General features: G+C 39.1%; 15 protein-coding genes across 26 annotated transcripts in view; 9 read left to right on the forward strand and 6 right to left on the reverse strand.

Moving 5' to 3' along the window:
* Window positions 1-18,119: 18,119 nt before the first annotated feature.
* Window positions 18,120-30,128, reverse strand: mettl4 (methyltransferase like 4). 3 transcript variants are annotated; one of them, XM_004081132.2, is made up of 8 exons: window positions 29,729-30,128; window positions 28,549-28,614; window positions 27,666-28,026; window positions 27,475-27,544; window positions 26,946-27,120; window positions 26,759-26,859; window positions 25,431-25,522; window positions 18,120-19,246 (listed from the first exon to the last, which is right to left on the reverse strand). In XM_004081132.2, exons 1-8 carry the CDS (start codon window positions 29,957-29,959, stop codon window positions 19,017-19,019), a joined length of 1,326 nt encoding a protein of 441 aa, XP_004081180.1. In that variant the 5' UTR covers window positions 29,960-30,128; the 3' UTR covers window positions 18,120-19,016. The 3 variants fall into 3 exon arrangements, with proteins under 3 accessions (XP_004081180.1, XP_020568080.1, XP_011487320.1); XM_011489018.3 differs by lacking the exon at window positions 18,120-19,246 and adding an exon at window positions 20,403-20,468; XM_020712421.1 differs by lacking the exons at window positions 28,549-28,614; window positions 29,729-30,128 and having other exon boundaries at window positions 27,666-28,032.
* smchd1 (structural maintenance of chromosomes flexible hinge domain containing 1) lies at window positions 30,115-63,517 on the forward strand. The gene is made up of 47 exons (XM_023950115.1): window positions 30,115-30,410; window positions 37,444-37,519; window positions 37,615-37,770; window positions 37,847-37,929; window positions 38,031-38,164; window positions 38,280-38,394; window positions 41,124-41,243; window positions 41,318-41,481; window positions 41,571-41,655; window positions 44,411-44,627; window positions 44,698-44,806; window positions 46,097-46,280; window positions 46,558-46,761; window positions 47,425-47,538; window positions 48,340-48,446; window positions 48,925-49,016; window positions 49,094-49,204; window positions 49,295-49,375; window positions 49,470-49,589; window positions 49,681-49,825; window positions 49,902-50,004; window positions 50,237-50,309; window positions 50,733-50,866; window positions 50,985-51,113; window positions 51,200-51,418; window positions 52,369-52,511; window positions 53,038-53,123; window positions 53,202-53,320; window positions 54,024-54,185; window positions 54,255-54,383; window positions 54,456-54,535; window positions 54,621-54,778; window positions 54,850-54,959; window positions 55,053-55,114; window positions 55,983-56,070; window positions 56,519-56,650; window positions 57,554-57,709; window positions 57,786-57,903; window positions 58,390-58,509; window positions 58,602-58,687; window positions 58,780-58,899; window positions 59,000-59,181; window positions 60,385-60,494; window positions 60,696-60,766; window positions 60,839-61,007; window positions 61,648-61,806; window positions 63,291-63,517. Exons 1-47 carry the CDS (start codon window positions 30,243-30,245, stop codon window positions 63,380-63,382), a joined length of 5,895 nt encoding a protein of 1,964 aa, XP_023805883.1. The 5' UTR covers window positions 30,115-30,242; the 3' UTR covers window positions 63,383-63,517.
* A 219-nt stretch (window positions 63,518-63,736) lies between these two features.
* Window positions 63,737-76,964, forward strand: emilin2 (elastin microfibril interfacer 2). Of its 2 annotated transcripts, none has more exons than XM_011489019.3 (9): window positions 63,737-63,990; window positions 64,073-64,198; window positions 65,136-65,317; window positions 65,409-67,133; window positions 74,037-74,246; window positions 74,324-74,368; window positions 74,439-74,492; window positions 75,508-75,624; window positions 76,361-76,964. In XM_011489019.3, exons 1-9 carry the CDS (start codon window positions 63,866-63,868, stop codon window positions 76,693-76,695), a joined length of 2,919 nt encoding a protein of 972 aa, XP_011487321.1. In that variant the 5' UTR covers window positions 63,737-63,865; the 3' UTR covers window positions 76,696-76,964. The 2 variants fall into 2 exon arrangements, with proteins under 2 accessions (XP_011487321.1, XP_004081357.1); XM_004081309.4 differs by having other exon boundaries at window positions 74,442-74,492.
* Window positions 76,965-78,531: 1,567 nt separating this feature from the next.
* On the reverse strand, window positions 78,532-92,842 carry lpin2 (lipin 2). Its single transcript, XM_023950362.1, has 20 exons — window positions 92,332-92,842; window positions 87,574-87,774; window positions 86,204-86,299; window positions 85,829-86,112; window positions 85,650-85,757; window positions 85,414-85,537; window positions 84,865-85,324; window positions 84,365-84,464; window positions 84,073-84,260; window positions 83,759-83,852; window positions 83,621-83,690; window positions 83,457-83,540; window positions 83,190-83,266; window positions 82,736-82,892; window positions 81,026-81,174; window positions 80,851-80,937; window positions 80,627-80,779; window positions 79,426-79,540; window positions 79,232-79,335; window positions 78,532-79,149 (listed from the first exon to the last, which is right to left on the reverse strand). Exons 2-20 carry the CDS (start codon window positions 87,763-87,765, stop codon window positions 79,005-79,007), a joined length of 2,787 nt encoding a protein of 928 aa, XP_023806130.1. The 5' UTR covers window positions 87,766-87,774; window positions 92,332-92,842; the 3' UTR covers window positions 78,532-79,004.
* A 231-nt stretch (window positions 92,843-93,073) lies between these two features.
* Window positions 93,074-123,949, reverse strand: myom1 (myomesin 1). 7 transcript variants are annotated; one of them, XM_023950355.1, is made up of 41 exons: window positions 123,811-123,949; window positions 123,340-123,528; window positions 121,810-121,944; window positions 121,522-121,696; window positions 120,288-120,445; window positions 120,087-120,179; window positions 117,831-117,919; window positions 116,946-116,987; window positions 116,144-116,158; window positions 115,355-115,516; window positions 115,105-115,266; window positions 113,225-113,366; window positions 112,923-113,122; window positions 112,632-112,685; window positions 112,406-112,530; window positions 112,103-112,286; window positions 111,438-111,612; window positions 111,239-111,360; window positions 108,445-108,462; window positions 105,915-106,111; window positions 105,705-105,831; window positions 104,627-104,811; window positions 104,428-104,542; window positions 103,208-103,364; window positions 103,030-103,136; window positions 102,894-102,938; window positions 102,677-102,813; window positions 102,433-102,577; window positions 101,039-101,098; window positions 100,883-100,950; window positions 100,681-100,794; window positions 100,513-100,600; window positions 100,396-100,434; window positions 100,224-100,329; window positions 99,990-100,153; window positions 99,320-99,356; window positions 98,651-98,673; window positions 98,402-98,457; window positions 98,110-98,325; window positions 93,405-93,546; window positions 93,074-93,322 (listed from the first exon to the last, which is right to left on the reverse strand). In XM_023950355.1, exons 2-41 carry the CDS (start codon window positions 123,486-123,488, stop codon window positions 93,138-93,140), a joined length of 4,713 nt encoding a protein of 1,570 aa, XP_023806123.1. In that variant the 5' UTR covers window positions 123,489-123,528; window positions 123,811-123,949; the 3' UTR covers window positions 93,074-93,137. The 7 variants fall into 7 exon arrangements, with proteins under 7 accessions (XP_023806123.1, XP_023806126.1, XP_023806124.1 ...); XM_023950358.1 differs by having other exon boundaries at window positions 123,340-123,461; window positions 123,811-123,942; XM_023950356.1 differs by lacking the exon at window positions 116,144-116,158.
* A 3,859-nt stretch (window positions 123,950-127,808) lies between these two features.
* Window positions 127,809-130,430, forward strand: LOC101159052 (myosin regulatory light chain 2, smooth muscle minor isoform). Its single transcript, XM_004081134.3, has 4 exons — window positions 127,809-127,920; window positions 129,066-129,275; window positions 129,564-129,725; window positions 129,924-130,430. The coding sequence occupies exons 2-4, from the start codon at window positions 129,092-129,094 to the stop codon at window positions 130,094-130,096; spliced, it is 519 nt and encodes a 172-aa protein (XP_004081182.1). The 5' UTR covers window positions 127,809-127,920; window positions 129,066-129,091; the 3' UTR covers window positions 130,097-130,430.
* A 1,289-nt stretch (window positions 130,431-131,719) lies between these two features.
* On the forward strand, window positions 131,720-135,520 carry fastkd3 (FAST kinase domains 3). 2 transcript variants are annotated; one of them, XM_004081135.4, is made up of 7 exons: window positions 131,720-131,823; window positions 132,226-133,683; window positions 133,757-133,842; window positions 134,711-134,885; window positions 134,960-135,029; window positions 135,102-135,216; window positions 135,304-135,520. In XM_004081135.4, exons 2-7 carry the CDS (start codon window positions 132,240-132,242, stop codon window positions 135,400-135,402), a joined length of 1,989 nt encoding a protein of 662 aa, XP_004081183.1. In that variant the 5' UTR covers window positions 131,720-131,823; window positions 132,226-132,239; the 3' UTR covers window positions 135,403-135,520. The 2 variants fall into 2 exon arrangements, with proteins under 2 accessions (XP_004081183.1, XP_020568073.1); XM_020712414.2 differs by lacking the exon at window positions 131,720-131,823 and adding an exon at window positions 131,865-131,987.
* Window positions 135,521-135,630: 110 nt separating this feature from the next.
* LOC101159542 (charged multivesicular body protein 5) lies at window positions 135,631-137,813 on the reverse strand. Its single transcript, XM_004081136.3, has 8 exons — window positions 137,646-137,813; window positions 136,951-137,055; window positions 136,812-136,858; window positions 136,616-136,709; window positions 136,471-136,542; window positions 136,270-136,378; window positions 135,916-136,031; window positions 135,631-135,839 (listed from the first exon to the last, which is right to left on the reverse strand). Exons 1-8 carry the CDS (start codon window positions 137,712-137,714, stop codon window positions 135,789-135,791), a joined length of 663 nt encoding a protein of 220 aa, XP_004081184.1. The 5' UTR covers window positions 137,715-137,813; the 3' UTR covers window positions 135,631-135,788.
* A 336-nt stretch (window positions 137,814-138,149) lies between these two features.
* Window positions 138,150-150,160, reverse strand: LOC101159953 (delta-type opioid receptor). The gene is made up of 4 exons (XM_011489021.3): window positions 149,868-150,160; window positions 149,333-149,592; window positions 141,819-142,171; window positions 138,150-141,495 (listed from the first exon to the last, which is right to left on the reverse strand). The coding sequence occupies exons 2-4, from the start codon at window positions 149,578-149,580 to the stop codon at window positions 140,966-140,968; spliced, it is 1,131 nt and encodes a 376-aa protein (XP_011487323.1). The 5' UTR covers window positions 149,581-149,592; window positions 149,868-150,160; the 3' UTR covers window positions 138,150-140,965.
* Window positions 150,161-217,011: 66,851 nt separating this feature from the next.
* LOC101160855 (regulator of G-protein signaling 20) lies at window positions 217,012-223,731 on the forward strand. Of its 2 annotated transcripts, none has more exons than XM_020712429.2 (5): window positions 217,012-217,458; window positions 218,243-218,403; window positions 220,862-220,948; window positions 221,043-221,277; window positions 222,793-223,731. In XM_020712429.2, exons 1-5 carry the CDS (start codon window positions 217,372-217,374, stop codon window positions 222,979-222,981), a joined length of 759 nt encoding a protein of 252 aa, XP_020568088.1. In that variant the 5' UTR covers window positions 217,012-217,371; the 3' UTR covers window positions 222,982-223,731. The 2 variants fall into 2 exon arrangements, with proteins under 2 accessions (XP_020568088.1, XP_004081190.1); XM_004081142.4 differs by having other exon boundaries at window positions 217,014-217,458; window positions 218,240-218,403.
* Window positions 223,642-228,272, reverse strand: lypla1 (lysophospholipase I). The gene is made up of 9 exons (XM_004081139.4): window positions 227,857-228,272; window positions 227,731-227,762; window positions 227,585-227,650; window positions 227,459-227,506; window positions 226,155-226,225; window positions 225,995-226,068; window positions 225,559-225,660; window positions 225,228-225,404; window positions 223,642-224,455 (listed from the first exon to the last, which is right to left on the reverse strand). The coding sequence occupies exons 1-9, from the start codon at window positions 227,923-227,925 to the stop codon at window positions 224,396-224,398; spliced, it is 699 nt and encodes a 232-aa protein (XP_004081187.1). The 5' UTR covers window positions 227,926-228,272; the 3' UTR covers window positions 223,642-224,395.
* A 569-nt stretch (window positions 228,273-228,841) lies between these two features.
* mrpl15 (mitochondrial ribosomal protein L15) lies at window positions 228,842-231,044 on the forward strand. The gene is made up of 5 exons (XM_004081141.4): window positions 228,842-229,012; window positions 229,160-229,317; window positions 229,817-229,982; window positions 230,425-230,548; window positions 230,629-231,044. Exons 1-5 carry the CDS (start codon window positions 228,908-228,910, stop codon window positions 230,964-230,966), a joined length of 891 nt encoding a protein of 296 aa, XP_004081189.1. The 5' UTR covers window positions 228,842-228,907; the 3' UTR covers window positions 230,967-231,044.
* Window positions 231,045-236,036: 4,992 nt separating this feature from the next.
* LOC100304457 (transcription factor Sox-17-alpha-A) lies at window positions 236,037-237,619 on the forward strand. The gene is made up of 2 exons (XM_004081311.3): window positions 236,037-236,582; window positions 236,752-237,619. The coding sequence occupies exons 1-2, from the start codon at window positions 236,285-236,287 to the stop codon at window positions 237,369-237,371; spliced, it is 918 nt and encodes a 305-aa protein (XP_004081359.1). The 5' UTR covers window positions 236,037-236,284; the 3' UTR covers window positions 237,372-237,619.
* Window positions 237,620-268,774: 31,155 nt separating this feature from the next.
* sox17 (SRY-box 17) lies at window positions 268,775-270,278 on the forward strand. The gene is made up of 2 exons (NM_001164873.1): window positions 268,775-269,072; window positions 269,380-270,278. Exons 1-2 carry the CDS (start codon window positions 268,775-268,777, stop codon window positions 270,276-270,278), a joined length of 1,197 nt encoding a protein of 398 aa, NP_001158345.1.
* Window positions 270,279-284,448: 14,170 nt separating this feature from the next.
* LOC101163696 (RP1, axonemal microtubule associated) overlaps window positions 284,449-286,760 on the forward strand; it is an 11,133-nt gene continuing 8,821 nt past the window's right edge. Inside the window, exon 1 of the mRNA XM_011489023.3 lies at window positions 284,449-284,554. The gene's annotated coding sequence lies outside the window, so the exon portion shown is untranslated. The remainder of the gene's footprint in view (window positions 284,555-286,760) is intronic.

The raw sequence follows: 286,760 nt of genomic DNA on the forward strand, positions 1-286,760 counted from the left end.
CCCTCCTCTGCGTCTGGCCTGCTGTTTCTCTGGCTGTTCTCTTGGCTTGACAGCGGAGGGGATTTCTCTAACGTGCCTCGGTCGGCCTCACAGAGCGGAGGTCTCCGCATGCCTCCCTCCCCCCTCTATCTCTCTCGCGCGTGTTCTCTGAGCTCGTTCTACAGCTTTCTGTGTCTGTGTCCCTGTGTCTGGGGAGGGGATTTTTCTAAAGCACACGCCAACCTAAGCAAGTGCGAGGGGTAAGGAAATGAAGAGAGAGAAAAAAAAAAGAATGTCTGGTTGGTCACTCACAGTAAAACAGTGGATGGATAAAAAAAAAAAAAAAACACAGGGGTCAAATGCACCCTAAAGTACAGCGCGAGGGAATTGCCAAATGCAGGCCACCAAGTAATGTCTCGTGGGGTCATTTATACTCTGTGTAAATGAAAGTTTGTGAAAGTGAAAGTTTTTTTTTTTAAAAAGTACGGGGTCAAATGCACCCTAAAGTACAGCGCGAGAGGTATGAAAATAAATAAATAAATTGATGCCCCCCTTCTCCCCCCCTCCACCCCCTGGTGGTCGTGGGGTGTAAGGACAATGAAGAAAACAAATACGGGGTCAAATGCACCCAAAAGACAGCGCGAGGGGTATGAAAATAAATAAATAGATTGATGCCCCCCCTCATCCCCTCCACCCCCTGGTGGTCGTGGGGTGTAAGTACAATGAAGAGAGGATGGGGTCCTTTACGTTCCGTAAAACAGCGGAGTGAATGTTTTTTTTTTTTTTTTTAAAAATATGGGGTCAAATGCAACCAAAAGACAGCGCGAGGGGTATAAAAATAAATAAATAGATTGATGCCCCCCCTCATCCCCTCCTCTCCCTCCACCCCCTGGTGGTCGTGGGGTGTAAGGACAATGAAGAAATGAAAAAAATATGGGGTCAAATGCACGCCAAAGCACAGCGCGAGAGGTATGAAAATAAATAAATAAATTGATGCCCCCCTTCTCCCCCCCTCCACCCCCTGGTGGTCGTGGGGTGTAAGGACAATGAAGAAAACAAATACGGGGTCAAATGCACCCAAAAGACAGCGCGAGGGGTATGAAAATAAATAAATAGATTGATGCCCCCCCTCATCCCCTCCACCCCCTGGTGGTCGTGGGGTGTAAGTACAATGAAGAGAGGATGGGGTCCTTTACGTTCCGTAAAACAGCGGAGTGAATGTTTTTTTTTTTAAAAAAATATGGGGTCAAATGCAACCAAAAGACAGCGCGAGGGGTATAAAAATAAATAAATAGATTGATGCCCCCCCTCATCCCCTCCTCTCCCTCCACCCCCTGGTGGTCGTGGGGTGTAAGGACAATGAAGAGATGAAAAAAATATGGGGTCAAATGCACGCCAAAGCACAGCGCGAGAGGTATGAAAATAAATAAATAAATTGATGCCCCCCTTCTCCCCCCCTCCACCCCCTGGTGGTCGTGGGGTGTAAGGACAATGAAGAAAAAAAAATACGGGGTCAAATGCACCCAAAAGACAGCGCGAGGGGTATGAAAATAAATAAATAGATTGATGCCCCCCCTCATCCCCTCCACCCCCTGGTGGTCGTGGGGTGTAAGTACAATGAAGAGAGGATGGGGTCCTTTACGTTCCGTAAACCAGCGGAGTGAATGTTTTTTTTAAAAAATACGGGGTCAAATGCACCCAAAAGACAGCGCGAGGGGTATGAAAATAAATAAATAGTTTGATGCCCCCCCTCATCGCCTCCTCCCCCTCCACCCCCTGGTGGTCGTGGGGTGTAAGGACAATGAAGAGAGGATGATAAAAAATATGGGGTCAAATGCACGCCAAAGCACAGCGCGAGAGGTATGAAAATAAATAAATAAATTGATGCCCCCCTCCTCCCCCTCCACCCCCTGGTGGTCGTGGGGTGTAAGGACAATGAAGAAAAAAAAATACGGGGTCAAATGCACCCAAAAGACAGCGCGAGGGGTATGAAAATAAATAAATAGATTGATGCCCCCCCTCATCCCCTCCACCCCCTGGTGGTCGTGGGGTGTAAGTACAATGAAGAGAGGATGGGGTCCTTTACGTTCCGTAAACCAGCGGAGTGAATGTTTTTTTTTTAAAAATACGGGGTCAAATGCACCCAAAAGACAGCGCGAGGGGTATGAAAATAAATAAATAGTTTGATGCCCCCCCTCATCGCCTCCTCCCCCTCCACCCCCTGGTGGTCGTGGGGTGTAAGGACAATGAAGAGAGGATGATAAAAAATATGGGGTCAAATGCACGCCAAAGCACAGCGCGAGAGGTATGAAAATAAATAAATAAATTGATGCCCCCCTCCTCCCCCTCCACCCCCTGGTGGTCGTGGGGTGTAAGGACAATGAAGAGAGGATGATAAAAAAAGTATTGTCTCGTGGGGTCGTTTACGATCCGTAAAACAGCGGACTGAATGTTTTTTATGCCGGCCACAGAGAAATTTCTCGTGGGGTCGTTTACGATCAGTAAAACAGCGGACTGAATGTTTTTTATGCCGGCCACTGAGAAATTTCTCGTGGGGTCACACGAGCTGCGTAAAACAGCGGATTTTTTGGGGGGTCATGCAGACCCCAAAGCACATGCCCACCTGAGCGAGTGGGAGGGTTATATAAATACGGAGGTCAAATGCACCCCAAACTACAGCGCGAGGGAATTGCCAAATGCCATCCACCAAAAAAAAAAAAAAAAACGCCTCGTGGGGTCACACGTGCTCCGATAAACAGCGGTTGGAATTTTTATTTTTTTTTGAAAAAAAATACGGGGGTCAAATGCACCCCAAACTACAGCGCGAGGGAATTGCCAAATGCCATAAACAAAAAAAAAAATTATACCCCCCCCCTTCCCCCTGGTGGTCGTGCGGTGTAAGGAAAATGAAGATAGGAAAAAAAAAGCATAGTCTCGTGGGGTCATTTGCACTCTGTAAAACAGCGGAGTGAACGCTTTTGTTTTTGGAGAAAAAAATAATAAAGTATTGTCTCTTGGGGTCATTTGAGCTCCGTAAAACAGCGGAGTGAACGCTTTTGTTTTTGGAGAAAAAAAAAAATAAAGTATTGTCTCTTGGGGTCATTTTAGCTCCGTAAAACAGCGGAGTGAACGCTTTTGTTTTTGGAGGAAAATAAAAATAAAGTATTGTCTCTTGGGGTCATTTTAGCCCCGTAAAACAACGGAGTGAACGCTTTTGTTTGGAGAAAAAAAAATAAAGTATTGTCTCTTGGGGTCATTTGAGCTCCATAAAACAGCGGAGTGAACGCTTTTTTTTTAAATAATACAGGGGTCGAATGCACGCGAAAGCACAGCGCGAGGGGTATGTAAATAAATAAATGAATTGATGCCCCCCCTTCCCCTCCCCCTGGTGGTCGTGCGCTGTAAGGAAATGAATAGTGGGTGAAAAAAAAAAGCATTGTCTCGTGGGGTCATTTGCACTCCGTAAAACAGCGGAGTGAACGCTTTTTTTGGAGAAAAAAAAGTATTGTCTCTTGGGGTCATTTGAGCTCCGTAAAACAGCGGAGTGAATGTTTTTTTAATAATACGGGGTCGAATGCAAGCGAAAGCACAGCGCGAGGGGTATGAAAATAAATTTAAAAAAAAAATTGATTACCCCCCTCCTTCCCTCTCCACCTTCTGGTGGTCTTGGGGTGTAAGGAAAATGAAGAGAGGATGGAGAGAAAAAATTAAAAATAAAGTATTGTCTCGTGGGGTCACTTCTGCCCTGTAAAACAGCGGAGGGAATGGGTTTCGTGCTGGCCACCGAGAAATGCCTCGTGGGGTCACTTATGCCCTGTAAAACAGCGGAGGGAGTTATATTTTTTTGGAGGGGGGTCATGCAGACCCCAAAGCACATGCCAACCTAAGGGAGCGGAAGGGTTAAACGATGCATTTCAATGAAAACGCTCAAAATTTGCAGCTGTTTTGGATTCTTTAATGTTTCTTGGATAAAATAAAGATGACAAATAAAAACATTTTAGCTTCAACCATGTAAAGCAATAAATCTATTTGTCATAAACACAAAGTAATTTTCCGTTTCCGTTTTAGAGTAATTTTAAAGACTGGTAAAAGGTGAATATTTAATAAACCTATGGAACAAATGACAATTTTTTATAATAATTTAGAGCTTTTACCACTTTAAGTTCAACGCCAAAACAATCAAACTGCAAAAACTCTCCAGTCTAAACTTTGTGTCGGCAGCTTGTTTGCAGTTATTAGGCAACAATTAACACTCATTTAAATGATTCACATGTGAAATTAAAGTCATTCATTTACACAATTTTACATCCGAAAAGGAAAACTGCGACTCCCTTTTTTTTTCGGTTTTTGCTTGATTTTGTCAAATTGGGTCCGGAAGAAATCGAGGTTTTTGTTGGTGGAATGAAAAGCTGGCAGCTCAGGCAGGTGTAGATGCACCACTGTGACTGTGATGGATGGAAACACCTCTGAATGTCCGAGCAGCTGCCTCCAGCTGCCAGCAGTCTGGCCGCGCTGCAGCCTCATCAACACAAACACATCCTCCCTTTCACAGTGTGTCTCACCATATCATCTGATAATTGATGGCACTTACAGCTGACACAAATCTTTCTCATTTGGCCTTTATCTCACCCTCAAAAATGAAGAGAAAAAAAATCTCTTTGATCTCATCTGGATTTTACACTGCTGCAATCACGCCAAGAGCGCGAGCCGAACAAGGAGGACTGCTTCCTTATTCTGAGCTCACAGCGTGATGGCCTGTGCAGAAATGGGACTGCTCTTTGGTTAGTGCGCTTTTCTTCTCTACTTCTTATTTTAGACTTTTCTAAAAATAAATTCTAAAGGGAAAAAAGTGACTGATTTAAAAAGCCAGAAAATGCACTAAATTGTTTCTTCATAACTTGTTTAATGCTGTTCTTTTTTTTAGAAAATGCTAGTTCTGTAACTAAATATCATTAGTCTCCTTATGCTTGACTTTATGTCCAATTGTATTAAACAAAAATATTCTGTGTTTTTTCCATTCAAGGTGATGCTGAATTAAGTTGAGTCCTGGAATCAACTGGTAAAATGTACATTTTCTACTCACGGCGCAAAAGGGGTTACCAGCATTGATTTATTTTTTTCCCTCTCAAATTCAAAGATATGCAGCTATTTGTTTACTTCTAAACAAATTGCACTGGCTATGGTACAACAGGACCCATCACTAACCCATGAACATAAAATCCTCTAATTCATGGAGCACAGCTTCACCATAAACAAACGAATTTAGAGAAATTTCACTTTGTTCTTAAATTTCGAGATTTAACATAAACATTAAAACACAACAATCAGAATGTCTGTCAGGGAAAGCGATCCCAGATTTCTCTTTCTGACAACCTGAGGAGGTTTGTAAATACGGCACACAAAGATTTCCTGCCTGCTGTTGTCCACCTGTCAGCCCTTTTGACACCCAAACCCCTCAATTTATAACCTCTGGTTAAATTTTGGACGGCTTTTCGTGTTCAGATGTGGAGATGTTTTCTTATTCGACACCTTGGCTCACTGACACATGCTTTGTGCTCGCAGACAGATTACATGAGAGACGTGAACTGTCCAGAGAATAAATATGGATGGAAGCGTCCATCTGCCGTTCGGCACCGCTGGCTCTTAATGCTAACTCACTGGGGTCACTGAGGAGAATCTGAATATGGACTTGATGGTAAATTCTTTTCAAGAAACAAAAATGTGTGGATTGGTGATATAGAAGTCTTTGAATCAAACTTATTAGCTAACGTTAGGTTTACACCAGATTTGTCATCTAAAGAGGTTTCAGTTTCTCAATCAAAACCTCTGTTTTGCCATCCCTTTGTTTTTTTTTTGTTTTTTCCTGTTTCAAGGCGTTTGCAGCGTTTAGGGTTTTTCTTTCAATACCGTTTTACATGTTTCATAATTGATCAGCATCAGAGTCCTTCCACAAAAACTGCAGCCTTTCTAAATAGTTTCAGTTCCTCATTGCATCAAGATTTTAAAAGTTAATAATTTAGCCTGGTTTAGTTTGTAATTACCCACTGATCTGGTTAAAAAGGAAGAAATTGGGATCCAGGTATTATATTGAGAAACTTCGATTTTTTTTTTTATGTGAATCAGGTCACAGATTATCTTACTAAACTCACTGTTTAATAAGATAATAATAACTCACTAATCAATTGAAATAATTAGTATTTGGAGACCTGGTTGATTTCCTAATGATTCCAATCAATTACCAAAAAGATACCAAAGCCTTGTCCATTCTAAGGCACATGTGTCAAACTCACGGCCCAAATGTGGCCCGCCACGTCATTTTATGTAAGTGATGTATGATTTCTTAAAATAAAAAAATAAAAATTGGTGTGCATTTAATTTTATCCAGGGGAAATTGGACTTGAAATATCGGATTGAGCAACTATACATTAGGACTTAAACACTGTCCATATAAACCCAGGGGGGGCGCGCAGTAGTGGCGGTTTTAGGCACAGGTAATACGGGCAATTGTCCGGGGCGCAAATTTAACGGGGGGCAGGGGTGACAGCGGCTCAGTGCTTGGAATAAAATCTGCGCCACTATTGATTTACTATTATCTGTTATATAACAGAGTTTTGAACAGCCTAAAACTGTGAACTGCTGTCGCTGCAGCTGCTCCTGTCTCCGGAGAGGGGAGGGGTAGAGGGCTCAGGCTGCCAGGGGGACTGTCGTGGAGCACTGCAAGCCCTGCCTGGATTGAGCAATACCAGGATCTTCGGTGCCTTTAGATTATTCAGATCATGCTAATAATGTCATTCTTTATGAACTATTGTAGACATTTTGATGACGTGTCTTTATTTTCCGTCAATGTATTCATTGTCTGCCTGTCGTTTAGTTGGTGTCAGTATTTGACATAAAGACAGCAGGTAACACAGGAAAACAGCTGCACTTTATGAGATTATAAATAATCGATCATTTAGAAAAAAAAATCAGCACAATGTTTTTTTTACCTATTTCTTCAAACTAAAAACGTTGAATATATTGGTGCTGCTGTGTTAATCAGAATCAGCTTTATTGGCCAAGTACAGTGCATGTACAAGGAATTTGGCTTCAGTGTCTTATCCTCTCATGCAAACTAGAAAGATATTTAAAAAAAGTGTAAAAGAGTAAGACAAGAGAGGATAAATAATAAAAAGACAGTACTAACATTAAGGAGTAGTTGTGTTTATTTTCATTACATTTAGTTAGATGTATAAGTTATATCTGCCCTTTGAGGACAGCCACTATGCTGATGTGTCGCTCAGGGAAAATGAGTTTGACACCCCTGATCTAAGGAATAATAAATGCAATCTGTGAGGATCAAGTATGTTGACGAAACCAGCTGTGCTAAACGTCACTATATCTCCTCAAGAGGGCTTCAGATATGGAACTGCAGGGAAAATTCCATAAAATTCTAAATCCATAAAAAGATTTAACCCAAAAAGGGTGATATAGTAACAAGATAAATTAAGAATTATTCCGATTTTGTCTCTCTTTTTTTTTACCACAATTGATTGTTTTTAGCGTTTATTTCTTGCAATTCTGTAAAAATACTGTTTATATACATTCAAGTTTGGATTCAATTGAAAAATGGATCTTAAACTTCATAAATAGTTCATCACTTTACATATATAGTCATTCATTGTTATACTTCTGGTTATGGTGACTATTTTTTATTTTCTCAGTTCTAAATAAGTAAATGGATAAATGCATTTATTAAAGTAGCAGATTTGAACTAAACGTGAACTTTATGGATGAAGGGTTGGTCAGCTGTTAGTGGAATAGTGTGAATCCACACAGGTTATATAGAGCAGAAGGGAAACAAAGACTGTAAATGAAACAAACTTTTGAAAATGAAGAAACGTTTACATATTTGTCAAAGTAAATGTGGTCTAGTTAGGAGTAGAGAACATGTATGACCATCAAAGAACAAGCCGGGCTACTCGGTTCATGTTTTTTTTGGTCTTTTTGGAAATGCTCTACTTCCATTCACTCTCAAACGTGCGGCGTGAAAAAAATTAAAACAGTAGACTTTTAAAAAACAAACCCTATCAAGTCTGTCAGACCATCCAAGGGGATAAATATTGTCATTTGAATTGTGGGCAACATTTTTTATTTGAATTGTGGGCAACATTTTTGACATAAAAAAAACATTTGAATGACAAATCACTTCACAGTTTTAAGTCGACTTAAAAAGCAAAAACTGAAATCATAAAACTGGAAGCTGAGGTTGAGCACTAAATGTTTTACATATTTGAGCAGAACGTCTTTTTAAAATTTCCAAAATATTAGGAATTAGGAAATAAAATGATTTTCTATCCCACAAAAACCCAAACAAAGACACAATTAAGCAATCTTCCTACCTCATAAATTGTAGAATTACACTTTTGGAGCCCCAAAAACTCTTGATTTTAAATACTGCTCCTACCTCAGATAACTTTACAATAAAAAGAAATGTTTATAATGTACATTTTTGCTTTTTTACATTACAAATTGCACCAGAAAATCAGGCATTCAATGGTTCAAGTCAGGAAGAAAACAGTGGGAGCTCTTAACAAGACAAATCTTTTATTTATTTTTTAGACATATTTATTTAGGTGAAAAGTGTCTGAAAATATTCACTGTATTTCATAAATTAAGTAACCAACTGTTCATTTTTGTCGCTGTCACAATTTTCAACTTAATTCATGATATGAAAAATAAACATTTATTCATGTCAGAACTGTAACAGAGTGAAAAGAGGAGCCTGTTGTTTTTACAATTAGGTACACATGAACGTTTCCACTTTCTCTTTGAAGGAAAATCATGTTGTGAAGCACAATATTCTGATCGTAGTTCAAATTTCACTTTTAATTTACTGCTTCACAAAGAAACCAACTCATGCTGTGACCACTGAGACAGATCCAGATAATACTGCTGCTCAGCATCAATGCATACTCTGGATAATAGAGCGAGACCTATGAGAGCCACACGATGTTCTTGTAAAATTATAAACTCCTCAGCTTGTAAAAACTGACTTTTTTCCTGCATCTTTCCTTCATGCGTATATTTAATGGCTGCCAGATGTATCCAGTCCATTGGGGATACTTTGAAACATTTGATGTACTGTATTAAATCACATCTTCATTAATACTTTTAAAAATGATTACTTTGATTCTTCAAATCTCAAATTTAAGGGTAAAGGGGCTCAAATGATTATCTGACTTGGCATCAGACAGAAGAGCTTCATGAATAAAAAATACTTTTGCTCAGCTTGATATAAGGATTTGGTGATGATGAGTTGCAGGGAAAAAAAAGTTACTAATTAAAAATAAACAAGGAGGTGCTGCTTCTTTGGCTACCAAGATAAACCTCCGCCCTGTCCAGGTTTTTGCTCACAAAACTCTAATTTACAAATCCATCACACTGGAGCTGCTGCCTTCAAACATCAAGAGTTATTGGTTATAAATTTACACCTTGGGAACACTTCGGATTTCACATTCTCTCTGAAGAGGCAGACTGACGAAACTACCAAATGCTGATGCGTGTTTATTGCCAACTTCGAAGTCGGAGTTGTGTGAGCGTGTCTAGCAGAGAACAGCACCGAGATCAGGGTTTTGGGACTGGGACAGATGAATACAAGCGACACCTCTTAGGAAATAATTATCTCTCGCTCATCCTCCCCCCCATGCCATCCTGTGGGAGATCCGGTCATGACGGCTGCCAGTTTGCTCCACGGTTTTCCATAACCTGAGGCTTTGTTTTCTCCCACTGGGAGACAAAGTGTTGACGGAGCTCCTAAATATTCACAACAATGTTTTTTTTTTTTAAATCTGCAAATTCTAATTATAAGGGACGTAGTTTGATAATGTAAAAATGTAAAAAAGAAAAAAAGTAATTAACTTAAGCTCAACCCTTGTGCTAGCCTATGGGTCATAGGATAGCAAAGGTGTTATCCCTACAAAGGTGGATAAAGGTGGAAAGATTTCATGTAATCCATGGACACCAGTGAAGATCACAAATCATTGAAGAATAAAGTTCAGAGCACTGTCTAGTGGGTCTAGATGACCCAACTCCCAATGTCAAAGTGCCTGATAGCACAAGTATCTGATCAAGGACAGAAGGTTATGAAACGTTTTCTGCTCCTCAGAAAACGTTTAGCTTTAGGATTGCATTATGGCCCTGGGATGTTCCGCAGTGAAGGAACCGGGAGAACAGGCAGGCTTTAAAGACCCACTCCGGTCATTTTTGAGTTATTTCAGAAGTGTTCCCGGTTACCTTTTAATTATGATAATGCTCTTCTGAGCCAAAATTTGAGAACCTCTGTTGTTTTCTTGGACAAAATTTCTGTAGAGCGGCAGGAGTTTATCTGAAATTCACCTGCCTACACACCAGGCATGTGATGCACAATAAATAACTTGGGTTCTTGAACTATGATATAGTGTTCACATTGGACTGCTGTTACCCAATACTGGCACATGTCACTACTCAAAGCACTTATAGTTAGGGATGGGTACCGTGCCCCGGTACTGAACCAGCCCCGGGGCCACATTGTTCAAGACCGCAGTATCGTTAAGATCTGACCTGAACGGTTCTGCTATCGGTAATGGAGAAGTTACTTTTTCTTTTCTTTTATGTGTCCCACAAGTGTTATCTGCAATATTTAACTCACCAAGTCAGTCAATTTTCCGTTAATTAATGATGATATTAATTTCAGTATTCTCGTTGAAGCGGGGGGCGGGGCTGTTGTTCAGACAGCACGCGCCGCGCGCGCACACACACAAGACAAGGCAGCGCAACACAGTCAGTGGCGATCTCGTAGGGGACACGTGAGCGCCCTAGACTAAGAACACCCTTTTCTGCGTAAAATTAATGAAGTTTGCATCAAGGAGCCCCTACCATGCTGTCACCTTGCTGCTACGATGACCGCATGTTGCGCTGTTTGTGTAGAACACGCTGGGGCGGCGTGTTCTACACAAAACAAACAGGTAGAGAGGCGGGGCTTAAATTCACCGCCTATGATTCCAGACCCGTGACAAACTATCAGCTGCTTCCTAATACTTTTTTTTCAACTTTATTGAACAAAGTATTAACATACAAAATACTTCCTAATACTTAATAATAATTAATGACTAATGATATTTGTCATCCGTAAAATTAATATAAATTATTGGGTTTACTGGATTTAAACAAAAATAAATAAATAGAAAGGAGTCTGTATCAAAGTGAATTTGTTTCCATCATCTCACTCAATCCTAACTCTGGTGTTTGACAGACAGAAAAGTCTATTCAAGGTTTTGGAAAATGGACAAAAGATCAAAGGAAACATCACGCTCAGAAAGAATAAAAATAATTAGATTAAATAAATATCCTGTCTGGAACATTCTCATGTATAAAGTAAAATTTTTTGTAAAAAAAAAAAAGTGTTGTTGCATAATGAGGAAATAAAACACTTTATGTTCTTAATTTGTTATTTATTTATTTTTCGTCCTCAAAAAGTATCGATAAGAGTACCGTTAAAATACCGGATCGATAAGCAGTATCGATAAGAGTAGCAGTACCGTTAAAACCTTAACGATACCCATCCATACTTATAGTTGATGCAAATGTTGAAGCGGTGCAAATCTCCACTCTTTTTCTTTTACAGCTCTATGTCAAACCGAGTTAACTTTCAATTTGCCCAAAATGTGCCTATATGTGCGTTTACTTAGACTTTTCATTGGAAGTGGTCACTAGCACAAACGTTTTCCAGGCCTAGGGGAGAACGTAGCATTGGTTTTGGGTTAGCTTGGAGAAACACCACACCTATTCCCTTCACTGTTGCTGAGAACTCTCTGTAAACATGCTCTCCCACTAGCTTAGAGCCACTCATACCCCCAATCTAACTTTACCAGTCCAAGCAAAGGAGCGAGCAGTATTGGAGCTATCCAGCCGCATTCCAGCTCAGACGAAGGAAACATAGTCGTACATGGATCTATTTGTCTGCAAGGATGCATCTGGATACGTATTTTCTATTTCACAAATAACAACTTTTTTAACAGCATTTTTTTCATCTAATCTTAATTCACAGCTATTTGAATGAGGAAATACTCAAAAATGCAATTTAGAAATACTCAAAAATAGAATTTTGAGCTTAATCTTCTTTATAAATGTCCTCCATCATCAGAAAAAGTCCACAAGAACAAATTGAAAACACCAATAGCACAATTGTCAATAGTGTCAGTGTTCATAACCAAGTTTTTTAGCTGTTTTTCACAACACAATTTTTGTTTGATCCACAAATTAATCAAATGAAATATTTTTACCAGCTGATGTCAGTTTTACCTGCAGCAACATTTTTATATATTTAAGAAAACAGCACATTTCTGCACATTCTTATGGCAGACTATGACAAGGATACACTTGACAAAAGAGTTTGTGAATTTTAAATCATCATATGTATTTATTCAAATAAACACCTTCTCTTGGCCACTTGTCTCCTGTGCATTGGTATATAGTAATATTGCAGTTTATACTCTGTATATTATTTAGCTCTCAACTGAAACCCGGGGCTGGAGGCATAAATGAAGCAAACAAAGTCATGCATCTTTTCTTGCATGCAAACTGGTGCATTAAGAACAAATCTGCATTTAAAAGTGTGTGGTCATATTTTGTTTTTTTCTTTCTCTTTCATTTGTTCTTCAGTTTGCTTTTTCTGTTTGTTTGTGTTGATTAGTTCAGATGTGATACGAGAAAATGAAAGGACAGGAGATCCCATTAAAACTACGGTTATATATAATTAAGTGGAAATTACCTTTACATTTTTGAACACAAGCTAATGATGATGCATAATGTTGAAAAAACACCTGTCAGCTTAAAACATTTTTGAAAGTTTAGAACATTTTTGAAATTTAAAAAGTTTAAAAATTGAAATACAGCTATTAAAATTATTTTTGTTACAAAATTTGAAAAATGTTTGTCTTTTTTTTTTTTTACTCTACCTTTTTGTTTTAACCTCTGTTTTTAGTGTTGAATTTGTTATGATTTGTTTGATTCATTCTGTATTTTTTCTTGGGGTTCTGTGAAGGCTGACTGTGATTCTGCCCATTCAGCTGTGGATCCTGTCGAGCATTAACATTAATATATGTCTGCACTTTGCTGATTAGCCAATTGTATTTAAGGAAATCTCTATTTCTTCAGTGAGGCCTTGTCTTGTGCAAGATCCCTTGATTTATCTGAAGGGTCATTATTGGTGCGTGTCTTTTCCGTACTATTGTTAGTGAATATTTTGTTAAAAAAAAAAAAAAAAAAAAACTTGGAACTTTATTCGATCTTTGCTGGTGGTTCTTCCCTGTATCTGGCCTTACCTGACTGTGATGGAATTGTTTGGTAGTGTTCCTTCATTTGGTATATTGCTGTTTTTGTATTCTTTCCTCACAACTAGCTTTTAAGAACTCTGTGAGGAGAGAAAAAACGCCCCAAAGCAGGAATCATCATCATCAAAATCTTCTGGAAATTTTTATTTGCCGATTCCTAAAACTCTCCAGCCCTTCTTTGATCGACCTCTTTATTGATGTCACCGTGTTGGTCATCATTTGTTTTTGCAAGTAGAACAGTAAAAAATTGCAGTTTAACTTTTGCACATTAATGCAAAATGCACCAAAATCTGCCAAGTGGCGTTCTGCATCCACAATATAAACTATGCATTTACCAAAAATAATTCATCTGCATGCCAGCACAACTTTTTATGTGTCATGCATGCTAACCTATGTGTTTTCTCTGAAAGCCTGTTTATACACAGCCCACAAAGTTGCAGTTTGATACCAATGGACACGATTCACCTGATATAACTTTTTCAGATACATGTGCGTTAAAAGGCTTCTTTATCTTACAAATCAATTCAGAAACGGCCATTAAAAACATTTCACAACCTCTAATGGAGAGGATAACGTCATGCTAATTCCAATTAAATGTTTTGTGAGAATAGTAGACGTTCAGATGAATAAGACTTTCATTTGTATGGATTTCTTTAAAAAAAAGGCAATGAAATGTTTTCTTCTGTCATCAAAGTGAGATACGCTCTGTCAAACCAATGACTAAAAGAAAAACAACTCTTTATGTTTCTGCTCTAACCTTGAATGTAAAAGCACCATTCAGTTTTGTAATTCAATTTCTGCAAAGGATGAGCTCTTGGCATGAAAAACATTCCTATGCCTGTGTCCATTCATCTTTTTTAACAATGCTGCTTATTTTCTGTTCCATAACATGAAAATAAGACTTTGATCATTTGGTGTTACTTTTCAAAATTATGAAATTATTCTTTAATGCCTATGAATAATATGAGAAGTGAGCATGTATTTTTAGTAGAATCAGTCATAAATAAATAGGGCAACCACTACATCAACAAATCAGTCAGACTAAGACAGGCTGATGTTCCGCTTTGCTCCTTTCTTCAGCAGACAACAGGAAGAAAGTGTAATTCCAAGATAAGTGTTTTTACTGTTTTTCTTCGTGTGCTTTATCTTCTCTTTGACAGGACTCGCTGGCTATGCTGGCGCCTGTAAAAACGGATGACTTCATCCTCTGGTGCATCGAGGTTCTTGGAACTCATCGCTTAGTGTGAGACACAGCAGAAGAAAACATGAAAGAAGAGCTGACAGAGAGAAATGACACTGTGCCCACTAATACAAAAAAAAAGTAAACATATGTTTGTCCTTAGCTAATTTGAGTATTTTTTCCCCCAAATTTATAACGCAGAGCAAGAAAAATTATCCATAATTCCTAAACACACACAGTTTTGTACGGAATTTAGCACTCAAATTTCGGACATTCTTTATTGCAGTTTATATTTGTACACTTGTATATACTGATTTATTTATTTAATATTATATTTCGTTGTTCTTTGCTATTCTTGCACTGAAATCTAACAACGCCACAAAATTGTAAGCATGTCCATTTGTGACTTCAGTTTTTAGAATAAGCTGTTCCTGTGCTTCTTAAAATCAGATATTATGTTGCTGTGGTTACTTTAACCCTTGTGCTATCCTAGGCACTTTAACATTGGGAGTTGGGTCATCTAGACCCACTAGACAGTGCTCTGAACCTTTTTTCTTCAATGATTTGTGATCTTCACAGGTGTCCATGGATTACATGAAATCTTTCCACCTTAATGCACCTTTGTCATGGTAGGAATAACACGTCAAAATTAGGGTGGGGTCATCTAAGATAGCACAAGGGTTAAAAAACAAAAAAAGAGCAAATCCACAGGTCCTTGAAACACCAAAGGCTGTAGTTCCTCAAAAGACCTCTTGAAGCTGGTGGCAGAAGAGAGCAATTTCTTTCTGGCACTCCAATACAGCAGAAATTAGAGCTCTTACAAAGTCAAAATAAATTAATTAAATAAATTAATAAATTCAACATTTGTCTTTAAAGACACACTCCAATGAAATGTGTGATTTTTCAATTTTTAACATGTTTTTGTGCCATTTTTGTCGTGATGGAGGACATGTATAAAGAACATTAAGATTAAAATAGCATTTCCTAGTATTTATTTGAATTTAAAAAAGATTTAAAAACGCTATTTTAAAAAATAGTTTATTTGTGATGTAGAAAATATGCCGGGGGGAGGGGGCACAAGCTCCATTCTGATGCATCCACTCATAGACACATAGATCCATGTACTTCTTTGCTGTCTTCTTCTGACGTCACATCAGAACTGTACGACTGGATGGCTCCAATATTGCTCGCCATTTTTGTTGAACCTGTAATCTCACACCGGGGAGGGGAAGGGGGGGCGAGGTTGCCCCGCACCAACAGTCCCACCCACAAGTTGCAGAAACGAGGTCTTAGGAAACAACAGAGGTTTGTTGACTTTGACTAAAATGATGATAACATTTGATCATCTGATCATAATCAAGAAACCACTGGGAAAAAAAGATCGAGAGATGATCAGAGAACTTTTAAAAAGAGAAAAACGAATCAATATTAGCTAAAAGAGAAAAATAAAAGTCTTTTCAATGAAAAATAATTTCAATAAAGATGCAAAGTTATCACAAATTAAAAGTGGCAAAAAAATAACATTAAAAAAGAACAACATTGAAGGACATGCAAATATAAATATTCCAAAACTGGTTAAAAATGATGATCGGACTGTAAAGATCTGGATTGCACAGTGTCATTCAGACGATTTGGTTTGCCTGAAAGCATTTTTTTTAATGCAGATTTTCATAAAAGAATGGAGAAATTCAAGGATTACTTCCTTGATTGTCTCTTGTTTCTATGGGAACACAGACAATATCGGAAAAATCCTTGGAGACCTGATTGACAACGCTGAGGACCTCTCCACTGCAACCTCACAATATCGCATCCAAAAGTACTTTTTGTGTTCTCTGCCTTTTGATGTCTGTATGACATAAGGAAACTCTTGTCACCAAGAAAGTTTTTGTGTCATTGTCAATACAAGATTTTACCACGACATGCATTTTTATTCATGTTTTTGTCAAAGATTGGGTGGATTTCATGCTCCAGTGAGCTTAACAGAACTGCATGAATTAAAGTGGTATGGCCGGAGTCTTCTGGTTCATGCAGTTGCTTTGGGTCAACAAAACCAAAACCACGTGCTGAATTTGTAGAAAAAACTTGCATTTACTGTATATTTGGGATATGTGACTATAGTCTTAGTGAATATAAGCTTTGCAAAGCAATTTCTCCTTTTCCTGAACACTGTTTCTGTGTGCACAAACTCATAACACCATGGAGTGGTAACCTCCATAAAAAAAAATCTCATCAACCAGCATGTTTCCTCCATGACCTCCATCTCCATGTACAGAAACACATTTGCATCTTTCTGTCCTCTTGTCTGGAGAACTTCAAGGTGAAAAGATGCATTACAGTAATTTGTTTTTTTAGACGGTTAAGGATGTGAGCTATTTTTGTTGACATGTATGGTCAAAACACCTGTAAATGAGCATTTGGGCTCGCTAAGGTCACCAGTCCTGTGCTTCAGATCAGACAAAGTTCTGGTCCAATAAGGCCGTAGATGACTTTAAAATCAATACAGGATTTTTTTCCATCTCTTTATTTTTAATTGTGTCGGACATTCCCATCAGTGAAGTATTATTAGTTAAGCTATAATAAACTGCGATAAAAGAAGACCTTGGCGCATCCCAGAATCCTCCAATGGACACGACACGAGCATATGCACAGGAGCCAATCAATGTGCACAACCCCACCAACCGGTATCTGCAAGTCGTTTGCTTATTTTGGATCATTTTGTAAATCAGACATCTTGCCTGTGACAATATTAGAAAATGACCCCTTCAGGAGGCGTTGAGCTTTTTAACTAAACCCCTTGTATTCAAAGAACTCCACTATTTACCTTTTTTATTTTTATTTTATTTTTTTTTACTTCTGGCTCAAAGCTTAGAATCGGCTTGATGGGTCAAGTATGAGTGCACATACTTATGCCTTCATGTACAAGGACAAAGCATAAAGAAGTGTGTGTGTGTGTGGGGGGGAAATTCTCAAATGTGGTTTCGTATTCAATGGGGTCAAGGTTACAACTTGATCGGAAGAAGCTGTCTTGTGGCGGGTGCTTTTGGCGTACAGAACTCTGAAAGGCCAGCCAAAGGGGAGGAGCCTAAAATTAGGGGAGTGCAAGATTTTAGTATTTTAGCTACCTAACCCTTGGACTGGTACAGGGCTGGGATGGAGGGAAGGTTGAGATCTATAATAGTGGCTAAGTGGAGGAGAGTTTGACCTGAGATTGGACGTTCATGGTCAACTCAAACCAAAGACTCCAAAAATGGACTTCCTGCTGGACACTAAGCATTAAGGGGTTGGATTGGGTGGTTAAACCACAAAATGGTTTCCTAGCGCGAGCTCACTGCTCCCCCAGGGGATGGGTGAAATGCGGAGAACAGATTTCACACACCAAGATGTGTGACAACTAATGGGAACCTAACTTTAACATAAATCCTCTTTGCAGACCTGATGGTTCTCTGCAGTCTGTCCCTGTCGTAGTGATGGTTGTGGTCTGGACTGGCTGGATTCATAAGAAAATTATTTTTTTTACTTGTAAAACCCAGAATAATAAAGAATCCATTGAAGAAAAACCCACAGTTGGCTTGTTTGAGCACTAAAATGGACCAAAAATAACAAAAACAGAATAATAGTCAAATTTTCTGTATTTTATTAAAAGAGCTGCAAGTTTACAAAACAAAGTCTTTAAAAAAAAACTATAACTATGACCTACTTATAACTATTACTAAAGACTACATAGACTTAAATGATTTAGTCTATTGATTAACAGTGTGTGTGTTAAGGACAGCCAGGTTGACAAGATAATGTGATCGCAATGCTGCTGGAGTGGCATTCTGACCTCGTTAGCTCTGATGTGTGCTACAGAGGCCACAACTCTTCCTCGTCTTCCTCACGGGCAGCCCTTCTCATTCACACAGCACAATCTGACTCATTAGAGAGGCCCCACCCGACATGAAAAGGCAGGCCGGCCGCTTAGAAGTGACACGGGCGAGCTCATCTTTCAGAGAAAAACGGGGAGAATGAGGGGCCAAATGATCTGAATGCCCTTGACAGAACAAGAGGATAAAGGAGGAGACGTCGTAGAGTTACTGGTGTGAAAAACCTTGGAGCTGGAGTCCGTTTCAAAACATTTTTTCACATTTAGAGCGATAAAAAAAACAAAAAACAGAAAATATCCAATATTTTTAACCCCAACAGCATGGAGTAAGTATAAATAGAAATACTTTGATCGTCCCTAAGACAGAAATTGTGCCAATAACAGCTCAAAAGAAGTGTTTGGTTTGTGTGTAGAAAGCAGCTGGGCTCAAAACTGCTGCACAAAACATTCTTTCATCTCTCTTAACAGCATATTCAGACTTGCATTTCACCACCTTAATATTTACTCATTTGAAGAAAAAAAAAGAAGAAATCAAAGGTGCATGCATGAACGTTCTAGATCAAAAGGAGTTGCAAGAGCAATATTTTTGGTGCTGAATCTTCATTAAAAACAAATGGAAAAACTGAGGGGCGCTTCACGTTAGTCATCAGTTCACGTAGTGATGGGGGGGAGAACTGCGCGCTGGTGCAGCTGAGGGCCCATCAGGAGCCTCCTCTTTAGAGGTGTCGGCTGAATCATCTGCAGGTGTCAAAGTGAAGTAGCTGCTGTGCTGAAATTTCAGCACCTCGTTGCCCCAGCTTGTCCATCCAGGCTGCAGACTGCGGGCGAACAGCTCCAAGCACTCTGCTCCAGGCCTAATATATGGCTTTAATACCTCTGTAAAGAGAAGGTGTGGGACAAAAGTCAGAACACGGTCGGCACGCTGGAGGGCCTCTGGTGTTCGTATACTGCTGCAAAACAGTTTCACTGAGCGAACACATCCAGAGTTTGCTTTTATTCTTAAAAAAACAGCCTCAATCTTTAATTTTTTAATCTCCAATGAAAATTGTGTTTTTAATGTGTTCTTGTGGCATTTTTCTGATGATAAAGGAAATATGAAGAGAGAATAAGGCTTCAAATTGCATTTATGACATTTTCGTTATTCAAATCGTCATAAATCGGGAGCAGACAAAAAATGCCCTTTGTAAAAACTACAGTTGGCGCCATTCAGATGTAGCCACTTTTTTTTCCTCATCTGAGCTGGAATCTGGATCAGAACTCTACAGGTGGATAGCTGCAATGTTGCTTGCATTTTTTGTTGCATTGCACCAGCAATGTTCGGTTGGGGTTGTCATGGTCTGGAAGCTAGTGGGAAACTAAAGGAATAATGGGAAGACCGTGCCAACAGCCTCGCCCACAACTCAGAGGCAAAACTCCTGCCGCTCTGCAGAAACTATGTCCCAAAATCGACAGATATTCCTTAATTTAGGCTAAAAACGACAATCATTATAAAAGACCACTGCAAATGCTTTAAAAAGATGGGAGTGGGACATTTAAAGCATGTTTCTGTGCTAAACCGGATCACAGGAGTCATAATTTTCAGAAAATAAAGTAACAAAAATGCAGTTTAGTTTATTCTTTTCTGACCACATCTGCCTCAAAGATATGTTTTCTTCTTCTTTTAAAATGTCATATAAAGCGCTAAAATTAAATATACTTTATTTTTAAAACATAGCTAAGCAAAGTGATGGACAAGCATGTAGATGACCTAAACTTAAAACATCAAAGATTATCTTATAAACATCAGTGGAACTTCACCAAGTGTCCCTGTGTTTTGCAAAAATGTTGGGAAATAATATTAGAAGGAAAAAATGCCCCACAATCGTATGCTGCAGCTTTGAAGTCCCATCTTTTGATCAATTTTAAAAATTTTCCCAGGGGTCTTTTCATTCTAATATTGCCATTTTAGCCAAAATCCCCCCATATCTGTGTCATTTTCTAGGACATAGTTTTTGCAGAGCGGCAGTAGTTCCATTGAAATTTACCTCTGAGTGGGTGGGACCGTTGGTGGGGACCCCCCCCTTCCCATCACCTATAGCTGTTTAATCAAAGTATCACTCTGAAACATTCAGAAACATAAAAAAGTCAAAGTTATTAATAAAAAATGTTATTAAATAAACAATGTCATTCCACAAATTTCATCCAATTTTTGAATTTTTCCAGCTTTTTTCGACTTTCTTTGGTTCTTCACTGGCATTAGAAGAAAACCGCCTCATTAATGTTATCAAGCTCTTTGCCTGTTTCTCTGTAATGAGAGGTCGGCGTTGGCTCCTGCCCAGCTCCTTCACACCACAGATCTTTATCTGCAGAGACTTGCAGTGACCTTGTCTCTATAAGTTCTAATATTGCAGAAGAGGCACACCTGACAGATGCGTTTCACTTCCTCTGCCCCTCTGACACTCCGCTCAGGCAGCACTCTTGGAGGTAATGAGCTCTAACGTCTGATCTGAAAACTGATCTAACTCCACGCCAGGCTTCACAAACTTCTGCTTTTTTTTTTTCTGTACGCCATAGAGACAGAACCTTGGGGTGGAAAGGCCAAATACGCAGTCCTGTAGCTAACCCATCTTCAAACGATGACTTAGATCTCAAGATGAAAAGCCAGTTAAAGCCTAATTGCTCTCTTTGCCTTGGTATGAGCCAAACCTCTGCCATTAAAACCCAGTGAAAGGCGTCACTTCGGGATTATCTTTGCACCGAAAACTTGCTGGTGATATTTAACAATTAAGAGAATCAAACAAGCTTTATCTCTCCTTCCTCATATTTTTCTCATGTAAATAGGTTTTCTTTGTTATTGCAGAAAAGCTTATTTTTCACTGATTAACGCAGTCAAAGGATGCAGTTTCCATCCACAAAATCTCTCAAAGTCCCACTCCGATCATCTTTTGATCTGTTTTCAGAAGCGTTCCCAGTGGTCGTTCAATTATAATTGTGTTGTTTTTAGCCAAAATCAAAAAACCATCGGTCGTTTTCTAGGACATAGTTTCTGCAGAGCGGCAAAAGCTCATTCGAAATTTGCCTCTGAGTTGTGGGTGGGACTGTTGGCAAGGAGCAACCCCCATCCCACTTCCCCTCCCCGTCGCTGAGAGCTCTCCATTTACATTCTTTCCAGTTTCTATAAATCCTTCCTACCCGTGAAAATTTCCTACCAGCACTCACTGCGCATGTCAGTTTTAGCAGGCTGCCTATAAATCTGTGCCAACTCTTCGATCTTGTGTTTACTATGCCGTTTTTTGCCGTTTTTGTGGCTTTAGGTTACACTTAATTAAATGCTTAATGCTACACTTGTCAACTTAGCACTGAATTTTTAGGCTAGATCACTAAGTTGTTTTCACACTGCGTCTTAACTCTAGGACACATCCGTGTCCGTGAATCTGTCCGCCTGTAAGTGCAGCAAGGAATATAAAGTCACGTGTAAGTAAATTCATATTCTGCGCCGCACTTCTTTTGGAAAGACCTTGCAGATTTTGAAACCTTCATCGCATGGACAGGGAGGCACTCTAGGCACGGATCTGTCACAGATCTGGATTATTTTGTTTCATTTCCTAGACTGATGCCACTTCTCCAAATAGCTCACCCCTGCACATCACATACTACGACCAGCTGGCCAGATGACAGCTCAGACGAGGAAAACGAAGACCAACATGGATCTAGTCGTCTACAGGTGGATCCATTGGAATGGAGCTTCTGCCCCGCCACGCGTAATTTCTATGTCACAAATCCTTTTTAAGCTGCATATTTACATCTGGGCCTGAAGCTTAATTTTCTTCATTTATGTTCTCCATCTTCCGAAAAATGCCACAATGACATGTTAAAAACACCAAAAACAACATTTTCATCGGTGTGGGTGTCTCAGTAAGAGAGGGTTAACATTTGCATGTTTGACCTTACAGAAAGCCATGAGCCCAGATGACTGAGTACTACAACTAGATCCATCAGACCAAACCGCCTCAGCAGGGCATCGTTTGGTTCAATCATCACTTTAGGACTTTAAAGTGGGAGGTGCGTGACCTTGTTGAGCAGCCACAGCGCCAAAGTCTGTCCAATTCACAGCTGGACAGTTGTGTCACCTGTCGGTTCTCAAATATGTGCCACTACTTTCCACTCTGCCAAAGGGATGCGTGTTAAAAAAAGAAAATCTGAAAGAGGTTTTCCAGAAGAATTTAGTTTATTGCATTGATCTCAAATTCAAAGTTTGGAAAATGTCCTATTTCCTTGAAGAGGAAAGTAAATCTGATTTTTCTTGAATGTGTGCGTCATAAAGACGATTCTCCCTCCATTAAAAGCTGTTTACGGAACTGCTTCCATTTACTGCGGCTTTGTGGGCATCTTTCTCCTCGAAGCTCCTGTGTGTTTCCAAAGAAAGCTTTATAATGTTCATCTTCCCTAAAGGAACATCACACAGTCAGAGACGGATGCAGTCTATTTCTGTCACTCACGGGAAGATATTGGCTTGTGGCTCTTAAGTTCTCTCAGCAGAAAAGACCAACAGAGAGCTGGATTTGTGGGTGAGATGCTTGTGCCACGAGACACCTCCTCAGCCTGTATTTACAGCAGTGTGTGCAGGCTTCAGCTGAAAAAGTTTCAGAACAATCTTAGGGTATGCTTTAATAAATGTATATGCCTAAAAAAGCTATTTTTATTGGATTGAGACTGTTATAAAATGCAAAGAAGGGTAACTATTGTGTGTCTTTGAATTTACAGGAAAAGTAGGAGGAGCAGATGGAAATTTAATGTATTCAATCAAGTTAAGGGAAGAATTCTCATTTAACTCTTATAACCTGGACCTTTTGTGCACACTTAAAAAAAACATGTAAGAAATCCTTTATGTTAAAAAAATATTTAAAATTAACAAAAATAATCAGCCAGTGGAGTAACAGCATTTTTATTTTAACAAAAAAAAAAAAAAGATAATTTTTTCTATTGAGAAACTTCCTTGATTAGATTATTTTCTTGCAAGACCAAAAATAAGACGTTTTTTCTTGTCGTTTTACTTTCTTAACATTTAGTTTTTGCAGTGCATGTTTTTGGACTGTGGGACGAACCTGGAGAAAACCCACGCAGGGATGGGGAGAACATGCAAACTCCACACGGAGAGGACTCAGCCGGATTTCAAATCCCAACCTACTCTTTATTTATAGCCCATAAATAAATATATGTGACGCACAATTTCTGTTGTGGGTGTCTAGTGTCTTCCTTTAGCGTGTCTGATTAGCAGACTGATAATCTTGATACACAAATGTTGCAAAAGGGAAACAAATGCACAGCAAAAATGTGATATGTGTAAGAACTGCATGTGTGAAAATATGTATTGTTATGATTAGAAGTGATTATAAGGTCAAGAAGATAGTATCCTGTTCTTTTATTCATTTTCTAATCAATTTATGAATTTTATTTTTTCTCAATATATTTATGTATTTTCCTTCTTATTATCTTTTTTTCCATCTATTTAAATAAATGCTTAAAATAAAGTAATCAATCAAAAAGATATTTTCTTATCTGTTCATCTAAACACTTGTTGATCACATAAAATGTTCTAGCTCCGCCCCTGATGAGTTTTTATGTAAACTACTCCATTGTAGCTAAACAGTGATATCAGACTGAAAAACAAAGACTTAATAAAACTGAATTTAAAAGGTTGTAAACTAAACACCAGAAAAGAAAAATCTTTATAGGAGATGATGAACCTAGAAAAAACTTTAATGGAGTGATGCGGATGCAAATGTGACAGAAAATAACATGAAAAATTATTTGATTTGTCCTCTACAGTTTTATGAATACAATAATGCACTTTAATCGCTGTTGACAGTCCAAATCTCCAACAAGCAGGTTTAGGAGGCAAATCTAATTTAACGAGACCTTGATTACAACAAACATCGCACTCATAATTAACAACTGACTCGTGTTCCCTCTTCAAAAAGCTTAAAACACTTTTTCCTCTGCTGCTTGACCATCTGGCAAGATTGTATCTGCTATGGAGCAACGCTGCATCGTTCCTCGCCATGGCAACCAAGGATGCCAGTGACAGGAGCTCCATCTGAGAGAGAAACAAGTGTTTCTGCACTGTGGCCTCCACGTCTTCGTGCCACCAAAGTTGCGATGAGAAAAAATAAACTCTTCTCAAAACAGGGATGATATAAGGCTCGGGATTTCTGTTGATTAAATTCTGACTGGTAGGTGTGAAATCATGGGAAATAATTCACTAAATCAAGCTGTATAAGCTTTGGTGATCAGAGTCCAGCTCTCTGAATGTGTCGCTGTGTCACAGTTAGGACACATTTAATCAGTGCAGCTTTTTCCTTTTCCCGCAAACCATTTTGAACTCTGATAATCTAAAATAATTTAAATCTGAAAAAAAAAAAACATTTCAGCCCTAAAATTTGCAAAAGAAAACTTCCTAGAGTTGTTCGTAAACGTGCTGAGAGGCTTTGCTCTGCACAAACAATCACACATGGAGACTAAACACAATCTGTTTGCTAATCTTCTTAATCTCTATGGTATCACAGCTCCATAGGGGCATCATTATAATTTAAATCAATGTATTAAAACGATATCCAGTTATTTCTTTTTTTCTGGGCTGCTGAAAGCAGCACCAGCAAACAACGGCCATGTTTCTTTCTTCAGACTACACAATAAATCGTGCTCCCCTGAGAGGGGCCGGATGACGTCAAGCTTTCCTTATTCACAATCGCTGCATATTCATTGCTGATGGTCCTAAGTTGATCCGGTAAAGCAAGCTGACGAGCCCAGAATGGTCATAAAAGTTTAACTTATGTTGAAGAAAATAAAAAAGAAACCTATTCCTGCATAATTTGCGTTTGAAAACTTAACTTTTTTTTTTCAATTGTGAAACCTATAAGACTGAACACCCTGCTAACGTGTTAAGTAATGTTAACATTTTCATTTTGCAAAGCTAAACACCTCAACAATGGAGCCATAACTCCTCAATGTAATGTACCAAATAACAATCAGTTATGCTGCAGCACTGCCATCTAGTGGCCGAGTAAGGGACTGCACTTACCTGAGAGTGAGGGCTTGTGGGAGTGTAGAGCTGAGGGGACGCTGACGATCAAGCGGCTGTCTTCTAGGAGAACTTCTTTCATCTCTGAGGTGCTGAAACAAGAACAAAAGTGATCTGAATATATCTCACTTCACACACAAAGTTGTTGAAAAATGTCCTTCCCAAAACAAGTTGAAAAATATAGAATATCCAAACAGAAAGTTCACTTGTTATTAGTAAAAAAAAAAACTCTGACAGTGGAAGTAGTACAATTTCTCTTGGTAAGAGTTCTAAAAATAAGCTTTGATCTTCTGCCTTTTAAAACCAAATTAAATCTCAAAATTAGCTATAAACACTCGTATTTTGGTGAATTGTTATTGGCAAGACTGTCTCTTGCCTAAAAAATAGTTTTATTACCTCAAAGTAGGTATATTTAAACATTTTTAGACTACAACTATTTTAGAATTACACATTTAAAGATGAATTTGTCTTAAGAATTAAATTAAATGCAAATGTATGTCCGTCTTTCCTGTTGTTGTTAAATACATTCATACTTGTGTTAGGAGTCACATATAACATTTTGGTTTCTTTTAATCAAACAAAATCAGTCATCATGACAAATAAAATTTCTGCTTTTAATTCTTATGTAAAATAAAACAACTTGGTTTAGTCAAAATTTTACTTAATAATCTTTTGATCTATTGTAAAAGCGTTCCCATTTTAAAAATGCTGTTTTTAGGCTAAAACAAAAAACTTGTCGTTTTCTAGGACATCATTTCTGCAGAGCGGCAGCAGTGCATTAGAAATGTATCTGTTAGTTGTGGGCAGGACTGTTGGCACGAGGAACCCCACCTCCTTCCCATCATCCATCTGTTTACACGCTCTCCCAATAGCTTACAGCCCCTCTCAATCCAACAGCAGAGCTGCACCAAAAACGGTGAGCAGTATTGGAGCTATACAGATGTACAGTTTTGATCCAGATTCCAGCTCAGACGAGGAAAACAAAGACGTGCACGGATCTATTTGTCTGCAAGTGGATGCATCAGAATGGAGCGGAGCAGGGAGCTTGTGGCCCCGCCCAGCGTATTTTCTACATCACAAATTCCATCATTTTTTAGACGTCATTTTTTTTGTCTGCACCTGATTCACAATGATTTGAATGAAGAATTACCCAGAAATGCCTATTTAAGCTTAATTTTCTTAATAAATACACCGGTAAATAAATATTTCAAGATTTATTGTCCTAAAACAAGTCATTACAACTGTTACTGGTAACTTAGTTTTGTCTCATATCTTATTTGATCTAGAAAATGGAGGAAAATACTTGGTGGGATTTTGTGGTCTTCTACCTCGGGGGAGCAGAGGGGTGATATCGGCCCAGCACCAGCGTCTCATACGGCTTCTTGTGCTGTGAGTCGAGCGGAAACACAAACTGACCCAAAGTGGTGACCTGAGAAACAGGAAACAAACAGAATGAGTTGAAGTGACCCGAGGCATGACGATCCTGAATTCCACACTAGGTGAAATCTCCTGTACCTTGACCCAGAACCATTTCGCCACGACCTGCACATTCCAGTATGGATACAGCTCATCGCACACAAAGCGAAGGTGGCTGGGCCTGTTTGTCACCCAGGTGACTACCAAGCAGTTTGGAGATGTAAATTGGGGAATGGGGAGCCGCTTCAGCTGGGATGAAGGCAAAGAACCGTATCTGGGTTGAAAAAATATTAATCCAATCAGCCTTTTTTTTGCCGTTCACTTATATACTTTATGAAACCAGGTAAACCTCCTGAGGCAGACAAAAATGTTACTTCTTCTAATGATTGACTTTTTGATTTTGGGTGAAAATGGCCTTTTAAAAGACCATCGGGAACGCTTTGAAAATACATCAAAAGATGATTGCAGTAGAACTTTAAGAGATTTCTTAATTATCTCTTCAATGGATCTTCATCTCTGTCTGCTTTTCTCACTTACAAGTTCCTTTAGCCACTTTAATTTTTATCTTTTCCTTTTTTTTTCTTTTTACCTGAAAGTAAATTCTTCTTAAAAAAAATCTTCAGCTCACCTTCGGCTCCTCTTCACTGACTTGTTTTCCCAAGGTGGATCCATGACAATCAGGTCAAATTTCTTTTCATCTGAAAAATAAAAAACACAAACATGTTTAGTGGAATCATTACAAACTGGTTCCTAAACCATTAACAGTCAAATTCTAAGGGAATTCATCTTTTTTGTATCTTATGCTTCATAATCACTCACAGTCGATGAGCGGCTTCATTCTCGTGAAATCGGAGAGCAGGAAGGCTGTGTGAGGCGGGATCACGTACTCCTGCCCCATCAGTGGGACCACTGCACCACAGTCCGAGTTGTGCTCTGTCACTTGGGTGAACAGGTCAATGTTTGGGGTACAGCTGCCGTCTGTGATGAGGAGCTGAGGGTGCTCCTTGAGCTCTTCATCGTCCACCGGTGGAAGCTCTTTAGCCATCTCACACAGAGCGGCAAGGCCGCACTCTGGGGCCGGAAGAGCCTCCTTTTCCGCATCTGCGTCTCCATTCAAGTAACCGCGGGATTGGGCAGAAGCCACTAAAGACTTGGTTCCTTCCAGGATTACAGACCTGACCTGCATCACACACACAGATTTGCGTCATGATATGTATTAAAAGTCCTAATTACACCATAGATATTCTATGTAAGTGCAAGGTTAGACTAAAACATTGAAAAATGTGAAGAAAGTAGTGTAATAGTGTGTTGGCTGAGATTTGAATGACACACATGTTATGTGTTTTGCCAAAAAACATTAATATCATACATTTTCTGAACTTAAATACAACTTAAATTTAAAGGAAGCAGCTTCTTCTTCACATGTTAACATCTCCTGTTTGTCTGGTAGATAGATATGTGTTGACTTTTACTAAGAAGGTCCTTCATGGGGTCAATTCAGGATTAGCTTAAGGTGAATGAAAAACCAGATTGTAAAAAACTTTTAAAAAATTACTATAGACATTTTGAAAACAGCTGACTCCAAGAACCATTCTTCACATCAATATTTTTTGACTGTAGACTATTCTACTTTTGGGTTTGAGTGGAGAAAAAGCAATCTTTGATTTGACAGAATGAAATTCCTTTAGAGACTTGAACTTACTCTCTGGTGGAAGGCCTGGGAATCGACTTCTCCCTGGTTGAGTTCACTGCGTTTGCGCTTCCTTTTCTAAAAGACATCATGAATAAAAATCAAACAAAATAGGACATATTAAAACTAAATTTGTGCATAAAAACCTTTGAAAAATATATAAAATAAATGTATCAGCATATCTGCAGGTTCAATCTGTCTAAATTGAATGATTTTGGTGTCTGCATGTCATCCTGTGAGTTTCTCAAAAATAAATGTTGCGCCATAGAAATTCTCTTTTATGATGACTAAAATACTTATAAGTTCATTCTAAAAGAATCTGGTCAACAAACCATCTTTTTACAAGAATCAAGATGACTTCAAAATCTCTTCAAGTTTATTTGAAAATGCAAATTGAGCCTGTTGTTGCTTGCAATAAAACAATGTTGCTCCAGCTTTAAATACTGTCTGCTATTTGTTAAAATAGATTTGCAAATAAATGTCCCTCCTATCGCCAACTCAACTCATCTGCTAAATCCCCCAGAAATTGTTCACAGCAGGAGCTTTAATTTTGAAAAACCAAAACAGGCTTGCAGATATTTGAGTAGTTGCAGCAATGCAAATCATCAGCTTTGAAGAAAAACAGCAATTCTGATTAGCACAAAAATAAATATCAGTGGCTGTTTCTTCAACTTGAAGTGTACTTTTCAAGCTTCAACTAAGAACAGAATAACACATGTAACAGAAATGTCACCCCCACTGTGAGCTTTTTCATAAAATCCTGTTTAATTTAAGCAAAGCAATCATCCTCAATCATAGGTCAATAATAAATGACTGATTCACACTGACCTGATCTAATAGAAATGTTTGCGAAAAAAGCTGCAAAAAATATTTTTTCCCAAAAGAAAGACGACATTGTTTTACGTAATTCAATTTGTTATAATTAATTTGTGCTTTTCACATAGTGTGGATGTATAAACAGTGTTTAAATATTGTGTTAAATGTTTTTTTTACAGAATTTGTATAGATTATATATGTAAATCTGTTGATTTTAGGGGAAACTGTGTTGTTTCATTGCACAATTGGCTGATTTAGTTACAGTGAGTAACATGTCCTTATATGGACCCTTCCGGTGTGACTGTGCTCTCAAACTGTTTACAACATTCAAATTAATGAAACGAGAAGCTAAATGCAGTTTCTGCAGCAGAATTACCTTCGATTTTTTATCTGTTGCTTGCAAAACATCCGCTTTTCCTCCAGCTAAGGCAGCAGTGGGGCTTTGGCAGTAATAGCTCTTTGATGTTTGGAAATATTGTCTTTTAAAACTACACTTCAGCAGGCTCGAGCCACCTTTTCCTATCCGGACGCACCGCTGATAGCTTCCGTTGATTAGCGGGAGCGCGTCCAGAACCCATCCGGAGCTGTTCTGAAACACCACCGACATGAAGATTACCTTTGGACCACCCACAATTACGATGCCGTTCAAATCGGAACAGAAACATTTGCGAAATAAATCGTTGGATTTGCGAGAAACAAAACTGAAAGCTAACCGCCGGGCGCGAGAGTAACAAAACACGATTGTCCTTCCCTGCTACCCGTAGATCCGCTATGGTGTTGAAGAGATGCGCGGCGCACCAGCGCGCAGATGGGAACACTAACTGATCTGTTTATAACAAACGGTGTCGAAAACAGTTTTGGTAGCAGTAATTTAAGTCTTTTTTGGGAGAATGCACCGCATCCCGGCGGGGGCTGCAGCCGCTGCTGCCCTCCTGAAAGGAGGAAGACCCAACAAGCGGATCCTTGTTTACGACTGCCGCGATGAAGAAGATGTGGCGAGTAAAGTTCTGGAAACCAGGGGTTTGGACTTCCATGGGTTCCTCCAAATCCTCCACAAGGTAGTGTGGGCATGCATTTTTATTGTACTTTTATTTTTAAATATCTTTTAGCATTCTGTGTTTCTTAAAAAAAAAAAATAGAATTCAAAAACTTTTTCGAGACTAAATCTATCGGGTCTAATGTATCGGGTCAGCCAAGCAGGCCAATACATTAAAAAAAAAACAAACAAGACAAATACAATTAATCAATTGAACATACAGAAAAAGTGCTAAATATGATGTAGGATGAAATGTTGGTCCAAGATTTTAGATGACTAAGGGGAGGGACGGACAGGAACATTCCATTATCGCACTATCACCTAAAAACCTGTTCAAAAACCGCTGGACCTGGACTGCTCAAACCTGTATTAAATTATGCATTAGATACTAAAGAACACATTAAACACAGTTTATGATTTGTGAAACCTTCCTCTGACTTGTGAAAATGTGAAATATGAGGATTTTTTATCGCATTTTACGCACTGAGTCCACCTAAGTTCGGTAAAGTTAGAAAGATATTCACAGATTCGGACTTCCGGCCTCAATAACTCTTCCAATAAACGTTCAAATGTGCCAGCAAGTATCTAATTCCTTTTGTATTAACCCAGAGAGTGAACTACAAATGCACTTCAAAAGAAAAAAGATCGTTTTTTCACCTTTTGATCAAAATTGTTCTCTTCGAGGTGTGAATGCAGACACGCAGCGAGCCAGCAGCCAAGGGACCGTCAAGAAAGTGCAACCTCTGTGAAACACCTTTCTATAAAAATCAATACTCTTTTGAAAAGTGAATACATCTCTACATTTATATGAACTGCTAATGAATATCTGTCAGAATATTCATGCTAAAATAAATATTTTGTGTGTCTTTCTTTATTATATTTTATTGCACATATTTTTCACATTTATTAGAGACACAAATCAAAATTAAAGTGATCAATAGCTTTTAAAAATACTGAAGCTACAGTCACCAAACTCTCTGTACTGACTAATCATGACCTTATTGTCCGACTACAACAAAGACTTGGTCAGAAATCCGCTTTGTTTATGTTTTGATGTTTTCATATTGAAATATGGATCATATTCGGTCAAAAATGTTTAATAGCTCTGCAAATACTAAAGCTACAGTCCCCAAACTTCCTGTACACAACAATCATGTCCCTATTGTCCGACTAAAACAGATATTTGGTCAGAAATTTTCTTTGTTCTTTTTTAAGAACCAATAAATTACATGTTTTTAAAAAGTTTTCTCAGCAAAAAGGTAACAATAAGACAGATTGGATAAAATTATATTTAGAGAACAAAAGAGTAGGACGATGAGGTCATGATTAATCAGTTCCGAAAATTTGGTGACTGAAGCTTCAGTATCTTCAGAGCTATTGAGGATTTTTGACCGAATATGATCCATATTTCTTTATGACTAATAGAAAAACATAAACAAAGCGGATTTCTGACCAAGTCTTTGTTGTAGTCGGATAATAAGGTCATGATTAATCAGTACAAAAGGTTTGGTGACTGTAGCTTCAGTATCTTCAGAGCTATTGAGGATTTTTGACAGAATATGATCCATATTTCTATATGAAAACATTAAAACATAAACAAAGCGGATTTCTGACCAAGTCTTTGTTGTAGTCGGACAATAAGGTCATGATTAGTCAGTACAGAGAGTTTGGTGACTGTAGCTTCAGTATTTTTAAAAGCTATTGATCACTTTAATTTTGATTTGTGTCCCTAATAAATGTGAAAAATATGTGCAATAAAATATAATAAAGAAAGACACACAAAATATTTATTTTAGCATGAATATTCTGACAGATATTCATTAGCAGTTCATATAAATGTAGAGATGTATTCACTTTTCAAAAGAGTATTGATTTTTATAGAAAGGTGTTTCACAGAGGTTGCACTTTCTTGACGGTCCCTTGGCTGCTGGCTCGCTGCGTGTGTGCATTCACACCTCGAAGAGAACAATTTTGATCAAAAGGTGAAAAAACGATCTTTTTTCTTTTGAAGTGCATTTGTAGTTCACTCTCTGGGTTAATACAAAAGGAATTAGATACTTGCTGGCACATTTGAACGTTTATTGGAAGAGTTATTGAGGCCGGAAGTCCGAATCTGTGAATATCTTTCTAACTTTACCGAACTGTCCACCTACCAGGTCCTGTGCAAAAACCACTGCGAAAAAAATCAACCTATTTCACATTTTCACAAATCAGAGAAACTGTTTAATGTGTTCTTTACTCTCTAAATTATAATTTAATCCAGGTTTTGAGCATCTTATGTCCGGTGGTTTTTGCACAGGACCTGGACTAACTAAGGTGGACTCAGTGCGTAGAATCATGCGATAAAAAATCCTTCTATTTTACATTTTCACAAGTCAGAAACTGTATTTAATGTGTTCTTTAGTATCTAATGCATAATTTAATCCAGGTTTGAGCAGTCCACGTCCAGCGGTTTTTGAACAGGACCCGGTTTTAGGTGATCATAGTGCGAAAAATGCATCGGAATGTTACTTTAGTGCCCTAGCGAATTGGAAGCCAACTTCAGTGTCGTGGGAGGGACATGGACTACAGCAGGGGCGGCTCCAGGATTTTAGGGGGTTCTGAGCGACTGCATTAGTTTTATATATATTTAAAAAAAATGCAATATTTTTGTAAAATAACAATTCCAAAAAGTAAAGTAACCGGAAAGCATATTCATATGAGGCTAATAAGTACCAGATTTTTATGCATTGTCTTGTCGATAGATTGCACTTTTGAAATGTTTTTTTTTTTTTGCCAAAGTCTCAAGAAAGAAGATGTTGAAGTGTGGTAGAAAAACAAACAATGATTTATTTAAGAGGAGCTGTTGAGAGTCTATGTGGGGACCGGCGTCGACCGCCTTTCGCTGCGCGGCACGTTTGCTGCTTGAGTATAAAAGTCGTTTTTGACGTCCAAAACGCTGGTCTATACTCTACTTTTCCTGGTGACTTATCCTACTTTTTGATTGCCATTGCTCAACGCATGTTCAAAAACCTTAATTACACCATGCTAAACTTACAAGTCTTCAGACCAAATCTACTGAAAACCAAGAGAAGAGAGTGCTTGAAATTAGTTTTGAAAATAGTAATTCCGTCTCTAAAATGCCATTTTCCCTCATCTCCCTCCCAAAAAAAAAATCGAGTTTTAAATAAAAGTTCAAATTAAATTATTGTTTTATTGAAGACTCTTGCTGTGGGAACATTAGTTTTAATATATATATTTTTTTTAAAATTCAAATAATTATCTATTTAACTTGTGTCCCAAACATGCACCTAACCCTGTTACCCTAACCTTTGCTTTTAGCGGGACGTTGATCCTATTTTTGATGAAAATGTAGAAGAAAATCACAAAAGTGGTGGTTTACTTTTCAGGAATTTTGGAGCCCCAATACGTACTTGTTGTTGTGGTTTGTGGCTTCTTATTGTGTTTTTCTTTGTGGTCTAGATGCATTTATCTGACTGTTACTTGCTGATTAGCGAATCAGAAAAAGGATTTTTCTGAATTTCTAGTTTTTTGTAGTTGTTTTGAAATTCACCAATCATAGTTCGAACTTAAACAAAACCGGGACCCAAAAATCGAGGTTTAAACTGAATTGTGGGAAAAGTGAGTCTTTGCATTCCTAATATACTTTTTATTGATTTTTTTTTTTTTGCTTGAGTGTAATATTCATATTATAATGCTAAATCATACTTTATAGAAAGGTTAAACATTTTGTTTCTATAAAACTTCTCTGCAAGCAGAAATCGCACCCAGTTGCAAGATGCAGCTATCATGAGCTGTGGGAGGTTCAAGCATTGACACCCATACAGGAGGAAGTGAGAAAAAACGAACTCAGATGACAGAGAAAATTAATGAGAGACCTGTTTAACAAGTTTAACTTGCATGCGATTTATTTTCTATGGAAATGCAGGGACAAATATCTGTTAATACTTGTCAGGTCACAGCTGCGCCTCTGTGTGCAGACACGAATGTAGTCTTTCTCTTTCATTTCTTCCATTTTCATTTTTTTTCATTTTCTTCTTCTTACAATTAGGGCTGCACAATATGAGGAAACTTGCGATATTGGTGATTAAAAATGCGATAACAATATAATTTGCGGTGCATAAACAAATAGTAAAATAACCAAAATAATCATTCCCATTTCATTGCAACAGTTTAAAATGTATTCTCCAAATGATCCTTGTCGGCGTAGGAGGCAAATATCAAACATAAAAGGGTCCTTTCGATTGGTTAAATGCATAAATGGGTTTATATGATTTGTTAAATATTTCATGCCGCCAAAAGATTGTTTTAGCATATTTATGGTAACAATTAATTGCGATTTTCCCCGTCTTTTGCTTTATGCATATTGCACAGCTTGATGTCGCGATAACGATAAATTTGCAGTATATTGGGCAGGCCTACTTACAATCTAACAACAACACAAAAAACGTCAATCAATCCAAAAAGCGTATTTATTTAAGGCTGAAGGCTCCTCCTCTTCAGCCTTTGATTGGCTGGGGGATGTGATTGACGGGGAGGAGGGAATCTGACGGCATCCCTATACCCTCTGACATCTCTGACACTTTCAGCACATGTAAACGTATGTGGTAAGGATGCAACATTTCACTTTCCCCACAATCTGGTTTAGTGGTGTAACAAAGTTCCGTTTTGAACCAAGAACTGTGGCATCCCTAATGCAGGGCTCGACATAGCCATTTGTCCGCTGGCCCGGTCCTGTTTTTCGAGCAGTGCGGACCACAAGACTTTACTTTTCACTTGTCCGCTCGGGCCACTAAAATATCTAACGGTTTATATATTCTTCACCTTTTTCAATAAAGTAAATTTTGCGAAAACGTGTAAATTTACCTCGTCTTCATAATTTAGTTTTTCTGCTAGTCCTGTGTTCAGACTTCAAGGGTTTCTATGGGAAACCTTTGATCACTTCTCCTTCTCTCCCGCCTGCGCGCCGCGCGGCTTTCACTGCCGAGCACCACGCGGCACGCGCTCACTACTTTTTTTTTTCAAACTTTATTGAATGTAAAAATTCAATACAAAACAATGTTAAACAGCAACAACGAAGGCACAAGCCAGTGGGTTATTATTACATTTGATTATAAATCCGACACCGTCACTGAAGAGAGACTGAAGCATGTCAGAGATGTGGAAGACATGGCAGGAATAGATAGGAATATGTTGGATGGAGTAGTGGGTATAATTAGTAGTTTGGACAGCAAGATATTTAATGAATGCATTGAAGATGAAACTGTATCCACTAAGCTTTAAGCTGAATGTCAAAGAATCAAAGGCAACTCCAAATACCTGAATCTCAGACTCAAATGCAGTAGAATGTTAAACTACTTAATTTTGTTTTTCTTTACAACACTGTAAGCAGTAAGTATTTCTAGTTAGCTGAATGATCTCAGTTAGACCTGCACAATATGAGGAAAACTCGAGATATGCGATATCAGAGATTAAAATTGCGATAACGATATAATTTGCGGTATATAAACAAACAGCAAAATAACCAAATAACCATTCCCAGTTTAAAAATTATACTCCAAATGACCCACGTTGACATAGGTTACAAACATCTAACATAACAGGGCTCCATCTGATTGGTCAACAATGTGAAGGCGTCCATCCGATTGGTCAAATGCATTAAGGGATTTATTTGATTCGTTAAATGGTTCAAGCTGCCATTAGATTGTTTTAACACATTTAAGGTTTATGATTTATTGCGATATTTGCCGTTAAAAGCACCATGAAAACTTCTGAACTAGTGTTACCTACTACACTGCAGTGCTCTCTTCAAAACATCTGAAACAGACTAGAGCAGATTTTAATTTGATATGGTCTATTTTCAGTCATTGAAAAGTGTAGAAATAAGTGATGTCACCAGAATGCACCAAATTGCACCATATTAAAAGTTTTATGGGGGGGCATGCCCCCGGACCCCCCTAAAGTTGCAAGCACCTGCGGAGCGGCGGGTCCCGCTATGCGCGGTGTCGGGCCAGTAACTTTCAGGCAGGGCCAGTAAGTTTCAAAAACTACTGGCCCTGTGGGCCAGTGCAAATTTCTGGGCTATGTCAACCCCTGCTAATGTATATACATTTTCTCATTATAGATAGATAGAAGTTATTCCAGACTCGTAGTCCAATCAATCATACAGAAAAACGCAAACACAACACAATAATAAATGCTGTGCCAAGAGTACACAAGAAAAACAGACCTAAAAAAGAAATTAGAAAGAAAGGGCAGTGATAAAAGTACACCAGAAAATGTGGTTTTACCTAGTAATACAAAATATTGATTACTGGTATATAGTATGCCTTAAGTACAGCATGTCCTATAGGTGACTTCTAGACGAAAAAGAGGCAAACCAGTAGGGTATGCGGGCCGCATGAACTATCAAGGTTTCAAACCGCTTGGTGAGCCCGTAGAGCGAAAATGTTCGTGCACATTTTTCTACTGGGATGTTGCAAGCAACATGTTGTAGCGAATACTTAAATAACATGCAAGGATAAGTAATCCTGCAGACGGCGCAAGGGCCTCGTTGGTTCCATTCATGTGATGAGTGCACGCTCCTGACGCTGTCCTTGCTTGCAGCCCAATTGTTTGAATTTAGGAACTTGGGCAATCTGAATCTAGTTAGTGGGCATATCCTAAGGGTGTTCTACGAGCATTTACATATCATGTGCAGCATTTACGTGCAGTGAATAAGAGGCCAGTACTAGTACCTTTCTAATGACTAGAGTGTGGCGTAAGTGCTCCACCGTACAACAGCATCACACAAATGTCATGAGTGTGAGCAATTCACAATACACTTAAAAATACTTCACAATGTACTTACCACATGCACGACAATGGTTTATTCCATTTTAATGATGTCCCTTAAGGCCTCTCAAGGAGCGACTGCTCCTCTTTATGACCCTCCATGGTCCCAGACAACCCAAAAACCTGCAGGACCCGTAAAGGTTGCTTTGGTGATCAAAATTATTATTTATTTAATCTGAAGAAGTCCAGCTGAAAGGTTTATTTGTGTTTTCCTTTTTTAGAGTTTTGGTATTGACGTACGAGAGACTTTTGCCCTGGTCACAACTGACAGGGTAGTTGTGGATCAAGACAGATTTGGTGAGTAAATGTGGTGCAAAAGTTAACCGGAGTGTGAGAATAGATGCACGCACCTGTTTTTGAAGAGTCTACTCAGCTGTTCCTGTTTTTTGCAGATGAGCTTCAGGATGACTGCACCCTGCACTTGTTGCAGCATGAAGGTCAGACTCTGCCGACTGCGACAGAGAAGAACATCATGTTCACGCCTCATTATGACACCCTGATCAAGAGTGGGACTCATGAGTACTACTCCGAAAACCAGAAATCTCTGCGTGAGTGTTTACGGTATCAAACAGTCCTGTGAAAATGGACATGGGTGTGCATCTTTCTGCTTTTTCCTTTTCCCAGCTTATGCTCTTGCTGAGCTGGTAGACAACTCCCTTTCAGCCACAGCTAGAAACAAAGGATTGAGGAGGATAGAAATCCGACTGGTTTGTTACACACTTCCATTTTATTCACTGATATGATTAAAAGTCTTTATCTTCTGCTATTTTATCTTTAACTTCTGGCTAAATGTCTTATGTGTTGCCAGATCTTTGACAAAACTCTCGGAAAACATGGAGTTCTTGTTTTGGACAATGGGTGTGGCATGACATCAGAGCAGCTGAACAACTGGGCCGTCTACAGGCTCTCCAAATTTACTAAGCAAAGAAACAAATTTACAAGGTTTGTTTGAATTCTTTCACTTCCGAAGTCTGACTCAAATGCTTCACTGTATGCATTTGAATAGTTTTTGTCGCTTTGAGCTAAATAACTTTTTACACCCCCACACCCACTCTAGTGAGAAAGAGGGATATGTGCGCCCTGATCACATCCACCGCAGTCTAAACAGTGATATATCTTACTTTGGAGTTGGAGGAAAGCATGCTGCATTCTTCATTGGGGATTCTGTCAGGGTGAGTCTCAGCGTCAAAACCCAAATCTCTGCTCTGCAACTTGAAACAAACCTGCAAATATTTATGTTGCTGTTCTTCAAGTGTCTGGTTTCAGAAATGAGCTACTATGTTAAAAAGTCCAACCAAGAATATATTTATATACAAAACAAATATAAGATCTGTCCATCCATCTTTCATTCAAACCCGTTTAATCCTTTTTGGGGTCATGCGTTTGCTGGATCCTATCCTAGCCATTGTTGGACAGTTTAGAGTTGCTAATATACTTATGAAACATGTTTCCTGGACTGTGGGAGGAAACCAGAGTTCCTGGAGAAAACCCAAGTCTGCAAGAGGAGAACATGCAAAGTCCACAACAGGAAGGTCCTAGGATTTGAACTAAGGGCTTCTGGCTTTAAAACAAGGCTGCTTACCACTTTGCAACGTACACACGTCATTGTAAAGTAATGGGATAACCATAAAATAAACATTGACACCTCGCCATTTCTATGTTAAATTATGGTCAGAAGTTAAGACTTTGTTACGTGGGAGTCAATTCTTCTCATTGAAACCAACCTCTTGTGGTCATTTGATGAACTGCATCATTAAGTCCAGTCCAGGAAGGCCTGAACAAAACTGAACAAAAAAGAAGTTCTTGAACAAATAATGTTTGTCCACATCAGGTATAATACTGTCTTGCCTGATTGATTTAGAAAGCCAAAAATGACACTTCTAGAATTATTGAAGTCCTCGCAAAAGACTACCTGATTTATCGGGAAAAAAGCGAGCGATGCGCTTTCAGAGCTCTGCGGAAAGACACTTTGGGGAGTACAGACTAACCGGATCAAAATATCCCATAGGGCGAACCATTAAATTTGCATCAAATACTCTATTGGACCAGTCAAGGACAAAGCCAAGAAGACGAAACAACTGCTGTAACGAGGAAGAATGTTATGAAATCTGACTCCCCCAACTCCTCTGAGCTGAGGGTGTTGCACTTGGCTCTTTTCAAACATACCTGCTTCTACAGTGAAAGGTTGCTGTTGTGTGGAGAAAGACACTTTCGGCTCTTGACCTTGAGATTCCAGTAACCCACCCCCTCCCCCCCGTGTACATGTTGTGGTGCATATGTGCCCAATAGCTTTGCCTCGGGATTAATTCACCAATCCACATTGTACCACATGGACTGTGTTTCCGTGTGTAATTATGTTTTTGCGTGTTTACACCATTATTGACTGTAAATCAGAACAGGACTGAGTGAGTGTGATGTCACCCATACTTCCAGCTTCAACCAAATGAAGTCAATTTAGTTGCCTTTTTTCTTTTGCAATATGGACACCACCATGTTGGAGCCAGACATTGTCAGCAAGCAGTGATCGGTCAAAGTCGGCTTGAGTAATCGTTTCTATGGCAACCACTCTCACTAATCAGGAGTGAGCTTGTTGGAAGTTCACATCCTCACTACTTGAAAGCTGACAACGGGAAATCTGTCAATCAAATGTTTCAAACGTTTGATGTGGGGGCCAGCGGGCATCACATGTTTTTAGTGAGACATCTGATTGGTCGGTTTATAACACGAGTAACTTGCACTACAGTAGATATCATAAAACGAAAAATTAGAAATTGCAAGAACATGTTGAAAAATAAAGGTAAATCAGTTATTCTTAAGGCCTGTTCACACCGGGACGAATTTCGCCGGCGATTTTCGCCGACGTTTAACGCCTCGTGACTAAACAAAGGGCACCAATGAGAGTGTGCACACCGACGCGTAAAAACGCCACGCGTCAAAAAAAAAACGCCTCGGGTTCGTTTTTTTTTTTCGACGCGTCGCGTCGAAATCTACTCGACCAATGAGAATGGCGCTTTTGCTCACGTGTCTGGAGCTTCTGAAGTTACAGTAAAACACAACTTGGGGGCGCTCAAACACAAAACTGCCTTGCTGAGCACACATACCAGCGAAGAAGATAGACGCCAAGTAGCGTCTACACAGCCGCGAAGCAATAATGACGGACATTCTAAAACATCCCCGAACCAAGTACCAGTTGGAGCTACTGGTGCTTGAAATATTCATGTTTTCTTTGTTTGATTCTGACAAGCGTGTAAATACTTGCTCTCTTCTTCTGAGTGAAAAGCGACTTTAAGAAGCGTAAAGTTGCGCAGCGCCACCTTGTGTACAGGAGTATTTCTGTTTTACATTAAGCGCCATCTAATGTCAGGGAATGAAATTGCATGTTCACTCCACTCATCGTCAGCGAAAATCGCCTGGGTGTGAACACAAAAAACGTGGCGAAAAACGCTGGCGAATAACGCCTGGCGAATATTCGTCCCGGTGTGTACGGGCCTTTACTGCTAGAATGACTTCTTGGAGCCAGTGAATACCTTACTTCCTGTTTGGAAAACCAGGGGAGAGGGATCACTCAGTCCAGTTCTCAGAAACAGTCAATGGTCTACACATCGTACACATTGTGGAGATGCAACCTTTTTTTTGTCACCAATGACTTTATCGTCCCCCTGTAACCCATCTACACCCATGCTGTCTAAGGCGTGCCATCTCAGGTGCGCCTCAATCAACCTTGAACTGTTTGTGGGTATTTCTGTTGTCTGATCTGGTTTGGGTTGTATTTTTGGAATGATTTCTATATGACAAATCAAAGAATCTTGAACAAATGACACACTTCTAGGATTTTTTTTCTTTTTGTATAAAGTGCAACAAAATGACGCTATTTTGTTTGTTGTTGTTTATTTACTGTTAGATGATCAGCAAACCTCGGGACTCTCCATATGTTCATGAATTGCTCTTATCCAAAGAGGAGTTTAAGCGAAAAGAGCAAAGCAACCAGGATGTTTTCTCTGGGACCATCTTAAACAGAATGGTGGGTGCTTTTCCAAAGCCTTTGTGTAAAATAACAGGGCGATGTAAAGGTGTCATCGCACTGTCTCTCTGCAGCCCGGCGTCTCCTCCCACATAACAAAGGACGAGCGCTTCCTCCATGATGTTATTCAAGAGGAGTCTGAAAAACAAAGCTTCACTGTTGTCGTCATCACAGGAATCATTCCAGATCACATTGATCACCTGAAGGAAGACTTTGAAGAGTGGACCAGAGAGCTAGCGTGAGCCCCCCTATAGCATAAACAACGACATCCATCCTAAGCCTTCTGCCTTTTTTATTTATTTTTTTTAAGGGGTTTCTGTTTTGCAGGCACATTTATCACTACTACATACATGGCGCCAATGGAAATGTCTTGAGTCAACCAAGAGATCCCTCCCAGAGAATCGACATTGTGGTAAGGCTGTTTTACTATTAATTTACTAATTTACTATTACTTGGATGTTGACGCAGCCTCTCTCTGCTGCTCATATTTGTGGGAATCTGAGAAGGTGGAAATGTTTGTACCCAAATATATGGATAACACAACATACTTGTGCACCAATGTGTCGAGAACAAATTAATGCACCAATTAGTGCACCAATGTGATCCGAAATCTAGTGCGATTAATTTCAGACTCGATTGAAATTGAATGTTGCATCCCAATCAGGGATTGGATATTTATTTTTCTCTCATTATTATGATCTATGAGTATGGATATCAGGTTTATTTTTTCAAATTAATACTCTACTAGTAGCCTGCATATCACAACATTTAATTGTGCTAAAAAATTACTATGAAACATAAAATAAACTGTCAAAAATAATAAAATAAATACATAAATTATTATTGACTGCACGGTGGCGCAGTGGTTAGCGCTCTTGCCTCACAGCAAGAAAGCTCCTGGTTCAAGTCAGAAAACCAATGGGGGGCCTTTCTGTGTGGAGTTTGCATGTTCTCCCCGTGCATGAGTGGGTTCTCTCTGGGGACTCCGCTTTCCTCCCACCGTCCAAAAACACGCTTCATAGGTCAATTGGCAACTTTTAATTGTCCCTAGGTGTGAGTGGGTGTGTGATTGTGACCCTGCGACAGACTGGCGACCCGAGCCGGGATAGGGTCCAGCACCCCCGTGACCCCGAAAGGAATAAACGGCAGAAGATGAATAAATTATGATTGTTAAGTAATTCGATTTTTAACCATATTACTTGTGAAGGAAATTGTTTTATTATTATCATTGTTTAAATGTTTTTGGTTAAATGTATTTGTTTAAATGTTAACTCAGATCGACCTTTTTATAAAACAGTTGTGTGTTTGTTCATCTGCTTCTCATCCCCCAGCAAGGCTGAGGGGGTTTTACGACACACTGTCCTGAGCTGATAAGGGAACTTAGAATCCACCAAATGGGTCATTATACGACACCCCCTAATGAACTTTTTCTCTTTGTCTTGAAATTTTTACCTCCTTCTTGTGTTCTTAATAAAAGCAGCATGAGGAGAGACAGAACCTTTGAGAAGAAAAGCGTGGCGGTTGTCTTCAGTCACACTGGTTTTTTCTCCCTCGTGCATGAGAAACTTGATTCTTGTTGTGGTCTATTGTTTCTAATTGTGTGTTTCTTTACTGTCTAGATGCATTTATCTGACATTACTTCACTGTGTTTCCTGATATGGGATTTAAAATAATAATTCCTGATGATAGGCAAATATGTTATGGGTAAAAATAATTTCTTGAATTATCCTGTTTTTATATTCCGGTAGATATTTTTTCTATTAACAAATAATCTGCACATATTTTTGTCACTTGATCTGCACAAGGTAGGATGAGTTTTGAAATAGTTATGTGTATTTACATAATCAATATGTACTTCATCCTTGTCATGTGAAGTTTTGAATCTTAGGGATTTTTAATAACCCTAATCTATATTGGCAAAGTATAAATGACAGCTAAGAATATTAATTTGAGAGGAAAATAAAAATATCAAAAGTTAAGTAAAGCAAAGCATGGGTGGGATTATATAAATTTCCTTTTTCCCACTCCCTTTCAAGCAATCTTCTGTACTTTTGACAATCTTTTTTTTTTAATCAACATGTTCTTTTCAACACCTGAGCAAAATGCCACTTTGGTTTTGTTTTTTGTGAGTAATGAAGATTATAATACACTTAAAAGCTCCAAAAGTTGATTTTGCATGGTAAAGCAATTTTCAGGAAGAGATGACTGCCTAGGGACCGTCTACACAGTGCTAGCTCTAGGATCAGGCATTTGTTATCACTGAGTGGGCTGTAATCAATTTAAGTTCCTTCAAGCTCAATTAATTTAAGAGGCTCATAAATCTGCCTGGTTTTATTCTCTTTCTGCATGAAAATCCCGGTAATCTGCTGTAATCTGGAATCACAAATGCAATGTTCTGAGATCCTCTTTGTTTTGACAACTCTTTAAGTCTGACCGAATGTCGTATTGAAACTTTCTTCAGGATTTTCTGCCTATATGAGGGGTTTCTGCTTTTGCCGTTTCCTGTGAGGAAATTAATTCTCAGTTTCATAAAGCGGCCCCTGGTTTTTCCTTCTTTTCGGGGACATAGAATCTTCAACATGCTGTCATCTATACTAGCCACTCTTATTTTCAAAACTTTAAGCTTTTTCAGGAGTTGGACTTTTGGTTTTACGTTTGGTTTGTTATCACATTTTTAATTTTCTTTAAATTGTTAAGGGTTCAAAATTAAAAAATATGAAAAGAATAAAGAATAACAACCTTTTTTGTGACATTAAAGTTTGTCTTACAGCTTCAGCACCTATCTATCTGCTCTGCTGCTGAACAACAACAAGTTAGGCGGTAAAAATGATCAAAATAAATTCAAATTCAACTTTATTTATAGAACACTTTAATAATCCACCACACATGCATATGAAACTAACAGAAACAAAAGCAGTCAATGAAAAATCTAAAACAAAGTTACCAAAAAAGTGTAAAACTTTATCTACAAAGCGAAACTACAAAGATATTTTATTTTATGTTTTTTTTTATATTTATCTTTTTCTTAAAAACCTCCACAGTAGATGAGGCCCTCACGTTTCAGGTGGGCCTTTCAGGCGTCTCATAATGAACCAGTATGTCGGTGTGCACGCCTGCAGGTTTGCTGGAAAGGCTGTTTTCAAGTCAAACTTGTTGTTTTTACGCAGGTCACGTTGCGGGAAAAGCCTCCAAAAGCTCTCTGTTCGTTGAATCTCAGGGAGGTGAACAATGACATGCAGACTCTGTACATCAACTCTGCTGCTGACACCTTCGAGTTCCAGGCCACCCCTCCAGGGGATGACGGTTTCGTGGAGGGCGTGCTTCGGTATCATCCGTTCCTCTACGACAAGGAGACGTACCCCAAAGATCCAAGTGCTTCTCACGGTACTCAAACATGGGATATTCTCTCAATAGACGACGAACCTTTAGTTCTAATGTGCAATTTGTTTTGTAGAGTCCGATGATGATGACTGTGATGACAATGAAAGTGAAGCAAGAGGGAAGCGAGACATCTTTGAGTGTTTCTGGAATGGACGGCTCGTCCCGTACACCACCGTGTCTGAGTATGTACATGGGAAGCTGCTTTCACGCTAAACGCCATTCACGCGGCCGGCAGGGGCGTCCAGTTTTTACGTTAAGTCAATCTACACACATGATGAGCCATTTTGAGCGTCAGACACAGCGCAATATTTCCAGAGTTAAAATACATGGGGCATTAGTCTTCAGTGATGACGTCTTGATGATTTGAGCAGGGGTTGTAGTCCAAAACCAACATGGAGAAAAAGCTGACGTTGCTGTTTGTTCTCCTGAGCTTTAGGATATTTTTCTTAGTCGTATGGAGGCAATTACAAAGGTCCTCTCCTAATGTTATTGTTTCCTTCCTCTGACTAATGTCTTTAAGTCTTTAAAGTCTTTCAAGTCTTTAAACGGAGTCACAGAAAGATGGAAGTACCGTGAAAGGTGTACTTTAGACGCAGCTCCTGCACTAGATGGTGAAGCTCACCGTACTGGAAGAGTCTCCAAAGGATCTGATCAATCCAGACATGATTACCAACGCCTTTGCAGTTAAACCGGATCTCTCAACAACTTCAATAATGTAGCTATGGGGGTAAAAGCTTAGGTTGGTGGCTCCTCCCACACGCAGCAGGAGTGTGGGAGGAGCCACGAATTTGACGAGGTGGCGGGCGCAAATTTGATGGCGTGAATGCAGCATTAGTCTGTGCTGGGGAGGGACTGGTTCTCGTTTGGAGCTTTCCCTTCTGTCATTGGACTCTACGTCTTTTATGCGATGAGCAAAAGCACCTTTATGTAACAGTTCAAAGAGCTTTGGAAGGACACAAAGATGATAAAAAATAGCTTGTCAAGAACATTAAATAATTAAGTGCATTGAATAAAAACAATGCCACAGTTTTAATCCGAACCACCAGGAGATAAATTCACTTTTTTAGTCTAGATGTCTTTGTTTTGTTTTTTTTGTTTAAAGCATGATGTGAAACCATTTCAGCTCATCTGGAATCTGGCTTCATTGGTGCAGGGCAAGGATGATAAGTATGAAGAGTTTTTCTGCAAATTTCAGTTTTAAGGTTTCCATGAGGGGAAAGTGCATAGCATCAGAGAAGAAGGAGGTGATCTGATCAGAATAAAACCTTGAGATTGCCATTCCTCAAGATGTGTTCAGTGCAGGAAAGGCTGTTTCTTCTCTCCACCTTAGGGACCCTCCCTGTTTTAAGGCACATGTTAGATTTCTGTAAAACATTAACAGCAGAAAACACCTATTTTGTTTTAAAAAGAAAATCTAGAGTTTTGCCCTTGAACTGCTTTCGTTGATGTTCTCTATCTGCTCCATCCTTCAGGTTTGACTGGTGCTCTCGACCAAAGAAAAGTTGCGCTTTGCCCGCGGAGTGTTTCAGCCGCCTTTCGGGGGTTCTCTTCACCAATGACAAATTTGCCGTCAGCACCAACAAACTCAAGTTTATGGAGTTGGAGCTGAAGCTGAGGAACAAGGAAACCATCTTCACCCCCATTTTTAAAGACCAGGTGACCAGCAACACTTCACCAAGTCCTGAAGAAAACTGCAAAAACTCAATGAAATTTGAAAATTAAAACCTGAAAAATGAAAAATTATTAGGAAAATATTCCTTTTTTATTATGTATTTTACTGTTAGTGAGTAAAATTTAAAATCTATGCCTCCTGCCATACAGCTTTAAAAATGGATCCTTTTTGGTGCAAAAACCAAGCTTTTGTGTCTTTTTTTTCTTTCTTTTTTTCCCTTTCTTATAAATCTTCTTTACAATGTTTTTCTTTGCATTTCAGCAAAAGTTTTCAAAAAGAGGGAACATTGAGAAGGAGTTCATGCAGTGGCTTCAAAACTGCCATGAAAGGTACGACAAGCAGGTGAAGTTTTTCGGCTTTACAAAGACCATAACGCGAACTGATGGGCCCGGCAAGCAAAACACTCCCTGGGGAGAGTTCTCTGCCATCGAATGGGATGGAAAAATCTACAGAGCTGGCCAACTTGTAAGAAAGTTTTTTATTTTTTTAACTTAAAATGTATTTCATGATTGCTCTTTAAAGTTCTTTTCTAATGAAAGTCATGTTTTTGCAGCATTGTTCTCATGATAGAGGACACATATATAACAAATTAAGATTTAAACTGCATTTCTGACTATTTTCTTATAGAATTTGGGATGAATCAGGTGCAAATAAAAAAAGGCTGTTTGAAACAGCTCTCTTGTGTGACATAGAAACTAAAATCAGTGGGCCAAAGTCTACGTGCTCTGCTTCATTCTGATGCATCCACTTTCAGACTAATAAATATATTAGCGTGTTTGTTTTCCTCGTCTTAGCTGGCATCTGGCTCAAAACTGAACGGCTGGATTGCTCTGATGATATTGCTCGCCCTTTTTGTTGCAACACTAAAGTTACCTTGGGGTATAAGAGGCTGCAGGGCTGCAAACACATTGGTGACAGAAGGTGGGGATGGGGTTGCTCAGCGCCAACAGTCCTGCAAGTTTCTAATGAACTCCTGCCGCTTTGCACAAACTATGTCTTAGAAAACGGAACAGTTTTGATTTGGGCTGAAAACGGCATCATCATAACTAAAAGACTGCTGGGAACGCTTTGAAAGTAGATCGAAGGATGATCAGAGTTGGACTTTAAGTATTTGTGTGTCCTCTGCAGGTAAAGTCTCAGAGAAAAACGCCTACCTTGTACGGCACCGTGGTTCGATTCCTGCTCTGTGGGGAGTATGATGGAGACATCTTTGCCACCGGGGGAGAGGTGGAGTTCACTCGTGTAAGGATCTCTTCCTCCATTCTCAGTTCTGTCCTTGTCCCAGAGCTTTTGCAGGTTTTTTTTTTTTTTTTTCAAATTTCACGTTAGGGGTGTAACAATTAATCGATGATTCGATTTATATTCTGACAATCCAACCAGATCAATCTGTCTGAGGCAAGTTATTAATCGGATTAACCTATATCATTATAAAATCATTTAAAAATGAAATAATCGTTAATATCGATATTGGAAAATACCATTTGCATTGAGGTACGGTAGGTTTATGTTACTATGGCATAAATAAAGACCAAATATCATCACAGCAGAAAAGACGCATGTGAAGGCAGCAAAAAAGGATCAGTCCAATCCAATGTGTGGAAACACTTTGAGTTTGTAAAGATATGTGAACATACAGTGCGGTATTAATGTTCCCTTTATATAACTTTGATGTGGACAAACAACTTTAGGAAACTAAAGAACTTATCTTGCTAGAAATCCAAGGAATCCTGAAAACTTCTCCTGTTTAGTACCCAGCTATTTATGTCTGAGTCACACTGGTTGAGGATGTTCTGGGTGGATTTTAGGTCAGTGAATCGGATCGCTCAATATGAACCAAAATCAACTGAATCGGATCGTCAATCACAATCTAGGATATAAATATAATTGTTGTAAAAACAAATCGTTACATTTTCTAGGTTTTCGTTTACTGTGAAGTGACCAGGAAATACACAACAATCATTGATTAGCTTTAAGGGTGTCAATATTTTCTTAACCTTCTTTTGAATTTGAACAATCTAACATCGATACGTTCTCCTCTTACAGGAGCCGTCTGTTCTTTATAATGAGAAGAAAACCATGCCTATTTCCAAAATTGACAGAACCGCCAGCGATGAAGTCATCAAAAAGGGCATTTCGAAAGACAATGACAAGTAAGGCAATGCTTTATTTATACATGCCTGTGTGATGGTGTGTGTTTGATATTTACATTTATTAGGCCTGCACAATATATGGCAAATTTATCCTCATCGCAGTATCAAGCTGTGCAATACGCATATCATAAGTCGGCGAAGGTTGCGACAAATGGTTACCTTAAAGTACTTTGAAGTATTTAACAAATGGAATAAATCGATTTATTCATTTAACCAATCAGATGGACTCCTTTACATCATTGACCAATCAGAAGGAGCCCTTTTATGCCTCCATCTGAGGCATAAAAGGGGTATTTGAAGTATAATTTAAGTTATGTTTACCTTTTATTTAAATTAAACTGTTGCAGTGAAACGGAAATTATGCATTTTGTTGTTTTGCTATTTGTTCATGAATCGCAAGTTATATATCATTCACTAATATCGCAGGTTTTCCTCATATCTTGCAGCCCTAATATTTATGTTTGTTTTTTCATTTTAGGCTTCCAGACAAACTTAGCCTGGTGTGGCAGGAGCAAATCCCTTGGAAAGAGGACGTCATCGTCCCTGAGATTCCTGCCGGGACTTCAATCGGTACTATTTCCTCAAATTACTTCAAACTTTTGCCTTTTCGGGAAAAGCCTAACGCTCACATATATGGAATATTTCAGGGCCTCTAAAAGTGGAGATTCTGAACAGAAAGGGGGATGTGATTTCTCAAATCAACACGGGTGGTCAGGGACGAGGGACGATGAGTGTCAAGCTCCAAGTCATCCGACACGGTACGGTCAAACTGTAATGTCTACATTCTTGCTTTGATGTATGTATTTTGATTTAATTTGACTCCATATTTTTATGCTTTCTGGTTTTAGAACCCAAACAAGAAAAGACGATAGCCACTTTTAGCGCACCATTTGTGAAGGCTATAAATGGACACTGGTTCAAAAAAATCGGTACTTTTTTTCTCTCCAACTTTCTGATGTTGCTCGAACAGTTGTCATTTTCATGATCCACAGCTGAAAGCGTATGATTGTTTTTTTTTTCGAGGACCATTAACCGATCTGGGCAAATACACATTAGTCCTGAGCACCGTTGTAGGTGAACTGAGCTCCACTTCTCTTGGAAACAGGCTTCTTCTGAGCAGCACTCACCACTTCTCCATCAAAGGTAAACCAAAGCCAAATTTTAAATATTTCAATCCTCTGTGTATTTCTTCCTGGATCTATCTATCACATTTGCCACATTTTATCCACGTTAGCGGCCAAAGAAGACAACTTCACTGTCTGCCAGCTGAGCCCAACCTGTCGTGTGGGAATTCCCTTCAACATGGTTCTGCAGATAAAGGACTGCTACGGCCACCCTACACCTCTGTCTTCCGACACCAAGCCCGTCCTGAAATGCAGGTGAGTCTCCAAACAAACTGCAAAACAAGTGTCGTCATGTTACAGCTTCAGTAATGTCTTCAAACGATTCCTTCAGTGGCCTTGACATAAGTTATGAAACGGTGAGCAAAAGTGACACCAAGGTCACCATCAAAGGGGTCGTAGTGCGAGGAAAGATCCAGATGCACCAGCAGGCAAAGGTGAGCAGACAAGTTCTAGTCTAAATAACCCAGACAGGAACCAGTTCTTTAAAGTTTTACCCATAAAACTGTTGTCTGTACCGCCATCAATTCAAAATAAGAGCATGTTAGATTGAAGATGCTTCCTCATTTTGATTTGTTTTTCCCAAACTTGAACTCTAAATACATAAAAAAACTGCAACTACACTGTGATTTTTCCCTTCATTTTTAACATAAATGTGTTCTTTGGCAGAATTATGACCTTCAGGTGACCCTGCCAGGTCTGACCACACCCAAACAGACCGAACAAATTGGCCTTCTCCCAGGTAATTTGGCTTTACATTGAAAAGTTTTGATCTTTTTAGATGCTTCCTCTACTATAGAGAAATAGTCTTTATTTCTCACATATTATATACATGTTTTAGCTTTTAAGCATTATTTTTGCAATAGTCAAAACAGGAAGATGTAAGCATTTCGGTTTTATCCGCTCACACCTCCTACCTTCCAAACAAACTGATAAAAAAAACTCATCTTGACAATGTTTGGAAGGGAAAAGTAGGCCAATTAAGAATAATTTTTACTATTTTCAGGAGGGTTAAACTACTTTGTGCGACCATCTTATCTTAATGGGCTTCCTTTTAGAGCTCCGTCCACTACCTTTCTTCGTTGTTGTTTGTTTTCCTTCAGTGTCTCACCCGCAAAGGAAGTCTTTTAGGTGTTTTAACATATATGACGTAAACATGTTTCAGGCGCTCCGCATTCTCTGCACGTGAAGGAAGAGACAGTGGCAGTGGAGAATGGGAGCCCCGCCATTCTTAATGTTGAAATTCATGACGAGGCTGGAAACCTCACCGCCAACCCAAAACAGTTGGTCCGCTATCAGGTATGAACTGCTGATCCGCCAGGACATGGAGATTCTTTAAAAATCACCAATCTTTAGTCCTTTAGCACTCAAATGACCTTTTTGGAGTGTTTTCAAATCTTTTTTTTTTTTTATTTAGGTTGAGGGGCTTAAACCGTTTGTGATTGACTGCAGCAAAACAGGAGCGGGCCAGGTTGTAACGAAGCCCATTCAGCTGAACATAACGGGCGGAGAGCCGCAGATGCTTCAAGTGACCTTTCAGCTTCTTGTAAGTTAGAAACCAAAAGTTCAGCTGTGTTTTTTTTTAAATCTCTTCTAAGACTGCAACGTCTTCCCCCCGCGTTCTATTCGCAGCCGGAAAAAGTCCCGCCTGTCGTGATCAGGTTGAAAGTCGTACCCAGTAGCCGAGTCGCGCAGATGGAGGTCTACTCTCAGAACGAGTGTTTGGTTCTGAAGAACGAGGAGAAAATCAGCTGGCCAGCAGGAGGATTGCTGGAGAACCTGTGCTACAGGTTGTTTGATGAGCGCGGCGTTGAGGTGCCGCTCACCGCTAAGATCACCTCCAAGATAAAGGTGTGTGGGACATTACAGCTTACTTATTATTATTGTTTACAGGATACGTCTCTTTAAATTACTTTTAACCCTTTAACACCGGAGATGTTGCCGGCTACGCTTAAATGACATAATACAGCAACTCTTCGACCTTTTACGCGATCAACGTGGATCAGCTGATTCTGACGCAGTTCCTACAAAACATGTATGGTAGACTTTTAATAACATTGCTTACCCTTTGGAAATTTAAAGCCCAAGTAAAAGAGCAACCCTCAGTTTTAGTCCGTTTAGTCCATGCAAGGCAGAAGGTGCTTTGCTTCATCTTTTTATTTCAATCATTAAAAATAACGGAATAAATAAATAAAAATTAATAAATAAAACAATAAAAAAAATTAACATGTTAAACCTATTTCAGATATAGAGTCACAGGTTAATTAGAAAATAAAGACAAAAGAAGATGATACCATCTTCCTGACGTTGAAGTTACTAATAATCATAAATAGACAAATTTTCAGTTATTTATAAAGTACACACATATGAGACATTGTTTTCATTCATTATAAATTATTATGCTTAAAAGCGAATCCCACCTGGATTTCATTTTTTCTTTTTGCTTTGAAATAAGTCAAAGTAAAAAAGACCAAACAGGCATTTCTGGGTTAAAAAAAGGACCATAGACACACCTCTAAGGAATAAAACTATAAGGACTTTCATTTAAAATTTATAAAGTCACCAAAAAAGATTGGGATCCTAAAAGGAGCGTTAAATGTAGGTAATTCTATTAAAATACACACATAACTGGACATGTAATGAGTAAAATGTTACCCAGAATTCACTGGTAATGCCTTGTTAAAATAAAAAGTAATATATTACTTTGCTTAGGCATTGGGTTACTACCAACATTGTTTAGTAAGCACTTGTTCTGCACTAAATGAGTTTAGGTTTCTGCCCTCTAACTGTGTTTTTTGTAGGTTAACTGGACACGAGACACAAATATTAAGGATTTGGTTCTCGGGAAGCTGCCGGAAATCCCGGTGCCCACTCAGCTGCAGGAGGAGCGCTTCTGTCAGGTTTCCTACCAGGAGCAGAACGTGTCTTTTTCTTTCATCATCGTGTGAGTTCTTCCTCTAAGGTTAATAGCGAAGACTTAAAGACGGTCTTTTCGGTGTTTTTAGTGTGTTCTTGTAGGATTTTTTGATAATAGAGAACAAATATAAAGAAAATTTAGCTTAAAATTGCATTTTTGACTATATCCATGTAAATCAGGAGCAAATGAAAAAATGGTAGAAGGCAGCTCCAAAAAAAAGACTAAATTTTAAGTTAATTTTTTTTATTTAAAAAAAGTTTGAATCATAGAAGTCTTGTTTTCTGTTTTGGATGTGTACTAGTCTTTCATCTGTGAAAGTTGTTTTAATTAATTAATTTTTTTATTAATTGATTTTGAGCCACTATTTTCTATTTAAATCATTGGCTCTTGGTTTTGTCTTCAATAATGTGAACTCCCACTAAAGACATTTACAAATCTCTGCAGGTTGAAGAAGCCATAGCTGTGAAACTATTAGAATAGATATTGATGGTATATCACATTTCAGTGTGATTATCTGCAAAAATACTCAACTTCCGTGCTTTCTCTTGAATAGGCCTTGTCCGAATGAACCATCGCGGCTAAAAGCCACTCTTCCTCAAAACACACTGAAGCTCGGTCAGGTCATGACAGAACCCATCTGTGAGTTTCATTTCCCTTGTAACTTCTCTTTTTTTCTCCTTTGCACATTAAATGACCTTTGGTGGTTTTGTCCTGCAGACTTGAACCTCGTGGACCAATATGATAATGAAACCAGGAGGCTCACGCCGAGCTGTGTGAAGGACATGACTGTAGAAGCTGAGGGGCTGGATAAATCCAAAATCTCCTTCGCATGGCAGGTTGGAACAAACATAAATACATCAACTGCGAGTTCAAAGTCAGGACCACAATAGGCCTCTGCTGCTGCTCTTCGCCTTTGCAAAAAGCAAAGGTTTTCAATGTCAACAAAGAAAAATGAGGAATCCTGAATTAGTGCTAAATCATTCTAGACTGATTTTTTTTTTTTTGGGACACAAGTCATAAAAGAGTTTGCAAATAACTGGCAACTATTAGTGAATCAACGCCTACTTTATGTAAAGCTAGATATAAATTGGGATTTTACATCTTTACTCTGTAAAGATGATTCCCAAATTTGGACTCCATGCTCACTACTTTTTTTTTTTTTTTTTGTAAACGGCAGATATGACGTTTCACAAAGTTAAAATCGAATTAATTGATCATTTTGCGATGATTATTTATGAGTTTACTGTCTTCTGAAGATAAAAACGTTGATGATTTATTAAAAAAATACATTTTTTCTGGCAAAAATACCTCCGACGCAATGCATTGTGGTCTGCAGTCGCAGAACTAGTGAGCATTGAAGCACACTTGTTTTTCGCAGAGAATTCTGGGAAATTTCTAGGGCACTCGATTTGAGAATTGTTGATTCAGACAACACTACATTGGCGAATGCACTATATAGTGCACTAAACAGGGGTTAGGGGGGAAATTTGGACACAGCCTTAGTTCCATTTGAACCATTTGCCCTCTGGTTTTTTGCAGCAAAGCAGAAGTTCTGTTGCGGTCACTGGTGTTCGTTTCCACTCGGGCCCGCTGGGCCCCAGGGAGCTCTGCTTCCACTACAGCAGCTTTGAGGAGCGGGTCATCATCAAAATGACAGCTGGGGACCCTGCAGAGCTTAAACTCATCAGCGGACCAGAGCAGGTAAAGCGCGAAACCCAAAGCTCAAGTCCCACTAAAACCGCCCAAACGCCAAAATTCTGTGTTTGCCAGCCGTTGCAGGTGTTAAAAGGCCAGGGCATCCCCACCCCATTCCTCCTGCAGTTGTGTGATGAGTGGGGAAACCCTTCACCAGATCAGAGAGTGGTGGTAGAAATAGCATCTTCACGACAATCACTGAAGGTTGGCTGAGCAGCACTTTTCAATGTACACAGAAAGTCACAGAAAGCTGATGAGATCTGTTTTCTTGGATAGCTGACAATTCCAGTCTTGTCCCAGCCCGTGGATGCAGAAGGGAAAGCCATATTCTATGTTAATGCCATCAACGGTGCAAAGTAAGACTCGCTCCAGACCTTAAAGCATTCTTTTGTCTTCTTAAGATCATTTTCAAGGCTTTAAATGTGTGTTTTTTGTCTCTAGGGGGTACCATCAGTTGAATTTTAAAGGTTCCTTCAACAACAAACCCATCAAAGCTCCCTCAGTTTCCCTCACTGTTATTCCTGATCCGAACAAACCTGTGAAACTGTCAGTGGAGTACAACAAAAAGGCCAAGCTTTTCGCAGGAGGCACCTTCCCCGGTTTGTGTCGGCCTTTTTTTTTTTTAAGTCTGTTTTTGTCCAGCACACTAAACTCAACTGCTTGTCTTCAGTTTTCTCAGTGACTGTAGTGTCCGACGAGGGAAGTCCAATAACCGACATCAACCCAGTGGACTTTTCCATGCTGCTGTGGAAGGGAGAGTCACCCACTCCTCCAAAAACGGTCTTTAGATACAGAAAGATGGAGAGGTTTTACACTGCGTTTAAAAAAAGAGTCTTAAAGCTCTCTGTTGTGTTGTTTTCTCATCTCCCTCAGGTCACCACGTTGAAGTGCAGCAAACCAGTGGTAAATGGAAAGAACGATTGTTATTATTTCAGGTAACATCCTCTTTCATCCGTTTGGAGTGACGCTGGGAGTCTGAACATCCGGAGAATTTACTGTTTCTAATGATTAGTGAAACTGTTGACATTTGTCGTGTCAGTGTTGCAGAGCGGGGGTCCCCAACCCCCTTTACTGACCCGCGGGTCTGTTGATATCGGTCTGCAGAGAAAAAAACCCCCACTGTTTTCTGCTTTATTTATAATCTGATTCTAAAGGAAATTTGATTTCAAGTGGCTCGGTTACGTGTCAAAATTCCATCTGCTACTTTCTTAAAGCGGCTGTGCAAAAGAATTTATACCTTCAAGTTAGCTTTTTTGCAGGAAAGAGCCAGTGAATTTTGTTATAATTGGACTTTACAAAAGGCTGAAGGCACTGTTAAGAAATAATAAGAAACATGCTTCAATTTGGATTGATTTGATTTGAAATGGTTTATCCAATTAGACAAAATGCACCAAACACTCAGCAGTTAGATAATCATATATATATATATATATATATAGTATTTATTTTCTCATTTTATTGCCAATTGCATCAATAGATCTATGTCCATCTGAAAAAATGCAAACTTTGAGAAATGCTGCATTCATGTGGTGTTGGAATGATCGGAAAAATGAATTTCCAACTCTGAAAACGCACATGACCACAAAACAACAACCAATCTTCCAACACCACATGGATGCAGAGTATCTTTGTGCACACAGACAAAGATTAATCTATTTGTAGTGCACTATGTATGGGTTGACACCTAAATTATCGATATGATTTATTCCAGTTTGGCAGGCCATGCTAAATAGCTTGACCCTAAATGGCCCCCGGGCTGTAGTTTGCCCACCCCTGCTGACATGATTGTGCTTCTGGCTGCAGAGAAAAGTCCATCCCAGAGCAGATCGGACCACACACCATTCAGTTCACCCTGCAAAACGACAAAAAAGAAGTTCTGCTTGTCAATCAGGTTGGTTTAAATGTTTAATCACATTCCGGTCTTTACACCTATTTCTAATAAAAAAGAGCAAATGAAGCAGAGCATGTTAGCTTCGCTTTTGTTCTCATTGTAGCTGCAGGCAGCTAAAGTCAAACTGGATCTATTGAAGTTTTTTTTGTGTGTGTGTGGAAAAAATAGTTTTCAGTGTAGTTTTGTTGTTTTTCCTCAACATTTGAGGATTTTTTATGTATCACTTTGAAATGTGAGGAAACTTTATGTAGTTTATGTCTATTAAATGAACTGCATCAGCTCTAAAACCTGAATAAATGTCACCAAGCTCAACAGAGAAACTGGTTTAGCCTAATTAAACGTATTGATTACCCTCTAATCAAACATTAATTTTGATCAATTGTGTTTTAAAGACCATCCTGCTTTGTTTATCAAAACTTGTCTGATTTCCGTGTTTTCCGTCTGCCAGATCCGGATAATCGTTGTCCCCAATCATCCTGTCAAACTGGCCCCCACCTCCCCCCTCAACACTCCATCTGTTTCCTACAGCGTCGACGTGGCCAGCAGAACTTTGGTGGAGAACGTCACTCTGGTTATTATGGTGAGCTTCGGTCCACGGAGAGATTTACTTTATTGATAACCTATTGAAGCATTAAAGCCTCAGTCGCAGCTGGACTTATAGATGGATCTGTGGGTGAAAAACGGGCAAACCTGTACGGGTCGGGCAGGTGGCCGCTAGAAATGTTAAGATCGTAGAGCGCTCAGTGAACCCGCAAACGGAAAATTCATTTATTCATATATTTCTCTACAGGCATGCTGCTTAACATTACTCCCCCTCGCGTAAGGGTGAAGCAGATGAGATGCAGGCGTGTCTCATGGCTATTTAGTTTTTTCAACGCTCCCTGCATGGCTGCAACCTGTCTGTTAGAAATGAGGAAATTAGACAATCAGAGAGTAGTTTGTTCGGATGTCCCAACGTGCGCTTATGCATCCCCCGCACTCCCCGTGTGTGCAGCATCAGTGCGCTGTCAGTAAGGGGCCAGTATTGTCAGCCAGAACTTATATCTTACAAATGCTTCATGATATTCCTACCACACGTATGACGATGGAACATTTCATTTTCATGACGTCGTTTAGGGTGACCATACGAGCCTCGAGGGAACTGTTAAGACGCCCTCGCCGCTCCTCTCTGCGACGATCTACGGCAGGGGTGCCAAAATCCAGGCCTTAAGGGCCGACCTCCTGCTGGTTTTTACGGAAGTCTTTCCTTATGTGCTACTGATTACCTGGATCAGGTGTGCTTAGCCAATAAGGAGCTTCAATGACAGGTTGGCTGGAAAAAATGTCGGACACCGGCCCTCAAGGCCTGGATTTGGGCACAGCTGCTCTACCAGTTCTGACAACCCAGAAACCCACAGCAGCCATACGCTTTCATGTGACTAAGACTTAGACAAACCCATGAATGAAGCTGACAAAGTGACTGAGTTGTCCTGATTGATTACAGGATAAGTTTGGAAACCCTGCAGGACAGAACCTTAAGGGGAAGGTGACCGTCTCCATAAGCTGTCCCGATCTGGAGGGTAGCAGGAATCTTCCTCTGTTTGAGGGGAAAGCCAAGAGCGTTGACTTTACTTTAGAAGAAGGAAAAGCCCACATCTCCGTAAGCCGTCTTCCTCAGAAAACATCAGGTGTTTTGTCGTCATCCATGTCAAACATTGTGCCATCCCTGCTCTCAGAGGTTGGCCCTCATGGAGAAGAGTCCCGGTGAGAACGGCAGCACCTACGTCCTGATCTTCCATCCACACGTTTCCACACCTCTGGATCCTTTTCAGCTCAACTTCCATTTCTACAACGGTACTAAACCTGCTGGAGCCACGAAGGAAAACTTCATGAAACGTTTCTATTTTGAAAAACAAACACCGATCTGTTTCAAAGTCTTTTAATTAGGATTAAGTTTCTGCAGAGCAGCAGTCATTCATTAGAAATTCACCCATTTGGGAGAAAAAAAAAAGAAAAAAGAAATTCACCCTTTGAATTGTTGGTCAACCCCACCCCCTCTTCCCCTTCTCCTTTCCATTGCTGAGAGTTCAGGGCAAGGAGCTTGTGGCCTCGCAGCAATAAGCTTTTGTTCAAGCGGCATTATTTTCATCTGGTCGTAAAGAAATACTATTTCTGCATTTTGACACCATTTTTATTGGAGTGGGTTTTTAATTCATTCAGAGCACGTTTTTCCAGACCAATGCCGTGTCAGAATAAGCTTGTAAACGCATAATAACTTTAAAAAAAGGTTTTTTGTATCTTGAAGTTTCCTGTCATTATGTTTTACTTTTTTTTTATCAGATGTTGAAAACCAGCGAAATATGTCAGAACTGACCAAGAAGAAAGAAAATCTCACAGCAGCCATTATTCAGTTTGATCAAACAAATGAAACATTTCGCAAACTCCAGAATTTATATGGACGTGAGTAAAAAAACAACTTTAATGTTTGATATTTTCATCTATTAAAAATACACTTAACTAAAAAAACAAAACATTTCTTTTTCTCTTGTTAGAACAATCCAAAAATGCAAACAATAAAGTGACAGCCCTTAGAAATGACATGAGCAGACGGGGCCTGAAAATCCTCCCATCTGTATCTGTAAGTCATCGATAAAATATTATATGAGTCATGGTATTAATCTCACGTGTGAATGTGGAGTTAGCTCTTTCTGCTGTGTTATTCCTTTGCAGATCGCAAGTATTGAGCAGATGATTAGTGAGAAAACCGCTGAAGCTGCACAGTTTGAGAGAGCACCAAGGAGAGTTTGCTCCATCCCAAACAACTTCAGCGGGCCAGATGTTCTGGGAGTGGTACTGGCAATTTTATGAAAAAAACAAACATCTGCTTTTGCTTCTTTTTTCTCTCTTTTTGCAAACTAGAGCCTTTTAAATCTGTCATTTTTAAATGCAGGTTGGACATTTGGCACTAATCGAGGACGATGAGGCTGCAAGAGTCATTTCCTGGCATCTCCGAGGGGACATGGACTGCGTCATCACCAGAACAACAGAAGCAGCCAGAAGCATCTACGCCGACACTCATGGCAATCAGCAAGTCATGCCCCTGGACAGCATTTCAAATTATACAGCAGAACGGTACAGAATGGATCCTTTTTATGCTTTTGTTAAACTCTGAGCAGCTCATTAAAAGGAAAAATCTGAAGGGAAGCACTTTTGGTTTAATGTACACTAAATTAAAAAAAAAAAGAATGAGAAAGAAGGAAGTCAGATGATCTTTTTTTTACGACTTTTTCTACCAAGTTCCAAAAGTGTTTATGCAATTTCCTCATACAGCCAACAGGGGGAGTCCCTGGTTTAATCAAAACATTACTGAAAGTCTTGATAAAATTATTTTATAGTTTAGAAATCAAAACAAAATTCCAAGAAAATGAGCCAAAAACTAAATAAAACGTTGCAGTAAAAAAAGAATTCAGTTTAAAAAGTTAAAAATGACACATAATAAGAAACAGGAAAAGGTAGTTATTTTGGGACATCGCTGATTGGATGATGGCGTTTGTCCGTCATTTTCTCCAAAAGTTATTTGGCATGAAGCGATACTGAATATGCTCCGTACTGATCAAACTATTGGAACATTGAAGACACATTTAAAAAAACTCAGACATAAGACTTCAAACACCATCATCCAATCAGGGACGTTCCTTAATATACCTTTTCCAATTTCTTTTGGTTTCATTTTTTGAACTTTTTTACTTCTAGAAATTATTTTGTATATGTATTATACTTAATATGTTTTTGCATTAAGTAATTTGTTGGTATGATTCACATTTCAGAGCCACAGTAAAATCCTCTTGACTACCAGAGAGAAATATCTGTAGTCCAGTAAAAGAAGATAAAAAACTACAATTCCCAGAGCCCTCTCCTTTTTTACCTTTGGTATCATTGAAAAATCCAAATGTCCCCTGTAGATACTAAAAGGAGTTTATTCAGTAGTATGCAGTGGTCGGGGATATTTGCATTGCTGGTAGTCAGGAGGCTTTTCTGCTTTTCTGCACTTCTGCCCTCGATTTATCGAAATAATCCAAAAATGTAGTTTTTTGGATTATTTCTAAATTATTTTTTAAAATAATTTTTCTTCTTGCTTCACTTTCAAACAGGAATAAAGTGTTTTCTTATTAAAACTAGGCTGATAAAAAAAGGCAGCTTTTACTAGCCGTGTAGGGTAAAGCAAAAATATTCTGGGAAAATGTGAAATCAACATTTAAAAGATTAGCTTTGTTTAGATTGTTTTGTCTTTTGCTGACGCCGAGTTTCTAAAATACAAGTTTGATCTGCTCGCAGACCGCTGCCACACACAAAAAACGGCCGCGCGCTCTTTGCTCCGGCCGGGAATCCGGTTTATGCCCGCCACTTGCTGATTTGCCCCAAGGAAAAGCAGATCTGTGACACTGGTGAGCAAATCTCTGTAAGATTCAAACCTGAAAGGCTCTCAGATTTTGCATTTGGGCGAATCTTTCCACCTGGGAGGGACTCCCAGGGGGAGGGACTTCCTGTGACGTGACTTGTAAATTAATGTATTCATTATGATTTCTTTGGGGGTTTTTTGTGGGACTAGTTCAGATTTTGTGTTCATTTTTCTGTTTCCCTCCCAGTGTTTAAAAACCTCCTTGGGGAAACCATTGTGATGGACGACCTGAACTCTGCCACCAACTACAGGAGGGAGGTGGGTGCCGGAGCGGCTCCTCCTGAAATGGGGGGCTTTTTGTTTACTTTTTGAATGAGTTGTTCTTTCCAGGTGTTGAGGAACCAGGCGTTTTGCCCCACCATACTAACCAGAGATGGGAACCGGGTCAGCGCCAAAGGCAAGTTTGGAGGCTCCCAGAACAAAGCGCCTAGGATTGAGGGGCTGCAGGTCTTCTCAGCGCCTTTCCCTAAACGTTACTACGCTCTGAAGGAGGAAACAGGTGAGAGCCGCCCCGGTTCGACTTGATGCTCTGTTCACATCACCCTCGGCAACGCACGTTCAAGCCAGCACTTTCAATGAAAAGTTGGAATTCAGTTCGAGTTCATTTCTACAACCGTTTTTGGGTTCTACATTCAAAACACTCAGTGAAACCAGGTTGAACTTTGACCTATCAAGGACTCGGATTAGGAAGTGAGTTATGGGTGGCGTCCCTTTCAATTCACGTGAAGAGATGTTTTCCTCCTCGCCTCCACGGTGCGATGCGGATCACGCTATCGCTGGAGGGACCAGACTTAGGTCTAACTATTTTGGACACCACTACAGCTTCAAATGCCCCAACAGTTTGAGCGGTAGGGAAGCATTTCGGGTTCAGCCCAAGTCTGTCGTGTACCGGAAGAGAGGCGTGAAAGAAAAAACCTGCAGAAAGATTTGCACCAAGCTTCCTCCGTCTGCATGCACACATGCGTTAGTATTGGGTAGCGACAGTCCAGTGTGAACACGACATGCAACACACGCGTTCAAGAACCCACTAGAAGCGTGTTCTTTAATGCATGTGACATGTCCAGTGTGAACGTAGCTGCTCTGTTTGTGTGTATCTGCTCACTTTGATTGTGTCTTTTTGTTGTTTTTTTGTGAATCAGACATGCTGCTCGAGTACTTTGCTGCCTTAACGAAAAAGGAAAAAGCCGAAGAGGAACAGAGGAATCACTTAAAGACTTTGGAATCGCCAGAAATGATGCAGAAGCAGGAACAAGTCACCCAGATGAAGATGCAACTTCAGGAGATTGAAAAGCAACTTGGTGAGATTTTTTTCTGTCCCGCTGCTGTCATGGACGGCAAGAACCAGATTGTTTTCTGCTTATTTTTCTTTCTTACTGCGCCTTCTTGCCCAAATCCCCCCCCCCCCCCCCCCCCCCCCACCGCATTTTCAGAAACTCACCAAAATTTGCTCACACTGCGTAAAAAAACACTAAAAAAAAATAGAATGGTAAAAAAAAAAATTGAATGGTATTAAAATCTCTTATTGGGCTCCAGAAATATTTCAGAATCCATTAATGACACCAAAACACATGGGTCATTTTAAAATTATTATGGGATGGCCACAATATCTATAGCTTGGTGTGCATGTTGTTGGTTGTATTTACATTTTCCCACAATATCAGAAAAAAAAAAAACTTTTTTTTGAGCGATCTTCACAAAATTTCCCACACATGCCGCCAGGTTAAGAAGTTTAATTGACCTTTGACCTTGGTGGCTGCAGTCTCAAATTTTCCAAACAAAACAATAAACACCTTAAGTACCAGCTAGAAATTTTAGTTTCTAGGGATTTTGATCTATCACCTCCTAGCTCCTCTGGTGTCATTGGGAAGCTACTTGGAAAAAATGTTGGATTTAGAAGTTGTATATTTTGAACAACGTAAACGTGCTGAGCTGGCAAAAGTGGCGTTTCCCTGTTTCTTGCATATTTTTAATCATAATATTGTATAAAAATATAAGACCCACTCCCAATATTTTAAATATAAAATATAACTCAAATATAACTTGAATGAAACTGTAAAACACTCATTCGTCTTCTTCTAAGCCGTTTTGTCCCTTTCGGGGTCACGGGGCTGCTCGAGCCTATCCCGGCCGCTTGTGGGCGAAGGCTGGGGAAATCCTGGGTTACCCAAAAAACCCAGGCTTATCTGCTGCTGATTACCTGGATCAGGTGTGTTTAGCCAATAAGGAGCTTTAATGGCAGGTTGCTTAGAAAACATGCAGGACGCCAGCCCTCGAGGCCTGGATTTAGAGAAACCAATTAACCTAAAAAAGAACACCAATGTGGGACCTTTCTGTTTGGAGTTTGCATGTTTGCCCCATGCATGCGTGGGTTTTCTCCGGAGACTCCGGCTTCCTCCCACCCTCCAAAAACATGCACCAAAAGCTATAATACATACAATCTGAAAATATTAGGAAAGTGGGGTGTGGTTAACCAAAAACATTGGTTGCCACGGAAATCCAAAATTTTACTATTGCACATTCTTCCAAAAGTTACATATGAGATGTTCATCACCCCCAGGCAACCAAAAAAATAAAATGGTTGCTATGGAGATAAAATCAACAGAAAAGCCGCCGTTTTGAAAAAAAAAATGATCAGGGTGGCAAAGGGGCAGAGTGAGGGCAGGTATAAAGGACGTAATGGGGGGTCTGGAAGGGCGATGATGGTTAGCACTTGCTGCTTGCGCCCTTATTAATGTCGTACTTTCTAACTACCTTGTTTTTGTTTTGGATGTTTTCCCTGCAGCATCAGTAAGACCACAGAAGAGGCCATCCAGATGTTCTGCTGAGCCCTCCAATGTTTCAAAAAGACAAAGAGGAAATTTCTTCTCCTCATAACTGACTCCTGACAAGTTTTGTTTTAATCTTTTCATCTTTATTGTGTAACTCTTGAAATTGTCGGTTGTTTTGTTTTTGCAAAAGACTTTATCATTCTGAATGTAACAAAAAGAAAATAAATTGTTTTATTAAAAGTTTTCTGTCACTTTTCTGGAGCATATTAATTAGTTTTAAGTGCGGAGAAACTTTACACACCGAACAATTACGGTTGTTAGGACGCAAAGATGATCATTATACAAACATAAGTGGGTGTAAATCTGATGGGGCAATTACCTATAAACACAGCTGGGTCTGCTTTTTATTTTGTGTGGGGGAGAGGTCTGTGGAAAGGGGGGGGGGGGGGGTATGTCAAACGTCACATCCAAGGACGCTGGAAAAGGAGCCTGTGGAAGCTCTGCGCGCTGCAGCGGCTGATCCAACCTCACAAGCGGCGCTTGTCTCCATGATTTCACTGCGCACAGAACATCCGCAGCTGCAATAACCATGAAGCCCGGACTGCAGCTCCTCCGCTTTGCCATAACGTTTCCTCTCGTCAGTGGAACACCTTTCCATTACAGCATGTTTCAGGGAAAAGCCCATTCTGCCTCCGGAACGCGTCAAAGAAACAAGTAAGTTCCCTGACTTTTCTAATCCAACTTCATGCATTTGCGGTTTATGATCAACAGCAACGAGGACCCAATATGTTTGCAGAAACTGGTGCGCATACGTTGTGCATAAAAATGTGAGCTGCGCAGTCGTTGGCGGAACGGAGAGTTTTGCGCAACCGGAGCTTCTGCCTTGTCCGCCGGAGCTGCCCAATTGTGCGCAACAAGTCATGTAAGTCAGTAGAAAAATGAAACCCTAGCTTTTTCACTTTTTTTTAACCTAAATACGTTTTGCAGACTCAAATCTCACTTTTCTCTCTGGTTTTTGCTTGTTTCGGCGCTTAAGTGTCCAACTAAACCAAAAAGTAGTGCATCATGAGAGCTGCGCGTTTGCGCATTTCCCACAGTGGTTTGCCCCACATCTGTCTTCACACTTCAGTTACGCGTCAAAATTTGACCTAAATAACGAAATTTTAAAAATGCCGATAGATCATTATTCACAGGGATGACCATGAAAATTTCTATTTCATTAAAGATAAATGAGAAAAAACAAATCAAAGTCCCACTCTGATCAACTTTTGATTAATTGTAAAAGCATTCCATATGACTATGCTGTTTTAGGCAAAAAAAAAAAAGAAGTTATTTCTATAGCATAGTTTGTGCAGAGTGGCAGGATTGTATTAGAACTGTTTTTAGAACTGTTCCTTTCAGCCATTACTGAGAGTGCTCTGTTTACACTCTCTCCTGCTAGCTACAGTCCCTCAAACCAAATATTACTGTTATATCAGACCTATCCAGCAGTACAGTTTTGATCCAGATTCCAGTTCAGATGAGGAAAATAAAGACGTCTAAATCTATTGGTTTGCTAGGGGATGCATCAGAATGAAGCAGAGCAGGGAGCTTGTGGCTCACCCAGCGTATTTTCCTCGTCACAGCTACGATATTTTTCAAACCGCTTTTTTTTTGTCTTCTCCTAATTCACAACAATTTGAATAAAGAAATACTCCAAAATGAAATTTTAAGCTCAAATTTCTCAATTGATTATATCCGTCAACAGAGGAATGCCAGAAAAACATGTTAATAGCACAATTTTCACTGGAGTGGGTCACTAAAGTTTAATGCATTACTCACTAACTTTTTTTTTTTTTTTTTACATTTCTTTTTCTCAGATATCAAACACATTTCAGACCCATGTATAAAATTGCTTTCAAGACTGTGACAGAGCTGGAGTGGAGATGCTGTCCGGGTTATAGAGGTCATGACTGCATGGAGGTGAAGGACTTAAGGGTGCTTCAAGCAGAGCGTCCGCCCTTCTCCCAGCCCGTCTCTGGGCGTCGTCCAGCCCCACAAGGTGGGCATCACCGATCAAAACACATGTGTGACGGCTTTTCCCCAAAAAACTGAAAGAAAAGCTGAATATTTGTTTGTTAATGTTTTTTTAGTCCCAAACCAAAGATCTGAAGGCCAGAGCAACCCGTCACTGAGTGGAGAAGAACTAATCAGTGGTGAGGAAAGATCCCAACATCCAGCACACGTGGAGGAGGAGGTGCAGCGCCTGTCTCAGATGGTTCTGGACATGCAGGCCAGAATGACAGACATGGCCTCAAATCTGAGGCTGGATTTCCAGGAGGATGCCAGTAAAATGCTGGTTTCATTACTCAGCAACGTCAAGCACCCTGCCAGTGCGCGCGGCGATGAGATTCAAAGCTTTCAGGTGCAGGACTTCACTTATGATCAGAAGACAACACAGGTGGATGAGCTGATGAACAAGATCAACCAGGTCACCTATGATCTGGAGTCCAAAAGGAGCAATTTAGATGACCTGCTGGGTCGAGTCAACCACCACGATGACCAAATCCGTCTGTTGATGGAGACCCTGTTGTCCACACCCTCTCCTGCTACTCCGTCCACGAACACAGACATGCGAGTCCACCTCGACAACAAGATTCAGGAACTGAGGGAGGAAATGATGGAAGGCATCGAAATCAAACTAGCAGACCTAAAGAGCTCCTGTGAATATAAAGTCCTCTCTGTTCGGGAGCAGTGTGAAGGACAGGAGATGAACTACCTTAGCCTAGCTGAGCTCATGGACTCGAAGGAAAGTGATCTTCGTAACGAGATAAAAGAACTCAAGGCCAAACTTTCTGAACAAGGGAATGTAGGTGTTCTGGCTCGTGTGGAGAAGCTGGAAATTCACGTCAACGCATCGGACAGAACCCTGACAGCGCAATGTCGCTCTGCGGAGGAGAAACTGCAGAGCAAGCAGGAGCATGCTGTCAAAAAGCTGAAAGAGACTGTGGAGGACAAACTGCTGTCCATGGAGGACAGGCTCCAAACTCTGCTGGTGGACACCAAAACCAGTTTGTCTGGAAATCAGATTAAGAACCAAGATCATTTGCAAAAAGATATTGATTTTTTGAAAGTTTCAGTCCAAACGTTGGATGATAAACTCAACAACTTCTGTGCACAAGGGTGGAGGGCAAATATGACTGCTGGAGATACCCTGCAGCAAAACGTGGAGAGTTTCAGAGCTACTGTAGATGTTTTGGAAACGAATCTAAAAGATCAGAGAAGAGATATTGGAGCCATGGACCAGCAGATCCTTAACCACAGCATCAGCATTGATGATATAAACACCAAATTAAGTTACCTTCAAGGCCTTGCTGGCAGAACAGAGGAGTCTTTATTGGAATCAATACAACAGCACTCTGAAGCACCAAACAGTCTAAACTCCTCCTGGATCCAGGTCAGCGCAGAGGTTGAACAGGAGCCCAATCATATTTTAAAGATCTTCAAGGACGAGCAGGAGGAGATGAGGAGGAAGCTGGATGAGCTGGGCAGGGAGGTCAAAGCAGATGCCGACCGCTGCAGAGAAGCAACGCAACACGCAGGAGAGGAGGCCTCCAACATCGCCGCCCGCATCGATAAGATGGAAACGGTATGCAGCAAGCTGGACCCCATGACTGGAAGCCTCCAGAGGATCAAAGAGGGGCTGAACAAGCACGTCACCGGACTGTGGACTTGTGTGAACCAGCTGAATGTCACAGTTAGAGGTCACGCTCGTGACATTGTAGAGCTGAGGGGATCTTTACAGATCTTCCAGAACAATCACACAGACGCTTCCAGGAACCTCCACGTTTTGGAGAACAGTTCTCCCGGAAAAGAAGGTAAGTCGGCCCCAAATACAAACGACAACTGACATAGTTTATTAGTATGAAAGTTTTCCACAGTCTGACCTCTCACTTTAAATTACAAAATTCTGACCAAATGTTATCTTATGGTACTTCCTTTTGTTGCTAGGCAGATTTCCAGTGCTTTCCTGTGCTTTCATTTGACAGGCTCACTCCAATAGTTAGTGTGTGCCGCAGTCAGAGCAGCAGGAAGTTAGACTATTCCTAAACTGTGTGTTCTCTGTTGAAGAAGGCAGACTTAATTGAAGACACATGCAAGGCTTTTTGAGTTGAGCAATACCTTGGCACAAAACATATTCCTCACCAGGCTTTTTTTGTGCATCTAGGAGCAGATTTGTGTGTGTTTGTCCATATTTCTTCTAGAAGGCGATGTTTTGTGCTTTGTGTGACATCCATGACAGATACATTTTTCTGTATTTTAGTCCTGCTTCATCCCTTTCTGGGTTACGGGGTTGCTGGAGCCTTGCTGACCAGATTATAACTTGAATATGTATACTACAGAAAAACTAGGATTATCAAGAACAGCCTATTTGGGAATTTTTTTGGCTTCCTGGAGCCAGCAGGTGCTTCCTGTTTGTAACACCATGGGTGGGGTCACTCAATTCGTTCTCATACAGTCAAAGGTGCAATCTTAGCCTCACAGTATTTTGGTTGAAATGTAAAGTACAATCGGCTTGTAGGGCAACCTTTCCCCACGTCTTACTTGGGCACTCAATGATTGGCTCTAACAAGAGGCGCACCTGGCAAATCTTTTAAGTAGGTACGCGGCAGATCATACAAATAAACAATCATTGCTGATGTGATAGCTGGCTGCTAGTAGAGGTTTCACATTGGTGAATGCGTTGCGCTGTTCCAATGTGCTCAATACTACGAGAAGAAGATCGACTTTTACTGTTGTATGTTCTCATGCTGTTCATGAGCCACGGTTTGTCCTTTGGGAGCAGCTTCAGTCATTTACAGCCAGTCTGAAAAATACATATAAGGTGGGTCTGATTTTTTTTCTCTATTTGGGCCAACAGATTATTTCATAAAAAGGCATTTTCTGTCTGAGTCACACATGCAGGGTTTTTTTTTTCCGTTCCAAAGGAGAAGTCTGTCAGGATTTGAAAAATGCTGTTTCTCCACCCGTCTCTGTTTGTCATTATGCCGATCAATGAATCAGTCTGTCCTTGGTGGATTGTTTTTTTTTTTTTTTTTAACTCACACTTCTCACATACTCATGTTTGTCCCTCGGATCAACTCAAGAGACTGGAAAATTCTGCTCTGTCACAATCTGCTAAGAACTAATCAGTGATCACTTCTTCATCTTAAACCGCTGACGTGTTGAGATTAGAAGTTAAGTTCTTCCTCGGTCTGGAGTTTTCTCGTATTTTTGAGCGCCTGCCATCCATTTGCAGAGCTCCCAAAGGCCAAATGGAAGCATGTTTTGGTGATGTCAGAGGAGTTGTTTATGGAAATAAGGAGCTGTCATTTCACTGTGTACTCCAACACTCTTGGAGTTATTTACTACTCCTTGTAATGGCATAAAATAGTATAAATTTGGGTGATACATTGAATATAACATAGCTGTGGACAGCTTAAGCATGTTAACATGACACATTACATCACATGAAGATCCTTCCTGAACCTTTAATGTCCTAAATTTAAGTATTTGTTTGGAAATATTTGTTTCTCTGAATTTCATCTCGTGGGAAAACAAGTCTCCATGCTTGGAATAGTTCAACCATAATGGATGCAAGTTACTACAACAAAATACTAGGGCTACCATAAAACAAGAAAAATAAACATACATTAGAATAAAAGCTTAAAATATGAGGAATAAGTAAACGTGTCATGATAAGAAAGATATTAAATTATGAGAAAAAAGTTTTAAAATTATAAAGAAAAGTCACAATTTAACAAGAAGAAACTTGAAAAATTATGAGAAGGCTGAAAAACCTATGAGTTTAAAGTTTTAAAATATGAGAAAAAAGTAAAGATATTATGCAAATAAACATGTAAAATTACTTTTTAAAAATCCAAGTTTTATGAGAATAAGTTGTTCTGTTATGAGGAAAAAAATAAGGAATTTATTTAGAATGAAGTTGTAAATTTATGAAAAAAAAGTGTACATTTTATTTTAAAAAGTCATAAAATTATTAGAAAAAGTCGTACCATTTTGAAAAAATGTCATAGCCTTTAAAAACATTTAATAATTTATGACAATAAACTTTTTTGGAAAAGAAATTTCAAATTTTATGAAAAAAAGTCAGATTTTTGCAAAAAAATAGTTGTCATTATAATAAAACGTCGTAGCCTAAGATTTTGAAAAACATTTAAACAATTTAGGATAATAAGGTCTAAGAAAAAAGTCATAATTTTATGAGAATAAAGTAATTCAATCATGAGAAAAAGTCAGGTTTTTACTAAAAGAGTTTTCCCTTATTAAAAGAAGAGTTGTGTCCAATTACAAGAAAATATTAAACAATTTACAAAAATTAAAAAATATAGTCGTAAATGTATGCTTCCAAAAGTTGCAAGGCAAAATGTTGTATTTTGGCAATATAATATTACCTTTGGCTTTAAAATGTTTCAACAAAAACAATAGTTTGATTTATGTTGCAGACAATTCAGAGAATCCAGATGACATCACTCTGCTGAAGAATAGAGCTAAACCTGCTTTAAGTTGTTCTACAGATATACAACTTATTTTCTTGAAATTACAACTTTCATTTTGAAAAAACTCGACTTGGTCCTTGTAAAGTTACGACTTTTTGAATAATACATTTACAATTTTTATTCTTGTAAAAAGTTGATTTTTTTGTCATAATTTTATGACTTAAAATATTTAGTGTTGTTTTGTTTTTTCATCAAACAGTTTACGGAGTTTTATGTTTTTTTTATTAGAAACTAGTGTTACTGAGTGATAGCAATATCAACTTTACTGAAATTTCAATTAAAAAATGCTTAAAAGGGCACTAATTTCAATGTAAACTTAAAAAAACAGTAGGTTCAGATTATAAAAAAGGAATTTAAAGATCAGAAACACTAAAGATTAGTAACATCAGACACATAGTATTAGTAATAAGAAAGCTACTAATTTAATGAATTATTTTCAAAAATGAAAACAACAATATGAATAAAATGGAAAAAATATGAAAGGTGTAGCTATTTAAAAGTGCTTTCACATCCAAGCTGACATAAAATAAAACCACTATAATTTCTACCTAATACATATTGATTATTGGTATGAATATAATTAGTCAAAAATGCATATAAAAGTATGCATAGTTTAAGGAACTATAGATGTTCTAAAATATCCAGACAAAATTGAGCTAAAAGCAACATTAGGAGGATTTGGTGGTTAAACGCAGGTGAAGACCATAAAAATATAGTGATGCTTCATCTTCATCGTATGTTGTGGTTTGGTAAAGACTGTAGAGGTTCTGGACAGTCTGTAAGGTAGAAGAATGTATTAAAGCCTCATCTCCTGTGATACTTGTGTTGGTCTTTAGTAGAGCAACTTCAGGCATTGGGGTTTCTGTTTTGGAAACTTTGGCGATAAGAAAGCACGCCTCCCTGCTTCTGACGTCGCTCTGCGTTTGAGGCTTGTTGACCTCTGACCTGTGGGAGATAAAGCGCACACCCGTCAGTCAGTGGTCAAACACGATCCCCTCACAAACAAGATGAAGCCTGACGGAACAATCAAGCTTTTGTTGCTCAAGCCGTTGTTGACAGGCGTTCCTGATAAATGAAAGCTGCTCGCTTTCTCTACTGAAATCCCTAATTGCTCAAGTCGTAGTTGTGGATTCCAGGGCCGATGGAGAAAGTGTCACCTTTGTGTAACGAGGGACTCTTAAAACCATAACTCCTGCTTGAGCAACTATAAACACTCGAGCATTCATGCACTCTGTAAGGTCTGCAGCTGATCTGTCTGCGAGTGTTTACAGCTCACCTCCTCATTCCGGATAAACACTGATACACATCCTGCCCTTCCTCCTTTAGGGCACCACATCCATTTTGTTTTTTAGTTGCTCACATCAAAGTCAGCACTACGGAGAGCATGCCTCGCTTTTTAAGAGGAGCAGCATGACTGAGGAAAGCAGACCAAAGTGCAGACGTGCCCCCCACCCCCAGTGCTGTTATATGGCTGCAGGCCGGTCTCCCAGCAGATGTTGAGTTTAACAAGCAGATCTCTGCTTCTGCAGTAAACCAGCCCCCCCCCCCTGGGGTGAGGAGACGAGCTGCCAGGTGACTGAACATGCGGCCCAGCCTCGGTATGCTGCTGGTATTCCTTTCATGTTATGGTTTCCCTTTCAAAGCAGCAAATTGTCAGGGGGGGGGGGGGGGGGATCTGTGAGGACAAAACCGCGACAACGTGATTTACAAATTACCCCCTCTGGGTGGAGGCGGAAACGCAGTGGCTGAAGAATGAAGACATTTGGATATTTGGATCATAGAAATCCACCATTTTCACTTTTTACCTGGTTTTTTGCCCAGGTTTGTGCGTTTGTCATTTTTTGACCTTTAGTAATGAGGTTAACCAGTAGTCCTGCCATACAAACAGGTAAAATAAATAGAAAAAGTAGAATTAAAAAAGATGTTTTATTTTATTACCAAAATGTAAATTCTATAAAACAATTTCCATCAAAACAACTTCTTGCACTTCATATAAACCACAATTATTTTTTTAAAAAAAAGGTATGTTTGACTGAGATGGAATGACTTGTTTTAATAAAAAATGTTTTATACTTTTTTACTGTTGGCAGATCAATTTGCTAATCAGAAGTGCAAAATAACTTATTTTGGGATGTATTTTCTAACTATAAATCATTCTAGTTTGTACTGTTGACTTTTTCTTGAAGCATTTGAGTTTTTTTAGGTAGAAAAATCATTGGTCAGGTGAGAAAAAGCAGAAAAAAATAAAATATAAACCACAATTTTTCAAAATATTACTGATTTGTTTTTCAGATCAATTTGCTAAAATGAATTCATTTACAATGTATTTCATAACAACAAATCATTGTAGTTTCTACTGTTTTCCTTTTTTTGAGTCATTTTAGTTCTTTACAGTTTTTATCAAAATAACTTGTTGCACAACAAATACAACACTGTGATTTAAAATGTATATTTAGCTGAGATAGAATGATTTATTTTAACAAATAATTCTTCATTTTTATCCATTCACATATCAATTTGCCTTTTAGTAGTAAAACATTGCTCATTTTTTAAAGTAAAACCATTGTAAAATAAATAGTTGTTAATTATTTTAAAATAAATCATTCTTCTTTCTGCTGTTTTCCTTTTTTTTTTTTTTGGTTATTTTAGTTTTATAGGTAGAAAAGTGTTTGGTCAGGGGAGAATTAAAGCAAAATAAGTGAGAAATAGCAGAATTAAGAGAGAAGTTGTGTTAACTCATTAATTTTATCGAGCATATTTTCACAATTTCCATTTAAATAACTTATCACACAACAAATACAACACAATTATTGAAAAGTTATGTTTACCAGGGACAGAAAACATTGTTTTTAAAGAGCATTCTTTTCTTTCCAATGTTGGCAGATCAATTTGCTTATTAGAAGTGAAAATTTGCTTAGTTTGGGATATCTGTTCTAAAAACATATCTACTTTTGTAGCGAGGAAATGCAACAGCAACTGTTGAAAAGTCTTGAAGAACTTTTTAATAATAAACATGTAATAAATATTTAATAATAGATCAATTCTTCAAATCATGTAAAAGAGGGACATATTTAAAAGTTATTGCAAAGTTTTTACAGAACCCAATGCACAAGGGAAAAATGTTTGATTTGTAGAATAGACATGCTGGTTTTATCTCAAAGTTTGCAACACGCTGCAACACATCTGGGGCCACAGGGACATTTTCAGCAGGTAAAACCCCAATTCGTCCTTGAAGTATTTCTTTCCTGTAGTTCATTTGTTGACTTTCAGATAGCTGCTATCGGAGTTTACAGAAGGTTTGAAACTTTTCAAAGAATTGGACTGGAAGCTAAGACATGAGGATCTTTATGCCGCCGGCCAAACTGGCTATAGACACCGGCTCGTGCATCAAGACACCGATGTAAAAATCTACCTGATAGGGCCTTAAAAAGGCCTTTAAACCTTAATTCTGTTGAAATGCAAAGGTTGAAAGTTGTGCAAAAATAAAACAGATGCAAACCTAATTGATGTAATGCTCCATTACATTGAGGAGTGGGTCCACGTTAGCCTTTGCCCTTTTCATCTTGGCACATTTATTGCAGCCTTTCCAGGGAGTGTCACCATGATTTGCATCATTATGCAGTTTCCGCTGGGTCAAGAAGGTCCTGAAGTTTTTAGTTATAACCTATAACCTTTCAGCTAACCTTGCAATACAGCAAAGTCTTAGGGTGTTACTTGAACTCATCACCAGTCAGCAGGCCTTTCAGCATATATATATATCTATATATATATAGATATATATATAAAAACACTAAACTGGTGATGATTACTACCATCAGAGGGGAGGCAACATCCAAACGGCAGGTCACAAATATGAACTTGGGTGGAGACAGTTTTACAACAGAGTTTTTCTATAAAAAATAAAACAAGTAAATTGTTACTAAAAGGCTTTTACTAAGACAGTGTTCATGCCAGATCATCAGCAGAGATGACGTTTTGGTGCAGATTGACACAACTTGGGCTGCTTCTAAACGCTGCAGCTGTCCAAACTGCTTCCTAAAAATCAGCACTGAATTGTAGGATTTACAGCCGGATAATGGCAGCAAACCTTTTCTGGCAGATTTGAGGTTTGTCAGCTTGAAAACTGACTCCCTAGATATATTAAGATGACATGTAACCAGCGGATTTGTTAGCTCCTTTGAAGTCCTCAAACATTGAGATCACCTCATCTCTCCATCTCAGGTTCTCAGGTTGGACTGGGAAAAGCAGGTTTTCCTCAAAGCTCCACTCCGACTGTCAGGCTGTCGGTTTTCCCCCCGGATTCCTCCCTCCCACGGCCACCTGTGATCGAAACCGGAGAGGCAGGCCCCCCAGGCAAAATGACCCTGTCCAAACTGCCTGAGGGGACTGCCGGCAGTATGCTGGGTGTTCAGGGCTTTGCCGGAGCTCCAGGTGAAATCTCCTTCATCCACACACTCAGCTCTGCACATGTCCTAGCAGCATCTCATCTCTCATCTTTCAATTCGCAGCTTCTGCTCCAAAATCCACAAAGGCCGACCCCCTCCAGATCTCAGGTGAAGGCTCCTTTTCTGTGCCACGCCACAATTGTTTGCAGTTTTCATAAAACCTTTATCATTTGATCAGCAGGTGTGAGCAAACCACAAAGACTTGCACCTGAGAAAACTGCCACACTAGCAGGTAAGAGTAAATTCTCAATTTGTGTTTTTCTTCTGATTATAAGGCCCAGAAATGACCTTAGAAGTCATTGGTTGACGTAAAGCCCCTAAAAAACACATGTTTGCAATAAACAGCAGCTTTATTGCCTTAAACCCACGCAGGACCTCTTTTGATTCATGTTGCTCAAACCCCCTCTCTGCAGTGCTCATCACTGAGCTGTAAAACATCTGATTCATTGCTCCAAAATATCTACATAGGCCTTGTTAAGGTGACAGCCAAGGAGCTACAGTGCCTTTTTTTGGTATTATTAGTGCTGTACATAAAGAAAGCATATGGTTTTCTGGGAATGATGCATGAAATATAATCAAAAGTATCAAAGGAGAAGTGGCACAGCTTGGGTTAAGGGACTTGGTGAGCTCTCATTTGCTGTATCTCCACTGACTATGAAATTGTCCAAATTGGTTTTGCATAATAATAAATTTGACCTAATAAATACACAAACACAAAAACTCGCTTTCATCAAATGACCAACAACCTTGAGCGCCGCACAGCGAGCGCCACAAGAGACCACAGCATCCCACAGCTCATCAAAAGTTGAGCATGTCAGCAGGAATTGTTGGATCCACAGCTCCTCTGTAAAATCACCACCCAACATTTACCAAAATGGCTTCATCCATAGCCGCTCCCACGTGTAAGGCGCTCGCTGCTCCACGACCTGAATGAAACGCCAACGTGTCCTTTGATAGATGATGATGAGCGCTAGTCCCGTGGCAGAAATGTACATTTTTCTCTTGTAAAAACAGTATTGTTGACATCAGTCGCCATGTTCTTGAATGACTTATCGCACAAGTTGGTTTGTTTTTATTCACATAATTCTGATTTCATGGAAACCGTGTCATTGTGAAATTGTGTTTTTTTTTTTTTTGACATTTCAAGAATTTCGATAAAGAGCATATAATGGTATGCGCCATGTAATGGTAATTCAGCTGTTGTGGCTCTGGTCACATTTACGTTATGCCTCTCTTCCTGCTTTCAGAGGACAAAGTGTCGTTCTCAGCTGGTCTGACTCTTCCACCCTTCAGAGGAGACGTTGGAGTCATTCGTTTCAATGAAGTTTTGGTCAACGATGGAGGACATTATGATTCTGATACAGGTATGTTTGATCTCTTTTGAGGATGAAGCAGTTCTTTAACCATTCATCCATCCATCCATCCATCCATCCATTTTTCCCCCCGCTATATCCCTTTAACCCTCACTTACCCTTGGTTACGGTGGCTGTTAGGCCTGGCTGTTCCTGGTCCCAGACCAGGGTCCGCTTTGGTGTATTCAGATGGAAAATGTGAACCAAATGTGTCCAGTCTGAATACACCCTTAAGTTAGCCTACAGTGAAACAGAAACATGGCACACAGCCCAACATTTAGTCTGAAAACTGACAACAAATGTGCCGTTCATGTTCAAGATCACAAAGGTCTTCATTTGTGTGTTGGTACACGTACAACGTAATTTGGCGTGACAAATTTCTTGTTTAGAAAATATACGGTAGGCTACCATATATCCGTTTAGTGGTCAAGAACAAAAACAAAGCGTGTTCCACAAAAAATGTACTTCATTTTTCTGTGATGAAAAGCATTTTGTTCCAACACCTTCCCAAAAGTTTTATTGTGATCTTTTTAACTGTTTTTCTGCCTTTATTTATGCTAGGTTTAAGAAAGTTTTGAGTAAAATGAAAAGTAATTTCTTGTCCTTAATTCCCAAACTCAATGGGAAATGCTTCTAGCAAATGTGAAGTTACTTTTTCGTGCATCACTGTGGTAATTTTGGTTTTAAAATAGCATGAAATGGATCAAATGTCCATCTAAGTGCTTAATAGCACCCCATCTTGCTTCAGGCATCTTCACAGCTCCCACAGATGGCCGCTACCTGCTGACCGCTGTGCTCACGGCGCAACCAGGCCAGAAGATCGAGGCAGTTCTCTCAGTGTCCAATCGCAGCATCCAGAAGCTGGACTCTGCTGGGTTTTGGTCTGAAGCTGCAGCAGCATCCACATCACATCCACAATGCAACTGCAGCAGCTCCGCCTCTCTCAGCCTGGTTCTGTCTCTGAGGCAGGGAGACCGCGCCGGTCTTGTTCTGACCGCCGGAAAGCTCGCCATCTCAGCGTCACCACAGATCCTCTCATCTTTCAGTGCTGTGCTCCTGTACGCCGCCCCTACCAAACGGTAGTTCCTTTATTCCTTCACTCGAGGTGCGGTGACACACCAAGAGCTGTTTGATGCATTTTTAAGGAGCAGAAAGACATTATATTTAAGATTTGAGGGAAAAAAGAAAGTCGTAAAAACACGAAAATGTATTTTCTACGTATTATTATATTGATTTGTTTATGTAGAAATGTTTTTATTTGTTAGTGTTTTACATTTGCATATAACGTCCATAATTTTTCACAAAAAACAGACAACCAGAAACAAATAAAGAGTTCTCCGCAGAAAACATCACTGATGCTCATAAATCTCTTTATTAAAGCTTTTTGCAGTTTTTACTACAAACACTAAGTATACAGCAAAAGCCTCAGTTCTTCTTCCTTTGGACATTTAACTATCAGATAGGAACAATAAAATGCAGCAGCATCAAAAACAATCTTCACCAAAATCAGAATAAAGTTGATAAAAGGAGGAGGAGGAGCTGTGTGTTGTCTCCACACAAAGTGTCACTTTCATAGAAAGGATTAAGTCAGTCGTAGGCAGTTTTTACGGAGATAAGAGGCCGGTAAAAAAAACTACAACATCTGGGGGGGAAAAATAGCTGCAAACCTTTACATTTTATTTGAAATACCTATATGGGTCCAACAAACCAAATAAAGGTTTGTGAAAAAAATTAGGCTTTAACTTAATTTCAGCAGTAATAACATACTTTAAATAACAAATAAGGCATTAAATGGACAAAACTAAAGCAGCTCCTAGTACAACATGTTAGATTTTAACACAATATGTCAGTTTATAGTCGTCATTAGGGAGTTTCCACATACTTATTGACTCACTTTCACTTTACTTAGTTTTCTTTTGTAGCAAAAACAAAAGAAAGAAAAAACGACCGATCTCCTTCTTTTACATGCTTTTTTTGCAAATTAATTTAAACACTTTTAAAGAAGATTGGTATGGGGTCAAATCAAGATCAGCATAAACCATAAAGGGAATGAAAAACTACATTGTGAATTTAAAAGAAATTATTAAATAAATAAGTAATAATAAGATCTGAAAACGGCTTTTAATTCGATAGAACACATTCTTAACTTGAACGATGTATCAACAATGAAAAAAAAAAAAGATTTGAAAAAATATATTTTTTTTAACTTGAAAGACATTTTGAAAAAAATAAATGAATTGGAAACTTTATTATAAAAACTTTAAAGCTTAAAACTGTTACAAAATGAAATTTTTTTATTTGTAACAGCTAACGCATTTCCAACGTTTTCATTTCTTTCAAAAGTAAAACTTACAGTTTTACTTTGAATTTTATGTGGGAGTTGGGCTTTCATCCCATTGGCCACCGGGACATGATTTACATTGGGTGACAGATTTGCATTTGGAAATATCTTTCAAGCAACCAAAGCAGAAATAATACAAAAACATGGCAAACAGAAAAGTATATCTATACAAGGATATATTAATTATTATGATAAGTCACGATAGTTTATTTAAAAATATGTACCGGTATACATTCACATAGGTAAATAATTAATTTATTATTAGTTTATTTATTCACTATTATAAATTTACTAAACATTTTAGCTATTTTGATTATAGTTCAGGATACAATTAAATATTAAACACTAAGATTGTCAAAAAGAGTCATGGTCATGTAGTCTCTGCTCCAAAACAGTGTTTAGAGGAGGGACGCAATGTTTTAAAAAATTTTTTGGATTTCTTTTTAAGTTGAAATACATTCTTTCATTAAAATGTGCAACTTTTACTCAAAATGAAATATATCTCAAAACATGTTTAATTTTCAATATTTCCTTTAAGTTTACAATTTGTGTGATTGAGTTAAAGTTTTTTTTTCTTCTTAGATTTACAATCTGGTTTTTCATTCCCTTTAAGCTGATCTGAGGGGTTTTTGTGCCATTATTCCAAGCGTGAAACTACCAATTTTGTTTGCTGAAAAATTATTTTGTTTTTAAAACAGAAATATGCACTTGAAACAAAGAAAAAATAAAAAATTACGGTTTACGTGTCAGTTCTCTCAAATGTAAATTGTTTGGATTGCACGTGTTTTTCAGTTTTTAAGAGCAAAATTATTATATTTCATGAATTTTTCACTTTCACAACCAAAATAATTATTTTTGAGCAGACGAAACCGTTTGTTTTATGCTTAAAACAGTGTGTTCTGTGCTTGGAATAATGGCACAAAAGTCACTACATAGATTTATAGTTTCTATAGTTTAGAATCTTTGAAATTGTCAAAGAAATTCACAGTCATTTAGCAGCGTGTAAAAAAAAAAAGGGGGAACCCATTGCAACTTAAAGGAAAACTGGAGGTCAGAGCAGCTCCTCCAGACACGCCGGAGCAATGGGCTGCCTCCAGTAACTGAAGGAGCTGAACTCTGGGCAGCTGAAAGTGACGTTGTGTTGAGTGCCTCGCAAAGGGAAAACATGCTCCACCAGCTCGCTCAGCCTGCCATAACTGACAAACACAGTTTTTTAATTCATGGTTTGAGCAAAAATAAAACACAAACAGGAGCTCCACTGAGGCTCTGATTACTTACGAGGTTTTATTGCCTTTCGTTTGCTCGAGGATCAACTCCCCTTTTGGATTCACCGTGAAGATCCGGCACACAGGGACACCCACATGCTTGTAAGCGAAAACATCCTTTAAATGCACAAAAATAAACCAGTAGGCTTTAAATTGAATAAAAATGTCTAAAGTGATGAAAAGGTAAGAAATAAAAGTTAAACTTACACTCTTCCTGTTTCCAAAAGCAGCATAAAAGGGCTGAGTGTTTGGTGGGAACAAGTTCTCAATGTCTGTGAGACATTCTATCTTAAACTTCTCTGGCTTCTTCTCGATGATTTCTCTAAAAAACATGAAAACTCCCACTATTATCAGAGTCACCATCTATGAAACAATTCTTTTAACCTTGTAAAGTCCAATCCTTTTAACCCAATATAGTCCAAAAAATTGACAAAAAGTTACATTTTTTTGGAATTACATGTCATTTATATAAAAAGTATAGAGATATACAAATAGTATCAATTATGATGCATTGGGTGATTTAGAAAGTTTTTGCTCAGATGAGAAAAAAGAAGAAAAAAATTGGTCAGACATCACACCTCTCAAAAATCTTGCAAATAGCAGATCAATTTTTAAAAAAGCAATTTTTTTCTTGTAAAATTACAACTTTTGAAATCACAAATTAAAGACTTTACTCTTGTAAAATGTTACCTTTCCTCTCATAATTTTATTTATATGTACTAATGTAATATATGACATGTCTATATTAATATATTAATATAATATATCATTATATACATGTTTCTTTTATGGTGTTCTTAATATTGTGATATAGGTTACCGGTAATCGTTTTTTTTTTTTTATATATATTTTATCAAACAGACTTTCTAAATCAAATTTTTGATTATGTAAATGTGTCTATTTTTTCATAGACGTACGCCTTTATTCCAGTGAAATTCTGAATTTTTTCTCATAATTTTAATTTTATGGTGGCACTAACACTCCGTTGTGCCATAAAGTTTTGAAAATTAGCGAAACTACAGGGCAGAAAACATGGACCAAGTTCTGTAAAATGAGTTTTTTAGGTAGTTTAAGCTTTGATTATGCTGATAAGATGAGGGTCTCAGGAATCCTTGTATCAAATATGATACGAATGGTAAAGTAGGGTTTAAATCAGGTCATCGGTGAGAAGCTGGTTTACATATAATTACTGTGTTAACTGGCTGCGGTTCACATGACCTGCTATATTGGCAGAAACAAGCAAAAAAAAAAAGGCTAAACACTGTAAACGTCCTTCAGTTTTTGTGTTTACTGAAACTTCCTGGAGGCGCAGATTCAAATCTGGAAAAACATTCATTAGTGAAATCCTAAAGATAATCCAGGTTGTTTCCAGTTTATGTTGTTGATGAGAAAACCGCGGATTTCCCACCTGTGGAAAGCAGAAAAGAGGCTGCTGGGAGACAGCATTAGGGGTCCCTGAGGCAGGAGCGTCCCTCTGTCGTTCACCCAGTGCAAGTACCCCCGAGTCATGTCGGCCATGCCGATGGCTCGGGCTGAGCAGTACAGGAACTTGTAGCCGTTCCTGCAGCGACAGGTATTCAGTGGTCAGCTCTGTGATCTGTCGGGAGGGTGGGAGGTGTGGCTGGGTCTTACTCGTGAACCGAGTGGTAAAGCTTTGCGATGCCCTGGTGGGTCCAGTCTTTACCCAGCTGAGGCAGAATCTGTCCAAACACGTCCGATCTGAGAAACATTACAGCAAGGCAACAATCAATCATTTACAGTAAAAAAAAAAAAAAAAGAGAGAGAAATAAAATGTTCTGTCTTTTACTTGGTGATGGTTCCATCAATGTCAGAGATAATGACCCTATCGTCCCAGTTCCACAGGTAGATGGTGCCCTCGCAGCGGCACGTTCCTTGGTACTGAGTAGTTATGCTGAAGGTAACATCATTCGGTCCGTCTCGCAGCTTCAAACTGGCCTGGAAGAAACTTTGACTTTACTTATATAACATTTTATTTAAATACGATTCATGGGCTGCACGGTGGTGCAGTGGTTAGCGCTCTTGCCTCACAGCAAGAAGGCCCCCGGTTCAAGTCCCGGCTGGGGGACATGAAAAACACAACATCAATGGGGGACCTTTCTGTGTGGAGTTTGCATATTCTCCCCGTGCATGCGTGGGTTTTCTCCGGGATCTCCGGCTTCCTCCCACCGTCCAAAAACATGCTACATAGGTTGATTGGCAACTCTAAATTGTCCATAGGTGTGAGTGTGAGAGTGAATGGATGTGTGATTGAGGATATTCTACCCTGCGACAGACTGGCGACCAGTCCAGGGCATCCCTTGCCTACGCCCAAGTGGGATAGGCTCCGGCAACCCCGTGACCCCGAAAGGGAATAAAACGGTTAAGAAGATGAATGAATGAATGAACGATTCATGAATCTGACTGGTAGAAAAAGATTTATGCTTCGAATAGTGTAGGAATACGTGTTCACGCTAAACTTACTGTTCTTGTTTGAGTTTAAAAAATTGAGAAAAAAACATGTAAATTAGTTTTCCATTCAATATAAGGTACTTGTATTGGATTTAGCTTGAGCCAACGACTGATGTATTAAGCAACAAGGGAACGTCACTTTAGTGAGTCCACCAAGTTTAAAACTAACATTTTTGCCTAAATCAATTCGAAATCCCTAGGCGTAGTTTAAATTTTATGGATGGAACTCAACATGACGTATTTATTCATTTATTTTTATTTAGGATGGTAACCTCTTCCCGGGGTCAAAGGACCGTGAAACTTTTATTGCGGTTATAAACTTAAACTGGCGGTGTGTGAAATTTCGTTAGGATTCCTCAAAGAAAACATTTTCACATTTCACACTTTTCCACAGCATGGCAGCCAAGCTATAGGTCCTGTGGCCATCCCATAATAAATTTAAAGTTCCTTTGTATATCCCCAGCACGTTTGTTTTGGTTTTATTAGTGGATTTTGAGCAATTTTGAGACCGATAAGAGGTTTTGGACCCCATTCATTTTTTTGACGGTTTCTCCTGCTGGATGTCATAATTTTTTTTTTTTTTTGGTAAAGGTCGTCCTAAATTTCATTTTCAACGGGTACTAGGTACATTTTGTTAATTTTTATAGTATGTGGCGCGGGTATATTTTTCACGCAAACACATAAGAAGAATCCGGTCCCTGCAGTCCAAGACTGCTGATGCGGTCTTGATTATAATGAAAAACATTGATATTTGACATTTTTCACTGAAAACAAAGACCTGAACTACTTAACTGTCACTTAGATTAAAAGGGTTAAAAAGCATCAAATCTTGACATTGAGTTAAGGCAGAAATAATTGCTGCCTTTATTTTGGAGTGTTCACTCTAGTTTGCACATCCCTATATGTGTATTTTTCAGCATGTTATTCTAATTTTTATGCAGAAATTTATTGCTCTCTAATTTAAAAGATAAATGTTGTATTTTTTGCCTGTTGCAGTAACTCTTTCTCTGTGGTTTGTCTGTGTTTTGAGTGGGAACAGTGGGCTCACGATCTGATCAGAGGACAGGCGCAGGGATTTCTTGTAAAAGTGGCACTGCGCCGGAGCTGAGCCGTCCGTCTGCACATGCTCAGTGGCCGTACGAGCTGGTGCTGCTGTGTTCAGTTCTTTAGTCTCGTCATCACTGGACCACTCCGCACCTTTCTTCCTGCACAATAAAGAAAATATTACTCAAAATGTGCAACATTGTAAAAGCTACTAGTGAAATAGAATTACCCAACTTGAACATCTCTGCATACTGACTATGCAATATTATCTTCTTTTATAGAACCAGAGCTGAAAGCATTTTATCATTTCAAATTCAGCTTTTTCTTTTGGAGTTTTGAGATGTCAACACTGTTCTTTGGCTAACGAGCTAATCCAGTCAGCGTGACACATGTTTACCCAACACTGCTTTGTGTTGGTGAATGTTGGAGGAGACGCCAGGCCTGATGTACTGACTCACCGCGTGTCTGCGGCCTGGTGGAGGGCAGGGCTCTCTGTGCTCAGCGACTCCTGTCTCTCCAGCTTCGTTTCTGATAACTAAAGAAAGCAGGAAGTGCGAGTACCTCGATGATTCATTTGTGTCACAAAGAACTATCAACCAGGATGAAGGAAGAGTCTTTAACAAATAATGCACAGATGCCACGACTACAGATGCCTTTTGCACAAAATGTTCATCATTTGCAATGCAAACTTATTCAAATGAAACCCAAAGGTGGGATGCTCATGCCTGCTTTGTGCTGCTTTTTCTCCAAAACCACCAGCGTCCAGACTTTTTGGGCATCTTCTCCTTCACCCAGGCCTCTTCTGTGGCCTAACATTTTCAAAACAGAGCAGTACTGATCACTAGCCGTGCGATCAGGTGATTCTAAACTCCTCCCAATAGATGGATACCTTTGGCAAGTTCTTCTGGAAAGCCTGCATACAAAGGATCAGTGGTGCCGCCAATGTCCAATTGTAATATCTGGAGAGGGGAGTTAAATTAATATTTAGCTATGTGATAATTAAAAACAATCCACGTGTTCAACTCACCTGTTTGCTATTCTGACCACCAAGTTAGGATTGTCAATGATTGCTGGATTTTCAGCAAATTCGTTGTAGGTGATGATGTGCTCCATAAATTTTTCTGAAGAGAAGCAAAAGAAAAATCCTGCAGTTGACTTAAAAGCTAAGATACTATTATATAAAAATGTAAACTAAACAGTCATTTGTTTACCTTCTGCACCTCAGATGTTAAAGATTTAAAATTTCAACTCAAAAATGAAAAAGAAATTAGAGACTAGTCATTTCAGTCAATGACTACCATGGGATGGTAACAAGTCTGACTCGGCCTGGACTCTTATCACCTTTGGGGATCTCCGAGTTCTCCCCCACGCCTCCACACAGAGAGAGGGTGACATCAGGAAGGTCACCAGCAGAGTCCGACAGACACTCCGTCCCGCTGTCCGCCGCTGCGCTGCCAACAGACTGGGGCGACTGGGAACCGGAGTGCTGACTCGTCTCCACCCAGTGTTTAGAGGCTTGGTCAGACTCACTGAAATGTGGACAGCCCAGCTTTAGAAACACTCAAACAACAACCCAAAACTAACAGTATAGTGAATCAACAATAACCGAAAACTACTGATGAAATATCTGGACCTTTTAGGAAAGTAGCGAGCAGCAACATCAGGTTCAAGAGCATTCAGGTCTTCCAAGTATATATCTTCTGGCCCCTGATGTTGGCTCCGTTTTCTCACAACTTCAATTTATAAGCAAACAAAAGAAAACACAGAGTGACTTCTCGGAAACTGCTGAGTTATTTTTTCTTTCTTTTTGCTTTTCTTTCTCTTTTAACTTCTGCATTTGAAAACAGATCAGTCCTAGACAAACAGAAACCACATCCTTCCTGTTCACACTGACATGCATTCAAACTGGGTGAGGTGACTGTAAACCTGAAGGAAGCCCCAACAGTTTAAAACTTTAGATTCATTTTTTAAATTATAAAAGTGTATTTTGGATAAACTAAATTCTGAAATCCTACTATTTGTAAAGGGTTTAGAATCCCAGGGAATCCAAATTCCATTTTTTTTTTTACATATAAATAATAGTGCTTAAACTATTAGAGGTGTCAGAATAAGTTACAGTAAAAGCAGAGTTACCCTTCCTCTTGACTGGGGAGTCTGTGACTTTGCCGGCTCCTGCATCGGGACAAACTGCTGTCGAGTCTCCGGTGCTTTTGTTTCTGGCACTGGCAGCAGAGCAGCTGTCTCTGCGACTTGGTGGAGAAGAAGTCCACCTGGCTTTGGGAGTAGTTTTTGCTCTAACGTCTGAACTGTAAACGCTCGGCTCAGAGGAGAAGCTGCTAGGGAGGTCTGACTTGGCCGCTGGGATGTTCGGACCACGTGTCGAAGCATCGGGGTGATCTGAGATGCAGCTGCACTGGTCGGGTTTGATGGTCCGAGGTTCTGGTTTAACAAGATGGCAAACTGGTTGTGTGGTTTCCTGCCCTGCAGCGGGTCCTTCCACCATGGCCTCCGAGCTCAAGATGACTCTGAAGTGTGTGTTCTCTGAAGGGGTGATGGTTAAAGTCTTTGGCTCTGATTTATCCTTTTTGTTGACCTAAAGAAGAACAAAAACTTGAACCTATTTTTTTGATTGCTACTAAATCTAGGCAGATTGAAAATGAAGAAGTTCATGAGCCTTCTTACCCTGGTTGATTCTGGAAACTCCCCCCAGCTCCACTGCATGTGAGCATCGGCCCTCAGCAGGCTCTCCTCCGGCTTTACCATCAGCTCCGAATCACTTTTAGGTGAAATGGAGTCGGACCCATCCCTGAAGTCAGCATAAAAATCACATTTCACTCGCTTAATTGTCTTTTTGTCTCTTTTTTTTTTTGTTTTGTAAATTCAGTAAAGACTGAATGGACTCTTTGAGATGGCCTTACACGCTGCAGGGGGACCAATCTCCATCAGAGAACGGGTAGCTGTCCCACTCCAGAGCACTGAGAGGGGAATGTCTGCAGTCCTCTTTTGTCAAAAACAGTGATGACTCACTGATGAGAGAAAACATTGAAATTACAAACAGTTACGACCAACATCCAACCAGAGCGGAGTTTCTTCTCACCGTCCAACCACATGCGGATCCTCATCTGAACTGTTCTCATCTGGCTCTACAACGGCACACGTCTGCTCTTCCTTGCGTGGGTCGGTTTTGTGCTTCCTCCTTCGTCTCTTCTTCTTCTTGCCGGTGGTGCCGGAGCAGACATGAAGGTCTCCAGAGGCTGGATCTGCTGTGTCGTTGGGCTGACCGATCCCTGCTGACGACCTCTCACATCTGGAGTCTCTGCTCCTGATCAGAGATTCTTCTGTGGGGATTGGCGAGGTTGCCAGGTGGGCGGGAACAATCTCCTGTTTCAGGAAATACACATCAATAAACAAACTTATAGATCTATAGATGAATAAAACAGGCAATAGATTAAATATTAAAGCCAAAACTCACAGTGTTCTGCTCTGTTTCCTGGACAAAGAAGGCCTCCCCATTATCTCCAAGCTTCATTTGCAGCTCCACAGCTTCTCCATTGATCTCTATGTCAATCTACAAAACAAAACAGAGTAACTAATTTCTTTTGTTTTTCCTGCTTATACTTTCACATCAGACCACCTTAGGAATCACAGCATCATCCACTGCTTCCTGCATGGTCTAACTCCCCTGTAACTTTAGATAGGCGCCACAGTAGGAAGCTTCTATTAATGAGATAAACCTCTCCACGTTGAGTGTTTATGTGGTTAATGAAGTTTTCAGTCCGTGCCCTCCATACAGGGCCTCAGCAGACGGTCTCTATAAATAGCGAGAAGGGCCTGCCTGCTCTCAGGAGAAGCAGAGTGAAATGGATCTCCATGCATTTGAGATGGAAAGAGAGAAGAGCAGTTCGGCCGACAAAAACCTGAGAGCATCTCCTCCTTAGACTTTTAGTCATACAAGAATTTGTCAGTGTCCGGAGAGCAGCTTTTTGGTCATTTTTTGCTGCTTTGTTCATTTTTCAATGAAGTATCTTTTACAACTCGATTAAATAGACATATATTTTTCCTCAAAGCACAAAAGAAAAGCGGAGCGACAAATCCTATTAAAGCCATAAGTGGCGTTGTATGGCCTTCAGGTGTTACCCACCTCCGCCGCCCCCTTTTGACCCGCCCTCACTGGCTGAGCGGCGGCTACATGCCCTTCACCCTCCCATTCTGCCCCTACCACCATGGTCCGAGCTGCACAACAAATTCATAAAAAAATGTATTTATTCATTTTATTTCATGGTCACCTGGAGGGGACGAACAAGTCTATGTTGTTTTCAGAAGAATCGGCAAAAGTAAATTTTTGAATTTCCTTGGCAGCTGAAGTTTTTTGCCCACATTTCTAATACGTTCATTTTGTGTTTCATATATTTTCTTTTTTTTTTTTTTTAAGATGGCTGCCTCTTCCCGAGGTTAAAGGTCAATGAAAATATGGTTGTGGTTGTAGACTTCATCTGACAGCATGCATGTGAAATTTATAAAATATTTTTTTTACCATATTTTGCAAAAAAGTGAGTCCCCAAAATTCACACTTTGCCACAACAAGCCGTACATCCTGTGGCCATCCCATAATAACTTTAAACTTCCTTTGTACACCCCCAACACTTTTGGCCTCCATTTTGGCCTCATTCATTTTTTTGACAGTTTCTTAATGTCATCATATTTTAGGGCGACGTTGTTCACTATGTCAAGCATGTGACGGGACGACATTTGCTTCTTAAATGCACTGTAAAAAAAAGAAAACGTTACGGTTGTTGCAGTCCAGGACTGCTGCGGGACACCTTACCATCGGCACAGACTCACCACTTTTTCTCTGGACCGCAGAACCCCCAGTTTTCCAAAGCGGACGTGGAACGGGGAGCACTGGAACGTCCCGTCGGGCTGTCTGACAACGACGACGTCGATGCAACCTGACAGAGTCGCCTGATTGATCCCCTTGTACAACTCCTTCACCGTCACCAGGACCTGGCCTGCCAGCTGGCCCACATAGTTCATGGTGTCCACCTGTATGCATAAACACACCTCCTTCATTTCTGATTTGATCTTTTTTTGTTGGCATGAACTAAATAGTAAATATTCTCTTTTTTGGAACATGGAGTCCCTGAACGCAGCATCATTTCTGTCCCCTCCTGTCCCCTTTTCCTTCCTGATCAGAATTTTTGTCCAGGTCTCAACGCCTTTTTATTGCATTAACGTTTTTGATGTTTACACTGGTCGGTGGGTGAAGATTGACCTGCAAAAACTCAAATTAGGTCATAAAATTGTTTACCACATGTAGTTTTCAGTGTGCAAGAGTGTTCCTAAAGTCATATGACAACGAATTAGGCCAACTATTTTCCAAGAATGCTGTTATAAACCCGTATTAGCCTATTTTACACACAGCATGGTCTGGAATTAAACACAGCAAAAAGTACACGTTTTTTAAAGTCAAAATAAAGTAAACTTTCACCCATGATGCTGTTTCGAACACTTACAGAATAGAATAGAATAGACTTTACAGTAATTGCCAGCAGCAGTTAAATTGTGGGTGGTCCAACAGCAGCAGTGCACAGAGCAATAGTGAGTATAAGGACAATAAAAGAGTGTGTAACAATAAGAGTAGTGTGCATTTTACATTTTTTGGGTCACTTCAGTGGAAATTTACTTTCTTTATCAGAAAGTTATTGCAAAAAAAAAATCACATGAATCATGAAGACAAACCCCGTTTAAGAAGAGACAATCAAAAAGGTCATTATCTAATCTGAGATTGTTGCAGATGTCGCTTTACACTGAGCATTGTGAAAACACAGACAGGATGCTTGTGGCTCAACTTCGGCAATGATTTATGCGCCGGATGTTTTGTAGAACGTGCACCTCATTCATCTTAACCAAAGCCGTGTGGCTTTCATTGCATCATTTACCATTTTGGATGAAATTACGGAACATAATCACAACTATTAAATGTCAAGTGAGTGTTGATAAAGTTATCAGTACTACTGAGTAGGAACTAAGTTAAAATAAATCTGGTATAACAAGATCTCACCTTTCACTTCCACATTATGGCATATTTTTCACAAAGCTTTTGGCTTTTTTTTTACTTCGCAGCAACAGAACAACGGCATGCTTTCTTTGTGTACACTTCCATAAACAAAAAAACAAACACGTTTCAGTCTGTTCAGCACATACATGAGCTTCATTCAGGCTTGGCATGGCACACAACCACTTCCTTTGTGCTCTTTTTCATGTGTGCGTTCCTATAAATTACTACTTCTGTTCATTCAAACGTCCTAAATCAGAAGGGGAGACCAGTTGAGTGGACCTTCAACCCTTTTAGTCTTTGAGATTTGAGGCAGCACCAGTACTTACTCAACTCTAAAGCACTTAGCAGAGCAAAAATATGCTTAGAAGATTATAAACTACCGACAGAAACATTGAAAAATTCCAAAGTGTGAAAAATTAAAGAAAAATCAAGCCTTAAAACTGCATTAACAGTAGGTAATAAAGAGATTATTATGATTTAAGCTACTAAAATAGATACACGGATATTTTATTGAGTTTTTGCAAAGTTAAAAGTAGGTCAGAAATCTTCACCAAAAAAAACCAACCATTTATAATCAAAGTTGCTTTAAGGCGCTAAAAATAATCATGGCAGAAAAGAAGGAAATTCTAAAATTACAAAAATAATAATCAAACTAAAAACAGAAATTTGCTTCTGTGGTTTTAGTGCAAAATATGTGCAAAATCTCAGTAAATGTACATTTCCCCTTTTAGGATCCATGGTACTTTAACAAAGTTATTTTGTTTATTTAATTGATATGTAAATATTTCAAAAGATGTTTGTCATTTAAAAAAAATAAAACTGTAAGTATCTTTAAAGTTGTTCATTCGTTTTTGTTGTTTGAACATTTTTTTCACCTCAGTTGCTACTTTTTTAATTTTTATTATTTAATTTTTTTGGGCCACACCAAAGGCATCATCTGATTATTCAATATGACTCCTGCAAGTCTTTAAAACCTTGTACAATGCACAATTAGTTATTAATCTTAAAGTTAGTTGTTAAAACTGTTGAATTGAGATATTTGCCTGATATTTCTCTATTAGGACCTAAACCAAATCAGTGTGGAAGCTCACCAATGTCCAGGGGGACTTCAAGCTCTGGTCCTGCTGCGCTACAAGAAGCCTCCCTTCCAGCTCCATGCCACCCGAACTACACAAAGGTGAGCTTCAGCCTTCCATGTCCTGAAAGCCTACAGCTGCTGTGACCCAGCTTCGTGCATTCTGGGTAAATGACCACCAACGTCTTGCATAACAAATCCTAAAACCAAACTCCGGCTGGCGCTGTCGTGCTCTGAAAAACCTTCATGATTGCAAAACGGCTATAATCGAATTTGATTGAGTAATTGTTTAATCTCTCACGTCAACCCAGATGCTTAAAATTTAGTGATGTGGGGGGAAAAAAAAGGTAGTCGACTGTTGGGTGAATATATCCCCGTTACTGTTGCTTATTCACGGATTTATGCCATAGGCACATGTGGCCTGAGGGTGCTGCGGGTTTTTGGGTTGCCCAGGTCTGTGGAGGGTCATAGAGAGGCCACATCTCACAGTGCAGCCACCTTAAGGGACGTCATGAAAATGGAACGTACCATTGTCATGCTTGTTGTAAACAAATTGTGGAATAATTATACAGATAACGGAAGTTGCACACACTTATGATGTACGGCTGATGGGTGACACTGTAGTCATTAGCAAGGGGTACAAACTGGTGTCCTACTGACAAATATGGGATGTGCAGGTGACATAAAGTGCCCGGAGGACTCCCAAACACGAACTAAGCTCCAATTGTGCATTTTTACTAATTTATGACAGCCAGGCTGCACACAAAGAGCACACACTTATCACTTGAGCTGCTTTGGGGGGATTGAAAAAATGATGTACGGCTTGTGTAGGTAATTAATACACAGCTAAAACATGTGTGTGATATGTTGTTCAAGTGTTCTCTACGACCTGTTGTGCAGCATTCACGTACAAAATAAATGTGCAATGACATTTTAGCTCTACGGGCTAACCGAGCAATCTGCGATCTTGATATTTTATGCAGGACACCTGAGTGCCAAAAGCAGGTTTGTCCATTTTTCCAGGAGGACCTGGCTGCAGACATTAACTTCCAGAACCCTGAAGTCCTCCACCAGAACTGGAAGTGCCTCGTATCATATGAAAAACTTTATTTTGACTGCCAACCCTAATAGTTGCGCTTTTTTTCTTCCCATTTTGATCTTGAATAAAATATTTTTCTGCAACTTTGAGCCCTTAGGGTTAGGGTTAAGGTAAGTTGTATAATTTTCGATGATTTCGGCAAGCATCTTGTCGTTCTCCATTTTTCATCCACAGAAACCGCCCGTAAGGACAGTTGTCACCAAGGCGTAAGCTGCAAACATTGATGAAACCCAACATAAATGAGCATTACAGTGAGTGTATTGTGAACCTGCAATGAGCTCTTGTTCAGGCTACAACACAGAAGTGTCTAGATAAGCATTACCAGGACTGCTATGGGCGGCAGATGACAATGAGGTCTCCCTGGTGTGTGAACGGCTCATAGTTTGTCCTGCAGCCTAAATATAATCTATTCAGAAACTGGGAAATCCACCAGAAGAGCTGACTATTAAACTATTAATTTAATGGAAAAACCCACCAAAGCAGAGACAAGGGGAAGGTGCACTTCCATGTTTATTTGCACAGACTTCTTCTTCATTTGCAGTTTCTGCAGAGTCAGTGCTTTAAAGGGGCCTTTACCACATCGTTGAACAAATCGGCTTCCATCCACGCCACTCTCACTGTGTGGGGTGACTGGACCTTAAGAGGCATTAAGCCTGTTTACAAGATTAGAACAGATCCAGCTTCCCAGCACTTGGCACGTTTCTCCCGCTCGCAGTCCAAGTCCTTCTGAGCACTGTTCAATCATTTATAACAAATCTATTTAAACCTTTTTTTTTATTATTGGGCTGTCAAATAATTAACCAATTGCATTAAACAATTACTAATCATAAAATGGAATAATTCAGTTCTTACTAAGAAGTGATTGAGTTTGTTTATCTCTATGCTGTGTTTATGCATAAACACAATGCAACAAAACACAATAAGATTGATGGTGAGGGTGTCCCAAACAAGCAACACAACATGCTGCGTTCAAATCTCTTCCTATACATTTACCTGGGTATATATTTATTAATAACTTCATTTTAAATTACTATTAATCCTAATATCCACCTTTGATGTGCGCATGCGGATTTTTTTTTTTTAATGCACATTATGATTTCATGCAGAATACTTCAGTAATAAACTGATGAGGCGTTCAAGGACAGACGGACACAACGAAGATTTTAGGTGAACCAGATTAAATGAAGAAGCGTGAAGTGCTTAAAATAAACATGACCGTGAAGTTTGAAAGACATTAAAGTCTCCAACAGGAGTCGCGACATCCAAAGTATCCGTTAACTCAGACGCGAATCTAGGAGCGGAAATGCGTCGACCTCACGCAGCCACGGGACAGCTGTGTGCGTAAAGGCGGCGGAGAAGCCATCCTACCTGATGGAAGACGGTCACCCGCAGGCGGACGCGCCGTCCGTCGCTCCGCGCCTCAGCCGGGGAAGCAGCAACTTCCTCCGCTGCGCTGCCTAGAGCGCCGCGCGTGACGTCACCGTGACGGAGGAGAGCAGGTGACCGTCACTTTCACTTTGATGCGGGGTTCCTCCCGCAACTTTCAGCAACGACACACTGTCCCTTCTATAATGTAACTTACTTTTCTTTCTGTTTTTAATCAATACAATTAATACAAAGTTTATTATATAATTAATAATAAATTGTAGCAATTAATCCTGGATAAACTTTTAATCCAAAACCTATTTTGCATGCAAATGTTGTTGATGTTTTTTTTTAATCAAATCTTGTAATTATAAGGTTGTTTTTCTTTTAATTTCTTTATCTTTACGTGTACTATTTGGTTACCATATTTTCTGGCGTATAAGTTGCAGGGTTTTTTCATAGTTTAGCCTGGAAAATACTGTAATTGTACTAAACCCAGTTAACCCTGGCTGCAGTGTGCAGACCAATAGGGTACTGTTAAGTACCAAGTTGTTAAAGTATACTTTATCTTTGAGCACATTGAGTTTCTTTTATAACTGTGCATTGTGATTATTCTGGCACAGTTACCTCACATTTTTCATATTCAAATGCACTTTATTGTTATTTCCTAATTACTGCACAACAGTACAATTTTTATTAATACACGTGTACAAAATAGTCTTATTGTCAAGGAGACATGCAAATATACAAGTGTATCTGTTTATAATGAGTCAAATTCATACCACAAAACAAAACGATCATTGCTGTGCTCATTCAGTGATTTCCGTTTGTGTCTCAGGTTCTCGTTCAGGCTCCACAGGATCCGCCGGCACATTTGAGCTGTCAGCGATCACTGATTGGTCACTCAGAACTTTGCCATCTTCTGGTTGTTCTGAACACTGCTCTGCCTTTGAAACATCTTGGTTTTCCACAGAAGCTTTCTGAGAGATCGAATCTGCAGGAGATGAATGTTTGAGGCACTTTACTGCCTGTGACCCAAACTGTGGCCCCAAAGATTCACGGGATTGTATTGTTACCCTTCCGCTTCTGACTTTTCTTTCCAACGACCGAAGTCTTCAACTTGTCCTTTGGAGTGTTTGGACCAAACACCACATTTCCTTCGGCGTCGGTCCAGTAGGAGGTCACGCCCAAGTCGGGTGTTCCCTCTGTAACATCAAGCTGGCAAAAGGGGAAATGAAGTAATATGCTGTCATGAGATAAAAACAACAAATTCAGCATGAAACACATCAAGATTGTTTTAAAAAGGGATGCTAACTACTTACCAAGGTTACTGACTGAGGTCAGACCTATCACTCAGTTACAAGTTCTTGCAGAAAACCGGAACCTTTGTGATGTAAACACTGACGGCTGTTAAAAAAGCTTCTTGCCTTTTCTGCAGTCAAGTCTGTATACATTCCTAAATTGGATTTATGTGCAGCCATAACTTTTACTTTGGACAATCCGATTTGTTTTTTAAAGCCTTGGTCACATGCACCTTGCGGGAGGTTGAACCTTACGGGTGCTGCAGGTTTTAGGGTTGTCCGGGCTCGAGTAGGGTCATAGAGAGCTGCAACCGCATCTTCAGGGAAGCACAGGTGTGTCTTGCAATTCTCTTTGAGGGACATCATGAAACTGGAATGTACCATTCCATGTATCAGGAAATATTTGTAATTTACACGCACTAATGACGTTTAGTGTCCTTACGTCACTCTCTACGTTAGTAAGGTGCAAATACCGGCCCCTTACTGACCGCACACATGTGGTGTTCATGCTGGACAAACAGGGATGCAATTCTTCTTCTTCTTCTTTGTCTACAGTTCACTTGAACATCCGCACCACAGTTGGAAGAGGTGTGGTGCGAACTGCCAAAGTAGAGCAAATCTTGCTCCAGGCTTTTTCTCTTTACAGCTCTATTCCAATAAAAGAAATATTTATTTTTTGCTTTATTTTAAACAGTTGGATCTTCTGTGAATGAAGAGGGCGTCCATCCATGCGTCAGTGGTGTATTTGCACGCGTTTACATAGACTTTTCATTGGAACTGGTCATTTAAACATGCGTTGATGACGGCGGTGTGAATGTAGCTTGATACCTTAGTGCCTGTGGGATGTCCACACTGACGCTCTAAATGCCCAATTTCCTCATTTTGTTTTCCTTGCCCCACAGGGACCGCACACCTTTCTATTGAACAGCACTAACAGTCTCCCTGCGCAATGCCCATGGCTCAGAAGGAGTTAAAAAAATGAGAAATCCATACGACATGCCTGCATCATTAAGTGTTCACTCCAACCTGTCGCCCACAGCATGAAAATGTGCGGTGACATTTTCCCCTTATAGGCTCAATAGTTTGTCTACAATTTTAAAATTTCCTGCCAAACTCTGTAGAGGTTTGCCCATTTTACCTACTGTAGACGGCCCTTGTCCATCTATTAGGACAGTTGTGACCAAGGCATAAGTTAGATTTTGTTTATTTTTATCTGTGACTCATGATTTTTTTTCCCGCAAAACCTAAAATACCAAAAAAAAAAAAAAAAAAGTTGAGCCTCATCTTTGGCAGCGTGATCTCCAAATGTTGATGGGAAGAAACCAACTCTGTGTCAAACATGTGAGTGTTTAAACAGCATTCATTCATGCCTATAGTGACAGAAGCTTTCACAGACACTCATTGGTTACAGTTGCGAATCAATGAACTCAATTTTACTGGAAGAAAAAAAGCCCAACATTCTTAACAAAGATGTTAAAAGTTTTTGAGTTGGTCTCAGAGTCACTGCCTTGTTGATTAGAATGAATGACTTTTATCACTAAGACACCTCAGGCTAAATACATTTGTGTGTGATTTGTGTGTGTGGTTATTTTTGTTCTTCCTATTCTACTTGATTTTTTGGAATAAAACTGTCCATTTTAAAAGCCAAAGATATAACTTGTATGGAGAAAAGTTGGGATGTGCAGTTTGCAACCTCAAAAAGAAAAGCTGCTCATTTAAATAGTTAATAAAGTTTCATTAATTTGTTTTATTTAGTTAGGTTTTCAAATTTGACGATTAAACATCATTTTATTGTTTGAACTGAGATTATCTTCAACTGAGGAGATAATTCTTGTGTTTTTTCTTAACCTCTTCACGCCATGTATGTCACTAATTCACACTGTACCATTTATTCCAGGATTTCCCTTCATTAAAAAACACTGCAGAATATTTTTTGTGCATAAAATGGAAATAAATTCCGGTATGAAGAGGGTGACCACTGCTTAAATTAACCTCTAACCCCAAACAGCTGCTTTAACACTCATCTAAAATGAGCATATTTCAGATCATTGAACAAAGTTGTTGTTAAAAAGTTTGATACATCTTTAAAATAGTTTATCATTATTTTCTAGTTGGGGTAAAGCCAATTTCACATTAAAAAATATAAATTTTAAACATTATTTTTAAAAACTAGAGTTTCCAAGACTTTATTTGGTATTCAGGAGAGAAAAAGGGGGATTGTGTATATTTACGTCATTTTAAAAGAGTGCTATTTTTGATCTTGCAGGTCAAGTAAATATGCTGCTGAATTTCAATCTCATTTGACATGTGTTCTTTCTTTTGAAAGAAACCTGTATGTGCCGAAGTCAAAAGAAAGGAAGACGATGTATTTTCAAAAATATAAAGACATATTGATTTTGTAATATAATTATTTTAAATATTCAAAAACTATAGTTTTATAAATAAATTTTATAATGGTCAGAAAAACATAAATATTGACAGTGAAATGCAGCTTTGCGACCGCATTTTAGTCTGTGAAAACAGGCCAAAATGGCAATTTTAGAGTTAAAGGTTGCAGACTGATGGTCTAGATCAATTCTAAAGCTGGACTGGGAAAAAAAAAGAACTTTGTTTGATATTTATTTTACTTCCAGATCAACCATTAGGGCTTATTCAGTATTATATTGTAGTAAAGTGGATAGTTTTACCCAAAGTTCATACTACCTAAAAAATAAAAATAGATGATTGATCTTCATCCTTATATCTTTTTTTGTTAGTGCTTATCGGGGTCAAACAGTAGGGCTTGCTTGGTCTCCATGCTGGCTGCAGATCTTAAACTCCGTCCAACTCTGGACAGCAGAAACTGGGACAGAGAGGGAAAAAGTGAACTAGGAAAAAAAAGAAGAGTGTGAGAGGCTAAAAGTGAAGGATTGAAAGTGAGACAACTCAAAAAAGGAGAAGAAGGAGGAGGAGGTAGGGAAATATGTGCTACTTTTATTAGTCTCATCAGGAGGGACAGGAAGTGAATCATTTCTATTATATATTAACAGAGAACTCACAGGCTTCCTTGTTGTGGCGACCCAATCACTGCGTACACCGTAATAAATACTTATGTGGACCGTGATACGGTTGCCATGACAACAGTGAAGTACATTAACAGCAGTGATGTTCTAACATACACTGATTACTACAGACAGTGAGACAAAGTGATGATCGCATTCAAAGTGACAGAAAACAGTGGAGCAAACAAAGGTGAACTGATGAAATATTTGCTTCCATCTTACTTCTCATTATTAGACAAACTGGGAAGGTTAGCTTCAACAAAAAAGTTCAGGAAAAAAAGGCGTTGTTTTGTATCTATTTTGTCTGTTTTGTCCTCAACTTTTTAAAACAACGTTGACGTGTTAAAAAAAAAAGAACTTAAAGACCCACTCAGATAAAAAAACAAAATTCTTGTGGCTTTTTCCCATGATGAAGGGAATATAGAAAGAAAATTAAGCTCCACTCCCTTCACATGTAGATGATTAGATCCATGTATGTCTTGGTTTTCCTCGTCTGAGTTTGAATCTGGCTCAAAACTGTGTTGGATAGCTCCATTATTGATGTTAGGTTGGAGATGTGAGGGGCTGTAAGCTAGTGGGAGAGCCTGCATACAGAGGGTTCTTAGTTAAAGGTGATGGGAATGGGGGCAGGGTTGCTCTGCTCCAACATTCCCACCCACAACATTTTCCACTGAACTCCCGTCGCTCTGCAGAAACTAAGTCCTAGAAAATGACACTTCTTTTTAAAAATGTGCCTAAAATCGACATATTTATAATTAGTAGACCACTGGGAACGCTTTTAAAATAGATGAAAAAATGCTCGGAGGGAATCTTTAAGCAGGAAGGAAAAACCTTTTTCTAGGAAGAAATCTACAGGCAACACAAGTTTGGAGACGTTCAGTCAGTTAAAATCTGTGATATTTTTCTTATCTATAAATATCTTCGTCATATCAGATTGGTGCAAAACCGATGGAAGCTTTAAACTCTTATTGTTTGACAAAGTAAAAGTATCAGGAAAAACGGAAGATTTCTCATGTGAATTCCAAATTTTTTCCTCTGAAGCCCACGTAATTATTAACAAATGGAAAACAAATAATGTAAATATTTTTTATAGACATTCTAAAATGTATTTAATTAACTAATCAATCTATAAAGTCGAGCCTGATTTTCTTTTTTAAGACCAAAATGTCCTTCTGTATGCCACAATTTTACACAAAAAACTGTTTGTTTTTTTGTTTTATCAGTGACAGATTGATATTTTCATGTTGGAGGAATACAAATAATATTTTCTTGTTTGGACTCCGAACTCTTTGTCCTTTCAGAGCACCCACATTTTTATAGTTCTACAGCCTTTTTAAATCATTTTTCCCATGTTTGTCATTTACAGATATTTACGATAAGACTTGGACCGCACTTTACTTGTTCTTGCCGGCTGCCTCTTCAGGGATGAAGACACTTACGGTGAGGTCGCCGCTCTCTGTGCCGTACTTGTTCTTCACCAGGATGCTGTATTTGCCAGAGTCTGAGGTGTTCACACCAGTGATGGTGAAGCTGGCGAACTTGCCCGACTCAAACTTGAGGATGCAGTGCTCGTCAGACGTGATCTCCCTGTCGTTCTTTAGCCAGGTCACCTCTGGCACAGGGTTACCCGAAATGTTGCAGGTCAGATTGAGAGCCTGTGGGGGGGAGAAGGGTTGCGACAAATGCCAGGAAATGGAGGGTAAAAACATGCCAAATAAAAAATTAGTTTACCTTGCCCTCCTGTATGGTGACCACATCCGGAAGACCTCCTGCTACTCGGGCACGATCTGGAAAAAAATATGTATTCCTATTAATAGATGCTTTAGAAATTGTAACTTTAATGGCAGGAAAAAATAATTTAATAAATGTTATCATAGATTTTGTTTCAAAATGCAAAATGTATTAATCAAGATAAATGCAAATGAGCACTTTTAAAATAAAATCTGCTTTTTCATAAAAAAAGGGCAAACTATTACTTACTTTTCTCTGCTGTGGCAGCAGCTCTGAAGGTTTTAAACAAAGAAACAGGAGAATAGATCAGATTTTTAGATTCAAGTTTATTGCATTTCTGACATATTTAGCATGAGTTCTCTTCATAAAACTATATAACTCGAGACAAAAGTAGGTCAGTTAAACAACACTCTGTGTCATATATCTGATTGCCTAATCTGCAATTACCAATCATATTTTGATACAAAATTATTCCCCTTTACTTCCTATTGTTCCTTTCTATACAAATGTAATATTTACTAGGTTATGCTCATCAAACCAGCGTAAGAATAAGTGAGGTTATGATCCTAAATGAAATCCAATAAATTAGACGAAATACGTTGGTCAAAAACCTGAAGTGCAGGTACAATATAAAGTGAAAAGATGGGCACGTGGATCAATAGATTATCCTTTTGTCAGCACTAGCATGGCTCAACCTAATCCTAACTGACTGACTCTAAAACCAGTGAAAAACAAAAAAACAAAAATGAATGTCTGCCGCAGATTTAGCCTACTGCTCCTTCTGCAGGGAAGCAACATTTAAATGCCACAACTCTGATGTTCAAATCTATTCACTGACCCTTTCCTTTCAGGTGCTTTTTAGTGAAACATTCTATCATGTAAATTATAATGGTCACTGAAGAGTTTTTAAAAACTTACTTGAGTCTTTGGAATTCTGCAAAAGCATCATCAAATGCTGCAAAAAAAAAAAAAAAAAGAAGGCTTTAAACATCTCCCCAAAAAATGTTTAAAGGAAAAAGGTTTAATTTACTCCCAACTTCAAATCTAAGACCCACTTTGTTAAAAATTGTATTTTTAACATGTTCATGTGGTGTTTTACTTTTGATGGAGATCAAATTATATATATATATATATATATATATATATATATATATATATATATATATATATATAAAGAAAATTAAGCTAAAAATAGCGTTTTTTAAAAATGTTTCTTTATTTTTAAAAAATTTGTTGTCAATCAGGAGCTGTTTGAAAAAAAGCTTATTTGTGACAGAAAATACAATGGATGGTCCTCAAGCTCCCTCTTATGAGATCTAAGCAACGGGGAGGGGAAGGGGGGATGGGGTTGCTGAACTACTGCCGCTCTGCTGAACATGTCCTAGAAAGCAAACAGTTGTTTTTTTTAGCGGCTTAATCATATTTTAATAAAACAATTGGAACGCTTTAAAGATGATCTGAGTGGGACTTCAAACATTGTTTTAAACAATGATTATGGTGAAACCTATGAAGAAATTAAAAAGAATAAAGATCAACCGCTCAACTACTCCTAAAGTTAGTTGTTTTTGTCCACAAGCTGTGATCTCACCTTGACCAGAGAGCTCCACAGTCCTCTGGAGGCCGCCCTTCCCATCATTAAACTCGATGGCATACTTTCCCGTGTCTTTCTCTGTGGGATCGTTGATCTGAAGCCACAGCTGCTCTCCCACCACGCCGCTCTTAATGCGGTCGGAGAAGGCAATGGCAGAATCCCTGACAGAGAGAGAAACTCTCTAAAAACATCCTAAAGAGGTTGGGATTTCTTTTTTCTTCGTAGACCTACTTGTGCTGCCATGTGACTTGAAGTAAATCGTTATAGCAGCTGACAAAGGTGTAGAGTCGGATGCCCACGTCTGTACTCGTGATCTTCAGGGGGGTCGAGGATTTGGCTGTAAAGACAAACATGTTAATACTTTGATACAGTTAGATCCTTTTAGGTAGATTTTTTGCCTTACCTATGTAGCTGAACACTTCATTCATCAAGTCTTTAAAACCTAAAAAAACAAAACAAAAGTTGGGTTGGCAGTGAGGTAAAGTTAATGGTAAAGTTTTAATTCTTAGAGTGGCATTACCTTGATCTACCAGACTCAAAGTAGAAGTGTCCTGTCCTCTGTCATCCTTCAGAACAACCTCATACACACCAGAATCCTTCTTGGAAATCTGTCAGCAAGAAAAGTCACTCAAACAGTTGGATCGCTTGAAGTTGTTTTGTTTTTCTTTTAAGAAAAGGTGAAAGTTACCTGAGCGATCTCCAGCTTCAGAACTCCCTCTGTGAAACCCAGCTGCTCGTCTGCTTTGATCTGATGCTTGTCTTTGGACCACAGAGCCGAGGTGTCCTTCTTTATGTTCCCAACCTGACATGGAGAGCAGCGGGGAGATGATTTCACAGATTTATGCTCCGAGAGAAGAAATGGCTCGTCTCTTCCTGTAGCTGTAGCTCACCTTGCACTTCAGCAGGACGCAGCACTCTGGTGTCACTTCATACCCCAGATACTCAATAAAGTGAGGACCTGGAGCACAAGCGATGCTTTTAAAGACGACAACCACAGCACAAAGATGAACGTTTATAGCCTATGTGACAGCTGTCCGGTGGCGTACCTTGCTTTCTGAAATATTCTTTCCTTTGGAACTCAGATTCTTTCTGCAGTTGCTTGAACACTGTGAACAGAATTCGTACAAATAGATTTTCATTAAAAATAATTCTTGGGTTTAAATTTGGTTTTCAAATGTTTAAAAACAGGAGCTCCTTGTGTTTGTTGCTTCCTTTAAAGCTGAATAAAGCTTAATTGCATCTGAACATACAACCAGTGAGTGTATTTGCATGAAAATTCAACAAAGTTTCAAAATTAGCTTCTTTATTTGTAGGAAACTTATTTAAAAAAAAGCATATTTATGACATCTGACTCTTGACTTTATAAAAGATTCCCAGAAAAATGCTTATTTTCTTGTTTATTTTACCCTGATTTGTTTATTCCTAATAAAAAAAAAACTATTGATGTGACATTTAAAAGTATGGATTACCTATTATGGATGTGAATTTATGTTCAACCACCTCATGAAACTTTGGAACAGCTCATGGGTCTGCAGAGACACATACGCCTCCATTGTGGCTCTTTTGCTCTGCCAAAACATGCTAATAATTTAAATAAATGATGGTTTTTTTTTTTATTGTGGTCAATTTGTTTTGTTTTATTAGGGGTCGTCATTTATGCTAAGACATCTAACATGTCAAATAACTGAGCAAAATGATGGTGACAGGTTTAATCTACTGCTGTTATAAAAAGCTTTTTAAAGCACATACATTATCTTCTGCTGCACAACAGTGTCTAGTTGCTGTTCAGAAGCAAAGTTCTTCTTAAAGTATATAAATCCATTTATATGTATAGATTTATATTAAAAATCGGATTCTACATAAATATTGTTTATATTTGAAAGTAAAAGGAGAAAAGGGAGGAAGGTGCACAGTCACAGTGATAAAAAATTTCATTTTAATCAAAACAATTTTCTGCAGCTGGAGGATCTTATTTAACAAAGTCAGTTTTATTTTGAAAGGATTTGTGTGTGTTGCGGTCATAAGTAAAAGAAGTTTAAAAACACTCATATAACATTCAATTCTGATGAGTATTTGTATTGCAAAGTTTTATAAATGGATGGTTTAATGGCAACAAAAGCATAAATGAGTGTTTTTTCTAAACAGTGAAGTGGAAGTTTGTGGTTTTCGCTGTGAAGTTTTGGAAGAAATGGCCTTTTTTTAGTTTAAGGTTGCAAACCCCTGGCCTAGCTGCTTTCTTACTGTTTTACTGCATGCTGGTGTTGACTAGATACCACTTTTGGATTCTGTATTTTTGTCTTAATATATTAAATACCACAAAAGTTCCCAATGAAAACATCATAGTCACTAGCAATTTAATCTTTAACATGAATTTGTTCTTTTCCATAGTTCACTTTATCTGACTTGTCCAATAATTATTCGATTTTGTTGTTAAACTTACCGTCACCAATCAGCACCAAGCTGGACTGATTTGTAGCTTTTCCATCCTTCAGTTGGAAGGTGAAGGTGCCCTCGTCCCCAGGGGTCAGGGACTCCATGACCATCTCAATTATGCCACTGTTTTTGTCAAAGTTCATTTTGTATTTCTGCACAGTTAAATAAAACAAAAAAAAAAAGTGAAATTGTCTTTAAAAAAAAAGCACAACATCATGATCAAAAGTTTATGGGAGCACAGAAAAATGGACCTCGCTCTGAGAGATGACGTTGTCGTTAAAAACGTAGTCGATTTTGCCGTTCGCCGACATCTGCTCTGCCTGCAGCCAGAAGCGCACTCTTCCCTTTTCCAGCAGCTCCACAGCCAACTCTGACTTCAGAGGAATTACTATGGAAAGGATGGAGAGTGATACATGGAACTGATTTCACATCTAAAGACCAGTAAATTTAACACAAACTGGTTTTTACTGGGATATTTGTGGTCATGACTGATCTCCAGCAGCCTCTTCAACTCTAGAAAAAAAAAAAAAAACAAGAGAATGATCGTAAGGATAATAGAGACATTTATAATTTCAACAAAAATATCTCCTTCTTTCAAACCAACCTTCTGTAGAGAAAGTGTAGCTGGATGAAGCACCATCAGTATGGGTGACAAGACACGAGTAAATGCCGATGTCCTCTTCCCCGGGAGTATTAAAAACAGTTTTGGACCTGTCAGGTAAACACAGATTAAACCCAATAAAATATTCAATTAAGCAAACCTAAAACGATCCTCCTCTCACTTGTTTGCCTTGGTCTCGATTGTCAAGCGGGAGGACTCTGTGATTTCCTCATAGTTCTTGGACCACACAAATTTGGAGTCAGGAGTTGTATCGCAGCATTCAAAGTTAAGGGAGATGACACCTTCATCGTCGACTTCCACTACTATCTCTTTGGTACCTAAAAAAACATGAAACAGAGGCACATTGGAAATATTGCCCTTCTCAAAGTAAAAAAATATGGGATGTAAGATTGTTTTTTCTTGTTATAGGTGAATAATTTTGCCAATAGAACTAGTAGAAGTTCAATATTTATTAAAATAAATTGTGATGACCTTCCCTTTAAGGCAGAATTAAAGTTTAAATTAGCTATAAACACCTATATTGAGGTATATTGATCTGGTAATTAGAAATATGTCCTAAACTAAGCGTGTATTATTCAAAAATGGGTTTCATACCTTTAAAGTAGGTCTATTTAACCCTTGTGCTATCTTAGATGACCCCACCCTTACATTTACGTGTTCTCCCTACCATGACAAAGGTGGATAAAGGTGGAAAGATTTCATTTAATCCAGGGACACCAGTGAAGATCACAAATCATTGAAGAAAAAAGGTTCAGAGCACTGTCTAGTGGGTCTAGATGACCCAACTCCCAATGTTAAAGTGCCTAGGATAGCACAAGGGTTTTAAACACTTTTCCCCCAGATTATCCTATTATGAGCATTACAATCATCCAAAAGTACCATATTTTTTCATAGTATAAGTTGCAGGTTTTTGCAAAGTTTGGTCTTAGTCTCAGGTGGTACTTTTACAGGAATTGTATCTTCTTCGTTACACATTTTTTGGCTGCTGTAGCTTTTACTTTGGAGCAACTTATAGTCCTATAATTACAGTAATACTAGAATGACACTTACATTTTGAGGTATATTGTCATTAAACGACTTGTCAGTGTAATGAGTCAAATGAAACTTTCTAGTTTTCCTAAATCAAGCAGGTCTGTTTTCTGAAACAAGATTGCACTCACCATCACAAACAAAACTTCTGCATGAATATAGCATGCAAAGTAAAGAAAAACATGTTTTATTAGAGATTCTACTCAATATAAGATGGTTTTTAAATCAAATTATTCAGGATATTTAAGATTTATCATCACATCTTAAAGAAAGTCATTAGTGAGTTTTGAGGAATGAGACAAATATGCTTTGTGTTTTTGTAGTGCACTTTCTGGTGGAGTCCTTTCTAACCTGGTTTGGTCACAGCTGGGATCGGTTCTGTGACATCTGAGGCTTTTCCAACACCAGCTTTATTCTGTGCACGCACCCGGAAAACGTACGTCTCCCCCTCCTTGAGGTTCTTAATCTGCAGGATGAAGCGAGGAACCCAAGAGTTAAGATGGCACGTGCGAGGAAGACTTTGTCTGAGACGCGTGCTCCTGCTGGACACCTTGATGAACTGTTTTTCTACAGCCTTGGTGTTCACTCCTCTCCAGGCTTCCTCCGGTGCATCTGCCTCCTTGATGTCAATGTAGAACCCATTGATGGGATCTCGGCCCTGGTAGACTGGGGGCTTCCACAGCAACACCAAAGAGTCGCCTCGCACCTCTGTGATCTGCAGGTCATGAGGAGGTCCTGGGAGGGAAAAAACGTGCAATGAAAAAAAGGTGTGTTTGACAACGAAAAAAGATTAAAATACTTGTTTTGATTATTTTTGTAGTCAATTTGTTGGCAATAATGTGAGAAACCTAATCCTCGCAGATTACTAAAAAGTACAAATTTGACTGAACAAGCATTTGTTTAATTTTATCTTTTTTATTCCTATTTTTTTCATGAACATCTCTGTTTATGTTTGAAAACATTTCCTTTCACCCAATTTACCAAAATCATGTGACTTGATCATGTTTCATGCATGCAGCAACATTTTACATATTTATTCTGTAAACAGTTTTTTTTGTTTAAAAAACAGAATTTTCTTTTACAGTGTGAAAGATTCTTGCTTTCTCCATTAGTAAAAAAAAGAAAATTCAAAAAACTATTAAAGTCCCAGTCCAATCATCTTTCCATTAATTTTCAAAGGGTTCCACATTTTTTTAAAATTATAATCATGTCATTTTTAGTCAAAATCAAAATCCTGTGTCGTTTTCAAGGAAACAGCTCCTACAGAGCGACACAAGTTCATTAAAACTTCACCTCTGAGTTGTGCTCAGTTAGCACTGAGCAAGCCCGCCCCCCATCCCCTCCCTGTTGCTGAGAGCAGTGGCCCTCCCACTGTGTTTTCCACCTCCTGTATAAGCTCTTTTTCAAGCTGCAATTGCTCGGCTGCCCCTGATTTATGATGATTTAGATAAGCAATACTCAGAAATGCAATTACATCAATTGACTTAATTGATGTCCTCCATCATTAAAAAAATGCCACAAGGGCATATTAAAAATACCAAAAACACAATTTTAAATACATAAATACCTTCTTTTTTTAAATAAAACAGTACACTTTGATTAATTGGTTTTAACAGGGTTTCACCAACCTGGTACAGCAATGGTCCATTCCTCACACAGGAAGGTCTCACTGGGCAGTGAGGGGATGCCAACACCGGCCATGTTGGCTGCTCGCACTTGGAACTGATACTTCTTGTTTTCTTGCAGATCGGACACCTGAACACGAACACACCGGATGAGCTCTCCCATAACCATGGCTGCTTAGATAGATCCAGACCAGGATGGAAGGCTCTCCTCACCCTGTAGGCTCTCTCGCTGACCGCCTTGATGTTGGCCTCATGCCACTTCCCTGGCACGCCATCAATTACCTCACGGTAATCCACAAAGTAACCGGTGATGTCTGCGCCTCCGATGAAGGTTGGCTGTTTCCAGGCCAGCACCATGGAGTCCCTCACACATTCCAGAACAGAGATGCCGTACGGTGGAGCAGGTGAGGCTGAGACACAGACTCTAATTAACACTTTGTTGCCTGGTGTAACGAGAGTCTGAAAAGGGAACCACGGATTCTCTAAAGATCTATTATTTCTATGTATTTTACTGGTGTTTTTATTTATTTATTTCTTTTTTTTAACAGCAACTAACCAAACAAAAAAGATTATACAAAAGGCAACACACAATAAAATGGTGTTTATATTTTGACAAGAAAATGAGATGAAAAAGTGTAATTATAGTTTACTTATAGTTATGATCATTCATAGTATCAGAATCAGAGAACAAAGAAAACGAATAATAGAAAAAACACTTGCAGTGATTTAAATCTACATTTGATATTTATACTTTGTTGCGAGAAAAAAAAAGATAAGATATAATAGAAGGATTGTTTATGTGTAATGTTAGGTTTAAACAATATTTTATGCAACTGATTAGATTATTGACAGTTATAAAGATGCTTTTTTATTATTAATTTTTCTTTAAATCATTGGTTCATGATAAAATATGTATTGCACTGCAAAACAAAGTATACACAAGTAAAGTACACAAAGTATACACAAGTAAACAGGGATACAAATTTACTTGGAAAATATCTGGATAAATTAATTTTTTCACTGTAGTTTTTTAATTCTTTTTTCTACTGGATTTGAAAATGTAAATCCAATAAAAAAGTATTTAATGAATTTGAATGTATGATCTAGTTAAACTAACTAGAAAGACTGAAACCTGACTGATCTGATGATGGGTTGCCTCTTAAAACAGTTGGTTCACATGCAGATTCAGAAAAACACCCCTGGAAGGAGCTTGTCTATTCTAACAAACAGATTCAGATTCTAACACACCTATAAAAAAAAAAAAAACAATGGGAGGGCCTGTCATCACTTTCTCATTGCTGAATTTCTTGAAACGAGTTAAAATCCAGTCAGTTTCCACGGCAACCGGTTACTGAAGCTTTGAAAACAGCGAATGCCTGCTGTGGAAAGTCAGAGTTTTGCTGCCTCAACAAACCTACATTGGAAGAATTGTAATGCGCATCATGTCTCGGTTTCAGTTTTTGTTATTTTAGCTTTTCCCTTTTGAAATGCTCACAGACATTTATTTTGCCTTTTTATATGATATTTGTTTTACATTTGAGGAACAAGTTTTGAAACAAAGTTATATATGTTGATGAGAAATCTCATGAGAAAGCTGCTCCTTTCAGGAAACCAAATTTGAAAACCTCTGTTTAAAGGAGTTTCAGACGTCATGTTAAAGAAACCCCTGTGAGCAAAGAGTCTCCACAAAAGCCGGGTCGTGTAACAAAGCTGATACGAACTCTTCCTCTCACAAACAAACAGTCGAATGAACTTGATCGCCTCTCCAAGTGCAGGTTGATATTTAGTTCAAAGACCCTAGGAGGTCTGCGTTCCCAGAAAGCTCTTGAGTCAGGAGACCCAGGTGGAGACGGGTATAATGGAGTGTTTGTGTGTTAGGGTGCTCTGGGCATGGAGGTGACTGACCCCAGGTCAGGAAGTGCCAGGAAGCTTGATTGTGCAGGTTTAAATCATGCTGAGGTGCCATCAGCAGTGACTTACCTGTAAACAAGCCACTTGTGTAGTTTTGTTGGTGTTTTTTTTTTTTTTTTACAACATAACTGTTGTAGTACTTTAAAAGCAGGTATAAAAGGAGGAAATTGGTGTTCCTCTGATTTGATTTTCCTCTTTGACTGATGCTCACCTTTCTGTTCTCCTCTGGGCCTCTGCTCTGAACTTTCCCACTTTGTGACAGCATCTATAGAGACCTTACATGCCATCTGGTCGTCATGCTCATTAACTGTCTTTGTTGGTAGCTTCTGCACCTCAGTAGCACCTTTCCAGTAACTAGCCGTCCCTTTGGTGAAGAACCTACATGCTTGCCAGTTTTCATTGACCAAATCCCCTTTAGAGCATGGATCTTGATCAGCAGAAGCATTATTGAGAAACTTAGTTTCAACCTTTGTTGCATCATCCTGACGCTGACAGTCCGTGCCATCTTGTTCCAGGCGAGCAGAGGCATTTCTGGAGAACTTACGTGCTTGCTGGCCCTCAGGCTCATCTGCTGTCCCTGCATCGTGACCCTCTATGGTAACCGGAAAACATGCAGCCATGCCAGTAATCAGCTCAGAAACTGAGCCTGTGCTAAGGTTATCAACCAGGTCAGGGGCCCAGGAAACATGGCCCCTTTTGCCTGCAGCCCTGGCCCCCTCCCTGCTTTCAGTGTCAAGGGGACACTGGACAGTTTCATGCACGACCGTCCAGAGTGGCATGTGCTGGATTAATTGGCCCACGTTACCCCCCGGCCCTGTCTTCAGCAACACACCGTGTGGGATGCCGCCCCCTATAGGTGTTAGCAGAGAAAAGCAAAAGAGGCTTTTTACAAACAGACAAAAACATTCAGTTTTCACAAAAGCAGCATGAAAATAGAAATATTCATCCCATGAGCCTGTAAAACACAGAACAATGTCTTCATTTTAATGGGAGTGAAAATGAAGACAAGATGACGAACAAAAAACATCCAAATTAGGGCTGAACATCATGCAAAGAGAGCAGAACAGCAAATGAACCTTTGTTGTTTGGGTCAAATACCAAAGTATCTCACAATTCCAGCTAAAATGATCAAACTACAGAAGAGTGTGATTTATTACCAAATTTCAGTCTGTCAATTTTTAGCTCCTTTGGATCCTTTTATCATAAAAAAAACAATATTCTAAATGAATTTTATTTCTTTTTTAAAGGCAACAAAAAATAAATGTGGTTGTGATTCTACCCACTAACATGACAGATATTTACTGTGTCTTGACAGAGAATTAGAAACATTTAGTTTATAATATTATAATATTGTGTTTGCATAATATTTCAAGGACTTTATTGTATGCTGATTTTCCTTAATACATATTTTGTTGAAATGTTTCTAGCTGGCCATAAACTCAATTGATGAGTCATAGTAAATCAAGTGGAAAAATAATTATGTCACTACTTAAAGCCATAGTCACATGAACCAGCGTGGGTGGTTGACCCGTGCTGTGGGTTCTTGGGTTGCCCTGCCCCTGGAGGGTGGTAGAGAGTATTGGCTGCAGGTGTGTCTTGAGGCGACTGCAGCCGCCTCAAGAGACCTCATGAAAATGGAACGTACCATTGTCATGGTTCATAGTTTTGTGAAGTATTTGTACAGCAAAACTAAGTTCAATGCACTAATGGCGTACAGGTGATGCTATCGTACGGTGCCCTTATGCCACACTCTAGTCATTAGTAATGTGAAAGTACAGGCTCCTTATTGATGCTTGACGCAGAGGTTGAGTAGGCGATATATATACTGTAGGTACCTGAAGGATGTCCACACAAACTACCCTCTGATAGTCTAATTTCTTTGTTTCAAACAGTCAGGCTGCAGCATGGAACATACTATGGGAAAAGAACTAACGGGCTCCTTGCACAGTGGGTAGGATTTGGGACAGGTTGAAAGAATGAAAAATATGTGGGGAACGCCTGCGTCTCACCCACTTCACCCTTACGTGTTGTTTAAATGTTCGCCATAACCTGTCATCCGCAGTGTGCCCGTAGAAAAAAAACAGGGCATGAATATTTTTTCCTTACGAGCTCACCCGGCAATCTTTGGTACTTCGTGCGGAATATTTTTCGCCTGCAGACTACCTGCATCCACATGTAAGGGAAGTGTTGACTAGCGCTTAAGCTGTGTTCAGTCTTCTACAAACGCATTTTATAAATTTGTAGACATTTTTATTTGTACTTGCCCTGAAACTGGGTGAAATCATAGACAATAAGTAAATAAGGGGGGAATTCTTGTCATTTCTGTAGCAAAAGCGAAAACATTGAAATTGTATTTTAGAATAACAGACATTAGTCAAGGTTGTGTGTTAGAGTCACAAAGCAATAACATGCTGTTAGGCTTTCAGAACATGCAGCAGTTTGGTGCTTTCGCAGGTCCATGTGGTGGTACCTTTTAGCACCAGGCGGGGTTGCCGACACGTTCTGTGTCCAAGGAAGAGGGAAGGGAGCAGCATGTGGAGGAGGTGGTGTGTGACACTGAGCTGGTTTGTATCAACCGCTGAATTGGATCGAACCGATCCAAAAGAGAGGAAGTCTACAAGTCCTGACCCCGAACCCGCCTCAAGCAGGGAGGAGGTGGTGGAGGTGGGAGGAGATGGTGGGAGAGGACTAAGCGGTGTACAGCAATGTGACAGAGAGCTGTAATAGATGCTGAATGTAAAAGGGTATTGATGGATGTTGAAAAGGACTGAAGACATCTTTCTTTCAAAGAATAAAAAAAGGCCCGACAGGCCACCCTGAATTCTGATAACAAAGTGCAAACTTGAGGAATCTTTTTCCATTTTCCCAGACTTTTTTATAAAACAACTTAGTGTTGTTGCAAAATAATATTTTTTTGTTCAACTTAGCAAAAAAGAAAAACAATCTGTAGTTATTTTTTTAAACAAAACTCAGCCTTAAATTACATATTTATCTTTTCAAGTCTGGTTTTAAGATGCATTCATATGTGTTATCTTTTAATTTGCACATTTTAACAAAACAATATTTCAATAAGCTACCAAAAAGCTAAACAACACAATAATACACTAAAAATTGTATTTAAAACCATTGATTGTATATGAAAACTGGACTGAGTGACCCCTCCCCCCTTGTTTTCCAAACAGGGAGTGCCCACAAGCTCCATATTTTTTTCTGTAGTGCAAGCTATTCAAATTGTAAACTGGCCAATCAGATGCCTCAATAAAAGTTGGTGGAGCCTGCTGGCCCCTTTGTCCTACGTTCAAAACATTTGACAGATTTTATAAAGCCCGCTTTCATTTGGTAGGCAACCACTCCCAGTTGGCCAGAGTGGTTGCCATAGAAACATGGACTCAGACCAACTCGGACCAATCACTGCTTTCTGACGATGTCTGGCTCCAACATGGTGGCGTCTGTCTCATGCAAAAATGGCGACTGAACTGACTATTTGGTTAGAGCCAGAGGTAAATCATTTTCAATGCATGATGTCACACTCCATCAGTCCAGTTCTCTGATACAGTCGATGCTTGAAACATATTAACAATCCTTCCCGATTGTGTTTTCTCAGTTGAACTCTTCATGCTGCTCACCAATTGCTGCCTTCACTTCCACAGGCTCTGACACTGGAGAGAACTGGCTGAGTCCTGCTGCGTTTACTGCCCTCACTCTGAACACGTACTGCTCTCCTGTTACCAGCCCATGGCAGATGAACCTAAAGGCGGTTAAGACAGGATTTTTTAAAGTAAACCTGCACAAACAGAATACAAAAAAGGAGGGATTTCCCTGTACCTGGTGGCCTTAACAGGTTTGTTGTTGCACGGCTCCCACACGTCACTGTCCACAATGCTGGCCTCGATGTAGTACCCCACCAACTCTTTAGCATCACTAGACGCTTCCCAGCTAACGACAACAGATGTGTCCGTGTTCCTGGTGGGAACTACCTTTCCTGGAGCCGACGGGATGTCTGCAAATGAGAATGTTTAGGACTCATCACTGAGAAGAGAAACCACTGCTCTTTATGATGGCATGAATGTGTAGGTTTTAGGCACAAAAACAAAATATTTCCTAAATTGCTTTTAAATAAACCAAAACACTAAGCTAACGCAATACACAAAACACTACTTTAATTCCAGTGTCAAACCCCAGGCCTTGAGGGCTGACTTTTGAATTAAAGGTTGCCCTTGTAGTTTCTCTTTGGCAAAACACACCTGTCCCAGGTGATCGGCATCAGGTAGGGCAGAGATATCTCAACTACAAAGCAGAATGTAAGCTCCGAGGCCCCGGAGACAACTCTGATTTAGACTAGACTTTGCAAGCATCCCTGTGAAATGCTTCCACTTAAATGTTGTGTCTTTTGATTTTGCTAAAACCAGAACTGGGCTGGTCTGATTGCATTGTTTGGGAGAAAATATATAAAGCAGTTTACACATTTGCTTAACTCTATATTTTCTGACCAAGCTTGTCGCCAACTGTTGTGGCTTCAGTTGGTTCGGAAGGTTCGCCGACACCAGCAGCGTTACAGCAGCGGACGCGGAAGTGGTAGGATTTTCCCTCTGCGAGGTCAAACAAAGCAAAGCGAGGGGATTTCACGGGCAACTCTGTGTTCACCCTCTGCCAGCTGTCTGTGCCAGCGACACACTGTAAAACAAAGAGGAAAGGGTCAGGCTGTAATGACAAAAAGGCCAGTACTGGCTCATGGCTGGTGCAACATTAAAAAATAGTCATTACGAAGTAAAAATGTGGTTTTAAAAGTTCACCTTTTCCACATAGTACATAACGCCTTCAAGGCCTTTCTCTCCAGGCGGTTTCCAGCTCAAAACAACGTAGTTCTTGGTGGCCTCTGTGACCTGTAGATCCAGAGGTCTGCCAGGAACAACACCCTCTGATGACCAATTAGGAAAGAATTCAGGCTCAAAAAGCTAAAAGAAACAGGAAGTGAACGAATTTACTTTGACCGACTATAAATTAAAACTGGTATTCTACCTGCAGGTTCTTCCTCTGTGACGATGATTTGTCCAGTCCAGGGAGCGGAAGTCCCTGTGGAGGATCAGGCTTTGGATTTTTCCTTTTTCTACATTTTACACTAATTCAAATATTTTTCTAGCCTAAAAATATGATAATCAAAAGAGATGATTAAATTCTTTTGTCAAGAAAGACCTTCGATGCCCAAGTTTTACAAATAGTCTTCAGCTATTGGATATCGATGTTCATGAACCTCTGTGTTAAGGGGAAATCTCGTCCTGGGCGTGACGTCTAACGGCCTGGTGCTTGTACCTCTCATACGGAGGCGATCTGCTGGGTCCATGGCCGCCACCGGCTCAGAGACTCTGGATGGACGACTCATGCCGCTCTTGTTAACAGCCCGCACACGGAAGATGTAAGAGCGCCCCTCCACCAAACCAGTGACGGGGAAACGAGCGAACTTGACCGGAGTGTCGTTGCACTGAAACCAGTGAGTGGTTCCCACCTCACACCTGGGCAAAAACATCAAAATAAGTCTTCTTTACAACACTGCTTCTCTTTATGTTTTCCAACAGGTTTCTTTTTTGTCATTTTTTAATTACACACTGACTGACCTATCCACAAAGTAGCCCACGATGGGGTTTCCACCATCAACAGCTGGCTGCTTCCAGGCAACAATAATGTAATCCTTGTTGGCATCCAGACACCGCACATCCAGAGGAGCACCAGGAGCACCTTCCACTTCAGCATCCGCATCTAAAGCATGTGGTAATGACTTCATTGTTAATAATAGCATGGCTTTGAGCATGTTTTCACCATTTATGCCAGACGCTGACAGAATGATGCTGGGTCAACAAAAGGGAACTACAGTGGCTCACAGTTCAATTTAAAGTTCATTTTAAAAGTTTAAAATGTAAAAAAATGAAAATCAACCCCTGATTACATTGCTGACCTTTTAACCTTCTACTCTTTGACCTGTTCCCTGAGGTCTTCCAACAAATTTGCAATACAAATACAAAAACCTGCTATAAAACCAGACGAGACCTTGTTTTTCCAAGTTAGTAGTCTGCGATATATGTATGTTGCCTGGTTTTAAGTTTATGTGTTTTTACTTTTGTGAAGCACTTTGTGATTTTTACCTGAGAGAGGTGCTATAGAAATAAACATTTACTTTGCTTTACTTTGCTGTGAAGAACTGGGAGGGGTCAGGGTAATAAAAAAGGAAAGCTACTACTTCTACAGTGCAACTAAGGTAGCAGGCTAAACTTGGGTTGGCACTGCCAATGGATGCACCACTTTGGCTTCATTTAATAAAATAAAGACCCACAATTAAGCTCTTCTTCAAGAAGGTGTTACAAATGCCAAAAACGCCATTTTTATCAGTGTTGTTTTTTAAGTGAAAAATGAAGAAAATTGGTTTAAAAATAAATTTTTCACTAAATATTCTGGTTTGTGGTTCTAAAATTGAAAATCTGAGTCAATGTTGCAAAACCACTGAAATGACCTTGTTGGTCTTTGTTGAGCATTCACAATCCCTGATGCAATTTCTTTTTTTAAAAACTAGGCAGGCAGGTCACAGGGGGCCAAATATAGAGAGCAAGGTTGATACCGGTGAATTTCTAAATGTGTCCGCTGTGCTCCTTAGTAAAAGTCTAACTACAACCCATTGTCTTGTATGATCTCAGTGATAACTGGTCAGTATAATGAGCACTTTCCAGATAACTTAAACTTCAAAAAGGTGGAGTGCAAACCTAACAAAAATTCCAGGGCTGCTTTTTAAACAAAGAGGATTATCATTTCTGGCTTGCAAAGCTTTCCAGGATGTGCACTAACAACAGAAATTCAACAGCCTGTTATTTTTATTTCCATCTGGTATTGACAGCTCTGCACTCACGGCCAGACTCGTTCCATCAGACTCATTCCATAGCAGAGCCCTCTCAGAATAGCACGCCTGCAGAAAGGGCCACAGCGTTTGATTATGGAGACTTTATCGGACGTCTACTTTGTTAAGTGACTCTGAGCCGCAGAGGGAAAACAACAGGGTCTATTTTCTAACCTCAACAGAAGATTTCGGTAAGCTTCAAGTGTCCTTAACAGCACCAAGGATAGATTTGACAGAAGGATTTTCTCTGTGGTATTCCGACAGATGCCAGACACACTCTGCCCAGTGGTGTCTCCATTCGATATATCCTATTTAAAACCCACTCCCTGCCATTGGAACAACAGGGTTATTATTTGGTGTAAGTGGACGTGCTGCAGTGACTGTGACCTTCATCTGACAATACAAAAACAAGGCAGAGTACATTTTCCCAGTAAACGCTGTGAAAATCTATTTGTGGAAGTGTCCTGGTTATAATAGACAGTACACTAAATCTGTTTTTTTTCTCCTCTTACTTGTATACAAATTTGAGGTGTAATCATTGAGAAAAGTACTTTTGCATGGTTATTTTGGACCTAAATACTGAAGGAGAGATGTTCAAAAGTATTTTCCCACCTCTGACAAACACGTAGGCCGAGTAGGTTTCATATCCAGACTTGGTGATGACTCTCAGGGTGTAAAGCCCCTCATCCTCTTTGTTGAGGTGTGTGAGCGTCAGTGTGGCTCGATCTCCACTCCAGTGCACGTGGGTCCATTTAGATGGAGTCAGCAGTACATCTTTTATGGAGCAAAAATAACACACGTTTCTGCAAAGCTTGGTAACATGAAGAGGTTGTTTTAGGCAGAAACAATCAATTCCACCAACCATCTCTGTACCACTGGATCTCTGGCTGGTAGCGGTGCAAGGCAGGATAGATGATGACCGTACACCCCAGGCTCATGGTCTCACCCTCTCTTCCAAATGACACACCAAACTTGTCAACAATGTGTGTCTGAAAGGTGATGCCGTACTCAGAAATTGGGCCATCTAAACAGAAAAGCAACAAAATCTGAACTTTTGATGTATAATTTTACAAGAAGTCACTGATGATATGAAAAAAACGCAACCGAAGAAGCATTGCACTTTAAAAAATATAAAGTGCAACCATTTGAATAATCAAAACAATAAAGAAGATGAAAAACAGCCAAAAATGTCTTCGTTCCTGCCAAAAGAGCTAAGAAAAATCAATTTGTTGTCATGCATGAAATAGTTGAACAAAGAAGACACATAAAATGCTGTTTTTACATCTATTTTACATTACCAGAACTGAAAGATCTACTAAAATATTCATCTGATGTTAGTAAGTTTTTTAATTTACATAAATTTTATGGTTTTGATAAGAATCAGCATTCAATCATTGGAAATATGTGATCAAAAGCGACTTGTAATGCATCAGGAGGAATTTTGCAGCAGGAAAACTGTGCAAAAAGAGATGAAAATGCAAAAGTGGTTGCAGGACAATCTGTACTTTTGACCTGTTTGGTGAGTCAAACACACCATGTGATATTTACTGTGACATTTCAAAGGCAAAACGTGGATTCATGCATGGATGCAAGTGAAGGTAATTCACAAGAAAAGCTTTCAAGTTCATATATAGGTTTATGACCCTGTTACCTTTGGCAACGGTCCCTGCATTGTCGCCGAAGCATCAAGGAAACAAAACAGTTGTTAGTGCAGAAGCACCCGCTGTTCTTCCCACCCACTACCCTTTGCCCAAATTAGGTCAGTTATGTGCATGTCAACAAGACAATATGACTATCAAAATTAAAATAAAATAAAAATTGTACTTTATTATTTTTGGCACACTGTTTATGTTTATAAGTGCTTCAAGCTAATCAGCCAGTTTTTCCCCAAATGTATTCCTTCGTTGTCTACAAGAGGTTGCTTCCAGCTGATAGTGACCTGTTTTAATTCAAGTTAATCTGCTAAAATTTAAATATTTAAATGGAATACTGATGAGAGATTAAAAAAAATGATTTTTTTTAGCTGCAGTTTTCTATTTTCCACAAAACTCCAAAAAACTCACACTAAGGTTGCCTTTCAGAAAGGCAGATATAAAATCCAAAGATCATTTTAACAAAATAACTAATATTAAAACAAATGCTAATGTTGCCTGGCTAAATGTTTTATTAATCCAGGTCCTCATGAACTACCCTGAATGTTTTATCATTTTCCCATCTCTCACTTAAATTAAATAACAGTGGCTTTCTGTCAGGTCTGCGATACAGATGAGCAAAATCAGTTGTGTCAATAAAGGAAAATATGCAGTCCATGGATGCGCCTTCTTGTAGAAGTTTTGCTTCGGTTTTGGTTTTGCTGTTGTCAACATCAGCAGCAGTTGGGGGGGGGGGGGGGTTCTAAATTTGTATTAAAATATGTCTTCAAAATAAAATAGATGACATAAGTCCACACTTACATCTGGGTGGAGGCAGGGCTTCATCAACTTCACCTTTGAACCCTTTGAAGACAAGCAGCAGTTACTATTAATACTTACAGTTAACACACAAGCTTGAATGTCAGCAGGATGGACTGAATGTACAGTATTGCAGCCATTAGAAAACACACTAACGTTTTATAGATCTGTGCAAAATTAAAATCTGTTCACTTGAAAATGTAAGATTTTATAAATATAAATTAACGTGAACTGCATTTTATTCAAATGTATTGGGAAAAAAATAATGCAAGTTGTTGAAGCAGCAAGTGAAAATGAGGTTGATATCAGATTCCAATTATTGAATTTCTGTTTTAGTTTTAATAAGTGAAAGACAAAACATTTAGTAGACCTGAAACAATGTATTGGTTTGTTAAATGTGAGGACACAAATATGACAACTATGACTTGTGTTTGGGATGCTAGACCTCAGTTACAGTTTGTAAAAAGAATAACTGAGCAAATGGAATCCATTTGTTTTTGACGCAGGTGTGCATTGTGGTTTTCTTAGCCATGTAAACAAAATCACTACGGACCGTAAAAACTAACTGCAGTTATTTCAGTTTTTGGGGATATTTTTTGGTAATGCTGTTTTTTTTTGTGAACAATAAATGTTTCAAATATCACATATTTGAGATTCAATGATCCACTTGTTTTTTTAGAAAAGGCGAAAATTATTATTATTGTTATATATTTTTTTATTATTCTACCAAAATATCTGCACTTTTCTTTTTTACACTATCTCTAAACATTTAAGTTACATCTTTACATCAGCAAATGAGCAGAATTCAACCTTTAAAAGATTTTTTTTACAAAAATATTTCTGTTCTCTGAATAGTTTATGGTGGGGATGAGATGTGTGGACGCTTACTTTTGACAACAATAGAGGCGAATGCAGACTGTTCTCCTTGAGAGTTCATAGCAGAGACACGATACTGGGCTGTGTCATCAAAATCACATCTGCAAGAAACCAAGATCAGCTGATCGGTGACCACGATACGGAGATTCACGTTTAATGCCCTTCCTCCAACCTTAGTTCTCTCAGCTACGTGCATGATACTAACTACGAGGGCTTCAGCTGTAACGCATTCCAAAAACCCTGCCAGGAATACTTGAGCAATAAATAGACACCATGAGTGATGTAATTTCCATCAGGAGCTGTTGATCTCTGTACTTGAAAGTATGCTTGGTGTTGTTTCTTTTAGGTGATCTGCTGCATAGTTTTGTGAAGGAATTGTTTGATTGTAATCTTGCACACAGGTTTAGATTGTAGGAGCACACATCCACACTGAAGTACTACAGACATCTATGGACTCAAATAGCTTCAGACGGGGTAAAAAGATGAAACACGTATGGGACACCAACATATTTTCCGAAACGTAAAATCTGCTTTAATATTTATCTCCAATAGGATGAACAGAAACTTAAGGCCCAAATGTAAACAGTTTTAAATATAAAATGAAAGTTTAATAGACTTTACTTTGCCACCCTTTACATAAAATGGTATAAGGTAAATATGAATGCATTGTGGGTAAAATGGCATTAAACTGTGTGGTTCAAATGCCAAATTCAAAGTGCAAAGTATTTCAATTTCAATTTTATTTGTATAGCCCAACTTTACAACAACAGTCGTCTTAGTGGGCTTCGTACCGGTAATTGTAAAGTTAACATACAATCAAAAGGATCATAGATGCATAGAATTCAATAGGAGAATAGTAAACTTTAACTAAACAGACTAAACTAAACTGGTATCCCTGCCCTTAGACCCTCCTTCGTGAAAGAAATAAACGTCCAATTGCTCCCACTAATGTGTGTCTTGTCGAATCAAATCATTTCCTGTGTTCCTTTCATTTTCACTAAATTGTGTATCATTGTTTGCTAGTATAAATATCTGGTATGAATGATAATTTTGTCACAGGCAGATTCAAGGTGTGGTTGCACGGCGGAGTAGACCAGTGGTCCCCAAACTTTGTCAAGATTGGTTTAATGTCAGACAATATTTTCACAGACCGGCCTGTACGAGGCTGAAGTGGGCGTTCTGGTTTTCTTGGGGGGCGGGGGTTTTGCCTCCAGTTTCCCTAAATTTTTAATGGTAAAGTTAATCTTCATTTTTTTAAAAATATCTTTTATACTCTAGATTTTGTATTATAATTATGGTCTGTGGGAACAACTGTTGCAATAAATCCATATTTGGTGCAAAGACTCCTGTTTTTTTGTTAAATGCAGCTTTCTTTTACTTTGGTGGCTCTTCTGATGTTTCCTTACTGGCTCTTTTCTGTTATAAAAAGACTTTTCAACTACGTTTGTTTTTGTAACGTTAGTTAACTTTGCTAGCTTGTGGGGTTCAAATCATTGGTCAACGGAGCCACGCTAACAAAGCAGCAGATGCATTTTCAACACATGACCGAGTGACTTGACATGCAACAAGTCGGATGTGGTAGGGAGTTGTAACAGTTTTTCAAAATAAAACTTCCTTTAGAATCAGATTCTAAATAAAACAATAGAAAAAATGTAAGTCAAGTTTTTTTTCCCACTGTGGCTCAGTACCAACTGTCCAATGGACCAGTTCCGGCCAGCCGCCTGGGGGTTGGGGACCACTGGTGTAGAGGTGTGGGAGATTTCCTCCCACAGTCTAAATACATACTTCATTGGTCAAGTGGTGGTTCTAAATTTTCCCAAAGTGTGTGTGGCTGTTTGTCTCTGTGATGCCTTGCGATGGACTGGAAAACTGTCCCCAACTTCTCCCCTCAATAGTCAGGTCCAGTGACCCAGTGATCCAAACAACCCAAATTAAAGCGGGTTTAGAAACTGGATGGATTCATAGATAAATCCAAGGTGTACTCTAGATCAGGCGTGTCAGAATCCAGGCCTCGAGGGCCGGCGTCCGACATGCTTTCCAACCAACCTGCCATTGAAGCTCCCCATTGGCTAAACACACCTGATCCAGGTAAACAGCAGAAGATAAGGCAGGAATTCAGGAAGACAGCCCCAGAGGCCAGGAGCTTTACACCCCTGCTCTAGATGCTCAAAATTCAACATCTCTGTCGCATATCCATCTTACAGCTTTACTTGTGTCAACAATACTGTTTTAGGGAGATGATTTAAGTTCTGTTGCTTGTATACTAACTTGTTGATCTCCAGTGAGTGGACGCTGTATCTGCTCTCAAGTTTATACTTGCCAGGGGAGGTGATAGGGTCAATGGCCACATTGTTTTTGTACCTTACAGAAAAACACAACGGTCAAAAAAATGTAAGTCTGTAAAATATGAAAACGTGTTGAGTCAGGTGTTGACAGGATAGAATGTTTTGAACGATAACCAAAGCCTACCAGATGACCCTGGGATCCGGCCAGCCGCTGACAGTGCAATGGAGCCGCACACATTGCTTCTCCCACACAGTGTGGGAGCGTGGCTTGATCACAAACTCTGGGGGGTGCATCAGGCTGTCTTCGTTCATGCGCTTGAAGTGTTCCTCGTGATCATGGATCTGAAAATAGAACTGAGTGAATCTTAACGACAACTTCAGCTTTGCTTTTGAAGCAAATAAGTTTATTCTCAAGAGGAAAAAACATCACAATGCACACTTGCATCAAAAACAAACGGATCCCATTTGCAAACATTGCATAATCCTACCTATATTTTCATGCACATGCAAGACACAGAATGTGCTGCTTTTGTTGCTGGGAATTTAGGATTTTTTTTTTGTCCATTGTGTCTCATAAATAGCAAAGGAATGAATAGTTATAATGTGAAGCACACACTGTGACAACACCACTGGGACACAGCTTCCTTGTGTCTTAAGAAAGACGATCTCCTGAAGAATTTGTCACTCTGAAGAGGAGCCGTCTGGCAGAGTGGAGATAGATGATTATAGCGGGGGTGTAACTTTGGTTACTTTAATGTCCATTAAATGACGGGACGCTACTTCACATAATCACCCACAGGCATAAATAACTCCCCCGGGTAAAGAGGGGTGATAAAAGTAATTTATCCTCATGTGGTTGACATTCCAAAGCTTGTCTGTGTTTGCTGTGGTCAGTTGAATTTTGATGGTGGCAGCGCAAATAAAAATAATGTCTAAATCCTTGTATGATGGTTGAAATACATTTTTTTAATTCCCTGCGGTGTCACAGTTACAAGATACATTTCACAAATGAGATTTAGATCGTATTGCTGGCATGTATCATAAGCCTTTTTGTTGTCATCTTACCATATTTTATGATGCACAAAGGTTGTGAGGTTGGGATGGGTACTTTTTGAGATATATCACACCCCCAAAAAAATGTTTACCGGTAGTTATGTGAAAAATTTAAGAAACCCACAATATTTCAAACTAAACTACCATTTTTCTGTAAATGTTATAGTGCGTGTTCAGGTTCTTGGACAAAACTGGTCCCTCATGATGCTGCACATTTCAGTTTTATGTTGTCATATGGGATCCTGTATGGTTTTACGAATAGGAGCTAACTTCTAACAACATTCTAAAGCAAACATGAAGTAAAATAAAAAACTTTTATTTTACATTTTACACCCTTTATGAGCAGGGAAGACTCTACCACTGACCCTTTTGTTCAGAGAGATGCGCTCAGCCGACTCACGCATGGCCTCCTTCCTGGAGATCACCTCTGACCTCTCCATCTCCAGACCTTTGGCGAACAAATTCCTGTGTGCCATGTACGCAGCAGTTTCTCTTACTCTGGTTTCCTCTGTATCTGACAATCCTGTCGTAAACCCTTGGCTATTGCAGTCAGCGGAGCCGATTGAGGCAGGAGTGCATTGAAAGAGTAAAGCATAGTGTTAGAAGGGAATTACCTTGGTGCTCCTGAAGAACATAATGCAACTCTCTGTTACCTGCCTCTGAAGATCGGCACTACATAGCCGATGATTTGATTCTCTTTGTCCACAGCCAAATAAGATGGCTTTGCTCTCTTGGGAACCGGACTTAATTTGCTTTCCTCCAACCCCGAGTGTGAAGACACGTTTAGTCTGAGACATACAGAACACCATCAGCCTGGCCAACAGCCAGACACAGCACCATACCATGAAAATGAATGGAGGTAAAAGCCAAGGGTTGATTAGTTTTAGATGAAATGTTGAGGATGGCACTGGTTTAGTTTGGACATTAACAAATTTAAACAACGGTACAGAGACAGTGCACAAGTTCTGAGCATTAAAGTAACACTACAGAGACACAAATGCACGTCTTTTACTTTAAACGGATAAGCTTTGGGGACCAGAGTGGACGTTATCTGTCTGATATAACAAAAAGGTGGTGATGGAGAAGAGACAGCTGTCCTCGATTTTTCCAGTATCTATCTGGGTCAGTCATAAAGCCCAATTAAATTTACTGTGTATATTCAGTTGACCAGCTTGGACCAAAAGGGAGTACCCGCTGGGTTTTTTTCATAAAATGCCTCAATAAAACTAGGTGATCTCACGTCCACGTTTGATTGACAGATTTTGTGTGGCCCACGTACGGGTTAGGGCAACTGAATTGACTTCATTTGTTTGAAACCGGATGTAAACCATTTTCTGCGGGTGACGTCACACTAACTGGATCCAGTTCTCAGTCAAAATCAATGTTATTTCCTCATAGCAAAATATTCTTCAGCTCTAGAGTCACCCTAACAATCAAATGAAATCCCTAGATTTGCTCACACTCTATATGTGTGTATTTAAAAGTTGACACATCACTGAACTGAGTGTTTTGTTTTTCAGGGTCCACCCGCATCACGTAAATGTCTGGGAGACGAAGCAAATGTTAAATTTTTCCGCTCAATACATTTGTATTTCTCTGTTTGCGCCGCACACCATTAAAAACTGGTAAACAACACTAGACTTTTATATGCCTTCAGGGATTCGCAGCTTTCACCGAGTCACACGGATAGAGATATTTTTTACTCCGGATGCCTTTCCGTCACAACCAGTTTCCATGAAAATCCTGCTCTAAGGAAATCCACATTGAAGAAATTCACATACAGCTGACAAACTCCCTGAACACCCTAAAATGAAAAGTTGAGGATTAAAAGAGTTACTTTGTGAAAAATGCTTTAAATATTAAAACGTATGCATAAAACAAACACGATGTCTATCAGGCAGCATGCACCAAAGGTTAGAGGTGAGATTTACAGAGGTTTTCTCTTTGTAAATGAGGGCAGAAAAAATCAGAAGGGGGGGAAAGATGGTTACTTGGTGTCAAGGAAAGATGATCCCAAAGCTGTGACAGGGAAGGGATCCGACCAACAAGGGTAATGGAGGTGAACCTGATCAGCTGGGATGGGGGACGGCAGAGGAATTAGAAAGGTATAGTGGGGCTTTCCAAAAAAAAGGATCTACAAAACTTATTATGGTCCATCTTCCTCTCCCCGTCCTTGTCCTTACCCCCTGCTCCTGGTGCTGGAGATGCTGCTGCCAGCAGCATATCTGCTGCTGGCTGTGTAGTGGCTCATTTTAGATTCTGCTTCCGTGCTGCGATAGCTACGGTCGTAGTGGCGATGGTGCTTCTGGTAGAATGGTATAGAACCAGACATGTTTCAGGCCGCTCCTTCACCTCCCTCAGGCTTTTTCTTTCTGTTGTCATGTTAGTATTCAAGATTTGACGTTATGTGCAGAGAATAACCACAACATTGACATAAAAAGATGCTTTAACTTACTGATGCTGATCGGAAAAAAAATGAATTTCTCTGTCGCATTAACTACCACCAATTGATCAAATCAAGCTTCGTGAGGCTTCAAAATACTCAAACGGCTTTCAAGACATACAGTCAGGCACTTTCTCAGCATGCTAACAGAGACATATGCAACATCCATAACCTTAAAAAAAGCACATTCCACCCCCCTTCAGGTTCTTACCCTGGACAAATTCCCTCAAGTTCCACGCTTCAAAGCAAAAGACTGTCCAGTTCCGCTTTTACAGCTTGATATCCCAGGAAACCTACAGACAAGTGTGTACAGAGCGGCAGTCTACCCAACAAAAATAATGCAGGCACTTGCCACACTGTCCAAGCAGCAGTCACAGCCTTTTATGGTGACGGAGGAGATAAATATAGCTGAGAGAAAAGCTGGTGGGGTCAGGTTAATTCCTGTAGTGCAATGCATTAATGAGTAAAGGTCTTTAAGGCAACAATCAAAGTTGCCTGATGAGGAAACAAATCCAAGATGTCAAATGATTTTATCAACATTTTTCTCATTTTTTCCCTAGGTCAAGGGTTTTGCTACTTGCAGCTCTTTGTCCATTGAAGCTCTATGGTTAAAGAAAAAATGTAAACATTTTAAAAAAGTATTTTTTTTATTAACTGTGAAAAATAAAAACAAGTAGTAAAATAAAAAAAAAAAACTAAGGTAAACAAACTCAAACTTTATTCAACTGATTCCCAAACAGATGAAGGACAGTACGTATCACAGAGTCAAAATTATAAAAAAATTTTAACACATCTTTGAGCTCCATGTACCACAGAAAATCAATTAGTTAGATTTACAAATTTTCTGGGTGAGATGCACCACATCACAAACAATAAAATAAATTGTTTTTTGTGTTTTGTTCTTTTCTTCTGTACTTACTACTACATTTGCTGCATTGAGGTGATTCTACAGTACACAGGGTGTATTTTATTTCCGAAAGGAAGTTATGGGAACCTCTGTCAAAAGTTGAAAACAAATATGTTTTTTTAAAGACTTTTTTTACGTCATGTTTTGGTTTTGTTTAGGCCAACACTTATAATAGTAACAATATGATAAACACAAATCTTACTTTTCTAAAAGTGGTTCCTACTGGTTTGTCATCAGTGAAAAATTGACCCAAAAGGCTCTTTAAGGGTTGAAGGTTGCAAATCCATTCTAGATCATTTATAAAATATATACAAGGTCATTTTGCACCTGTATTTTGTGATTTATCTTTTATTTCTGTAATGTACAGTGTTTTTTAACAGAAAAAAAATAATTTTCAGTCTTTTTAAATCAGTTTTTCAAAACAAAACTTGAACCCAATGTTTGATTGACATTAATCTCACATTTCTCCCTAAAAAAGTCTGCTACAACCTTGCAGGTCAATTGCCTGTCTGGCTTGTGCTGTTCTCTCCCACCAGCTCTGATGCTACCTTTATACTGCCAAAGCCTCAGCTGTGACCTTTGCTAACTTTAGCTGAGCTTTTGTTATTCACATGCAACAAATGCCACTTAAAATCTTGCCGTGACTCTCTCTTTCAGCTTCAGTCTTATTGAAGGACATGCATGTGTCTGTGTTTATATTTGAAAGTTATATGAAGCCAAATGGCCGTGTCATCTCAGGGGTCCCTTTGCTGGAAAACAAAAATGGATCTTGGAAAAAGACTAAAACACAAATATATGCCACCGAACACTTATCCCTTTTGTGACAAACGTTCCTCTTGTCTGGCGCTCACCCAGAACATTCCAGCATAATACAACGGTCAGCATAACAGCATAGCAAAAATGTTCTGGGAGCCATATGAAGCCTGAGCCCATTAAACGAGATTAACCCGCTATACTGGACACTGATGGAGCAAATGCAGAAACTAAGACGGATTACGAGAGTTCATGCTGTTGATCGAATACATTTCATTACTCTTATATTAAACTTTAAACCAATGAATCTCTTGCCAACATGATCGTTTTACTTTAAGGCTTGTAGGTCACCAACATCCAGCATTGGGCTCAGATGCTCCTAGATTTAGGAAGAATTTGGCCCCAAATCCACGACAGGATTTTGTGCCGATTTCCTCATCACCTGTGAATAAAACCTTACATATCAGGGATTATTTTTGTGGTTAAGTTGTTAAACTGAACACAGATATCTGTTCTCTTTTGAAGTTTTCTGTTATGTGATCACACATTCCAATTGATCTATCAATTAATGGATCGGCTAAATTAACAGTCTACGACCTTCAACACTTAAAGAGGTTTTGTGGCTCCTTTACGACCCAATATGAGCCACAAAGTTTTAGAAAAATAAGACACTGACTTGTATTTGTGATATAGTTACTGTTATAATGAATATAGTTTTGACATAAATAAAACATAAACCTGAAGAGAAAATTGCTGTGTTTTTCTTTTTCATTACAAAATAATTTTTAACTTTTGATAGAGGTTTACGTAGCTTTATTTCAAAATACAAGACACCTTGTTTCACATTGAATCATCTCAATGCAGCGAATGTAGTAGTAGGTGGTGTAATGTCAGTAGTGATTTAACCCTTGTGCTATCTTAGATGACCCCACCCTTGCATTGACGTGTTCTCCCTACCATGACAAAGGTGGATAAAGGTGGAAAGATTCCATGTAATCCATGGACACCAGTGAGGATCACAAATCATTGAAAAAAGGTTTAGCGCACTGTCTAGTGGGTCTAGATGACCCAACTCCCAATGCTAAAGTGCCTAGGATAGCACAAGGGTTAAAAAACCAAAGCACAGTTTATTTAAATCTTACTAACAAGAGCTAATTCCGTTAACCTTACTGTATTTTTCAAACCACTTGAAATCCTTAAAAATCTAGTCAAAAATGGAAAATTTGCCATGTAATCTGGTTTGCCTGAAATCTGTGTGTGCTTACCTCCAACAGATTTCAACCTGTGGTACCCAACTTTTTGTGAATGAGTCAAATAAAGTTTGAGTTTTCTAACCTTACTTTGTCTTTGTTTTTTTTTACTTTACTACCAGTGCTTACTTACTTTTTATTTCACGGTTACTTTTTCCTTTTTTTTTTTAACCAGATAGCCACAATGGATGCGTAAAAGAGTCATATGTGGCTCCAGAGCCACAGGTTAAGGCCCCCTGGGCAAAATAGATGATGGTGATGTGTAATAAAATAAAAACAAATTGCAAATATTCAAAAATATTCAAAAATGTTTCTTTATTGTAGTAAAGCTGAATATGTTTACAACATTTTACTTACATTGAGTAAGCCACAAGTTACAAGTGAAGTATAAGTATTTCAAATAAATCATAGTCTAAAAATAAATACATATCTTAATGGAAAATTTCTGCTCTACTTCTTATTGTTTAGTGTTCGTGTTTACAGTATTTTGTAAATATTACCACATATTTTCATGTATTTTAATTTGTGGATAGTAAAAATGTATTTTATTGTTTACTTTGAATGTCAAATGGCTTCATGACACTTAGAAGTGAGTCAGCTGGAGCACTAAGCCTTAGTTTGGTGCACTGATTGAAGCAACAACTGTTGGTTCACTTGTCAAAGTCTATTGTCATCCATCCTGTCATTTTTCCATTCATTTGTCCCTTACATAAATAAAAATAAATAACAGGATCGTTTTGTACTTTAAGCTAGAGTATAAAAAACAATGTGCTAAACAGTATAAAACAAAAACTAAAATAATTAATAAAAGAAAGAAAAGGTGGATCTAAAAAAAACAGAATTGAAAATCTCAAATCATTGTGGAAAAATTCTGTTTTCTGTGACAAATAAAACTATGATGATGTTATAAATTATTTTAATTAATTCTCACAAACAAACGAACTACCATATTCTCCCCTAAGTTTCTGCATTTGCTGTGGTGGCGGTCTTCCAATTGAAAAGAATTAAAATTCCTTATAGGATCATGAAAGGAAAATGTGCCTTACAGAAGAGGAAGAGACCTTTCTTTCCTTAAAAGGAAATATACAACAACGGGAGCGTTTGTGGAAGTTACAGTTACCTGAGGGGTAGCTCAGTAAATTCTCAACATTATTATCCGTTATAAAGATAGTGTGTGCCTAATTTTGTGATTTATTATTAATCTAATTAAAATATGAAGTAGTATTTAGATACTATTAGCGTTGTTGTATTTGTTTTATTTAACCAGAGTGGTTAAGTCAGTCCTCTGTCACCCCTATTGTTTTAGTTGGTTCATTCTGATCGTTTAGACGAAACCAACTGTAAAATCAGGAAGTAAAGGGCGGTGGTTGACTCGCTCCGGGATAGCTGACGAGTGTTTTGTCGTTGTAAGGTACGTAGCCGATGATTTCATCCTCCGTCTTCTCTGTGTTAAATTAATTTAAAGTCTCAAAGCTTTTTTTATTTTCGAACTTTCTCCACTATGCGATGTTTGTATTTCCGATAGACCCGATTGAAAACCTGACTAGCTAAGCTAGGTACGCAGCTAATGTTGTTATGCTCGGTACGCTGGCATAGAATTTATCGGCACCACTACTAGTTTAACTTTTACCATCTGTGTGGAATTTGTTTCGAGAATACAGGATAAAATCGTTGTAACTGTTGTTTGTGGGTTCATCCTTTATATTGTGGGCGGTTCAAATTAGGCCGCAAAGTTAGCATGAACGCAACTGCGCCAGGTGGGATCATTAGGTAAAAATAGACTTTCACAAGCAAATAATGATCATCTTTAAAAAGGTTGCAAAACTAGACTAAAAGTTAAAAACTATGCTTAAAAATGGTAATGTGCGTCAAACATTAGCACGTAAAAATACTCGATAATTTTTATCAGTTAAATTCTCACGTTTTAAGTTAATTTAGAACTATTACACTCCAATTTAGACACAATACTGTTATTTATTCCTATTTTCTACATAGGAGAGATTCCCTGATAAGGCCGCATAACTTAGTCTGAGGAATGTGTTCGTTCTCGCTGAGAGAGCATTGAGCTGACTAACCTACAAAAATGAAGAACATTTCCATATTTAGATCCTTCAGGGACACAACTGTGGAGACTCGCTGCCATTAAAGTTACAGCACCATGTAGAAATGATGGGGTGAGATATTTTAGGGAACTGGTTAATCTGCTTCACCTTTGGACATACTGCCTCCAGGCAATGTTTGCAGCCTATAATGCAAAAAACAAACAAACTTCAAAGCTGTTAAATTAAAGGATTTAGTTACTTGAATATATAAAGGACAAACAATATTCAGTTTAAGGATGAAAAATGCTGCAAAAAATTGACAGAAAAATAGAACATCTTTCTTCGTAAAGCCATTTTAGATTAATTTTGTATTTGTTCTGCTTAAAGTTTTGTTTTTTTGAATTTAAATCTTATTTATAAAACTTGGTAAGAATGGGAATTGATTGATGGACTGGAGCTTTTTGTCAAATTCAAACCACATTCAATGATTTACCATCTGTTTTTACCTCAACAGATTTAAAAAAGAAACCACCCTTCACGATGGCTAGCAAAAAGGCTAAGGTCAAGTCCACAAAGAAGCGCCCTCAGCGCGCCACTTCCAATGTCTTCGCCATGTTCGACCAGTCCCAGATTCAGGAATTCAAGGAGGCTTTCAACATGATTGACCAGAACCGGGACGGGTTTGTGGACAAGGAGGATCTCCACGACATGCTGGCTTCCCTGGGTACGAAAGACTTTTGAAAAAGCTGCTGGTTTGAAGTTGAAGTCAGTGAAAGTGGAAAACTAGTTTTACAAGCTCACATACCTCAACTTTCACAATTTGCTTTCATCTTTTTAAAATCGTTTTGTTAAAGTTGAAACTCTAAACATATTTGCCATAACTGGGTTTTGTTTTTACTATAAAAAATACTCCCAATGAGCATTAAAAAGTTTAAATAATCTATAAACGTCTGTTCAAAAGATCACTAATGTGAGGCTTTCATTGAATAAACATATTTATTTATTTTCACAGGAAAGAATCCAAATGATGATTACCTGGAGGCTATGATGAATGAAGCTCCAGGACCGATCAACTTCACGATGTTCCTCACGATGTTTGGAGAAAAGCTCAACGGAACAGACCCCGAAGACGTAATACGGAACGCGTTTGCTTGTTTTGACGAAGAGGGAACAGGTAAGTCCCAACACCTGGAATCCTGTGCTGTATTCCGATATCCTTTCTGAGTGGTTCAGTTAGAAATTTCTCGTTTTTGGTTAGATTTTCATTTTTAAAATCTTTTTTTTCTTCCTGGTAACAAATAATCTAGCGGTAACTTCTAGAAAAAGACCTTTTTTCACGCAAAAATATTGATCTTACCTGGTTTGACTGTAGGTTTCATCCAAGAGGATTACCTCAGGGAGCTGCTCACAACAATGGGGGACAGGTTTACAGAGGAGGAGGTGGATGAGCTCTTCAGGGAGGCCCCTATTGATAAGAAGAGTAACTTCAACTATGTGGAGTTCACGCGCATCCTAAAGCACGGCGCAAGGGATAAGGACGATTAAGGAGTCACATCAAACCCGCCCGCCCCGCCTGTCTGCCGTCAGCTACAACACCGTGCCACAAACCTCCACTCTCCAAACAAACCAAAGCAATAACTGTTCACACTGTTTGCTGTAATTGTGCCTCTGCCAGAGGTTCACATCTGAATAGTTTTGTTTAGAACATCATGAGCAGATGTGAAGTAACCGAATTTTGGAAGCTCCAAGGGATATAAATATGAAACTCATGCAATCAGGTTTAGCTGAATTTATACATGAATGACTTTTTGAATAAAGCCCTTTATTAAGTTGTATTTTTGCTGACTGTTTCTCTTCCATAAAACACAATCTGAAAGTTGACAGTCTTTTTTTCTTTTCTTCTTGGTTTTACATATTCTTCTTCAGTGGTTTCCTTTACGTTGGGAGTTTGTCTCAACAAGTCCTCATTGGACTCCACAAATTCATTCAACGTGTTCTGACGAGCACAAGTTTAAATGAGGTGGAAAGGTAGTGGTGGGTGGAGCCTTGTCTGTAAAATGAGGCATTTTTAACAATTAAAAAAAGACGCTTTTTGGGTATTTGGAAAAAAAGTTTTACCACCAAGAAATCAATTAGATCTGAAGTTTCTGAATTTAAATCTTGTGAGAAGAACCCCCAGCTTCTGCTGCAAAGTCCCCCTCCCCTCTCAAGGTAGTGTGGTGATCACCCTCATGACTGGACCTTCCAGTTGCAAATTAGACCTGGGTGCATAACCCTGGTTCCTTCACGCTCTTCAGTGTACTACACATCTAAGAAAAAATGTTTTGAGGACCAGGCCTATAAGGAAGACTCAACTGCACCTGTGTTTTTGGCACTTTTGTCTTCAACATGCTGATTGCCTTTCTTGAATTGGGAAGACTTTCATATTACTGATGAAGGCTTCTCATCGTCCTCTTCAACAGTTATGTCTTTTAGTCTCCTTACGAGTTGGTCTCATGTGGAGAGGCTGTGAACTCATTTGTACTGGCATATCCTCATCAGAGAGGATGAACTCTTGATTCCTCAAAAATCTTCTTCACAACTCCTCAAGAGTCCACATCTGGGAGTGCTTGAAAAGGAGATAAGGCCTCCACAGGATGGAGTTTCTTGACTGTCTTGCTGCCATTGAGATGCTTTGTCTTGACTCACATCAGGTAACCATTTCCCCCACACAACCTGTTAGTTCATGGCTCATCGTGAGCCACGACGATGGGCTAGAGATGGGTACTCTTCCAGGCTCCGGGATTCCAGTGTTACAGCTTATTTTGGTCATATTTGTAGTTTTTGTCTCCCTCTAGTGTTTAAGGGGAAGTCTCACAACTTGGAGGTGATGCGTTCATGTCTCATAAAAAGTTGGAAACGTCACAATCGCATTGTACGTTTTAAGTAGTACAGTTTATGCTTGTTTGGATCAGGATCAGCTTAAAGTTAGTGGGGGGAAAAGTAAATTTGACCAAAATAAATGTTTATTAAGTAAAAAAAAAGGAAATGAATAAATTCGCTTGATGGGAGAATAGGCTAATTGTGTATTTTATAACTGTAAAAATAAGAAGTATATAGGTATTTTATAACTTAATTAATATTTGCATCTAAGAGCACATGGAGGACAAAATACAACTTCTTAGCTTTTGGTGTTCCATCTTCCGAGCTTTCCTGAACGCGTCATGATTGAAACCCACGTTTGGTAACATCTCAGCGGCGCTGTGACCCTGTCCGGCTTTTTTCGGCTCCAGGTGAGCATTTAGCTGTTTCCACGCATCTCCTGCTTCACTGGTTCTTGTCGAGGGAGAAGTTGCCGGGCTTGTGTTTGCTTGTTGCAGCAGAAAACCTTTAAAGTTGAGGAAATGCTAACCTGGAGTAGCCGTAGGTGGCTAATGTTAGCCTGATGAGGCTCAAGGTTGGCTTGTTATGAGAAGAGAAGCTCTGAAGTGTTGAAAGTTTTTTTTTTTAATTATAAACTTTTGGAATGAGAATGAAATGACCCATTTAGGATGAAACGTTATATAAACTGCTTTTCATGGCGTTGTATATGATTCTATTTTCATAATTGGAATGGATTGTTTTGGTTTTGTCATAGGTCATGACCTTTGCTCTTCCATCTCTTTTATTTTCTATTTTCCGTTTGGATCAAGCAGTTCTGGAGCAGGTTATGGCTTTGGGACGCGTCCCGAGGCTTTTGCTGCTGGAGAGGTCCAGGATCTGTTGGTCTGCACTTGGACTTGTCTGTCCCACCGGCCTTTTGAGAACCTCCAACCCGCTCCAGTGCGCAGCATGTCTGTGTGGGCCGTGCACCGTCCCAAGTCACGGAAACCTCCAGCGGAACTGCGGGACGAGGCGCCTCACAACCACCATCAGGGAGCCCGTGTTCGTCGCCAGCAGCTCCGTCGGACTCCACAAGGAGTCGTTTCTCCACTTCTGTCTAACCCAGCTGCATCGCCCCTCGTGTGGGGAGGAACGGGGGTTCCAGCAGCAACTCCAGCGATGCTCCTCCTCCCAGGAGGTCTTCAAACTCCTGCACTCGGTGGAGATCCTGTCTGACACCATGGCTGCAGCTGCGCTTCATCGTGTGGCTGACCTGGAACAGGACGGAAGTTCCCTCAAAGACCCCACGGTGCTGGAGAAAGACACCATCCGGGCTTTGTGCTTCCAGCTGGAGCAGGATTCTGCGCGGCTGACGGACGCTGGGCTGGTGTCAGCCCTTCTGGCCGGCACGCGCCTCTTCTTGGACCCTGGGAGCACGTTGATGGTCCGCCTGGCGTCAGAGAGCCAGGCCCGGCTCGACCAGGGACGGATGACGGTGGGACAACTGTGCACCCTGGGCCAGGCCATGCTGGCCATGGAGGGTCCAACCAGTGGGATGCTGGAGCAGGCGATGGAGTTCATCCAGAGGCAGGAGCCGGCTCTGTGGAGCCTGGAAGAACTTGTCGCTGCTTATAGACTTCTGCAGGGATGTGGGGGTGATGTTGGAAAACACAGGAACTTGCTGAATAAGATGCACAGTCAAGCCATGACAGTTGCCTCCAGGATGGATCCTTTTGGTGTCAGTGAGCTGCTGAGTGCTCTAGTTGCCCTTAACCAGACACAGGCCATGCCTCTTGTCATCACTCTGTGCAAACAAGCTGTGCGCCACATACCTTACTTCACCGACGAGGAGCTCTCCTGTGTCCTGGATGCGCTCATGCACTTTGGTCACAGCGATCACTACTTGGTTGAGGCCATGGAGAAATATGTCCCTACGATGACGTTTACCTCCAACCCAGAGACGGTGACCAAAGTGGCGCAGTTCTTCGCTCTGAGGAACATCCTGTCCCCCGTCGTCTTCAACGCGCTTGCGGAGAGCTTTGTGTACCGGGCGGATGACTACACCACCACCCAGGTCGCCCGGCAGATCGTGGCCTTTGGAAAGCTGGGTTACCTCCCGCCCAACGCGGGCCAGGTTTTCGGGAAACTAGAAACCGTCCTGCAGTTGCGTTTCTCCCACTTCCACCCGCGGGTGCTGCTCAGCCTGCTCCACGCCTGCACCCTGGTGGAAAGGTTCCCCGTCAATTTTGTCTCCAAAGTTTTTAGCAGCTACTTCCTCCAGCAGCTTCAAGGTGAGCATCCCAAATGGAGGCAGAAGCAGGCGAAAAGGGAAAGTTTGTGATGATTGTTGTGTTTGTGGCGTAGATGAGACCACCGGATTGGACCGGGCCGTTCTGGCGCAGCTGACTCAGCTCTACATGACGGTGAAGCTAGAGTGTCCTTTCTACGAGGTACTGAAATACTTCGTTACCGAGGATAATGAAGCGCACCGTCTGTGTTATTCAGTATGTGTGTCAGGCATCTGCAGCCAGAACCAGTTTTTCTGTTTTGTGTCTTGCAGGCAAAAACACAAAACCTAAGAACCCGAAATATTTAGTCTTTCTAAAATAGTTTTTTGGTAAAAAAAAAAAAAAAAAAAAGGCTTTTTGTTACTTTCAGTAAAAAGATAAACGTTTATGAGACTAGAGGTCAAGTTTTTATAATTAAATAAAAATATAAAAACAGATTTTAAGGCTTCCTGGAAGTTTATTTTTTAATCTTTCACTTCATTCTTAAGGTTTTTCATAAAAACCTTTTTATTTTTGTATGTTCTGTAACTTGATTCCAGCAACAAAAAGGCTGACGACTCAGGCTTTCTGTGCAAAATTTAAATGAAAACATTTAAACAAAATCATGTGGCAAAAATGTATTGTTACAGTCAATTTTCTTTTGATTTCAAACTCAAGATACTTAAATATCAGGATGAACAGAAATGGATAAATCCCTTAAAGAAAAAAGGAGTGGTTAAAAGAAAAATTGAATCAACTCCCAATCTTACGACTGTTTATGCACAACATTTTTAAATGTTGACTATTATCCACATAGATGCAAAAGAAAAAAACATAAAGGTGACTTCATGACTGTCTGTGCAATGTCCCATCATGCCTTTTATTTTGTAATTGACCAAAAGTCTGAGTTTGTATTTCTTTTTTTCATAAACATTTGTACCTCGTTATTCCACAACCTCACACACCTTTTTCTGTTGTCCTTACGCGACTAAATAGAAATATTATAGTATAAACTGCATTTAATGTTTTTTCTGTCCATCCTCATCTTTAGGGTCCCAGGCTCCTCCCAAAGTACAGAGTCAAATCTTTCCTCATGTCCAGTCGCTCCTTGGAGACACCAGTGGATCAGCATCTATACAACGCTGTGAAAAATGGATTAGTGGATTTGTTAGGAGACCGCTCGTACTTTGCATCCAAAGTCCTGACTCCGTACTGCTATACACTCGGTAAAAAACAAGTCTTTTTCTTTTTTTTTGTAATTCTGTATATTTACTCAGTGTGCAGCATTCTTCTGTTGTAGACGTGGAGATCAAACTGGACGAGGGAGGATACGTGCTGCACGCCAGTCAAACTGACGACGTTTGTAAGAGGTAAATGATCCTATATAGAAGAGGAAACTTCCCGATGAGGAGCTGATCGATCGGTATTGATTTGCGTTACAGAGTAGCTCTGTGTATTGATGGACAGAGGAGGTTCACTTCAAACTCCAGACAGCTGCTGGGAAAAGAGACCATGAAGCAGAGGCATCTGCGGCTCCTGGGATACGAAGTGGCTCAGGTTAGACAGTTAATCCTCATCAGATACATGCTGCCTGGACTGATGAAAACTTAACCATAAATATCCCTAACTTATTTATTTTTTCAGATTCCCTACTATGAATTTGAAAAGCTGCACAGCAAGACCAGTGTGGTGGAGTACCTTCATCAAAAAATCTTCCCCCACACCTACAGGATGAGCTGGTGATAACGGTCTGATCTCTACCGTTACTTTAGAGAAAAAGACTTTATTTTTGCAAGCAGTCGTTGATTTCAGCCTATTTATTATGCGAATAAAAGCTATTTATCAAAAAATGTCACATGAATTCAGTCTCACTCTTATCTGTTGTTTGAAAAATATAATTTATTTTATTGCAACTGCAGAAACTGTACAGCATTAAGAGAAACCCCATCCCCCCCAAAATTTTCACACAAGTTTAGTCGAAGAACCGAGTCTTATTTTATAGAGCAGTTTCAATCATTCATAGGCAGAAGATGCTTTGGGTTTACATTGTTGCGCTCTAAGGCCAGGAGTGCCAGTTGGATAAATAGAAAAGAGGCGATGATACACGTGAAACTAGTGGGATCGCTTCTTTATGTAGCAGGAATCTGAGGGAGGCCAAACTCATCCACCAGGACACCATCCTGAAATAAAAGATTTAGCTATGAACGCCTGGGGGTAAAATACAGTAATTACACCAAGAACATTTTTTTTTTGTACCCTGTTGGCTGTTCTGTCGCCCGGATTTCCCTCTGGGATGGAGGGAGCAGTCGCAGCTTCATCCAGGTAGGAGCTGTCATCATCCATGAGGAGCTCATCTCCCAAAGCATCCAGTTCTGAGGATAAAAATGACTTGTTAGTTTTAGGATCTGTAGAATTTTCATTATCCAACGGTTCGTTTCTCAAGCAGACAAATGAAGGAAAAACACAATAAATATATATTTGCTCTCTCCACCTTTTAAGTTTGGTGAATTATTGAAAAGCACCTTGATAAGTGTGGAAAAGCACTTTTGAAAATAAGAGCTATTCCATTGAACATTAGGAGAATCAAACGATCAAAAATTGTCTCTCAACCTGCTTCCAAGTCGTCCTCATCGATTTCAGGTGTGCCATAACTTCTCCCCATTGCCTCCTGAATTTCATTAGCATCCTCCATCATGTCCTCAAGTTGGTCTTGGATATCCTTTATTAAAAAATACAATAATCCATTAAAACCCCTATCTGTTTTATCCTAACAGGCTTTTAAGGTGATGGAAAAACTAAACACAAACATACCTCAATCTTATCAATTTTCACTTGCTTGTATGCCTTCTTCATTTCCTTAAGGCCTGTTTTCATGGCGTCAACCTAAAGAAGAGACATTAAAAAAAACCTAGGCACAAAGAAATATTTTTTTCCCTCTCCATGCCAAACTTCTTACTGTAGTTTTAGTGTCTTTAAGTGTCTGGATGGTGTAGTTAGCTTGTTCCATGTTGAATGACTGCTGCATGAGGTTATCCCTTTGGCCTTCGTACCTGGAAAAAACATTTTTTTGGGACAGAAAATAAATGAAATAAAACAGACATTTAGTTGAAAACATTTGGCATTGTGAGGTGGAGAGAAAAACAACAACTTACATCCTTTTTTGCTTCAAAACTCTCATTGCTTTTTGCTTCACCATGTTCTGTAGAATAACAACATAAATCATATCTCTATAGAGAGACTGAAAGGTTCCTGAAGTCCATATTTACACCACGAAATGGAAATTAATCTGACCTTAGAGGGCCCATCTCTCATCTTTTTCATTTGATCCTTGTATTTGACCAGTTCTGCATCAAGTCTCGCGATTTTCTTGTCGACGGACTCCGTCCGAGAATCAACCTACAAGCAAACAACACAATGGTTAAAATAAATAAATATATATACAAAGATAGTATGTAGTTAATTTACCAAAAAGCTTGTAAATATTTATATTTTAATCAGCGGGGTTATTAGGGCGTTAAATATGAAGGAAAATATGACTTCTTCTTTGGTTTAGCTCGAGTCCAAGCGGCTAATAATATAGCCGACCAACCGGTAAAACTAGATGGCGTTAGCAACTCTAAAGAGCCTAAAAGGATCCAATTACTGCTCAAAAATGTATGAAACTTTTCCATCCTCACTTACAAAATAAGAATAAAAGAAACGAGCTTAAGCCATATAATCCGCAAATGTTTCATCAAAGAAAAAAACTGTAATCAGTGGTTTTTGTAGGCAATAGAACATTACACACTCAGTCATGGTCAACATAAAGAATATTTATTTAACATATATAACAAGGTGTTTTGTTTTAGCAACTCACGTGGAAATTGCGTCAAATCGTTTACTTTCCACCCTTCTTCTGTTCACAAAGTTAGCTAACTGTTAGCAGGGTTGTTTACTTTGTTCACAACAAAAGTCAATAAAGTTTTGTCTCTTAGGTTTAGACTTACGTTTCCGATGCAGTCAGACAGGTTTGGTGGCGGAGCTTTGGGTTTACCTGTACCAAAAATACGATTCATTTTGACTAGATTTAATAATTAAAAGTAGAAGAAAAGCTGGGCTGCTCCCTTGTCGACAATCCGCACCCGGAAGATGTTGAGAGATGACGTCAGAAGAGTCACATGGTGCTTACTCATTTGGTAACGCCCCCAAGAGATATTTCACACCCAACTTTATTAAAATACAATTTGTTTATTAACTACGTAAGCCCACAACCATTATCTAGTAGAAATTAAATAAAATAATAAGAAGAAATAATGAGCATATTTGTACAGTTTTGCTCTCTAGTTTATTTCATTTTAGTGCCCAACTTTACTTCTTTTTTTAATTGCTAGTAATTAAATTAACTGGATTTTACTTCACATATAATTACCAATTTTATAACATAAATCATTTAATCAGAAACTTTTACTGTCTGTACCAACAATACATTTAAACGCAAACTTATTTTCAAAATGTTGTATTATTTATTACACTGTCTGTCCGCCAGGGGGAGAAGCTTGACCAGAATAAAACATGAATCCATCCCCGTGCAAAAACTAAAACTGTGATGCCTAACGTGTGAAAATCAACGTGTGTGGAGGCTTTGATTTAAAAGCAAATGTCTACTCTATGAGATTTTGATGAACAGCAAAGCCGGGGATAATTCCACCGTCACACTGAGTCGCCACAAATGAAACCTGACAATAAGATGAGCTTGTCACTGTGGGAGAGCGGAATAAGTTTAGATTTATTAAACTTGCGTTAACATTTAGAGCATCACAGACAGGATCAATACACATCCTGTACAAATGACAGGAGACAAAATCTACATACATATTAAAAGGGTGAGCATTGAGATTGAAAAGCTCAAAACTGTCAATGCGTTTGTAAACTCTTGGAATCATCTCTTGCTTTACATAATGTCATTTTTTGTGTGTGTCTGTTTACATGTTGCAGCCAGTTACAGAGTTTCCCCCTCTATTTTAATTCTAAATGAGCTGAAATTCTTTTTACAAACTACAGTCTGTTTGTGGCACATTCAAACTAACAGCAGTCCATTATGTTGTTACATTTACAAATACAACAAAAATGGTTAGCATGCCATAATTACAGTTTGCTTGAATGACCTCTGTACATGAATACTTTGCTTATTTTAATCTATACAAAATAAAGAATTTACAGAACCACACTTTGCAGGTGTTAGCATGTACTCTAGGTGCACAACAGCAGCTCAGGTTGCACAACAATCACAGCATAACAGGACTATGATTTATCTTGGTAGAAGCCATAAACAGTGCATGTGGTATAAACTCACACATGAATGTATCAGTCTGGACACTGATAGGGAGCCCTCTGTCAAATTGAAATGCACATTCAAGTCCAGGATTTGATTCCATTTCTGTCTCTTCCATAAAGGAGCTTTGTCGTAGCTGAATATATCGTTATTTTTTTTTTATTCTCAGCTAACTCTTGCCTAACTTCATCTCCTCCACTGTGAGTCACTCACACTGAGGTCAATCAGTGCTGTTCACGCACTTCAGGGGGGGTTAAAAAGCGTTTGGCACATGTCTGTTGCCAGAGTTTCGTGTCACCATCTTTAACGTTTACCTTTTCATGCAAGGTACTGTTTCACTGCAAACGGTATTCACTTCAGCTGCTACCGTCATGTTATCCTGGACTGTTGAAGGCACTTTTGGCAAACATGGCAATGATATAGTAAAAATAATAATAAATTCTATTTTTAATGAAATGCTTTTTTTTCTTTTTCTTTGCCAGTTCCCTTTAGAATACTTTTTGATAAAACGAATTAAAGACTCACTCCAATGAAAATTGTATTTTTGGTGTTTTTAACATCTGGCATTTTTCTGATAAAAGAGGACATTAAGGAAATTAAGCCCACATTTGCAATTCTGAGTATTTCTTTATTTAAATGTTGTGATTGAGGCGAAGACAATAAAAATGCAGTTGGAAAAATAGCATATTCGTTGTGTAGATAATAAGCTGGGTGGCCACAAGCTTCGTGCTCCAGTCCATTGCGGTACGTCCTCTTCCTCGTCTGAGCTGGCATCTGGCTCAAAACTGTACCGTTGCTGGCCATTTTTGTTGCACCAGCAATGTTAAGTTGGGATTGTGAGGGGCTGTAAGCAGGAGAGTGTGCAAACAAAGAACTCTCACCAACGGGGAGGGGAAAGGGGACAGGGTTGCTCCACTCCAACTGTCTCGCCCACAACTTAGTGGCAAATTTCAAATGAACTAGAAATAAAAAAAATAGGACATTTTTTTTTTTCTTTCATTTTCCCTAAAAATAGCGTAATTATTACTAAAAGACCACTGGGACGATTTTAGATCATAGATATAGATCAAAAGATGATTGGAGTGGGTCTTCAATACAGAAAGTTTTTATATGATTGCCCAAAAGTTAAAAATAAAGTTAAGGAGATTCTGCAAGAAAGCTGCAGCAATTGTGACTTTTTTAAAATTCATTTTGTTGAGGTGATTTTAATAATTATCCGTATTTGAATCATGTTATAGAAGCAGATCAAATGTGAGTGATACACGTGTTTAATGAACGCTTTGCAACCTTTTTAACGACACGTTTTTTAAAACATTTTGGCTAAAAAAAATTGTCTAATTATATAAAAAGTCGACTGGGAACGCTTTTGAAATAGCTCAAAAGATGATAAGAGGGACTTTAGCCATTTTTAAGATTAAAATAATATAATATTTCTTCTGCAGTTGTTCAATGTAGATGTTTCACAGATGACATTTTGCTTTTACGCAGCAGAAAAGGCACAGATGCCTTTGAAAAACATCACCAAAGCTCTTTTCCATCAAGCGTCTCACTGAGTAACGACAGTTAGAGCCATTCAGAGCAAAGATGGCTCCCTTAAACGCAGTGCAGTCATCATCGGCTCTCCATCATTCCTGTCAAGATGTCCTCGGAGAGAAAAGGTCTTCTTCAGTTCAGTACTGCATGTAAATAAGGAGTAGTGCCTTTCTTGGAAAAAAGAAACATTTTCTTTTACATTTGCCTGTTTTTCAAACCCAACTTCTGCTGCTCGCAGTGAAGCAGGGTTAAAACTCAACACCCTGGATGACAGAATAATCGACAACAACAACGCTGTGTTTGTAAGTAACCAGTGAAATAATAGAAAAAGCATTTTTCTATCAATAATGGCACTGTTTTCTGATAAAAATCCTGTTACATGGCTGATGTGATGTGTGTTAAACCCAGATCATTGGAGTCTTCTTTTCCTATATGAGAAATCGAAGACAGTTCCACCGCTAGTCATGTTGGCCGACTAGTCCCATCCGGGTTCTCCAGGGCAATAGCGGCCTCCTGTAAGGTGCTGGGAGTCTTCTTGCTCCCCGACATTTTCTCACCTTTGAGTCTGGCCGACAGGCAGAAGTCTTTGAAGCAGCGTTTGAAGTTCTCATCCAGAAAGGCGTAGAGCACAGGGTTGAGGCTGCTGTTGGTGTAGCCCAGCGCCACGCAAAAGAAATAGGCCGCCATAATCCCAGTGGTCTCGGGCACGCTCACAAGAGCTTTTACCAAGATAAAGATGTGAATGGGCGTCCAGCAGACCACAAAGACGGCCACCACCACCACCACCAGCCGTGTGATGCGCCGCAGGTTGCGGTCCTTCTCGCGCGAACCGGACAGCATTCGAACGCTCTTCAGCCTCAGGACCATGAGGGAGTAGCACACGGTGATGATGAGCACAGGCACGACGAAGGCAAAGACAAACACGCAAATCTTCATCATGGTGTCCCAGTAAGCGTACGGCTCCGGGAACTGTAAGGCACATTCAGTGATGTCTGCAGAAGGAAAGGCGGGAGAAAATGATCATTAAATGACAAAGTGCACTTCTGTTTTACCATGAATAAAAATCCATTTTGAAGCTTTCCATCAATTTAGTCAGCTTTTGTGGAAGGCTAATCAGCACTCAGAAGGGAACATTTTGCTCTTTTGTCTGGCATCATCTGTTTTCAGACATAATGGGTATGGTGTGTGGCTAATGGAAAACTTACCACTGACAGATGGATTTGATGAAAAAATATTCCAGCTCTTAAAATCCTATTAGTTCAAGGTTGCCATGAATCTGCAGTTGCTGGGAAAATGATTAAAAAAGCGCTCTCACCGCTGTTCGTCTGGGTGCCGCCCAGGACAAAGGCAGGAATCCCTGCAGCCGAGGACAGGATCCAGATGCACACGTTGATCAGCTTAGCCTTGATGGGGGTACGGAAGTCCAGGGCCTTGACCGGGTGACACACGGCCACATAACGATCCACACTCATCATGGTGAGAGTGAAGATGCTGGTGAACATGTTGTAGTAGTCGATGGAGATGAAGACCTTGCACACCACCTCACCGAAGGGCCAGGTGTTTAGAAGATAGTCCGTGCTCTGGAAGGGCATGGTGGTGGTGACTAGGGCATCAGCAAGCGCTAGGTTAAAGATATAAATATTGGTGGCTGTCTTCATCTTTGTGTACCTGTTAAACACATAGAACACAAAGCCGTCCAGTTGAGACGTGAGCTAACCAACTCCTCAGGCAGGTGTGATTGCTTTGTTTTCTACCTGGAATTCCCTCTTGGCTGTTTCTCTATTAACATTTTTTTCTTTTGGTGTTTTATTATGCTGTAGCCTTTTTCTGATGATGAAGAATAAAGAAAATGTATCTTAAAATTGCATTTCTTAATATTTTTTTCATCCAAATCATTCTGAATCATGACCACATGAAAAAATGTTTGAAAAAGATCTTATTTATGACGTAGAAAATATGCTGGGCAACAAGCTCCCCGCTCCATTCCATTCTAATTCCTCCACCTGCAGACATATAGATCTATGGATGTATTGGGTTTCCTCGTCTAAGCTGGTATCTGGATCAAAATTGCTGTCCGGTAACGTTAGGTTGGGGTTGTGAGGGGCTGTAAAGGCCACGCCACACAGCAACATACGTACAACTTGCACAGATGAAAATTGGTCATTCATGAGAATACGTGGAAAAAGACAGAAAAGTTGTGGTCTTTACGAAAACATTTCAGAGATGAGGCAAATTTTCTAATGTACTACTGCCACTCAACAGGAAATATGTCCTATAAAAAAACAGTTCTTATTTTTTACTTTGGCTAACAACTGTGTTGTCATAATTACCACTGGGAAAGCCTTTAGGACAGATAAAAATATGATCAGAGTGGGACCTTAAACAGTTGCCAACGAGGCTTTCTTCCCTTTGTAATGTATGCAATGCTGCTCGCTGCAAAGCAGGCATTATCAGCTTATTTAAATCACATTAAGGCGCAATGACCTTTTGTTTAGGCTGACTTGTACGAAGTTTGAGGTTTAAAGATAAAGAAAGTCAGCTCCATTTACTGTATTTGGTGCAAGATTACATAAGGAGGAAAAAGGCGAACCCAGTAAAACTTTGTGTGGATGATAAGAAGAAAAAAACATCCCTTTTGTTAGATTTCAGAGAACCGTTTTTCAGACAGGGACATTTCTGGTTTTTAATCCTTCTGCACCTGCAGAACAAATATGCAGCATTTATTCCTGCTGTGTGTCTTCAGAATTAATCTAAGGAGGACAGTAATATATTCAGACTAGTCACCATGTTGTCAAAGTTTTTAAGGGACCACAATATGAGCTTAAGGCTGACAGTAATCAAAGTATTTAAAGAAAAATATAACCTTCTCAGAGTGCGATATTGTACTAAGCTGCTGTCCCAGATGTTCAGGTTTTTTTATCACTTATAAACAGTTTTTAGTCTTTTCTATTTAGACTTTTTAGACCCACTCTTTCTTTCTTTCTTTCTTTCTTTAAAGACCCACTCTGATGGTGTTTTTTTTATGTTTTTAACATGCTCTTGTGGCATTTGGAGGACAAACAAAGAAAATTAAGCAAAATTGGTTTTGTGAATCAGGAGAATCAGGAGCGGAAACAAAAATGCAGTTTGAAAAAGATCCTATTTGTAGACGTAGGAAATATGCTGGGCGGGCCACAAGTTCCCTGCTCTAGGCTCTCAGCAACGGGGAGGGGAAGGGGGGCGGTGTTACTCCGCACCAACAGTCCCGCCGACAAGTCAGAGGTGAATTTCAGATGAATTCCTGCCTCTAAAAACTGTACTGTCATATTTAAAAGACCACTGGGAGGGCTTTTACAATAGATTACGAAAGATGATTAAACTTTAATATTTTCTCATTTACTTAGAAGAAATAAAGCTGTCTTTCAAAACAAACTAACATATGCACTTAAAAATAAAATAAACACTAAAATGGTCTTTGAAGTTCAATATCTCAAATTAGTTTTAGGGATGTTTTCTACACATTTGGACATTTTTAGAGGCTTGTTTTCTGCTCCTTTAAGAGTCAAATCTCTTATATTTTGTTACTCTGTGAATACATCTGAGCCACAGCGTGTCCTGCCAGGAGTTGAATCCGAGTTGGAGTGGATTTATACATAAAGGGGTTCATTGATGAGCCTTAAACGATGGTTTTATTATTATACACTGTAAAGAAAGATGCCTTGCAGTTACATATAGAGTCAAACGTGGACAAGAAGTATGGGAAAAAGGTATCTCAGGAACCATTTGGAGCCAGGGGGCAATAGTATCTTTTTTTGTTGTTTTATTTTATCCTGTAGTTCTTGCTTTTGTTTTTCCTCAAGTAGGGTTTCCAATACTGCATTCTCCAGGAACCTCTCCATTAGTAAATGGCTTTTTGTGTTGGGCCAAAATCCAAGAAATTCGGAGGAAACACTCCTGAACAGGTTGTAGGTTGTGAATGAGTGAAAACACTGAGCTCTCTGGAGGCTATTTCTTTTCTGTGATCTTACTTAGGTGGAAATGTTTGTTTAAAAAAAAAAACCTTTCTGTTCTCTGTGCTGGTGTTTCACATTGGCCCTTGCATGTGCTCTCAAAGTGAAGTCTGAACAGTTGATTTCAGCTTAAACACTCTGTTTCCGCTGTCCACTCTTGGTTTTTCTTGGAGAACGCCAATTAAGTCTTATTTTCTGTCCCTTTGTGTTGTCTGCTTCACTCTCTTTGTGAGCACTGCCTTTTTCTCACATTTCTCATGTGCAATAGTCTTCATGTCTCCAAAAGTTGGTACAATTTCCTGGTTCTCTACTTTTGTTTCCAGTGAATTATGGATGTTGCCCTGGTCTTTTTGAGTGCAACTTGCCTCTGACTTCCTCTTCTGCTTAAATTTAATAACCTGTAAATCACACATTTGATTGGCTGGTTGGTATCATGAGAAAATGATTAACAGGCAAGTCATTTCTCTGTACATTTGCACTACACCCCCACAGGAAAGTCTGTACCAGTTAAAGCTAAAGCATCACATTTGGTTTTTCTTGATTACATTTTGTCTGAGATGTTTTTTGGGGTCCATGTTGGATAGCATCTTCCTGCCTGCCTGCCTGTCTAGCTGTCTCTCACCTACAGTATAGAGTGGAGTTGGAAATTGGACTATAGTACAATGGGTGTAAGAAGAGGAAGACATATTTGTAGGAAAAGAGAGAAAAGTAAGAGGAGGAGTCTAGGACTAAGAGAAGGAATGTCGACCTAGAAGGGTTTATGGTGTGGGTGGAAAGGGACATGGAGGGGGTGATGATTGGGTGATGAGAATGAAGCTGGAAGTAGAAAAAATGTGATGTTCGCCTAGAAAAATGTAATCTAGAAGAGAAGGAGAAATTCTGGTGGATGATGGATGAGGAAAGATGAGATGTGGGTGAAGGAAACAGAAGTGACGAGGAAGTGATGAGGAAGTTTAGTGTTCAGGACAGAAATCCAGAAGGACATGTCTCTCAAATGTCAGTGATGAAGACAATTTTCCAGAAAAGAGAGGAGAACAAAAAGTGATTCCATCTTTTCAGATGGTTTAATCTGAAAGAGATCAGACTGCTATGGACAGCAGAGGATGGTGGTGTGAGGATGACTCTGGTAGTGAGGAAGATGAATAGCACAAGAGAAGACAGCCAAGTGGGGGAAGTTAAAAGGGAAGAATGTTGTGAGGCTTTTAGGGAGGAGGTGAAACAAGCTTTTGGAGGTTCTTTCAGAAGACTGGACATCTCCAACTAACATGCTCAGGAAGAAGGCATTTGGTGAGTCATCTGGAAAGCAGATACAGAGACTTTGTGGTGGAATGAAGAAGGTAAGGAGCGTGTTGAAGACACACTCAAATGAAAATCCTGTTTCTGGTGTTTTTAACATGTTCTTCAGGCATTTTTCTGATGAAGGGAGGACATATATAAAGAGAATTAAAATTAAAATAGCATTTCGGAGTATTTCTTTATTCAAATTGTTGTGAATCAAGGGGCAGATGAAAAACAGTCGGCAGGCCACAAGCTCCAGGAAGGTGAAGGATCCATTCTAATGCATCCACTTGTAGACGAATCCATGAACGTCTTCATTTCCCTCTTCCGAGCTAACATCTGGCTTAAAGGTGTACGGTTCCAATAATGTGCACCATTTTTGTTGCATGGCTAATGTTAGGTTGGAGTTAAGGGGCTGTAAGCTAGCGGGAGAGCGTGTGAACAAATGGATGATGGGAAAAGGGGTAAGGCTTACTCAGCGGCAAAGAACCACCCACAACTCGGAGGCAAAATTCTGATTATTCTGATGAACTCACTCTGCAGAAACTATGTTCAAGGAAACAACATTGATTTTTTTTTGGCTAAAAAAAGCATAATCATAATTAAAAACCACTGGGTAGGCTTTCAAAACAGATCAAAAGATGACCGGAGAGGGATGTTAACAGGAGAGGGATAAACAAGAAAAAGTGGGACACAGAGGACAGAAGTAGAGAGCGATGGAGCGTAAAGTAAAGGTGAAGGAGGCAAAGGTCAAACAAAGAACATTTAGGACTTAAATGACAGATTGAACACACATGAGGGTGGGGTAAATCTTTAGGGGGTAAGGCAGCAGGTTACAGTGATCAACAACAAAAAGTGACCTTTGCGGAGCAACAAATAGCAAAGTTAAGAAGGGAAGAAGGCACTGAGGAGGAGGAAGAGTGCCAAGGCAATTGGTCTGATCTCAGGGTCTGATCCCTGCTCTTGATCTTGTAAACAAACTGTTTCTGGATCTGATGGGTTACTATTTTTAAAGACTCACTCCAATCATCTATCATAGATATAATTTATTTTTAAAAGCAGTTCAAGTGGTCTTTTAATTTTGATTTCCGTTTTTTAACAAAAATCCACCAAACCTGTGTTGTTATCTATGACAGTTTCTGCAAAGTAGCAGTAGTTCATCTGAAATTTGTTTCCAAGTTGTTGGTGGTAGCGTTGCTTACCGGTGCAACAAAAACAACAAGCAACATTGGAACGATCTAGCTAGCCAAACAGTTTAGATCCAGATTCCAGCTCAGACAAGGAAAACAAAAACATTCATGGATCTATTTGTCCACAAGTGGATGCAGGGGCCTGCTTATTTTAGCTTCCATTTCCCAACTGCAATCTTTTTCCAACAGTATTTTTTCATCTGCTCCTATTTCATCACAATTTGAATAAATAAATAATCAGAAATGCAATTGTGTGTTAACATTTCTTAATCTATGACCTCCATCATGAGAAAAGTGCCACAAGAACATGTTTAAAACACAATTTTCCATCTGAATAGGTATTTAACCATGGTGATGAATTAAAACTAAAGGGTTTTAATATTCAGATGAGAACAAGTTTGAATCTCACAGCTGTAGACCAGGAAAAAAAAGAATAAATCTATAAGTCAAACTGTTTTTTCTGTTCAGAGTCATCCCGTCAAACTGTTCAGAAAAGGTGGGTGAAAAGGAAAAACAAAAAAGGGAAGAGGGGACCAGTAACTCTGCTTACATCCTGTGGATTTGACCCCATTTTTCATGTAGTTCAGCTAAAGTTTACCTGCAAAAATCTGACCATAGTTGATTCAAACTAATTGTGACTTAAATCCAATTTGACAAATGCATGTTATTTATTTATGTACTTAATCTTCAAATCTACATCCTGGCTGTCAAAGTTGTTGTTTCCCTTTTGGCTTTTCCCAACAGAGGTAGCCACAGTGAACGAGTCGCATGGTAAACTTGGCAATGTTTTATGCTGGATGCCCTTCCTGATGCAACCCTCTCAAAGCAACCGGGTTTGGGACCGGCACAGAAGTAGAGAAGGGAACAGGAAGCAGCCCGGAGTTGAACCCTGGTTTCACGGATGGAAGGCGCCGCAAACCAGCACGAGCTAAACCGGCTCCCCACATCCTGGCTGTCAAAGAATCAACTAAAATGCAGGGATAACAGTTAGTGATTCCCTTTAATCTCAGATGGATGAATGATGAGAAAATAAAAAAAATTAAAAATCCCATATCATCAATGCTATCTTTCTTTCTTACTGATATGCAGATTCATTATTTGGCATTGTCTTGCATAACACAGCTGCTTACTTTTTTGTAGGAATAAACAGTATCTTAATAAAAAAATGAAAATAAATGAACATTCAATTTAAAAATTGACAGTTGAAATCAAAGTGGCTAAAATACAGCTGGGAAATTGGACATATCTCATCTAACGATGGCACACAAAAAGACAAGTATCATTTTACAGCAGTGCTGAAAAGATTATTTTGTAGAAACTAACAGATTTATGTGCATTTTCTAAAAATCTTTCTAAAACTTGCTATTACTTTGTCACCAGCTTTGGCATCTTCTCCTTAATAGTTTTCTTTTGAATTTCCTAATTAATGAAGTAAGTAATTGCTGCCTCAGCCGCAGGGTAAATCCTCCAAAACACCTAATTAAAAAGATTACATGAATGTGTTCTAATAGTTTTAATGCACTGAAATGCGTTACCTTTTAATAGTTTTGCTTCTGTTTTACCAAAAGCTGTGGAATAAAAATGTGTGCATCCGTCAAATAACTTCACCCAAACAGCAGCACATTGAACTACTAACTGTTCTGCCAAGCCTCTACAACTGAACATCTCCTCTGTAGTCCATCAGACCGATTCCAGACATTTGTTCACTCCCAATCACCCTGAGATGATGCATTTTGACAGCATAACTGACCTCCATGGAGGTAAAATGTGCATTTTTTAGACTGAACTGGCCTCATAATTTTCCCCTCTCCATCTGAAGTGATGAACTTGGCACCAACAGAAGCAGCAATTCATCTCTTATATGATAATTGTCCTGTTGACTAAAGGATTCTGGAAGAAGCCTCTGCAAACCAGTTACACTAAATCAGATTTGTTGGAGTTGGAGATCATAAATGATAAGGTGCATGCGGTCCATCAGATTGATAAAGCAGCACTTCTATATCTATAATTAATATCACATGCAGAATTCAAGACAATAGTGTTGTACTTTAATAGGTTTGAGAGCTATTGTATTAAAAAAACAGATTTTTGGGAAATTTTTTATATAACAGAGACACTTTCTACAGTTCATCCGTTTTTGGATGCAAGCTATGGCGATAGCAAATATCTAACATCAGTGCTGATAAACCACAGGCCTGTAGCTCTACAGGAAACATCTGAAAGCGCATCCAGCCCTCTTCTGACTGCATGGGTGCCTTTTTTTTTCTTTTTTAAGAAAAGTCATTTTGAGTCATATTTTCTGGGATACAGATTTGTTTTTGGCGCATCTCGTGGCTTATCAAACAAAAAGAACCAGAAAAAGAAGAACCCACCTGATGATGACATACATAACGAGACAGTTTCCCATCAAGCCGACCACAAACACCACCGAATACACAGCCGTGATGATGGGGATGATGGGCGACATGCCCTCCTGCTCCCAGCTGCCCTCATCGTGGGTCACGTTGCGGCTGTCAGAGTAACCGGACATCCAAGCTGATGAATTCCCCGGACAGCCCTCCAGCAGCGGGAATAGGCACTTGTTGTCTTCTTTAAAAATTTCAACAGGAGTATTTTCCATGGCGACACCTGTCTTGACGAATACAAGAAAATGACTTTGGATCGTGTGAGATTTGGAAAAGACGAGGATGCGCGTCGGAGCCACAGAAACGCACTTAAATCCGACAGAAAAAAGAATAAAAAATTGTGTTTATGGTCATTTTGCACAAACATTTGCAAGAATATTTTTTTTTCTCTTGTGGATCATGCAAAAAGATCGTCGGAACGAACATGCGCATCTCCGGTCGTTCTTGGAGAAGCGCGCACCGCGCAGCCACATCACTGACCCGCATCTCTCGGGTTACTCACCTTTATCCCCCAAAATCAGCGCGACAGTATGGAGAGGCTGTGTCCTCCAGGTGTTTAATTCTTCCCTGGTTGTGTTTGGCCGCGTGTCTAAAGCCCATCAAAGTTTTACTCGCGCGCGGAGAGGAGAAGCGGCTTTGGCTTTTTGCGGACCCCCGTGCACACGCACTGATGGATGGTGGGTGAGGTGACGCGCTTTCAGGCTAGACCTGCCCAGCACAGACGCACTCCCACACGCACAGTCATTGAAAATATGAGCTGACAGAGCGATGACAATAACCTGCAGGCGGGCGCACAGCTCCCCGCAATTTAGTCACAAAAAAAGGCATTCAGCATCATTACGCAGGGCATCTCTCATTTACGCTTTAATGCAAAGCCCTAAGCAGATTAAATAAAACACCTTGTAAATGATACCTATCTGAAGGGCATTTTTAGTCAGCACTTTAGGGTATTTTTGGAGCATCAAAATGTGATAGGGAGTCATAACCGCTTCCACAGGACACAATCAGGCACATTTCAGGTCGTTTCTGCTTACTGCATTTCACAAACAGAACAAATGTGATATGTGGTGGTTTAAAGCTGCAGTTTTAAACCACTATATAAAGCTGCAGCTTTAGACCACCCAATCAGACTTTTCATTTGATCATAGAGGGATTTCAAATAGAAAAAATCTTGTAATGCCATTTGTTGTGGGGACATGGTTTTTGACCTACAAGTCAAAGAGTTTAGAAATCTGTATAGTATTGGGAAAAAAAACTGTCTGCCCACACCAGCCCCATGCTGTTACAGGTCAAAACCCCTATAAATACAGAGATTCAATTCAGTTTTATTTATATTGCTCAATATTACGACATCTCAAAGGGCTTCACCCTTATCTCTGGGTAAGGGTGCACAAACAGCCTCACATCTAAAAAAACAAAAAAGACAAACAAACAAGGTTTTCAAACCTCTTCCCATTCTCCATCAGATTCTTCACTAGAAAGGCAAACACTCGCAAAAACCTTTGGTGTGGGGCCAAATTCACCACTCTCTCATACCTGAGGTTAAAAGAAAAATAAAATTCATCACTGATGACCCTTCATCTCTCCTTCAGCTGGTCCCAGCAGGTTCCCGCTCCACAGCCCCTACGGCCAAAAGGAGGATTCTCACTCCCACATCAATAATGGGTTTAAAAAGCTTTAGCAGACCTTCACCTTACAATGAAAAGTTTCACTTTTGTTCTCACTTCTATATAAAAAAGAAAATGAGTTATTGTGATTTAATGAATCTGCTGCAGGTGTCAGCCAACCCAGAAGTTTTCCAGCAAGTCTTTTAAACTTTTTCGTTTCAGGATCAGTGCCTGAAGAAGACTTTGTTAGTTTTATTTCTTATATAAACCTTAAAGTTCCTGCATCCAACTCTATAGAGCAATAAAAATATCCCATGCTGCTAAAAACCAACAAAATAGCACTTCCGACTTAGCTGCCAGTGGACTTAATGCTTCTTTTGGATGAAAAATGTCGATCAATTGTGTTTAGGTGAATTTCTCCCCACCAGACAACTAACTGGCAAGAAGTATAAAAAAAAGCAACACTTTAGTTTCTCAGAAAGCAACTCTTACATGGCATCTCACCAAGGCCTCATTCAATTTAAAAATAAAGCATCTGCTCTACACATGCTGTTGATTCTGTTATTTTTAATGCAGCCAAAAAACTCCTTTAGTTCCGCTCTGAAATATTTGATGTAAAAAAAAAAAAAGCTAAACAAGAAACATTTATTTAATGGTGGTCTCAGGTTTATTCTTGCATTTAATGGTTATCCTTCCATCCATCCATCTACAGCAGTGTTCTGAAACCCAAACAAACCAAACCAGTTTAACCTAGGTTGGGGAGGGAAGCCCGGCTGAGGACAGTCTAAGTCAGTGTTTTTCAACCTTTTTTGAGCCAAGGCACACTTTACCTTTGACAAAATCCCACGGCTCACCAGCATCCAAAACTTAAAAAAGAAGAAACTCTATGGTCTGTATTGATCTACAGCCCCTCCGCAATCTCACGTGCATTTTTGTGATAATTGTGGCAGAAAAAGCTGAAAGTTTTAGCTGTTTTTTCTAAAAGATGTAATAAAAGTTAAGTTAGTTTTCAGTAATAATTTTTAACTAAATTTTACCCTGGTGGTTGTTTTTTCCTCCGGTTTATTAACATGCAATTTTATGTAACCTCACAAAAAAAAAATATATATTCTTTCTAAATAGTGATATATTTTTTAAATGTTGGTGCAAACTTAACTGTAATTTTTGAACAATATGATCACAATATGTTTGATAAATTTTACACAAAAAGACTAACATTATGTTTATGTTTTCTGTAGCTACACAAACAGTAAACATGTTGAAGTTTGATCAGTTTTCTTTTGTCTTAATCAAAGATGAAGTTTTTGAAAACTTTAACAAAAAGGTTTCATTTCTTTTTAGATGATTAAATTGTTTTAGTTTAGTTTAATTGTGTCTGTTGGCCACTTCACCTTAATCCTGTTTCTTAAATGTTGTTTTCACTTCTTCTCAAATTTAACATATAAAATAATGTCACGGTGCCCCTGTCTGCCCCGCCTCCTCCTGCTCTGTTCCTGATTCCACCAGCTGTGACCACTTCACCTTCATCAACCCGTCTGCTCTTAAGGAGATCCAGTCCATCCATTCGACGCCAGATCGATACCCCTTATGGTGACTACGCCTGGTCAGCCTGCTCATGCCTTGTTTACTCTCGTCTTGCCACGTTCTAACCCTGTGTATCCCTGTCACAGGATTCATCACGACGAAGGTCACCTGTGTGGAAAACCTCGGCTGCTTACCTGTTGCTACGACGGAATACGGAGACGCTCAGCCGCTACTCTGCCTCCAGCCACGCCACGAGCCACGCTCTCGCCAAGGATCATCTTCCAACCAAAACAGAATTGACATTAAAACACTCTTGTGATCATTCTGGGTTTCAGCGTCTGGGTCTGTCCCGCCTACCGATCATGACAAATAATCCAGACGTTAAAGTGTTTCAGTTAGAAAGATGACTTGGACCAAACTCTGGGATGTTTGGCTGTTAATAAACACAGACCTTGAAGGAGAACTAAACTGTTGACCTCTAATTTCATCAAGAAGATTTAAAAACTGTTTGTGTGTTCGTTGTGGTTTCAAGACGTTTAACAGGAAGACTCATTGTACGCTGAGACGCTGTCACTTTAACCCAATGCACCATGGGAGATGTAGTGCAAACAGCCACCAAACGAAGACAGACTTGCTTCTCTGAGCTTCATTGTTTTGTTCACTTGTTCTGACACCGGATTCTGTGGAAAGCTACACCGCTAAAGACGAGATTTAGCTGGTATTTTTGTTGGAACTGAGAGACATGAGCTAAATCGGAACAAGGAAGTGAACACTTTAACCACTTCTGATTGGTCAGACTGATGACGTATGAATGATGGCGGGACTTTTCCAAAAATCAGAGCTATAGCTGCGGCTAAATCATGGCAGCGTAATTCTTATAAAAGTGTCTTTAATAGAATCAAATAAACACAAAGAAAAAAGTATATCTTTCATATTCATAACTAATCAGTGTTTTATCAGGGCCTGTTTTGATTAACAAAGAGCTGATATCCTGGAGATGGAATATGTTTTTAGATCAGGGAAAATGGTTAATTTCCCACGGCACACCTGGCCATCTCCCACAGCAGCACTCCGGTTGAAAAACACTGGTCTAAGTAGACAATGCCATCCAGTTTCAGGTCTGACTCCTCCCCCATGAACACATATAAACCAGCTCTTTTACCAGCTATTTCAGAATTGACAAAGCACTTTGGATAAGAGGTGAAATGTCTTCAACCTCAAAAACCAAGTCCAGATGACAACCTTTGAATCTTTTTTTTAAATCAATCACTTTGTTGTAATATAAAAGCATAGGTTAAAACAATAAGGAGTCCAAAAACACAATAGACTTAAAACAAAAGATGAACAGAAGACGGTAGAAACACTGACTAATGTAGGGAAGTAAACAGATTAACCCTTGTGCTATCCTAGGCACTTTAACATTGGGAGATGGGTCATTTAGACCCACTAGACAGTGCGCTGAACCTCTTTTCTTCAATGATTTGTGATCTTCTCTGGTGTCCATGGATTACATGAAATCTTTCCACCTTTATCCACCTTTGTCATGGTAGGGAGAACACGTCAATGTAAGGGTGGGGTCATCTAAGATAGAACAAGGGTTAAAAGTTGTAAGGGCAAAAAAAGTAGAAAAAAATCAACCATTAAATCCACTAAATACTTAAAAGCAGAAAATATTAAGACATACTCCAACGAAAATTGTGTTTTTAATATTATAACGTGTTGTTTTGCCATTTTTCTCATGTTGAAATTGTGAGAAAATTTACTTTGAAATTGCATTTCTGAGCATTTCTTTATTCAAATCACTGTAGTCTGGAGCAGACAAAAAAATGTGGTTTTAAAACAGATTTAATTTGGGTAATAGAATCTATAATCAGAAGACTACAAGTATCCTGCGCCATTCTATTCATGCATTCACTTGCAGAAAAATAGATCCATGTATGTCCTCATTTTCCTCGTCTGAGCTGGAATCCGGATCAGAACTGTACGGCTGGATAGCTCCAACATTGCTTGCCATTTTTGTTACACCACTAATGTTGGGTTGGGAGTGTGAGGAGTGTGAGGGGCTGTAAGATAGCAGGGGGAGTCTAAACAAATGGATGATGGGAAGGGAGGAAGGCTCACTTCAAACCATTGCTACAGCCTGCAACTTTGGGGCAAAATTCTAAAAAACTGCAGCTCTGCAGTAACTATGTCCTACAAAATGACATACATTTTAAATTTTGGCTAAAAGGGCATAATCATAAAAACAACACCGCTTTAAAAAATAGATCAAATGATGATCAGAGTGGAACTTTAAAAAGATAAGTATTTCATTTACTTTTTCACGTCTCCACAGTTGCAGAAAGTCTCAGTTCCATAGTTAAGTTATTCTGCAGATGAGGACCACAGTCCAAAAAAGAGGCCTCGCTGTGAATCCTCGTTCTCAGGTAGAGATAAGAGAGCAGAACCTGAGGATCTGAGAACTTTCAAAACTGTCCCACTTAAAATACAGTTGTAACAACACAAGTATTAACATGCTATGTTATGACTAATCTTTTTGCTTTTACACAAGCAGCCTTTTATTAGACCTTGTAAATGTTTTGTCTTCATCAAACAATGTTTTATACAACATGCTTGCCACAAATGTATCCAACTACCAATGCATTTACCAGATTGGCAGTTTATTTATTTATTTATTTATTATATTTTCACAGACTGGTTGCCAGTGTGCCGCTGTAAGCCGTGGTCTGCTGCGGGGAAGCTGCAGCACCAAGAGCAGTGTCAGCCTGCAGAACAAATCATTAAAGAAGGCAGGGACTGAAGGACTGAGACTGGACTCGTGAAGACAGTTAACATTGCAGAGAAGGCTGGCCACGTTCTGCTCCTTCATGGAAACCACCAACTGTCCTGTGTTCTAAGAAAGGAGAAGCTTCCTTCATCCATTGTCCCTGGGCACTCCACAGACAGACCGTGGAAGTCCTGCTTCCCCCTCCACCACCAGACACTGTTTTTTCTGTTTTGTTTTCACACTTTTAAATTAAATATTAATTTCCAAAAATATATTTTTTGGTATTTTTTTTCTCATTTTAGGATTTTTATCTAAGTTTTTTTATTTTTTTATTTATTTTTTGGCTAAGTAGTTGTTTTTTTATTTACCTTTCTCTGTGAAATCATCCATCCATCCATCCATCTCTAAATTCTGTCAAGAAATGTAAGACAAGGCTGCAAATCAAATATCTTTGAGTTAGACTTGCAAACCAAAGAGCCAAACTTGTCTAAAGACTTGAAAAAAATTCTGATTTCAGAATTTTCAAGGGTTCCCCGTGTGGATCAAATGAAAAGGAGTCGGAATGGAAGGACCGATGCAAATACACTTGAAGGGAATTACTTCTAAGAAGCAGGAGAGAGAGAGATTGACGCTCCTGTTACTGTAAGAAAAATAAAGTTGAGGCCTTTTGGCTCCAAAAAAACCAAACAACATCTATCACAGAAAATGACGTAAATCAACAAAAAAGGAAGAAAATTATGGACAGTCAAGCACAGCAACTAGAAATTAGATAATTTTATTGCTTTTTATATATCACACACTTTGTGTTGCACATACGTTTAGAAAATATGCTTTTTAAATTTAGCTCCTCATTAAGTTTGTACATTTATACGAACTCTCTTATGACCCCTCACACAGTACAATTGTACTATCCAAATCATTCCAGAGGAGCACATTTTACCAAACCGTTGAGTCCTCAGTGGATTCTTTATTACATCACATTATATTTTTCATTTGCATTGAACAGAACAGCTGTCCTGAGGGTGCAGCAGCTAAAAAATAACACTTAGAATGAAACAAAAAAGAAAATCTAAATGTTTACATCAGACGCCCTGAGGGTAATCTTCTGCATGCTACAGTGCATTGATTTGCACCGGGTCATTGCATGAATCATTGCTAACGTGTCCTCGCTGGGGTCAGAGCCAGTCTCGTGCATTACCGCTAACATCTGGGGACACGAAAAGGTCTCATTTGTTATTTCCTGAAGGCTCTCAGGAGGACACAGCTATGTGAGCTTATTCCAGTAAATGCAAATGAAAATGTTTCATGGAAAAATCATTATTAGAGACAGGAAGAAAGCAACTTAAACAGACTTGGAAATGACTTATTTCTATAAAGCTTTATGGGATTCTTCTTTATATGTAGTCTGTCAAGGAATCTCCCATTTACACATTTTTTATGTGACATTTGCTTTTTTTAAAGTACACTGTTCTTCTTCTAAACTTCATTTCATATCAAGTGTCATCTTCATCTTTAAAAGTTTAACACAATTTTTGTGTCAAAGCTCAAAATAGGTTTCCAAATCCTTCATTTAGTCATTTCACTTAATTTCTGTGTGACGAATGATTTTACAGATTTGCTTACCAACATAATTAATCTGCTATAAATCACCATTTCATCTCCAGGTAATCCACCAACAAGCTTTGAGAGGCACAATCACAAGACCATGATTATTTGAGACAGGAACATGACTTCTCATCATAAAGTGAGTCATAATACAATCAAACCTAAATGAAAAGAAGCTGATTGGTTTCTGGAACCTCTGTAAATTAAATTAGGTAGACATCTTCATTTTCTCTCTGATCATGGAAGGAATGACCTTTGCCGGACTCAGACATCACTTTCCCATCTCGGAGACAAATTTAGTCCTTTTGCAATATAGTTTGGCTTTGGTTGCTCCGCTTTGGGTTCCCCAACACTGTCCTCTATTTCCTCCTCACCTCTTTTAAGTCATCTTTTACTACATCCACAAACCTCCTCTAAGCTTCTTTCGTCGTAGTTCCACCCTCAGCATCCTTTTACCAACACTGTCCAAACATGTCCATTTCATCTCATTCTGATTTCTGCATTTATCACCCAAACACCAACCATGAGCTGTTCCTCTGATGGATTCATTCCTGATTCTATCCATCCTGTTATTCCCAAAGAGAACCTCAACATCTTCCGCTATGCCTCCTGTCTCTTTCTTATGCTACGTTCACACCAATGTGCATTCTAGAACTCGTTAAAAGCACCTACAGTTGAAAGAGGCTTTATGCAAAATGTCAAAGCGGTGCAAATCTCGTGAATCTTGCTTCAGGCTTTTTCTTTTACAGCTCTAGTCTGGTATATGAAAGACTTGGTGTCGTGTAAGTCCAGCCACCCACAAACAGCAGTTATTATTTTCTTTTTCCTGATAATTTTTTTAAATGGTTGGTACTTCCATGAATTGAAAGGTACGCCATTCATTTATCACTACCAGATCCGAGTCCCTAATCGGTCAAAGTTAGAACTGGTTAAACTCTTAACGCACGTTCAATGGGTGCACGTTTTGTGCCCAAAATGTCCCTATTTGTGCGTTTACGTTGACTTTTTTATTGAAAGTGGTCACTTGAATGCGAGTTACAAGGGTGGTGTGAACATAGCATCAGAGCAGGGGTCTCAAACTTGCGGCCCCTGGGCTATTTGCAGCCCCCAAGATGATATTTTGCGGCCCTCGCCTTAATATGGAAGTTTAATGTTAATGCGTCCTGCCAGTTTGTATGAATGACACTTTTTCTGTGTTGTGCGCAGAGCTGACAAACTAACCAATCACAGTGGGGTATATGACTCTGGGGGGCGTGACAATGACCGGGCATGAAAGCAGGGGAACATTTAAGGCTGGACACCTGACAGCCCCCTCCTTCCCACATTTAGGAGTTACTTACTTTCCTTTTTAGAACGTATTTATTCGCTCATAATTTTCTAAATACATGCAGTTTGTGCTGAACTTTTTTCTGGGCCGCACAGACCCAGAGGAGGGTTAAGGTTATGGTTACAGTTACGCACGGTTCTCGTGCGCAGCTGTCACTGCAAACCACCGCTCCCCCAGGAGATGGGCCAGTTTGAGGAGAATAAATGTCCCACACCTACATGCGTGACAGCTAACGGGGCTTCAACATTAAACATGTGCGAGCGACAACATGTAGTCTTAGACACATTGAAAATACGTGTGGAAAATGCAACAACAGACGTGTTTGAGATGACAAAGCTCCTCGCTTGGATCGTTAGCGAGACCAGGCCGGGGGGGCAGCAACACTGAAGGAGAACTGCAAGTTGTTGTCCTTAACATTCAATTTAGTTTTAATATACCTCTTCCCCTTAGCATGATCTGTGTTATTGTATCTTATATATTTATTTTAATGTTGTGTAATGTATGTAGCCTTTTTTTAATCAAAAGGTATTTGAAATGATTTGAATTGATCACTCAACTACAAAAACCATCAGGACACGTTTCCCATAATGCATTATTTTGTAGTCTATTGGCGGCTTGCGGTCAGCACGGTACTAATTTTCCAGCTGTGTTTGCTTAGTTGGGGCCTTGCTCCCGCCCCTTTCTCGTGAGATTTTGTGATGATTGACAGGTGATGTTGGAACAAAAACATATGTCACACACCAGGTGATCTGCGCAGCGTTTCGTCCACCTGGGTGATCTCAAACATGCTTATTGTGCATCTTGGCTGCACATATTTGGTGTCGCCAACATGCATTTCCATCCGTTTTTGAGCCTTTCTTTGATCTCAGATCTGTAACGATTGTTCTGATCTCCAGTGAACAGCCCCCGTTCTTTTAGGAACCATTGTTTGAATCCAGTATAAAAATATAGGAGTGGATGACCGGCTGCTCTACAATAACTAGTGACCAAGGTAATCTAAAAATGGTTACTGAATTTTTTTTTCCTTTACTGATTTTTGATTTAAAGAGTAAACTTAAAAAAAAGATGTCTCCACAGACTCAAAATTGGGAGCACATACTCTCTTTCAATAAGTTCAAGTACAGTCCAGATTTACAGACAATCATCTTCAATCACACTGAGGGTCTCAGCTGTATAAGTGCTGCCAAGTGTCCAGCAGTAAGAAGTAGAGAAAAGAAGCCGTGTTCAGAAGAACCCATTGATGGAGGTTACAGAACTGTAGAATTGGAGTCTTCTTTTGTGTTTAAAACAGTTAATAATAGAGTATAGTTAATAGCATAGTATATGTTCCATACAAGTTCATTGGCTCTCAGACACTCAAGTTGCATGTGTGTGCGTCAAAGTTGCGGCCCTCCCTTTGCTAGACCCTGCCTTCAGTGGCCCCCAGGTAAACTGAGTTTGAGACCCCTGCTCTAGAACAAACATGACTGCTCCACCACAGTCCTCTACATCACCTTTCCTTATATTCTTGCTTTTTGGTCACACAAAACACCCGAAACCTTCCTCCATCCGTTCCAACCTGCTTGCACACACCTCTTCACCTCTTTCCTACACTCTAAAAAACCTTCACCTCTGCTCTCTGTAACCTCACTGTTCTTCTTGAGTTCCTCTCATTTACTCACAGAGACTATGTCTTGCTGCAGCTGCATTTAATTCCTCTCCTTTCCAGAGCAAACCTCCACCTCTCCAGATGTCCCTCCACCTGCTCCCACTACAGATCACAGGGTCATCTGCAAACCCCACAATCCTGTTTAACCACAGCTCCCCTCTCTGTTCTCTGTCATAGACTTTCTCTTGGTCTACAAAGACACAATGCAGCTCCTCCTGACCTTCTCTGTTCTTCTCTGGAAACATCCTCAAAAAAAATGTTGTATCTGCGGTTCTCTTTCTCTACATGAAACCAACTGTTGACTCAATTGTTCACTTTTGATCTCAGTCTAGCTACCATTTTTCCATATCTTTATCAGCTTAATTCCTCTGTAGTTTCAACAACTTTGTACAAATCATTTCTTCTTAAAAATAGAACCAGATCACTTTTTTTTATTCTTCAGACATCCTTTCACTAGTCAGAAACCATTCTGCCACCAATTTGAAACTCTTGCATACCTCCACAGGTGTGCTGTCAGGCTTTTTGACATCTTCTTCAAAGTCTTCCTCACTTCATCCTTACTGATCTTTGCTACTTCCTGCTTCACAACAGCTGTCTCCACTACTCTGTATACTCCAATGTTTTCCTCATTCGTGAGCTCTTCAAAGTCTCTTTCCATCTTTATTCAGTCTTGTAGAACCTGCCAACACATGTTCATCCATGTGTTTGATCACTCTAACCTACACCACATCCTTCCGTCTCTGTCGCTCTTCCTAACATGTACAGATCTACCTCTCCCTGCTTTGTGTCTAAATTGTAAAAAAAAGGACCTGATAGACCCTTTATTTGATGTCCTCCTGGAACATCTGCATTCTGGTGACACCCTGGATCTCCTCATCCATCTTCTTCCATGGCTCATACTCAGTGACCATAAAAGAAAAAAAAGCCAAAATCAGATATATCACTGGTTTATTATAAGATAATATGGTCACCATCTTGGCAGGGTAACATATTACAGACAATTTCTCTTTTTAAAGTAAGGGACAACAGGTAGGACAACTTATGGATTTTGATTGTTATCTGCAATTAAAAAAAGCAAAAAAAAAGATATGCTTGCCAAATATGTGACCACATGAAGAAGAAAAATATTGAGGTTTATCAAAAAGTTCCCAAGTGCAAATCTGAAAATCCAGCCACAGAAAATAGGAAATATAGACGTTTGCATGTTTACTACTAAATAGTTTACTTTTAAGAAGACTCATGCTGACTTTGGCTTGTTAAGAAGTTAGTTGCCTTTGAGCAGGAAGACCGCTCATGATCATTTTCTTTTAAAGAACCACTGATGACAATGGTGTTATTCGTTTCCTCGACCGAGCTGGCATCTGGCTCAAAAATGTGCTGGATAGCTGCAATATTGCTCTCCCGCTTTGTTTTTATGATTTTGGCTAAAAATGGCATAATCGTAATCAAAAGACCACTAGAAAAGCTGTTATCCCATGGTCCAGGTGAATTCTCGATTCTGATTGGCTGCTGGGTGTGCATTAAAAAGTGATAAGCACATGCCTAAAAAAGAAGTTCCCTTCACATAGTTTAGATATTCTTCATCACTGCCCTGGCTTCTTTAAAACAATCTCTAGATTTGTCATCTGGACAAAAAAAAAAGCGGTAAGAGGTGAACTTTCTCTCTGTACTGATACTTGACTTAACCCTTCGTGACAATCAGTATAGATATTGTTTTCCTTTGCCGCTGCACTCAAGGTTCGCGTTGGCTGAGCCAGCACCACGTAACAAACAGTCCCCTTTTTGCGAAGTAAAAGTGATCTAAACCGTAGAAATAACAAGAATAAAGTACTAAAAACTGGTTAAACATTTTTATCTTTGCTGCGGACAGTTCAGGCTTCAACGCCGTGTGTTAATTTCTTTTAATGCACACTTTGTCGCCCATTATCCCTTACTTAATCCATCTAACTCTTAGCTGCTTTCGAGTTGCATCTTTGCCATCCAGCAGTTTAGCACTGATAGATACACAACAGACAGGAATCCCTGTGTCATTTTTAAACCTTAGACCCTTTATTGCTGGAGAGTTAAGTCTGTGCTTTAATCTCCTGTTCACATCTGTTCAGCTTTCTCTGAAATCTGCTGTCATCCACACAGTTTGGCTTGGACTGTTTGACTGCAGCCAACACGGACAATATTCTGCCAACTAAACTTGATTTGACATGAAGAGGACATTTTAAACAAGTCACCTTTTGAGGATCAATTAATTACATTATTATTCTTCAACAAATCAAACCCTCTGTACACACAGATTCCAAATGTCGTGAGCTTAAATAAAAATAATCAATGTGTGACTACTGTGATGGAACTTATATAAAGCCACAAAGAGGGATTAAATAGGTTTAAAGGGAGATTAGTCTGGAAATCTGTGACTGTCCTCACCAGTGAACAGCATCAGATGAGCCTTGCTTTGTTTGCTGCAAGTAACAGAGATGAGATAAAGATTTAAAATTGTTGATGTATTTGCAGTACAATAATCTAACACAAACCATTGGAAGCAAGTATGGCGTTAAAGGCTGCTGGTTACCAGCTCATATATGTCTTCAGATTGATTTCTTACTCACTTTGTGCTTTGAAAAATGTTTTGATCCGATTCTGAAAGGAGGCACGATCAATTTGACCAATGATGACATTAACAGTTCACTTATATTTGCAGCTTTCATGATAACGTGTGGGAGGTTGCCGGAGTATTTTTCTCGACTCCGGCTGAACTCACAGACGCGAACGGACAAATGGACGACTCTTCATGTTTCTGAAGACGCGAGCGGGTCAGACAGGGAAACTTCAATCGAACTTCAGTGTCTAATGACAAAAGGGTTGCTTGTGTCCTTCCAGCACAGTCACGCCCACAAACCTTCCTTATTGAGGCTTTAATCAAACGCCAACGTGCTGGGGGGTTTTCTTCCACACTTCACACACAAGGTGACAAACATTACTCATTATGTGTTGTCTGTGATTCATTCTTCTTCTCATCTACACACACTACCAATTTGGCATCCAACTGTTTTTTTTTTTTCCCTTCTTGATATATGTCGTTTCATTTTAAAGTCTTATTGAATTGACAATAAAGAGCTATAGCAGTAAAAAGGGATTGTAAAGTAAAGTAAAGAAAACAACAAAGTCCCACAGCGATCATCTTTTAATCTATTTTCAAAGCGTTCCCTGTGGTCTCTAAACTTATGGTTATACTGTTTTTTGCTTTTTTTGTTGTTGGGAGCCAATCAAAAAAACTCTGTCGTTTTCTACGACATAGTTTCTCCAGAGCAGCAGGAGTTTGTTAGAAATTTACCTCTAAGTTGTGGGCGGGATCATTGGTTCAAAGCAACACCGCCCCCCTTCCCCTCACCCATTGCAGAGTTCTCTGTTTAAATGCTCTCCTGGTAGCTCACAACCCCAACCTAACATTACCTGTGGAACAAGAATGGCGAGCAATATTGCATTTGTTTAAAAATACAGTACAGACCAGCTTGGACGAGGAAAACCAAGACGTACATGGATCTATAAGTGGATGCATCGGAATGAAAGGGGGTTGTGACCCGCCGATTGTGTTTGCTTTGTCAAACATACAATCTTTTTCAAACTGCATTTTTCCATCAGCTCCTGATTCCCAAAAATTTGAATAAACAAATACTCAGAAATGCAATTTCATCATTAGAAAAATAAAGCCACAAGAACATGTTAACACAATTATCATTGGAGTGGGTTTCTGTAAGAGGCAGGGATGGAAAATGCTCAGACGTGAAAGCAGCTATACATCCATTAGAAGTGAAGGCAATGTGTTTGTTTATGGTTGCGAGTTATTAAAAATACTCTCAGCACTGAAATGCATCTCTGTGCTGCTGAAAAAGCATAAATAAATAAATAAGACTGGTAGTAATCCCTTGTCTCGGAGGTCAGGAGGATAAATTGTGTCTGCAAATTGTATCAGCTGCGTCAAAGGCAGTGACCATTCTTATCAGTGAATGGAAATAATGGAAAAATGTGGCTGTAGAAGCTCTGTTACTTTTGGAATTTTAATGGCAATGAAAGTGCATTTTTGTGAGATTTTCTTTTTGAACAATGTGTTTTCACTAGCACCCTGGAAACAGTTTATCTGGTCTGAACTTCTTGTGGGCATAAAAATCTGACAAATACACATGGGCTGCACTCAATAAACAAAGCCATTTGCAGCCTGACTCATTCATAGAGTCCCATATCAGGGAAACAAAGAAACAAATTATTTCAAATGGAAATGTGCTTGTGGCCGTGTCATTAATCCAAGCCTCTGAGCCATAAAGACCATAAATGAAAGGCACCAGAGGGATTCTGAGCTCAGCTTCCAGAACATCACTGAGATTCTTTGACGTTTGAGCTGTCAACCCGTTTTAATTAAAACTATACATAATCAAGAAGTGAATCCAAAGCAAAGGAAATGGAAGCTAATCCAAGAAGAAAAATCCTGATTTTGTCTTTTAAACACACCCTATTTTCAGAAGTTACCATCCTTCATTAATGAAGATAATAATCTTTAGGAACTTAGATTGTTTATTAAAACATTTTATGACATTGTTGCAAAAACAAAGATTAGATTGTGAGATTCAAGCCAGTTATAATCATTTTGCATGATAATTTCTGCGGATCCCAATTGCCAGAGATTTAATTTACCTCCAACCATCCCCCTAATGATTAAAGGTCTCCCTTGTGGACATCCTATATAAACATTGGCTAAAATATCTCAGATCTGCATCAACTTTTAAATAGTTCAGAACACACCTTGGACAATTAGCAATAACCTCAGTAATTTGGCTGTTATTCCCAATATGTTGTTTAAGCACGACTTATCTAAAAGTAAACGTACGCAAAAGTTTACTGGTTCACCGAAACTCAGAGGTGAATTTCGGATGAACTCCTGCCGCTCTGCAGAAACTATGTCCTAGAAAGAGCAACAGGTTTTTTTTTTTTTTATTTAGGCTAAAACGTCATATTTATAATTAAAAGACCACTTGGAACGCTTTGAAAACAGATCAAAAGATGATCTCCAAGTCATTTGGGAGACTCAAATAAATAAATCAATAAAGTTTAGGAATGTAAAAAGTTTCAGTGCTATAAAATGTTAAGTAACAGGAATATAAAGCATAAACCAAAAATGTAAAGACATGTAAAGACAAGAAAACAGATCAGTGTGGAAACAACCCAACTTTCTGGAAACATTGGAATGATGCAAAATGATTGGATGATATAGGGGTGCAGGAGGAAAAAAAATTGATTCGATGATATATCTCGATTTTTCATTTGTGACACATATTGATTTAAATTGTTGTCAAGATGTTATGTATTTATTGATTAGCATCCTTCAGCATCTGACAACCGTGGCACAGCACAGTGAGCCTCTGTGAGCAGCTCTACACCACACAAAACAACTACAAGATCTCGCGAGAATCAGCTCTTGTTAAATATTCAGTTATGAAGCATGCACTACCTACAGAGCCTTATTGTTTGAGGCGCATTCATTCTATATGTTTTTTCTCATACTAAAACCTGTTTTGTTGTGTAAATTGGACAATGTTGACTGTTCTCTTTAGGAGCAAATATACCCCTAATGTAAAAAAAACCACTATGAATTTGTGCTTGTAAATGAGATACATGTGCAGTACTTAAAGTTGTGATCATTAAATAAAAGAAATTTTACCATTTTATTCCATTAAAAGGATTAGTGATAGAGTTTTTTTTCTAAGTCATACTCTTTAAAAAAAAAAAATTGAAACTTGTTCTGGTACACTCTTTGGATGTATCCCGATATGTATCGTATCGTATGCCAATACACACTCCTATGATGAAATAACATGATAGCAAAAATCTAGAAAAACAATCTTTTTTTTTACTTCATGGTCTATAAAATACAATGCATGACAAAAAAAAAACTTTCTACATAAATATGGCGGTTGTTTGGATTGCAGTCTTTAATAATTTTCCTTTACAAAGTTTATGTTTCAGTTACTGCCACACGTACGTCCGTGCGGCCAAGAAAAAGGTTTAGCACTGGGCACATGTACTGTATTTACAAAATTGGATACAAATAGTCACTTTGTAGTATTCCACTATTATTTATTCATCAATAACTTTAAAGCATAAGAACATTAAAGTGTTTTTTTCAAAGTAACTGCAATAAAATACTGTAGTTTTTTTTTGTCATTAGTTTTATCAAAAATCTTACCAAATGGTGGTCAAAATGTAATTTAGAAGTTATTAAATATAAACTTAAGTGTTATGTACAATTAAGTTAAATATTTAATGTGCAACTATAAAATTATATTAAATATATTTACATTATACACAACTATAATTTGATTTTATTCTTGTGCTTTGTTGTATTTACATGCAAATTCTTTGATGGATTTTTTTCAAACTATGTGACAATTTTGAAGAATTTTTTTGCATCCATAGGAATTGTTTTGGGGCATAAGTGGTGGGGTTCCTCTGCATGGGGGGGTGAGTGGCAAAGGCGGAAACTGCTCGACACTGGAGCCAGAGGAGCTCACTAGATTTGATCAATGAATCGGGGGAGCAGTAGATCATCTCCAAAGCTGCTGAATGTGCACTGTGAGAAAAGGGGACATTAACAGTCTTGACCGAGCGACTGGACCGCTAAAACATGGTCCTCTAGATCACCATACCAAGACAGCCGGAGCGTAAAAGGGTTGATGTACTAGAAAAGTTGGAGAAAGAGACAAAGTGATGGAAGTTTTAGACAAAATGAAAAGGCAACGGAGTAAAAGAGAGTCTTGCCTTACTGGCTAGAGCAATCATCGTTCAAGGGTGTAACAAGACTGCAGCTCTGCACCTCAAACTTCAATAGACGATTCACTTAAATACTCCAATCTATTACTTATCGTAGCCAAAGTCAAACTCATATATAATAAATGTGTCCTAGTTGTAATCAGACAAACATTTTTCTAAACATTCTGTTCTTTAATCATCTCCTATGCAACTTGTCAGATTATTTGTAATTAATCATACACATTGGAGGATTAAGTTTCCTGAAGATTTTAACTAATTTTAGGCTATAAAATGTTCAACAAAACATGAAACAGATTATTCTCTGTAATGCTCCAGGTTGTGAACTGTTGTTTTTTCGGTTTTATATACTGTTTAAAATATGATCGGGTCGTTAGTTCTTGATTAATGCCTGCGCTATCAAAAAAAAAAGATTCAACACCCTTTTTTAGTAATTATTACCAAAATTGATGTCTAAGTTGTTCATTTTAACTTAATAAAATCAGAGTTGGGTACCAAAAAGGGAGTGGAAATTATTTTTGTGCTGAATCTCATTGGGAGGTCACCGGAGACAGAGAAAGAATGTAAATGTTGGGATTGTTCGAGTAAGAATTTTGTTAAAATACTAAACTAAACTAGTAAAAATAATTGTTCAAGTGATTTAATTTTATGTGTAAAACATAAATGTATTGTGTAGTTATCTGTGTCTAATGTGTCTGAACAGCTCTTATATAAAACCCCTCAAGAACTGTCTGCATTTAACTTTAGTTTGTTTCTTTGTTGAGTCAGTCAGGCATGATGAAGCTCTTGTTTGCTATTAAATATGTACATTTGACCTATGTTCAATTAATCTTTTATAGACCCAATATGAAATTTTCTAAAGATATTTAACGTTACTGTTTTTGGGAAATAAAATTAACCAACTTTTTTCATAATTTTACAACCCGTGGCTCATTTTTACTTGGTCCATTCCAATTATGCATATGTTTTATTCTATTTGCAGTTGAGAGGCACTGCAGGACTGAGGCAAAAACTAAAGTGCATAAGAAAAAATATCCCAAAAAAAAAACACCATTGAAACCTCCACCCTCTTAGATGAAAGTGATAACCCACCAAGGATCAGAGGAAAGCTTTGTGACCTTGCTTTCATTTTCAGTGCTGTCAGAAATGTGTTAAAGTAATCTTGTTGATTTATTTTTTTTGACACTTTGACAAATTATGCTAGAAGTGGGTTCAGAGCAAAGTGTCTTTCTCTGTTGCATCAGTTCGCATAAACTATGTTCCTGTGTTACACTCTTAGATTTGATGTTGAGCATTTTTGTTGCGTGATTTCATCTCAGTTAAGTTGAAGCTGATAGACACAGGAGGTCAAGAGTGCTTTGTTACTGAGGAGAACATTGTCAATCCAAATGAAAGATCCTTCGAAGAGCAGGTGTTTCTCATGGCATTCATTTCATTCACAGTTTTATATTGGAAGTTGAGTCTGATCCCTGATGATCTTGTATTTATACATTGTTTAGAAGTAAAAAGACCTTCCCCTGTTGTTCTCAGGGAAAAGAGGCTTCATAACAGTTTTTGGGCAGCAGCCTTCTGCTCTAGTTTATTAGAACGGCAGCAATCTGCCATTAACCCTTTTCCTTTTTAGTAAACCTCGCCAAAAATCACACTGAAATTACAGGAATATGTTAATGGTGCAACAGTTTAATCATATAATTTAAACAGAGTGTTTGTTAGGATTTAAATAATGTACTTTTGTCAATGAAAGTTATTAAGAAAATAGACTACAGCATTTTTTGTCTTAAATCCTTAATATATTTTTCACACCATGCTTTTATTTTTTTGTTAACACTAATTGCCCTACAAAGGGCTTTATTGCTCCCAAATGGCACTGAATTTAAGTTTTAGTAGAAAAATACCTAAAAACAAAATTAGGTAACACTTTACGGTACAGTACTAATTGGGGGATTTAAATGGTATTTATTTGGTACTGCACGGTGGCACAGTGGTTAGCGCTCTTGCCTCACAGCATGAAGGCCCCCGGTTCAAGGCCCGGCTGGGGGACATGAAAAACACAACATCAACGGGGGACCTTTCTGTGTGGAGTTTGCATGTTCTCCCCGTACATGCGTGGGTTCTCTCCGGCATGGATAAAACATGGCTTCCTCCCACCGTCCAAAAACATGCTTCATAGGTTGATTGGCAACTCTAAATTGTCCATAGGTGAGAGTGAATGGACGTGTGATTGAGGATATTCTACCCTGCGACAGACTGCCGACCAATCCAGGGCATCCCTTGCCTACGCCCTTGTGGCCGGGATAGGCTCCGGCAACCCCACCACCCCCCGAAAGGGAAAAACGGTAAAGATGAATGAATGAATTATTTGGTACTTTTGTTGTATAGTACTTGCTGTGTATTTATGTAGTACTTTTTGACTTATTAATTACTAAGTAAAATATGAAATTCTGGACATTTCTTCGCAGTACTTTAATGGTAGCTTACGTTTACTAACTAGACTAGTCACATAGCCCAAATGATTTCCGTCACTGGCCTGGGTAAATTACAGCTGGTAACCGTAGCAACTGAACCGAACTGAACTGATATTTTGTTTAATTTATCAAGAAGTTTAGCACATCACTTTTCTTCAATGCTGCAGAAAAAGTTTGGTGTGGCCTTTGTAGCCGTTACCATAACAACGCGTTACATCATCTATCAAATAGCCAGCTTTTTTTTTTTTAAACATAAACCTAAATTAAAGCCGCAAGCGGCGTTGTAAGGCCCGCAGACGCAACCCGCCTTCCACGCCAAACTCTACCCACCACCGCCGCCCTTACCTACCTCACCGCCCACAAATTAAAATCTAGTCAAGGCATGATTTGCTAATTATGCTAACTATGCTAGTTATGCTAATGTGGCTAAAATTGCTAGCATAGCGATCAGGATCATCAAGTGACTCAGAAAAACACATTACCGAAAATACTAATTATGCTAACTATGCTAGCTATGCTAATGTGGATAAAAGTGCTAACATTGCGATCAGCATCATCAATTGACTCAGAAAAATAAATTATCTAATATGCTAATTATGCTAACTATGCTAGCAATGCTAATGTGGCTAAAAGTGCTAGCATAGCGATCAGCATCATCAACTGACTCAGAAAAATACATTACCTAAAATGCTAATTATGCTAACTATGCTAGCTATGGTAATGTTGATAAAATTGCTAGCATAGCGATCAGCATCATCAACTGACTCAGAAAAACACATTACCTGAAATGCTAATTATGCTAACTATGCTAGTTATGCTAACATAGCTAAAAGTGCTAGCATAGCGATTAGCATCATCAACTGACTCAGAAAAACACATTCCTCCATTGGCGAGAGCTATATGTCATAAGTTGATAAAAAACCCACTTTTTCCCAAATGGTGGCTTTTCTGTTGATTTTATCTCCATAGCAACCATTTTATGTTTTGGTCCCCTCGGGAGGACGAACAGATTGACGTCAGTTTCGGACAAATCGGTAAAAGTAAACTTTTTGTTGTCCTTAGCATCAGTGGTTTTATTCTAACCACGCCCACATTCCTTATATGTCCATATTCAGTGTTTTTTAATGTATTCAGTTTCAGGCATTAATGCATGCATTCAATTTTCACTGTATCGTATTGAAATGCATGGGAGTTATAACAGTGCGCCACTTTGCTAGCTTGCCACGCGCACGCCGTTCAAAATCTACAACTTCTAATTCCAACATTTTTTCCACAGTAGCTTGCCGTTGATGCCCAAAAAGTTTCGAGACGATCGATGAAAATTCCAACAACAAGTTTACGTTTGAATCTGGTGGTAAAGGTGTTTTTTATAGAAAATTCAAAATGGCCGCCTTTTCCCGAGGTCAAAGGTCGACGAAACTCCAGAGGTGATTGTAGACTTACGCTAGGGACATGCGCGTCAAATTTCGTGAAAATCGCTCGAAAAAAAGTTCATTTTTCCATATTGTGTAAAAACGCGAAAACTCAAAATGGCAGATTTTGGCACAAAATGGCCGCCAAACCGTAGGTCGTGTCACCATCCCGTAATGTTTTCAAAATGTCCTTTGGATATCGCGGACAAGGGTATATTGGTTTCGTTAGTCGATTCTCAAAAAAAGTTCCGAATTTTTTCGTTTTTGCCGAGTCGGCACAATTTTTTGCGACAGTTTTTTGCATACCACGCCCACATTCCTTTACCGATCTTGTCGTGCGTAGCATCGTTTTGTTCAGCGCGGGCCAAGGAATCGCATATTTCCTCTTCACGACATTCCGATGAAAAATGTGCGAGCTAGCCAAGATGGCAACGGTTGCTAGCTCGCCACGCGCACGCCGTTCAAAATCTACAACTTCTAATTCCAACATTTTGTCCAGAGTAGCTGGCCGTTGGTGCCCGAAAAGTTACGAGACGATTGATGAAAATTCCAACGACGAGTTTTCGTTTGTATCTGGTGCTAAAGGTGCTTTTTTGAGAAAATTCCAGATGGCGGCCTTTTCCCAAGGTCAAAGGTCAACGACACTTCTGGGGTGTTTGTAGACTGGAGCTGGCAGCAAGTGTGTGCAATTGCTTGAAAATCGTTCAAACAAAAGTGTCTTTTCCCCATATTGTGGGAAAACACGAAAATCGCCAATTCTCAGAGTTCGCCACAAAATGGCCGCCAAGCCGTAGGTCGTGTGGCTGTCCCATAATGATTTCAAAACATCTTTGGGATATCCCCGACACGTGTGTCTTGGTTTCGCGGCTGTATTTTGAAGTACATTTTGTTCGGCCCCATACGCGATTTTCGGCCCATTCATTTTTTTGACGGGATCGCTGGCCGTGATGTCATCGTCTTCGGGGGGGTGACGTTGACTTTGTGGAATATTCATTTGCAATTTATCCCAGGTGCGTGCACGTTTTGGTGACTTTTCGAGCATGCGGCGGGGGTCAAATTCTCGCTGAAAGGCGGCGAAGTCGTCGTTCCAACTGCGAAAACAATATGGTCCTTGCAGTCAGTGACTGCTGCTGCGGGCCATAAAAATGCAAAAATTGATTTAACACCCATTTCTTTTGTGAATGACTATGGTATCAGTCTTTAACGCACTTTACCGTCTGACTGCACCTTCTTGCTTTCCTGGTTCAGGCTGATAATGCACACCTCGTCTGCCACTATCCCTTGTTTGATTTTATTATATTACAATGTTATCTTTACTACTTTTCCCTTCACTACTGTTCTTGCACTGATGGTGATGCTTAAATCTCATTGTACTATACACAATGACAATAAAGCCATTCTATTCTATTCTATTCTATTCTATTCTATTCTATTCTATTCTATTCTAAATGTATCAGTGATCCCCAACCCGCAGGGCACGGACCAGTACCGGACTGTGGGACAGTTGGTACCGGGCCACAGAGAAAGAAAAAAGAATATACATTTGTTCCACTCAATTTACAATTTGATTCTCAAAGAAGTTTTATTTTGAAAAACTATTGGATTCTCCCCACTCCCAACCAAGTAATTGACACATGCCAATCACTCGGTGACGTGTCAAAAAATACAACTTAAAGCCGAGCAGATGTTTTACAGAGGATAAAGATAAACTTTCACCCTCAAAAGTTAAAGGGAACTGGAAGCTAAAAAGATTTTAGTTATCATATGCTCACTTCAGCCTCGTACAGGCCGGTCCACATTATCTGACGTTAAACCAATCCATTTTCTGAAAAAGGTTGGGGACCACTGTTACATATCTTAAAATATACAATACATTGACACCTACATTGTTTTTTCTAACTTGTCGTGCTGAGCAAACAGCAAAAGGTCTCTTGACTTAGATTTTACTGCTGCAAAGGGAGGTTATGAATCTTCGGACACATGCGGTGTATATTTGTATAAACTCAGCATACATTTCTTTAATTGATATGTACACATTGAAGACGCAAAGTTCAAAGTTTTTGTACTCACCCAGTCCTTTGATGGGGTGATAACTAGACGAGACCCATTAACTCAACACGTAAATACCCAGTAGGTACTATGTCAAAATCCAGCGGGTACAATATAAATACCCAATAGGTAGTATTTAAATACTTAGTAGCCACAACAAAAGTATGAACCAAGTAGCACCACATTAATACATAGCAAAAAGTACCTTGTAAACTTTGTATGCATCATACTGTAATAGAAAGCCTTACCAAAATGAGAAAAATATGATAAATAAACCAAAAGTCACATCCATAATTATAAAACTTTTTTCAATCAGCAAAGGTCACATAAATTCCACACACACACAAAAGAAATCTTGGTAGCTCACAATTACCATAATTTCATGATTGAATCAATTTAATTAAAGGATGCAATAAAATCCCAAAGTGCTGAAGTGTTCATCAAGTTGAACCGAACACCTAAAGGGTGAACTACTTGTCTCAAAACATCAAAACTGCTGCCTGTACTTGTGCAGACAGCACTTTGGCCTCCCTGCAGACACGAACATCTTTGTTGGGTGTTTTATCCATGCCTAGATTCACTTCAGCCTTGCGCGTTGTCTCATATTAAATCCTGATCTACTCTGCAGCATACTCATGCATTCGCTCGCCGTGACAGGTTTTCGGCCCTCTCTGCACATCAGTCACTGCAGCTTCCTGCTGAGATCCTGCTGTTCCTTTGATTTATGCCAGCCACTTAATGAGCGGTGAGAGCTGTCAATGGACAGAATCAATAGGCGTGGTGATGCATATCTCAGCATCTTTACTTCACTCCTGTTGGAGGTTCTGCTCCAGCATTTGCAAGTGCTCATGCCTCACACACTGCTTTAGGCAGTTTTGGTCTCACAAAAACACGATGTATGCATGTGTCTCTCATTCTAGATACCACCAACGCACCACAACGGCAGCTAAAATTAACCGTTCTTTAAGCGGATGCCAGGAATATTCAGTGACATAACATGAGACCTCCCACTGCTTTTGAATCACTTTGTATTTCTCGCTGTAACAAACACCATCCCACAGATGGCATGCCTCATCCGGCAGCAGCCATACTTGATGTTTTTTTTATTACGTTTGTGGAAGTGTGTACACGGGGGTTTTCTCAAAGTACATTTTAAAGCTGAGTCTCACTTTTAATATTTTAAAACCAACTAGCAGCCAACTCAAGTCATTAAATATGAGAAAAGTCTGTGCAACAGGTGCGTGATTGTCTCAGGAACTGGTGGAGCATATTTCACTTCATTAAACATCTAAGTACTTAGTCTTTACTTCAGCTCTACCCTCATAACTTACTTTTTCAAGATAAGGCAAAAAAAATGTTGCAGTTAGTTTTTTTTGCAGTTTATAAAGAACAAAAAAATGTTAAAAAATTATAGTGTTTTCATAATTCTATAAGTTATGAGCACAAAAACATCTTTAAATTGTAATGTCAAATCACTGTATTTAATTTTTTTTTTTTTGTATCATGGCAGAAAAGGCAAAACAATATATTCAGCATGAGGAAATTCAATTTTCACAAAAGCTCTGTACATCAGGTGCAAAAGTATTTTTCAAAATAAATCAAGGCGAAAGAAAATAAGATTAACAAAAAATAAAAAAATCAGTAAGAAAAATGAATGAATGCTTTAAGTGCACGGAAATATGTAAATATTATTAACTTGTACAACCCTTGAAAATCTCTCACTTCTCTTGGGGGGTTGGGGGGGGTCCTCCTGGGTGTCTATGGGTGGCCCCTGAATTGCTTGCTCTCCTGGACTTCCCACGGGTGGGTGGCTGCCTGGACCGCGGGCGGGTCTCCCTTGGGGGGCCCTGGTTTGTGCCTGGGGTTGGAAGGATGCTCAGAACTCCTCGTTTGCGGCTGGGGGTGCTCCCTGGGGGGGGTGCTCCTGTGCCTACCTGCTCTATGGCATTGGGGGCCCCTGTGGCGGCCCTGTTAGCCCTCGTCAGGGTGGCTTGTTTGATCGCCCAGCAGGAAGATCTGCTATATTGTGCGGGTGTCGGGGGTTCTGGCCACCACTGCTGCTTCGGTGGGGGTCTTTGTGTGGGGATGAAAAGGCACTCTTCCTCTTTTCGTATATTCCATTATCCACCCCAGCAGAACATAAACACTCACTCAAGCACAGGTGCCAGCTCACCTTTGCACAAATAGTGTGCGTGACAGAATGCTTTACATGTGTTGGTTTGTATGCATAAGTATGTGCGTGTGAACTGTAGCATTATTGTGTACATGTTGACATGTTTGTGAAGATTACTGGAGCCAACAGGTATATTTGTAACATTAGAGTGTGTGTGGACAGGCCCGCCCCTTTTAGACTAACATTTACACCTGACAGTCTATAATCATCCCCCTATTTCCCTGATCCCCCCCCCCCCGCCTTTCTTTTGTGCCCTTACTTTACTCTCTCTTCTTCCCTCCTCTTTTCCATCTGGTCCAACAAAAGACTGAAATAAATATAGTCAATATAAATAAATTTTGGCCTAAATTACAAAAGCTGTCATGGTGCCCGGATCAGTTCCCCTCCCCTCCTCCAGCTGCTCCTCTCCTAACCACCACCAGCTGTCGTCACTCAACCTCATCAAACCCTGCTGTTAAAAGGAGACCTCATCCACCAGTTCATCGCCAGATCGTTACCCCTTATGGTGACTAAGCCTGGTCTCAAGTCAGATTTTGCTTTGCTCTCTGTCTTGCATCTCGCCTTTGACTAACCTTGCTCTCCTGCTTCAGGGAACCTTTGCCACGAGTGACATCAGTGGAACTCAGGACCCGCTTCACGGAGCACCGCTGGAGAAATCCCAACACGTTCGTACCTCCAGCCACGCCACCAACCACAGCCGCCTCTGGATCACCCTCGGACCTTCGGACCTCCTGGGAGAAAATAATAAATGACCTTCTTACCTGTCACTTACCTATCTCGTTCTCTGGGTTCCAGCACTTGGGTCTGCCACGCTAAGGAAATCATGACAAAAGCGATTTATACAAATACACACCTTGTGCGTCAGAAGATTCATAACACCAAGTTGTCAAAGTAAAATATGTCCAACACGAGACCTTCATTTTTTTATCTGTTTGCTCAGCTGCTGGACTAACAAGTTAAAAAAAAAAAAATTATATATAAAATCACATCACTATATATACAGGGCCAGAAGAGGAAATACCCGATCCAAAGAGGCAGTAGTGCATTGAATGCTTTGTCAGCAATAAACCGTTATTTCCATATGTAATTCAACTATTAAGCTGTACAAAATTACTTTTTTTCTAAAAAGCACCCTCCATGTTTAAAGTCTCAACTTTCTTAAAACACTGTCTATTGATGAATGCCTGTGTGATAAACACAAAAGCAGCTTCTTGTTTTTTACGATAACTGAGAATGCTGTTCGTGGCCAGAGACAAACAATAGCTCATTGTAACTACCTCAGTCCTGCACAGGCAGCGGTGCAGCGGCTAGCCTTCAGTGCATGGATATATCAGGAGACAAGGAGCCTGTGGGCAAGGGCATGTAAAAGTCTCTACTTTTTCTTTGTTGTGACATTTCTCTAAGGTTATTCCCAAAGGTCTGCGGCTGCCGCCTGAAAACTCCACTGAAACTTCAGTGTGGATGTGGAGATCAAAACAAGCTTAAATGAAACCTCATGCCAAAACAAATTCTCAAAAACTTTCCTCTTTGCTAATTAGAAAATTAGACCGGAATATCAAAAGTTTTTGTAACTTCTCAAGAAAAAAAAAAAAAAAAAATCAATGTTCTTACATGGAAAAAATAAAATATATCTCGTTCCCACAAATTAATATCTTGTTCTCACGATATAATATTCTGTTCCCACTAGGTATCCTAAATCTTATATTTTTCTTATATTCATTGAGACAATAATAAATTGATCATTCTTGTTTTTATATTCCCTTTTTTGAACGAATGTGGGTCACAGAGTAACGGAAGTTACCACTGAAAGCGGCTTTTGCGGCCGGACGGAGACCATATCCGTGTTTATGAATGACTTATGACGTGAATAATCATTTCGCTCGCACAAATTAATTATTTCGAGGGAACGAAGTAGTCTTTAGTGGGAACGAAATATTCACTCATGGGAACAAGATATTAATTTATGGGAATTTTATTTTTTCCATGTCATGACACAAGGTCCATTATTCAACCCTCCACATTTCTGTGGAGGGTTGAATAATGGACTTTGTGTCATGACAAAATGTTTTTTTTTAGTGTGATGAGGTGATAAATGAGTTTTGTTGACACATTCATTTCAAGGACTGTCTGCTTTCACCTCTCTGTCTGAGGTGTTTAGAGCAGCGCAAGAATCAACTCGTTTGCTCTCAAATGCATTTTACGCTCAGTCACCAGGATAAAAAGTCTCACCAAAAAATGTTGGACGACTTCCATGTCAGTATTTCTCAGTGAAGTTAATGAAAGCAGATGATAACACTTCTCTGGTCTGCACTTAAAGTCATTTTATACCAGAGTCCGGGTGAATATTTGATTCTGATTGGATGCTGGGCATGAATTAAAAATTGATAATCCACAGTGATTATTCACACCTAAATAAGAAGTTCAGGTCACCGTGACAACCCGGCGCAACGTGACAAATAGTACACTTTTTGTGGAAAAAAAAGCAATCTAAACTGAAAAAATAAGAATAAAGTTGTGAGAGCTAATTGAATATTTATTTATTTTATAAGTGACCATGCTATAAGCGAGATAATGGCCTTTGAAGTGTGCACTATCAGAAACCAATGCACGCCACAAAAAGCTGAGCCGTCCATCTGCCATTATCCCTCATTTATACCATGGTCCGGTTGAATACTCGATTCTGATTGGCTGCTGGGTATGCGTTAAAACCTGATAACCGCACGGTGAAAAAAGAAGTTCCGGTCGGCTAGCTTAAATGATTTGTATCACTGCGCCGGCTTCTGTAAAACAACCTTTTGCTTCATCATCGGGGCAAAAACAAGCGGTAAGCGATTAACTTTCCCTCTGAATTGATGCTTTATTCAACCCATCGGGACGATCAGCATATATATATCGCCGAATCTTAACTGCAGCGGTGGTGCTGCGCGACGCGGACTATATGTTACGTGATGCGGCGCGATGCGCCGCATCACGTAACATATAGTACGCTGTTTATGAGAAAAGTGATACAAATCGGAAAAAAAAACAAGAATTAAGGACTAAAACCTGGTTAATATGTATTGCTTTTGTAAGTGACCATGGTATAAGCGGGTTAATGGCCTTCGAAGTGTGCGGTTACTACTTTTTAACGCACTTCGCGGAAGCAACCGTCCTCCGCTTCGCGTCGGACGGTTCAGGCTTCCACGGCGTGCGTTAAAAAGTAGTAACCGCACACTTCGTCGGCCATTAACCCTTACGTAACTCATGATACAGCACAGCCAAACTGTCAGCGTCTTTTAGTAAATTATAGTATTAAAAAAATGCATAATAATGTTAGAATATGTTTTTTGCAACAAGCACATGAACAGAGAGAATTAAAAAGATCGATTGAAACATCTATCCATCTATATCAAAGAACTCATGTCGTTTTCTAGAAACTTGTTTCTGCAAAGTGGCAGTAATTCATAGGCGTTAGTATTAGTGTATGAGCCACAGGACACGCTTATGATAACACTGTCCACAATGATTGTGTTCTATTCGCTTTGAATGAGATGGATCTTAAAGTGCAATTTTGATTTTTGTTTTGTTCAAGGTTTATGAGGTGAAGTCTTTAGTTTGTCATTTGTCCAAAGGATAACTAGGTTGAGTTTGACAACATCCTGTTAGAAAAGTTGAAATAGTAAAATTAAGTTTTGCTTTTTTGTAAAGCAAACTTTATGAAGACATTGACAAAGAATGCAAGAAAAACATAAAACTAAACAAAGTGTAAAAAATTTAAGTAATCTCAAACAAGTATTTCATGTTGATTGCTTTTTAGGAGCTTAAGTATGCTTCAATCCTCTTTTTAAAATAGTCCTTGAATAGAAAAAGACAAAGTTCCAATTTATGAACTGAGCTGTGAGTTGATGCTTTAAATCCATGTTCTTAAAGCCCCTAAGATCCAGAAGAGCATTTTTAAGGAGGTGAAATTTTTAGACCATCAATATTCATTAGGACCACTGTGCGTCAAAAGAGACCCCCTCCCCTTTCTGTCAAGCTTTTGCAATCACAGCCACTGGCACGTTAGACAAATAGGGTGGTAATGTAATGACTTTTTCTGTTGCAGCGGATGACTTGTTTTTTTCTTTCCTTTTTTTTCTCCTGTTGGCATTTCCATGGCAACCAAGGCAAGTGGTGACCTTTCAAAAAGAATTATTCGGTATATTTCTTAATTATTTGCAAATAAAACTAACTAAATAAAGACATGAGGTGCCTACAAGGTGTTTGGAGCACCTGGAAAATTAAATCACTGAAAGGAAAGCAGGACTGCGAGGAGTGCAGTATAGTCATCGCTTTGTAATGGACTTAATAATTAATTCCAACATGTGCATGTTGTTGGTGGACCAGGAAAAAAATTAATTCATGTGTCGGAGGGAAAAATTGACTTGATGTTGAGCTGTGAGATAAACAGCTGGAAGAGTGCCGATTTCATGCTTTACAGTGGAAGAACTGGAACTGATGCTAATGTGCATTAGGCCACGAGAATAAATGATCAGCCTGACAAGCTTTTGTGCCATCACATTATGGGTGCGTCTTCATCAACACCACTGCAAATGCTCTGAAGCTGACACACATTAGAGGGTGGCGATTGAGATCGGCAGATGATTTTATTGGGTTTGGCTTAAGTCACATTTTTTTTTTTTTTTTTATATGCTGAAATGGAGATCCAAATAAGTGGCCGGATGCCTCAGAAAATGTTTGTTTTTTTAAATTGAGATGTATAAAGCAAGTCAGAACTGTCTGCCACACAATATATTTTTTACTTTATTTACTGGTACGTTACTTTATTTAACCTTAATTAATCCAGGCAAGACAGATTAAGAAAACATTCTTATTTTAGCAAAGAAAAAGGCAAGACCTTTTGAGAGAGAAATAAAAGAAGTTAAAGGAGACAGACAGGAACAATCAGGACAAAGTAGCATTAACACAGACAATTATAACCATAAAACTAGGTTACAGCAACATTTTCCTTTACAATCATTAAAATTCCTTTGAAAAACTGATTAGAAATAAAAGTGTCCTGTCTAAAAGGTGTTTTGTTAATTATTCCAGTCTCTGCATGGGTGCTGCAGACTGAAAGCAGCACCCATGCAGGAACTGTTACAGAATCAGTTTTGCAGAGTGTGTTGTACTTGAAGTGTGACAAAGCTTGCTTGTTCACAAGGAGGAGAGTTTTGTAAATTAACAGAAACCAGTGAATTTTACGTTGAGTGCATGAGGAAGTCTGATTTAGTGAAGAGTAGAGGCTACCGTGGTGGGTTTTACAGGGAGCATTTGTTATAAATGAAATGGCAGAATGGTAGAGTAGGTCCAATTTTTTGAGCAAATGATTATTAGCTGATCTGTAAATGACCATAAAATGAAAGATAAAAAAAAACAAAGTACTTAAAATTTAAAATGACAAGATTTTTCTCATTGCAAAAATGAAGAAAAACAAAGGAAAGATGTGTTTTCATTTAAGGATTCAAGATCTGGAACAGTCTGAAACAGACAATTAAAGAAAACAAATAATGTTTGTTTTCAGTCACGTTCAAAAACTTGCAAGTAAATATTTGCTACAAAATACAAGGTACCAAATAGTAGAATAAGATACAAACTTGCCAGACAGTGTCTGTAATTATTTGTGTTAAAAAAACTTTTTCTGTTGCATTTTCTTTTCCAAGTATGTAAAAGGTGCAGGAAAAAAAATGCTCTTCTTTCTTTTCCCTTTTAATTCCCAGGTATAAGATATTTTGTTTTTGTTGTGTTATGGAAAAGAAAAGAAATAAATAAAATACAGATCTAAGTTGAGTTTTCCAGCATGCCAAATGTAGAAACTTTGCTTTTTGCAGAAATAAAAATGTTCAGTCCGTCTGCGTCTGCACTGTTGCAAAGCATTTATTTTTTTTAACCACTTTGCCTCATCTCCAGAAGCATTTAAGGCTGATATTTTTCCAGCATCGCTTCAATCATTTCCCCACAAACACAAGGCAGCAGCTTAAAGGGAACTGCATGGATCTTAAGAGGCAAATATTAATAAAAATATCAGGCAGAGAGGGACGCTAAAAGTGCTGGAAGTGGGTTTCTATTAAACCCTGTCAGCTCCTCCTGTATTATAAAGATAACAAAGATGAATGTCGTTGACCAGGAGAGCACTGTCAGGGCTTACTTGGTGTAGTTAGTGTGTATTTTGGGGCTTCAAACTTGGTCTAACAGTCAGCAGAATGAGATTTAGGTAATGAAAGTAAATTGGCAGCCATATTTCCAAAAATATGTGCTGCAGATTTTTTTTTTTTTTAAACATGTTATTGCTTGAAGAGGTGTTTTTAAAAAGTCCTTCCCTCCCTTTTACCATTGAAACTGCACCTGCAGCTACAACTTAATGAAGTTTGAATATAAAGTTTGACCATGAAGAAGCCTTTTGGCCAAGCATCCAAATGCTTTGATCCTAAAAGCCGTGCAAAAGCGAACCTCATTAAAAACTCTTGTTTTGTGCCCCTCGTCAAGAATGCAACAAAAACAAAGATGTGCCTGAATGTGCTCTCACTGGACTCGCTGCCCGAATTTCTGCCACAAAGGGATTGCTTGAATTGATGATGGCAAAAATTTGACGTCCAGCTTGAGGAGATGTCAGCTTGGCCTGAGCTGCGTGGATGAAAAAGTCACCCTGCTGCTGTTGAAAATTTCCCTGCAGGCCTGTCAGACCAAAACCCAATTTGAACCCCATTTCTGTCATGTGTAACCCCTCTACATCTTTATAATCCTCTCTCTGAGCTGCGTATATGGAACTTATCAATCAGAGCAAAACGATACAGTGAGAAAATAGTGCAAATAGTGTAGGAAGTATGGAATTGAAGGTGGTCTACATAACCTTTTTTGTCTTGTATTTGTGCAGCTGTTAAGCTATTTAACCCCGATTTCTGACGAGGATTGATGGAGAGCAGCAGTATGCATACCTACCTAAAAATAAATAAATAAGCAATTCTGCTTTTTATTGTTCATTATGGCAATAAGCATTCTTTCACCTGAAGTGTCCTCAATCAGAGGCAGCATTTTCTGTGGAAAAGCTGAGTTTCAAAATAGCTAAGATGATGAGGATAATAATTGAAGTATTCATGAACAGCAAAATACGTCTAAAAAAAACATGAAACATTATGTTCTTCGATATTTAGAATGTGAAATCTTAGCACGTTCAGCATCACAGAAGTCCATCAAAACAGAGAACACAAAAGCTGAAATTTTACATGCAGGTCTGAGATTTAGAATCAAAGGTGCAGCTTTTTTCTTTTTCCAGAGATGTACAAACTGACTAGCCAAGTTTAAGAGATGCGCCCTGTGAAAATGGAACCAACCTCGTGGTTCGTGGCATAGATTTACAAGGATTCTTCAGAGATGTTGACTCTTATTGATGCAAAGCAGTTGCTGTTTTTTTTTTTTTTTTTTAGCTGTACTTCCATGATGCAGATCTCTTATTTCATCATAAGGGGATAATCCACAATTTCAGACCTGTAGCACACTCACATCGGCTAGAATGAAGAGCAGGAAAAAAAAAAACGCATTCTTCACACCCTTCAGCATCTGGGAGGCAGCAAATCATTTACCAGCCTGCCTCATGCGAAAGCCTTATGGCTGATTTACATTGGTCTGCCTCCATTTCATTGTGTGTAGAATCCATCTCATGATTTTCAGTTAGTTTACATTGTACTTTTTCAAGTTATTAAAAATCAAGAGGAGGTGTCTCTTAAAGTTATCTTTAAAAAGGCAGAACGGTCAAGAGGATTATTTCTGTCACTGTTCTCATCCATCACCTTAAGTTTACTAAACTGAAGCGAAACCACTTTGCCAGTTGCAAAAGTAGATCAACAACTATTCATTTAAGTAATGTTACAGCAGCTGGCTCTGTTGGAAAAAACAAACCAGAGCTCCACAGCACAGGGAGCTGGCTACATAATGTGCAAACACATAATGTCTTTTTAACAAGGTTGGCAGCAGAACTGTCTTCTCTGCATCTGCTGTTGCTATGGACAAAGAGGAGAATGGGGCACGCTCAGAGATCAGCCTAACACCGAGTCAAAATTCTGTGCTGAAGCCCATTTTCTGAAAATCATTTCTGTCATTTAGAAACTTTATTTAAGCATAAAATCAATACAAGTAGAATGAAAAAACACAAATTGGGAATGTAGAATGAATGCACTTTACTTTAGGAAATCAAGTTTTTTTTTTTGTTAACATTGTCTTGTGTGTGTTTGTAGTAACTAAAACAAAAGTAAAACTAAAAGAGTTGTACAGTTTATATAAAGAACAAATAGAAATATTTAAATGAACCAAGTAAAAAAAAAAAGTCAGAAAATGAAATGAGTGGCGTTTCCTTCACCTGCATAGGTATTTCTACAACATGAATGATGTCATTTCTTTTATCTAAAACAAGCAAAGGCAGAACCAATAGACCTTATTATAAAATTTAATTAAAGTGACTAAGAGTTGAATACACAACTGGAAATGAATTAATGGGAATTCATCATTCAACAGATTCAATCCGAATTTACATAAACACCCATCTGCCAAAAACCCTCGACAGACATCCCTGCATGTCAACAGATTCCATTGAATGATTTAGAAAAACCTTGAAAAATAGCCTTTTTTGTTTACTCATTTTTTATGCTCAAGAATAAATTCAAGAAGTTATCAGACAGAGTATTTGGTTTACTTTTGTGCATTACAAAAAAAATGAACCTGCCTCAGAGTTTCAGGCCAAATAATTTAAGTCCCTACGCTTAAATTTAAACTAGTCATGTGACGGAGGAGTAGTGGAGGAAGGCTTTCAGTGAAGCCCGTATTTTTGGCTTGCTTCAATTAGGGAAGGAACTGAAAATGACATTGTCCAAAGCTTCGCTGCCCTGCTGTACTACGTGTATGATTCAGGAAGTGGTTTAGTATATTGATATAAATCCAGACTAAAGTGAGAGTTTGGAGACACAGTTTTGAGTATGGATAGCAAAAACGAGGCCTCATGAAACATCAAATTGACAAAGTGGAGTATCACGTGTCGAGGCTTCTGATATGGTCAAAGCGCCATCGGCAGGCTGTGGGTGTGAGATGAGGGCAATTATTCTCAACGATCATGCTGTCTTTGTTTTTTCTTAAGCAAAATATTCAAAATAATATTATTGAACAAATTGGTGTTTTTTTTGTTGTTATATTTTTTTATTTAGAAGAGATGAATAAACCCAACTAGACCCAAAATGCAGGACACCAGGCTTTTGGCAGACACTCAAAGGTTTAATTAATAAACCTAAAGAAAACAATTCAAACAAAATTTGGTTTTTGACGTTTTAACACGTTCTTGACATTTTTTTCTGATGACAAAAGACATCAAAATTGTCTTTCTGACCTGACAAAAAACAAGACAACTGACAAAACCAAATCCAAGAGCATAATTCCCACATTCAGTTTTTTTTTCATGGGGTCACTAATGGGTTCACTTGTAGAACTCTGTTCAATGTTATTCAAGAATGTTTGCAACGCAGTAACTCCTTACAGCTATTAACATATAAAAGAGGTTGCAATAAGATAACGGCTTTTATGCGCATATAAAAAGTCATCACGCCTTTTATTTGTCTGACTACGTTTTGGACATTTGAAAAGTTCATTTCTGACATGCAAAAAGCATTAGAAGAGAATTCTGACAACGTCTAATTACATGTTGGAAAATGTGGACACTAAGTGCCTTTAAACCAATAAAAAAAACATGTATTTAATAACATCCAACCTCTAAAAACAATGCCATTCACAGACCGAAATATGTATTTGAGGAAAGTTGCCGATATATCCTGTGTTTAGTCAGCTGTGAAGAGAATAAGCGCAAAGGAAAATTATCTTTAAAATCTCAAGAGGGAGAAAAGAAAAAAATTGAAGATCATTCCCCTCAAGAAAAACTCTTTGAAGTGACAACGAGAAGGTTGAAACCTCATGGGAACTTTTTCATCCACTTTTACACAGAATGAGTCATTCCTGGCTCATTTTTAACCTCAACTATGTTTTGAGCTTTATGCAAGAAATCTTATCACTTCATAAATAACATTTGAGATCTATCCAGGCTTGTCTCAAAAGTAGGCAGATGAATCGTCATTTGTCTGAAAACGGTGGTGGTGGTGGGGGGGCCTCCAAGCTTGTTCAGTTTGATCTTATCTTGTACATTTGCAGTTATTTGCTGTTCCTTTCTAAAAGCCTCAAGAGTCACTTTCAAAAAGCATGGATCCAACACACCTGCTGCTGACCAATGGGAGTAGTGGCTCCATTTGGCCTAATTTTCATCTGAAGTGGAGCTGTAAATAGCCAGAGATTGCTACTAGTGGAATAATGATGGGATGCTGCGTCAGTGGGAGCAGAAAAAGCTTAATGCATCTGAGAACCTGAATACATCAGAGACACATCAATGTCCTGGGAAAATAAAAAAAATTAAAAAAAGTCTGTAATCCAGTTAAAATGCAGAATTCAAGGCTTATGATGCTACATTCATTCTTTTTCTTTAAAGTCAGAACTTTGTAAATACTTCACCATAAATATTATCCACCCCAGCAGATATTAGCTGTGATTACTTCTTTACTGTGGGATTTCCTAATGGCTGAAAGGATAAAAGGTTTATATTTAAACTCCCTCTTTGGTTACAAATGGAAAGGAAAGCTGAGACCACAACATTTTGTGTAAACAGAACATGTTGATAAGGATTCTGTACGGTCTTTAATAACTGTCAGGTTGTGTTGCTCTGATACAAAAGCTACCCGGCAAGGCTCTTTAGAGCAATTGACCGTGGCACACAAATGACTTCGACTAAGGCTGGTGGTTAATGACAAGTCGGAAATAATGAAGGGCCAGGTCATGTCTTTCCTTTTAGTCATCAACGCAGGTTAGAAATATGAGACATAAGGGGAATTTTCAGACCCTCTAAATTGCTACTAGTTCTTAAAGTTTACTTTTTGTAGTCAATACTGATAACAAAGACCAATAAAGTTGATTCTGTGGAGTGTTTTTATGCATTTTTTCTTGAAATGAATGCTAAAATACATGTTTTTACATCTGTTGATTTGAATAAATCTCAGTGAGTTTAATCACTCTAAAGCACATTTTCTACAGATGTCCTCTACATGCTTCTTTAGTGGAGTTTGTCTGCACTGCAACAACGCAACATCCCAAGTATTTTTGTAGAATTTCTAGTGTCAGGAACTAGAGGTGTAGGACCTAAAATGCTTGGTAGCAGAAACTCAAACTTAGAATAAATGACAAAATGCATGAAGAAACAAAGGAAGGTGGCAAAGCAGAACAGATTACCTGAATCTAACCACATAAATAATGCCATGTCGTGTCGTTTCTTGCATTCGTCATTTGTTGACATGCGCGGATGTCTGTCGAGGGTTTTTGGCAGATGGGTGTTTACGTAAAATCGGATTGGAGCTGTTCAAAAATTGTGCTCAGTTTCCAGAATAGCAACAATCCTTACACCATGTGGCTCTATAAATGCCTGCATTTTCTATTCATTTTTTGTGAGACAACTATTTATTTAGCATTTCCCACTCTGCAAGATCCTTTCCTTTGAGTTTGGATATATATATATATATATATATATATATATATATATATATATATATATATATATATATATATTTCTGCTGGTTTGCGGCACCTTCCGTCCGTGAAACCAGGGTTCGACTCCGGGCCGCTCCCTGTTCCCTTCTCTACTTCTGTGCCCGTCCCAAGCCCGGTTGCTTTGAGAGGGTTGCGTCAGGAAGGGCATCCGGCCTAAAACATTACCAAGTTTACCATGCGACTCGTTCGCTGTGGCGACCCCTGATGGGAAAAGCCGAAAGAGAAACAACAACCTTTTTTTCTGAAAGAAGCACCGACCTCAAAGAAAAAAGAAAAGTAGTCAACTGTTGATTTATTTTCCACATCTGGCCCATGGACAATTTTTCTTTGGATATGAGGTTTCAGTTTTATCTTTGCTTTATCTAACTTTGCTTTACTTTATCTCTTTGGCTTGTCTGGCGAAATCCAAAAGCAAATTTAGTTGTTTTAAGAGTTTCGCCAAAATTCAGAGTAGAAGCTAACTCGTCCAAGCCACTATTTTCTGGAATATCTGCCTCCTCGGAAATTAGTCAGAAATTAAAAGTTGATCAACCTTCTTTCAATGAGTAAAACAAATCTTCCAGTGGAGAAAACAAAACAAACAAAAAAAAAAGTCTTACCAAGAATGTACTCTTATTTTATGAAAAAAAATTAAGTCACTTTGGCTACGTTCACACTGCAGGCTGAAACGACCCAATTCCGATTTTTTTGCCCCTATGCGACCCAATTCCGATCTTTTCATGACAGTCTGAATGACACAGATCCGATCTTTTCAAATGCGACCCAGGCCACTTGGGTTTGCCGTCCTGAATCCGAAACGTATCCGATCTTTTAAATTGCGACCGCCGTCTGACCGGCCAGGCCACCTAAATCCGAATCGTACGTCATCGATACGCAACAAACGTCATCATTCTGCGTTGAAATAGGCGGGAACGAGAACGTAAACAGCAACCACGGCGGACGATGCTGCAGAGACCCGTCAGTGGAAGGGAAGCGATGTCCCCGATTGTATTAATATTTGGAGTGACAGCACTATTCAGGCCAAACTCCAGGGCTCTTATCGCAACCGGGCGGTTTTTGAAAAAAATTAACAGCTAAATGGCCGAGCGTGGTGTTGAACATTTTCTCGCGAGTACTTTTTTTTTTTTTTTTTTTTTCTCTTTCTCCCCTTCCCGACCGTGGTCAGAAGCGCGGGGGACCCAAGGCGGATCCTCCTCCTCCTCCCTGTTCTGACCCTTAGATTCTCCAGGATTCTCCGGAATGGGTTAATAAAGAGTCCATAGCATTTATTTTGGGGGAAACCTTCTTTTATTACCGTTGTCCTTCCTCCGTAACACACAACATGAATGCGCGCCCACACTGCCGCCCCCCCATTCTCTCCCGCTGCACGCGCTCTTTACACAAACGCGCGCGCGCGTGGGGGCCCAATACATACACATTCCCATTCCACAACAGTGGTTACAGACGATCCTGGCTCCAATGCCTTCTTAAAAATGGGAAGATTGTTATTGTGCTGGCTCCTTTGTGAAAATAAATGTATTAATGAAAAAAGAGCTCCGCTGTTGACAACACTGTTGTTGACATCCATGTTAACGTAAGCTACTTCCGCAAACGAGTGACGTCATTCGACGTTGAGTACTCTTCTGCGCATGCGGGTCTACTCTGGGTTGTTTCATGGTCACACTGTAGATCACAAAAGTTCGGATTTACTTGGAAATGTGAACGGTCTAGCAAACAATTCGGATTTTTTCAAAAAATCGGAATTGAGCATTAAGCCCTGCCTTGTGAACGTAGCCTAAGACACATTTTCTTAAAATAAGATTATTTAGCTATCAATTTATACAGTTATTTTATGTGGAAGGAATAAAATAAGATACTATAGCGACCTGGGGGTTAGCCCCTAAGGCTGATGGGAAGTGGACAGTTTTGGGGTGACAACCATGAGTGAGAGGACTGGCAACAGAAGTGACATCCATGCTGTTTGATAGGTGTGTTTGAATAAATGGGTTTGATGCTGAAAAGGCCACTTGACTTCTCTGCCTGTTTCTTGCAACCGGAGTCGGTCCGGAGTCGTACAGTGTATGGGACACGATAATTCTCCAATGAAGCCTCTACGGTAGCAGCTTGGTTCTTTACCGCTTAAGTGACGGTCCGGCTGGGTCGCTACAATGCTTTTCTTTAATGAGGGTCAGTACTTTAAGATTCCATGTTTCCAGTGTGATGTTAGCAGTAATGTCTCATCTAGTGAAAACAGCCAAAAATGTTTGATATTTCAGAAAAGACCATGGAAAGGGTCACTTTTAGTTTTGAAGAAGTCTGATTCAGGCATTTCTTTCTCTGCCTGGGCAGCAACACTATCTGTTTCATGGACACATATTACCTCCTTCACTCTTATCAGATTGTTATCCAAAAAGACCCAAAGAGCTTTGGTTGTTAATCCAGGTCTTGGGGACACTAAGCTGTCAACAAGTTAACGTCTTCTCAGCTCAAAGACGCTCTTTCAGAGTCAAGGATCAGCCCTGCAGCATCCCATAAAGCTCTTTCAGACATCTGACAATGAGGCATGCATTTGAATCAGGTGTGTTGAAGCAAGGGAACATCTCAACATGAAGGGCAGATGGATCAGAGCACGCCGCAGTGCATCTTAGAAGAGCTGAACTACTGTTATGTGGGGTCAAACGCTGTAAAGAAAAATTCATTGCATTGATGTGAAACATATAAGAAGACGTCCAAACAAACAGCCAAAGGGGTTTTCAGCACATTTAAATGAATAAACTTTCACGCTTTCCATTCCAATATTTTAACTGTAAAAGCAAAAATAAATTATTTGAATCCATTGTAATAAAAAAAGCATTCCCAGTGATTGTCCAAACTTACCAGGAAAAAAGTAATTTCTTCATAATATCCTGCCTTTTGTTAGCTTTCAGCACTTAACTGACTTGTGGAAAGGAAATGATGAAAAATACACAAAATGATTATTAGATCAGTGTGACAATTTCAACCGTTTTACAACGTTTTATTTGTCTCCCTTTGAAAGTCTCTGCTCTGAAGAAGATATTCACTGTGAAGCTCATTAATTTTATTCTGAAAAACCGAGTAGATATTCCAGAGGCTTGTTGAAGTTAATCCATCACTGTGAGCAGACTGCAAACAATGTTATTAATCTGCACAGAGGCTTGCGGGCTGAGAGCCAGGACAAGACTTCCACAGACTGACCCTTTCTCTGACTCATTCTAGTTCAGAGTAAATCTGAATGAAAAACTGATTTAAAGCTCCAGAGAAATACCAACAGATAAAAAGAAAAGAACATTTGTCTGGAAAAATTGGGGGCAAAACCCAGAAGCTTGAACCTTGAATATATTAAAAGGGACAATAAAATAGTTTGCTGTTATAAGTTTCAGGGAGAAGAAAAATAAATAATCACATCCATGTCTAACATCCTGTAAATTAACTTTAAGAGCCTCTCCAATCATCTTTTCATCCATTTTCAAAGCATTCCCAGTGGTCTTTTAATTATGTTTATGCCATTTTTAGCCAAAATTTAAGTTTTCTAGGACAGCCTCAGTTCATCAGTAATTCATCTCCGAGTTGTGAGCAGGACTGTTGTCACAGAGCAATCCCTCCTCCCCTCTCTGTTGCTGAGAGCTCTCTGTTTACATGCTCTCCCGCTAGCTTACTGCCTCTCACACCCCCAACCTGACATTCCTGGTCTAACAAAATGGCATACAGTTTTGAGCCAGAATCCAGCTCAGATGAAAAAAACAAAGACATACATGGATCAGTTTGTCTGCAGGTGGATGCATTAGAATGGAGAGGAGCAGAAGCATATTTTATACATAACAAATAAACTATTTTTAAAAGGGCATTTTTTCATCTGCTTCTAATTTACAACAAATTAAATACAGAAATGCTAAATTAAGCTCAATTTTGAGACCCATCATGAGAAAATGCCATGATGTAGTGAATCACATTCTTTTGACAAGAACATGTTAAAAACAGTGTTCATTGGAGCTGGTCTTTAAGTTTTCCACAGACAATTCCATACGTTTGAGGATGTAGATGTGTAGAATTGCATGTGAAAGAACTATCTGTAAAATCACCTTTGACTTTCTTTGAAAGGACCTTCAGCAGCATCTGTCTTTGCACGTTTGGCTTTAATTTACCCAGTCATGAATGAGAAATCCGTAAACTGCCCCTATATAAATGATTCTATTACATCCACCCTTTCTCTGTATAAGGGTGTATTCAGACTGGAAAAATTGTTTTGTCCGGACAGAGTTCAGTTAATTTGGTCCTGATCGAGTCCTGAACCTTGCGTTTGGTCTGTATTTAGACTGCAGTCAAGCACATTTTCCAGTTTGGAACCAAAGCTTGTAAACAAAACCACGTGACTAAAGATCTTTTCAATCATTGGCTAGGAATTATGATGGCAAGGAAAGGCAGCTAGAGGCAGAAGTTACGGAAGTCCAGTGCTGCAGTCTTTGTTGGAATACTTCACTTAGTTTTACATTTCGTTGATCAATTTTAAAACTTATGTATCAACATCAGGTACAACGCTTTTTAATGCTGCTTTGGTACAGTTGAGGCAAGCTACAAGGCAGTTGCTGAGGAGACGACGGCTATGAAGGTATATAGATAAGGGTTTATGACATGTAGGTTGTGAGACACAATGTGTATCATGTTAAAAGTTGTTTTAATGAGCCTGCATAATCTGACCAAATTTCAATGAGTTGCTGTGTCTTTTCATAGCTTCACATTTCTCCGCGGCTCTCCGTTTACATCGTAATGCCTGGCTACGGCGGCCGTTTGGTCCAGTTGTTCTGGACCATATTCTGACTGGGGAAACTCAGAATGAACCGGAGCTCAGTCCGACTGGAAACGAACAGAGACTACATCAAAAGATTGGTCAGAGAGCGGTTCCTGGTCCACTCGGCTGAAAAATTCTTTCCGGATTGTCGGGGGAAATGAACTCTGGTTCTCTTAAAGCAAACCAAATGTTTCCCGTCTTAAGTCACCCTAAGAGTCCCTTATTAATACTTAACTCCAGAATAGCATAACTCCAGAATTCCCCGGTTGGACGAATCAAATACTTAGCAAAAGCTTAAGGTGCTCTCCTTTTTGACAGAATGGTAAACAATCCCATCGGCGGCAAGACTCAAAAACCCAGATAAGCCGGATAATTGCTGCCAAATTGGATCAGCTGATGGTATTGTACCCTTGGCTAAAATTAGTCCTCTCTAATCTTGCACTGCTTTCATCCAGTGAGCAGGAAATCATTCTAAAGTCAAGTAATTAAAACAAGAACACAACACAGATCTCTGTCCACTGCTCTGTCTGCTTCCACCACTACATCCATCTGTAAACAGAAAATCTTTTCATTACCGGAGACGTCTCTCCACAGAAGTCTGCATCCAAGTCCAGAGTCAGCCAATGAGAGATTTGTCAAACTCTGTTTCCATGGACCGTGTGATGCTTTTCTAATGTGCAAAGAATTTTACAACACCTTATTCACCCAATCGTTTGTGTCTGCTTTTCTATACAAAAATTAACCTAAATGATGCGTTTACATGAAATATGGCTTCTTGCTTCATAAATAAGCACAGAAAGAAAAACACCATTAGTAGCCATTGACATCTTTGAGTCCTTTCATCGTCCGCCAGTCCCTGCGTTAAAAGAAATGTTTGACGGAAAAAAAAACAAATACGACATACAAGCACAACAAATGTGCCAAAAACATCAAAACCAAACTAAAAAAAAAAAATTACATCTGAATTAATTTATAAACATGACATGCAAATAAAGCTTTTAATGTCTTGCTGATTCACAAACCATCACAGAGCTGTGAGAACAGAAAAGTAACATTTAGCTTGGAAAGAAAAGCTTTTCTTTAACCAAAGATTGTGACATTTCATGAAGACCCACAGCAAATGTGTCAAAAAGGGCATTTCTCTTTTTTAAAAATGCCAGTTTCACAGATAAGTGACTTAGTGTTCTTTTTAGAAGAAACCGCATTTTTAAGAGAGAACTATTACTTTAAACACCTAAAATTAATACAGATGATTAAGGGTGAATTTTATTCCTTCTTTTTAAATGCTTGAACTCTTGAATCACTTATGAATCATTGGAACTTCAACTAGACAGCGTGTTGACCACAGATTCAACTTTGAAACAGTAAAATATGAATCAAGCATTTTTATTAGACAAAGAATTTCTGATAAAAACAAAAAGGTAAGTTTTGTCCAAATCCAAAACTGAAATTGACATTTTAATTGCAGGAGTGTTTGGATCCTTGTCATTTTAGATGAGCATATAAATTTTAGATAGTCACAAAAAAACAAAAAGAAAAAAAAAACAAAAAACTTTCCTTTACTTAGCAAGGAAAAAAATCCATTCGGAGGTGGACTCCTGACGGAAAACATTACTCTTACTAATAAGCCTTGTCAGGGTGGAACACAGACATCCATCAGCAAATAACATTGACTGCCTTAATTATCTCAGTAACTGAGTAAACGCTGGATAATTACCACAGAAAATGAGCAGCCTTTACAGATGTAGTGTTTCTTTCCTATAGCCACAATAAAGTTCACGTTGTCTAAATACATTTTGATTATATTTCTGTTTGCATTAGTCTATCACGTGCTTTAATAATCTTGTTAATCCATGCAAATGCTCTGTCACTGAGCTTTCTAGGGATAAGATACAGGTTGTTTAGACCAGTGCCTGCTAAAGTCCAGGAGAGCTTGAATAGATTTTATAAAGTCTTGTAAAAACTCATCATTTAGAATATAAAACCAATTATAATCAAAAGATACTCTCTCCATAGATTATTTGTTTTATGGCAGCATGTTTGCAGAGTTAAATGTATTAGCTTTCAGGTTATTGAAGTGGGGTCAGGACACTGGCTCGGTTGCTAAGGGAGTCAGGATATCTCCTACTTTTAAAGGAAAAGTCTCCATGACAATCACCATCCCGAATTCTAATTCATTTTAAAGCAATTTCAAGTTTTAAGAGTTTTGAATCTTTAAAGAACTTCTCCAAGGATTTCATCGCATGTGCAAGTGGAATCTCAAGAACTTCATGAGATCCAACCTCATCACAATGCGCATCAAGATTTGCAAGTTCAATTCACACATCAAGTCTGTCCTGCTGTGCAGAACTGAAACATGGAGATCAACAAAAGCCACCATGAACGGATTACAGACTTTTATCAATTCCTGTCTGTGGGCAAAAAATGGGCAAACCAATATGGAGCAAACAGATGATCCACACAACATGTCAAGGATGAGGACCACCCGGTGAGCCTGTAGAGTAAAAATATTAGGCAACATGTGTTTTCTGCAGGCATGCTGCAAGCGACGGGTCATTGCAAGCACCTTTACAATTCTAAGGATACTTTAAGGTGAAGTAGTTGAGAAGCAGGCGTGCCGTATGGATTTTTCCTTTGTTCAACCCCTCCAAACCTATTAGGGCTTTTTAAGTAATAAGTACACATTTCTTTATGTACGCTACTGTTGGAAATTAAGAAATTAATCAGGATGTAGCTTATGTCTTTATCCTACGAGCATCCTATTTACATACTACTTGCACATCTCATGTGCGCAGCATTTGTGTACGTTCCATAATAAGCCAGTACTCACACCTTACTAAAAACTAGAGTTTGGCATAAGGGCACTGTACTACAGCATCAGCCGTACATGTTGAGAATGTAAAAATGTCATTAGCTCTCCAAATACTTAATGAGACACTTAAAGCATGAACAACAATGGTATTAGCATTTTTATTACTTCCCTTCAGGTGGCTACACAAGTCCCAAGGGAACTGTAAGACACACCTCCTGTCTATGACCCTCCATGGGCCAGGACAACCCCAAAACCTGCAGCACCCATACGAGTTAACCCTGCGGGTCAACGTGACTGAGACTTTAGAAGATTTCTCAAGCTCAACTGGCCAGAAACGATCAGCAACAAAGAGCTCTGGCAAAGAACACACAAGGGCGCCATTAGAAGAAGAGCAGAAGACTATGGGGTTAGATCAGCCACACCCTGAGGACATCAACGTCCAGCATCACCTGTCAGGCCCGGACCTGGAATCCCCAGGGGAAGATAAAGCAAGGAGGACTAAGCAACACATGAAGGGTTATGAAGGCTGATGTTAAGGAGACCTGGAGGGAGCTGGAAAGGAAAGCCAAGGACACGATAGCTGGGAGTTGATGGCCTATCCTCAACCAGGGCTAACTAACTGACAGTTTCCTCAAGAGGAGCTAAAATATTTAATGACGATTTTTAAAGTTTTTCTGTTTGTGTTACAAGTGTTTGAAGAACATTAACACACTTTAACCCTGTGAGAATGATGGTTTGAACACTGCAAGCTGTTAAGGACATTTATGGTTGCAAATTAAATTGAATTTTCATTTTTCTACATTTACATGGTATTGAAAGTAGAAATCCTGTCTTCTTGTTTGAGATTTAAAAAAAGAGTAAAAATAATTGCAGCCTCTGTTTAAAGAGGAAAGGGACTTACAATGCAGACATTTAATTCCTGTTATTTTCAATTTAAAACAGACTCCAGCATCATATACAGTGTGATTTACCAATGTTTTTTGTTTCCTTTTTGAATTTTTGGAGAGAACTTGCTTCAATAATGTATTATTCAACTGATTTAGAGTCAACTCTCTCATTGTGAGTTTTAATGGAGTACAAAGAAAGGGTGGTTTTGTCTCTATGTAATGTTCATCAAGGGACACTTTTTGGAGATTAATCCAGACATTCTGGCTGCTCTGATCACATTAATGTTTAATTTAACAGAGGTAAAAATTAAAATATTTTTCTCCTGGTAACTGCTTGTTGGTCTTCCAAAAACTAACATAAAACACAAATGCTCAATAATAATAATCATCATCATCATCATCATCATCATCATCATCATGTTTTATGAATTAACACTAGATTATTAATACCCATTTTAATATTCCTTATTTCAGAGTTTCCTTGTTTATTGCTTTTATCAGTATGTTTACTTTTCACATCTTTATTTTCATTTTCAGGGCATTTCCCTCTGGGTCGGCTGCTGGCTGTTCTGGGCTGTCGACCCAGAGGGAAGTTGGGGGGCCTGCATCGCCACTTAGCTGTGGTGAGGCTGGTTCCCACCTGTGATGCTGCTTTTGGCTGGTTATGCAGCTATTCACAGGGAGGGAATATTAGATTTCCAACAACCAAATTTTGTTTTCGTGCACAGCCCATTTCCCATTGTCTTTCTCCATCAGTTAGGGGGTGGGAGGGGTGAAAGGGTTGGGGATTGTGTGCAAGTCTGGGTAGGGGGCTCCATTTGAATTTTTGTGCTTGTTTTTATATTATTTATTTTATTTGTTTTAGTTTAAAGCACTTTGTGTTATGTTTTTATAGGAAAAGTGCTATATAAATAAAGTTTGATTTGATATTGATCCAATCACCAAACTCTCTCCTTTCTGCAGTTCTCTAGCTCTGGGTCTCTTATTGTTCTCCTCACATGTAAAAACTCCATGGTAACAAGGGGTGTGGGGATAGGATAGAAAAAAAAAAAAAAAAAAAAGAAAAATCAGGCTTCCACATTGAGAAGCTGCAGCACATGTAGGATTACAGCAGCACGTTCCTGCCAAAACAATTCACTCGCGCCAATATTCTGTTCACTGGTGACGAGCCAAACATACACAAGTACCACGTTACCAATCCAAGAAACCCATTCAAAACTGCACAGAAACAGCTTGAACACAAAATCTGAGTCAATGATTTAACTAATGTGCATTCCAATTTCAGTGTTCAATAATTCCTTTTTTGCCCATCAATTTAAAAGTGCCATTTTCTATTTAACATGTTTATTTTTGTAATTTTGCTTCATGCCAAATCAAATTACAAAGTAGAAATATAAATAAAAATTATTCATATTTCATTTAGTGTGGATGATTTTCCATGAATTAGAGATAGACCAACTCTGTGGCCTTGGTGTCTTCTCCAAGACTGGAAGGTCAAGAGTTCAAATTCACAGTTGAGTCAAGCCAAAGACTAAATAAATAAATGGGACCCAAATGCCTCCCTGCTTGACACGCAGCACTAAGTGGTTGGATTGGGGGTTTTAAAACACCAAATGGTTCATGAGCACAGCTGTGTCTGCAGCACACAGCTCCCCGAGGGGATGGGTCCAATGCGAGAACAAATTACACACATCCAGCTGTGTGACCACTAGTAGGACTTTGAAATAGTTTATTGTCTTTGAATCTCAGAATTCTGAGATGAAAGTCTGAATGTTCTATGCCCTTTTATTTTTCCTTTCTCTAAGGTCCAAATCCTCTTCTGTATTATTGCACCAGGTTGTTGTGCTGTATATTTAGTTAGATCTGCTTTTTAAAATTCAACAGACTGAGTTTAATTGCATTTAGCTCAGCAGCCCAGCTCCTGCAAACCTACCCTGACAAGGAAAAAAAAAAAAACTTTTTCATCAGATTTTTCTAAACATATGACAGCAGGAAAATTCTTCGAGGTCATTTATTCCGTTTTCATCTAAAGTTGGAGCTAATACCCCAGTCTGGGGTTATTACAGCAAATCCTTGTTTTTGCAACACTTGCCATTTCTATTTTTTTTTTTAGACAAGCTAAAAGAAAATAATATAGTATGAGCCGAAGTTATGGAAGCTGACAAAAATGGAAGCCCCATTTTTAAAATGATTTTGGTTTCCTGCTGTGAAGAAAAACTTTTAAATCAAAAAAATCACACAGATTGAAGCAAACTGCCAAAAGATAACAGATATTTATTGTGATAGTGTTTTCCAATGCATGTAATTTAATATATAAAATGCATTCAAGCTGAGGGCAAAAAAAAATTCTTTAGGGCTTGAATGCCAAAGGTTATTAGTTGCTTTAACTTCTTATTTAATGATCAGTTTTTGATTGAACCAGAGCAGTGAGATTCAGATATACAGAATGATAGCTCAGGCTATGCATAATTTATCAGTTTCAGTGGCATTATTCACCCACAGCCAGCTTTATATTGCTTAAGACCTTTAGAGCCCAAGGCTCCCCACACTGCTCTTCACGCTAATGGAGGTGACAACCGGCAAGTACGATTGTAGTAATGGTCATCAGCCTGACAGGCAGCCGGCTAATGGGAGGTGTATGCCTTCTAGATTTGCCAGGATGACCTTACATGCTACAGACTACATGCCAGAAGCAATAATAGAGCAGTTATTGTTTTATCTAAAGCAGTTAAAGAGCTTATCATCTGCAAATCCAACACTTCAGAAAGACAGAAATGGGGTGACACCTTGGATAAGCTGTGCTCCTGTCTGTTAGGCGTTTCTGCCTTTAGAAGTCACAAAAAACAAAACTATTAACCAGGTTTATCAACCCAGAAATCTAGCAGGTTTTTATTTTTATTTTTTCATTAAGATTTGGGGGATGGGGGGGGGGGGGGTAAAGCACCAACCGAGTTAAGGAGTAACAAGCCCCTCCTCTCAAAAAGAAGGAAAATATTTGCTTTGGTAGAAATGCCTTAGCAGGGTAATTATCCAGAGACAACTTTCAACACTGCAAAAATGGAATTTAAGATTTAAAATAAAAACTGGCTTCAAGAAAAAATGTCTTAATTTATGTCTAAAATAATTCTTGGTAAAAGCATTTCTTCTTACCTTATCGGTAGATTTTCTAGCTTATTCAAAGAAAAATGTTCACATTTTAAGACTTTTTTTTTTTAACTTGTCCTGTCCAACAGCTGGGCAGACAATTGAGGGCTGAAGGCCTCTTGTGTTGGACATATTTTACTTTTACAACAGGGGTTATTAATCTTATGACAAACCAGAGGTATGTCTGAATTAACCCCTTTTGTAATCGATGCCAAACTTTATTCATTTTAATTGTTTTTGAAATTCTTTTGTTGGACCGGACGGAAAAGGAAAGGAGGGAGATGGATGTTAGAAAGGGGGGGGGATAGGAGGGTGAGGGGGGTAAAACCATGAAGCAGCATAAAGCAACAAGTTACTGGGTGTTTATCATTACAGTAAGGTTCAGATAGAATACAAATCTCAAAGGGGCGGGGCTTGTCCACACACACTCAAATGTTATAAACACACCTGTTAGCTGCAAAAATGTCCATATGTCAACATGTACACAGTACAGATATTGTTCACACATGCATACTCATGCCTTCAAGCCAACTAGTGTGAGATTTAATTCATTCACGCAAACTGTTAGTGCAAAGGTGAGCTAACACCTGTGCTCAGTTGAGTGTTTATGTTCTTCTAAAATGGATGATGGAATGTGAAAAGAAGGAGGAGGAGCAACCAGCCACCCCCACACCAAGACCCCACCGCAGCAGCAACATTAAGAAACTTTAACTTCTTTCTTGGGGGCGTATTCTTGCAGTGGGTTTGGTTGATTCCTTTAAAAATCGACCAAAACCAGAAAGCAAAGTACAGAAAATAAAGGAACATATTAATAAAAACATGTCTGGAGAGTTAAAAGCTTGACTGTGTTAAAACAGCAGCAACATGAGTCATTCAGCATTTTGTGCTGGTTTAGAAAATGGCACAATAGACAAGTGTCAGATAAATGCATCTAGGATGAAGGGGTTTTACGACACGCTGTCCTGAGTTGATAAGGAATACTGTTTGAACTTAGAATCCACCCAAATGGGTCATTATACGACACCCCCTAATGAACTTTTCTCTGTCTAGAAAAATTGTTACCTCCCACTTGAATTTTTAATCAAAACAGCACGGGGAGAAGCAGTCCTTTGAGAAGAGAAGCATGGTGGGCCTTTCCATCACATTTGCTTTTCTCCCTCGTGCATGAGAAACTTGATTCCTGTTGTGGTCTGTTGTTTCTAATTGTGTTTTTCTTTAACGTCTAGATGCATTTATCTGACAACAAGCCACAGAGGATTTATAAGTTTTTTGCCTCTTTGTACAATTATTTGCTAGTTTTACTAAAGTAAAATGAATTTCATGTCATAATTGAAACAAAGACGCCCTATTAATTTGGTCACATAAACAAAAAAACAAAAAAAGACTTTTGCAAGTAAAAAGAGGTATAGCCTGAAATAGCAAAAGAGAACTAATTCTAAGAAGAAAATCTGTAGAAAGTAGGAAAAAGATCTGTTACTGCAGAAAGTCATTTTAACTTGAGTTAAAATGACGAGTGTTTAAAAAGGGGGAAAAAATAGGTTAAAGTAATTCTTGTATTTTTTGCGGTTTTATGTACCTAATTGTAGTTTATTCTGAAGTAGAATAAACTGGTTTAATAAGTGAAAATGACCCATTTCAGATCAAAATGAGAGTTTTCTCCTAGCACAAGTTGTCCCATCTTAAATGAATCCTCAAAATCTAAAACTATCACTTTTCTTAGAATATAAATCTACATTTCTGACCATGATCTTGTCAACATTTGTTGAAATTGTTTGTTGAAAAATTACCAAACATTACAGTGTAATTTGAGTTTGAGCTATAAATCAAGTTCGTCAAGAGTTGAACAAAATGATGCTCAATTTTAATAATACATTTCTTTTTTTTTAGTCCATAGCTCCTAATATATAAATTTGTTAATCTTTTCACTGCGCTGATTTTGAGAAAAGAAAGCAAAAAAAAAAAAAAAAAGTTAACTTCAAACCTGTTAAAACATCTTAATGCCTAAAAACAAGGTTTTAACTTTGGAGATATTATACACTGGCCACATTAAAGTGTTGTGATTTCTGTTTGAACAGTGGTGGGCTAATGGTTTTTGCTCAGAACAGGACAACATAATTCAGAACAAGCTACTTCTGCATTGAATATAGAAATTGCACTGTCAAGCTGTAATATAAAACCCCAAGAGGGGACTGCATGCATTAGAGGCAGATAAACAGCATTTACATTTGTTTACCCTGTTCTGTGACCCTCGGAGTGCCAAACACTCCCATGCGGCATCTTCGCAGCGGCTAATGCAAAAGCCATTATGGAAGTAATTTCTATCAGTTCTTTCTCTGTTGGTTAAAGCAAATCTGATATTTAACTACAGGTAAGTATGACCTAACTTTACTCTTTATAAATTAAAGATTATATGCGTTTAGATTTTATCCCAATTCTACAAATCAGAAATCCCAATTATTCACAAAATTTAATTATTAAAAGCTTGACTGGTGTCTGTATGGCTGATTATATTATATATTGCAATTATTAGAGTGCAGGGTGAATCATTTCAAATTTTCACCTGTGAGTAAGCACAATTTACTAACTAAGAGATATCTATCTAGATATAGTTTTTTTTTGGAAACCCGAAAAACTTTTCAGCTTCCTTATATCTATCTTGTTTCAGAGTGGAGAGGATAAATTTATGAAGGATGTTCTATAGAACTGTATAGTCACTCAGAAAAAATTAAAAAATAAAGCAATGTCCAGATCAGATCAATAACCCCCTGCTCTGCCCCCCCCTCCAGTGTATCTACACCCTCTCCATCCTGCCCCGCCATTGGGTTCACAGCTTCAGACAGCTGTTTCATGATAGCTCGTTTGACAGGGATTGAAACCGACATCACTGGTTTGTTGGACCAAATGCCCTTTGCCTTCCACAGGATGAGTTTAAACGGTCACATAACTGCCGCTGTTCACTTCCCTAAACAGTTATCTATGAAATTCCAGCTAGGGTTCAACACAGGCTAAATGGGAGCTTTAGTTCTTTAATTTTTTTCTTTAAAGTGGATGCTTTGTTTTTCCTCTCAATCCTGCAGTTTGCTGAAAGTATCAACTTTGATGCGAGTCTGCATCAGTTTTAACCAGTTATGTGCTGCAGTTTTTTTTTTTTTATTATTAATTTAATAACACGGAAACATTTGGCTCATCTATAGACTTATTCGGGAACAAGCATGAAAGTCTCTGCTGCAGTGATAAACCAACAGGGTCAGGAGATCAAAAACATTATTAAAGCAGCATCTGCTGACCAACACCAGGGTTGTAGGGAGACCAGTTTTCTGGAAACCTTAGTCAAGATCTCCTCAGTTAGATATGAAGAAAACCAAAATTTACAGTTTTTCTTTTCAGGGTTTCTTATCCATAGTTTAAACTTGGTGGACGTTTCATTTGGAATTAAACTTTTAAGTCTTTGAAACTTGACCTTCGGTAAAAACCGAACCCCAAAATACTTCAAAAAACAAAAACTATAAACCATTTATTAAACAAAATGGTGTGACAACATCCCATAATCAAATGACATACAATATAAATTTCTTGTAAATTACATTAATAAAAAAGAAATTCAAAAATAAAACTTGCAGAGATTGCTCCATCAATTTTGAATTTTAATCAGGGATTTAAGTTTTTTTAAATCGGAGACCGGAGACCCCAGAGAGAACCCATGCATGCACGGGGAGAACATGCAAACTCCACACAGAAAGGTCCCCCATTGTTGTTCTGTTTCAGGACCCCCAGCTGGGACTTGAACCAGGGGCCTTCTTGCTGTGAGGCAAGAGCGCTAACCACTGTGCTACCGTGCAGCAACTTTAGTGATGATTTGCTGGTGATTTAAAAAAATTAAATTAAATAAAATTAAAAAAACAACCTTTATTCCAGTTTGCTGAAAAAGCTGCTTCTCAAAAGAATTTGACAAGGTTTTCCTGTATGCATGTTACTGTGCACATTGCTTTCTTTGTGTACCTAAAAGCCTGGTAGCATTCTGCATTATACCATGCATCCCGGCTACATATTGGTACACGTGTACCAATATGAGTGGCCCACCAGAAAGAGTTCACAGTTAATGCTCAAGTGCTGGACATACCTGGGTGTCCAGATGCAGGCAAGTCATGCACAAGGTGGAGAACCCGTTTCCGATGGGACGGAGGGGTGTACACCCCATCAGCCGGGCAGGACGTCGGTGGAGCGGCAGTAGCATTGAGCTCAGACAATTCTGTCACGAAACAGAGGTGGTTCCAACTGATGCAGGTTTGCTAGCTCAGCTAACAGTCCACACAGCTGAATCCAGGTCAGGCAGGCAGTGGTCAATAACAAGAAGGTTAGACAGGATCCAGGTGAGAGTCAGGGTAGACAAACAGCATCAGAGACAAAACAGGGTCAGGAACCATAAGCTCATGTCTGGCCATAATGCTCAGTAATGCAGGCAGAGTAGCACAAACAATACTTGACACTGAGTGAGGCTCAGTACAGTGCTTAAGTACACTGTGAGTGATTGCAAATGAGTCAGGTGTGTGGCATCCAGAAACTGTGTGCTGGGGTTGCTGGGAGATGTAGTGTGATCATAACTCTGGAGATGGTTCCCACCAATGACCAGAGGGGGAGACAGAGGTCTTACTTCTGACAGTCTAATGTGTGTCATTTTTAAGTGAAGAGTTTTAAATGTCCTTACAAAGTGCGTTTTTACAAAAGATCTATTCTATAGAAAATTCTATAGCAATTATATATCAAATACTGATACACACACACAAACACACACGCACATACACACACACACACAGTGCCCTTTAGCGGTTGTTAGTGGGAAACAACCACTAAAGTGAAACAAGTTGTTGGTAGGAAAACTGCAAATATTTGAGCCAATATTTATTTTCTAAATCAAACATAAGTCGCTTTTAAGTGGGCCAAAACTTGGCCAAATTATGGAAGAAGAAAAAAAGAAAAAAACAGGACTCCAAAATATACAGTAGTTTTAAACATTGATAGACATCGAGTTAAGGAGAGAAAAAAACTAGGAGTATTTTCTATGACAGACATAGCAAGAATATTTTGTTATGCAAAATATGACCCATCATAGCCAGAAAATAACCAATGTATTCAAGGCACAGATTTGCAAATTGTAAACATCTGTAAGTTGTGCTGCAATTCCAGAGAAGGTTTATGAATCCCATCCTCAGCCAAAATTGTTCATTTGTATTTTAAAATTTCCAAGAATTTTAATTTTCCATGACAATGCCAAGGCAGATTTCCTATTTTAATTAGATATCACATTAGGTTTTCCAAAAAAATAAATATAAAAAGCAAATTTTAAGACAAGTGAAATAATCCTCTTTATGTTTCTTTGTCTATTGTGGAAACTGACTTGGAGAGATCGTTCATCACGTCTCTAAAAGTTTTCCACAAGGCCAGTGTGGTTAATGAATTTCCGTGTTACTCTTCTTATCTTTTTATTGCCCACACTGAACCTGCAGCAGAAAAATTGCTGAGTAGATACAATAATTTCAAGTTGAGCACTCCTCCCGGCTGTTGCAGTATTTTTAGCCGGAGTGCACTTAGCCCAGAGAGATGCAGCTCTAAAACAGCTCGGACAGCCATCAGATAAGATTGACTCTGACAGCATCTCTCAGTCTCTCAGGTACGCTCGACTCATACAGGCCTCATTTGAGCTGAGCTCCAGGGATTCGGACAAATGGAAAACAGACACAAATAACTTTCATTTTCTTAAACATCTACCAGTTGTGTAGGGGGGAAAAACAAAAGCAGAAATAGCTCTTTTCTTTGCACTACCTGGAGCAGCTTGGTTACCCTCCATGCTCTAAATTTGCTGCAGGAAAAAAAGCCAGATCCGTGTGAAAGCTGGAAGTTAGACACAAAGACGCAATTTCCGCACAAAAAAGGACAACGTTCCAATAAAAGAAAGTATAAATGATTCATTCCTTGCAAAATTTGATGGAAAACTAAACAGGCCTTTCTTTAAGATGTTTGATGAAGTTTTTGTGAAACTTCAGTGAGGAAGATCCATCTTGTTTCCTGGAATTTTGGGTTCCTTTAGCTAAATTATCCACCTTCATTTCAGCAAATCACATTCACATTTAACCTTTAAATTCACAAGTTTTCCTTTCTCCAATTTCTAGTTTTGTCGGCCTTCCGTCACCCAGGTCTCCACCTGGAAGGGAGCTCTGGCATGGTCTGGCCCTTCACCACCATCAGTGTCAAGCCTCTGAACCGAGCTTATCCAATGCCTGTGTAACACAGGTAGATTCTAGTAGATCAGATTCAGTGTAAGGAGCAGATCAACCAGGTACAAGTATGCAAAAGTTTTATTCTCAGAATGTTCAAAAGTGTGCAGCCTCTGGCAGTCCAAATGGTCCAGGATGATTGGGGAGCTCGCAATCCAAACACCAATCGAGAAAAGAAAAAAAAAACACAAAATGAAATAAAACTTAGTATAAAACAGTAAAAATAGTAGAAACACATGCAATAAAAATCCATTAGAGGGGGTTCAGAAAACGTCATTGTCTTGGGCTAATACTGATTTGCACTAAGAAGGTAAGTCACTTGTCTGAAACAGGGGTGGGTCGCAACCACACCCCTCTGCAGTGTCCGTCGCATCCCCTCTCCAAGTCCGGCTGTTCATCCTTTTTAACCCTTGTGCTATCCTAGGCACTTCAACGTTGGGAGTTGGGTCATCTAGACCCACTAGACAGTGCGCTGAACCTTTTTTCTTCAAGGATTTGTGATCTTCACTGGTGTCCATGGATTACATGAAATCTTTCCACCTTTATCCACCTTTGTCGTAGGAAGAACATGTCAATGTAAGGGTGGGGGCATCTAAGATAGCACAAGGGTTAAAGGATGAAAACTCCAACCCACCTTGATTACACACACCTGTGACTCAGCCGATTTGCCATGAGCCATTCAAGAGCCCTTGGATTTTTAGGTTACACAACCAGGATCAATAAGAAATAAGACTAAAAACCCATAAATGGTACAAGTAGGAAAAATCCCCCTGTGACACCTGCAAGACATCGTCAGTCCAGACCCAAACCAAAGATTTAAAGTCCCACTCCAATAATCTTTTCAGCTATTTAAAAATAGTTCCCAGTGATCTTCTAACTATGATTATGCCCTTTTTTTTTATTTTAAGCCCCCCAAAAAAGAGCCTGTTTACTTTTCTAGGACATAGTTTCTGCAGAGTGGCAGAAGCTTATTAGAAATTTGCCTCTGAGTTGTGGGCAGAAACATTAGCGCCTCCCCGTTGTTGAGGGAACGATTTGAATAAAGAAATACTCAGAAACACTATTTTAAGCTGATTTTCTTTTTATATGTCCTCCATCACCAGAAAAATCACACAAGAATGTATTAAAAATAACACAATTATGACTTTTTAAAATGATATAAAGCATATTGACCATAACTTTTTTATTTTATTTCTAAAATTTAATGTTGCCTTTTCCTTTTTATCTGTTTTGCTTTTAAAGTGTCATTCCAATTTGTATTTTTTTTTGAGTGATTTGTTGATGTGATTTGTACTTCAGGGCAACCGTACATATGCTTGAAAAGTGCTTTATAGAGTAAATAAAGTTTGATTTTTTTTAAAGTTTTCTTTAATTTAGACAAAAATAAATGCTTAAAGTACAGAAAAGCACTGGTACAAATGAATGGCATCAATTTAATCTATTTGTGATATGTTTATTTACCTCCCTTTCTTTGGTTTGTTTCTGTTGGAGTTGCTTTCTCTGACAGTTTCTCCTTATAATTAGGTAACATGTTAATGATGCTGGTGGGAAAAGCGTCCATCTGTTCATCTGTCCATGCAGTTTTGAATGGGCCGACACTAAAAGCTTGTTTTCACATTATGTCAGTAAATTTGAAACTGTTTTTTTTTTTTTGCCATTGTGTCCACTGTGAGCGAAAATCCTCAACTGATCAACAACATCAGTGTTGCTCAGGCATCACAACACTCGTTCAGTCCGGTCTCATTTCACGGGCAGAGTGGCCACTTCAAAGCAGGATGTCATCCTGGAAAAACAAAGTCATTAAGGTTCTATATCTTCACTGTTTATCCAGGTAATTAGTCCAAACCACTGGTTAGGGTTACAATTATTTAATGTCATCCAGATTCATTTACAGAGTTCATTTAGCTAGGAATAACTGTATGTTTTAAAGAAGATGTGTTTTTTAGTAGAGGACGAGTGTAATCTATCTGAACAAAGGTGCACACCTTTACTGTACAAACAAGCATAACGAGGAGAAGCTAGTTCAGGTCACCTCAAGGATTTTCCTTGTTTTACATACAAAGACGCATTAATGTTCAATCTGATCACGTGATCGCAAATCAGCCAATCCCATGCTTTCAAACTCTATCGATGTTGCATTCCGATTAGGAATCGGACATTTATTTTATCCTTATTATTATGATAAGCGCTATGTATTTTAAGTTTATTATTACAGATAAATACTGTTGTAGAAACTGCATATCATGAACGAATTATAACATTTTATTGTCCTAAAATAGCAAAACATGCCACTAGCTTACACAGTTCAGCTGAATTATTCACAGATTCGGACTTCCGGGCTTCATAACTTCAAACTGACAGCAGGTGTCTCTATTGGTTTGTCTGTAGAAAACATCGACCCAAATAGGCATCTCTAAAAAAATGTTTAATTTTTAAATAGAGTTTAAAAAAAAGATGGCAGTGAGATGGCGGCCAAGGGATCGTCTATCTACATTGATTTGAGGTAATCATGAATACCTATCATCAACATACTACAACAAAAGAGTTAATTGAGAATTTTTCCAAATTTTAATAGACATATTAACCAAAAATGTTCAAATGTTCTGAAAATCCTAAAGTGATAGTCATCAAACTAACTGACAGGACTAATTATTACCTATTTTTACTAGTTAGTATTGTTCTTAGCTGACAGTTGCACTACTTTTACTTGATTGTTTAAGCTACTTCACAATAGTTTTCCATTTAAGTTTTAAGTGAAAAAAGATGATTAAAGTCAGTGAAAACCTCATTAAATTGTATTAAGTTTATTCATTTTCTAAATGTGTTACAAAAGTATCAGATCGGACATGGTACTCAAATCAAATGACTCTGAATCGGATCAGGGCCAAAAAGTCTGATCGGACAACCGTAAATGATGTTTATTTGAGATTTAAAACACTTTTGTCTTTCTCACAATCACATCTTTTTTATTTTTGCATTTCCTTTTTAACGAAAATCAAATGTTTTATTTTCTTCTGTAAAAAAATCGAATATTGACCTTGTTCTCCTCATACAGACCCACAAATTGTGTTTCTGAACATCAAGGACATCATGTCTGGTTGCACTTGTGGGTCTTCGTCTTTTGTCAAAATCTTGAATAACAGGCCTGCAGCTCTTTCCAGCATCAGTTGACGTGAGAGACATAAAATAGAGGACTATTGTATTGTTATTATTGATCTGGCGGCTGAAGGCAAAGCAAATGAGAGATCAGTAATTCCTTTTTCTGTTGACATGACTGCTTTAATTTCCAAATGTGTCTATTTTTTTAAACCTAATGTTTAGTTTTTAGTCCTTTTTTTAAATGACTTTAAATGCACAACGCTTCTAATTTTCCGCCGGCGCTCAATCGACCACAGCTGCTCCCAGACAATAGGAAAAAAACAATAACTCCCCTGACCTTAACAAGCTTATAGGACCTCAACGAGCTCATGGGTCAATTTTTCCAGAGACGGATGTGACTCAGAAAGTCAGAAATGACACAGCAGGGCTTCAGAGGCTGTGAATTAAGAACAAGTTCTTTGAAAGTGTATTTACCAACGATGGACAGGTGGAAAACTTCATAATCTTCACAACAAGAATTGATTTGCCACTAGACTAAACTACGACTGCATGACCTAAAATACAATAGACATTTTCCATTGCATAATAACTGCTAAAAAAAACTCATAAAAGCCTAATAAAACACGTTTATATGGGGTGCCATTAAAGAAAATGGTGACCCCAAAGTGCAAATCATGCCAACAAATCACTAAGTGCAAAAACATATTTAAGATCACAATGACAATTAAAAACAAGGGTGGGATATATACCAGCACACAAAAGAGATCAGATAGATGTGTAAAGACAAATAGGGATGGGCCAATGTAACTTTTTCCAGCCGATACCAATAACCGATATTTCCTCTGCAAATGTGGCCGATATTTGCCTAGATTTCCTTTTTGTTTCTTTTTTAGAAATGCATAACTTTTGTTTTACTGGACAATCACTCTGTACTTGACCTTTTTAACATACAGTAAAGGATCTCATAGGAACAATAATCACTTTAAAACTTTCCTATAAATATGTCTGACAGCATTCAGACCATTTATTGATAATAGGACATCACTGTAAACCATAAGCTCCCCATTGCCAGAGATCCATTAGGAAAACATATCCCCATCAGAAATGTACCTGAAAAAGGTCAATTACTGACTATGACTGTAAACATAAGCTTCCCAGTCTATTAGGAACAAATATTCAATAAAAAAATAAAGTGTTCTTGAAAGCAGTCAGAGGTACATCAGCGGATTTTTTTATATTGTACTGATCCCGATACACTCAAATTGTTCAAATATCAGCCGATACCGATGCTGTCAGCGATACATCGCCCATACCTTAAAATAAATACAATATATAAGACTTAGTAAAGGAACCATATTAAAAAGCAAAACAAAAAGAGGAGTATTGAGTCACTATAAATTCTAAAATAATGCCAAAAAATTGGCCAGAACTGCCTGTCAGTAAGAAAGTGACAGCAATTTTAACATTTTATAAATGAGAAAGACGACGGCGGTGACATGGGACGCCTTTCCAATGTCTAAGCAAACAGATTCTGACAAGAATGTGGCTGAATGAGGTGATTCTGAGGCATATTTCTGCCCAGACATAACATCGGCGGCTGAAATAAAATCACACCACTGTGCAGACATTGGAGCAATCCGTGCCTGCAGAACATCGTTCTATTCTTTCTACAGCCTTTAAAGAAACACCATTTATGCCTAATCTCTCCTTGATTTAAAAACGCTTTAAGGACTGATTTTTATTTTGTTTTGTTTTTGTTTGGATTTTGTATCGATCCTGGAAAAACACAGACGTAGTTCTCATTCGGAGTTCAAAGAATTTATCTGCGGCTAAATTTAAGAATAGGGAATTGTATGAGATAGTAACATTTGCATAAATTTGAACAAATGTTATTCTTTTTTTTAAGAGACTTATCGTTATCAGCAAAAGTGACGTTTCCTTCTTAGTTTGTGTGAAAACTGTTTAAAAAGATTTTATTTCTCAATCCATTGCTCCTTTACCATTTTTTTTATAAACAGCGCTCGCCCCTCTTCTGCAACATCCAGTAGTACAAGAAACAAGACCTCGTCTAATGCTAAAGCTGAGGCCAATAAAGTCTTTCTTTCTTCTCTTTTTCCTCGCCTGAGTGCAGCCGTGTATGTCACCAAGCTGCACTATCACAGTCCAATTATTTCAGTGGAGCATACTCCATTTCACCCAACTTTCCTCTCATTCTTGAGGCCTGACTAATTAGCTGCAGCAATTTTTTTAAGCCGGTGTCCGAGCTGCAGACGGGTTGGACCTTAAGAACAGAGAAGTGGTGTCAGATTATTAAATCTTAACATGCTTCTGCTCTGACAGACTCTAAAAAGTCTCCCTTTCTGGGGCTGCATGTGGTGAGAATGCACAGGTGAACGACTTCACTGAAATGAAACTGTGAGCACCCACAGGCACACAGAAAGCTGGATCACATCGTCCCATCATTTTAACATGACAGCTGGATAACACGCCCGTTTCATCAGCCAGAAAACCAGCTAAATAATGATCCCAGCCTCCCGTGTGGAATCAGAGTCAATGCTGACCTGTTGTTGTTTTGTGCAGCTCTCTGTGTGTTTCCTTTTAACTTTCTGCGGACACTGTTGCTCGGCGGTGGTGAATGAGGCATGAATATGAAGTACTTCACTCCTCATCACATTATTACCTGCTCTCTGTGCCTTCTCATTACACTGTTTCCCCCTGGATATGCACTCTGACTGCAAAGCTTTTGAAATGGGTGACAGCACGCCACACCGGTGTTTGTGTTATTTCTTTGCGGGAAAGGTTGTTGAATTAGCAAAGAAAAGAGAAAAACCCTCCTATAGTTAAAATGAATGCACTTCTAAGTAAATTCTTAAACATAGAAAATAGTACAAAATAATTGGATGGTAAATAGAGAAATGTGATGATCGTCCTTGACAATAATTTAAATGCTACTGTTTTCATAATTAGGAAGTAGAACAAAGAAAAATGATGTGTTGTTGAGTTGTCTTTAGAATTAAGCACAAAATTCATCAATGAGAATTGAAATGAAAGCATTTGATTTGGTTTGATTTGATTTGATTTGACTTTTAAAGCATTTAAGTATAGAATTAGACAATAAAACAATTACAAAAAATAGCTTTAATATCAAACCCGTTTCAGAAATTATAATACACTGATTAGAAAATTTTAAAAAATTGGCATAACTATAAGAAGATGATGCCATATTCTTGCCACAGTAATTATATGAATAGACGTTTTTGCAGTAATGCATACAACAGGAAAATAAACCAAAACAGAAAAAATAAGACAGAAAAACATTTTAAAGACTATAAGTAAAAGCTTAAAAGAAAAACCTACAAATTAGGTCAATTTAAAATTGAATAAACAGGAAACACAAAGCCCAAGTTAAAAGAACAAAGCACAATTTAAAGTAACATGATTTTCAAACATCATCTTTGGGACAAACTCCGATGAAAATATGATAAATCTTTCTGCCCTGACTGAGACTTGGTTTAGATTTCAGTTTAAAATTCTATGAAAAAAACTGTAGTGTTGCTTTTATTGACTTATTGACAAATCAGAAACAACTTTTACAAATCAACAATTTTGTTTCATTGAATCTTCATTATCTGTAAGAAAAAATAAATCCACCATTGTTTTCTGAGTTTCTAAAACTCTCTGAGTAGCATCTTAATTTAAAACCGAAGCTTAAAGATATTAAATGCAAAACGTCGGACCGGGATTTTCAGTGACCGCTCCTTGAAAATCTTGTCTGACATAAAACCAGTCCGTGGCCTAAAAAAGGTTGGGGACCACTGTCCAAGAGAATGACACAGGTTTGTGAATTTGACAAAAAAGAGCATAATCATAATTAAAAAAAAAAAACTCTGAGATCGCTTTCAAAATAGATCAAAAGATGTTCAGAGTGGGACTTTGAGATCCAGTTTAATATTGTGTTTTAATTAATAAGAAAGCAAGTTTTATAAAGTGACTCAGCAGCTCATTACTTAATTTAGCTATTTCATTTCAACTTTCATAACAAGAAAACCATTTAATTTTGTGGATTTAATAAAATTCATTACAGTGATCCATGTCGAGAGTATCTTTTTTTTCCAGCCATACTTATTGTTGTTGCCTCATGCTCTGGTTCACAGAGAAGCCACCATAGTAACCTTGTTAGGGAAACAAAATGAAAACCATATTATTTGTCCTCTACTGCTCTCAGTACAAAATGTTTTTCAGTGGGAGGTTTCATTCAAGCAAGATTAGATGTTAAACTCAGAACCAATTTGAAAAGGAAAAGACTTTTTAAAACCTGATATTAATGATTTGTGATTTCTAAAAAAAAAAAAAAGATTTTTACATTTCATGCACGAATCTGCAACTTAAAGGGAAATATTTAAAATTAATTATCAAAAAAGGATGTGCAGTAATCATTTTTGCTAGGTACTTACATCCTCCAAATGCTGCATTTAGTCATCTTAACCTTCTTGAACCCGCCTATTGTCATTTTTGGTCAAATTGCTGCTAAAGTTATGTAAAGAAAAAACGTTTTTTCATCTGAATGTTAAAGAAAATACAGCCTGCAACTGTATTTAAGCTCATTTGTACTGAATCATCATTGATAAACTAAGGTGAAGTCTGTTTGTAAAACTGAAAAATATTTATTCTAGCAGAAAAAGATCATATTGCAAGTTAAAATCAAATCTTTTTAGTTAAAATCCATTTTAGATGTGAACAGAGCTGTTGAAGAAGAACCCAGAAATATATTTGAAACTGGCAAGAAAATAGATCCAAATTGACTAGAAAAAGTACAAAGAAGCACATTTGTGAGCTAAATCCAAACTGTTTTTTTTTTAACTTAATCTCCAAATGTAAGTCTTTTTGTAAATCAAAGTTTAAATATTAAGTGTCACAGAACTCTCAGAGCTGCTTTGGAAGCCCACAACCCGAAAGCAGGGATTTGGGGGTAATTCCAGCACAAAGGCACATTGTTTAAACTCAAGTCAGAACCATGCATTTTTTATTTGAGTCCTGAATAAAATATAGGAGTGTAATGTTCTACTGCAAGGTAATATGCATCAGTTAAGTCCTTCTCCCTGCAGCAAAGATTTAAAATAATGATTTTCATTTTGCGTGTCAGTCTTGGAGTGTTGCCTCCTGTTTACTAAGAAACAACTGCATCCCAAAACGCTGACTCAGCATCCCATCACCGACACAAACAAATCAGGTAAAATTCTCTTTTTATCAAAAGGAAAATGTCGATATAATAATCTATCTGGATTGACTGGCAGGATGGGAGTTAAGGTCCTCGGTGGATAAGTGTTGATGTTCACTCAGAAAACACTTTTTTTCCAATAATTAGAAATTAGCTTCTAAAAAGTCACAGTGACTTGGGTTAAAATGGAAAACTAATTATCCAGGAAGAAGTTTAGTTCTTAGACTATATTCAGCAAGAACAATGATGAGAGAATTTCAAAAAAACGTGCCTTATTTCAGCAACATTTTACTTAAAATTACTTGACAGCAAATAACCTCTTGAGAGGCAGGCTAATATTTGAGCTAACCCTCCACACAAGTAGTCCCAGCTAAGCAGAAAAAAATACTGTGGTAGTATAACCCAAAGTGTCATGTCCATGCATGTGGATGCCAGGTCTTAAGAGGTTTAAGATCTTTTCTTAACAAAAGGTTATTTAAAAAATTGTTTTGGAGTATTTTTCAGCTCTGCCACACATTTATTGGGCTTTTGGTGTTTTTAAAGTGTCTTTATCAAGAAATATCTAATTTTTGAACTTTTCAGTATAATCTAATGTTCATTTCTCATGAAAATAAACCTCAAAGCGGTATTCTGATCCATTCATGCATTTCTGTGTATTCCACGAGAATGAGTGGGTCCTCATATAGACCAGTAAGAACTGATATATGCAAGCTGCCCTTAAATGATATCTTGTAAACAAAAATATAACTAACAATTCTACGAAAACCCTGGTTGAAAAACCATGTAATCATTTATTTTTGGGAAGAGATACATCCTACTGCGCAGAAGGGATTCAACTTGCATGACTTGCTTTGTGAAGGTCTGCACATTTTCAACGTAAGGTTGCAGTTTAATCAGACAGAAACTTGCTGATAAAATGTCCTGCTGTTGAAAACTTTGGGTTTTGTATTATAAAAAGATCGTCTGTGGGACAGAAATAAAGAGTAATGATTTTGGAGTGAGTCTCCGCTGGTCGCCAAGCAACAACTCAGAATCAAGAACAGCCCATCTGCTTCTGCAACAAAGAAAACGGTTGTTGTAGTTTCTTAATGGATTAAGAAATTAAAAATAGCAAACTAATCTGTAAAATGTACATGCTATTCTTAAATTAAGCCAGTTGTTGTTGTTTTTTTTTTGTTCAATCCTCTTGTCATGCAACACTTTAATGCCCTGTATAAGATCTGTCTGTAATATGTAAGTTCAGCATAAAAGTTTAATATAAAAAGTGAAAACAATTAATTTAATTTAGTTAAACTTAATGATGATGGAGGATATATATATATGTATATATATTTCAAACTGTTGGTTGACCTTGATCTTTTCAAGATTCTCTGAATTTTGACCTACAAATTCGAAGATTATCCACACAAAGCCCATTGAGACGACTGTTGTTGTGATTTTGGGCTATACAAATAAAATTGAATTGAATTGAATTGAATTGAATTGAATTGAATTGAATTGAATTGAATTGAATTGAATTGAATTGAATTGAATTGAATTGAATTAAGATTTGGGGATTTTGATGTTCACAGCACAGTGGTAAATCATTTCTGATCCAAGGAAAATTTAAATGTTAGAGACTCACTACAATCACGTTTTGATCTATTGTAAATGTGTTTTTTCGGAATAAAGAATGACTCATAATGCTGTTTTAAGTGAATTTTCTTTACTTCATCAGTAGAAAAATGCTACAGGATCATGTTAAAAACATCAAAGACATGGTCTTCAATGGAGTGAGTCTTTAATAAATGGTCAAGATATTTAATTCTAACATTTTTACAGTTTGTGCAGAAATGTGTTTTTTTTTTCATTCTGATTTTTGTTTTCTTGCTTGCAATGTTGGTGCAGCTGAAGCTCTGAGTGGCAGAGATGTTTTCCCCAAAGCACACTTCAGGTGTCCTCACCTCTCAATTACTTGCTCGTGCCAGAGCCCTGTTGGGCCTGGGGGCTGTTCCTGCCACCCTCGCACTCAGCGACAGTCCAGCACAGCCGACCAAACTGTTGAGCAGACAGACAGTTAAAAAAAAAGGAAGCAGAATCATTATAGCGGAAACTTCTGCAGCTCTGAGATAAACTCTGCTGAGCCTCCCAAAGTCTGGAGATTACACAGTAAAGAGAATTGGTGGAAAACAATTATTCCTGAGACTCAACCAACAAAAAAAATGTCTCCTGATTTCCAAAGTAGAAATGATGACTTTTAATGTATCAAGCTACAGAATGGAATCATAATATTCCGAGTGAATGCAGGAGCACATTTTCTGTGCAGGAGCTCTGTGGGAAGCTGCCTCAGCAGAGAGCTGGATGGGTGATTTACCAAACGGGTTTCTGAGGCTGGATCTTTCTGCAGGAGGCTGCAGGCTCTTGAAGCAGAAACTGCATTGAAATTTTAAATGAGATTCATAGAGCAAAGCCAGATTTGCTTGCAGTTTATTGGCACTTAGGTCCTTGCAAAACGCTGAAAAGATTTGCATGTGTGTTTATATGTTCCAGCTGTAGATCACAGTAATAGTTATCTCACCAGAGAGCAGGGTCCATTAAAGAGGCAATAACTCTCAAACATTACTGCAGCTACAACAAGTATGATTTATGTTGTTGGCTTGAGGAAGAGACTCTTCCATATTGAATCTGTTTAACAGCGTTTTGTCATATATAAGGGATGTGATGGACACACCTCGTTCTGCTGCATTTGTAACTCCAGGTGACGGATTATACCAAGATGTGCAATAAAGCTGCAAAACAGGGCTCACAAATGTATATTTATTCCGTTTAGTGAATGAGTTTGCTGCTCATGCAACTTTTTCTGCAAATCCTATTCTGCTTAGATCATGCAGCAGTTTTCCATGGGTTTAGCTGAAGTAAAAAAAAAAAACTAGAACAAATTTTCTGAAGGATTTATGCAACTGTAGACTTGGAGATAATCTGTCTCCCTCTGAGACTTTAGGATGTGGATGAACTTGGAGTTTAGCAAACACACACAGTTTAGCTCATTTAGATTTTTCTCACATTTTCTGAATGTTTGAGATGATCAGAGTAAGACTGTGAAGCAAAAACATATTATAATTTAAGGTTTTGTTACATAAGTGTACCTTGTACATGTTCTTCTGTACATTAGACGTGGGTGCTTTGTAATGTGTCCTTCCAAGTCTGTGGTCACTTTTAAACCAAAAAGTCACAGTTTATTTTCAAAAACATTCCTCTCTACTACCCCTTTGACTCACACTTGTGTTTTACTTGTTATGTTCCTCAGTTTGGACAAAAATATATTATTAAGACTAATTGCTCACACAACTTTTGATATAGATCTTCTTTTTCGATCCTGGAGAACCCAAGAACAATTTTTTTTATTCTGAGTTTTTAAAGTCCTACTTCGATTATCTTTTGATCTAAAGTAAAAGTGGCCTTTTTATTACGATGATGCCATTTTTAGCCACAAAAAAAAAAACTTTTTCTTCCTAGGACATAGTTTCTGCAGAGCAATAGTAGTTTATTTGAAATTCAGCTCTTAGTTGTGGCCGAGACTGTTGGCATGGAGTAAGCCGGCCCCATTTCTAATCATCCATCTGTTCACACTCTCTCCCACTAGCTTACAGACACAAACAAACCCAACATAACACTGGGGAGCAATGTTGGAGCCCTACAGCCAGTTGTGGGCCAAATGCCAGCTCAAAATTAAAGGAAAATTAAGATGCATGTGCATCTATTTGTCTACAAGTGGATGCATCAGAATGGAGCAGAGCAGAGACCTTGTGGCCATATTTTCTACATCAAAAATAAGATTTTTTTCTAACGACATTTTGTTGTGTGTTCCTGATTTGCAATATGAACAAAGAAATACTGATAAATGCTATTTTAAGCTTAATTATCTTTTATATATTTGTCCTCCATCATCAGAAAAATTCTACAATAACTGATTCAAAATACCAAAACATCATTTTCAGTGGAGTGGGTCTTTAAAGTTACGGTAATTTAACTGTGTTTTATTTTTTATTTTTATGTTTGTTTGTTCTGTGTAGCAGAAATTAACAGTAGCCAGACATGGTGATAGAACTAAAAAAGAACGTTTTAAAAAAAGAAAAAGAATAAATACATTTTTAAAAATGACATCCATGACATCTCCAAAAGACGCCTCGCAGGGTTTGTTTTTTATATTTCAGAGGCTCACAGTTACATAAAGTTTGCAGCCGTACTGACTTGACTTCTAGTCTTCTCTGTTCTACATGGTGTCTCATCTGTACTGGAAAGCTGGACCACAGTGTTTTTGATTGAATCAACACTGCCCTCTGGTGGATGCGAGGCCTAATCAGCCGAACCAGGAGACAGAACGATAACAGATGTTGAAACTGAGGTTTCCAGATGTTTTACTGAGTCTTTTAAAGCGTTGACGCGCTGTATCTAAATATTTGGGAGGAACTGCGTCATTTACGGACAGGATGACGCGTTCAGATTCAGATTTTTTTAACAGGTAATAAAGCTGTGGATGAATGAAGACATGGGTGACAATAAAGGGATGTATCAGTGACAACAGAGCTGCAATGAAGTTCTGCGTAATTTTGCTCCTCAAGTCATCGGTGACGGAACTGTGATGCGCGCCGCGCAACAGCCTGCCAGCTCCAGCCTGTCCTGAAGGAAGCCATCGCAGAAGGCAGCGCACATTGTGTTCTGGCCATCAATGCATGAGCGCAGAAAAATCTTTGCACACTTGCAGGAAACGCATGCGCGTAGATGAAACCAACTGGTTTGTGTCAAATCGATGCAGACGGATGTGATCGAGCTGAAAATCACCTGTATTCTGGCATTCATGGTGACACAGTAAGTAATCCTTCGTATATATTTTTTTCTAACAATAAGCCTTTTTGTACTGCTCGTACCATTTTTTTAAACACTCGTCTTAAATGGTAAAATAACGGAGGGAATCCTTTGAGATTGGAGCATCTTCATCTTTCCAGCATGATGGATATTAGGATTCATTTTGGATAAGTCATCCAAAGCGATTTGGATTTGTGACATCATTACCTATACAGCCGATTTTTGTTTTTCTGTCAGAACACACATTTTCACCCTATTCGATCAAATAATTTCATTGTGTTACTATAAATGGCTGCTTGCTTTGGGGGTGAGCGCCTTTCTTGCGTCTACCATCACGCGTGCGCATCCTCCCGAGGATACAACTGATGGATGCGATCTCTGCGGTCCAGAGTGACGCCTTGTCGCTGTCATCACTGCTCATCCCTGCGCGGAGAGGAATGAGAGGGAGGCGTGGAGGTCTGCTGTTCATCATACTCAGTGGAATATCTGCAGATGGCTTCCTGAGCTGTTTTCACTCAATTATTTGTTAAGCTGCAGCCCATTAAGCGCTGTTTGTGGATACAAACACATCGATTTTCAAGCTCGCGTGCGTAAAAGTCTCACATCAACATCCTAAAGTGCATTCCGCAGGTATTTCCCCTTCATGACAATCAGTAGAGCTTATTCGGGGAAACTCTGAAACATTTCAGGCCTGCTTTGGATGTGTAATCTGATCATTTAATTGTTTGTGAAGCATCTTCCTGGTGCGTTATCTCCCATTAATATCCCTGATTTCCTTTGCTAGCAGTCCATGGGCTCAGAGCGGGCGGAGATGCGCAAGAGACAGATGCAGGTTCATCAGGAAGCAGCTGCCAGTGTCCTCCAAGCGCGCCACAGAATGGGAAACACCCCCACGAACGCCTCAAACGCCTGCTGCTTCTGCTGGTGCTGCTGCTGTAGCTGCTCCTGGTAACACACAGCATTTTTCTCCAGATAAGAGACCAATAGTTTAAAATACAAATGCGGTTTGGGCCCAATTGCAACTTTTCCAAATAAAATGTACTGTCTTATTCCACACAAAACAAAAATATCTAATTTTGATCAACTTCTAAAATAAGTTAATTAGAAAATAGTCACCTAATATTGGGTATTTGAATCAAATGTGCTGCTTTGGTTATAAATGTCAGCTCTTTAAACTTACTTATCTTTAAAATGTGTTTGCACAAATATAGAATAAATAAACGAGAATCTAAAAATTGTATGCCTATGAAGTTGATATTAGCTTGTCCTTAAGAAGTTTTGAGGAATTACCATATTTGAACAAAAGGGTGGAGTGGGGGAAAAAAACTGCAGAGCCACACGCTGGTCAACAGCAGTACTGCACCCTGTCCTTTCTTCTTTTCATTTCAGAGCCTGTGATGTTGATCATTCATGCACAGCTTTTGGTTTTACATAAATAAAAGATGCTATTTTTAAAACCCCACACATTAACTGAGGTAAAAAATAAATAAAAGTACAGCTGGTTTCAACACAAAAGCAATAGATTGCCAAACCTCACAATATAATAAAAAATAAACATGGAACCTCATTAACAATTGTGATCCAAACAATAAAATGCATCTCAAAGCTTTGTTCTCATTTTGAGACTAAATATAGAAACAAACCAATATTTGCAGTGAGCATACTTTCCCTTTCTGTACTGTAATCCCAGACTGTGTGTTCTGTGCATGAGACCAGTCTGTCTCTCATTGCAAGCTACTACATGTGAGTTCCTGCTGGTCGATGAACAGCAAAACATCAGGTTATTTCTGCAATAATTTACAGAATTTCACTTTTAGTTTTAATTGGTCGACTCCTAACTCATTCCTAACTCCCCCCTCTGAGGACAAGAATATATGTTGTCGCCACGATGTATTTAAATGCCTTGTAATCATCATACATATAATAGGGTTTATTGTGGACTCACCTGAACCAATTAGTCAAAGCCCAGCTGCTCCTACAGGTACTGGGAACATTTTAATTACACACAGGTGAGACCCACACAATGAAGAAGGCAGTTGATACACTTTATTATTTACGCAACAGTTCCCTCTGGATGGGGTTGAATCAGCTTTATGAGAAATAAACACAAAGGATTGTGGCAATGTTGCATTACAATTTCCAGATTATGATGTTGAATTATAATTAAGATGACTTATTTTTTTTTAGATCTAAAGACTGAACTAAACTAATTAAACACATATTTTTGGGAAAAGTACTGGAGTGATTACCATGCTGAGAGCCTGTAAACATAATTTACCCCTAATGAGAGTGGGTCACACTCATTATTTCTTTACCAGCCAGGCTGAAAAATGTATTGTCATGTTGAAACATTCCAACAACAAGATACTTTAGGAGAGGTTCCGACATATTATATGATGGAAACCTGGAAAAACAATGGTTTATATCGTTTTTTAAAGACTCAATCACTCTGATGACAATTGTGTTTTTTTAACACAATTTAGCATTTTTCTGATGATGGAGGAGATATTTAAAGACATTTTTGCTTAAAATTACATTTCTGACTATCTCTTTTTCCAAATTGATGTGAATCAGGAGCAGATGAAAAAATTGAGGTTGGAAAAATAACTTATTTGTGACATAGAAAACACACTTGGTGGGCCACAAGAGGGAGAGCATGTAAACAGAGAGCTCTCAGCAACAAGGGGGGGAGGGTGTTAATCCACGCCAACAGACCCGCCCACAACTCAGTGGCAAATTTCAAATGAACCACTGCCGACCTGCAGAAACTATGTCCTGAAAAGAGGACGAACATTTCAAAAGATCCAAATCTGTTCATAAAGTTTTCAGTCAAAACCACAGAACAAGTAAGGGAACTTTTGTGAGTTTACAGAGATCAGGACTAACGAGATGTGTAATCTCAAATTTACATCAACAATACTGATCTGAAATAAAATAGAGGACCTAAACTTCACCCCAAGATAAAGACAAAACATTTACCACGGTGTTTGACTTTAAATTTACCCTGTTCTGTCCCAAAATCTTCCTAGGTGACAAAAACAGCAAATGGCATGACCTAGATCTTATACCTTATTCCCTATTCTGCCAGCCTGTGGGGGTACTATCATAGTATGGGGCTGCTTCTGTTGATTAAGCATATAAAATGTTCAGGAAGTGAAATATTTCCATCCACACTTTTACGTGGATGAAAAAGGAACATTTAAAAGTAAAAATGATATAAAAAAAGGCTCAGCTGTGACATGAAATGTTACTTGTACACATGGAATGACCTCCTCTGAAGTCATCCGCTGTGATGAAAATCTCTGTTCAAGAAAGCTACTTCTCATTTGGACATGGTTTCTTTTTCAGCTGCTTCTTAAAATGCACTTTAGAGGTGAACTGATGTTAAAACGGATGTTCGTTTCAGTTTGACTGTAAGAGGGGAAGACGAAACCATACAGAGATCTACATTTGAACACAGGACAGAAGAGACAACCAATAACTGTGAAGAAAGGTGATTGCACCACCTTACGACAAACACCTTTAGCATGTTGGAGTAAAGCCTTCAAATGAATAACTTGATCTCTTCTTTTTTTGTTTTTCTCCAGTCCAAAGCCCACTTTGGAAGACGCTAACTCTTGGGCAGTGTCGTTTGAAAGGGTGATGAAAAGTGCAGCTGGACGGAGCTGCTTCAGGCAGTTCCTGAGGACAGAGTTCAGCGAGGAGAACATGATGTTCTGGCTCGCCTGTGAGGAGCTCAAAAAGGAGACTAACAAGATTGTGGTGGAGGAGAAAGTACGTCAGATCTATGAGGACTTCATCTCCATCCTATCTCCAAAAGAGGTGACTACTACTGAAAAATATACAGTCAAACTAGGCAATATGTTTCTGTTAAAAAACTGATAAATTAGGGAAATCAAAATTGATCATATAGTTTGTTATGGATCATTGGCTGTATATGATAACTGGACTGAGTGACCCCTTTTCCCAGGCGTTCCAAATGGTACCCATTAACTCCAAGAAGCCAAAATCCCGTAGACTTCTATAGACTTCTATATATATTATATAATTTAATTAGCCTGTTTGGCTGCAGACATCAACATCCAGTACCAGAAGTCCTCGAATTGAACTGAAAGTTCCCCCATATCGCCTGAAAATAAACAAATTTTCTCCATTTTAAGCTTTAATAGTTTTTCTTCTTCTTTTTTTTACATTTTTGAACCTTTTTTTGGGCAAGGGTTAAGGTAAGGGTAAGTTGTGTACTTTCCGCAACCAGCCGCCGATGATGTCAGGCTCCATCTTGCCTGCAGCTAGGTCCCTCTCGATTTTTTCCACACCTAATTCGATTTCTGATTTTCTCCCTTTACTTTCTCTGAACAAAAATTACAAATGATGACAAAAACTGTTTTATTAAACATCTTCTTTGGAAGTTGGCCTGAACACAAAGTGCAACAAAGCGGCAATGTGTTTTGTGAGCTACCACTAGCTTCAGCAACTCGTGAAGAGAAACTTTTGTTGCACCTGACAGAGTTTCTGTTTCAGGTGTTGACAGAAATTTGTCGCACTTTCGTTAGCAACAGCCTTCAAACAGCACGTCGTTTGTCAGAAGTCACAAAACCGAACTAGTTCTATTAGAAGAAGCGGTTCGTGTTTGGTAACAGGCTCCTCTTTGCTGAAATGGGCAGGTTGACCTTACTCTAAACAACGGAAACCCAAGAAAGCAGAGTGCAAGGGAAAATAAAATCTAAAATTTTCCCAAAAATGTTTACATTTTTTAGATAAAATCGGTTTATTGTCCAGCCCTGAGTGGTGTGGACTTCCAACAAGCTCACTCCTGATTGGTGAGAATAGTTGCCACAGAAAAGGTTGGTCCGATTTGGACCAATCGCAGCTTACTGATGTCATCTGGGGACCGAATTGACTTCATTTCCTGTAGCCTGGGTGACATCATGCTCACTCGCTCCAGTTCCATAACATTGACATACAGTGAATGTTATGGATTTTCTCCAATTGGTAATCAATGCGGTCCAATAATAAACTATATATGACTATTTTTAGGTTTGTAGTTATAAAAAAGGAAATAAAGGATTATTACCTCTTTTTAAAAACAAAACGTTGATTTTTTTTTATAATATACGAGCGGAAAATTTTATTAATCTGTATGTAAGTAATGTTTAAAGTATCAGAGCATCTTTGTGGACTTTTAGCAAAACATCAGAATCTAATTTCAGGTATGAAAATGTCAAATGAAAACTTAAAAATTGTATGTAGTCCAACAAGTTTTGCCCAGCATTAACCTCAGCAGGTGACTTATTCAATATTTTCCTCACTATGCCTCCTCCTCCTCCTCCTCTCCAGGTCAGTCTGGATTCACGCGTTCGAGAGGTGATCAACAAGAACATGCTGGAGCCGACCTCTCAAACATTCGACGATGCTCAGCAGCAGATTTACACGTTGATGCAGAGAGACTCGTACCCTCGTTTCATAAACTCGTCCATGTACACGGATCTCCTCAAGAACCTGGAGGAGGCTCCTCCAGAGCCATAGACTCTCCCCCCCACCCTGCCAGGCACTTCAGGTTGCGGCGCATGCATCCCACACAGAGAAGTTTCATGTTCGTGTTGGCGTCCGGCTATTTCCAGACCAACTGGTGGAGAACTGAAGACTCCCAGTCTGTGTCCAGCTGTAACTGCTGTTTATTTACCCACCATTAGCTTACCAAAACCCTCAGAGCAAACTAGATCAAGCGCTAGGTTCAGCATCAGTTACTGCAATTGTTAAAAAGAAAAAAAAAAACAAATCTATATTTTTATAAATACTCCCTAGCGCTCCACATTGCACTTTTCTACCTTATTTAGTGAAAGGAAGCATGTATCTGTAAGCACTGCATTTGTATTTAGGTGTATTTGTGAGCCTTAATGCATTTCCAGTTCTTGTAGAAACGTCTAGGTTTTCTTTAACTGTAATCCTAAAAAGAAGGAAAGTGCCTTGGAATAACATCTTCTACACAAGCATCTTTGCTCAAACACGAATGGTGCGACAGTGACTTCACACGTTGGTGCTTTCAGCTCTTTCTCAAAGACGAAACTTTGTACGACTCGATGAGCTGACGCCCGGAATCAATCTCGCCTGTGTCCCAATACTGTGATGTTAGTCACATATTTCATTTAAACCAAACAGGGAAGAAAGCAAACACTGAATACATGATTATGACCACTGATATTTGTGTATTTAAAACCAATTTGTGTGAAATAGTTATTTGAATTCTCACAATTTAAATAAAGCACAATCAGATCACGTTTTGTTGTCCGTTTCTTTTGAACATTCACAGAATATTCCACTCTTTTCTAAAGCTAAAGCTTTGCACTGGCTTGCCTTGAAATTACACATGATTTTCAAAATTGCCCTCAGAGGATGCTAAGACAAATTAAGGCATTCAAGAAGCCCACATGTTTAGCTTGTTTAAAAATAAACACGAAAGAAATTCTTTTAAGATAAATCCAAAAATAAAAAGCAGCAAAATCCAAATTTAAAAATCTGTAAGCAACAAAGAACGGATCTTACATTGGAAATATCTAATTCAACGAATCAACACAAGCTTTAATTAGTACTACACTAAGTAATTATGGCAAAAAAATACTTATAAGAAAGTAAATACTAAGTCATAATGTATAGCCCTGGTTATTAAAACACATTTCCAGTAAGAAATGGCTCATCTGAATGGCAAGATCTTAACAATCAAGCAAATAAGGTATTTCTGCTGTAACACTGAGGGTTGCGCATGGCTCCAGGTCAGAATGCAGCACCGCGCCAGTCATGCCTCTCCCAGGAAAACTGTCCCAGTCCCCGTCTGAATCTATGGAATAGCAGCATGGATTTTTTGTCAAGTGAGTCGGTGCTCCTCCGGTCTGGTCTCGCTGGAGTGGAGCTCTGACTGAATCCAAACAAAAATGCCCGAAGTTCATTCATCGCTAACGGCGGGAAGATGTTTCTCTATGAACCGTTTAACGTCCACCATTTCCTGCAAAAGCCAGAAACATAAATGAATTAAAGCCACGAGCGGCGTTGTGAGGCCCGCAAAAGTGCTACCTGTCCCTTCTCTTGCCGCCACCCTTTGACCCGCCCTCACCGGCTACACACGCTTTTTTCTCCCCCTCTTCCCCAGCCACCCTGCTAAGAACCATATGTGACAAATTCATCATAAAAAAATGTATATATTGGCTTTTTTGTCAGCTTCATCTCCATAGCAACTATTTTATGTTTGGGTCACCTAGGGATGACAAACCGGTCTATGTAATTTCTAGAAGAATCGACAAAAGTCAATTAATTTTTTTATCTTCACAACAGGGTTGTTGTTGTTTTTTGGCCAACAATGCTCACATTTCTAAAACATTCATATTTAACGCCAAAGATTAATGTATTAAAACTTCACAATATTCTGGTAAAAAGAAGAAAAAAAAGTTCTGGTTGTGGTTTTAGACTTAACCAGATGGAGTGTGTCTGAAATGTCGTAAAAAAATAGCTTAGAAAAACGTTTCCGGTTCTCAAGTTGTGCGAAAATGTGGAAATTGTTCAATTTTACACTTTGTCACATTAACGGCTGCCAAGCCGTAGAACCTGCAGCTATCCCATAATCATTTCCAAACTCCCTTTTGATATCACAGACACGTTTTTGGTTTCGTTAGTGGATTTTGAAACACATGTTTTACGCCCATAAGAGATTTTTGCCCCATTTTTGCAGGACAGGACAAAAGTCAAAGAAGGGAACCGGTTGGAGGACGCAGCACACGGACCTCAGGACAGGTGCTGTGAGGTAGACCTCGATACGTCTTGAAGGCCATGTTTGCCGGGTTGATCAAACTCTTCATTTTCTCTGCCGTCTGGGTGCCAAACATCAATGGGACCAGAGGGTCTGCGTCTCCATGGCACTGCAGCACGTGCATGTCCTTGTTAGCACTGTTGGCTGCTGCCTGAGAATAGAAGAGATTAGGGTTATTCCTATGATCTGATTACGACCGATTATCACATGACTGTAGGATTGCTCAAATCCATGAAAGCGCCTATTGGCAGCTACTTGGAATATGTTTTGGAACTGGAAGGATGAAGACGGTAGTTTTGACTAACTTGAGGGAATGACTTGCGGAGGGGAAGCCAGGAGCTTAGAGCGATCACGCCGGCCAGCTTCTGCTGAGTTGTCAGTGCTGTGTAAAGAGACAATGCTCCACCCTGGAAAAACAAACCCACCATCCAGTTTGTCTCACACAGGATCTGTTTATCACCACAGACAACAGACAAGACACTTCTAGCATCATGTCAACAGGGAAGTGGTGCGAAGCTTCCGATTCCAACAAAAATAGGCTTTTTGTCCTTTAAATCATAACATCTTTTTGTATTAGTGATCTCTTTTGAGCCCTAAAAAGAAATAATTGATATATTTTTTATTGAATAAATGTAATTATAGTGTGCTTTTAACTGATAAAACAAAACAAAAGAGTGCTTTAGTCATATTTTACACTGATTTATGTTATTTATTGCACCCTCTGACATCTGCAACACTTACCTGTGAAAATCCTCCCAGGATAATTCTGTGTGAAGGGATGCCATTCCTCACTTCTTGCTCTATCAAGGTTTTAACTGAAAATCAAATTTAGAAAAAAAGAAAAGTTCTGACAAATCTGCAATAAAATAACTCGCAACTAAAACCCACATTAAAGACTCACGATTCTCTGAAGCTCTCTTGATTCCAGCCTCATCTTCATCTGCATCTGGGCTCAACCCATAGATGTCAAACCTGAAAAAGACAAACTTTTGTTATGTTCACACTAGAAATGGGAATTCAAGCGACCACTTCCAGTGAAATGTCGACGTAAACGCTCGTTTATGCACCCTTTGGTCTTCCATGTTCAAAGCTCTGGCTAGTTTTGTAACCCTTGTGCTATCCTAGGCACTATTGCATTGGGAGTTGGGTCATCTAGACCCATTAGACAGTGCGCTGAACCTTTTTTCTTCAATGATTTGTGATCTTCACTGGTGTCCATGGATTACATGAAATCTTTCCACCTTTATCCACCTTTGTCATGGTAGGAATAACACATCAATGTAAAAGGTGGGGTCATCTAAGATAGCACAAGGGTTAAAGGGCTTATATCGTGCTATTCTTCAGCCTTTCAGAATAAACGACATCCATATATTAGATCATACGTTACCTTTGGCACTCTAAAGAACACATTTCCTATGAAATGTGAGTTATTTTCGCAGCTAATTTCCTACCCGGAAGTAAGACGCCTGGATCTCTACGGCTCCGCTTTTACTCCTTGTGGGTAAACCTAGAACCGGCCTCGGCAGCATCGGCTGTGGATGTGCATATTGTGTATATAAAAGGAAAGCGTTTAACCGATCACCCCTGGCTCCACTGAGGAAGTGGGCGTGTGTGTTCGCCAGGGGGCGGAGCTGACAGCTCAGTCTCTGCTCTTTCACTTTGCGAAGTCATAATGTGAGAACCCGCTCATTTTTGTGGATTGGGAGGGGTTGGTGCTCAGAGAGCAGGGTTTCAGATAAATGCTCAAAGATGCGTGAATGGATCAAAATGACTGCTTTGGGGTTGTTTATAGCGAGAAATGAATATTATTATACATTTATAAGGTCAAAAGGTTCATTTTGAACGATAAAAGTTGAACTTTAATCAGGGACTCGGGTTTGGTAGTATCGATGGATGGCATCCCTTCTAAAACACGGAAGAGCCAAGCGTTTGAAAATCAATCTTGGAGGAGAAATTACAAATTGCAGTTAAATGACAAAGTTTTTCATATATTGGAATAGAGCTTTGAAAGAAAAAAGCCTGGAGCAAGATTTGCACTCCGTTGACGTTGCACACCTCCTTTAACGCCGAGTACATGCGCTTGTTTTGGGTAGCAACAGTCCACTTTAAGCACCGTGTGCTAAACCCACGTTCAAGAAGCAGTCGGGCATCTGACATGCACACCGGGCATGAACAGGTCCAAAGAAAAACAACGGTGACCCTCACCAAGAAGGCATGGACATCCTCATGTTTAATGAGACAGGCATGGTGGGGCTGTGAAAAAACAGAGAGGGGAGTTGAGCAAGTACATGCAAATATCAATCAGAGCAATTAAGACTTTTCCAAACTTACGCATGTGGAAAAATGTACTTCACATGAGGTAGTCTGATGCCAGCAAAAGCCTCTGCCCAGCCGTGCCTGTCAAGACAGACAAAAACAAACACTTTCTTTATGAAACTATTCAGCACCTAAGAACAGAAGAAGCCTGTCTTTCATACCCAGTGTCACCAAGTCCATGCAGGAATACGACCTGTACAAAACAACAAGAACACTACTAATCAGGAAGGGCGCGTGGAAATCAACGCTTTCTTTCTTTGTCGTTGTGTTGTTTGTTGTAAACTCACCGCCGCGGTGGCTTTCCGGGCAGCAGGCACTATGGCAGGTAAAGGCGCTGACATGTTGTTGCCGCACATACAGCGCTGAGACAGCTGATATGCACGGGGGATGTTAGCACCTTGTTGCTAATAACGACGTGACCTGCTGTCAATCTGAGTCGAAATTACGGGCTTCAGAGCACAAACGACGCTAAAATAAACAAACACCTGCTGGCCATCCAGAATAAAGTAGCGCTGCCTCCTGCCACCTGTAGATGGATATGTTGTTGTTTTTAAAAAAAAAGGGAAATATCCAAGTAAACAACACGCCAAGTCAGCTCAGTAGCTACTCGCCCGCTATTCGCCTTCTGCTAAGACAAACCTTTGTAGCCCCGCCCCCGAAGCAACAACCTTTAATTTCATTTGCTCCCCGTCTTTAGGGAAAATGTGATTGGTTGAAAAACATGTCACTTTGATTTGCCTTCACAGTAAGAGTAGTGACCACTAAAAAAAAAATTTACACTTGCTGCGAAAGTGCTTGTATTACTGCTAGTAGCTGGATCAAGTTACAGATTTATAAAATATGTTAAAACAAATTGCAACAAAAAGTTGTTTTTGAATAAAAATGTGGCCAAAACATGTTAGAAAACTGATTCTAAAGGATTTAGTCAGTTTAGTAAAAAAAAAAAAATGTTACAAACATAAAAATAATTGAAATAATTTACTAGCTGGGTGTCTAAATTGTCAAAAGTTTATAATGAAGGAGCAACGATGGGCTAATATTAAACATTAAAAGTGAGGAGGGAATGTAGCCACTGAACAAACAATAACATGCTTGGGCTCCCTAAATTATTTATCATTAAAAATAACAACAAAGAAGACTATGTATAAATATTATTTTTCAATCAAATCTAATATTCATGACTGACTTTGACACTAGTTTACGCAAAGTTTATTTCGTGGAGTTTTCAAACTTTTAATTTGAAGTTAACAGAAAACTCCTCTCCCCTACATCCGCTTCCGCCAAATCACGTGATGTGTATGTCCTTGGTTTGCTAACTTTGGCATGTGAGCCGGAATCATGTCTTTTCCTAAAAAACCTGGTGGTAAAGCGTTGGATGTTTTGCAGAATCTTCCGCGAATTACATTAGCGAATTTACGGCCTGAGCCAGGAGCGAGAAAACGGGTAATTTTACTTTTCTTCCTTTTGTTATATTAACATTTATTTAACACTGTGTTGCTAACGTAGCTACTAGTAGTTAGCTTAAACCCTGTGAAGGGTTTTGACCATGCATGGCTGCTGGACTATAAAACTAACGCTTTTGTGTTTCAGGAGAGAAGACGGGGAAGAGGACAGCACGGGGGAAACAGAAGCGGACGAGGTCACAAAGGAGAGCGGCAGAGGGGGACCCGTCCTCGGTTGGGGTTTGAGGGAGGGCAGACCCCGTTTTATCTAGCTATACCTAAATATGGCTTTAATGAAGGACACAGGTAAACAACATCCAGCTTCATATACGTTCAAACAAGAAGACATGTTAATATTGCCAAAAATTATGAAAGTAAACATGGATTCTAATAAATTTTTAAAAACAATTCTAAAGTACTAGTTGTAAGGCTTCTTTATTATTATTATGATTTTAACTAATTTACAGTATGTATTTTATAAGGTCTGTGAATTTAAATTATTTCATTTTTTTTATTCAAAAGATCATATTTGATTTAAAGTTTTAAATACTTCAACTTCATGTTTTCATTAAAAAAAACAACAACAACAACACACGCTTATCGTCATCAAACTGTTTTGACAGACCTGGCACTTCAAACTGAACTCATGTAAAACTTTGAGGATTGAAATCAAATATTCTCAGTCAAAATGACCAATAAAACATTAAGGTTTTCTCCATTTTGTACGTGGATTTTTGCATTGTTTCTGTAGGAAAGATAAATGAAAATCTCATTAAGACCAGTTTGTCTTTTTTGTTTTTCTTAGTCGACGTCCTCAATACCAGCCTCTGTCACTGAAACGACTGCAGTACTTGATCGATCTGGGCCGTGTTGACCCGACCCAGCCCATAGACCTGACCCAGCTCGTCAATGCCAGAGGAGTGACGATCCAGCCTCTGAAGAGGGACTATGGAGTCCAGCTTGTTGATGAGGTAACCAGGTCTCTGTTGTGCTTTCTTAGTAGAGGTTAAGGGTAACTCTAAATTGTACTTGTTTAAAACACACACTGTAAAGAGTTAGAATCCAACTCAAAGTTATATTTTTCCATAATAGTCTGTTGTAAATATGTATACATGAGTACTACTCTCCTGAAGGTTGGCTAATAGAAGAAAGAACAAATTTGGGTTTTATTAAATAAATCCTTAATGGATTTTCACTTTGATATGTCAATAAAGATGCTATAGAGGTTTTTTAACTTTTCATGCAAACCTTTTTTTATTTTTACAAGTCTGCATTCAGATTTTGAAGCTATTAGACGAACATTTTCAACCAGAACTGACTCTTGCCACCAGGGGGCACTGCAGGACAGCATTGTCTAACATACACAGATAAAGATGTTTGTTCACCTGCTCCTTTTTATCTTTGCTCTTTCAGGGTTCTGATATTTTTGCAGCCAAAATAAACATAGAGGTTCAGAGAGCATCTGAAGGAGCCATCGCTGCTGTCGAACGAAACGGAGGCGTCATCACCACCAGCTTCTATGATCCCATAAGTATTGGTAACTAACCAGTGAGCGCTCTCAGTTTCATATGTCCATGCTTTTAGTAGGACGGGCTGTAACGTGTTTTTCTCTTACAGAGATTCTCATCAGGCCCGTGCCATTCTTCATGCGTGGCCAACCCATCCCGAAGCGAATGCTACCCGGGGAGGACATGGTTCCGTACTACACGAGCGCTGAAAACCGAGGTTACTTGGCCGATCCAGACAAAATCCAGCAGGCCCGGCTGGCCCTGGCGCAGAAGTACGGCTACGTGTTGCCAGATATTTCAAGGGACGAACTTTATCACATGTTGGCTATGAGGAAGGATGTTCGACAGGTCTTCTTTGGGCTCTCTCCAGGCTGGGTTGTTAACATGGCAGAGAGGAAAATTCTGAAACCAACTGATGAAAAACTGCTGAAATACTACACGTCATAGGTTCTTTGTGTACAGTATATTATTTTATATTGAAAATAATGCTGTGATTTAAATAAAGGGAATCCTTTAAAGACTCAATTTTGTAGATTTCATGCGGTTTAATGATAGTCAATGCTGCGCACACCCCATGTTGATGAGTCTGAGCGTATCTGCCTCATGTTAGATGATGGAAGGAACGCGAGATGCAGCAGGTGAGGAGGAAATGAGGAAAATAAGATAACTCAAAGAATGAAAACAGGAAACAGATGCCCGCTGATGTGTGCTACTTGTGAAGCGGGCTGCACGGACCTTAGTAGGGGAGTCTGAAATTAGTCATAGGCAGCTGTATCCTGATGTTCAATGGATCCAAACTCCCCCTCCTCACCCTGTTGGGATACAATCAAAGGCAAACAATCATATGACTTCTCAGATATTTAAAAAAAAAAGTGCCGAAAGTTTCATTAAACATGTTACATTGACATGTTTTTGGGACTAAATTGACTTTTCAGATTATGTCTGAGGCTGTAATGTCTGCTTAATATAAATGTCTATTTAATATACACCCATATTTATTTTTAAAGTCAAAATGCCGCTCTATTAATAGTTTGACATTTTACACATTGTTTTAAGGAACGCTGAATATTTTAATGAAAGGAAATAGCATTATTTTAAAAAGAAATCTCTTCTATGTAAGTAATCATTAAAGAAAAGGTGTTTTCCTTATATATGTATTAAAATATATATATTTAGAATGGGCTTTCCTATTAATTGTGATAAAATGGTCTTATGTCAAAGGTCTCCCCTCAATCTGAAGTGTCTCATAAAGCAGTGGACACACACAGGCAGCCCTGCCAGGAAAAACCAGCCCAAATTCTTATAGCATAATACTTTAAATAAATCACGCCACAGGAAAGAAACAGCACAATCATTGTTTATGGCAGAACTACAGCGCTTATCTTCAAAGCAGCAGATCCTTTTGAATTTGTATCAGGTCTCAGACGAGCAGCAGAGAGGGAGCAGGAGTGACCGAGACGCAAACATCCAGCCTGTGAACGTGTGGCTGCTGAGGGTTTGCATGAAAACAGGGAAGAACTGGAAACCATTCATTTACTTTGGCCCAGGAGAGTTTGTCAGCGTTTTGTTGTCTGCAGTTGGCGCTCCAAATAATCTAATGTCTGAGTCTAACCAGTTCACACGTTTTAATTAAACATTCAGACATTGCCGGAGAAGCTGAGCAGATTGTTGCCGTGAATGAGCCGTTTAGGACAGACACGGTGTCTCACAAGTGACAGTCAAGTTCTGGGTAATAATTAGAGCTAATTACAGCTAATTGCGAGAATCTTCCTTTGCTGTCTGCAGAGGACAGTCGAGTGTCAGAGGGTGAATCAGGATGAAACGGAAAACACCACAGATGTTAAAAGCGAAGGACATACAAGGCTCAGAAGTGGGACTTCATCAGTTCCACAGATAAGAGTCTTATCACTGCAGAATACAATTACTAATTTGCAAAGAATAGAGATGTTCCTGCACCAAGACAGGAGCTTTGCCTCGTTAGTCACCTTCAATCTTTAGAAGCCAACATGGTCGACAAACTAAATTAACTTATAGAGCCAGAAAAGGAGCCAGACCAGGGGTCCGTGACCTACAAACACTAAAAGAGCCATTGGGTTTTGTTATTTCAATGACCAAAACTCGGCAAAAGCTGCAAAGTCCAACTTTACCGTTTAGAAAAATACAGTTTATTTATTTATATTTTTTTGGCCATCAAGCCATTCATTTATAAAAGATTAAAAAAATAGCTTGTAAAAATGTACAGGAATGAAATAATAGTGTTTTACTCTTATTATCTAACTTTTGACAGCAGCACATCTTTCAAAAATAAAATGCACCTTGTGTCAAATAAGATCCTGCTGTTATAGATTTGCAATTAACTTAAAGAACTTTGTCTCTGAACAGCAACTAGACACAATAAAAGAATGAGTTTAACCTTATTCCAATGATAGATCCTAAACAGTTTACTCTCATTTTGCTTATTTATCTTATGTGTGCATTTTGAAGGAATGGAAAAGCTACTATTTTTTAATCACGTAAGATAAAAAATCTAAAAATTAATGACCAAACTTAACTAAATAACCCATTATTTATTCAAATTGTTAGCATTTTTCGTCACAGCCAAAGAGCTTGAAGGGAGGATAGAGTGTGGCTCTAGAACCTTGGGTTGCAGACGGTTATTAATAAAAAATAAAATAAAATAAACAATATTTAAAGCACTGATAAACTTTTACGGGGAGTTGGAAAAAATCACAAATGTTCTGTAACAAGTTAAAGCACCAGAAGTCACAAACAGTAATGTTTTACTCCTGGAAAGGTAAATAAAGGTTTTTAGTTTAAAACTTGAGTAGTAGTAACAGTTTAGTAATCTGCTGACATAAATATTCAATTTCAGAAAGATGCTGCTTGTTTCCATACTCAAGTGGAATAAATATTACGAAAAAGCTTTTCTGTCCTCATTCATTCAGGAGACATTGGCTTAACCTCTTAAGACCCAAGAAATTGTTTCACTTTCCTTTGACACAGCCCCAGTTAAGCAGAATTTTGTACGTGATGTCCACACGCGTGGACGCCAGATCCCAAGAGGTTAAAGTTAAGTCGTCTGGAGTGAAAAACGTTAACCTGCATCCAGCTAGTGTTTGAAGCCTGGATGAACGGCTGTCTTTGCTCAGAGGTGGGGGCATCAGTGTTCTGTTAATAAGGCTACATTAAGCTGCTCCCCACCGGGAGGCATGTAATCCTCTGACGCAGGGCCGGGCCGGGCCTCGCTGGGCAGGGCGCTGTTTACATGGGGAGTGTGGAGGCTCACACTCATTGCCCTGCAAGCTTTAGTTTTTAAATGAATTTGCTGAAATGCATGATTGAGGAGTGGGGTGGGAGGGTGGGGGGGCTGCATATAGTGTGTGAGACTTTACAGTGCATCTTGATGCTGACCTGCTGTGCCCAACACAATGCAATAAAGTCCCTCGCTGCGAAGATCATGGTCACTTGAGACAACAGTATTAGGTCCTCTTCACACCTCTATGAAACAATGCAGTTGTCGACGCTATAGTCGGAATACAATGCTTTCTTTATCAGAGGCCAAGATGGGCCTGCTGGTTGCACTTTTGTCATTTCCTCATCTTCCCTTGGATAGACAAATGTCTAGAATCTATTTACGTCCGTCAGATTAAAAATCAGAAGTGCTCTAAATCCCAAATGAGTGTAATGTCTTACTTCCACATTTGCTGCAAGCTCCATCCCTAATCCAGAACAGTCAGAATCTCCCCGCAAATCCAGTTCGGCTTCTCCGGCTCTTGCAGGTCCTCTACATGTGCCAGCCCCATCATCACTGCTCCAAAGTGAAGAAGAAGAAGAAGAGGAGTGTCCCATATATGAGTTCTGTCCAATGCAATGACACATTCTTAGAGAACAATACCCATTTAGAAAGCACATTGACTTGCAAAAATCTGATGAAACAATGCTCTGATAGGGTCAGCACAGATTAGGATTACCAATAGGAACGACGTTAAGGTGAAATTTACAGAAAAAATGATTATAATGATGACTCAGACAGTTCATCCACAACACACAAATATTCTGTTCTGTTCTTTGAGATGACGTCATTCGCGTTAAGGGTCAGCCGAAACTCACGTTTTTGTTTTCCAGCTGGGACGTTCAAACTATTTGATTAAATCCATTTGCGCTCCTCGTTGCGCGCTGGAGCGTGCGCCTTTTCACGCGGCGGATGTGGATTCGGGCTCTAATGCTGACGACCTGAGAGAAACACATTTACCTGGATCATGAGGTTTCCACATCGTTCTTCAGCAGGCACGGCTGTTTTGATGGATAATTTCATTTGCTTTACAACTTTTAATTCATCAAAACTAAATGTTCTACGGAGATCAACATCAACATTTGCACAAACTACATTTTATTTGGGGCTGCCTTAATTACACTTGCTTTTATTTTGAAGTGATTGTGAATTTAAAAGGAAGCTTGTGGGTGCAGGTGCAGTTAATGCAGGAAAGCGTGTTGCAGTTTTCACGCTGGCGTTGTCAGCATCATGAAATCTACTGAAGGAAGCTGGAATGACATCGTCCAGCATGATCTCTCCTATGTTCATTAAGGAACAAAATAGGCATTAAATCTTTAATGGCATCCTTAAAATAACTTCCAATTTGTTGCTTTAGAGGTGTTTATTTCTAGATTTTGGAATGTTCATGAGGCTTGGGTGAGGGGCGTTTTCCAATTGGAACTTTATTTAGGATAATTTTCCAAACGTTTTGCGTAGAAATTCAACTTTTTCACTGGTCAAAACAAAGTTGGGTCAATAACTTTTGTGTTTTTTTTAATTACTTGATTAATTTATTTAGAAAATAGCAGAAATGTACCATGTTATCTGTAAAAGACTAAAGTGCTGGAATCTCGCGTCTCTGATTGTGAACCTGCTCCTCTTTTTCCACGAGTAGGTAAACAAAAGATAGCCTATTTTCCTTTTCATGGAGACCTGAGCTCATCACGCTTCCTTTATCTTTTCCTCCTCTTTTTCAAACACTTGTGAGCGTGTAATAAACACGTCTTGATCATGTTTGTTTCAGTCCTGTAAAATGCGCTTTGATAAAGGCAGTGGATGGCCCGATAAGAGCTTGAGTACAGCCATGTAATTAGTAACCAGAGAAAACTTTGATGTTTATCCCGCGTGCGTCTCATCACCTAAGAATCTATTCATTTTGTTTCTTTGCGGCGGTAAAAGGTGTCGTCTGGTTTCAAAAGTACTTTTAAAGAATCAAAGAGGAAGAGTCGTGATTTCTTTCTGTCCTTTGTTTAAAAGTTTAAGTTCAGATTTCAAGTTTTTAAAATTGAATTATTATAAAACCAACGTTATTTGATAATTGTGACAATAATCAATTACATGCATATTTTTTATAACTTGTATTATATTTGCTTGACTTTAAACATTTATATGAAAGGGTCATCATTACGCGCTTTTTACGCATCCCAAGCGCAAAGGTGACTCTTTGCTTTTTGAGTGAATTCACTTTTTTCTGTGAATCAGTTGTGAAGTTTATTAATGTTTGGGTCTTCCAGCTGAAACGTTGTGGGGTCGTTGATTGGGGGGCTTCAGGTGGGCCTATCACCGACCTGAGAAAATACCTTAAATTCACACCTTGAATCCACTCCTCCTTGTCCTCCTCCTCCTCTTCCTCCTGTTGGTGGAGCGGCCCCTTAAATCCGTCACTCCGCTTCACCGTAAGGATGACAGTGGCCTGCCGCCAAGCCGAAGCATCAGTGTCATCGATTCCAACATGCGTTTCAGCCACGACCTCGCTCACCTCCAGCCCCGCGCAAACATGTTCGAAAGCGAGGAGCCAGGGGCCGCCGAGCGGGAACAGATGAGCGACTTGCGCTCGCCGGGTTCAAGGCCCTCCAGCCCCATGTCTGTGAACTCGGACTCCAGCTGCAACAGTCCCGAACCCAAGTCTGCCTCGACGCAGAGGGTCAGGAGACCCCTGAACGCGTTCATCATTTGGACCAAAGAGGAGCGCAGGAGGCTGGCGCAGCTCAACCCAGACCTAGAGAACACGGACCTGAGCAAAATCCTTGGTAATGACGCATTTGAATTATGTGTTGTGGATTTTAAGCATCTGTAGCTCACCTTAGGGGGCACGTTTTTGGTCTTCCTCATGATGCTCTCAGATACTTTGACTGTAAAGGTCAAAGGTTTGCCAAACTAATGAATGGAGAAATATTTTACAAGTCTGTGTCCCTGCAGGAAAAACCTGGAAGGCCATGTCCTTGGCAGAGAAGCGTCCATACATGCAGGAGGCTGAACGACTTCGGGTGCAGCACACCATTGACTACCCCAACTACAAATACAGGCCTCGTCGGAGGAAGCAGCTGAAGAAGGGCGCCAAAGCTCAAACATCAGAAGCTTCTTCAGGCTTCGGCATTCCCTACAACCTCACCTACCTGCTCCAGAACCAGCAGCAAAATGCACCTTCCTTCTCTCACGTGCCCATGCATGGCGCCTATACAGACCCCACACATTTCCCAAGATCAGCATCAGAAACAGAGGCTTTCTGTAACATCCCTGCCATGCACTCAACCCCGCCTATCCTGAGGACAGAGCATCAGATGTACTTTGGCTCCCAGCAAGAGCAGTTTGGTTTCCACAGCTCTGCAGGTCCTCGCGCTGAGCAGGGGGAGTCCCAAGTCTGTGGGCTCTCACAGCACCCTGGGGGCCCCTCCCTGGAGCTTTACTTAGAGCAGGTTCAACTGGACATGTTGTATGATCTGGACCGCAGCGAGTTTGAACAGTACTTGGGCCCAGCTCCTCACAAACCGGAGTCAGGAAGTCCCAGCAGCAACAAAGAAACAAATTCAGTGTCATAAATCTCATTAGCTTAGTGTAGTTTTTTTATTATTCCATTATGTCACCTCATAACATGTTGGGAATTTTATATTTTTGTTTGTGATATTGAGTTGAGTGTGTTGTTTTTCTGTCATAATCAATGATATCAATAAATATTTCTAACTTAACATCAGATTCCCTTTTTTTTAAATTGATAATCAAAACTCAGTTTTAGCAAAATATATTGAAAAGAAAATATCCAAGTTAATGCAGCAAAATGATACGACAGTTTTAGGGCCACCAAAAAAAAATAAATTATAAAAGTAATTAAAAAAGTATGATTTAAGGTCGTAAATTTATGAGAAAACAACTTGTAAATTTCGCCAAAAGGTTCCGAATCTCGGTTTTTTAAACCTATCCTGAATTAAAGCTTCACAAAAGGCTTTGCATATTTCATCCCCAAGCTAGGCTCCGATAAACGGAAAACTTAGGTGTTTTTTATAGTTCTATGACCTTTTTTTTCCATAAGTGTACGAGATTTTTTCTTGAAATTAAAATCTCGTAATTTAACAGTTATGACATTCTTTCTCGTTAATTTACGACATAAAAGTCGTAATAAAAAAATAATTTTCTTTGTAAACTGGCCCTAAAACGTTGTAATATGATGTCAGTCAGGAACAAATTTTAGGGGGAAAAAAGTCATCTTTCAAGCCGTTAAGTCTGAAGGAACAAGAACTTCTGAGTTAAATCCCACATTTCCCACAGTGCAACTCGACAAAACCACTTAATATTCTCAGTTTACTTTATCAGTTTGATAAAATATCAAATTAATAATCTAGTTTGTGTTTTTCTGAACAATGTCACTTTATAAAATGCATAAACACCGATTAAACCAGCAAAATGAATCGGATCAAATCAACTCATAACTCAAAACATTTATTGATCCAGGGATGTTTTATTTCCAATTTTTGATGTCATACCTTGTAAATTGGAAGTAATCAGTCATTGATTTGTTTTTATTACGATAATTCTTTATATAGTTTTATTTTCTTTTTGTATAAGGATTCAAATAAAAACATAGAAATAGGAAAATAATAGCATCTAAGGTATAAAGTTAGGAATTAAAAATGACTTTTTAAATTGTCTGTTACACGATTATAGTAGTACAATGTTGTTATAGTTGTACATTTGGCGAACTGTTGACACCCTGTTTTATTCATGTCCATGTTGGTGAGGAAAGCATGGCGGGCACCAAAAGCATAAAGCTCCCAACTTCCTGTTTCATTTTTTAAACATGTCACAAAGGCTCTAAAAATATGCTCCAAAAATCAACAAATCTCCACACTGGCTCAGCTTTGGCTGCCAAATGTTTACCCATTTAGGTGAATGTTTACTTCCTGGTCCCATATCTTCTGTCGGAGTCTTGAGGTTGAACTCTGGACTGGTGTAAGGAGACCAGTTTCTCCAGCTTTTGTTACAAACTGCAGAGAAAAAAGTAAAAAAAATAAAATAAAATGAAACAAAAAAACAGTATCATCTTTGTGTTTTTACATCATACTCCTCAGCCGACCACACGTTTAAGCTTTGACTTAAGAAAAAGTGTGATGCCACACTGTTTCTCCATCATGTGGCCAACAAAGATGAGTAAAAATAAAATAAAACTGATGATAACTTAGATTTATTATTTAGGAGCTTCTTAGCTTCAATAAGAGCCAAGAGCAAAACAACAAACAAAACACCTCTAGTATAAAAAGAAAACAGACTTTCTAAAAAAAAAAAGAAAACCATAAAAAATAAAAGTTCAAACTTACCGCCTAGCCAGTGAAATAAACAGGAGAAAAAGATTTCAAAGAAAGGCTCCAACAAAGATGACAATAACCCAAATGAGCCCAGTCTTGTGTACACAATCTGCTGGTCCAGCTCCTTTTTTCTGGTCCACAGTCATCCATCCAACCGTCAGCACCTGGTCAGGGACATGTCAAACTGAAGAGCCTACACTCTGATGTAACCCAGACACTGACAGAAAAAAAGAAAGGAAATGTGCTAATAAAGTGCTCTGTAAAACTTCAAACGAGGATAGTTTAGAGTTATTGGTAATTAAATCAGCTATATTACCCAATAATCAGACAAAAATGTCCACAGATATCAACCATGAATTGTATAATTTTAACAAAAAGCAACACAAACTAACAATATGTATCTGAAAATATAGAATTTATGATCTTTTACAGGTCATTAAAAATTCTAATTCGTTGGTTTTTCATATCTTAAATATGAAATAATTTGAAATAAAAAGCAGTTTTTTTGATAGAAAGTCAAAAATTAAGAATAAAATGAATAAATCTGTTTATCTGAATAAAGAAACAATGCTGAATGTGACGCAGAGATGCTCTTTTGTGAATGAGTTATGATGTGGATTTTATAATAATCCATCCAGACCATGACACAGGAATTTTTAAAATGAAGTTATTATTAATGCATTCCGTAAACTCTGTTCAGACTCTAAATCCAATAAAAGCACATATCCATGTGGAGGTCTGGAAACCATGATTTGCTGAAAACTAGAATAAGAAGTTTCTCAAGAGGAGGAGCTCTCAAACCTGACATATTCTTAAGCAGCCACCTGGGGAGTCAGACAGTTTGGACATATGTTTTCTGAGGGAAGTGTTATGAGTCAGACGAGTGGAAATCAGATCTTAAAATGTTGGAAGGAAGTGGACAAGGGAAGGATGAGAGAGCAGAGGAGCTGATTAGGAAAGTGAAGACCTGCTGTGGTCCAGCGGCACCTGAATGAGCGGAAGAAATCTGACGTCAGTTTGAACTCCCATGGCAGAATTACAAAACGCGCGGTCACGTGAAATGCAGAAAAAACACAGCAATGCAGTAGATCTGCGAAATAAAGTAAACCCTCAGGCCTTAAATTTCCTCTCCTGGTGGGTTGAGCTGAAAGCTGTTGCTTGTTTTCCTCAAAGTTCGGCCCCTGGGCAACAGTTTACGAGTTGCAGGAACTTCCTGAAGGACAAACAACTGGATGATATCAGAGTTTCAGGTGAAAATATAATTAACAGTAAACAGCAATGGAAACAGCAGCATTGCAATTCACAAATGTTTAGGTTGTTGTGATTTTCTTTTTTTTTTGCATTTGGAGGGTTTTAAACTAGCAAGAATGAAGTAAATGAATTAAAATTATGTACAAATCAATTAAAGGTAGCAATAAAAATGTGCTGGCAGTTAACAAAAGCATGTTTGGCTTTATCCTCGACAAAAAATGTCAGGAATCTGTTCATGTCAAACAGTTCAGAGGAAACATTCCTCACCCCTAAAATACTTTCCTTGTTAGAGATTAAAGGGCATAAATATGCAGTGTTGACACAGGAATAGCTTAGAGTTTATAATCAACCTAAAAACAGGCCTGCATTGAATAACCAAACACATTCTTAAGATTTTGTGAGCCATATTTAGGTTTCTCTTGTCTTTGCTTCAACATGAAGGTCATCAATAGTTTCCTGTCCAGAGTGCACGTTGAGTAAAGTTGAGGCCGCCGTCTGCAGATAATCCTCATCCGAGTATTATTCTGCAGGGACGTCTGCTCTGCACGGGGCAGAGGAGGAAGTTTCAGCAGGAAGAGTTCTGAATGAGACACTTTTTTTATAATCCCATGCAAATTATGAGTCAAAGTGAAGGCTTCATTATTTCCTTTGTGTCTGCAGTAAAATCTTTACTTATAAATCCTTAATCCAGTCAAAACATCTAAGAGAAAATAGTCTTTTGGCTGAACTGTTTGATCACTTCCTGACAATCCAGTCTAATCAAGCACTAATTGGGCCTATCTGATTACTATAACCTCATCAGAGCAGCTCTGCAGTGAACTTTTTCATTTAATGGGCTCACAGATTTGCATCCTCAACACCCCCCTTCCTTTAAGATCCTCTTATTTTGGTTTTAGACTCCAATCTGTAAGATAATAATAAAAACACAAAGTAGAATAGCTTTTGAATTTAACAGATTCATGTTAAAAATACATCGATTAAGAAAAGAAGAGGGGGAAAAAAATCAAGTTTAAAATGTCATTAAAAAAAGAAAAGTTTTTTTTTTAACATTAGATTTAAGAAAAAAAGTTATTTAAAAGTCTAAATAAGGGAATATGACATAAATATTTTTATTAAGATGCTCTTAGGAAAGCGGTTGTTCATGCAGATGAAACATTTTTCTAACTGTGCACATTAAGAGAAGAGAAAAAGTCTGCAAAAACACATCTAAACGTGTTTAAAATTGATTTAAAATATCATTAAGTTATTTATAAGGTCTTACAGGATTAATCTGTTGATTTCATGGTGACAGTTTTATATCAACATGATTTGACTGAAATTATCCCAAGTGTCCACTGTAAACATTTCAGATTTAGATAATTAAAAAGGTTTAATTTACTGTTTGCAAAATAATTAAAAAAAACTCCCTCTTTTCTTTTAACCACTTAATTGTTTTTATAATGATTGCTTTCTCTGTGTTTTTCCAACCAAAATTTGTAAAAAAAAAAAAATTACATTATGGTATATTTCACTTATATTTGAATAACGAAAAAAAAGATAATAAAAGGAGGAAATGTAATTTTTAAACTCCTTATGCACGGACAATTCTGAAACAGACACATCAGTTTATGGTGTTAATGTGTGGATATAACATTTAAACAAACACTTAAAAGTAAGTAGATGTTTAACCCTTGTGCTATCTTATATGACCCCCCCCCCCCTTCCATTGACGTGTTCTCCCTACCATGACAAAGGTGGATAAAGGTGGAAAGATTTCATGTAATCCATGGACACCAGTGAAGATCACAAATCATTGAAGAAAAAAGGTTCAGAGCACTGTCTAGTGGGTCTAGATGACCCAACTCCCAACGTTAAAGTGCCTAAAATGGAGATTAATTAGGCTAAATAAAACTGTAAACCAGTAACTTAGATCGGTTAAGGAAGTGGGTTTTATTTTGGAATAAATAACTGTTTACTTATTTTTATTTATTAATATTTGTTGTTGCAGTCATCTTGTGTTGATGATGTAAATGGAATAGACGTAACGAGATGGTCATATATTGTGCCAGACTCCTGTTGTTCAGAGGAGAAACAGCCTGCTTTTATTTTGAAAGGTCCAGTATGAACAATAAATAAATAAAGGCACAGATGAGAGATGACAGAACACAACTTTTGCGTGATTGTCGTCAGTTTAGGCCCGTTCTGCATCCGTCAGACAGACGATTGCAGGAACACGGGGGATCAGAACAGAGTTGCCGGGTGTGGCAGCATGACCCGCTGTGCAGATACAATACTCTGTCGGGGTTTCTTAGCTCTTTGTCAACAAACAAACACACAGGATGATTAACCCGATCCCTAGACTTAGCAGAAATGTGAATTACTATTTTCTGCACTGTTTTTGTTTCTGCCTCACTTATGTGACCATTCTCTGCTGGACATTTAAATAAAACCGCTTGAAAACCACAAGATTTTACATGATTTTACTGGTCTGTTTTTAAACTATAAACCCTCTTTTTTGTTTTCTTTCTTCCTTAATAAGTCACTGTAGATGTACAGTGGAATGAGAAAGTTTGGGCACCCCTGATCATTTTCAAGATTTTTCTTCACAAATCATTGGTTGTTTGGATCATCAATTTCAGTTAAATATATCATATAGCAGATGAACACAGTGATATTTGAGAAGTGAAATGAAGTTTATTGGATTTAAAGAAACAGTGCAATAATTACTTAAATAAAAATAGGCAGGTGCGTAAATGTGGCCACCCCTGTTGTTTTATGGATTTGACTACCTTTAGTAATAATTATTGGAACACAAAATGTGTTTATAAGCTCATTGACCCCTTGACCTACATACACATGTGAAGCCAATCATGAGAAGAGGCATTAAGGTGGCCAAGAACAAGTTTTTATCTTCTCTGAAGAATGTCAACATGAGAACCTCAAAACAGCTGTCAGAGGACCTGAAAACAAAGATTGTTCAACATCATAGTTTAGGTAAGGGATACAAAAAGCTTGCTAGGAGATTTCAGCTGTCAATTTCTACTGTGAGGAATATAGTGAGAAAATGGAAGAGCACAGGCACAGTTCAAGCAAAGGCCCGGAGTGGCCGGCCCAGGAAAATCTCAGATAGGCAGAGGCGAAGGATGGTAAGAACAATCAAACTCAACCCACAGACCAGCTCCAAAGACCTACAACGTGATCTGGCTGCAGATGGTGTCACTGTGCATCTTTTAACCGTTCAGCGCACTTTGCACAAGGAGATGCTGTATGGAAGAGTAATGCGGAAGAAGCCTTTTCACAAACAGAGTCGCTTGAGGTATGCTGAAGCACATTTGGATAAGCCAGCTTCATTTTGGAATAAGGTGCTGTGGACTGATGAAACTAAAATGGAGTTATCTGGACATAACAAGGGGCGGTATGCTCGGCGAACAAAGAACACAGCATTCCAAGACAAACACTTACAACCCACAGTCAAATTTGGTGGCGGTTCCATCATGCTTTGGGGCTGTGTGGCCAGTGCAGGAACTGGAAATCTTGTCAAAGTGGATTCCAGTCAGTATCAGCAGAGTCTTACAAACAATGTTCAAGAATCAGTGACAAAGTTGAAGTTGCGCCGGGGCTGGATACTTCAACAAGACAATGACCCTAAACACTGCTCTAATTCTACAAAGGCATTCATGCAGAGGAACAAGTACAATGTTCTGGAATGGCCATCTCAGTCAGTCCCCAGACCTGAATATTATTGAAAATCTGTGGTGTGATTAAAAGTGGGCTGTCAATGCTCGGATCCATCAAATCTGACTGAACTGGAGACGTTTTGCAAAGAGGAATGTTCCAAAATACCTTCAACCAGAATCCAGGCCCTTATTGGAAGCTATAGGAAGCGAATGGAGGCTGTCATTTCTGCAAAAGGAGGATCTACTAAATATTGATGGCATGTTTCTGTTGGGGTGCCCAAATTTTTGCACCTGCCTATTTTTGGTTAAGTAATTATTGCACAGTTTCTTTTAATCCAATAAACTTCATTTTACTTCTCAAATATCACTGTGTTCATCTGCTGATATATTTAACTGAAATTGATGATCCAAACAACCAATGATTTATGAAGAAAAATCTTGAAAATGATCAGGCGTGCCCAAACTTTCTTATAACACTGTAATTTATGGATTCCAGCCTCATTTGAAGCAAACATTGAAGGACTTTTGTTTATGCAGTTTATCATGGCAGAAGATGTAAAATCTTTTTTTGTTGCTGTCCATTCCAGATTAGAAAAAACCCCAGAAGAAAACTGTTCTTTGGTTCTCCAGCGTTAAAGGAATAAAGAGGAAGCATTTACTAATTTGTCTTTTGTACTCTGGAGAACACACACAGGGTCAAATTTGGCCCTTGTTATGTAATTTTTTTTCGTATATTTTTATTTTTTTTTATTTTTACTTTTTTGGGTGCTGTTCATTGCCTCTTCCCAAAAAGAACCACATTTCTCATTGTTCTCATGAAAGTTAATTTCTAATCATCTGTAAAAGCCCTGAAGAAAATTATTGTTGGGTTCTCCAGGGTTAAATTAAAAAAACTCTCATTGAAGAACATGATTACACAGTTTAAAAAAGAAAGAAATCTGTTATTTGACATTTTAGATTTTTTTTAAATCATGCTGGATGCATCAGGAATTTCTCTGAGCTCACATCATCCAGACTGATTTTTTTTGTTTTTGTTAGTAAGTAAGTAAGTAAATTAGTCCTGCTTTCAATTCATAGTGAAAGGTTTTGAGCTCGTTGGTAAATCTGAGGCCAAAATGAGCAAAACAGGTGATTGTGGTGGGCTTTACAGTAACCCACAGCAGGGCTGGTTTGTCCACATTTGTCCTGGTGAACTCCGTGCGTGCAGCACCACGTCTATTTGGATTCATCAAGACAAAGTGTGGTCACAAGAGGCAACAAAGTTGTTTCTGCTGCCAAACGCTTTTTGTCCCAGACAGCAGTGGATGCCATTTCTTCACCGACAAAGCTGTGGGTGATTGTACTTTGTCAACTTTGAGAAAAACTAAAGAAGTAATCGTGGACTACAGAAAGAAAGCACGGCCACATCAGCTGCTCACCATCAACGGGACAGTGGTGGAGCGGACCAACTGCCACCGGTTCCTTAGTCTGCAGATCACAGACAGCCTCAGCTGGGAAAGAAACACTGTTGCTACAGTGAAGAAAGCCCAGCAGAGGCTGTACTTCATCAGGCTGCTGAAGAAGGCCGGACTCAAGCGCCGGACCCTCACCCGAGCCCACAGGGGGCTTGTAGAAAGAATTCTCACCAGCGGACTAACAGCTTGGTTTGAAAACACAACCATAAGAGAGAAGAAGATGCTGCAAAGGGTCATCAACACAGCTGGAAAAATCAGCGGTTGCAACCTTCCATCCATCGAGACCCTCTACAGACAACACAGCAGGAGGAGAGCAGTGAAGATCTTCAGGGACAGACACCACCCCTCAGGACACAACCTCAGACGCCGCAGGCCGGAAAGCATTCACGCACACGCCACACGCTTCCACAACAGCTTCTACAACAGGGAAGACGGGACTGAACCACACAGCATGCTAACCAGCTGACACTAAGTGCAATGAACAATTAACTACCACAAAGTGTCAAACACCTGACAAAAGTGCAATAAAGAAGAGGTTGGGACGCCGCAGTACTTATATTTTATTTTATACTCTTGTGTTTTTATTTTATGTTTTCATTTTCACTCTGCTCATCTCTTTCTTACATTTTGTCCCTAATCTTATTTATGAACATTGTTAGTTTTGTCATTTTGTTGTCCCTCTGTTACCTTGACCTGAGAGTTGCCGGAAAAAAAAATTCCAATGTATTCATCTTAGATGTGCAAATGGGAATAAACCCCTTAAACCTGGATTTTCCACAGTATCACTTTTTCAAACCTGAAAAGTCCCCTTCACAGTTTCGGTTTCTCTGTGAAGAATGAGCCCGCAAATTATGATAATGTTTTCTGACCTCAACAGCCTCAACGTGGCCTTCTTTTTGAGTCCATGCTTCCCTTCCCGCTTAAAACATCATCTGCTGTGAACCTTAGAAAAGATTCCCTCTATAAATAAAACAATTCAAAATTTAGAAACCAAACAGCAATGTGCTTCTGACAAAAATGATGAAAATAAATGCTTTTTCTTCAGATGGATGGTGCTGATTTCACTTATTAAATATCATGGTTACCTCAGCAAATGACATCTATTTTTCATGGCAAAATAAAAAAGGCATTGCATCTGTATTTTATTGAAGAACCAAAATAAAAGTGATATTTTCTCTAGTTAATTATAATTTTTTGCTGGCTCCTCCAAAACTCTGCAGGGATTTTTTTTATCATTTACATTGAAATAAGTCAGAATTTCTGCAACTTTGTCTTTATTTTTCCCCACTTATGGACATCAGTGAGGCTTCTGTAAGTTTGCGTTGACGCGGCGTCGTTGACACCTCCGCTGATTGACTTATCTGGTCAAATCCTCCCATCCTGCCGGGTCTCCCAGCAGGCAGCGAGCTGCGAGCACGATGACACATGCTGCAAGGTCACTGTGTGCTAACCTGCTGCTGCTTTAAAGCCACTTTGCTTATAATGCTTTGGTTTTTGTGATGTCAGGTGCTAAAAAAGAGCTTCTTGTTTCTGGTGTGAGAACACCCACAGAGGGTCACGGGACCGTCTGAAGGGTCGTGAAATGATAAGGATGGAGGAGGAGCCAGAAACTGAGGGGTTTCCACTTCATATGATCATTTAAATATACATTTTTGAAACATGTCAATAAATCTTTAAAGTTTTCTTTCAAGAATGGCTGATAAAAGCTGGTTTAACAGCCATAGAAAAAGAAGAAACAAGCCTTTTCAGAACAGGAGTTTTGTTTTTGAGCTCAGCACCTTACGGTTGAGTCAGAGTAAACAGCATTTGGGTTGACTGACAGGTCATTGTTGCTGGATGAGGCTGGACGTAGCCTCACTTCCAGGGTTGCGCTGCTTTCAGGAGAGCAGCGTGCCTTCCAGCTTTTATTTTTTTAACGTGCGCCGTGTTTGTGGAGGCCACATTCCCTGAACCGGGGATGGGTTTTATTCTTCCTGCGCTGTTTGCCCCACACTCAGCTGGAGGGACAGGAAAGCTGATCTGGAAAAGTACTTTGTGTATGTCATCGGTGATTACAGGACGGCAGCATCCGCCCTCTGCCTGGGGCTGGCAGAGTCATGCCCAGAGGCCCACCGGGTCGGGGTAGGCCTGAATAATGCTGTCCCTTGAGGATGACGCTACACTCCACGCGTCCTGGCTCAAGGCCTGCCTTCATGACTGGACCCCTGTGACTCCTGGCTGGGCGGTCAGGGCTCTTCCTGTGGAGAAACCGGAGAGGAAGCTCCACCAGGCTGCTCGAGGAGGTCCTTCGCAACTTTCAGTTTCTTTGTTCCATCCAAACGAAACATAAATGGTAGAACTCTTCTCAATAATAAATACTTTTAGTGTTCAGAGTTCAGTATTTAAAGCCTTCTTTGAAAGTGTTCCGATACAAAAGCAAAGAAACAATGACCAAAAAAAAATCAATTAGAGAAAAAAAATGAACCTTGAACCTAAAATTGAAGTTCAGACTGTCCCTCTTAGTCAGTCTTTTTGATACACTTATTCATTCACCCCTTACTCCAAAAGTGGTGATGAATAAAGTTATGCTGTAGTTTGGAAAAAGATTTAGTTTTCTGAATACAAAAAAAATGACAGAAGGATTTGAAATGAAATTATTAAACATCAACATGATAAAAAGCTGAACTTAGAAACCTCAGAACTATAATTTGTCAAAATAAAAGAATTGAGTACCAGTAATAGAGAACTTGGCTTGTGATAAAAAAACACAACTTTTGAATAACAATGTTTGACAGGTAATTAAATGACAGGAAGTTATGATGGAAAAATGAAACCATGGTTGGAACTTACAGGTGCAGGAACAGAAAACTGAACCACTAACCATGACCTGGACAAACCAAAGCGTAAATAACCAAAACCAAAAAAAGCCGGACCTTAAAGGCCTCAAATCTTAGAAAAGTTTAAAATAGGAAAGGATGAGATCCAGATAAAAACAAAAATGACTTAAAATCTCCAAATCAGAATGTTTTGTTTTAGTTTTTCTTTTGACCTTTTTTTTTATTGAGACCGTAATCTGAAATATTGTTTTTTTATGTCATTTCAGTTTTGTCGTCTATTTCAGATCCTTTGTAATACATTGCTATATACAGCACCATCTTTTTTTCAGATTTGTGGATGGTGATCTCCTTAATTACTTGTTTTTGTTAGTAATTTTCCCATTTTTAGTCTTCTATAAAATGTGTTTTTTCCTTTTTTTAACGATTGTAGAAAAACGTCTTTAAATTTATTGATTGAAGTTCTGTTTATGTTTCTAAAAGCAAATGGGATGTTCTTGCTTAATTAAGTAGTAATTAAGTAGATTCCCATTACCTAATTTCCTGTGCTAGTCCTGTGCTCAGGTCTCTGCACTGGCTCCCTGTACCTCAAAGAATAGACTTCAAAGCAGCTCTGCTTGTGTACAAGTCTCTCCATGGCCGAGCACCAAAGTACATCTCTGACATGTTAGTGCCATATGAACCATCTCGTACTCTGAGGACCTCAGGGGCCGGCCTCCTGTTGATTCCCAGAGTCAGAACTAAACAAGGGGAATCAGCGTTTCAATATTCTGCAGCTAAAATCTGGAACAGCCTCCCTGAAGGCGTAAGACAGGCCTCTTCTGTGTTCATGTTCAAATCTAGACTTAAAACATTTCTGTTTAGCCGTGTATATGACTGAAAGGTCCTATCTGCACTTTTCTTTCCTTTCCTTCCTTTATTTTTAAATCAATTTTCAATTTTTTTTTCTTTTCTTTTAAAGTAAATTTTACGTTGATTATTTCTATGATATATTGTGATTTTAATACATTTTTCTGTTTTGTGAAGCACCTTGAATTACTTTGTGTACGAATTGTGCTATACAAATAAACTTGCCTTGCCTTGCCTTGCCTAATTTTTACCTGCGTGAGTTTATTCATGCAACCTTTATACAGACAAATTTGGCATTTCCAGCTTGTTGGCCTAATTGGAAACATTTATGTTCCTTCCATGTCAAGCCCAACCTTAATCAGCTTTTCTGCACATTATTTCCATCCAGATATTCTATTTGATTGTATACAATTGTTCTCTCATTTCCTCATCAGTCAGTTAAATGCTGGAACTGTGGAGAGCACAGAAAGTACAGAAGACACTTTGGATCTGAGCGCCTTCTTTCATTTATTACCATGTCACAGGTTATTAATTTATTATTTGCTTTAATATTTAATCTTTGCTCCAAGTGGCTGGCCCAACCTTTTTATATGCCTCAAACAAAACAGAAAAAAAAAAACTTTCTTAAAGTAAAATATAGTGATGAAAAGCGGCATCAAAATAAAAAAAATAAAGCTTCTGTTTGTCATCGACTACAATAGATACACAAAAAAAGTGCAGGAATACGACTCTGTGACCACACTGACAGACATCAGCAGCAACGTCTAATTTAGGAAAGCAATGAGTGATGAATAAGAGAGCCAGCGTCGGGGGCGAAGAGAACAAAACTATAACTCGTGTTTAACACTAATGGAAAACTGTGATTTAATGTAAAGCAGAATGGATCATAGGTCATCTGCAGCTTCTCAGACTCACAAATGTGTGACTTTATACTTTTATGTTCACTGATTGATCGGACCAGAGCGTGCAAAATAAAAAAAAGATCACACCAGCCACCAGCTTCCCTTCTGCCTGCAGACTTCAACGTCTGATCCCGTTTTCATTGCTTCTTCCTCCTACAGCAGCCGCTTTCCCAGGCAGGAGACCCAGAGGAGCAATGCAAGGAGATCAGGAATGACAAGTCAGTCCAGCCCCCCATTGTACGTGAGCATTTACTCAGCATGGGAGAGCAAGGACAGTGAGGCTACAAGAATACAATGGGCTCAAATTTATTTACTGCTTAGTGGCAGCCTGGGAGACCCTCCCAGCCTTCCCACCCCCAGTTACTGATAGCAGTGCTACAGTAATAGACTACTAATAAAGACTTCAGAGGGCACCTAGAGGCCAGACTCAATGGCTCTGTCATTGGAATAAATAATAAAAGTAAAGCAAACGATGCAAAAACATTTTTGAATTCTTTCAAATTTTTCTGTCAACAGTGAAAATTGAGGACGTTTGCTTCACGCAGTTGTTTTCTGTGGTCTTCATTCATTAATTCAATCTAAATATTCAATTATTCACATGATCACATGCGTTTTAACTAAGAAGGATTGCATAAATGTTGACAGTCTAGGGAAAAAAAGTAGAAAATTATAAACCGTCAAAAGAAAAATCTTCATTGTGTAATACCAATAGCTGCCAGAAGAGGGCCCCCCTTGTTGTGCTCAAAATATTTAAACTTGCACATCAGCTGTAAAAATATAAAAAGCAGAAAGGTAAAACAAATTACATAAAAATGTGAAAAAAAGTTTCACCCCAGCAAGACAATATTTTCCTTCAAACTGCAAATATCGAATAAATTTTGCTCCACAGACATTTCACCTCAGTGGACATTGACATTATAGTTCAGCCCCAAATGATCTCTTTGTGTTAAATACAAAACTGAAAATGTTTATCTTTTTTGTACTAATACCACTACATAAATGCAAAAAAAAAAAAAAGTAAAAAATCAAGTGACCAAACCTATGTTAACTATCTGACCTTAATTTTTGCACGTAAGCTTCCAAAAATTAATTTTTTCAAGAGGCTTTATTGAGAGTGTGATTTATTAGTCCCCTTGATGCCTTGTGGGTGTAATTGTGAGAGCACGGCTGCCGATGAGTGGCTCTGATGCCCCGTCCGACCCTCTCCTTCAATCCCTCAATTTCAGAGATTATCTCAAACACTGGATTAAAATCTCAAAATAGAGAAATCCTTTTTAGATGAACAGGTTGATTAAAAAGGGGACAGATGAGTGGGTGGAAGAAGCCAGCAGCTGATATTCTCACATGGGAGATGAGAAAAGGGGCCATGCCAACTTGGATCTCAGTAATATTTACTGTTATGCTTCTTGAAATAGAAGTTGAAACTATTTTTATATTTTTATGTTTGAGTGCCTCCTGATTTGTCTGTTTTTGTTTGTTATTTAATAAATGTAATCTCTAATAAAAAGTGTTTTTGCCTTTTTTGCACAGATGACATTTGCACAATTGGTTTGGTTAAAGTTATAACCAATATGTCATTGCTTTGAGTGGTGCACATGAACACGATTTTAAACCTTTTTTATTCATCTGCACTTTGCTATTTGGATGAAATGTTTTGTTAAAACCAAGATGCAAGAGGGCAATAGATTGATTATTTCTTGTTTGGCAAATAAAGCAATCACATTCAACTCAATTTAGCCACCATTAGCCTTAAAGGAAATGCATTTTCCTTCAAAATAAAAGTTGCAGCTCAGTTTTGTGAGAAACGGTGTCTTGGGATCAGCAATAACTTCTTGTAGAGTTCAAGGATAATCACAGCTTTTAGAAGTATTGTGTCAGTTTGTGTTATTGTTTGTGTGAAAATGCGCATGATCCTTGTCAAATCTCCATAAAGAAGTTTCCCTTAAAGCTTTGAATTACTCAGGTTGATGTAGGAAAAACATGGTTTATTGGCCAACCTTAGAAAAGTGATTTAAAATAGAGATTTAAACATTGTAACATCCATTTTTTAAAGTGCACAGTCTGTTCAAAGTATACAACACATGGCATTACCTTGGACATAAAAGGTCACAAGTTTTACATGTTTTTTATGTTCCTTGTTTTCAAATGTCAGCCTGTTGAAGCCTTTTTTTCTCAAAAATGGGGCAACTGAACCAGAAAGGAATATTATCCTTAATATATAATATTAAGGATAATATATAATAGAAATATAATAAAATAGCCCTATATAATGGGCAGAAATTCATAAAAAAAACTCAACCAATTCGGGTAATTTTTATGGGTAAAATGTAAGCGAGTGTAAACTTTAAAATCAAGCTTGTTTTGAGATCTGAGAAGCTCAATGAAGCAGTGATGGAGCAAAAAATATGGCGTTTTAAGCAAACCAACTGATATTAAAAAAGAAAATGCCAACGTTTGGCTTTGGTTTTGTGTCCTCTGACATGTGTCAATCAACAAGCTCAGCAGAAGTTCTGCAAATCCTGGAAAACAGGGATGTTAAACTTCTGTGATGGAAGCACCGATGTTACCATGATTCACATTTTTCAAGCTGTGTTTTCCGTTGTTCGCTTTTTGTCATAATACTTTAAATCTACACTGCTTGTGTCAGTTTTTGTCTCTTATAGGTCATGTCACATACATTTTGTGCTTATTGCTTGGATGAAATATAGTCATACTTACACAGCCCTATGGGCTGTTTTTTTGTTGTTGTCATTTTATTGCTAAAACTAAACTTTATGTAAAATACAGTTAAACTGTGTCAACTGATACTTCTTTATCCTTTACGCTATTGAGGTTCCATTGGGGTTTACTGTGAAATTGTCTCTTTATGTAAATATTTCTTAACGTCTAAGTTAAATCCTTTGATGTGGAGTTGGATCTTGTGAAGCTGAACTTCATAGTTTTTACAGCTTATTTTGTAACAAAAGAGCTTAAAGTCAGGTATGACAGTCATTTCCTAAGTATAAGGCCAAAGATAAACTGCCAAAGTAAATAACATTGTTTTCAAGTCCTAAAGTTCAAGCCTCAAGTCAGGCCTGAAGTCTCTGCATGTTTGACTAAAGTCAGACTTCTGTGCAGGTTTGCGTTTCTGTTGTTGTAGCTTGAAATCTTTAAATGTTGTTATTAAAAAAAATAACAAAAAACAGATTTTCTCCATTTCTGTATTGGCCTGTTCTCCTTACTGGATCTGCTGGCAGATTACATAATTTTATGTCACCTGTAAGTTTTGCTTTTTTATCCGAAGCCTTCGTCACATGCACCCAAATGTTAGGGTTGACCTGAACTGTAGATTTTTGGGTTGTCCGGACCCAACGAGGGTGGTAGAGAGGAGGGGCAGCAACTTCAGGGGGTCATAGGTGTGGCGTGGACCATCCGGCGGTGGCCTGCCTCCCGTCCAGGCCCCGGAGCTCTTCTGTTTACTTGGAGCGGGGCGTGTCCTCTCGCTCCGTGCCCAAAGTAGGGGTCTAGTACGCTTGTGGGCGGTTGCTCGTAGGCATCTGTCTGTTGGGGTGGGGCCCTGGGTGCCTGCGGGGCAGGACTGCTGCTCTGTCTGCAATGGCTCTGGGGGTTGCTGGGCCACCTGCTCTCACTGGAAAATTCAATGTGATCAAGTACACATCAGGAAACACAAAGCCATTCAACGTACACACTTATTCCTTCTGGTTAAACGCAGGTATAGTGGAAGTTTTATTTGTTTCTTTGTTGGACGTGCAATTGCACGTACTTGCACGACGAGGTGCCGGTCGGCGTGAAGTGTGGCAGGAAGTCTTCTGTAGATACTGTACATTTATGTAGAAATGCTGTCCAAGCAGCTAAACCTCAGTAAAGTTCCATTTCTATTACAAAAGAGGTTTACATTAACGCACTCCATGATTGTAAAAGCAAAACATGTGCATCACAAGAGGCCTTCAGCTGCCATCTGTGTTCATTTGGTGGACCGGACAAAAAAATGTACTGACCCCTTATGCTCACGCAAACTACACTCTGATTGTCTAATATCCTCATTTCTAACAGTCAGGCTGCACAGCAAGTAGCGCACACTTATCGTTTGAACACCACTAACATGCTCCTTGCACAGTGCTCAAAGAGCATGCTAGTGGGAGTTTAAAAATAAGTATGTACGACACACCTATGTCACCTATTTCACCCTCACTCATCTATCGTTTGAAGTCCCACTCGGAATAGCTATCGATTTATTTTGTAAAGTGTTCCCAGTGGTCTTTCTATTTTGATTTGCTTATACCGTTTTAAGACAAAATCAAAAAACCGTTTTGCAGAGCGGCAGGAGTTCATTAGAAAATTTGCTTCTGAGTTGTGGGCAGGACTGTTGGCATGGAGAAAGCCTGCCCTTACTTCCCATCATCCCCCGTGTTACTCTCTCTCCCCTGATAGCTTACAACCCCTCAAAACCCCAAACTAACATCACCAGTGCAACAAAAATATTGGAGCCATCCATCCGTACAGTTTTGAGCCTGGTAGCTTCTACGTGACGTCTACCATCTTTTTCCAAGAAGCATCTTCTCATGATTAACAACCAAGGAAATAAAGAAATGCAATTCTAAGCTTAATTTTCTTCATAACAAAATGCAACAAAAACATTATGAAAAACACCCAAAACACAATTTTCATCAGAGAGAGTCTTTAACTGTCTTGCTACCAGCTCCCACAAAAAATTGGCATGAACATTTTCACTCTACAAATTTACTGAGTGGTCTACAACTATCACATTCCTGAGTGTCCCCTACAGGTTTGCCCATTTTCCACCTGCAGACAGCCCATATCCATCAATGAGGACAGTTGTTATTAATTCCCTTTGTGAGGTGCGTAACTGAAATCAGGATAAGTTGTACCTTTTTGACCAAAGCTGAACTTTTTTGCCATGACTGTGGCTTTTCACACTTCAGTGTGATGCTGGGATGTGTTGAATTTTAGCTGAAGGTTTAACCACAGCTGCTTAGGTGCAGCAGGATAACAGAAAGAGCTCCAAGAGGAGAATCGTTTACAGGCTGCATCTAGAAGTGCATCCAGATCTGTGCTGACGAGTCAAGAGCAGTTTTTTTGTTTTAGATTTTGTGATTTTTTTTCTTTTCGGTTAATCGTGGTTCAGCCTGTTCGCCTGCGGGAAGCAGGTACATAAGTACATTACTGTGGCCTTTCAGAACCCGGTTAGTCATCCACTCACTTCCGCCTGGACCCCAGGTTCCTCCTCCAGCACAGCTTCCTCTCCCTTCTTTGCATGCAGCAGAGAAGACAAACGTGTGCAGCAGTGTTCTGCACATATTTCATTTGCAGCTTTTAAAACCATTTTTTTTCATTTATTCATTCGTTCTACCCTTCCTCTCTTCTCACATCTCTCTTTTCCCGCATCCCCCACATCCACAGCTCCTCTCCTTCCAGACTTAAGCCCTCTTCCTTCCTGCCCTCTCGCAGCTTCCTGCTCCGGCTCTTATCACTTCAGAAAACGTGACGCGGTCTCAGCCCAGTCAGACCAACACTGTAGTCCTCCTTTTCCCTTGGCGCTCGCTGCCTTAAATGGAAGTTGTTTGGCCCCACTGGGGTTTGGAAGCCCACAGGGGGGCGATGGGGGGGACCCCTGTCACTCATCTGGACCAATTCTCTTAATTGACTTATTATAAACAATGAAGTCTGGACTTCACAGCCTATTCAAAGGAACAATAAATCTTAGGAGTCCAGGCGTGTTTGTATTTATGTATTTATTTATCTGAAAGGAAGCGCTGGGCACATTGGAACTCCTTCTCCTCTGAGGGGTTTTCCTCTAAGCTGAGGAAATTGTCTGCTTTGATTTACTCTATAAATCTGCGCCTCGTGATACACAGATGGGAGAAAAATGTCGTTTTTGCTTCAAAAAGTGTTCTCAAGTTTGCAGGAATCTTAAGAATAGATCCAGGACTGCAGAGGTATCTCGGGTATTGTGAGGTGCTTGGCTTGTTGCTGTTATATGACGATGTGGCCCGATAGAGGTCTGCTGAGGCATGATAGAGCATGTGTTATTGTAAGGCCACAAGGCCATCAGATAAGCCCTGGAGCGCCACAGCCTGCAGTGATAAGACATGTTTTGAATAGTATTGGACCAAAAGAGCTGAACCTGCTGCTGCACCCTCATGCAACGCTTACTGCAAAGTTGCAAATTCCACTATGGCATGCATCGATCTGCATGCCTGCAACCAGCTTTCAGCTGCAGATACAGCATTCTCTGGGGCATCCATTGTTTCACACATTAACAGTATGTCAGGCTTTTGTCTGAAAACAGTGAGTGGTGATATCAAGGGGGACTTTCCCTGAGTTTCCTGATCTGAGTTTTCCCAAGTAATCAAATAGGAATAAACACAGGAATGATTTCTGCTCTCCCACAACGTTCATGAACAGTTATGGAACTGCTTTTATCAAGATATTTACTGATTTAGGTTTGTTTGCTCACATAATTTGCAGAAATATTCACCTACAATCTCATTCAAGATTGCAAAGTTAAATTTATTCTTCCTAAGTAGCATTTAAAGAGAGATTTTGGTTGTAGGACAACTTCCTGTCTCCGACTGGATGTAAATGCTGCATAGAGTTGAGAATTTTAGAAAATGGTCACATGTTACTTGCTATTAGCGAGTCAAAAAAAGCCTTGTAAGATCATTTTGTATCATCAAACAAACACCTGACTGACTTGTGCAGGTTTCTACATCTCAAAACTGGTAAAATGCAGTTCAACCATGAAATAAACCTTAAACGCATTACTTTTCCAGAGTAAAAATAAAGGATCAAATGCTAAAAACTGCTAAATAAATTGACAATTCATTGTTTTAAAGGTTTTTTTCTTACATTAAGTCCTATTTGGTTAAAAAAAAAACAACTGGAAGAATTCAGAGATTTAAAACATTTAAGCAAAGCTGATGGTGTGTAAAAGCCACTTTTTAACAATTAAGGAAAAAAACCTGAAAACCACTAAATCAATCATGATTTCATTGTTTTGAACTTTTCTTTTTCTTAGTTATCTTTGGGATGAAACTGAAAGGAAACAAAGAAGTCATTCATTTTTAAGGCAGACATTTAAGTTAGTAAAAGCTTTTGCTTAACCATTTCTACAAATAACGCTTGGATTTGTGAGAAAAAAAGTTAATTTCCTCTTAAAAATGTTGCTTTTAAGGCAAAAAATAAATCACTAAATAACAGAAAAAAGGTAAAAAAGAAAAAGAAGTTTAAAATGAATTGAATTCTCTAAAACGGGTCCCTCGATACCCTTTGGGTGCACTCTAACCTCAGCTGAGTGAGCAGATATTGATGCTCCAGAGCATTGTGTGTAAATGAAGCGAGGAGATAATTTCCATCAGGCAAAGTCAAACGCCGAGAGGTTTAGTCAAACACAGAAACTCCTTGAAGTTTAAGATATGCCAGATATGTGAGATAAAGAAGGGATGAACCGATCTGACGCTCTCCTGTGATGAAAAAAGTGTTAAAGGTGCATTTGTGGAAGTAGAAACCCAGATTTACCTTTTTTCTAAAATAAGAAAAAACGGAAAAAGTGGATGTTTTTAGTTCGTCACGAATTCCTCTGCTTTTAGGGGAGTTGTGGTGGGACATCCACCTGTCCAGCAACGGAGCTGAAGACGTTCCTGCAACAAGGAGCGATTTGACTGTAAAAAAAAGTGTGCAAACTGGATCGATGGGGGGTCGGATCTTCCTATCACTGATGCCTGTTTCTATGCAGTGTAAAAGGAACAAGGCAGAGAGGAAGCTCTCACACACAGTGCATTTCCTCCATAAACCACAGCTGTCTGAAAACAACAAAAGGTGCATTCCTCAGCACAAGAAAAACTCTTGATTTGTCCCCAAATTAATCAAGAAGTGATATGTAGTTTTATATTTGCTACTATTTGCATGATAAGGAGACGTTTAAAGATTCGACAATGATGTGGGGAAACAGCATGAAAGGCTCCACACCAAAGTCCATCATAAGAGAAGTTGTTGTGTCTATGAGGAAGTTGGGCCCGTGAGTTTGGGAGTATTTGTTCTGTAATCTCCAGAAATGACAGTGCACCTTTTCGCAGCAAGAGGAAACATATTTGAAAAATCCTGTATCAAAGCAGTCTTATGATCATAATCTGCCCCACAGGAAGAGTTGAGGATTTTTTTCCCCTTATCTGACGCCTTCCAAAGCTTCCTATTGATCCAGATTCCTACATGCTATGATGCCACTGATCAAACACCCTGGTATTGATCATCATGGGCCACCTTAGTCCAACATGGCGTCCTCTTAGCACCCTCAGGCTATCAGCGTTTGGTTCTGCGGTGATGCTTTAGCACCTCAGCAAGGCAAAGGCCACATATGAAAGGACTCCCAGCTTTTTTCACAACCAGGGAATCAATTTAGTCTCTGACTGTCATGTACAAAGACGTCCCTGTCCTCATTTTTAGACTGGTCGTCAGTCAATCGTCATAAAAATCGCACATTTTGGTATCTCCCGTTTGCTGAGGAAAGAAGTGTGCTGCTGCAGAACAGATTAGATGGATTGAGGGGCTTCTTTGGGCGGAGGGGTCGAAAGCAGGTCAAGTTGTGGAGAGCAGTATTTATGGAGCTGGTGGCCGTCAGGAAAACAATAATGCAACTTAAACATGATCTATCATCTGGTTTCTCACCCAAAGATACAAAGCTGTTACTGAGCTTGTCATGTGAAATTTGATGGTTCGGATTTGGGGGTTAACTAATTGACTCTCGTTGAAAAAAAATCTACAAAGACAACAATTATGTCTCACAGGTCTGGGTTTAATGTAAAAAAAAAAAAAAAAGCTCATTTTGGCTCAAGGGCAAAAGGAAAGAAAAACCCAAAATAGTCAAGTCTTATCAGTTTGGGAATGGTCATAGTGGCAGAAGAAACAATGCTGCGCTAACACAAGAGCTGAGCTTGACCCTAATAATGCGACGGGTCTGTTGAGAAACCCAGACAAAGAGGAAGTGGACTGTACCTCTGTCTTCGTGGATAAAGTCATAAAAATGATAAACTTGGGCTTCATTAGCCTCCGTCAGGACAATGAGCGTTTCACCAGTAGGGAGGATTAGGGTCGGACCAGTAAAAAGTGCAGAGATGAAAGAGTCCGCACTCCCGTGTAGTTGACCTCCCCTTCAGACCCTCTGAGGAAATCTGGCTTTTCCCTTTCCCTGCATACCTATGGTAATAAGTCAATAGAGATGCTTTATTAATAGTTTCTAATCCTTGTGATGTCGGCATATCAAAGACGGAACAAAGAAAATGCGTTTGAGCTTGAGCTGCAGTTTTAAGAAGAACGTGAGGTATAGTTAAGGCCTGCAGCCGTCCTGGACTGCAACAGCCATAATATTTTCACACTTCCTTTTACTAACTGTCCCTTTTCACAGTCAAAAAGGCACACTTACTCAAAAACCCATCAAAATTTGCTTTTGGATGCACCTAGTGCCCAGTGAAAATGAGCATGGGGCCTAAACCCTCTTGGGGCCCAAAAAATATTTCAAAATCCAGTGATGAAACCAAAACACACTTATATTGTAAAAAAACTGAATGCAGTCATTCTTGATTGAAGCTGACCAAAACAACATGACCTATGATAAGAACATATTAGGAATGTGGGCGTGGTAAACAAAAACCCCAGTTGCCAAGGAAACTCCAAGATTTACTTTTGTCAATTCTTCTGATACATGCATAAATCTGTTCGTCACCCCCAGGTGACCAAAATATAAAATGGTTGCTATGGAGATAAAACCAATAAAAAAGCTGCCATTAAAAAAAAAAAATGTTTTTTTTCCCCAATAATTTTTCAATTACAGCTCTGACCAGGGTGGCAGACGGGGAGAGGGAGGGGCGTGTAGCAGGCGCCCAGCCGGTGAGGGCAGGTACAAAGGTGGTAATTGGAAGGAGGGTGGTGCCTGCGAGCTATACAACGCTGCTCACATCTTCAACTGTTCTCACTTTAACTCGTAATGTGAAAAAATGTTGAATATTTTCAGTCAGAAAATGGTCAAACTCTGGTTTTGTTTCATACCACATGAGAAATTTTAAAGTAAATTTACTATTTGGCTTTTTACAAGCACGTGTGACACACTGATGGTGTTTGGCGTGTAATTTCTGAACTACAGTGAGAAGTTTTAATCCTGGTTTAAAAAAGTACAGACCAAATGGAGACAATCATGTTCTGATGGTCAGATTTTTCACCTTTTTCCTTTTATTTCAGTTTCAATAGTTCATGCTTCTTCATTAAAAATCAAAACAATCTGAAAAAAATCTGACTTTTTTTAAGTCACTTTTTCGATGCCCAGTTGGTCGTTTGACTGGCTTCATGAATTCTCTGAGATCCCTTTTGTCGGCTGAGTGAAACTGCAGCTCCATGGATGTTCTCAGGAAAAGGACTTTGATTATTTTACTTGTTGCTTCCGCTTTATTGTTGGCTGACCCCTGGCAGTGTTCAACCCCCAGAGGTCATCACAACTTGTGGTAAAAAGTTTCCAAACATCCTCATGTTGGAGTGACCAAATGCATATTTAAGATTTGTCTTGGACTCGGACTTGAGTTTTCGAAACCCGGAGAATGAGGGCGAGACGCAAAGACGAGGCGGATTTGCTCATCTCCAAACAGCAGCAGACCCAAACAAGAAGTTGTTTTATCATCAGAGCATCTCCTTGAGGTGGGGGGTGGAGGACGATGCTGCAGAACATGTCGAAATGTTGCAAAAAGTGGAATAAACACACCAGTGCTGAGTAGATTCCCACCTGATTCCCAGCAGATCCCTGACAGATTAACGCCTCCAGAACAATGAGACAGGAGTGGAGACAGCTTCCTCTGTGTCCCCACTTGTCTGCTGCATATAGCATCCCCAATGCTAGCCCGTCTGCAAGGTTTAGTGTGTGTGCTCTCCGGCAAGGAAACTTTCCCAGCAATCCCCTGGGGTCAGAGAACTACTATACCGATGGTAACACTTAAAAACATCTGTGTACATGTTGGTGAGAAGTAAAAACCTGCTGTCATTTTTTGGAAACCTAATTTGCCAGAACTTAAAGTCCCTGATTTTGTGCCCAAACGCAACTGTTGCATTGAGGACCCTGGAAAAAACATGACCTCACACAAACTCTCACATCCTACATAAGCACTTAATAAAACCACTTTAGCCTGTGGATGATCTCTCATATCTGCATTCCCCCACGTGGGGTGATTTTAAGGTTACCAAAGATCACCGAACCATCAAACCATCATTGAGAGTCAGGCTGTTTAATTTCACGTCTTTGACTGGCAGACGGTTTAAAAAAAAAAAAAAAAGAGGAAATGATTCCTGGGTGAATTGATTAGTGTCAAAGCATCGGGGGGGGGGGGGGCGGGGGGGGAAACGTGTCATTTCTATTTGCAGAACAAATCTCTGGCATTTTTCTCTCCCTCTCTCCCACACACCTGCTACGTGCTCCCCACCTTAACCTCCTTGCCGAGAAAAACGGGACAGCTCCGCCTCCCAAACCCCTGCCATCCTGAAACACCTCCCACTCTTCAGAGCAGGTGTTGGAGGAAGTCATGGTCTAATCAGGCAATCTAAACAACCTCTATCTTACAGCTGATAATGACAGATGTCTGTACACCTTTAAAGCGCTTTGAGAATGAAGCAATTCCTGTTATACTTTCCAGTTTGATCACAAGGTTTGCATCTGCAACCAAACTTTAACTTATCCTACATAAAAAATGCTGTCATTTCAGCAAGAATGTGAAATGCTTGATAAAATGCAGATAAAAAATGTGGTACAAACATTTAAAGCCTCTAAAGAAGTTTGCATTAGCATTAAGATGTACTGATGTGGTTGGGGGCTCATTCACACTGAACCGCTTGGTACACCTAAGCTGGTTAGTGTTTTATTTATTAAGTGTGAAAAGTCACCTGAGTAAACCTTGGACCGCCTAAAAACAAGAGTCTTGTTTCGTTTGCAGGTCAACAGAGGGATGTTGGGGGGGGGGGGGGGGTCTTGGTGTTGTCAGAAACCGGTGGTGTTAGACACTTAATTGAGAAAAAGACAACTGTGGATGAATTTTAACATAAAACCTGGACTGAGTTACAGGGTAAAGCTCAAAACATGAACAGAAATATCACTGAAACACCAAGCTGGAGAGCACAATCCTCACAGTATCTCTCCACGAAAGGAGAGATTCAAGATGCTCTTTCAAACTACAACACCTCTCCAGGGGAGATCTGGAGGAGCAACAGAACAGAAACAGAAAACAGTTCAGGTTCCTGCAACACTGCGGGGTTACATGGAGAGCCCTTCCTCTGGAACAGGCATAAAGAGGAGCAGCCATAGGGATCCTCCTCTGGGACAGAAAACAGGGCCAAGGGGGAAAAATGGCAACTACCCTCAGGGACAGGGAACATAGAGAGGAGTGGCATTGACAACCCACCTCAGGAACAGGCACATGAAGAGGAGCGACCCTTCTCAAGAACAGAGGAGGAACGGCCATGGCAACCCTCCCCAGGAACAGGCACATGAAGAGGAGCGACCCTTCTCAAGAACAGAGGAGGAACGGCCATGGCAACCCTCCCCAGGAACAGGCACATGAAGAGGAGCGACCCTTCTCAAGAAGAGAGGAGGAACGGCCATGGCAACCCTCCCCAGGAACAGGCACATGAAGAGGAGCGACCTTTCTCAAGAACAGAGGAGGAACGGCCATGGCAACCCTCCCCAGGAACAGGCACATGAAGAGGAGCGACCTTTCTCAAGAACAGAGGAGGAACGGCCATGGCAACCCTCCCCAGGAACAGGCACATGAAGAGGAGCGACCCGTCTCAAGAACAGAGGAGGAATGGCCATGGCAACCCTCCCCAGGAACAGGCACATGAAGAGGAGCGACCCTTCTCAAGAACAGAGGAGGAACGGCCATGGCAACCTTCCCCAGGAACAGGCACATGAAGAGGAGCGACCCGTCTCAAGAACAGAGGAGGAACGGCCATGGCAACCCTCCCCAGGAACAGGCACATGAAGAGGAGCGACCTTTCTCAAGAACAGAGGAGGAACGGCCATGGCAACCCTCCCCAGGAACAGGCACATGAAGAGGAGCGACCTTTCTCAAGAACAGAGGAGGAACGGCCATGGCAACCCTCCCCAGGAACAGGCACATGAAGAGGAGCGACCTTTCTCAAGAACAGAGGAGGAACGGCCATGGCAACCCTCCCCAGGAACAGGCACATGAAGAGGAGCGACCCGTCTCAAGAACAGAGGAGGAATGGCCATGGCAACCCTCCCCAGGAAAAGGCACATGAAGAGGAGCGGCGACTGCGACCTTACTCAAAAACAGGACATGCAAGCATGGTCCCGGCAATCCCCCTCAAGAGCGGAAGCACGGATTTGGCATGGGGTGACTCTGAAATGGCTGCAGTAAAACTCATCTGACATGGTACAGCATGATCTTGACTGCTGTGGCAATAAACCTGCCACAGCAGCAAAGATTCTCCTGCTGCGTCAAGGGTGGCCAAGTCATTCTGTAAGGAACCAGTGGTGGTGCCAGAAACTTGAACATTTAATAAATAAAAGTAAACAAAACCAAGAGAGCAACAAAAGGGTGATTAAACAGAGAACCTGACAACAAAGAGCTGAAAACAAGACCCTTAAATACACTGAGGGTAATTTACAGAAGTGAAGACAGCTGTGGATGGTTATTAACATGAAACGGGAGTGACTGACAGGGGTACAACTCAAAACATTACCAAAAACACAACCGAACCACCAAACTAGCTAAAGTGCTCAATCCTCACAGGTGCAGTACAGAGGTGAAAGCATTAATCGGTTCGTGATCGCCAGACGACTAGCGGGATCCTCCAGTTTTCCCTCTTCGCACTCGTTCGGTCAACGCTCGTCTCGGGCAATAATGCCTCCAAATGAGCAGCTGATGTTACTGCATGGCATTTCTGAGCGGTTTGATCTGCTCAAGTGTGAAAGCAAACCGAACCAAATGGAGGTGTGAAATTTTTTATTATCCCCCTCCCCGCCCATTCACACTGAGTCTTCAACCCTATCCAATGAAAGCGCTCTTAAAGCAAAAACAGAGCTTAAAGAAGAGTGTGTGTGCTCTAGTTACCGTCACCAGATAGCAGACTCATGACTCCAACTGAATGCTAATGTGGATGATAAGGCGACCTTTTTTACAGCTTGTTGGGCTGCCTTTCCATTGCCCAATAAATCACTTTATGTTAACTCCTAATGTGTAAGAACACTGTAAGAAGACACCCGACTCAGCAGGATCCACAGTACCTGTTGGTTATGCACCATGAGGGTTGGGTCTCTATATCCGGCAGGTGTGAATTATTTTCCTCCTTTGAAAGTGTATAAGTATTTTTTAAAGGAATATTTTCTTATCTCTTAAATACGTTTTTAAAATTATGGTTTCCTCTATTTTTTAGTTGTCCACCAACGATGTTTGGGCAAACTTAGTCATCAAAAGTCTACATAACTCAACCGGCAAAAGTTAGTTGACATGAATCGTAAAACTTCTGGATAAATTATTGTTCTGATCCTATAGTTTTACAGTAATTCTGGAGATGACTGATGTTTCTACTTTTAGTTTTGGTTTTAAATGGCCCTTTGATTGGGCTAAGAGGTAAAAAGAAACCTGGAAATTAAGTGGTTACAATTTGAAAAAGGTTATGGGCTGCCTTCAGAAAGTCCTCTGGGACATTTATAGAGAACACTTCCCTTTTCATGTGACCTAGCGGGTAATAACTTCAACCTTTACAGTTTCAAATATAATAAAGAATGAGATTTAATAAATAAAATTCCAAAACTTATTTAAAAATATCGAATTAACAATTTTTTGTCAATTGTTTCCTGAAAAAATAAGCATTATTACATCAGATGTGTATAATTAGAAACCACGCATATGAGGAAACACATCATCATTCCGATTGACATCATTGAAGTATGGATTTGCACCATCTCTCAAAGGGTTCATATTGATCTAATTTTGAGAACATTTTACAAGATCAGCACAGATTAACTCTATGCCAAATCACACTAAAATGGTCATACTTAATCTTTAGGCCCAATTAAACATGTTAAAAGTCCATCAACTGGGATAATGTAATTTAAAGTAAGACAAATGACACTTTAAAATAAATAAGAGAAGTGGATGGACAATCTTTTAAGCTTTATCCAAGTCAAACTACACTTTTTAGGAAAGTTGACTTTACTGCAGTCACTTAGCTTAAAATCTTGAGTTTTTTTTTTTTAAATAACTTTTAGTTTAGTTACATTATCTAACAAAAGCTAGCAACAGCAATGGAATTTTTTGGAAATAAATGTCAATCATCTCAATATTTTACTGTGCGTCACCTGACTAAAGAGGTTTGATACTGTTCACAGTTCTGAAGTGTGGAACTCCACCAGAACATGTAGAGGTTGATTCCCTCAATTTAGTCCAGTTTGTTTAGTCCCACTTCAGGTTGTATGAAAGCAAAATGCAAAAATATCAAATCAAGCTAAATTGATTAGGATTAATATTACAGTTTTTGAAATGTGTCACTGGTTGGATTCCATATCATTTTAGTCTAACCAGTCAGGCCTTTCAAGGCCCACTCTGATCATCTTTTGAGCCAATTCACAGTGGTCTTTTATTATGATTATGCTGTTTTTAGCCAGAAATTTTACAGCCTGTGTTGTTTTCTTGGACATAATTCCTGCAGAGCGGTAGTAGTTCATTAGAAATTTGCCTCTGAGTTGTGGTTTGGACCATTGCGGTGGAGCAACCCAACCTGCAATGCAATTTTAGGCTTCTTAGGCTTTCTTAATATTTTTCTTTCATCATTAGAAAAATGGAATGAAAACATGATTTTCGTTAGAGTGGATCTTTAAAATCTATGTGATCACCGAACTGAGCAAGCACAAGGTAACAGTGGAGAGGAGAACTCTAAATGGTAGAATAGAATGAGACTTCCAGAAGAACCCAATTCAGTAGATGAAGTCTGCTGTGACCGGTTGGAATTTGAGAGGAAAGAGACACAAAAACAGTGGGGCAAATGTTTCAGGAGAATAAAACTGCAGCAACAAGAGAAAAAAACAGGAAACAGACAGATTAGCACAGAAATCCCCGTTTCAAGACAAAAATATTAGTTTAGCTGCAGCAATAAAGGAAGCAAACAGCACTAAGATTGATCAGACCCTTGTTTTGATTTTCTGCTGGGCCTGCAGACCTTAATAGAGAACAGCCTTCTGTGCAACAAGTCAGAAAAGTTGTGTGTTCAGATGTTTCGAGAAGGTCAGTTTAGGTTATGTTGCAAATATTTCAGCAGGTTTAAGTTAAATCTTGAAATTTCATCCAAATGTTAAACAACTCAACAGACTGTGCTTACAAATTCTCAAAGACATGTATACCTAAACATGTAGGGATGGGACTACATATGGGATTAACTGGAAATTCAAACAAAATCGCAGGATGACTAACTGATTAAATGGCTCATTTCTTTATGGCCTCATCCTTTTTTGTGAAAAAGGACAATAACTGTGATGGTTGCTGCTAATTAGCAGAGCACTATAGGAGCTCTGGCTTTGTCCTGTGCAGCTCTGGGGATCAGCACAGAGTGCTAACATATATATATCTTCCTTCCCTGTGATTTAAACTAACAGTGTTGCCTCACAGCTCAGCACAAAGGAGCCAGCAAACACATTGTGCAATTCCCAAGAAAGCCACCCACAGACATTTACAGAAAGACTGGCGGCCAGCGGCTCAGCTGTGTTCAGAACTGGCTTGGAAGGCGGACAGTTTGTGCTGCTACGCCAAGGACAGGAAGTGCTTGCAGAGGGACAGGAAGTGCTCACCGCTGCAGTAGCCGAAGCTGGAACTGAGATAATGCCATTGTGTAAGCAAGCCAAGTGACCTCTCCCTGAGCGCAGAGCCCAGAGGCTGGCGTCGGGAGCCCTGGCCCCCACCCAGCCCCAGACTCCCCAGGCATGGGGTGGGGGACTTGTTGGAGGGACATTGGAAGGAATGGAGGGAGGAGGAGAGGGGATATGAGGCGTGTCACCTCCCCTCATCTCCCTGCACCCCCTCCTTTCAGTTGACTCTGAACCTCACCTTATAGAGGAAACATGGCTACGACTCCAGACTTTATGACTTCTCCCATCAAACGGCAGGATTTTTTTCACTCCCACACAGAGCGAATGGCAGCTAGGGCACGCTCACACCAACGCCCATGTCAACACACGCATGCGTGGAGACACACGTGCAAACGCCGCACACACATCGGGTCCCTCATTCTCCTCTGTCCTAGGAACGATGGGGGGGGAAACCCTATCAGGTCATCGGTGGTAAAATAGACGATGACATGATTATAGTCCAGATCCTGTCCCATGCTTAGCCTGGCTGGAGCTCCATCCAAACCATACTCCCACTAACCCCAAGAGGGCACGCACTGGAGTCCCTGCTGTTGTCTGCTAAGGGCATGAAAAGGTTGCATAAGCATCTCTCATATTTCTGTCAGCCCCTTTTGACATTACCATAGACCACAACAAGATGGGAATGGTTCGAGAAAAGACGGAGCTGACAGGTTGGGTTCTGCTGGCTCTGATAAGAAACTGTTTGCTTTTCTGAACACAAATGTGGAGTTCATTTTCTGCAACATGAACACAGCCAGACTGATTATTGCAGGTGCAACAGGTTGTTCTAACCTTCCTCTTGTGTGTTTTCTGGAGCTATCCGTTGTTTGTCTTTATTAGTTTTTTAATTATTTCATATCTTTATCAAGTAAAATTGCAATTTATAAAAGACATGGACATTATTAGTGGATTTTTTAGTCTCTGCTTTTAATCAAAATGAAGGTACAAGTTGTAGTTTGTGTTTTCTAGTTTTAATTCACCCTGAATAATCTGGTCTGACTTTTTATGAATATTGGTAAAACTAACACCAAAATTATCAGATAATCACTGCTCTCCTGATTTATGAGAAATTGTTTTTCCTATTGGTATCTCAGACCCAGGTTTGCCTTTGTGCGTAAGGGAAAGTTTTTCATGCGTAAAAAAGCGCAAAGTTCCCATCATTTTAAATTCCTATCATTTCGATGAACACAATTTGGTCAGCAATCTTTTTTTCCCCAGTTTATTTTATACTTTTAAAAGAAAACAAACGAACGCATCCAAAGCTTCCCATAAAAAAACGTTTGAAATCAAAAAGAGCAGCTGTGCGTAAAGTTGCCAAAAAAGTGTACCCCGTGCGTAACTTGGATTTATAGCTTTTCTAGAATCCCCGAGGGAGATTCATAGAATCCCTTTATTTAAAAGGAGGTAAAATCTACGGATCAGCTTTTAAAGTGTTAAATCTAGTTGTACATAGTCACGCTGTGATCTTTTCGCTCCCCACAAATGTCACTGCTCCTCCCTGAACGACTCTCAAAGCTCAATACAAGGCTCGGAGGCGGGTTCTCTGAACTTTTTTACACCTTTGTAGTAGCGGGCACTCCCTCCCCATGATGATTGGCTGTCTGTCTGTTTATAGAGCACCCGCTTTCACATTCATTGCTTGTCTCTACCTCTCTGCTGCTGGAAGCGGCGCATGGATGTGATCACGTTTACACCCTGTCAGAAATCCTGATAATTTCTTTAATAGATTTTTTGGGTAAAATTTCTCTACTTCTCTCTCTGCCAGCCGTCCAGACTAGTGGCTTTTCAATCCTCCCATCTGGACAGAGATGAGTAGTCCCGATGCGGGTTACGCCAGCGACGATCAGACCCAGGCAAGGTGTGCGATGTCAGTCATGATGCCTGGAATTGGACACTGCCAGTGGGCCGACGCTCTCAGTCCTCTCGGGGACGCCAAAGTGAAGAACGAGCCGTGCGCCTCGGGTTCGGGCAGCCAGAGTCGCGGGAAGAGCGAGCCGCGGATCCGCCGGCCCATGAACGCCTTCATGGTGTGGGCTAAGGATGAGCGCAAGAGGCTCGCGCAGCAGAACCCGGACCTGCACAACGCAGAGCTGAGCAAAATGCTGGGTACGTGAATTTATCCACTCGAGGGAAATGTATCCCCTAAAAGTTTTCTGTTGTTTCCAAACTGTTACAGACTTTCAGCTACATTAGGTTATTTTATGTTTCTTCTGAAACATTCTTTAAATAAATGTTGATTTTGAAATGGATGAGTTTAAAAATTACCATGCTGTTAAAATCAAGCTTCAGCTGTAACCTTAAAAACATGTTTCTACTCCCTAAAAGGCCAACAGGCTATTTTTGTGAGCATCCGCAGATTACATACAGTGTCTCCTGACGTGTCACTGATGCACACTCTGCTCTTGATTTACAGGCAAATCGTGGAAAGCCCTTCCTGTCACAGAAAAGCAGCCCTTCGTGGAGGAGGCCGAGCGGCTGCGGGTTCAGCACATGCAGGATCACCCAAACTACAAGTACCGGCCTCGGCGGCGGAAACAGGTGAAGAGGATTAAGAGGCTGGACTCCGGCTTCCTGGTCCACGGCGTGTCCGACCACCAGGCCCAGTCGATGCCTGGAGATGGCAGAGTGTGCGTTGAGAGTCTGGGCCTTGGCTACCACGAGCACGGTTTCCAGGTTCCTTCGCAGCCGCTCGGCCACTACAGGGATCCTCAAGCTCTTGGGGGCCCCTCCTATGAACCATACAGCCTTCCCACCCCTGACACATCTCCTTTGGATGCTGTGGAGTCAGACTCGATGTTCTTTTCCCCGCACACGCAGGAGGACTGCCACATGATGTCTGCATACCCTTACCCCTCCCAGGTGGCAGACTTTCAGCCCCAAGAACACCTTTCCAACCACCACAGCAACACCATCCTGCATCGACACCCTGCCTCAGTTTCAGAGCAGCCCCACCAAACTCCAAACCTTCCTCAAGCTTACATGGGATGCCACAACCCTTTAGCCATGTACTACACCCAGCACTGTAGCCCCAACCACCCCAAACGGCACCCAGGGGGGGCAGGACAGCTCTCCCCTCCTCCAGACTCTCAGTCAGCCGACAGCATGGAGCAGATGCACCATTCAGAGCTACTCGGTGAGGTCGACCGCAACGAGTTCGAGCAGTATCTAAGCTCCTCCTCAGCGCGTGCAGACATGACGGGCTTGCCATACGGGCCACACGAGCCAGGCATGCAAGGACCCGAAAGTCTCATATCATCGGTGCTGTCAGACGCCAGCACAGCTGTGTATTACTGTAGCTACAACAACTCCTAACCTCCTCGTTGCTGCAAGGACACTTGACCTGACCTCAAGTCTCTGTTGCTAAATTTGAACAAAAAAAAAAACTTTGCTTTATTTTTTAACTACACACAAAGTGGCTTTAAATGCAACGTTGAAGAAGCTGTTCCTCCTTATTCGTTTAGTAATTTAGTAAAGCAATAGAATAATCTGAACACTGGCTGTAATGTCTTCTTATCTTGCAGGGAAGTGTGTTAAATCATAATAAAAATGTACAGCTGTACAGTCACTATTTTAAAGTTTATACAGAATGTGTTTTTTATACTTTTGCACTTTTGATAAATAAATACAAATCTCCAAACTTCTTGTCCTTTTTTTGTCAAAATTTGAGCAATTTGTCTAACGGGAACCACAATTGCACGGCTAATGTGGACTTTTACACTTCTCTAATTACGTCTTTTGACTTTAAAATGATCTTTCTAGGCATAAAAGTTTGGAAGCTGAGCATCCAAAAGGTCCACAACCGGGGCTTCCTGGCCAAGACGGAGTGAAGGTAATCCCAGTGTCCGCATTATATGGCGTCTTGTTTTCACAGCGTGGGAGTGCGGTTTATTCCCCGGACACCCTCCCTACAAATGATTTGGTTTCCTCTGATTAATGCTGAGGCCATTAAAATTCAGTGTGATGCATTGCACCTCCAGTGAACAATGGTGACGCGCTGCTTTTTCGCAGCACCACAACAGGTTTACCTCGTCATTCATCCTCCAGTTGTGCTTAATATCCCAGTCATGACATCAGGTGTTATTTCTGTGCGTTACAATGGACGCCTATGGTATATTTATCCTTTAAAGCCCCTCTGCTGCCTCCACATCAATCAAACTTATCAGCCAAAAATCTTTAACGGATCAGACAGAAACCTTGAGAATGATTTAAGGTATTTATAACTAAGCAAGAGCGCCGCTTTAAAAATAGAGATTTTCCCAGATTTAAAAGGAAGAGGTTTTTCTCTGAGGGGTCAATCGCCCTGACCCCACAATCCATTTTTAGCACTTCAGAGGAAGTATGTTACAGAGGTGTATATGTTTGTGTGTCGTGCTCATGCTCTGGGTTTTTAAATATTCTCCCTTGCGGGAGGAGCTGTTGGTTTTAGGGTAAATATTGTGGACTGCTCCAAAAATTGAATCCGCTCTTACAAAAAACAAAAACATTTTCAATTTCTTCGCCTTATTGGCATGTTAAGGGTGTCCGGGGGTTTTGACTTCATCCTAACTAACCCGTTTGCCTCAAGGCCGAGCATCAGAATCCGACATAACTGGTGCAAATGGGTTTAAATTCAGTCTGCGGCTGAGTGGCAGTTTTATCCTCCCTGTTGTTACAACTAATGGGTGCATAACAACAGGCTCAGGCCTCCATCCCTGAGGCTTCGGCAAAGTGGGTGGGGGTCATTTGGATAGACTTAAGGCAAAACAGACCCCCCATGTCAGCCATGATATTATCTGTACATGCTAATAGATGAGGAAGAGCTTTGGATGAGGGGAGAATGACACGTTTGTTAGCCAAATCGGACAAAAAGAAAGACCAAATTATTATTTTTGTCAGTCTAACTGCATCTTTAAAAAGGGATTTCATATCAAATTTATGAACACAAAAACTCTCAGCAGTCTCTGAACTTATGGCTGCGTTCGCTAAACTCATCGGCTGTTTATAGTGATGCAGGAATAACACAGACCCCCCCGTTGGTACAGTTTCATTCAAAATTCAACGTGAAGGTTTCAAAAGGTTTTCAGCTATTTTGGTTTAAAACAAACTCAAAAAGAGTTATGACACACAGTTGTGATACCCCTTGAAATAAATCATTTAGTTTAGTTTTGCCTACTTTTTTTGGACTTTTTTACATTGTTTTGACTTAGTTTTTTTTATCTCTACATCTCTTTACTTTTTAAACATAAAAAATGTTTGATATCAATTTTACCATTTTTATTGTTTTAGGTTCATAGTGGAGTTAGTGTAATACAATCAAAAATATAAAGATTGAAATCAAGCATTGTCCCCCCCTCCAAAAAAAAATCTGTTTTAAAGGTAAATTATTAGAGAAAAGCTGGGAAGTAGTTTATAAAAAGGCCTGGGCTACTTAAGAAAAAATATTCTTGTATTCTTTTTTTTTTATAAAATGTTCTTTTTTTTTGCTAAGGTTAATGTTCATGAGTTTGTATGTCTTGGGGCTTCCCTGCTACGGAAACACATTAAGAGATTACCACAACACGGGCGGCAACATTAACACAGCAGCACCTAATCATGCCACTGCCCTAATCTCATCTCAGGTAGCTGCCTTTCACAAACACTCCAACCAAACCCGGCTTCCCTTCCCCACAAAGTCGACGGCATATTCTGTTTAACAAACCAGTTGCAAGTGTGGATAAATGAAAAAAACAAACAAGTCTAGGATTAGTGGTCATTATTATTATTTCAGAGGAGCGGCAGCATGAACTGAATCTAGTGAATAAGCAATGATGGTGCAGGTGAACTGAATCCAGGTGCAACCAATTACCTATAATGGATGTTGTTTAACCAAAAAGGCCCATTTTCTGGATGCCTTTTGTTTTCTTTAAATGAGGTTTGTTAGTAGATATCCTTACAGAATCTTTAGTATTTTTAACATCTAAACACGTTTATCTTCTCTATGTTTTGTGGGAAGATCACAAAACCTCTAAGTTGAAGCAAAATATGTTCTCCAATGTGTGCCTAAAAATAACTTGTGGAAATTTGGGGTTGGATCAACAGAGACATTCCTCAAAAAGCAAAGCCGGTGTGCACTACATACCAGCGGGATCAATCAGTGTCTGCGATTGGTCGCAGCCAAGATTGTTGACAGAGCAATTCCTCCGTCCAGTTTCAGAGAAAGCGAAAGAGGCGGCAGATGGAGGCTGCGTGGATCCCAGCTGATTAAGTTATTGATAGTAGATTGCAAATGCAGAATGCGAGACAGCTGCAGGAGAGGGTGTGTTGCTCATCTAAAGCAGGGCTGGTTGCTCATAATCCCGGGCAAATGCTGTCCCTCTCCGGCCTGGTCACTTTTATGGTCTCTGCCTGCACACCACCGTCCAGTTGTGCCCCCACTATATATAGTTTGACATACGGTCAATCTCAGATCATCTCTCAATACTTGACCTGATAGTTTTTTTGTACCTGTCACTCCAACCCTGCTTCTGTCACTTCCTAACTACACTTGGACCAAAGTGATGAATGATCAGTTACTTTTTCCCTTTTCTTTGCCAGGAATAGCTTTTTCTTGTTAATCTATAAACACACTAAATTCATTATTTTACAAATGTAATTTTCATTTTTTTTTTTGTTCAAACAGAAAAAGTGACAGATTCTTAATTAAGAAGTGCTTAAAAAAGTCAAAAAATAAATAAAATTCAAATTAAAAGCAGCTTTTTAAACAACAAAAACTTCAATAGGTTTTCACTTTTTGAATATTTCACTTTGTACTTTTAAAAAAAGATCAAATGTGAAACCTAAACATGCATAAACCGCTAAAGACTAACAATAAAGATAAAAGGAAACTTAAAATTGTTTGTGATGTTTTTCATTAAAATTTTCAATTAGGAAAAGCTTTAAAAGTGTGCTTAAAGAAATGTCTTTCTTGACGAAATGAGAGGTGCTGACAGAACTGATGCTCAAAGTCTTTCTGAAAACTTTCTGCATTCTTGTTTGTTTTTATGCACAGCACCTTGAGCTGTTTATTACAGGAAAGGTGCTATATAAATACAATTAATTTGAATTTGAAACTCAAGGCTTGTGTGTTCACTCCCCCCTCCATCAGGACTTGACTCAGGGAGGAGAATCCACCCGTTCTGATCAGCGCTCTGCTCTTTTGTCTGAATCCCCTTGTGGCATTCAGGACAATTTTTAGCTCATGTCCCAGCGAGTCGTCAGACTGAGATCATGGGCAGTCAGCTTCCGCTCTGCTGTGTTTTTCTTTGGAGGAACAAGGTGTTGGCCGAGGACAGCGTCCCTCTGCTCTCGCTGACTCCAACAGGACTGGGAGCAGACTTGGCTCTGGACCACGCTTCCAAGGAGGAAACTGAGCAATGCTGATGAGCAGCAGAGAACACGGCTGTGGAATGTGACTAAATGCAGCGTCAGTCAATGACGGCTCCAGTCTGAACCAAGAAAACACAATAACACATTAAAAGAAACAGCGTGTACTTAGAATTCATACAAATCCGTGCAGTTTCAGGTGAAAATGTGAAGAAAACTTAAAACTATGAGTTTTATCATTGATCTTTTACAAACTGTCCTACAATTGGGCCACACTGTAATCTTTTGATTCTCAAATAAAAAGGAGATTTTACACTCAAGGAAAGTATGCAGGTGTGAATTTTAAAGAACCAAATCAGTTCACAGAACTTAAAGTTACAAAAAAGTCCTATTATTTAACTTTAAACTCATTTAACCAAGACAATATGAGCTGTTTTGACATACTTATTCTTATCTTCAGTAGCCAAAATACATTTAAAATCACTAACTTGAATAGTTAATCTTATCACTGATAATAATCCATAAAATACATTTAGTTTTAATATACTTTGCACTTTAAATCTCATCGAGCAGCAATGTTTAAAACAGATTAGGAACAACAACAAAAAAACTGAATTAGTAAATTTAATTTCCAAAGACCTCTAGAAAGGTTAACACGAGTGTTTTTGTCCTCTGGTAATTTTATAAAAGTGTCTGTGAAAATGTCTTTGTCAGCAAATCTTGCTTTTGAAACTTTTTAAACCATACAAACAAAATATCAGCTAGATGGCTAAACAAATAACAAACTAAATACCAAAATAAAAATAAAATTGCTAAACTTATAGTTGAGATAATTGACATAAAATACTGTGAATAGTTGGCGCTAACATTCATATTAACCAGCAGCTAAAATATTGCCAGTTTTAATCAAACTGTTGGAGCATTTTAAAAAACAACAGATGAAGTATTGATTTAAAACAGAAAATAAGTCTTTTTCAACTAAGCAAAGATAAATAAAAACAAATAAAACATATTACAGCCAGGAGCTAAAGTAGTGACAGAAAACTACTAACAGTGTAAATTAAATCCAATAAAAAAAGATTAGGTGAATGATTGACAGAACACAAAAGCCTAAAATAAAATTGAATTGATTTCATGTGTTTTTGTGGAAAAGATAAATGTGGACCATTGTTTTTTTTGTTTTTTTCTTCAGTGTCAATCTATGAATCTCCAGAAGAGCACCTGTCCCCACTTCCTCGTTCCGATGACTTCTGTTTGCTGTATCTATGAAAGATTGGCTGGGAACATCCTCTGCCCGAGAGGAAGCCATGCTCTGTGAAATTCACACCACTCGCTCCATTTTGGGAATCACCTGGTAGGACTTCCTAAAGAATAAAACACACGACGAGAAAAAGGAGGTCTAAATAAAGGGGGGGGGGGGGGGGGGGCAGGGAAGAGTGTCATGACCTGGGTCAGCTTTTCCTTTGTTGTATTTCTGTGTGAAGAGCTGCGTTTACATAGTGTTCCTCTGTGCTCATAATTTCACATGTGAATAGCAAATTTACTTGTTTCATGCTGGTATGAATATGTTTTTGTTTATTGGTTTATTAGGAAATTTGGCAAAAAGAAAACAACGTATTTAGACCAAAAAAAATGAATTTTATATTTGAACTAATTCCTTTTTTATAAAATTTGTGGCTGAAAGAGAAGCCAAGGATTGTAGAAATTTGGGTCTAAACAAGCAACAACAATACTGATAATACTGCAGTGAATGAATGAAGCGAAACTAACTAAATTAGTACAGATTGCACTTGAGTTAGACAAGCTTCTATAAGTGTTTGTAAGTAAATGTTTTCCTAAACGAAGGTAAACATTGTCTAGACACTCTTTGGAGTTTCTTCTCCCAACAACACTGTGGGTCTGAGAGCTGACTCTCGCACAGGAAGCATCTTTGTGCTCCTGTTGTTGGGTTAGAAACTTCAAAAAAAAATATCAAACATGTTTCCACTGAAACAGCAAACAGTCCACTTCCAGTTCCTCTGAAGCTGTATGTCCGTCTATCTGCAAAGGCTCTCTTTTGTTGCTGAGCCTTTGTTCTTTCAAGACAGAAGCGACTGCTAACACAGTAAAAGTAGAGTATTTTAGAATAAAACACATATGTTTGTTCTTGTTTTTGTCATTTTTTTATTTTTGTATAAAAGCTGACCGGTCTGACTCATCACTGAGGGCCTTTATGAGAACGTGTAAAGCCACCTTTTGCCACCAGAGGGCAGCTGTGCACAGGAATACTGATAAAAAGTTCTTTCGGTAAAGAAACTATTAACCTAAATATATACCTTAACAATATAATTACTGATATTTTTAACAGATTTATATATTTTAACTTTTTTGTATTGTATTTAAATGCCTAAGCTGTGCCAACAACTTGTGTATTTTCAATTTATTGAAAATTGCCATAAATTTTCAATTTATGGCAAACAAATTACAGTATTTGATTAAACGACTAGTTCAGGTGATGAAATGAAAGCTTATTTTTAACAATAAAATATCTTTCATGTTGTTAAAGGCACTCTAAGGGAATACTTGTGCTTAACTTTTAATATATTTCAAAATAAAGGAAAAACTTTGCACTTTGAATTAGTATTTTATTAGTCAAACCTTCAGTCCTGTCAGACAAAAAGATACTTAAAGCCATTTAACACAATTTGTATTTCTTTACAACATTTAAAATATGACATGAAACCACATCAATTACGTGCATTAAAAAAAAACACTATTACAGTTTTTCTCAGTCGCTTTAGTACAATTCTCAGATCAGAATTGAAGTTTGCAAATACATGTGTGCATTTCTCAAAACAATTTGTACAAACAGCAAAACACTATGGATTTCTTGCAAAAGCCTGTAACTTGCTCAAAATCTTTCGTTTATCTCTCAAAACTAAGTCTTTATGTCATTGAACATGTCAGTGCCATCAGAATGTCAAGTCCTTGTGTCATTGTCTATGAACAAGACAGTCAAATGACTTAGTCATGTTGTCAATATAACTGTGTACTTTAGAGGGAGGTTGTGATGTAAAATATTGCTAAAGTTTTGATGACAGTTATTGTAAAATGTAAGTTACACCTTTTTTGTTTGATTGCAAGAGACTGGACAAGATTCACATTTACACTGTTTTACACTTTTATTGTTCATATTGTAATTTGTTGACCATGTTGGTAACAACATATGTTGTCATATGTTGTCAACATATGTCATACCAACATATGTTGGTATGAAAAAACCCACTGCAAACAGTAACACAAAGGGAAAAAAAGATAGGACAATATTCTGTACAACAGTACAGGCAGTGCAGTAGGAATTGGTGTGGTCTTCCTACACCTCTTGTCGTTCCTGTATGTTAGGCCACAAATTCTCATCCACATCACAGTGAATATCCTCTCTTGCAATGCAGTGAAATATGTTTGTCACATTTTGACACCTTGGTCAACCATTTTGCCGTTAATGACTTATACGATGAACTAATGACTAGGTGTTTTGAGGAGAAAGACTATTGCACAGTGAACTATGTAATACATTTTGATCAACATGACATAAACAATTGATAATGTAGCAAAGAGCAGAGAATTGTACATAATCATTTGCATGGATGTACCAAAGCAATTGCAACTTGTTCAAAGAAGTGAGAAACTGCTTATATGATGTGCACAAGTGACATCATGATGTGAAGATTGAACAAATAGTTTTGGGAATTTCATTCTGATCTGAGAATTGTACTAAAGCGACTGAGAAAAACTGTAACAGGAGGAGCAGTAACTGTTCCACAGCAGATTGTGATCCCTGGAGTCACTGGGTGAGAAGTTGTGGAGCACGGAAAGGGGAAAGCACGTGAGCCTGCGACGAGCCCTGTATGGACCTTGGCGAGATTGTAATCCTTGACATAAGTCCTGCCATGGTGACGCACAGCCTGGTATTTTAGGCTTATAAGATAATACTCTCTTGCTTTGTTATATACCTGTTTTTTTTTCTCTTCTGAAAAATGCATATATTAAAAAAAGTGTTTTTCTGCATAAAGAAAATCTGTAAATGTTGTTTTTGCTTTTCTAGTAACAAAAGGCAAGCTTTTGAATGCAATAAAGCACAACTGAATGATAAGAGTCTATGGGCAACTTCATTACTGTCACGCACAAATAAAACTGATTTTTTTTTTTAAAGAATAAAAAAGCTATAAAAACAGTCTGGGCGAAATCTTGCCACTACATTTGTAGTGCAGAATTCCCTGTCATGTGTGCAACAGGCAGCAGTTGCATGAAAATGAATGGAGGCTGTAACCCGTTTGTGAACTCTGAACAGCAGGAATGCTGATCTTTAACGGCCCGCAGAGACAAGTCAAACAGTGGGCAACTCAGATCCACCACATCCTTTAGTTGTCCGGTTCAGGGAACATCAAGGTCGGCTCAATGATTCTTTATCGTGGCTGCAGTGTTTGAGTATTTAAGAATAAATTATTAAGATGACAGAAATATGAAGTGTGTGCACAAAATGTCTATGATTGTACCGTCGCTGTTGGTGGACAAAAGCATCTGGGAAGTTCATTTGTTCGCCCATTAGGACGCCGACGTCTCGCCCTCTCCACTCAGCTCTGTCAGAGGCTCAGAGGCCGACCCTTCATCAGAGGAAGGTTGACCGATGCGAACACAGACGGATAAATCACTCCTCACCCAGGGCTGCTATCTGGGTCGCGTGTAGCCAGGTTGTCCTGTCAGCGGGCTGGCCCTCAGCCACGGGCCCTCCAAAACCAACAGCCCCTGGTATGGAGCCCTTTGTTTAGGAGGACCCTGCCTGCCACTGTCCCCTGGAGTATAATAGTCCACATTCTATGCATATCAGGTTTATGTTGAGAGGCTTTGTTGTGAATAAACCACCTCGTCCCAATAACCAGGCTCTAAAAAGACCAACGGCTCCATACGTTACTTGCATTATAGAATCATTTTCTTAATACAAAACACTGACTATATAAATAATAGTATACACATCGTCATTAGAAACTTTCCCAATCAATTCTTCCACATGTGGTTTTTCAGCATTGGGTAATAATTATAGTTGTTGTGACACTTATTTTGCTCAATGGCTCAAATCTGAATGAGTCGAAGGGAAAATGCAGTACAAAAGTGACCAGAAGGGGGCACTGTGCAAGGACCTGGGGCTACGCATTTGGTTAAATATTTAGCCAAAGGAAAAGTACCATCTGAAAACGTTAAAGATCAACTCGAATCACCCTTTGATCTATTTTCAAAGCTTCCTCAGTGGTCTTTTAATTTTGCTTATGCAGATTTAGCCAAAATAATCATTAAAATAAAAACCTATGTTGATTTCTAGGACAAAGTTTCTACAAAGTGGTAGAAGTTCATTAGAAATTAGCCTCAAAGTTGAGGGCAGCCTGTTGGCGTGAAGCAACCCCGCCCCCCCTTACCCTCCACAGTCCTGAAAGAGCTTGGGGTAGGGAGGTTGCGGCACACCCAACGTATTTTCTATTTCACAAATTAACTCTTTTACAAACTGCATTTTTTGGTATACTACCGATTCACAATGATATGAATAAAGAAATTAGTTGAGTCATCAGAAAATGCCACAAAAACAGGTTAAAGACACAATTTTCATTGGAGTGGGTCTTGGCCTAAGCTTGTGTCGATTGCACAGATGGTAAAAATTGATGCTATTTGTTTTTGTTCTCACACTTTTGTCACCCAATTGGAATCCTCCAAGATTCAGGCCTGGTTATTACAGAAATGTGCTAAAATGCCAACCGTTGGTACAACAAGCAATAGGGATGCAGTGATTTACTTTCTTCTCAATGTATGTCTCATGGTTTTGTTCCCTTATTTAATTTGTTAATAGGCGAGTAACAATGAAGAAAAGCGTGTCAGTTGGCTCATATTAAGCCTGGTGTAGCCTATCCAATCAAATCAAATGAAACTTTATTTATATAGCAGATCATATCAGAAAACGCTTTACACTAAAACAAAACAAATAAAATAATTAATCTAACAATAAGCACAAAATTTAAAACAGAGACCCCTTCCCAGACCTATACACAGCCCCCCACCTCCCACCCCCTAACTGATGGAGATAGACAATGGGAAATATGCTGTGGATAACTGCATAGCCAGCCAAATGCAGCATCACCAGCAGGGACCAGCCTCGCCACTGAGCGACGATGGAAGTCCGCATCTAGAGCTGCAGCAGCTGAACAGCAGCCGACCCAGAAGGAGAGAATCCACCTGGGGAAGCACTGGAATTAAAAATTAAAATAGGCACATGGGGAGCCAATGCAGGGATTTTAAAATTGGGGGATAGTTTCACTAGTTTTGGTGATACATTGGTTCGTTTTCATTTTACTTACTGAAGTAGTCAACCTACTACTATAATGGAATCAACCCGGATGAATGAGAGTCTTCATAGACCTATTTGCCTACTGAAGTTTTTCTATTTTTACACACAGATAAACATGAACTTCTAAATAAATCTTGGTTTATTTGAAAGACGTTCAGGAAAAGGCAATAAAAAATACCTATATCGAATATCTAAAATATATTACTGCATAAATTGATCAAAAAATAAAAAAAGGAAACAGAGTTATCTCCATGACATTATAATTGCTCCTAATCATAAATAAATAGCACATAAATCACATTGAGTGCTACTCATATTTCCCTATATGTTTCACTTTTTTTCTATTGTACAAAGTTGCCATAATCTGTTTTAATTTATAGTAACTTTTATTCTTTTATTGCTTTTACTGTTTTTTCTTTCTGTTATTATTTTATTGCCTTTACTGTTTGTTTGTTTTTTGTCGCTTTTATTGTTAAGGAACTTTTTAAAATAATTTACTTCATGCTCATCACTTTGGTTGCTTCTGCTTCTATAAGTGCTAAATAGATAAATTTATTGATTTTTAAAGTTGCTAATAGTAATAATTCATGGTTATACATTTAAAGTAATTAAATGTTAGCATTTGTTGTTGAACAGTTACCATAAAACTATTAAAGTAAGAGGAAAATAAAAATTTAGGTTTCAGAAAACAGTTTGCAAACATCGTGCAAACCTTGGATCCAAATAAACCAAAACCATTTGAATGCAGCCTAATAGAATAATGGTGATATCAGTGAATGAGTGTGAGTGCGGAGTGATTTACCGCACAGAGGAGCATGCTTATCTCTCCCTTTTCCCATGCAGGAAACACTGGGATGTCACCGGCAGATTAAAGACTTGGCACAGCCGTTGTGGAGCGCTCAAAATGGATGGGGTGGGGACCTCTGGTTGTTGTGCAAAGGGTTTGGGGTGAGGAGTGGACGGTCAGCGGTGTTGACCTCACGATTCCCGTTTGGCAGGGTTTCATTCAAAATCTGGAAATTCCACTGGAAGTTAGGAGGGAAAAATAGATGCAGCTTCACGTAACCTGTATGGAATTCTGAATACTAAGCATTTTTTTTTTTGGTTCGCTTGAGCCAAAATACATTTTTAGCTCAAACTAATGGTCCTGAAAAGGATAAAAAGGAATTTAGCAACATTTTTGAGGATTATTGAAACTTACTAAAGGTATCTTGGAGGATAAAATATTTATTTAAATTGTTTTTTTGTGACAAACTGGTTTTTAATGAATGTATTTTGGACAAATAAGCTTTATAAGGTGCTGTGTAATGAATTTTGACCTTAAGTAAAATAAGTTTGTTTTCTGTATTTCCGCAATTTTAGAAAGCTAAGTGGAAAAAAAAGGGAAAAAACCCACTTGAAATGAGGCGATGCATGCAGACTGTTGAGAGTCATTTGATGGGAACTCGGGGAGACAGAGCTGGTGGAGCAGCTGCATACAGCAGACAAATATAGAAAGGGGGGAGAGGGGACAAAACATTTCACACATTTTTTCCCATTAACAGCATAGGTTTGAATCTAACTTGGCGCCAATTAGATGCAGGATCGGCGCAACTGCTTAAAAATAGCACGGGATTGAAGTAGCACGGTGTGGAGACAGATATCATAGCGGCATGTGATTTCACTTGTAATTACGTGAAGGAAATATCACAGTGTTCTCCAGCTGGTTTGTGGTAACTGTGACTCTTTTTTTTTTTTTTTTTTTTTTTACTTTCCTTTACCCGCCATGACACAGTGAGCGCAGAGATCCAGACTATTTTCAGTTGGGCTCAGGTATGTTTGGCAGCACCGGTGATGCTCTATTAGGGCGACCAGCCGCTCTTATCTCTGCAGTGGAGGGCTGGAATGAGGGGCATGCAGGCTTCGGGCCTACCTGTTTACGCTGAGGGCCTCCTCCATTGTTCCCCCTACGGCTTCCTTTTCAGGATTTTTCACATTTTTGTGCTTGTTGTTGCTTTGGCGCTCGGGTCCCGGGAGCCTCCTGTGGTTTTTCTGAACGCCAGTCTTGGTCTGAATTCTTTCCTACAGCGCATATCATCTGTTTCATACACTCCTAGGGTATTTTTACCTAAACATGATGACAGAGTGGAATCACTTTATCCTTTTATACCGAGCTGAAACCTGATAACTTTAAAATACGCCTTTGATTCCTCAGGTTCAACCTCAGGTTTACTGTGGAATGAAGTCAACTCTTGTACACTAATCCCTTTCACTACACAAATAGACTTAGTTCAGTCCACTTTTGGTAACTGTTATGTAACTCCTGACAGTTCACAAATAAGGATGGTCAGCTAGTATATCCTCAGTTATGCATCTCAACAAAGCTTTTTCCATCTCTAAAGTTTTTCTTTAGTTTAGAAGGAAGTACCACATCCTCACAGCTTTATTCAGACTATTTGATTTTGTAATGTAGTCATTTGTTGAAGAGACACTCTAATGACAATTGTGTTTTTGTTGTTTTTAACGTTCATGTTACGTTTTTCTTGTGATGGAGGACATATATGAAGAAAATCAGGCTTTAAATTGCATATTTCTCAAGTATTTCTTCATTCAAACCGTAAATCAGGCACAGACGAAAGAATACAGTTTGAGAAAGATTGTATTTTTGATGAAGGAAATCCGCTGGGTGCTCCACAAGCTCCCTGATCCACTTCATTCTGATGCATCCGCTTTCAGTCAAATAGATCCATGTGCGTCTTTGTTTTCCTCGTCTGAGCTGGAATCTTCCTCACAACTGTACGGCTGGATAGCTCTGATAATCCTGGCAACTTTTGTTGCTCTGGTAATGTTATGTTTGGGGTGTGAGGGGCTGTAAGCTAGTGGGAGAGCATATAAAACACATGGGTGACGGGAAGTGGGGGTGGGCTTGCAAGGCAATGGATCTGCCCACAACTCAAAAGTGAATTTCTAATAAACTACTGCTGCTCTTCAGAAATGGTTGCCTACGCAATGATAGTTTTTCATAATTTTGGCTAAAATTGTTATAATCATATTGAAAAAACAACTGGGAACGCTTTAAAAAATAGATCAAAAGAGGATTGGAGTAGGTCTTTAAACACACTACATCCCTATTACAATTCAATTTATTTATGTATTTATATATATTTACTATAGCAATGGTCGTCTCAATGGGCGTCTCTACTGCTGTGCAGTTCAGCCTAAAACAATTTTAAATCCCAATTTAATGTGCGGAATCAATCATTTATCTACATTTCAACTTGCAATTTCGTCCTTGTTGTAGATAGCTTCGTATCCCTCTCAATGTAAAGAAAAGCTCTTCCCAGTGGGTCCTGACCACTGAGAGCCCCTTAATCCCAATTATCTAAAGAGGTGCTTAATAAGATTACAGCTGGTTGGAAATTGCATGTGGACTCCAATGTCTCCGCTGCTGTTACTGATAAAAAAATAAAAAGAAACTGCTTACATTTTTTACACAGATCTATTCAAGAAAATACAGAATAACAAAAGAAAAAGGAAACATTTGCAAGAACTTTAAACGTTAGTTTTTTTTTTGAATTGGCAGTTGAATTTTATAGAAAAAAAAGTGCTTCTGGACCATTTTAAGGCTTTATTGAATAACGGAAAAATAAAAACAAAGAAAGGTCGCTTTTGTTTCTTCACTCACCATATATTAGCTCCATATGCATGTGTGTGACATCTTTCTGGAGAGGATTTTAAGCTTTGCACCTGCAGGGAGGATTACCTCTGAGCAAAGATTAAGCAAATTACCAGTGATGGTGTCTCCTGAAATAAACTGTTATTGTCCAGTTAGCTCAACCGCAGTCATGATGTAGAGCACAGAAGACCCGGTCATGGATCTATCAGGAAAACTTTGGTATTTTTTGGGAAGCCTCAAAAGGTAGGTTCCTTTGGAAGTGGATTTTTTGGCCTAAGAGCTTGCGTGTTTTTCTCATCATATTACAGCTGGTTCCAATTTTACTCTCAAACAACTGATTAAAAAAATGTACTGAATGTTTTTTGTTTATTATTGTATAAGAAAGGAAGTTTTTTTGGGTTTTTGGAGAGGTGATTCTCTTTATCACTTCTCAACACTACTGTTTTAATGTGAAGAGATAAAAAGTTTTGCTACAAATTAGGTCTATACATGTTTTTTTTTTAATGAAACAGAATTTTTACAGTATAAAATGACTTTTTTTTAAAGACTTTAGCTACCTAGCTTTGTAAACTAGAATAAAAATGTCTATTTGTTCTTAATGAAATTTACATTAAAAATGTAATTCGGTAATTGAAATGGTTTTCTTAATGGGTGGTTTGCGTGAGGTAGGTCATATGACCTGATGACCCGTGTTTAACAAAGTAAACAACATATGTTGCATGACGTCACCTGACTGTTTATCAGAAATCCCGTGACTTACCTTCAGCACCATGTAAGGACTTAAAAAAATGCACAAATACATTATACTCCCCCAAAAAGTGCTTGGTAAACTGCAAAAAACAGAATCTTAAGAAAAAATGTAAATTGTCTTATCTTCTTTATTTATTTTCTGCAGAACAAATAATCTTATCAGGAACGATTTTCAATAGCAAAACAATCTAAGTTTCAGAAAACATGTCTTATGACCATTTTTTTTTACCCCATAGGCAGTTTATTTAAAGAAAATGTGCCAATGTGGTAAGAATGTAGGCCGAGGTGACTTTACAATGTTAATGGCCCACCTGACCTGGGTTTGGGGGTTCCTGCCTCAGCTGAATTGCTTCAGACTATATAGCACCTTTAAACTTAATGAACTTTTAAAAGTTTGGGGGTGTAGAAGTCTTGTGTGGAGCAACATTTATGTTCTGTGATTGGGAGTAACTTGGACTCTGCACTTTTGGATTGGTTCCCCCAAAGATCGGTCAGCCAAGAACGACTGGCCCTGTGGTCCTTAGCCACCTTGTGTCCTGTGGTGTGGGAGTGCTGTGCCTCTTGTTTTGCTCCATTGACTGTATATGAGAACTAGACTGATTGACCTCTCCCCCCTGGCGTTCAAAACAGGAAGTACCTGCTGGCTCCAAGAAGACAAAATCCCATCGAAACAGCTATTACTCAGTTTTAATATGTTAGAGTAACCATTATTGCTCTGATACCCTTTTTAACATGTTCTTGCTAATCTTTTCTTTATGATATTATGTATTGCAAGTTATTCAATTTACAAACGGACCAATCACATGCCTCAATAAAAGTATGGGGTGGCCCCCCGTGTCCAGCGTTCAAAACTTATGACAGATTTCACCACTTTCAGTTCTAGAGGTGTGGACAAACTCACATGATTGGCGAGAGTGATTGCTGTAGAAAAAATGGCTCCATCCAATCCAGACTAATCACTGCATACCAACGACATCTGGCTACAACATGGCATTGTCCATATTGCAAAAAAATAAAAACCAATTGAATTGATTTCATTACGTTGGAGCCGGAAGTGAACCATTTTCTTTGGCTGTCCAGCTCTCATATATAGTCATGGCTGCCACATGCATTCTTGCACCTCTTCCCAAATCTTGGTGATGTTTTGTTATCTGATGGCTCCAACTCAACAACACCAGCTGGGATTCCTCCTTTAAAAGTGGCTGCAGTCACATGTTGGATTCAATTGAGTTTGAGGTCAAAAGTTACTTTGACTCTGCTTTTTTTTTTTTATAACTATTTTGGTCTGATGTTGGCTGACACAACCCACTAATAAGCACAGGAATACAAAAAAAAAAATTCAGCTAGATTGAATTTTATATATTTGACCAGTTATGGCCGTGCCAGCACTTGGATTTATCTCCTTACATATTTGCATACATAAGAAGAGAAAAAAGTAGATAACAGTCTGTGGTGGTTGCTCCACAACTGTAGTTTTTTTCAATTCCGCATTGATTTTTGATGTTTTGCAATATTGATTAGGCATACTTTGAACATTTCCTTTAAAACCAGCAGGTCATCGTGACCTATAAACATTCTTTCCCTGCAAAAAGAATTTGGATGGGTCAAAGATCACCAAGTTACTGTTGAGACAGAAACAAAAGAGAAAAAAGTCAACAAAAAAAGCAAACTCAAGCAAAATGCTAATTGTTTCTTGTTT

Source organism: Oryzias latipes, chromosome 20 (assembly GCF_002234675.1).
Source record: "Oryzias latipes chromosome 20, ASM223467v1".
Taxonomy (NCBI): Eukaryota; Metazoa; Chordata; class Actinopteri; order Beloniformes; family Adrianichthyidae; genus Oryzias; species Oryzias latipes.

Coding starts and splice junctions, on each gene's coding strand:
- LOC101159052 (XM_004081134.3), top strand. CDS start 129,092: ATGGCTAGCAAAAAGGCTAAGGTCAAGTCCACAAAGAAGCGCCCTCAG. Junction 129,276..129,563: donor CGACATGCTGGCTTCCCTGG/GTACGAAAGACT, acceptor TTATTTTCACAG/GAAAGAATCCAAATGATGAT. Junction 129,726..129,923: donor TTTTGACGAAGAGGGAACAG/GTAAGTCCCAAC, acceptor GTTTGACTGTAG/GTTTCATCCAAGAGGATTAC.
- fastkd3 (XM_004081135.4), top strand. CDS start 132,240: ATGGCTTTGGGACGCGTCCCGAGGCTTTTGCTGCTGGAGAGGTCCAGG. Junction 133,684..133,756: donor CTTCCTCCAGCAGCTTCAAG/GTGAGCATCCCA, acceptor TTTGTGGCGTAG/ATGAGACCACCGGATTGGAC. Junction 135,217..135,303: donor TGGGATACGAAGTGGCTCAG/GTTAGACAGTTA, acceptor TTATTTTTTCAG/ATTCCCTACTATGAATTTGA.
- emilin2 (XM_011489019.3), top strand. CDS start 63,866: ATGAAGCCCGGACTGCAGCTCCTCCGCTTTGCCATAACGTTTCCTCTC. Junction 63,991..64,072: donor GGAACGCGTCAAAGAAACAA/GTAAGTTCCCTG, acceptor ATATGTTTGCAG/AAACTGGTGCGCATACGTTG. Junction 65,318..65,408: donor GCGTCGTCCAGCCCCACAAG/GTGGGCATCACC, acceptor ATGTTTTTTTAG/TCCCAAACCAAAGATCTGAA.
- LOC101159542 (XM_004081136.3), bottom strand. CDS start 137,714: ATGAATCGTATTTTTGGTACAGGTAAACCCAAAGCTCCGCCACCAAAC. Junction 136,379..136,470: donor TGAAAATTGATAAGATTGAG/GTATGTTTGTGT, acceptor TTTTTAATAAAG/GATATCCAAGACCAACTTGA. Junction 136,032..136,269: donor TGAGGACGACTTGGAAGCAG/GTTGAGAGACAA, acceptor TTTTATCCTCAG/AACTGGATGCTTTGGGAGAT.
- lpin2 (XM_023950362.1), bottom strand. CDS start 87,765: ATGAACTATGTGGGCCAGCTGGCAGGCCAGGTCCTGGTGACGGTGAAG. Junction 84,465..84,864: donor CTCCCCAGTCAAGAGGAAGG/GTAACTCTGCTT, acceptor TATAAATTGAAG/TTGTGAGAAAACGGAGCCAA. Junction 84,261..84,364: donor GCTCGCTACTTTCCTAAAAG/GTCCAGATATTT, acceptor TCCACATTTCAG/TGAGTCTGACCAAGCCTCTA.
- LOC100304457 (XM_004081311.3), top strand. CDS start 236,285: ATGCGTTTCAGCCACGACCTCGCTCACCTCCAGCCCCGCGCAAACATG. Junction 236,583..236,751: donor GGACCTGAGCAAAATCCTTG/GTAATGACGCAT, acceptor GTGTCCCTGCAG/GAAAAACCTGGAAGGCCATG.
- smchd1 (XM_023950115.1), top strand. CDS start 30,243: ATGCACCGCATCCCGGCGGGGGCTGCAGCCGCTGCTGCCCTCCTGAAA. Junction 49,017..49,093: donor TCCTGCCGGGACTTCAATCG/GTACTATTTCCT, acceptor GGAATATTTCAG/GGCCTCTAAAAGTGGAGATT. Junction 61,807..63,290: donor GGAGATTGAAAAGCAACTTG/GTGAGATTTTTT, acceptor TTTTCCCTGCAG/CATCAGTAAGACCACAGAAG.
- mettl4 (XM_004081132.2), bottom strand. CDS start 29,959: ATGTCGGTGGTGTTTCAGAACAGCTCCGGATGGGTTCTGGACGCGCTC. Junction 27,545..27,665: donor AATGAAGCCGCTCATCGACT/GTGAGTGATTAT, acceptor TTTATTTTTCAG/ATGAAAAGAAATTTGACCTG. Junction 26,860..26,945: donor CGAAATGGTTCTGGGTCAAG/GTACAGGAGATT, acceptor CCTGTTTCTCAG/GTCACCACTTTGGGTCAGTT.
- LOC101160855 (XM_004081142.4), top strand. CDS start 217,372: ATGAAACCAACTGGTTTGTGTCAAATCGATGCAGACGGATGTGATCGA. Junction 217,459..218,239: donor CTGGCATTCATGGTGACACA/GTAAGTAATCCT, acceptor TTCCTTTGCTAG/CAGTCCATGGGCTCAGAGCG. Junction 218,404..220,861: donor TGCTGCTGTAGCTGCTCCTG/GTAACACACAGC, acceptor TGTTCGTTTCAG/TTTGACTGTAAGAGGGGAAG.
- lypla1 (XM_004081139.4), bottom strand. CDS start 227,925: ATGTGCGGCAACAACATGTCAGCGCCTTTACCTGCCATAGTGCCTGCT. Junction 226,226..227,458: donor AGGATGTCCATGCCTTCTTG/GTGAGGGTCACC, acceptor TGTCTTTTTCAG/GTTTGACATCTATGGGTTGA. Junction 224,456..225,227: donor CTCACAGCACCTGTCCTGAG/GTCCGTGTGCTG, acceptor TGGCTTTTGCAG/GAAATGGTGGACGTTAAACG.
- sox17 (NM_001164873.1), top strand. CDS start 268,775: ATGAGTAGTCCCGATGCGGGTTACGCCAGCGACGATCAGACCCAGGCA. Junction 269,073..269,379: donor AGAGCTGAGCAAAATGCTGG/GTACGTGAATTT, acceptor CTTGATTTACAG/GCAAATCGTGGAAAGCCCTT.
- mrpl15 (XM_004081141.4), top strand. CDS start 228,908: ATGTCTTTTCCTAAAAAACCTGGTGGTAAAGCGTTGGATGTTTTGCAG. Junction 229,318..229,816: donor GGCTTTAATGAAGGACACAG/GTAAACAACATC, acceptor TGTTTTTCTTAG/TCGACGTCCTCAATACCAGC. Junction 230,549..230,628: donor CTATGATCCCATAAGTATTG/GTAACTAACCAG, acceptor TTTCTCTTACAG/AGATTCTCATCAGGCCCGTG.
- LOC101159953 (XM_011489021.3), bottom strand. CDS start 149,580: ATGGAAAATACTCCTGTTGAAATTTTTAAAGAAGACAACAAGTGCCTA. Junction 142,172..149,332: donor GTTATGTATGTCATCATCAG/GTGGGTTCTTCT, acceptor TGTGTTTAACAG/GTACACAAAGATGAAGACAG. Junction 141,496..141,818: donor CGGCACCCAGACGAACAGCG/GTGAGAGCGCTT, acceptor TTCCTTCTGCAG/ACATCACTGAATGTGCCTTA.
- myom1 (XM_023950355.1), bottom strand. CDS start 123,488: ATGTCTGGTTCTATACCATTCTACCAGAAGCACCATCGCCACTACGAC. Junction 105,832..105,914: donor TCAGCGAGAGAGCCTACAGG/GTGAGGAGAGCC, acceptor GTTCGTGTTCAG/GTGTCCGATCTGCAAGAAAA. Junction 93,323..93,404: donor GAAAAGTCAGAAGCGGAAGG/GTAACAATACAA, acceptor CATCTCCTGCAG/ATTCGATCTCTCAGAAAGCT.